This window comes from Gorilla gorilla, chromosome 10 (genome assembly GCF_029281585.2).
Source record: "Gorilla gorilla gorilla isolate KB3781 chromosome 10, NHGRI_mGorGor1-v2.1_pri, whole genome shotgun sequence".
Taxonomy (NCBI): domain Eukaryota; kingdom Metazoa; phylum Chordata; class Mammalia; order Primates; family Hominidae; genus Gorilla; species Gorilla gorilla.
Window position 1 is genome coordinate 44230164 of NC_073234.2, and position 283605 is coordinate 44513768.

General features: G+C 45.8%; 9 protein-coding genes, 1 long non-coding RNA gene, 1 other non-coding gene and 1 pseudogene across 24 annotated transcripts; 8 read left to right on the plus strand and 4 right to left on the minus strand.

Annotated features, from left to right (window-relative positions):
* Window positions 1–17125: 17125 nt before the first annotated feature.
* Window positions 17126–33043, plus strand: STAT6 (signal transducer and activator of transcription 6). Of its 7 annotated transcripts, none has more exons than XM_055359321.2 (23): window positions 17126–17397; window positions 19868–19923; window positions 20228–20364; window positions 20784–20922; window positions 21213–21296; window positions 21696–21834; window positions 21947–21999; window positions 22188–22336; window positions 22928–23059; window positions 23188–23376; window positions 23714–23801; window positions 23941–24063; window positions 25575–25667; window positions 25998–26204; window positions 28326–28420; window positions 28513–28649; window positions 28976–29122; window positions 29339–29402; window positions 29515–29625; window positions 29820–29912; window positions 31303–31368; window positions 31458–31586; window positions 31675–33043. In XM_055359321.2, exons 1-23 carry the CDS (start codon window positions 17241–17243, stop codon window positions 31862–31864), a joined length of 2778 nt encoding a protein of 925 aa, XP_055215296.1. In that variant the 5' UTR covers window positions 17126–17240; the 3' UTR covers window positions 31865–33043. The 7 variants fall into 7 exon arrangements, with proteins under 7 accessions (XP_055215296.1, XP_063550678.1, XP_063550679.1 ...); XM_063694608.1 differs by lacking the exon at window positions 19868–19923 and adding an exon at window positions 18416–18483 and having other exon boundaries at window positions 17276–17397; XM_063694606.1 differs by lacking the exon at window positions 17126–17397 and adding an exon at window positions 18416–18483 and having other exon boundaries at window positions 19868–20098.
* NAB2 (NGFI-A binding protein 2) lies at window positions 32971–39509 on the minus strand. Of its 3 annotated transcripts, XM_004053417.5 has the most exons (7): window positions 39078–39496; window positions 36435–37308; window positions 35852–35985; window positions 35465–35516; window positions 35238–35370; window positions 34835–35026; window positions 32971–33831 (listed from the first exon to the last, which is right to left on the minus strand). In XM_004053417.5, exons 1-7 carry the CDS (start codon window positions 39158–39160, stop codon window positions 33722–33724), a joined length of 1578 nt encoding a protein of 525 aa, XP_004053465.1. In that variant the 5' UTR covers window positions 39161–39496; the 3' UTR covers window positions 32971–33721. The 3 variants fall into 3 exon arrangements, with proteins under 3 accessions (XP_004053465.1, XP_030872477.1, XP_063550680.1); XM_031016617.3 differs by lacking the exon at window positions 34835–35026 and having other exon boundaries at window positions 39078–39507; XM_063694610.1 differs by lacking the exon at window positions 32971–33831 and having other exon boundaries at window positions 33928–35026; window positions 39078–39509.
* Window positions 39510–42820: 3311 nt separating this feature from the next.
* On the plus strand, window positions 42821–84968 carry NEMP1 (nuclear envelope integral membrane protein 1). Of its 4 annotated transcripts, none has more exons than XM_063694611.1 (10): window positions 49688–49855; window positions 55311–55435; window positions 57332–57551; window positions 58915–58987; window positions 63503–63596; window positions 64057–64171; window positions 64898–65123; window positions 67297–67470; window positions 68183–68363; window positions 84883–84968. In XM_063694611.1, the coding sequence occupies exons 1-9, from the start codon at window positions 49729–49731 to the stop codon at window positions 68361–68363; spliced, it is 1335 nt and encodes a 444-aa protein (XP_063550681.1). In that variant the 5' UTR covers window positions 49688–49728; the 3' UTR covers window positions 84883–84968. The 4 variants fall into 4 exon arrangements, with proteins under 4 accessions (XP_063550682.1, XP_063550681.1, XP_055215301.1 ...); XM_055359326.2 differs by lacking the exon at window positions 84883–84968 and adding an exon at window positions 68627–72601; XM_063694613.1 differs by lacking the exons at window positions 49688–49855; window positions 84883–84968 and adding exons at window positions 52321–52489; window positions 68627–72601.
* On the plus strand, window positions 78003–102961 carry MYO1A (myosin IA). The gene is made up of 28 exons (XM_063694605.1): window positions 78003–78361; window positions 79903–80036; window positions 80142–80257; window positions 80525–80619; window positions 80839–80943; window positions 81139–81185; window positions 81320–81383; window positions 81596–81694; window positions 84032–84135; window positions 84238–84385; window positions 84883–85001; window positions 85083–85169; window positions 86748–86813; window positions 86957–87061; window positions 88971–89033; window positions 89236–89436; window positions 89607–89833; window positions 90176–90376; window positions 90604–90697; window positions 91158–91307; window positions 91409–91477; window positions 91883–91957; window positions 97075–97209; window positions 97938–98044; window positions 98378–98510; window positions 98663–98815; window positions 98991–99118; window positions 99369–102961. The coding sequence occupies exons 2-28, from the start codon at window positions 79923–79925 to the stop codon at window positions 99493–99495; spliced, it is 3132 nt and encodes a 1043-aa protein (XP_063550675.1). The 5' UTR covers window positions 78003–78361; window positions 79903–79922; the 3' UTR covers window positions 99496–102961.
* Window positions 102962–111681: 8720 nt separating this feature from the next.
* TAC3 (tachykinin precursor 3) lies at window positions 111682–118200 on the plus strand. 2 transcript variants are annotated; one of them, XM_063694614.1, is made up of 8 exons: window positions 111682–111836; window positions 112420–112538; window positions 114548–114641; window positions 114831–114860; window positions 115344–115397; window positions 115767–115841; window positions 115928–116085; window positions 117924–118200. In XM_063694614.1, exons 2-6 carry the CDS (start codon window positions 112425–112427, stop codon window positions 115838–115840), a joined length of 366 nt encoding a protein of 121 aa, XP_063550684.1. In that variant the 5' UTR covers window positions 111682–111836; window positions 112420–112424; the 3' UTR covers window position 115841; window positions 115928–116085; window positions 117924–118200. The 2 variants fall into 2 exon arrangements, with proteins under 2 accessions (XP_063550684.1, XP_004053453.1); XM_004053405.4 differs by lacking the exon at window positions 115928–116085.
* Window positions 118201–121664: 3464 nt separating this feature from the next.
* On the plus strand, window positions 121665–129381 carry ZBTB39 (zinc finger and BTB domain containing 39). The gene is made up of 2 exons (XM_031016619.3): window positions 121665–121806; window positions 123249–129381. Exon 2 carries the CDS (start codon window positions 123293–123295, stop codon window positions 125429–125431), a length of 2139 nt encoding a protein of 712 aa, XP_030872479.2. The 5' UTR covers window positions 121665–121806; window positions 123249–123292; the 3' UTR covers window positions 125432–129381.
* Window positions 129382–129776: 395 nt separating this feature from the next.
* GPR182 (G protein-coupled receptor 182) lies at window positions 129777–133729 on the minus strand. 2 transcript variants are annotated; one of them, XM_004053402.4, is made up of 2 exons: window positions 133573–133729; window positions 129777–133024 (listed from the first exon to the last, which is right to left on the minus strand). In XM_004053402.4, exon 2 carries the CDS (start codon window positions 133006–133008, stop codon window positions 131794–131796), a length of 1215 nt encoding a protein of 404 aa, XP_004053450.1. In that variant the 5' UTR covers window positions 133009–133024; window positions 133573–133729; the 3' UTR covers window positions 129777–131793. The 2 variants fall into 2 exon arrangements, with proteins under 2 accessions (XP_004053450.1, XP_063549958.1); XM_063693888.1 differs by lacking the exon at window positions 133573–133729 and having other exon boundaries at window positions 129777–130718; window positions 131752–133008.
* A 12665-nt stretch (window positions 133730–146394) lies between these two features.
* Window positions 146395–150222, plus strand: LOC101127815 (uncharacterized). The gene is made up of 3 exons (XR_008670670.2): window positions 146395–147006; window positions 148068–148126; window positions 149999–150222. It is a non-coding gene; the product is annotated as an uncharacterized lncRNA (long non-coding RNA).
* Window positions 150223–158106: 7884 nt separating this feature from the next.
* Window positions 158107–166712, plus strand: RDH16 (retinol dehydrogenase 16). The gene is made up of 4 exons (XM_004053393.5): window positions 158107–161007; window positions 162979–163237; window positions 165152–165315; window positions 165896–166712. The coding sequence occupies exons 1-4, from the start codon at window positions 160695–160697 to the stop codon at window positions 166111–166113; spliced, it is 954 nt and encodes a 317-aa protein (XP_004053441.1). The 5' UTR covers window positions 158107–160694; the 3' UTR covers window positions 166114–166712.
* Window positions 166713–183648: 16936 nt separating this feature from the next.
* SDR9C7 (short chain dehydrogenase/reductase family 9C member 7) lies at window positions 183649–194964 on the plus strand. The gene is made up of 4 exons (XM_019038092.3): window positions 183649–184096; window positions 187607–187865; window positions 188542–188705; window positions 194056–194964. The coding sequence occupies exons 1-4, from the start codon at window positions 183796–183798 to the stop codon at window positions 194271–194273; spliced, it is 942 nt and encodes a 313-aa protein (XP_018893637.1). The 5' UTR covers window positions 183649–183795; the 3' UTR covers window positions 194274–194964.
* A 52527-nt stretch (window positions 194965–247491) lies between these two features.
* On the minus strand, window positions 247492–248493 carry LOC101126122 (14-3-3 protein theta-like; annotated as a pseudogene).
* A 9876-nt stretch (window positions 248494–258369) lies between these two features.
* Window positions 258370–258503, minus strand: LOC115930336 (small nucleolar RNA SNORA48). Its single transcript, XR_004066975.1, has one exon. It is a non-coding gene; the product is annotated as a small nucleolar RNA SNORA48 (small nucleolar RNA).
* Between the last annotated feature and the right edge of the window lie 25102 nt (window positions 258504–283605).

Sequence of the window (283605 nt, forward strand, 5' to 3'; positions counted from 1 at the left end):
CGCCCTCTCCCCTGGCTGGGCCCTCTTCCCTGGTGCTCCAGAGAGCAGAAGGGGTCGAGGCTGGGATTGGGCAGTGGGCGGAGAGCTGAGCGGCTCCCCTTTGAAACTCAGTGTCATACTCTAGGATTTCAGGCTCCCTCCGGGGGCGTCCGGGACTCAGTGGTCTGGGCCGAGGCTCGATTTTCTAGGGGAACCCTGAAGGTGCCTCCTCAGCCCGGGGTGGGGACAGGGACCGCCAGTCCGCGGGGAAGGTGCAGGGAAAGGCTGAGCTTTGATTTGGAGACTTTGGAAGACCGGACTGGGATTGGGGCCTGCGAAGGAGGGGGCGGGGTGGGGGAGGGACCGCGAGGACCCGCCCCCACCTCGCTCCCGGGCTCAGAGTAAACAGGGACACCCGCGGGGACACGCCGGAGCTTGTCCGCCCGCGTGGGGCTCGGGGATGGAGCCCACCTTAGTACCCGCCCGCCCTGCTCGCCCAGCCCTAGGCGCGGGAGGGGCAGGCCCTGGTTTGGAGGGAGGTGAGTCACCAGCGGGTGGGGTTGAGGAAAGGCCACCCCCTTTCGCCCAAGAAGTCGGGGCTCATTTATTTTTCTGGTTTTTTTTTTTTTTAATACCTTCTGACTGGCTTGCCATCAAGTTAGGGTTTTAGATTCCGAGCGCCAGGATTTGGAATAAGATGAGGGACTCTGGACCTTCGTTTCCAGGCCTCGGGTTCCAAGGAGGTGTCTGCTGAGTGCCGGACCTTTGTCCCCAGGCTCAGCCCACACGGGAATGATACTTTGCAGAAGGCAGGCGCCAGGCGGTTCCCAGGGGCCAGTGAACGTGCTTTTGGTCACTGCCCCCTTCTGGGCGGCGTTTTACGGCTGTTACCTTAGTGTCTGACTTTCTAGGTGTCTGCATGTCAGAGTTCAAGGAGCGGGGCAGACGACGTCGGCTGCCAAAAATTGACGCTGGAGAGGAGGGACGGTTCCCCCTTTTACGTTCTAGTTACGGAAAAGTCCCCACTCCAGTCTGTCCTTGGCAGAAACAGGAGCAGCACGAAGGACTTGCCTTCTAATGACAGTGAGCTCAACCTTTAGCTTCTTCCAGCCGGCTTTGCTCAGCGCGGTGGCCACCTGCCTTTAGTCTCCTGGGCTAGAAACCTCAGACTTTATGCCAACTCAAGGAGGCCTTTCCTTCCTATATCCAATCTTGCCAGCCTGTGCTCCAGGCTTGTCATTTTTTTCCTCTGAAATATATCTCAGATTTCCTCCATTTCCACTGCCAGAGAGTTGCTCCAGGCAGGAACGGGGTCTTATTTCTCCTTTTATCCAGCTCCCATGGCCCAACACAATGTGAGACGCACTATGGGGACTCACCAAATGCCTACGAGGTTCCTCCCAGAGCCCCTCCCAGTATTGGGATCCAAGTGAAATCAGGTCGAAACAGACTTTAGACAGCTTGACAGCTTTGAAAGGAAAACGGTATCTGGAGCAACCACATGTAGCCTGAGGGCTTGAAGGGGCTTTCCTCCCTCCCCCTACCCATCTGTCAGGTGAATCTTCCAAAAACTGCTTTCCCGGTGTCTCTTCCTTGCTGGGGAACCTCTAGTGGGTGTCTATAGACCAGTCAAATGTGAACTCCTCTTCAGTCATGGCTTTCCAAAACCTGGCCTCAGTCAGCATGCACTTCTCACTTGCAACCTCCCATCCCCTGCTATCTCCTGAATGTGAATGTGTATTTTTATTAACTTTATATTGTTAAAAAAAAAAAAAAGAAAGAAAAGATAATACCTAGTGGTTAAAAAAAGTACAGGAAGGTACAAAGTAAAAGGAAACTTGATGCTCTCCACACCCCCATTTTTCAGCTGCACCCTCAGAGTAACTTCTACTAACAGTTCTTCAGGTCTCCCCTACCAGCAGAGGTTTCCCCCCCGCCCAAGACGGAGTCTTGCCCCGTTGCCCAGGTTGGAGTGCAGTGGCCTAATCTCGGCTCACTACAACCTCTGCCTCCCGGGCTCGGCGATTCTTCTGCCTTGACCTCCCAAGTAGCTGGGATTACAGGCACACGCCACTATACCCAGCTAATTTTTTTTGTATTTTTGGTAGAGATGGGGTTCCACGATGTTGGCTAGGCTGGTCTCGAACTTCTGACCACGTGATCTGGCCTCCTCAGCCTCCCAAAGTGCTGGGATTACAGGTGTGAGCCACCGTGCCCGGCCAGGAGAGTTTTTAAAACAGTAACATACAGGCCAGGCGTGGTGGCTCATGCCTGTAATCCCAACAGTTTGGGAGGCGAAGGTGGGCGGATCACTTTTCAGGAGTTCGAGACCAGACTGGCCAACATGGCGGAACCCCATATCTACTAAAAATACAAAAATGAGCCACGTATCGTGACGCATACCTGTAATCCCAGCTACTGGGGAGGCTGAGGCACGAGAATCGCTTGAACCCAGGAGGTGGAGGTTGTGGTGAGCCGAGATCGTGCCACTGCACTCCAGCCTGAGCAACAGAGGGAGACCCTGTCTCAAATAAATAAATAAAGCAGTAACATACAAATATAAGTGAATATCCTTTAAAACTACAAAGAAACTCATATGATATATAGTGTTCTGTAACTTGCCTTTTTTTCAATTAACTTAGCTTGATCCCTTTCCACACCGTATGAACGCATTTAGCTCACCCTTTGATCTTGGCTACTTGGAATCTCCTTGCTTGGATGTTCCACAGTTTGTTGGGATTGTTGGGCACTTGGGTTATTTCCAGCAGGTGAACTGCTGAGGGTATGTCTGTAAGGTGAGAGAATGCATATTTATGTCTTTCTTTCTTTTTTTTTTTTTTTTGAGATGGAGTTGCACTCTTGTTGCCCAGGCTGGAGTGCAGTGGTGTGATCTCAGCTCACTGCAACCTCCGCCTCCCAGGTTCAAGCGATTCTCCTGCCTCAGCCTCCCGAATAGCTGAGATTACAGGCACCCACCACCATGCCTGGCTCATTTTTGTGTTTTTAGTAGAGATGGGATTTCTCCATGTTGGCCAGGCTGGTCTTAAACTCCTGACCTCAGGTGATCCACCCACCTTGGCCTCCCAAAGTGCTGTGATTACAGGTGTGAGCCACCTCACCCTGCTGAAAATGCATATTTCTATCTGAGCCATTAATTATACAGTTCCCCTGCTCCTCTACCCTCCTCAGAAAAGCCCTCCTGTTATTCTCGCTCTGCCTATCTCTCCTGTTCCAAACTTGTATTCAGGAAAGCTTCAGTATCCAGAGTTTAGCACTTTATTTTGTGGGCTCTGTATCCACCACTAGACTATATACTCCTTGAGGGCAGGGACCATGTCTTTTTCTTCTTTGTTTCCACCCAGCGTGAGAGGCTCTTGATTGGTGAAAGGAATGTTAGGACAAGAGTTGCCTTTCCTGGAACAGGATGTGACTTCAAGCATCTTCTTCCCTCTATTTCTCCTATAGCATTCATTGTTTAATCCTCTCTGCCTCAGCGCCTTCTCTTCCTCCCCACATCTGTTCTTAAGAGGCATCTTCAAATCCTTGGGTTGAGATTATAACCATAATAGTAGGGAATCATGGAGGAATTCTCTGAAATTCATGATTGATACCTGGAATGGTGATGAGGGCAAAGAAGCTAGTGTGGGGAAAGGGTATCTCCTTTTTCGGGTCGCTCAGCAAATTACAAAATACCCCCCTTTTGTGAGTATAACAGGGCCTGGGGCTGGGGCGTTAATTGGGTAGCTCTGGAACTGAATGTCAAGCCAGAGGCTAGCACCACCTAGTGGTCAGTTAAGGAAGTGTGCGTAGGAAGGGTATCCCGGAAAGGTCTGATGGCAGGCGGAGAGAGGGAAAAGGACCAGTATTTATTGAGCGCTTACCATGTCCCAGGCCCACGCAGTGGACTTTATTTACAGTATCAGCTCACTTAAGTCTACCTTTTGTCATGGGTGTTATTTCCAGTGTGTATAAGAAAATAGAATGTTCTGAGAGATTGAAGAATCTGTCCCAAATAATGGTGCAGACCCAAGCCCGGATTTCATTCACTTAATAAAAATATTAGGTACCTCGTATAAGCAAGTACATTGCTAGGCACTAGGGATAGGAGACAGAAACACACAGTCTCAGCCTTCAAGAAGCTTTCAGGTTAGCTGGGTGCTCAACAAGAGACAGACAATGACAACACAGTCAGTTCCTTAACACCCGTGATGAAGGCATGTGCAGAAGGGCATGGGAACATGGGAAGGATACCTCTTCCAGACAAGGTGGTCAAGACAGAGAACAGCAGATGATGCCAGGCTAAATGCTGAATGAGAGGAAGAAAATGACAACCAATAACAAAAGGAAAGGGTGTTTTAGGCTGGATGGCAGGAAAGGCATTGGAGGCATGAGAAGTTTAAAACATGTGAAGAACATCAAATATGGTATGATAGCTGAAGTTTAAGGTACTTTGAGGGGAGGGTGATGGATGAAGTATCAGAAAGCCTAATCACAAAGCGTGATTTTAGCCACAGTAAGGACTTAGAATTTTTTTTCTAGAAGTAGTGTAGAGCCAGTTGAGAAATTGGTGAAGTCCTTAATGCATGAGCGATGGAGCTGGAGAGGAAGAGGATTCAGAAACAATAAAGAAGTAGGATCTAGTATACTAACCAGTTAACTGTATAGGCCTGAAGATAGTGACAGAGAAATCTGAGTCTAGAAAATTTGGCTCACATTAGAATCACCTGGAGAGTTTTTTAAACTCCCAGTGCTGTGGTGGCATGCATCTGTAGGCCCAGCTACTCAGGAGACTAAGGTGGGAGGATTGCTTGAGCTCAGGAGGTTGAGGCTGCAGTGAACCTGATCACTGCATGATCATGCCACTGCACTCCAGCCTGGGTAACAGAGTGCAACCCTGTCTCAAAAAGAAAAATAAATGTATCAATGCTGGAGGATTTATGCTACTTGATTTCAAGACTTGTAAGTGACAGTAATCAAGACTATGTGGTGCTAGCATGAGAACTGACAAACAGATCCATGGAGCAGAATAGAGAACCAGAAATAGACTCACAATCATTTGATTTTTTAATAAAAATTCTATATGTGTTTATTATTTTATAATGTTACTTTTAGGTACTTTTATCTTGGAATTATTTTTCATTTGATTAGTTTTCTGTGCATCTATCATTTTCCCCAAATATCTCAACATAATTTTAAAAAATCAGATAGTTGTTTGATTTCTTGTTGCAATTCCTTCGTGTTTACCACCCCTCCACCCTGCTCATCCCTATCTCACCCTGTGCAACTTCTGCATTCTTGCTTCAATGTTGACTAGGCACAGGCTTCATTTTTCTTTTGAGACAGAGTTTTGCTCTGTTGCCCAGTCTGGAGTGCAGTGATATGATCATAGCTCACTGCAGCCTCAACCTCCTGGGCTTAAACTATTTTCCCCTGTCAACTTCCCAAGTAGCTGGGACTACAGACACATGCCACCATGCCTGGCTTCAGCATCCATTCTTAAACTCCTTTTCACCATTGATCTGGGATTTTACTCGTAGCTGGAACCTGTCTGAGACCAGACTATTGGAGGTTTTTTTACTGCTGGAGGATGGTATCTCTGGGAAAGGCCCACTCCCAGACCCGGGAATGTAGGATCCATCTCAGTGCAGCTTTTCTCAGCTCTCTACTTGTCTGGGGTACCACACTTCTCAACCGGATTCTGTACTTCTCATAAAGGTATTTTGATCGGTAAATTGTTAAATCTGTGTTTCTGTGAGGGGATGAGAGGCGGGACTTCCTATTGCACCAACTGGCTGATCCCACTGTAAAGGTCATTTGATTTTAGCAAAGATGTCAAAGCCAGCCAGTGGAGAAAGGAATGTCTGTTCAATAAATAGTTATGGAACAACTTCATATCTATATGGGAGAAATAGATGAACCTTGACCCCTACCTCACACCATATGCAAAAATTAATTCAAGATTGATTATAGGCCGGGCCCAGTGGCTCACACCTGTCATCCCAGCACTTTGGGAGGCTGAAGCAGGTGAATCACCAGAGGTCAGGAGTTCAAGACCAGCCTGGCCAACACGGTGAAACTCTGTTGCTACTAAAAATACAACAATTAATAGGCCAGGCATGGTGGCTCACACCTGTAATCTCAGCACTTTGGGAGGACAAGGTGGGTGGATCATCTGAGCTCAGGAGTTCAAGACCAGCCTGGCCAACATGGCAAAACCCTGTCTCTACTAAAAATACAAAAATTAGCTGGGCGTGGTGGTGCATGCCTGTAATCCTAGCTACTCAGGAGGCTGAGGCAGGATAATTGCTTGAACCTGAGAGGCGGAGGTTGCAGTGAGCTGAGATCACACCACTGCACTCCAGCCTGAGTGACAGAGCGAGACTCTGTGTCCAAAAAATTAATTAATTAATTAAAAAAATAAAAATACAAAAATTAGCTGGGTGTGGTGGTGGGCACCTGTAATCCCAGCTACTCAAGAGGCTGAGGCAGGAGAATTGCTTGAACCCAGGAGGTGGAGGGTGGAGTGAGCCGAGATCGCGCCACTGCACTCCAGCCTGGGTGACAGAGCGAGACTCCGTCTAAAAAAAAAGATTGATTATAGACCTAAACCACAAATGCTAAAATTATAAAGCTTTTAGACAAAAACACAGAATATCTTCATAACTTGGAGGAAAGCAACCCCTTCTTAAGCTATAGAAAGCAATAACATAAATTTCTTGATAAGTGAAACATCAAAATAGAAAACTTTTGCTCGTCAGAAGACATCATTATGGAGTAATCCCAGCACTTTGGGAGGCTGACATAGAAGGACTGCTTGAGGCCAGGAGTTTGAGACCAGCCTGGCCAACAAAGCTAGACTCCGTCACTACAAAAAATTTAAAAAATTAGCCGAGTGTGATGGTGTGCACCTATAGTCCCAGCTACTCCAGAGGCTGAGAAGAGAGGATTGCTTGAGCCCAGGAGTTAGAGGCTGCAGTGAGTTGATTGTGCCACTGCACTCCAGCCTGAGTGACAGTGAGACCCTGACTCAAAAAAAAAAAAAAGACATTATTATGAAAATGTGGAAGTAAGCCAAATAGATAGACAAAACATTGATCTGAGAAGGGACAGAGAAATGTGAGATATATTAAAAATTCCTATAACATAGTAATAAAATGACAACCCAATGAATGGACAATAAGCATATGAAAGGTACTCGAGGCCAGGTACAGTGGTGCACGCCTGTAATCCCAGCATTTTGGGAGGCCAAGGTGGGAGGATTGCTTGAGGTCAGCAGTTTCAGACCAGCCTAGGCAATATATCGAGACCTCATCTCTACAAAAAGGCCGGGCGTGGTGACTCACGCCTGTAATCCCAGCACTTTGGAAGGCCGAGGCGGGCGGATCACGAGGTCAGGAGTTCGAGACCAGCCTAGCCAACATGGCCATACCCTGTCTCTACTAAAAATACAAAAATTAGCCGGGCATGGTGGTGGGCGCCTGTAATCCCAGCTACTTGGGAGGTTGAGGCAGGAGAATCGCTTGAACCCAGGAGGCAGAGGTTGCAGCGAGCTGAGATTGTGCCATTGCACTCCAGCCTGGGCAACAAGAGCAAGACTCCATCTCAAAATAAATAAATAAATAAAATTTAAAAATGATCTAGATATGGAGGTGCATTCCTGTAGTCCTAGCTATTCAAAAGGCTGAGGCAGGAGGATTGCTTGAGCCTAGAAGGTTGAGGCTGTAGTGAGCAGTGATTGTGCCACTGTGCTCCAGCCTGGGCAACAGAGTGAGACCCTGTCTCAAAAATAAAAAGAAAAAAGAAAAGAACTCAACATCTTTAGTTATTAAGAAAATGCAAATTATGCCAGGCGCGGTGGCTCACGCCTGTAATCCCAGCACTTTGGGAGGACGAGGCAGGAGGATCACAAGGTCAAGAGATCTAGACCATCCTGGCTAACATGGTGAAACCCTGTCTCTACTAAAAATACAAAAAATTAGCTGGGCGTGGTGGCGGGCACCTGTGGTCCCAGCTACTTGGGAGGCTGAGGCAGAAGAATGGCATGAACCCGGGAGGCAGAGCTTGCGGTGAGCCAAGATCGTGCCACTGCACTCCAGCCTGGGTGACAGAGCAAGACTCCGTCTCAAAAAAAAAAAAAAGCAAATTATATCCACAGTGTGATACCTCTCAATACTCACCAAAATGATTAAACTTTAAAAAACTGACAATACCAAATGTTAGTGGGAATACAGAGCAACTGGAACTCTCATACATCATTAGTGGGAATGTAAAATGTACTATCAGTTTGGAACAATATGTAGCAGTTTCTTATAAAACTACACATACACCTACCCTGTGACTCAGCAATTCTATTCCTAGTTATTTATCCAAGAGAAATGAAAGCATATGTTCACACACAGACTTGAACACAGAATATTCATAGCAGTTTTCTTCACAGTAGCCAAAAGCTGGCCATAGCTCAGGTATCCTTCATTTGAAAAAGGACAAACAAACTGTGGTATAGATCCACCATGGGACACTACTCAGCAAGAAAAATGAAAGAACTATGGATACATGCAGCAACATGGATGAACCTCAAAACATGTTGCGTAAAATAAGCCAGACATAAAACTACATCCTATATTACTCTACTTAAAAAAAAAAAATCAGAACAGTGGCTTCCCCTGTGGGTTGGGGTGAGGGTAATGATCCACATCTTGATAGAAGTTTGGGTATTACAAAGCAACCACCTGGTAGGGCAGAGATTTGAACACAGGTGGTCTGCCAGCGGCCAAGGTTTTAATCACCATACTACATAGCCTTGCCCAGGCTGTGGAGCCTCAGATGTGGATGAGATCACACAGAAAGAGTATCCCGTGAAGACAGGAGACTGAGAGGGAGGACGCAGAGAGGTAGGCCGAAGACCAAGAAAGGAATCATGAAAAGTAGTTGGGGGAGAACTTACTCAAGAATGGCTAACAGTGTTGAGTACTGCCGAAAGGCCCAGCAAGAGAAAGACAGGAATGTGCCATCATTCAAGGCCCCTAGGAGGGTGTATGTGACATGGGCCAGGACAGTTTCATGACTGGTGGGGGCAGCAGCCAGCTGGCAGTGTAATGAGGAAGTAAGGAAGAGAAGACTGAATATGAATAATTTTCCCGAGATGCTTGGCTGCAAAGGGGAGGGGAGCGAGGCAAGACAGTAATTAGAGAGCTGAGATTTCCTTGCAGAGGCACAATCCTGACCACAGCTCACTCCATCCAGAGCTGCTTGACTTTGCCCATTCACCAGGATGGCTAACTTGTCCTTCTGTGAAGTAAAGGTCGGTTGGCCACAGTAAGCCTGTGACAGCCTGAGGGCTCCATTTGAAGCCTTGAGATCAGCTGACTCCACCATTGCTCACATCCTGTCATCCTTGGCAGGCCTTGATTGGCATCCATCCTTCTCCACTAAGTCTAGTCCTTCCTCCTCCTAACACTGTTATACTGCTCTCCACCCCTCTCCTTGCTTGAAGCCTGGAGCCACCCCTGGCTCACATTATCCTGGCCCCTCTTGGCTTGTCTGGAACCTGATCCTTCCTTGAGAACATTCTTCCTTTAATGAGGTATCGCTTATTCTCTCAAGTGTATAGGGCAGGTGGTAGTGGGAGGACGGGCAGGCAGCCCGCCCTGGAGTCTCCATTTCCTGTGGCGATATGGCTTCACCATGGTCTTAGTTAGGGATGCATTTAGCAGCAAGTAATGGAAGACCCAATTAAAGCAGGCTCAACAATGAGGAGTTTTATAGCAGGTCCAGGGCTGGTTGATTCATCAAAGGTTTTCCACCTCTTCACACTCATACTTTATCCTCATTGGTTGGTGGTATCTCCCCTCCCAGTTGCAATGTGGTTGCAGCTATTCCAATCCTAAAAGTGAACATGGCACTGAAGAAGAACAAAATCTTTCCCAGAAGCCCCCTAAGTCCTATTGGCCAGGATTGGGTCACTGGCCAAGGGAATAGAAATACTGTGATTGGCTACGCCAATTAGATTCATCCCGTGAATACATAGGAGGGGGACACCTGTGTGAAATCCAGACTTTGCTAGCAAGGGAGAAAAGCTTGGCTGCTGAATAGGCACCACCAGTGCTTGCCTCAGTAGTCATATCAAATTCCTCTTCCTTTAAGAGCCAACTATTTCACCTTCCATTGGGATGTGCAACATAGGGCTTAAGGGCAACATTTCTGGTGCCAAACTAACTGGATTTGAATCCCAGCTCTCTCACCTTAGCCTTGAGCAAGTTGCTGAGTTTTCCATGCCACAATTTCCTTGTTTGTAAAATGAGGGTTATCAGCACTATCCAATAGAATTTTCTGTGATGATGGAAATGCCCCGTGTCTGTTAAGTCATACATGGATATTGCACATTTGAAATATGGCTGATACATCAGAGGCATTGAATTTTAAAATTGAAATAGCCACAAGTGGTTAGTAGCTACTGTATTGGGCACATAGTTCTAGCTCATAGTATTATTGTAGGATAAAAAGTACAGAGCTTCAATTTTAGAGTAAGAATTGAAGTAACACATAAAGCCCCACTACGTGTTAGTTATTATTTTTGCTGTTATCCACTGATGTCCTGGTCACTTCATCCGTGAAGGCTTTGTTTATTTTATTTTATTTTAATTTTTTTGAGGCAGGCTCTCACTCTGTTGCCCATGCTGGAGTGCAGTGGTGCAATTATGGCTCACTGCAGCCTTGACATCCTGGGCTCAGGGATCCTCCCACCTCAGCCTCCCCAGTGGCTGGAACTACAGGAATGCACCACCACACCAGGCTAATTTTTGTATTTTTTCTAGAGACGGCATTTCACCATGTTGCCCAGGCTGGTCTCAAACTCCTGGCCTCAAGCAGTCTGCCCACCTCAGCCTCCCAGAGTGCTGGGATTACAGGCATGAGCCACCACGCCTGGCCTTCTGTGAAGACTTTAGCAGCTGACTGTCTTCCTGTCCACCTCAAGTTTTCCACAAACCCAGATGGTTTCAGTGCTCAGGCAGGTAGTCCAGCCAACACCCTGGCCTCTTGGTTCCTTGTTCTCTTTGACTCCAATGACTTACCTCTGTGTTGCTGTAGCCACTCACTCTCATAGCCACCACCTTTATCACACCCTTGCAGGAGAGCTGGACTGAAATGTCACTCCCTAGATTCTGACCGCAACATCCTAGCCTTACAGCTCTTTCTTTCCCTTGCCCCCGGGAAGCCTGGTCTTTAAGTCTGTTGAGACTTCCAGTTTCTTCCCTTTCTTTCCTTTGACACTGGCCCCTCATGTCTTCACTTTTCTTCCTAACCAGTCTCCATTCCACAATGCTTCACCTCTGCCCTTCAACTGTATCATCTCCCTCTCTGTTGTTATTAACCTTCTGAATGGATCTCCTGGCTTCAGAACTTATCTTTTAAATCCATCCTCCACATTGCAGCTAGGCTGATCCCTCTACTAAATCTTATCATATGACTCACCTGTCTAAATCTTCTAATGCTCCCCATTGCCCATTACTACCCATTCCCAGAAGGTACCATGCTCCCACAGGTATCCATGCCTTTGCATATGCTAGACCTTCTTCCTGCTTTAATGCTTTCCTTGTTCTTTGCCTGAATAATTCTTATGTCCCTTCAAGATTCATTTCAGGCTGGGCACGGTGGCTCACGCCTGTAATCCCAAAACTTTGGGAGGTCGAGGCAGGAGGATCACTTGAGTTCAGGAGTTTGAGAGCCTGGAAAACATATTGAGACCCTGTTCTATGAGAGAGAGAGAGAGAGAGAGAGGAGAGAGAGAGAGGAGAGAGAGAAGGATTCGAACATGCTTTATGCTGAAAGTATAGAGCTGTCATAACTACAGAGCAGGAGGGTGGAGATTTGAAGAATGAAGGGGATAATAAATGGAACAAGTGCCTGAAGAGGCAGAAGGGAGGGGCCTTGAGCACAGGTGTTTCCTAATTAAATGATGAGTTGGTATGAAGATGGATGGAAACTTGGGGAGAATAGTGAAGGCCTGGGAGATAAAGCTGGCTAGGGGCCCTCAGCAGCTTCCCACAATTCTTTTGTGACCTCCTCCTCCTTTCCCTCATCCTCCACAAATCACAGTCCACTATTCAGTGTTCTTGAACTGTCTTGTCTGTGAAATGTACTGAGCTCCAGCAATCAATCCATCAATCAGTTTAGTCCTTACGTAGGAGAGTATGTATAAAACATTTAGCCCAGCACCAAGTACATGGGAGACACTCAGTTAATTGCAGCCCTTCATATCTTTACCAGCAAGAATGCATGTTGTTTTTTCTAGCTGCTGCATAGCAGTGTGTACAGTATGATATGAGTCCTTGCCCTCTTTGAGCTTGTGTTATTGTTGAGGAAGAAAGATGTACCCACAAAATAATTCAAAAGCAATACAAAGGAATATGTAGTGGCCACCGGTATCCAAATTGTGCTTCTATTATTATTATTATTATTTTTTTTTTTTTGAGACAGACCCTCACTCTGTTGCTGGAGTGCAGTGGTGTGATCCTGGCTCACTGTAATCTCCACCTCCTGGGTTTAAGCAATTCTCATGCCTCAGCCTCCCAAGTAGCTGGGACTACAGGGCAGTGCCACCACACCTGGCTAATTTTTGTATTTTTAGAGGCGGGGTTTCACCATGTTGGCCAAGCTGATCTCGAACTCCTTACCTCAGGTGATCTGCCCACCTTGGCCTCCCAAAGTGCTGGGATTACAGGTGTGAGCCACCATGCATAGCTGTGCTTTTTTTTTTTTTTTTTTTTTTTTTTCCCACAACCAGCACTAAAAAGTATGTTTTATCATGACTTAGAATTCAGATACATATAGGGCCGGGAGCGGTGGCTCATGGCTGTAATCCCAGCACTTTGGGAGGCCAAGGTGGGTGGATCACCTGAGGCCAAGAGTTTGAGAGCAGCCTGACCAATATGGTGTCTCTACTAAAAATACAAAAATTAGCTGGGTGTCGTGGCGTGTGCCTGTAGTCCCAGCTACTGGGGAAGCTGAGACAGGAGAATTGCTTGAACCCAGGAGGCAGAAGTTGCAGTGAGCTGAGATCCCACCACCGTACTCCAGCCTGGGCGACAGAGGGAGACTCCATCTCAAATAAAAAAAAAAAAGAATTCAGATACATATATAAAGCTGAAACAAAAGTTTAATTAAACAATACTTATCCTTACTTTGCATGATGCCTTCTGATATTTTCTGTACTGTTCTATTCTACTTCAGTTTTACTTTTTAATTTTATTCACTTTATTTTTTATTTTTTGAGATGGAGTCTCGCTCTGTTGCCCAGGCTGGAGTGCAGGGGTGTGATCTCAGCTCACTGCAGCCTCTGCCTCCTGGGTTCCAGTGATTTTCCTGCTTCAGCTTCCCAGGTAGCTGGGATTGCAGGCACATGCCACTGTGCCCGGCTAATTTTTTGTATTTTTTAGTAGAGACGGGGCTTCACCATGTTGGCCAGGCTGGTCTTGAACTCCTAACCTCAGATGATCCGTGCACCTCGGCATCCCAAAGTGCTAGGATTACAGGCATGAGCCTCTGAGCCTGGCCTTTACTTCAGTTTCAAAGAGTGAAGGTCAAGACACTGTTTTTTTTTATGTTTTGTTTTTAATTTTGTTTTAAATTTTTTTTCGTAGAGATGGGATCTTGCTATGTTGCCCAGGCTGATCTCGAACTCCTGGCCTCCAGCAATCCTCCTGCCTCAGCCTCCCAGAGTATTGGGATTACAGGTGTGAGCCATTGTGCTTGATCAAGATGCTGTTATGGGCTGAGTTGTGTTCCTCAAAAATTCTCTTGAAGTCCTAATCCCAAGTACTTCAGGACGTGACCTTATTTTGAAGGACCCCCTTATAGGGTCTTTACAGAGGTAATTAAGTTAAAATGAGGCCATTAGGATGGGGCCTAATGCAACATGACTGGTATCCTTGAAAAAAGGGGAAACTTGGAGACTGACTTGCATACAAAGAGAACACTGTGTGAACGTGAAAATGGCCATCTACAAGCCAAGGAGGGAGGCCTGGAACAGAGCCTTCCTTCACATCCCTGAGAAGGAATCAATCAATCCTGCTCAGGTTAACCTTGATCTTGGACTTCTAGCCTCCAGCATCTTGAGAGATTTCTGTTGTTTAAGTCATACATATGTAGTACTTTGTTACAGCAGCCCTAGCAAACTGATACACTCACCAAATCGATTTTGTGACTCACTATTGGGTTGTAACCGGCAGTACATAGACATAAAGTTATTTTTTCCTTACGCTTTCTCTTGTGCAATCGTGTGTGTGTGTGTGTGTGTGTGTGTGTGTGTGACGGAGTCTTGTTCTGTCACCAGGCTGGAGTGCAGTGGCTTGATCTCGGCTCACTATAATGTCTGCCTTCCAGGTTCAAGTGATTTCCCTGCCTCAGCCTCCTGAGTAGCTGGGACTACAGTCGCGCACCACCACGCCCGACTAATTTTTTGTATTTTTAGTAGACACGGGGTTTCACCATGTTGGCCAGGATGGTCTCAGTGTTCTGACCTTGTGATCTGCCTGCCTCAGCCTCCCAAAGTGCTGGGATTACAGGCGTGAGCCTCTCTTGTGCAATCTTTACCACCACTCAATGGGATGGCAAGGTCCAGGGGAGGGTGATACAGTCACCCTCACAGTCATGCAGGTGCAGATGTCATTAATGAAGGTCTGACAGACTCTGCAATTGTACAATCTGAAGATGAGTATCTCCTTAAATTTAATACTCTAGGCACTTTACCCTAGCCTAGACTCTGTTGAAGTAGGTATAACTATTATTCTCATTTGAGGGATTGACACCTGATTGTGAACCTCCTAAATGGAGTCATACCCAAGCCAGATTTGCCTCTAAATTCTGTTTTTTCCCCTTACATCACAGTGTTCCCTTGGTATAGTCAGTTACAGAGGGAGTAATAAATACTATTTTTCTTTTTTTTTCTTTTTTTTTTTTTTTTTTTGAGACAGAGTCTGGCTCTGTCGCCCAGGCTGGAGTGCAGTGGCGCAATCTCAGCTCACTGCAAGCTCCGCCTCCCGGGTTCACGCCATTCTGCCTCAGACTCCCGAGTAGCTGGGACTACAGGCGCCCGCCACTACGCCCGGTTAATTTTTTGTATTTTTAGTAGAGACGGGGTTTCACCATGTTAGCCAGGATGGTCTCGATCTCCTGACCTCGTGATCCGCCCGCCTCGGCCTCCCAAAGTGCTGGGATTACAGGCGTGAGCCACCGCGCCCGGCCTAAATACTATTTTTCTACCAGTACTTGCTCCTCGCCTTCCTACCCCCTAAAAGGAGCCAAAGTCAGAGACCACATTACTCTTTTCCCTCCTCCTCTCCAAGTCTTTGGGGACTTGTAGCTCTGACACCCTTAGATGGTGAAACCTGGCTTCACCTACTGTCTGTGGATGTCTGCAGGCAGAGTGGGCACTCGGGAGCACATACAAAGCACGTGTGCCGTGAGCATGTATGTGCACACACCTTGATCCTAGCATGGCTTGTTGGACAAGCCAATGGACAGAGTCCCTGCCTGCCACCTCCACCCCTGCTCTCCCTTCTCTTCCATTCCCTGTCCTGCAGACACAGCAAACACATACGCACATACACCCTCAATAGGATCCTTTTGGCAGTAACATGACCCCCAAATCTGGGGACTTCTATGTAGGATGGAGACCCTTCTCCTTTCCTCATACCTGGTTTATTATGAACCATAAAAATAGTGCCTGACAGTTACTGTGTGTCAGGCATTGTTCTAAGCCTTCAGATGTTTTACTGCATTTTATTCTCACATTATGGGTTAAGACTTATTTGCTCCATTTTACAGATGACGAGAATGAATCACAGAGTAAATTGCCCAGGGTTGTGTGGTTAGCAGCATTAGCAGGATTTGAACCCAAGCAGCCTGTATCCACAGTCCAGTCTTTTAACTGCTATATTTTGCTGTGTTCAAACCCTCTGCTGCCTGGCTGGGTCCACACACGTGCACTCATGCACAGACCTGCGGGGTAGCAAGGGATGGAGGAGGAGGAGCTGGTGCTGGAAATCAGTTCAGGCACCAGGGGGCAGCATAGGCCTAGCTTTGGCCCCTCAGCCCAGCCCTGCTATGGGAGGGAGGAGGGGAGTAGAAACTTCCTCCCACCGCCCCTCAGACACCACCTCTTCCACACACCGGGGCTCTCAGGTGTCCGGGAGTAAAGGCCTCTCTGGATCCCTTGGTCTCCTCCAGCTCCTCCCCCAGCAAAAACTGCAGAACCCTCCACTAGTTATGTTGATGACTCAGAAGTTGAGCAAGACTGTGTGTGTGTGTGTGTGTGTGTGTGTGTGTGTGTGTGGTGTTGTGATTGCAATGGGCTCTGTTTGTGAGCCTGCCTGCACGTGTGTGTGTGTGTGTAGTCTTGTGGTCAGGGAAGTTGTGCATGTGTGTGTTTGTTTCTTGGCGTGTCTCAGTGTTTACCCCAGAAACATATAGGAACTTGGCAGATAGGAACACAGCAGATTCGTATTCAAACTTGTCCCTTGTGAATCTGCAGGCAGCAGCTCCGGCTTGTGCTAGTTCCCACCACAGTCTCAGGAGGGGTGCCCTGTGAGAAGAGAGCAAAGACCAGCTTCAGTCCAAGGGACTCCTAGAGTCTTCCAGAATTCTGAGCTGAGGGTTCCCCTCCCCCACTCCCTCCCGTCAGTGGTCACGAGACCGACCTCTAAGGCGTTCCCTGCCGGAAGGGAGGGGGGCCTAGGAGTTGGCTGGCATCGAGCTCCCTGGCTGCTTTTCAGGGTCCTCCACTGGAGGGAGCGCAGAGTCCAGAGGGATTTACTTTTCCTGAGGCCCTGGGGAGCCCAGTCCCTTGTGGGCCCAAACCCCAGCCCTTGGCAGAGTTTGAGTTTGGGAGCCAGGCAGTTAGGGGTGGCAAATCTCTGTTTGATATTGGGTGACTTTCTGGAGAAAAGCTGATGCTTTTGAAGGGGACAGAGTAAGTGGGGGTCAGCCTCCCCCCAAGCCTGGCTCCAAGGCCTGGACCCCAGTCCTGATTCCCCACGTGTTCCCCAACTCGGCACAGGAGGCACACATATTCACCCCACTTTCTTCCTCTTCCTCCTCCAGCCCACTTTCTCTTCTCTGTGTCGTCAGAGCTCCAGGGAGGGACCTGGGTAGAAGGAGAAGCCGGAAACAGCGGGCTGGGGCAGCCACTGCTTACACTGAAGAGGGAGGACGGGAGAGGAGTGTGTGTGTGTGTGTGTGTGTGTGTGTGTGTGTGTGTATGTATGTGTGTGTTTTATCTTATTTTTCTTTTTGGTGGTGGTGGTGGAAGGGGGGAGGTGCTAGCAGGGCCAGCCTTGAACTCGCTGGACAGAGCTACAGACCTATGGGGCCTGGAAGTGCCCGCTGAGAAAGGGAGAAGACAGCAGAGGGGTTGCCGAGGTGAGGGGTTGCCTCCGAGGTGGGTGCGGGGGCCTCTATGAGTGCATGGGGGTGGATTCGTGGGGGGAGCTCTCGGGATCCTCCCCTGGCTGGGTGGATGGTCCCCAAGAGATGGTTTCAGCCAGTGTTGGTGGCTGGTGGCACTGGGTTTTAGCAGTTTCGAACTCCTGGAGGAATCTGGGAGGGTCCAGGCCTCAGTACTCCCCTCCCCCACGGGTCACGTTTTCACAGCCTCACCCCTGCACCCCCAGGGCCATGGAAAGTCAGGGAAAGGAGGTGAAGGAGTGCCCCTCTGCCCTGAGTCGGGGGAAGTGGCCGCCCCTCCCTGGAAGGTTGATGCCAGAGGGCAGTGGATCCTTGTTAAACCCCTATCCTGCCCTCCGCTAAAGGTTCCTGTTCAAGGGTGTGGCTGAGGGGTGAGCAAGCCCCAGATGTAGACCTCATGTTGGCCCAGAGGAGGGGGAATTTCCCCCTCAAAACGGCTCCACGCTTGGCTGCTGTAGACGCTGAGATTTCCCAGCGGCGGCGCCGAGTTAACCCTCCTCGTGCTGAACTGGCTCCACCTCCCCGCCTGCCCCCACCGCCACATCCACACATTGGGCAACTCAGAGAAGCTGTTTTAACTTTCGATCCTGTGGTCCCACAATCAGAGGACTCGGGGAGGTAGGGGTTGAGATAAGCGAATTTAGGCCACCAAGCGGGCGGACGAGGATCCCAGACCTTGCGCTTCCCTTCTGGGTTTAGGAGGTAACACTAGCCCCGCCCCTCACGCCGTGGCTCCTCCCTCCCTTCCCCTTCATGGGGCTGAAGACAAAAGGTGCCCCTGTCCTGGTCAAGCCAATCGACCCAGCCTTGTTATGGGTTGGGGTGGGGAGAAATGTGTCCTCCTGATGGCTGGGGAAGAAGAGGGGTTGGATATTTCTAGCCAGGGCCATGCCAGGAGGCTGGTCACTCTGCAAGGGGATGCAGAGGAAAGCGGTGCCCACCCACTCCAGAGGACCTTTCTCTCTTGGGCTAGAGAAAGGCCTATTGGAGGAGCCTGAGCAGGAGGGGTAAGGATTCTGCCTTGAGGAGAAAAGAGCTGGGGTAAGTGGGCACTGGAGGAAAGAGGGGCATGAAGGTCTTGGAGCAGGAACGTCCAGAGAAGGGACCTCTCCATTTTCCATCCCTTTGAGAGGCCTGGGAGAGGTGAGAGGCTGAACGTGCAACAGGAGAACTTGGGGTTACTGGGTTTGGGGAGACCTGGGGAGTTGTCATCCCATCCTCTCCCTCATCTCTGGGAGAGGGATATTATGAGAAACGTGAACTGAGAGGCCCCTGGGAAACCACTGGTTACCCAGTCCCCCCTGAACCTGGAAATGGGGATGCAACCCCCTCTTCTACTTCCCTGTCCCCTCCTCTCCTTTCTACCTGTTTTCGTCTCTCATCTTTGCCTTCTAGCCCTCCAGCTTCCTCTCTCTTCTAGGCTCTTTCCTCCTAGCTTACTAAATCCACCTTTTTTCCAGTCTCTTCCATCCTCTTCCTTAGTTCTCTCTACTTTCCTTTTCCACCTCTCCTCCTTCAAGTCTCCTCCCACCTTCCCCCACTTCTTAGGATGATCAGATTTGCCCCTGGAAGGGATCCTAACAACACAGTGCGATGGTTAATCCCCACTCAGATTCAAAGCCTGCTTTCCAAACTCACTTACTGAGTGGCCTTGGGCAGGGTAGAGAAACTCCTTAAGCCTCAGTTTCTTCATCTATAAAATGGGATATTATATATTTTTAAAAGTGTCGTGAGGCCTGAAGGAGATAATACACTGAGTGTAATGCCTCATACATAGTAAGTGCTTAACAAATAGTAGCTGTTATTACTCTCCCATCCTCTTTATCATCTAGCCTTGTGGTTTTCATTTTTATTTTATTTCATTTATTTATTTATTTATTTTGAGACAGAGTCTCTCTCTGTCGCCCAGGCTGGAGTGCAGTGGCTCGATCTCTGCTCACTGCAAGCTCCGCCCCCCAGGTTCACGCCATTCTGTCACCTCAGCCTCCCCAGTAGCTGGGACTACAGGCGCTCGCCACCACGCCCTGCTAATTTTGTTTTTGTATTTTTAGTAGAGATGGGGTTTCACTGTGTTAGCCAGGATTGTCTTGATCTCCTGACCTCGTGATCTGCCCACCTCGGCCCCCCAAAGTGCTGGGATTACTGGCATGAGCCACTGCGCCCGGCCGAGCCTTGTGGTTTTCAAATTATCTCATGGAGTCCTAGAATTTTGAGAGGTTTGTCTAGGGATGCCTTTGGCGTCAGGAGGTGGGGAGAGGGAAGTAGAAGCAGTCGAGTTTCAGGCTTTCCATGCTTGCTTTCAACAGGGCATCTTCGGTTTCGTACCTTTTATGTAATTGAGATTCCACAGATTAAAAGCTGACATTGCCTACCGCTTTAAAAAGTTTGGAAAGTTTTCCACTCATCTAACACTCATATTTTATAGATGAGAAGATCGAAGCCCACAAAGGGAAGGCTCTTTGCCCACAGAACCAGAGCCAGGTCTAGAGCTGCAACCAAATCCTCTGCCATCTCTAAGAGAGCTCTCGGTCTACTGCCCTGTCTCCCTTTGCCTCCCCATCCCTCTGGCTACAGCTCAGCTCTTCCCACCCCTGTGTCTATCACTGAAGGAGTTACCCCCATCTCAGGCATTGACTCAGGATGCCCCTGGTTTAAGGTGTTTTGGCCGTGAGTGGTGGTGGGGACAGTCCCTAGGAGGGCTATCTATGGGAGGTCCCTGGCTGCCCCAGGAGATAGGCCAAGTTTCTTGGGCACCCCTCAGAGTGGCCTTATTTTTCTCCTCCAGGCAACCTCCAAGTCCCAGATCATGTCTCTGTGGGGTCTGGTCTCCAAGATGCCCCCAGAAAAAGTGCAGCGGCTCTATGTCGACTTTCCCCAACACCTGCGGCACCTTCTGGGTGACTGGCTGGAGAGCCAGCCCTGGTGAGTCCTGGCTGCTCCCTGCTGGTCCCCCAAGTCTTCCCTAACTCATCTTCCTTCTCCTTAGATTTTTCTCCCCTCACCCATGGATTCAGAACTTGAGACCTGTTATTCCATGTGTAGTGACCTAGATTTAGCAGGGAGTCGGTGCCCCATCAAGACCAGGCTATGAATGTTGACAGATGGAGACCCCATCTCTTAGGAGGCTGAGCCGAAGAGGAGCGGGGTTTGGGCTGGGACAAAGGCACTTCTCATAACAGCTAGAAGACTGGGAAACAAGGCGCATGGGTGAAAGCTACAGAGGGCCTAGATGGAGAATAAGGAGCGAGAAAGGAACTGCTGAGCTTTTGGCTGTGGGGTAAAGGGTCAGGAGAGCTGAGGAAGCCCTGGCCTGAGGTAGCCTCATCCTGATCTTCCTGCAGGGAGTTCCTGGTCGGCAACGACGCCTTCTGCTGCAACGTGGCTAGTGCCCTACTTTCAGACACTGTCCAGCACCTTCAGGCCTCGGTGGGAGAGCAGGGGGAGGGGAGCACCATCTTGCAACACATCAGCACCCTTGAGGTGGGGCAGGAGGGGAGGGGACAAGGCTGGGTGGGGCTGAGGTTGAACTGGGTTGAGCATTGGGCCCTGGAAGAAAATTGGTTGGATGCTGGAAGCAAATTGGTGTTCCTGTGGTTAACTGCTAGCTAGCAGGCAAATTAGATTTTAAAAGCATGCAAATGCACAAAAACTTCTGGAGTCTACAGCTGTGCTTCCTTATAGTATATGTGTGAATGCAGGCCTGGGGATTGGAGGGATTGAAGGACATGGGTAAGAGCAAAGCTCACTGTTTACCACCCTCATTTCTGTAGAGCATATATCAGAGGGACCCCCTGAAGCTGGTGGCCACTTTCAGACAAATACTTCAAGGAGAGAAAAAAGCTGTTATGGAACAGGTATTGTGATATTCCACCTCCCACCCCAACTCAATTCCCTGAGACTTTGGCCTGAGCCATGACAAACTAGAAAGAATTTGAACCTCAGTAAAGGCTCAGTGTTCTAGGCCCAGGAATGACCAAAGGAGGTTCCTAGGGTCAGAGTGAACCTCAAGTCAAGCTCAGGGAATCTTTCTATGAGGGATTGAGGGTAAGAGGCCGGGGAGAACAGAGCAAGGGATAAGGAGCTGATTCTGCTAGGAGCAAGGTCTTATCTCCACGATATTCCAAAAGGTCAGGAAGAACTGCCAAAGGGGAGAGGGGAACAAGAAAACGCTATCTGCAGAGCAGAGAGTGGAGGCCAGGTATAGAGGGATGAGTAGAGTGTTTCACCTCTTGGCATCTGTCCTTCCTGTGTAGTTCCGCCACTTGCCAATGCCTTTCCACTGGAAGCAGGAAGAACTCAAGTTTAAGACAGGCTTGCGGAGGCTGCAGCACCGAGTAGGGGAGATCCACCTTCTCCGAGAAGCCCTGCAGAAGGGAGCTGAGGCTGGCCAAGGTGGGGGCCAGGGCGGTTCTGGGGAGTGTGTAGGAGTGGTTCCCTCTTGGATCTCAACCTTAACTGAACCTCTAATCTGTCTGCACCCTTGATTTCTGCCCCCAACCCTCAGTGCCTCTGCACAGCTTGATAGAAACTCCTGCTAATGGGACTGGGCCAAGTGAGGTGAGTAATGGGCTAACAGGTGGAGACCTTGGTCAAAGTGCAGCTGGAGGGATGGAAGCTAGACCTCAGAAAGACACAGGCTGAAGTAGGGCAAGGGAATGCCAGAGGAGTGAGAAAAAGAGCCGTATCCCAGGAGCAGGGTGTGGAGGCAGCGTGAGGCCCTGGCTCAGGCCCCTCTCTGCCCATAGGCCCTGGCCATGCTACTGCAGGAGACCACTGGAGAGCTAGAGGCAGCCAAAGCCCTAGTGCTGAAGAGGATCCAGATTTGGAAACGGCAGCAGCAGCTGGCAGGGAATGGCGCACCGTTTGAGGAGAGCCTGGCCCCACTCCAGGAGAGGTTGGGCTAGGGCTGATGGGGAAGAGGGGGCAAGCTGGGGGTGGGCAGCTGACCCTGCTGAAGGCCCTACAGGTGAGAGAAAGAAGCCAGGCGGGAGGGCCTTGGAGTGGACCAAGATGCATAAAAGCCAGTTCCAGCGGGGCTGTGCACACTGTCATTCAGGTCGCATCCTGTACAAGTGGGCCCAGTGGAGGGGCACAAGCGGGGACTCATCCAACCCAGGCTTCTCTCCTCAAGCCCCATGCCTAGAGGAATAGGAGGGCTTTTCCATTTGGTTTATTGGGTGGGAACACTTTCCAATTTGCCACAAAGCACTGTAAGTGGTGGCAGCTGTCCTGGGTGCAAGAGCCGTCGGGGTAGAGGCAGCTGGGTTTCCACAGGGGGTGTAGGCACTGATAATGAACCTCCCACCCAGACCCTAGGCCAACAGATCACAGAACCCCCTTCAGCCCAGGTGCCTTGCAGCCACACCCACTACCCACCCCACTTCTCCACACATGATAGCCTTTCTCCCTGGGTATAGGGGAAGGGGGTCTGGGCTGGAGCAAGCAGCCTTAATCCTGTGCCCCCTGACCACTGTCCTGGCCCCAGGTGTGAGAGCCTGGTGGACATTTATTCCCAGCTACAGCAGGAGATAGGGGCGGCTGGTGGGGAGCTTGAGCCCAAGACCCGGGCTTCGCTGACTGGCCGGCTGGATGAAGTCCTGAGAACCCTCGTCACCAGGTATTCCCCGGGAGCTCCCAGTCTGGCCTAGAACAGACCTCGGGAAGAAAAGAAGGGGGCTAGAGCTGTGGGGAGGGCACCAGCAGGGACCTAGCCCCCAACTCCCCTTGTGTCCTCCTCACTCCCAGTTGCTTCCTGGTGGAGAAGCAGCCCCCCCAGGTACTGAAGACTCAGACCAAGTTCCAGGCTGGAGTTCGATTCCTGTTGGGCTTGAGGTTCCTGGGGGCCCCAGCCAAGCCTCCGCTGGTCAGGGCCGACATGGTGACAGAGAAGCAGGCGAGGGAGCTGAGTGTGCCTCAGGGTCCTGGGGCTGGAGCGTAAGCTGGGATTGGACCTGGGGTTGGAGAAGGGCTGTTAGGGTGATGGAGGCAGCCTGGAGGGCTGGCACTGAAAAGAGCAAGGGATGGGGAGGGAGGGCCATGGGATGTGGAGACCCTGAATGGTCAAGGCAGAGGAAAGGGAGGGACCCATTTAGGGCTGGAATGAGGTGGGGGCATCATGATTTGGCCAAGATGGGGACTCCTCCCTTAAGAACCCAAACAGAGACATGGAGATTTAGGGCTGGTGACAGTGGGTAGTCTACACTCACCCATGCACTCGCCACACCTGACAACAGTGAGATGAGCTCGTTCACACTCTGACCTCCCCTGGCAGAGAAAGCACTGGAGAAATCATCAACAACACTGTGCCCTTGGAGAACAGCATTCCTGGGAACTGCTGCTCTGCCCTGTTCAAGAACCTGGTGAGGGGCTTCGGGGTGCAGTGAGGGGGGCACCACTAGGAGACTGTGGGACTCTCCTTGGAGAGGATGTCGGGAAGCCCAGGAGGAGCGGTTTCTGTCCTCATGACCTCGCCCTTGCTCTCCCTCACCCCACCCACAGCTTCTCAAGAAGATCAAGCGGTGTGAGCGGAAGGGCACTGAGTCTGTCACAGAGGAGAAGTGCGCTGTGCTCTTCTCTGCCAGCTTCACACTTGGCCCTGGCAAACTCCCCATCCAGCTCCAGGTGAACCGTGGCCCAGCCCTGCCCCAATCTGGGACCCCGAGTCCTCCTCCAATGCCACACACAAGGGCCCTGGACCCTCACCTCTTGTGACTGCCCCATACCCCATGTGTCTGGGATTCATGCACACTGGGGCCCGGGTGAGTGGGGGTGAGCAAGAGCATGGAGTGCACAGGGCAGGGAATGGTAGTGGATAGCAGCAAACACTTCGGAAGCACTTCCTATAGACCAGGGCACTCTATTAAATGATACATACGCACATGCGTGCCAGCACACACACGTTTGGTTTTCACAATAACATTATGAGGTAGGCAGTATTATCAGCCTCATTTTATAGATAAGGACATTGAGACAGAGAGTTTAAGTAGTTTGTCCCAGTCACACAGCTAAGTGTTGGAGCTGGTATTTGAAACCTGGAGGTCTGGCTCCATAGCGATGACTAATAACCACTTCTCTACGGTGAGGCCCTGATTGAGCTTCAGAAAGCATTTAATAACATGGCATGAGCTTTTTGATTATGATGTGTGAGTCCAATAACTTCTCTGAGTGCTCAGAGCCAGTCCCCTGAGGAAACTTCTTGCTTCACTAAGAAACCCCTGTCCGGCTGGGCATGGTGGCTCAAGCCTGTAATCCCAGCACTTTGGGAGGCCGAGGTGGGTATATCACAAGGTCAGGAGTTCAAGACCAGCCTGGCCAATATGGTGAAACCCCGTCTCCACTAAAAATACAAAAATTAGCTGGGCGTGGTGGTGCAGGCCTGTAGTCCCAGCTGCTCGGGAGGCTAAGCAGGAGAATCGCTTGAACCCAGGAGGCGGAGGTTGCAGTGAGCCAAGATTGCGCCACTGCCCTTCAGCCTGGGCGACAGAGCAAGACTCTCTCAAAAACAAAACAAAACAACTCAGCACTTTGGGAGGCCAAGGTAGGAGGATCGCTTGAGCCTGCAAGTTTAAGACCAGCCTGGGCTACACAGGGAGATCCAATCTCTACAGAAAATAAAAAATTGGCCGGGCACGGTGGCTCACGTCTGTAATCCCAGCACTTTGGGAGGCCAAGGCGGGCGGATCATGAGGTCAGGAGATAGAGACCATCCTGGCTAACACGGTGAAACCTCGTATCTACTAAAAATACAAAAAATTAGCCAGGCATGGTGGCGGGCGCCTGAGTCCCAGCTACTCGGGAGGCTGAGGCAGGAGAATGGCGTGAACCCGGGAGGGAGAGCTTGCAGTGAGCCAAGATCCCGCCACTGCACTCCAGCCTGAGTGACAGAGCGAGACTCTGTCTCAAAAATAAATAAATAAATAATTAGCTGGATTAGGTGGTACATTTCTGTAGTTCCAGCTATTCAGGAGGCTGAGGTGGAAGGATCACTTGAGCCCTGAAGGCTGAGGCTGCAGTGAGCTGAGATTGCACTACTGCACTCCAGCCTGGGCAACAGAGTGAGATACTATCTAAAAAAAAAAAAAAAAAAAAGGAAAGAAAGAAAGAAAAGAAACCCCTGTCCTCACCCTCTTCAGGCCCTGTCTCTGCCCCTGGTGGTCATCGTCCATGGCAACCAAGACAACAATGCCAAAGCCACTATCCTGTGGGACAATGCCTTCTCTGAGATGGTGAGGAAAGTCCTGGAGTTGGAGGGAACAGGGGCATGGTGGGTTCTAACATGGGCAGTGGTGCAGGCCTACTGATGGGGTGGTGGGCATGTTTAAATGGGTGTGACCTTAACACTCTCATGGGCCTGCTTTCGTGCTTCTGACCTCTTTTCACCCCAGTCTTAACAACTATCAGGCCACAGCACTGTAACCTAGAAAAAACAGCATGTTTGTGAGCGATATCAGCGGCTGTGGAGGGGTAGGCCACAGGCAGGTGGGAGGGATGAAGGCCGGCCCGAGGAAGAACAAGACGGTAGCCTGCAGTGTTCTCTTCTTCCCCCTTCTCCCCAGGACCGCGTGCCCTTTGTGGTGGCTGAGCGGGTGCCCTGGGACAAGATGTGTGAAACTCTGAACCTGAAGTTCATGGCTGAGGTGGGGACCAACCGGGGGCTGCTCCCAGAGCACTTCCTCTTCCTGGCCCAGAAGATCTTCAATGACAACAGCCTCAGTATAGAGGCCTTCCAGCACCGTTCTGTGTCCTGGTCGCAGTTCAACAAGGTCATTCTCCTGCTCTTTGGACCTCCCACCCCCAAGCTCTTCATCCCTGGGGCACTCAGGGCCTGCTCAGCCTCCATGCAGGGACCTTCCACTGGATTCTCCACAGTGCCCCCTCAGGTCCTTTAGGAAGGCCTGTCATGGACCAGGGAGGAAAAACCCCAGGCCTGGGGGTTGGCTCTGGAGATGCATTCTCTGACATCCCTGAGGTTTTGGTCTGGGGGCCATCTGTCCTTCCTCTTTACCAGTGACTTGCATGACTCACCCAGGTTGTGTGTAAACAGAGCTCTGATTCAAAGTGACTTTGACCTGTTGGAAAAATAGTTCCTGGCCGGGCACAGCAGCTCATGCCTGTAATCCCAGTCTTTGACATGCCGGGGTGGGTGGATCACCTGAGGTCAGGAGTTCAAGACCAGCCTGGCCAACATGGTGAAACTCCATCTCTACTAAAAATACAAAAATTAGCCAGTTGCGGTGGCACATGCCTGTAATCCCAGCTACATGGGAGGCTGACGCAGGAGAACTGCTTGAACCCAGGAGGTGGAGGTTGCAGTGAGCTGAGATCATACCATTGCACTCAAGCCTGGGTGACAGAGCAAGACTCTGTCTCAAAAAAAAAAAAAAAAAAAAAAAAAAGGCCAGGCATGGTGGTTCATGCCTGTAATCCCAGCACTTTGGGAGGCCGAGACGGGTAGATCACCTGAGGTTAGGAGTTCAAGACCAGCCTGGCCAACGTGGCAAAACCCCATCTCTACTAAAAACAAAAAAATAGCCAGGAGTGGTCGTTTGCGTCTGTAATCCCAGCTACTCGGCTGAGGCTGGAGGTGAACCCAGGAGGTAGAGGCTGCAGGGAAGATGACACCATTGCACTCCAGCCTGGGCAAGACTCTGTATCAAAAAAAAAAAAAAAAAGGCTAGGTGTGGTGGCTCACACCTGTAATCCCAGCACTTTGGGAGGCTGAGGTGGGCGGATCACAAGGTCAAGAGATCGAGACCATCCTGACCAACATGGTGAAACCCCATCTCTACTAAAAATACAAAAATTACCTGGGCATGGTGGCACATGCCTGTAGTCCCAGCTACTCGGGAGGCTGAGGCAGGAGAATCACTTGAACCTGGGAGGCGGAGGTTGCAGTGAGCCAAGATTGTGCCACTGCACTCCAACCTGCCAACAGAATGAGATTCTGTCTAAAAAAAAAAAAAAAAAGAAGAAAGCAAAAGAATTCCTATTGCAAAAACTGAACAAAATCCCACAGGGACATGTGCAGTAATACCAGCTACCACGTGTGTTGACAGCTTATATGCCAGGCGCTGTGCTTAACACCTTATGTATGTTATCTCACTTAATCTTCCCAACATCCCTTTGAGGTAGATACTATTATTATCCCCATTTTACAGATGAGGAATCTGATGCTCAGAGGGTTATGTAGTTTGTTCAAGTTCCCAAAGCAGGTGAGTGCCATGGCTAGGAGAGAACCACATATTTCTGACTCTTGCTCTTTTATTTTATGTTATATTGTGTTATTTTATGTTTTGGGTTTTTTTTCCTTTCTTTATTTCTTTTCTTTCTTTCTTTCTTTCTCTTTCTCTCTTTTTCTTTCTTTTGTGTGAGACAGAATCTTTAAAGAAAAGAAAGAAATGCTCATGTGACCAGAGGGTGTGTTAGCTAAAGGGAGCAAGACAGTCACACCCAGCAGGTTACCTTCCTTTGGGCGTCACCTCTGCCACACCTCCTTAGGGAGAGGGTATAGCATAGTAGTTAAGAGGGGCTCCACGGCCAGAATGCCTGGGTTTAAATCCTAGCTCTGCCTCTTACCAGCTATGTAGACCTGGGCAAGTCATTCGACGTTTTTGGACTTCCATTTCTTCATCTGTAAGATGGAATTATTATAGTCCCTACCTCCATAGCCTGGTAAAGAGCAAATAAATATATGGAAAGGCTTGAAATAGTGGCTGGCACGTGTAAGCATTAGGATTGGTCGTTGTCATTGATGGAGTCTCAGGTTCGGTCTGATCCTCAGCCCTGCGATTCTGTCGTGAGGGCACTCACAGCTCACTGCCTGCCCTAAACAGGCTCCAGCTCTGGCCCTCCCTCGGCTCACACCTTTCCCCCTCTCCCCCTAGGAGATCCTGCTGGGCCGTGGCTTCACCTTTTGGCAGTGGTTTGATGGTGTCCTGGACCTCACCAAACGCTGTCTCCGGAGCTACTGGTCTGACCGGTGAGTCCCTACCCTGGGTAGTCTGAGCAGCCATACACCAGTCACCTCCATACTCACTGCCCATGCCCCATCCTCTCCTTCATCCCGGCCAGGCTGATCATTGGCTTCATCAGCAAACAGTACGTTACTAGCCTTCTTCTCAATGAGCCCGACGGAACCTTTCTCCTCCGCTTCAGCGATTCAGAGATTGGGGGCATCACCATTGCCCATGTCATCCGGGGCCAGGATGGTGAGGCCACCCCAGCCAGTCCTCTGTCTCTGTGCCTGTGCCCTCTGGGGTTTCTTCTGGGAATGAAATGTCCTGACCTTCCTGATGCCGATCCTGATCTTCAGGAAGTTCTTCCAGCTTCTCTTCTTCCTTCTGTGGTCTAAATGTTCACCTTCTCACTGTGAGCTCTGTGGGAATGGAGACTAGTGGGTCTCTCTCCCTCAGGAGCCCCACCCTAGGTCCTCTCTCCCTTGCCTTGGTGGAGTGAGAACAGGTCTTATGGTGGGGGTTGGGGAAGGGGAAGAAAGTCCGGACAGAGGGATCTCAGGGTCTTATTCCTACCATAGGCTCTCCACAGATAGAGAACATCCAGCCATTCTCTGCCAAAGACCTGTCCATTCGCTCACTGGGGGACCGAATCCGGGATCTTGCTCAGCTCAAAAACCTCTATCCCAAGAAGCCCAAGGATGAGGCTTTCCGGAGCCACTATAAGCGTGAGCTGGAACTGCAGCTCTGATTCCTTCCTGTCACCCACTTCCTCCCTGCTCCCCGCTGCCCTCCTCTCCCTGCCCGCGTGTGTCATCCTGATGTCACTCCCTATTTCATAGCTGCGCTTCTCTTACTTCCCCATCATCCATGCCCACCTTTTCCACCTCACTTCCTCCCTAACCCCAGAGCACTCCATGGCTGTCTTTTCCTTCTCACAACAGCTGAACAGATGGGTAAGGATGGCAGGGGTTATGTCCCAGCTACCATCAAGATGACCGTGGAAAGGTGAGTGTGGTGGTATGGACAATGGGTAGGTCAGGGGCTTAGTGCTTATCTGCAGGAAGGAGGGGTGGCATCAACCCTTGGTCAGTCACACGTACCTCCTTTCCTCCTCCAGGGACCAACCACTTCCTACCCCAGAGCTCCAGATGCCTACCATGGTGCCTTCTTATGACCTTGGAATGGCCCCTGATTCCTCCATGAGCATGCAGCTTGGCCCAGATATGGTGTAAGGAGCTGGAAAGACAGGAATGGGAGTGGTCTGTGCAGATGGGCTAATCTTAGCATGGGCAGCTGGGAGAGCTGGCATTGGGGGCTGAACAGGGAATTTTCCTTTCCATGAAAGGGACACCTGTTCAAAAGCAGGGTGTGGTGGTGTCCAGGAGAAGGGCTGGCATCAGGGGGTCTGTTTTCTTTCCCCAGGCCCCAGGTGTACCCACCACACTCTCACTCCATCCCCCCTTATCAAGGCCTCTCCCCAGAAGAATCAGTCAATGTGTTGTCAGCCTTCCAGGAGTAAGTGAAAAACCTCATGGGGATACCATCCCACTCTAAGGGGGTGGGCATTTGAATTGTTAGAAGAGGCTCTTCTGTGAGAAAGGAGCAGCAAATGCTAACAGCCTGTCTTCTTCTCTTCTGTCCACTCTAATGAGGGGGTAGTAGTTAAGATCTGGACTGCCTAGGTTTGAATTCTAGCTCCACCACTTACTGGTTTGGGGCAAATTACTTAGCCTTTGGTGCCTTATCTGCACAATGGGGGATAATAATGCTAATAATAATAACCTACCTCACTGCATTATTGTGGAGATTAAATGAGTTCATAACACTTAAAAAGCTGAGCATAGTGCATGGCTCATAGCAAAAGCTGTGTAAGTCCAGTCGTGGATCACTTAATGAAGGAGCATTTTCTGTCTTTAGGCAGTTTCATAATTATGCGAATATCATAGAGTATAATTACACAAACCTAGATGGTATAGACTACTATACACTGAGGCTATATTGTGTAGCCTATTGATCCTAGCTTGAAACCCGAGCAGCATGATACTGTTCTGAATAGTATAAGGAAATAGTAACATAATGGTAAATATTTGTGTGATAGGAATTTTCGGCTTGATTATAATTTTTTTTTTCTTTTTGAGACAGGGTCTCACTCACTGGAGTGCAGTGGTGCGATCTTAGCTCCCTGCAACCTCCGCCTCTTGGGCTCGAGCAATCCTCCTGCTGTAGTGCACCACGACACTCAGCTAATTCTTTTTTAAGGTTTTTCTGCAGACAAGGTCTCACTTACTGCCCAAGCTGGTCTCAAACTCCTGGGCTTAAGTGATCCTCCCACCTCGGCCTCCCAAAGCGTTAGGATTACAGGCGTGAGTCACTCTGCCTGGCCTTGATTATAATCTTATGGGACCACTGTGGTCTGTAGTTGACAGAAATGTCGTTAATGTGGTGCATGACTGTTATTATTATTTTCTGTCCTGCCCCTGAGAGCCACTGTCACTTCTCTGCTGTGTTGGTTTTTGTTTACTCATCTGTTTTGGCCTTGAAATGGCCTAGACATTTTTCTTCCCGAAGTATGACACTCGGGTGCATACTCGGGTGTATGACAGTCTTAGTCAAGACACAACATCTCCCTTCCCAGAAGATGAGGCGGGAGTGAGGACTTGGGGACTTAAGAACTACCAAAGTTCAGAGTCCAAAGAAACATTAGAAATTGGCTAATCCACCCCCATAACACGCACATTTTACAGATGAGAAGACTGAGCTCAGAGCATAGAAATAGCTTGCCCAAGGCCATGACTAAGTCAGGACAAGGAGCTGGAGCTTGTTTCCTCACTCAGTGGTCCTGACTTTGCACCACTCTGCGTTTGCCTAGCCTGCCTTCCTCTAACTGTGCTCTCCCTACTTCCAGGCCTCACCTGCAGATGCCCCCCACCCTGGGCCAGATGAGCCTGCCCTTTGACCAGCCTCACCCCCAGTGAGTGACAAAGCCCCTCCTGACCCCATGTGCCTCTTCTTTCCTGGCCTTGCCCCGCTCTCCTTATTTCCATTGCTGGTTCCTGGCAGGGGCCTGCTGCCGTGCCAGCCTCAGGAGCATGCTGTGTCCAGCCCTGACCCCCTGCTCTGCTCAGATGTGACCATGGTGGAAGACAGCTGCCTGAGCCAGCCAGTGACAGCGTTTCCTCAGGGCACTTGGTGAGTGGCAGCTTGGGAGTGGAGGCTGGGTGGCATCTAGGGAAGTGGGCGCCATGCCTACTCCACTGCTTCTCCCATCTCCTTGCAGGATTGGTGAAGACATATTCCCTCCTCTGCTGCCTCCCACTGAACAGGACCTCACTAAGCTTCTCCTGGAGGGGCAAGGGGAGTCGGGGGGAGGGTCCTTGGGGGCACAGCCCCTCCTGCAGCCCTCCCACTATGGGCAATCTGGGATCTCAATGTCCCACATGGACCTAAGGACCAACCCCAGTTGGTGATCCCAGCTGGAGGGAGAACCCAAAGAGACAGCTCTTCTACTACCCCCCCAGACCTGCTCTGGACACTTGCTCATGCCCTGCCAGGCAGCAGATGGGGAGGGTACCCTCCTATCCCCACCTACTCCTGGGTCAGCAGGAAAAGACTAACAGGAGAATGCACAGTGGGTGGAGCCAATCCACTCCTTCCTTTCTATCATTCCCCTGCCCACCTCCTTCCAGCACTGACTGGAAGGGAAGTTCAGGCTCTGAGACACGCCCCAACATGCCTGCACCTGCAGCGCGCACACGCACGCACACACACATACAGAGCTCTCTGAGGGTGATGGGGCTGAGCAGGAGGGGGGCTGGATAAGAGCACAGGTTAGGGCATGGAAGGCTTCTCCGCCCATTCTGACCCAGGGCCTAGGATGGATAGGCAGGAACATACAGACACATTTACACTAGAGGCCAGGGATAGAGGATATTGGGTCTCAGCCCTAGGGGAATGGGAAGCAGCTCAAGGGACCCTGGGTGGGAGCACAGGAGGGGTCTGGACATGTGGTTACTAATACAAGTTTTGCCCTGATTAAAAAATCTCCCAAAGCCCCAAATTCCTGTTAGCCAAGGTGGAGGCTTCTGATACGTGTATGAGACTATGCAAAAGTACAAGGCCTGAGATTCTTTGTGTATAGCTGTGTGAACGTGTATGTACCTAGGATATGTTAAATGTATAGCTGGCACCTTAGTTGCATGACCACATAGAACATGTGTCTATCTGCTTTTGCCTATGTGACAACACAAATTTGGGAGGGTGAGACACTGCACAGAAGACAGCAGCAACTGTGCTGGCCTCTCTGACATATGCTAACCCCCAAATACTCTGAATTTGGAGTCTGACTGTGCCCAAGTGGGTCCAATTGGCTGTGACATCTACGTATGGCTCCACACCTCCAATGCTGCCTGGGAGCCAGGGTGAGAGTCTGGGTCCAGGCCTGGCCATGTGGCCCTCCAGTGTATGAGAGGGCCCTGCCTGCTGCATCTTTTCTGTTGCCCTGTCCACTGCCAGCTTCCCTTCACTCCCCCCATCCCATGCCACCCTTTCTCCCTCTCAAGGCAGGGGTCATAGATCCTAAGCCATAAAATAAATTTTATTCCAAAATAACAAAATAAATAATCTACTGTACACAATCTGAAAAGAAAGACGCTCTAACTGCTCAGATAGGTGCTGCGGTCCAGCCCCCAGCTGGAGGAGACCCTGAGTCCAACCCAGGCCTCCTGAGGGGGCCAGTGAAGGGATCCCACACCCACCGCCCCTATGTAGGGCAGGGAAGAAATTGCAAAGGACTTGGGGGATAGATGGGAATGGGAGGGCAAACTGCAGCACTTGTTAAATTAAAGAAACAAACCAGAAGCACAAAAACGGGGAAGGAGAGGGGAGAAGGAGCAGGTCCAGTGTTCCCAGGCCCCCAATTCTGGGGGCAAATGTTGCCACTTTTAGCTGGACCTTCCCAGGGAAGTCCCCCTTTCCCCCTTGTCCAAACTGAGTCCAACTGCTCACACCACTGGTGCAAACCTAAAGAGAATGGGAGTGTGTTGTGTGAGGGAGGGGAAAACCCCAGATGCCCTGGAGGCAGAGTCCTTGCCCCCTCGCTCTGGGCAGGGGTGAGGGCACCACGCACCCTCCTTGTGTCCTCTCTCCAGGCCTCTGCTTGTTATTGCTTGAAGCCCCACAGTCTTATGCCCATGGAGCAGGTGGGGAGGCAGGAGAAGGGCAGAGGAAGGATCCAGGGTTGTGACTAGATTCCGGGGATGGAGAGCGTGGGGGTCTGTGTGAGCCAGAAGTCTGAGGTCCTGGGTCTGAAGACACCAGTCCACCCCTCACTGCCGGCTGGCCTCAGCCTCCACTTTCACGCTGCTCCTGCGACCCTCCACCAGCGCGGGATGGGGTCCTGGGGCAGGACATCTGTCCAGCAGCCCTTCCTCGAACTCTGCAGGGAAAAGGGGGCAGTTAGGAGACTGCAGGGTGACTGGCTGCAGACAGAGGTGGTTGGGAACAGAAGCAGGGGCAAAGAAAGCTGTGAAGATGGGCTCAGTTTAGGTTTATTGAATTACTGCCTCCTGCCCACTGCATGTGTATGAGGGGTTCCATTCCCGTGTGTGAGCCCCCTCCCCTCCCTGGCTGTGCGTAGCTCTGTCTCTGTCTGTCTCTCTCTCTCCCGCCTCCTCGGTTGCGCTGGAATTTCTGGTTCTGTCAGGAGCTGCGGGGGTGGTTTGGCTCTGACCTCTCCCCTCCCCCCTTCCCAAGCTCTGCCACCCCCACTCATCCCTGGCCCCCTCCCAGGCCCCTCCCAGGCCACTCTACCATGGCCCCCAAGTTTTTTGGTAGCCAAATCAGGGGGAGCACAGGAAGCCAGCCTCCGAGCTCCTCCCTCAAGAAGAGCCCCCCTTCCAGTCCCCGCCCCCACTTCCCACCCACGCACAGTTTAAAAATACCAAGCCAGGGTTGGTGGCTTTGTCTGCTGCGTCACTCTCAGCCCAGCGGCTGCCCGGCCCTCTGCCGGCCCACTCCCTCTTCCCCCTTCCACACACAAAGCATCACTGCTTTGGGCTCCTCTGCTTCCAAGCTGGGCATCCCCATCCCCATCCCCACAACTCCTAGCCTGCTCCCCACTCCTGGGTTGGTGGAAGTGCCATCTGAGCTTCCCTTATTGATGCTCCTCCTTCCTGCTCCTTCATCCTCTTTTCTCTGTCCCCCGTTCCCCAGTTCCCGTTTCACAGATCTACACTAGGACCAGACTTTCCATGGTGGGAGCAGCTCGGCAGGGTCTGCCTCTCTGCACCCCAAGGCCTGGCTGGTTGGAGCCCAGCCATCCTACTGCCCCCTCTGACAACTATATCCCTCTTCCTCCCACCTGGCCCCAGGACACCAGAATTGCTGTGTGGGGCCTGGGTGGCCGGGGTGCTTGGGGACAGCACTGCTGGCTGCCTCACCTGCGAGAGGTGGCTTCGCAGGCACACAGGGGCTGAGGCGGCCCACGCGGTCGTGGGAGACGAGGCGGGCGAGCCGCAGCCCCTCGTCCATCAGTGTCTGCTGCAGGATGTGGCGGCTCCATAGCCCATGGGCTGGCAATGCCAGAGGCAGGTCAGCAGGGGGCGGCGTCAGCCTTGGACATGACCCCACAGCTGTGGGCATGGGCACTGGTCAGGTAAGGGGCTGCAGCCAATGGAACCCCCACCCTCAACCACATAGCCAGCCCACAGGCCCTTCTGCCCCCCCTCCAGCCAGGTCTCCCAACCCTGTTTCAGGCACTGCCTCCTGGCTCACTCCTCCCCCAACCCCCTCCCCTCCTCCCCCACCCTCAATGAAGAGAAAAGTGTTCTGAGGCACACTCACCCTGCAAATGTCCATCCAGACTCTCCCCAGACAGGCTGGCGCTGTCCTCCTCCAGGCTGGGGCGGTATGGGGGTACATAGGACTCAGGGCCTGGGGGAGGCTGCTGGATTTCAGGGTGACTCTGTTCTCCAACCTGTGGATGCCCAACATGGGGAAATGAAGACCTGGCAAGGGAGGGGATCGGGGAAGGCTGCCCAATGCCCCTATATGCACCCCGGAAAACATACCTCTTGTTTCAGCTTCTTCAGTGGAGGGCCTCCCAGTTCTTCAGGGTGAAGCCTGAAAAGATGGGTAAGAATAAAGTGGGTGAGGCTGACGAGGGCCACTCGACGGGCAGAGCACAGAACCCAGCCAGAGGCATGTGTTATTTAAAACCTTTGCCAAGAAGCTGGCCGAGAAAGAGTCTCTAGTTCAAGCACTATTGTTGTAGGGGGTTGGGGGGACCCGACATGGATGGGAGGAGAGACCAGACCTGAGACAAGCTGACTTGGCCAAAAGCAGGACATCCAGGTGGGCGGGAAGCAGGCCTAGAGCTGCCTGAGCTGAAGGTTAGGACATGATCTAACTCCATAGCAGGATTCCAGTCCAGGAAGGACCTGGGGAAGGGGTCTCACCTGGAGCCCTTCAAGGAGGACAAGTAGGTGCTCTCTCGGGCTACTTGGCGGGACAAAGAGAAGAGCTCCACTCTCCGTAATAAGAGCGTGTTGTCCCTCATGCAGAACTGGGCAGCAGCCTCGTTGATGGTGAGCTGTGGAGGGAGGGCAGCCAGGAGAGTCAGAATTCGAACTTCCCCGCTGCCTCACCAGACCTCCTCACACCCCTTCACCATCGGACAAATGAGGCCCATCCATCAGACGCTTGCTTTGGTTTTGACACTACATGGGAGCTTTCTGAGGTGGGAAGACAGAGGTCAGCACCCACAGCTTCCTAGGAATGCCCGGGGCCTCCTCCTCTCCTGTGGGGTCCTGAGTGACAAGGAGCTGAACAGCTCGGTGCTGCCTGTATCTCTGCTTCCCCCTCAGCTGAGGATGGAAGCACTGCGGCCGCTGGGGTAGGGGCCTGTTGGGGAGGGGATCAGGGCCTGGGGTCCTGGTCAAGAGGTAATGAAAGATAGTCGGAGACTGTAGAAACTCGCAGAGGTAAGCAGCTGGAGACCTGGAAGTCAAGGGCAATCCTAGGAGGCCTGGGGGTTCTCACCTCGTGCAGGCTGAGCTGCTTGCCCTCCCGCCGCTTAGAGTCGAAACGGCCATAGATGATGCTGTATTTGCGGATCTCCTCTTCCTTCTGGCTGTCATTATCATCCATCTCAAAGATGTGCCCAACGCTCCGTGCCAGCTTCTTATTCAGCTTTAGCAGGGATGTGACCTCCCCAGCATCCCCCCTTGGGAAGCTCCGGAAGATCCTCTCCACACTTTCCACCACCATGCGTACCATCTCTGGCTCCAGTCGGTCTGGACCACCCCCAGTCCCACCTGCTGCCAGCCCCCCAGCCCCAGTCCCCTCAGGGACTCCTCCCCCTGCAGGGGGGGAGAAGGGGGGCGAGCCAGCCTCCTCTTCTCCTCCTGCCCCAACGTCCGACTCTGGAGTGCTCCGGCCTGGCCAGATCCGGGGGTCCCCTGCCCCAGGTCCCCCAGGCAGTGGTGATAGCTTCTCTCCAAGTTCAAGGGGGCTCTTGGGGCTAAAACTGCGGGCACTGCCTGCCTTTTCCCCTGGGCTGCCATGCCCATTGCTCATGCTCCCTTTCCGGGTACCCGCAGTCTCAGAGATCTTGAAGAGCGGGATGCTGGAGACGGGAACAGCAGGCACTGGTTGACTGAAGAGCCCTGGATTGGTGGCCCACTCTCTCAGTGCCTTCTGCAGGCGCCGGACATGGAGGGGCTTGGTGGCCATGCCCACAAGTGCCATGATCTCCAGAAACTCCTCCTCACCCGCCTCACACAGCTGCTGCACGTCGTCCCCTCCCTGCTGGATGAAGGTCTCATAGTAGGAAAGGAGGTTGGCGCGCTGCAGGACCCGGTACAGCTGCAGCTCCCCCAGCGTCCGAGGCAGTGCCATGGCTCGGGCACTGGGCCTGAGAAGGAGGGGCATAAGAGAGAGGCAGTCGGTGCAAGTCCCCCTACTGGGTACCAACCCACACTAACAATTGTTCCCTCTTTCCTGCCTGCTTTTCTTCCCCTCCCTCATTTGGATGCTATCCTGCCCAGTGCCCAGGTCTGAGTACAGACTCTCAGAATCAGGCACTGCTCAGAGGCATGGACAAGCCAGTGCCGTCCTACACTGGCCCAAAGCCCCAAAAGTCAGTGGCCTGTGTCTGTAGGAGTCGAAGCGTCTTACAACCTTATCTTCAGCTTTTATCTTTTTGGTCTGGGGCAAGAAGAACTTGAGCGCTGAGGCTGACCAGCACCGACCGGGGATGGCTGGACCTCCCTCTCCCCCAAAACACAATCCTCACCTTCCACTCTAAACACTCAGCAGTCTCAACACTGAAGTGAAGTCACCCATACTAAAGTGAATGTAGGAGCCCAGTCTCCCCCACAGTGGACGCTGCTGGCCAGCTTCATTCCCTGTGAAGGGGCCACAGCCCCAGGTGGCTAAAAGGGAGGGTGTGGCACCTTCCCTGGCTTTCCCACTCAGTGAGCCAGGTGGTGCCTTACTCTTCTCTGCTCAGCTTTTCCCAGGGGTTAAGTATTTATTTATTTATTTGAGACGGAGTCTCGCTCTGTCACCCAGGCTGGAGTGCAGTGGCGCTGTCACTGCAACCTCCGCCTCCCGGGTTCAAGCGATTCTCCTGCCTCAGCCTCCTGAGTAGCTGAGATTACAGGCGCCCGCCACCACGCCCAGCTAATTTTTGTATTTTTAGTAGAAACGGGGTTTCACCATGTTGGTCAGGCTGGGCTCGAATTCCTGACCTCGTGATCCACCCGCCTCGGCCTCCCAAAGTGCTGGGATTACAGGCGTGAGCCACCGCGCCCGCCCGGCCTGGTTAAGCATTCTTAACGCACGCTTCCTCTCTCCCCTCAGGACCTCTCCACCCTTCCAGGCTGCCCAGTGCTCCTCAGTGGCCCCTCTCCTAGCAGTGACACTCCCCACTTCCTCGGTCAGCCTTTTCCTTCAGCTCAGGGGCCGTGGCAGGGGAGGGGCGCAATTGTTCTGCTCCGGGGCCGTTCCGCCCACACACACTCCCACAGTGGTAGCGTCTGTAGGCGAAAACCGCCCAGGGGCTCCCGCCTACTCTTCTCTCCCTTATTTTCCACCCGCATCTTCAAGTGCAGTGGGGGAGCGGCTCAAGGCCTCTTGATGAAGGGGCTGCACACTGAAACTCCCCTCCCCGCTCTGTGAATAAAGGGACAGATGTGGGAAGGAACGCCTAAGGCCTCCCTGCCTCCCTCGTCACCCCCCTTTCCCCCGCCGATGCTCCTTTAACTCAAAGGCACCGCCTTCTCCAGGACCCCGGGGGCCCGCGCGCTCCGTGCCAACGAGGGACTGAGGCAACTGAGCGTCCCCCCACCTTCCGCACTGATGCCACCTCGAGCTCCAGGGCATCCCCTGGTGCTTGGAGGCTCCCACATTCTTTGCAGGGGGCTCTTAGGCCAGATGGAGCCCACAGAGTAAACCAGGAATGGAGATTTAGGTACTACTCTTTCATATCCAGCTTCATCAAATGCTTGCCTGCTCCCAGGGCCCCCTAATTCGAAGACGCACCCCCTTTTCCATCAGTCTCCACCCCCCACCCCCGTCCTGCTTCCCCACGTCCTCCCCTCGACCTCCGCCCTCTGGACCCCATTCCCAAGTCCAGCTCCACCCATCTCCACTCCCCGCTGCCTCCCTTTGCCCACTAACTTGAGTCTGGGCTGCAGGGTCCGGCGGGCGCTGTCCCCTCCACCCGGCGGCTGCTCGGCTGTGGGGGAAGGCGCTCTGTGCATGGACGGCCGGAGACCACCCGGGCTGCCCTTCTCGGTGCCCGGCGCTCGGCGCCTGCTGCGTGCTGCCCTCTTCCCCGCGCACGATGCCGTGTCCACCGCTGTCCAGGCTCTGTCCCTCCCTCCACGTCTTCTCTCTCCGAGCCTCCGCGCCTCTGTCTGTGCCTCTGCCCCCCCACCCTCCCCGGCTGCGCTTGCCGCCTCTCCGCGCCTCCGCCCCCGCAGGACGCACGGGGAGCGAGGCCCGGAGCTGCGCTGGCTGCCGGGCTGGCGGGCGGAGGGCGTGGGCAGAGCCGGGGGCGGGGGTGGGGGCGGGGGCCGGGGGGGCGGGCGCTGGGGCCTCTCGGCCGCGGAGACGCCGCGGCTTAGAGACTGGGAGAGGCGGAGACGTGGGGGGAGGGGGTGTGGAGCAGGAGGCGGGGGCGGGGATTCAGAGCCGGGGCGCCGAACTGGGGACCGAGGTGACCGAGGCCCGGCTGTGGAGGGCGGGCTTGGGGACCCAGCGGGCGGGGCGAGGTCGTTCTGTGCCGCCCACGCCGGATGCACAGCCGGCCCTCTTGGCGCCCACGTACCCACGTGAGCGCCCCGCCGGCGACATTCCTTCTCTCCCCCACCCCTCCGAGCTGAGAGAGGAGTTTCACAACCACGCACAAGTACACAAAGACACAGAAGCGCACGGACGTGCACACGCGCCTAAACAACTACGGGGACGCCCGTTGCCCACACTCAGGCCTTGTGGTGCTGGACGTGTGAATGTTAGGAGTGAGCCGGGAAAAGTTAGCGAAGGCTGAGCTGTGCGGCTTCTCCTGTGCGTGCATCTGACTCCCGTATAGTGTGCACTTAAGGCGGGCCTAAGAGCGTGGGGCTCTGCAGGGATCTCCTAGATATCCCCGCGCCCCTCCTCAGCCCCCAATGGAATAATCTGAGGGGGTCGCTCTCAGAAACCCAGGCCTCCATGCTAGCCTGGAAAGTTTGGGAAACAGGAATGGGAGGGTTATGCTGCACGCCGCCACTTAGGTGCGCGTGTTGATTAGACGCGTCGGCTTTTGTCAGCGCGTAGGTCAGGCAGGGATTCCTCCACTTGTCCTCTGTTTGCTGAGGATGAGGCCCTGCTTGGGAATTTTGTGTGGCAAGGCTGTGACAAAGACGATACCCTTCCTGGGGCCGTCTATTAGGGACCTCGCCCGAGAGTCTAGTGGAAGATGAGTAAGAGGTCGGGAGCCTACGACGTGACTTCCTGCGGCGGAGCTGGAAGGAGGAGCGCCTTGAAGGAGCTTAGCACCCCCCCTGCAACCCACCACCGTCTCCCCCTTTGGTTTCTCCTAGCCCCATCTGGTTCGCATTGCACTCCCGCCCACGGCTGGGAGGGCTGTTGGGGGAGGCGGGGGCTCTAAGGGCCCGGCCCATAGACTCTAAGCCCCAGGCAAAGTGGCGGGGGGTGGGGACAGAGGGAAGCGAGCGGACTGGCCACAGGTGAGGTTTCCCCTAGTCCGAAACCTCAGTCCCGCCCCGCCTCTCTGTCCCCACTTCTGAGGGGCTGGGGTGGGGCATGGCGGGGCGTGGTGGCCGTGGACCGGGGCTGGTTTTACAATCTGGCCTAGCAAGGAGACCTTTCCGCCTTGTGGCGTCCGGGGAGAAGGAGCGCGTTGTTGGTGGGAGGATTTCAGTTGCTCAGGTCCTCTTCTCCAACCTATTAAGCGCCAAACACAGTGGGGGTGGTGGGAACGAGCAGAGTCCCGTCTCCCAGTCCCCCGCCCCGCAACTGGAGGGTACGGCTAGACGGGCTCCCTTGGGGACGCTCCCGACCCCGTACGGGGTGTGGGCGACCCTTCCCCCCCCCACCTCAGGTTATTTTGGATCCCGGGCTGCCAGCCGCTGGCCCCGGGTTTCCACGTGCCCCCTCCCTCCCCCAGCCCACGCTCCCCGTGACGCACATCCTCCGCCCACGCAGCCTCTGCTCGAGGCGCCCCCCTCCCTCCCACCCCGGCCCCCTTGGGGCGGCGCTGAGCCTTAGGATCTGGAGGGAGACGCCCGCCCAAGGAGGAGGCGGAGTAGGGCGTGAGCAAGTGAGCGGCAACCTACTGGGCGCGGGGCGCCCGGGTCCCGGTCCTGATCCGGGAAAGAGGGGGAGGGAGGAGCCGATTTTGAGCTCTCCGCTCCCGGGTCCTGGGAGAGGGGGTGCTCGGCCAGAGAGGGACGAGGGAAGAGAAATTCCGCAGAAGGGGCCTGCCCACTCCCTTAGGGGAGCCAGCGGGGGTCCGGGTGCGAACCCGTGTGTGAGAGTGAAACTACCGAGTGTTTGTGTCTTTGTGCCCTTGTTTCTCAAGATTGTCGTGAGATTCGGATGAGAGAATGTACAGGAAAACTCTCTAAATTGTAGAATGCTAAGCATATTTAAGACGCTACTGCCAGTTTGTGTCTCTGTACCCGAGATTATGTATTTATATGTTTCTTTATATCCACTTGTATATCTGTGTCCCTCTCTCTCTCTAGGTTTGTGTATGAGCCCCTATTTAAAAAATCATTGACTTGTCAGGGCCCGCCAGAGGCCCAGAGCGCCCCCGCAGCCCGCAGCCAGAGCTGCCGAGATGTCTGTTCTTCCCGCCCACTCCTGCCACCCCCAACTCCCCTCCTACTCCCTTCCGTTGAGAACAAGGAATTTCCAGCCTGTAGCAAAGGGAAAGAGGCAAAGACAAAGACGGAGACCATGGGAAACTATAGAAAAACATAAAGAGACAGGTGTGTGTGTGTGTGGGGGGGGGAGTGGTGACAAAAAGGGAGTGGGGACAAATACAAAAATTTTCATTTGTTTCCTGCATGGGACCTGTTCTCCCCTGTGTCCCCTTGGCTCACTCAAAGAAGGACCACTTCTTTGCCTGACTCACCTGCTCTCCTCATCCCCAGTGCTCTCAAAGACAGACCAGAGGAACTGATCTCGTGATAAAAAGGATTAATATTCCTTTATCTGTACTGGTCTCCTCCGTGAAGGGAAACAGTATCCTCAGTCCTAGTTTTCCAAGAAAAGGGGAAACGATTGCGAGGAAAGGGAGGAAAGTGGGCGGAAGAGGAGTGCAGAGACTGTCGTCCCTACGCGCACGTGTAGATTTTCATCTAGCAGATTGCTCTGCGCACTCCTCCCCCAACGTCTCCACTGGGCCAGATCCGACTCACTCAGCAAGGTTTGGCTCACCCTCTCCTTCCTGGACCCCTTCCACTCCTCCAGGCAGAATTAATTCCTCCCACCCCTCGGTGGCCTCCTCATTGCTCTTTGTACACATTTCCAATTATAGTTGCTTGTTTCAGCCGAAATCCAGGACCTCTCCAGGATAGGCCTGTTATCTGGTGGACCCTCTGAAATGAATAAATTGATCCTATTCACAGGCCTGTGCAACTTTGAAAGGGCACGTGACACAGATTTTACTCCCAAAGGGGCTGAGCCTCGGCAAAACTGTTTAAGTGAAGACATTTGTTTTCCAAATCTCTTTCCCTTGTAAAGTTTCCAGTGAGTCCCACAAGTCTGGCTCCTTGGCCTTCTAAAATGTCCACCATTCTGGTAAATTAATTCACGCTCAGATGCTAAAGGTCCTGGCTGGTAATAGAAAAGTATAAAGTAATGATCCCTTTTTTCTCTTTCAGTAACATGCCAGAATTTATCATCTAAGGAATGTTGTCCTTCAAGTTAGTTATTTTACAAGAAATGTTTCACTCCTGAAAGACAGATAATCCTAACCACTGCCTTTAAGGAACTCACAGACTAATAGGGGAAATAGACCTATAAACGAATAATTACAACATAGTGCAATAATATGGGTACAACAATGACAGAAGTACAAGAGGGTGAGTGATCTGTTCTGCTTGGAGTTGTGAGGGGCCTTGGTTTAGACAGGCATCCAAAGGAGGTGATGATGCAGTCAGTATGAGATTTCCAGGAGTGGCCAGGGCAGTGGTTCACACCTGTAATCATAGCACTTTAGGAGGCTGAGGTGGAAGGAACATTTGAGCCCAGAAGTTGAAGGCTGCAGTGAGCCTTGATGGCGCCACTGCATCCCTGCACCACAGAGCAAAAAATGAGTCTCAAAAACAAAAAACAAAAACAAAAAGAAAAAAAAAATTCTAGGAGGAAGGGAAGTCAAGTTAGAGAGGCCAGAAAGTGCATTTCCATGGAGGTGGAGGTATGAAACAGAGTGATCTGTTTCAGAAACTATAAAAGGTTGTTCATTATTGCTGGGTGGTGGGTGGAGGTGGTTAGAAACGAGCCTAGGGAGGTGTACAGGTACATTACATTAAACACATTTTGGACCAGTGCTTTTCAAAGTATGGTTAAGGACCAATTTTTAAAACATTTCCAATCTATTATTGTCCACTACTTTTATAGAATGCACTAAAAATGAATTATTCAAAAAACAAAATAAACTACCATTTTGTTAGATTCAATAAATATAAAATTTCTCTGTCAAATTCCTATAAAACTTTCGAAATGCTTACACTTAATTTCTGAAATTGTTTCATTACAGATTGGTGACAAACATTGAATAACATTATTATAGTTATTCGTGTCTTTGCATCTGAGTTTTAGATCATACTAAGGATGTTGGACTTCATCCTGTGGTGTTACTGGAACCATAAAGACTCTGGAAACAAAGACTCATGGCATGGTCAGATCTGCACTTAGGAGCAGAGTGGAGGAAGGATTTATGGCTGCAAAAACAGTAGGAAGGTCAGCTTGAAAAATACTGAAGGACCCTCTCAGTTGAAAGATGGCAAGGCACTGGCATGGGGGGAAAGAACAGATTCAAAAGATAGAAAATAAGATCGACAGGACTTGACTGATTGGCTGAGGGGTTGAGAGGAGAGAATGAGGGTTTAGGGTGACTCTCAGGCTCCTAGCTTGGGTGACTGAGTATGTGGAATGGAGTGTTCCTTCTCAAAACTCTGGAATCGCCTTCATCAAATATTTGTGGCCTGCAAATCCTTTATCCACAATTCCTAAATTTAAAAAAATTATGAAAACCAAAACTTGACCGGGTACTGTGGTTTATGCCCTTAATCTCAGCACTTTGGGAGGCTGAGGTGGGTGGATCACCTGAGGTCAGGAGTCCAAGACAAGCCGGCCAACATAGCGAAACCCCGTCTCTACTAAAAATACAAAAATTACCTGGGCGTGGTGGCGCATACCTGTAATCCCAGCTACTCGGGAGGTGGAGGCACGAGAATCGCTTGAACCTGGGAAGCAGAAGTTGCAGTGAGCGGAGATCGCGCCATTGCACTCCAGCCTGGGTGACAGAGTGAGACTCGGTCTCAAAACAAAACAAAACAAAACAAAACAAAACAGAAGAAAACAAAAATTAACTGGGCGTGGTGGCGGGTGCCTGTAATCCCAGCTACTCCGGAGGTGGAGGCACGAGAATCGCTTGAACCTGGGAAGCAGAAGTTGCAGCGAGCCGAGATCATGCCATTGCACTCTGGCCTGGGCGATAAAAGCAAAACTCCGTCTCAAAAACAAAAACAAAATCTTTTTCATAACATATTTGACAATAAAACCTAATCTGAACTGAATTTATTTTGTGGCAGAACCTGACCTAAACTTACATAAGGTTATTTATAGTTTTCACTTTTCCATCTTTCACTTACCACAGTATGAAGTCATATGTCATTCCAGAAATATTAATTTGTTTGATTACTGGGTGCTGTCCTGATGCATTGGGATTGTTGCTTTATATTTTGTATATGCACCATACTATCTTTCAAAAATCCAAAAAATTTTGAAACACATTAACCATCCAGATTTCCCACCCCATTTACTTATCAGTGTTGGCCTGAGTTCTTTTGGCTATTTGCATAAATCCAATCCACCTGCAGATAATGAATATTCATTGCATTGTGTGTTATAGACTCTGAAGGAGATTCTTGTTGTTTTGAGCAGTGTCCTCATTAAAACAAAGCTAAAAGCTTCTTGAATGACTATCTTGAAATGACAGCACTCATTTGGATGATAAGTTGTAATGTGTTTATGGACAGCCAGTCTCATTACCATACACTTCATTTATATATTTTAGTAGTCAGTGGTCAGTGATCTTCTGAAATTAGTTCCCCTGGATTTGCTTTAGTGAAAACCAAAGAGCAAGCTCTGAATGGTGAGAATGGGGCCTGGTAAAAAAAATGAAGTATGTGTATATATATGTGTATATATACCTACACATAAAAAAATACATATACATATCTATACATATATATTAGTAGACTTTATTTTATTTATTTATTTTGAGACAGGGTCTCACTCTGTCACCCAGGCTGCACAGTGGTGCAATCACAGCTCATTGCAGTCTTGACTTCCCAGGCTCAGGTGATTCTCCCACGTCAACCTCCCAAGTAGCTGGGACCGCAGGTGCATGCCACCACACCTGGCTAATTTTTTTTTTTTTTTTTTTTGTATTCTTTGTAGAGACAGGGTTTCACTATGTTGCCCAGGCTGGTCTCAAACTCCTAGGCTCAAGTGATCCACCTGCCTCGGCCTCCCAAGACATTGGGATTACAGGCATGAACCACCGCACCTGCCCAATTTATTCATTTTTTTAGCAACAAGGTCTTACTCTGTCACCCAGGGTGGAGTGCAGAGGCATGGTCATGGCTCACTGCAGGCTCAACCTCCCAGACTCAAGTGATCGTCCCATCTCAGCCTCCTGAGCAGCTGGGACTACAGGCACGTGCCAACACACTTGGCTAATTTTTGTATTTTTGTAAAGACAGAGTCCTACTATGTTGCCCAGGCTGGTCTTGAATTCCTGGGCTCAAGCCATCCTCAGACCCGGTCTCCTAAAGTGCTGGGATCACAGGTGTGAACCACTGAGGCTAGCCAACTTTATTTTTAGAAACATTACATGTACAGAAAAATTGAAAAGATAGTATGGTGAATTCCTATATACCCTACATTCAATTTCCCCAATTATTATCTGACATTAGTATGGTACATTTGGCACCATTAATGAAACAGTATTGAAACATTATTATTAATTAAAGTCTACAGTTTATTCAGATTTCCTTTGAGTTTTTGTTGTTGTTGTTGTTGTTGTTGTTGTTTAGACTGAGTCTTACTCTGTCACCGGGCTGGAGTGCAGTGGCACTGATCTTGGCTCACTGCTGCAACCTCCGCCTCCCAGGTTCAAGTGATTCTCCTGCCTCAGCCTCCCGAGTAGCTGGGTTTACAGGTGCCCGCCATACGCCCAGCTAATTTTTGTATTTTTAGTAGAGACGGGGTTTCACCATGGTGGCCAGGCTGGTCTTGAACTCCTGATCTCGTGATTCGCCCACCTTGGCCTCCCAAAGTGCTGGGATTACAGGCGTGAGCCACCATGCTCAGCCTCCGTGTTTTTTTTTGTTTTGTTATTTTTTGAGACGGAGTCTTGCTCTGTCGCCCAGGCTGGAGTGCAGTGGAGCGATCTCAGCTCACTGCAAGTTCCGCCTCCCAGGTTCACACCACTCTCCTGCCTCAGCCTCCTGAGTAGCTGGGACTACAGGTACCTGCCACCACGCCCGACTAATTTTTTTTATTTTTAGTAGAGACGGGGTTTCACCATGTTAGCCAGGATGGTCTCCATCTCCTGACCTCATGATCCGCCCGCCTCAGCCTCCCAAAGTGCTGGGATTACAGGCATGAGCCACCGTGCCCGGCCTCGTTTTTTTAAACTAATGTGTTTTTCTGTTCCAGGATCCCATCTAGACCACCACATTATGTTTAGTTCTCAAAAACATAATGGGCTGGGCATGGTGGCTCATGCCTGTAATCCCAGCACTTCGGGAGGCCGAGGCAGGCAAATCACCTGAGATCGGGAGTTCAAGACCAGCTTGACCAACATGGAGAAACCCCATCTCTACTAAAAATACGAAATTAGCTGGGCGGGGTGGCACACACCTGTAATCCCAGCTACTTGGGAGGCTGAGGCAGGAGAATCGCTTGAACCTGGGAGGGGGAGGTTGCGGTGAGCCAAGTTTGTGCCATTGCACTCCAGCCTGCGCAACAAGAGTGAAACTCTGTCTCAAAAAACAAAAACAAAAAAACCCATAATGATGTTTGGATGACTTTGACAGCTTTGAGGAGTACTGGTCAGGTATTTTGTAGGATGCCTCTATTGGAATTTGTCTAATGTTTTTCTCATGATTAGAGTGGTGTTACGCGTTTTGGGAAGGAAAACCACAGAGTTAAAATTCCATTTTCATCTCATGTTATCAAGGGTACATAGTATCAACATGATTGATGCTGACTTCCCTAGGTCAGCTGAGGGAGTGTGTGTGTGAAATACAGGATGACCATATCAGCACTGTTGGCCTAGACTTTTCCTTCTGAGAATGAAATTTCTTCTCTTGCCCATAGCTCAGCCCCATTTTGAGTTTTTTTTTTTTTTTTTTTTTTTTGAGACAGGCTCACTCTGTCGCCCAGGCTGGAGTGAAGTGGCATGATCTCGGCTCACTGCAACCTCTGCCTCCTGGGCTCAAGCAATTCTTCTGTCTCAGACTCCTAAGTAGCTGGGATTACAGGAACCCGCCACCATGCTGGGCTAATTTTTGTATTTTTATTAGAGATAGGGTTTCGCTGTGTTGGCCAGGCTGGTCTCGAACTTCTGGCCTCAAGTGATCCTCCCACCTCAACCTCCCAAAAGTGCTGGGATTACAGGCATGAGCCACCACACCCAGCCCATTTTGACTTTTTTTTTTTTTTTCTCTTTTGAGACAGAGTCTTGCTCTGTCACCCAGGCTGGAGTGCAATGGGGCGATCTTGACTCACTGCAGCCTCCGCCTCCTGGGTTCAAGGGATTCTCCTGCGTTCAAGGGATTCTCCTGCCTCAGCCTCCTGAGTAGCTGGGCTTACAGCCACCTACCACCATGCCTGGCTAATTTTTGTATTTTTAGTAGAGACGGGGTTTTGCCATGTTGGCCAGGCTGGTCTCGAACTCCTGACCTCAGGTGATCCACCCGCCTCGGCCTCCCAAAGTGTTAGGATTACAGACCTGAGCCACCATGCCCGGCCCATTTTGACTTTAAAAAAGTTCCTTGTTTTAGACCAGGTGCAGTGGCTTACTCCTGTAATTTCAGTAATTTGGGAGGCCAAGGTGGGATAATCACTTGAGGCCAGGAGTTTGAGGTCAGCCTGGGCAACACAGCAAGATATTGTCTCTACAAAAAGTAATTTAAAAAAATTAAGCCAGACATAGTGGCTCATGCCTGTAGTCCCAGCTACTTGGGAGATTGAAGTGGGAGGATCATTTGATCCTGGGAGTTCGAGGCTGCAGTGAGCTGTGGTTACACCACTGCATTCCAGGAGGGTTACAGAAGGAGACCTTGTCTCAATAACAACAACAACAACAACAATGAAACAAACAAATAGCCGGGCATGGTGGTGCATCCCTGTAGCCCAACCTATCTAGGAAGCTGAGGTGGGAAGATGGTTTAAGTCCAGGAATTCAAGGTTACACTGAGCTGTGATGGTGCTGTCGCACTCCAGCTTGGGTGTCAGAGAATGACCCTGTCTCTAAAAACATAAAAAAAAAAAAATTCTTGTTTTGAAAGCTTGAACCTTCCCCGGGAGATACCCCCTTCCTTGAATTCCTCAATTCATTTGGCTCTATCATCTGTAGTTTTCCTACCCATCACCATCAGATCCTCTTAAAAAAAAAGTTTCAATTTCTACTAACAGTTTCTGAACACCTGGATCTCTGCTGGGCCCTGTGTTAAATCATTGAATGGGAAGCAGCTAATCCATATAAATAACTCCGGCTTTGGAGTCAGCAGGATTTAGGTTGGGATCACAGACCAGATGAACTATGAAATCTTGGGCAGGTTCCTGTGGCTGTCTTGGCTTTGGCTTCTTAAATGGAGAGAATTACATTTGTCTCACAAGATGATAAGAGGAATAAATGAATCTTTCTTAATCCTAACATTAATTTTACTTCCAAAAATAAAAATCCTATGAATACATTTTTAAAAGCTAATGTTTATGCTTATAAAATATTGACAACACACACTTTTTTGTGACTTCTATTTTAAATCCTTTAGGACTTTGGAGAACCACGCTTTTGTCAGTCGACTTTAAAAATCGTCCTATCAGGGCCCTACTCATAAAGCGATCTCAATTGTAGGCGTCTCATAACAGAAAGGTCGTGATAAAAAGTAACCGAAAGAAAACGGAAGGAACTTCAGACAGCTTCTATGGAAATACCGAGTTTGGTCAAGGAGGCCTCTCCCATTCCGATTTTCTATTGGTTAAGCTTACCATCAATCACACCAGTTGTAAATAAACTGAAGACGGAAGCATGTTGTTAGCGGGGTGGGATCTTCCTGTCGCCACTGCTAGGGTGAGAACCCATTTTCCAATAGGCTGAAAGCTGCTTTTCCCGCCCTCTCTCTTCAGTTGCTAAGGGGCGGGACTCATAGGGCCCTTGGAGGGCTGGGTGCTCGAAGCCCTGCCCATCCCATTGGTTGATAGGGGCGGGTTTCGTAGAGGATAGGCTGCTGTCGCTGCCCGTTCGGAGTCAGTTGCTGGGCTAAGGCACGTGAGGAGGAGGTGGCTTGAGGCAACCATGGCGGGAGGAATGAAAGTGGCGGTCTCGCCGGCAGTTGGTCCCGGGCCCTGGGGCTCGGGAGTCGGGGGCGGTGGGACAGTGCGGCTACTCTTGATCCTCTCCGGCTGCTTGGTCTACGGCACAGGTACCGCCCGGGCAGCAGCTGCCAAGGGGGCAGGTGCCGAGGGGGTTATTTTTGGAAAAGGGATTGTCCCGAGGGCGCGGGCCGTTACTCTGCAGAAGGGCGGTGGCTCTACCGAGGGGCGCCGGCGTAGTGTGGTGGAAGAAACTTGGCAGGCTAGTGGGCGTCGGGACTGAGGGTCTGGGCCCTGCAGCGGGCTGGGGCAGCTTCCAGAGTGGGGAGGAGCCTGAAGCCTTTTGGCGGAGACAGGAAGGGAGGCCTAGACTCGTTGAGAAGCAGTCCTGGGGGCTGTGTCTCGTTGCAGAAGCCTCGAGTTTCTTGGTTAAAAGCGAGAAAACCTGGGGACCATTCTGGGCAGGCAGAGCAGCCGCGGGAAAGGGACCATCTCATTCATTCGGCAAATCAGCAAACACCATCTGAGCGTATGCTCTGTCAGGACGCAGGGCACGGGTGGCAGAACGGATGTAGTTGACAGAAATGCAGTGATCTCTACTATCTTTTGCTCTTGTAAAAAACCTTGACTCCTTACCGCCCCCGCCCCGCGAGATGGAGTCTTGCTCTGTCACCCAGGCTGGAGTGCAGTGGTGCTATCTCGCTCACTGCAACCTCCGCCTCCTGGGTTCAAGCAATTCTCCTGCTTCAGCCTCCGGAGTAGCTGGGATTACAGGCACCCGCCACCGCGCCTGGCTAATTTTTGTATTTTTAGTAGAAATGGGTTTTCACCATGTTGGCCAGGGTGGTCTCGAACTCCTGACCTCGTGATCCATCCGCCTTGGCCCTCCCAAAGTGCTGGGATTACAGGCGTGAGCCACCGTGACCGGCCAAAATAATGCATGTTTATTTTAGATGATTTGGCAAGGTACAATTAAGTATAAAGAAGCAGGCAGAAACCACACTGTTAATCCATTCAGAAGCAATCTATTTTAGCATACTTTCTTCTGATCTTTTTCCACATATTTTTAATTTTTTATGAATTGATAATTTGTATCCAGTTAGTACTCTAGTTCTCTTCCCTGCAGGCTGCCAGTCGTTACCAGAGATAGTTTTCTCGTTTGATTTTGTAGTACAATAATTTTCCCAAGTAATTTAAAATTCTTTTTTTGTTTTTTTGTTTGTTTGTTTGAGATGGAGTTTTGCTCTTGTTGCCCAGGCTGGAGTGCAGTGGTGCAATCTCAGCTCACTGCAACCTCCGCCTCCTGGGTTTAAATGATTCTCCTGCCTCAGCCTCCTGAGTAGCTGGGATTACACGTGCCCGCCACAACGCCCGGCTAATTTTTTTTTTTTTTTTTTTAAACAGAGTCTCCCTCTTTCGCCCAGGCTGGAGTGCAGTGGCCAGATCTCGGCTCACTGCAAGCTCCGCCTCCCGGGTTCACGCCATTCTCCTGCCTCAGCCTCCTGAGTAGCTGGGACTACAGGCGCCCATCACCACGCCCGGCTAATTTTTTGTATTTTTAGTAGAGACGGGGTTTCACCGTGTTAGCCAGAATGGTCTTGATCTCCTGACCTCGTGATCCGCCCGCCTCGGCCTCCCAAAGTGCTGGGATTACAGGCATGAGCCTCCACACCCGGCCTTAAAATTCTTTATAAATGTTGTCTTACTTGTATTACGTTCCAATGTATGGGCAGATCTTCATTTAATTTTTTTTCTCCGTCCCCCACCCCCGCCGCAATGTAGTCTTGCTGTCTGGCCCAGGCTGGAGTGCAGTGGTGCAATCTCGGTTCCTGTTTCAAGCCATTCTCCCATCTCAGCCTCCCAAGTAGCTGGGACTACAGGCATGTGCCACCACATTCGGCTAATTTTTTTTTTTTTGAGACAGAGTTTCTCCCTCGTTGCCCAGGCTGGAGTGCAATGGCACTATCTAGGCTCACTGCAACCTCAGCCTCCAGAGTTTAAGCACTTCTCCCTCTGCCTCCCAAGTAGCTGGGATTATAGGCGCATGCCACCATGCCTGGCTAACTTTTTGTGTTTTTTGTACAGACGGGGTTTCACCAGGCTGGCCAGGCTGTTCTCAAACTCCTGACCTCGCGATCTGCCCGCCTCAGCCTCCCAAAGTGCTGGGATTACAGGCGTGAGCCACCACGCCCAGCCACACTCAGCTAATTTTGTATTTTTAGTAGAGATGGGGTTTCACCATGTTGGCTAGGTTGGTCTCGAACTCCTGACCTCAGGTGTTCCACCCGCCTCAGCCTACCAAAGTGCTGGGATTACAGGCATGAGCCACCATGCCTGGCCTTCATTTATTATTTTTTAGTGACGTGGTTTTGCTGTGACACCCAGGCTAGAGTGCAGTGCACAATCATAGCTCACTGTAACTTCCCACCTCGGTCTCCCCAGGTAGCTGGGACTACAGGCACGTGCCATCTGCCTGGTAAAACTCATTATTAATGTTTGTGGATTAAACATTTGGTTGGATATTGGTGGTTTGTACTGTTGGTTGGATATTTGTGGTATTTCTAGTTTTTCATTGTTGTAAGTTTGTGAACATCTTTGTGTATAAATTTTTATTTATTTATTTATTTATTTTTTTGAGATAGAGTCTTGCTCTGTTGCCCAGGCTGGAGTGCAGTGGTGCCATCTCGGCCACCTAGATTCAAGCGATTCTCCTACCTCACCCTCCCGAGTAGCTGGGATTACAGGTGTGTGCCACCATGCCTGGGTAATTTTTTTGTATTTTTAGTAGAGTGGGATTTCGCCATGTTGGCCAGACTGGTCTCAAACTCCTGACCTCAAGTGATCTGCCCTCCTCAGCCTCCCAAAGTGCTGGGATTACAGGTGTGAGCCACCGTGCCTGGCCTTATTTTTTTTTCTTTTTTTTTTTTTGTAGAAATGGGGTTTCATCATGTTGGCCAGGCTGGTCTCAAACTCCTGAGGTCAGGCAATCCCCTCACCTTGGCTTCCCAAAGTCCTGGGACTACAGGCGTGAGCCACCACGCCTGGGCCCAACTATTTATTCATTTATTTATTTATTTATTTATTTATTGCTATTGAGATGGAGTCTCGCTCTGTCGCCCAGGCCGGAGTGCAGTGGTGTGATCTTGGCTTACTGCAAGCTCCACTTCCCGGGTTCACGCCATTCTCCTGCCTCAGCCTCCCAGGTAGCTGGGACTACAGGCGCCCGCCACCACACCCAGCTAATTTTTTTTGTGCTTTTAGTAGAGATGGGGTTTCACCTTGTTAGCCAGGATGGTTTCAATCTGCTGACCTGGTGATCCACCTGCCTCGGCCTCCCAAAGTGGTGGGATTACAGGTGTGAGCCACCGCGCCCAGCCCCTTATTTATTTTTTTGAGACGTAGTCTTGCTCTGTCACCCAGGCTGGAGTGCAGAGGCGTGATCTTGGCTCACTGCAGTCTCCCCTCCCAGGTTCAAGCGATTCTTCTGCCTCAGCCTCCCAAGAAGCTGCGATTACAGGCGCCCGCCACCACGCCCAGCTGATTTTTTTGTATTTGTAGTAGAGACGGGGTTTCACCATGTTGGCCAGGCTGGTTTTGAACTCCTGACCTCAAGTGATCCGTCTGCCTTGGCCTCCCCAAGTGCTGGGATTTCAGGTGTGAGCCACCATGCCCGGCTGGACAGTGGTCACTTTTAAACCTTGAATTAGCTGATATTAAATACAAATTGAGAGGAGAATCTTCTGTTTTGGTAAATCAGAGGGACTGCATGTAATCATTGCCTGCTGTTAAAACTTGAAGTGACACAAAACAGCTGGAAGGAAACAACCTTGAAATCTTTTAGTATCCTCCGAAAGTACTATATATTAAGAATATTGCTGGCTGGGCGTGGTGGCTTACGCCTGTAATCCCAGCACTTTGGGAGGCTGAGGTGGGTGGATCAGTTGAGGCTAGATCAGTCTGGCCAACATGGTGAAACCCCATCTCTACTACAAAAATACAAAAAAAAAAAAAAAAAAGTTAGCCAGTTGAGGTAGCTCATGCCTGTAATGCCAGCTACTCAGGAGGCTGAGGTGGGAGAATCGCTGGAACCTGGGAGGCAGAGGTTGCAGTGAGCCAAGATCGCACCACTGTATTCCAGCCTGGGTGACAGAGTGAGACCCTGTCTGAAAAAAAAAAAAAAATGCTGGCTGGGCGTGGTGGCAGATCTGTAATCCCAGTGCTTTGGGAGGTCAGCGTGGGTGCTTTGGGAGGCCAATGTGGGAGGATTGCTTTAGGCCAGGAGTTCAAGACCAGCCTGGGCAACATAATAAGACCTTGTCTCTCTAAAAAAAAAAACTAGCTGGGTGTGGTGGTGTGTACCTGTAGTCCTGGCTACTTGGGAGGCTGAAGTGGGAGGATTGTTTGAGCCCAAGAGTTTGAGGCTGCAATGAGCTATGATCACATTACTGTACTTCAGCCTGAGCAGCAGAGCCAGACCCTGTCTCAAAAAAAAGATAAAAAAAAAAATAAAAAACCTGCCAATTCTGTTCTACTCAGGAAAGGGATAGAGAAAATCAACAGATGGAGTAGTTTAGCTTACTTTATTCCTTTATAGGACAGGAAGTATATCTAGTGTTTAAGACCATAGTCAGACCTGGGGGTGAATCTCAGATAGGCTATTTACTATTTGTGTGATTTTGGAGCAAATTACTTAATCTTTCTTAAACATCAGTTCCTCATTTATAAAATAGGGATTATGAGAGTGCTTACCTCATAGCATTGTTGGGAGCATTAAATGAGACAGCATACTGTCTCTTTTATTTATGTATTTATTTTTTATTTTTTTGAGACAGAGTTTTGCTCTTTTTGCCCAGGCTGGGGTGCAATGGCGTGATCTCGGCTCACCGCAACCTCCGCCTCCCAAGTTCAAGCGATTCTCCTGCCTCAGCCTCCCGAGTAGCTGGGATTACAGGCATGTGCCACCACGCCTGGCTAATGTTTTTGTATTTTAGTAGAGACGGGGGGGTTTCTCCATATTGGTCAGGCTGATCTCAAACTTCTGACCTCAGGTCATCCGCCCACCTCAGCCTCCCAGAGTGCTGGGATTACAGGCATGAGCCACCGCGCCTGGCAGCATACTGTCTTAATAGATACTTAATACAAAAAAAAAATTAGCCGGGCATGGTGGCAGGTGCCTGTAGTCCCAGCTACTCAGGAGGCTGAGGCAGGAGAACGGCGTCAACCCGGGAGGCGGAGCTTGCAGTGAGCCGAGATAGCCCCACTGCAGTCCGGCCTGGGCAAAAGAGCGAGACTGTCTCAAAAAAAAAAAAAAAAAAAAAGATACTTAATAGTAGTTTTTATTATTACTTGTCTGACTGAATGACTGTGTAATATTTAAATAATTAAACGACAGAAATAAGATTCTGCCTTAGTTCTTCTTTCTTCTCAGTTTTTTTTCTTATTTCTCAGTCTGGCTAATGTTTTAACCCAAAGTTTAGGAAAGTGGTTAGTTTAATCTTTTTCATGAAATGAGTTATAGTTATTAGCTTGTTATGTTTAATTCTTGTTTCCTTTCTTTGCATAAAGCTGAAATTGATGTAAATGTGGTCATGCTTCAGGAATCCCAAGTTTGTGAAAAGCGTGCCAGCCAACAATTCTGTTACACAAACGTGCTTATCCCAAAATGGCACGATATATGGACACGGATACAGGTAATAACTTGGAATCCTCTGGCAGTGGCAGCTTCTGTAAATTTCTTTTGGTGATTAGTGAGTATTTTGACACTTTCTTCCCCTTCACATGCTTTTAAAAAATGTTGTTAACAATCTTGTTAGGGTTGAGATTATCCTGAGTTGTGTTTTCATCAATAAGCATTTATGCCTACTTTGTATTCCTCTCTGCTCCCTCGAGTAGATTATGGTATTCTAAGGTAAACTTCTTTCCTCCTCCCTCCTTTTCCCAAAGAAACTGCTTTGTTTTCTTGTCCTTCATTTTGCAGTATGTGTGTGTGCACGCACGCACACCCCCTTTCTTTTTTTATTTTTATTTTTTATTTTTTGAGGCAGAGTCTCCCTCTGTTGCCCAGGCTGGAGTGCAGTGGCACCATCTTGGCTCACTGCAATCTCTGCCTCCCGGGTTCAAGCGATTCTCCTGCCTCAGCCTCCCAAGTAGCTGGGATTACAGGCATACGCCACCACACCTGGCCAATTTTTTTGTATTTTTTGTAGAGATGGGGTTTCATCACGTTGGCCAGGCTGGTCTGAAACTCCTGCCCTCAGGTGATCTGCCCACCTCGGCCTCCCAAGGTGTTGGGATTATAGGCATGAGCTATCGCACCCAGCCCCCTTCTTTCTTTTTAAAGGCCTTATGCCTTCTTTGGGCTAGAAACTGTTATGTGCCTGTGAGGATGTAAACTCTTTTGCCCCACTGTTCCTATTCTGATTCTATATGAGATATTTCATAAACCCCCGAGCTGAAGAATGGCTTTGGTCTCATTTATTTCATAACACTGTTAAGTCACCTGGCAAACAGGAATGTCTGGCTGTAACAGTGATTGAACAAAATAGGTCCTTTCAGAAATTTCGTAGTTGTTATAAGCATAGTTACTGATAAGGACATTTGTTGTTCACATCAAAAACATAAGGGTGGACTTGTGGATTTGTTTTTTTTTTTTTGAGATGGAGTCTCGCTCAGTCACCCAGGCTGGAGTGCAGTGGCACGACCTCGGCTCCCTGCAACCTCTGCCTCTTGAGTAGCTGGGGGCCATGCCCAGCCAACTTGTGGATTTTTTAAAAAAATTATTTAAAAAAAATGTCTGATAAGCCGGGCGCAGTGGCTCATGCCTGTAATCTCAGCACTTTTGGAGGCTGAGGCGGGCGAATCACTTGAGGTCAGGAGTTCGAGACCAGCCTGGCCAATATGGTGAAACCCCGTCTCTACTAAAAATACAAAAATTAACTGGGCATGGTGGCGCGCACCCTGTAGTCCCAGCTACTCAGGAGGCTGAGGCAGAAGAATCGCTTGAACCCAGGAGGTGGCGGTTGCAGTGAGCCGAGGTCATGTCACTGCACGCCAGCTTGGGCGACGGAGCAAGACTCCATCTCAAAAAAAAAAATTATCTGATAAAAAAGTGATACTCCATCTGGGGCATATTATAACCAACATTTACTCATAATCAGTGGCTTGTGACAATGGATTGAACTCAGCCTGTCATTATGGAAAACATTTTTAGTTTTCTGGGGCAGTTTATGCCTGGCAATTTTCTTAATATTATAGACCTTTGCTTTGTGTGATCTCTAATAAATAGCTGTATTGATAACTCTTTCAGTTTGGAAGTCTTTTTTTCCCTCTATGTTCTGCCCTAATAGTAGATTCAGATCATGTTAACAAGAAGGTATTCTAACAGCTGTCTCTCTGTAACATGTGCAGTGTTATTTGCCCAATTATGTTTTAGCCACTGTATTTCTATATTTCTGATAAGCTTTGTGGAAAACTGGCACCATTACTGATTTGGTTGTTTAGTCCGAGGGTTTTTTAAAAAATTGTATTTGTGAAAAATTAAAATTCCTACTTCCTTTTTTCTCATCCTGATTTTATTTGTGTTACAGATCCGAGTAAATAGTTCCAAATTGGTTCGAGTCACCCAGGTGGAGAATGAGGAGAAACTGAAGGAGCTAGAGCAGTTTAGTATCTGGAACTTTTTTTCCTCCTTTTTAAAAGAGAAATTGAATGACACCTATGTTAACGTGGGTCTATACAGCACAAAAACCTGCCTCAAAGTTGAGATTATAGAGAAGGACACCAAGTACAGTGTCATTGTGATCCGGAGTAAGTCTCACCTCTGTTTTTCTGATGGATTCTGTAGTGATAAGGACTGAGTTCTGAAGGGTGTAATTAGTGAGACTGAGAAGTCAGCCTAAGACAGCTCCAGTTGGGTTCTGATTATAACCCTGAATATACCACTGCTCCAAACAGTTCATGGAGACTTCATCCCTATCAGACAGGCCTAGAATTGAAACTCCACCTCAGGAAATTCTGAGTACCTCCTTACCTGGAACTGTGAAGACTTTTATTCCTAATTACATTGTGCTGCTAATGGCCCAGAACATATATGCCAAATACTCTTAGAGTAAATCAGATAGACGTGTTCTACCTTCTGGACACTTCTAGACAAAGGTAACTGTCTGATGTGTACATGCCTACATTTAAAGACGTGAATGGTTAATAAAAATTGAAGAAAGGTAAAATTGAAAATTAATCATTCACAAGTAAAAAGAGTATTCATGGAACCATAAATAAAGATGAAGACCACCGCAGTTTAAAACTTATTCAGTGGAACAGGGAAAAGTTTTCTCTTTTCTGAAGATGACTGAGAAAGTTTCAGGGGAGATGGATCCTGTTGAATTCTCTCTGACTTTGTTTCCCCTTGGTTACTACACAGGGTCCTGGGATGTTGTAAGTAGTAGAAATGTTTCTTGGTTTAGTATGAAATAGGTTGTGCCCTTCCATTTGTCCTAGGGTTCTTTGGTTATGTAGGGTTGGCTTGTTTTTTGACGTTCCTTCTACAATTGCTGATTCCTTTTGCTCCTGTTCTGTTTGTGGGCCTCCCGTAGAACTCTTGAATGTGAAAGCTGTGGGAGTATCTGGTATGCCACTAAGGGGCCTTTGCTAGGGCCCCCTGGTCCTGAGTGAGAGGTATTTGCGTGTAGGCTTTTCCAGCACAGTGTTCTGTAGCAAAGGGAAGTAGGTGGTATTGTTGGGCAAGAAAAGCAGCCAGTTAGAGAACAACACAAGGCCCTGACCCACAGTTCTGGGCAAATCTGCTGAGTTCCATGACTGTGAGTGACTTAAAGCTTAAAAGCCAGAGTGATAGAGACCCCTTGTGGGTGATTGCATGAATTGCTGATGGTACTGTGTCTAGCTTTGTCCAAAAGGAAGCTTGAGTTTCTTTTAACCTTAGCATAGGTAGCCGAAATAAAAATAAGATCTTCAGGCAAATACAGGTTAGACAGATACCTAATTATACATTGGAAGGGTGCCCAGGCTTTAGGTGAAATTTAAATGCTTTTTAGGTGGGCTGTTTGCATTTATTTTTACTGTAGCTGACCAATAGTGCCAACGTTGTCTTTTATTCTATAATACCTTAAGCAGTTTTGTTCCCTTATTAAGCAAAAATCTTTATTTATTTCAGGATTTGATCCCAAACTCTTTCTTGTTTTCCTTCTTGGACTTATGCTATTTTTTTGTGGAGACTTGCTGAGCAGGTAGGTTCCAAGGCTAGTGTGCAGAATGAAACGGCTCATACCTATCCTGCTTGGGTTTTATAATAACTATTAAGTACTGCCATTCCCATTTCCAGGACCTTTATGGCTTGGCCGTTGCCTGCTTGGATATTAAAAAAAATACTTTAATGTGTATTATGATTTTTGTTTTTTCTTATTTGAACAATGTTGACAATAGTGAAATTCCCACATTAGGTTGGCCCATCATTAGGTTGATAGGAGTTAGCCAATACAATGAAATGGAACATCATCACCCTTTCTATTGCTAGAAGTAATGTGTTAAGGTGTCATCTTTACAGGTCCATGGGTTGATGAGTTTCATTTTGTTCAGACGTAAAGAAACAAATAGCAGCTGGGAGCGGTGGTTCACGCCTGTAATCCCAGCACTTTGGGAGGCCAAGGCTGGCGGATCATGAGGTCAGGAGATCAAGACCATCCTGGCTAACACGGTGAAACCCCATCTCTACTGAAAATGCAAAAAAATTAGCCGGGCGTGGTGGCGGGCGCCTGTAGTCCCAGCTACTCGTGAGGCTGAGGCAGGAGAATGGTGTGAACCCAGGAGGTGGAGCTTGCAGTGAGCCGAGATCGTGCCACTGTTTTCCAGCCTGGGCAACAGAGCAAGACTCCATCTCAAAAAAAAAGAAACAAATATCACAGCTCAGCCTGGGCAACATGGCAAAACCCTGTCTATACAAAAATTAGCTGGACGTGGTGGTATGTGCCTGTGATCCCAGTTACTCGAGAGGCTAAGGCACGAGAACCGCTTGAGCCTGGAGGCGGAGGTTGCGGTGAGCCAAGATCACACCACTGCACTCCAACCTGGGCCACAGAGGGAGACCCTGTTTAAAAAAAAAAAAAAAAAATCAAGTGTTTATTCATTTCTTCCTTTAGGAACCTACTAGTTAAGACAGGTGAGACTGACATGTACAAATATGAAGAAAATATATAGGTAACTAAATAAACATTGAATGAAGGTAAAATCAACATTAAGTTTGTATACAAGTAAAAAGTATTTGTGGAGTAGTGAATGCAAGATTAACAATTGGAGTTTGAAGTTGGGCTGGAGTGGGGTTGCTGGAAGTTGTTATTTTGGGGATGCTGAGAGAAACAGGGAGGAATAACTGGTAGAAAAAATCTGGAATGGGGGGCTGGTTGTGGTGGCTCACCCCTGTAATCCTAGCACTTTGGGAGGCTGAAGGGGGAGGATAACTTGAGCCCAAGAGTTTGAGACCAGCCTAGGCAACATAGTGAGACCCTGCCTCTACAAAAAAATACAAAAATTAGCCAGGCATTGTTGTGCGTGCCAGTAGTCCCAGCTACTTGGGAGTCTGAGGTAGGAGGATCACTTGAGCCCAGGAGGTTGAGGCTGCAGTGATCCGTGATTGCACCACTGCACTCCAGCCTGGGTGACAAAATAATAATATTCAGGTTGGGAGAGATGATGGGGATGTGAATAAGACATTACGTAAAGGCTGATTATTGGGAAATATATGAGGGAAGCCCTTTAATCCTAATCTTCATAATCTGGCAGTAACTACATAGCATCAGTCTCTACAGTTCTCTGACCTCAAGTTTTGGGCAAATATAGACACACATCACTTTATTGTACTTCACTTTTTTGTGGTTCACAGATAGTGCATTTCTTTCCAAATTGAAGGTTCGTGGCAACCCTGGGTCAAGCAAATGTATCACACCATTTTCCCAACAGCATGTGCTCACTTGGGGTCTCTGTCACATTTTAGTAATTCTTATAATATTTCAAACTTTTTCATATGATTATAACTGTTATGCTGATCCATAATCAGTGATCTTTGATGCTGCTGTTGCAATTATTTTGGGGCACCACATGTCCATGTAAGACAGTATATTAGTTCATTTTCTTTTTTTTTTTTTTTTTTTTTGAGACAGAGTCTCGCTCTGTCGCCCAGGCTGGAGTGTAGTGACGCGATCTCGGCTCACTGCAAGCTCCACCTCCCGGGTTCATGCCATTCTCCTGCCTCAGCCTCCCGAGTAGCTGGGACTACAGGCACCTGCCACCACGCGCAGCTAATTTTTTGTATTTTTAGTAGAGACAGGTTTCACCGTGTTAGCCAGGATGGTCTTGATCTCCTGACCTCATGATCTGCCTGCCTCAGCCTCCCAAAGTGCTGGGATTACAGGCATGAGCCACTGCGCCCAGCCTATTAGTTCATTTTCATACTGTTGATAAAGATACCCAAGACTGGATAATTTATAAAGAAAAAGAAGTTTAATGGACTCACAGTTCCTGGTGGCTGGGGAGGCCTCATAATCATGGCAGAATGCAAAAGGGCACATCTTACAATGGCGGCAGGCAAGAGAGAATGAGAACCAAGTGAAAGTGGAAACCCCTTATAAAACCATCAGATCTCATGAGACTTATTCACTACCATGAGAACAGTATGAGGGAAACTGCCCCCATGATTCAATTATCTCCCACCAGTTCCCTCCTACAACACGTGGGAATGATGGGAGCTACAATTCAAGATGAGATTTGGGTGGGGACACAGCCAAACCATATTAGACAGTGAACTTCATCGATAAATGTCATGGGTGTTCTAACAACTCAGCCAATTGGTTATTCCCGTCTCCCTTCTTCTTGGGCCTCCCTATTCCCTGAGAAACAGCAATATTGAAACTAGGCCAATTAATAACCCTAGAGTAGATCGTGAGTCTTCAACTGAAAGGAAGAGTCATACATCTCTCTGATTATGCTTAGTGAGAACAGCAAAAGCCAAGACAGACCAAAAGCTAGACCTCTTGTCTTGAGCAGTTAGCCAAGTTGTGAATGCAAAGGGAAAGTTCTTGAAGGAAATTAAAAGTGCTACTCCAGGGAACACATAAGTGATAAGAAAGTGAAACAGCCTTATTGCTGATATGGAGAGAGTTTTAGTTGGCTGTTGAGAAGATTAAACCAGATACAACTTTTTGTTTGTTTGTTTGTTTGTTTTTTTGAGACAGAGTCTTGCTCTGTTGCCCAGGCTGGAGTGCAGTGGTGTGATCTCGGCTCACTGCAAGCTCCGCCTCCCAGGTTCATGCCATTCTCCTGCCTCAGCCTCCCTAGTAGCTGGGACTATAGGCGCCCGCCACCACACCTGGCTAATTTTTTTGTATTTTTAGTAGAGACAGGGTTTCACCGTGTTAACCAGGATGGTCTCGATCTCCGGACCTCGTGATCTGCCCGTCTCAGCCTCCCAAAGTGCTGGGATTACAGGCTTGAGCCACCGTGCCCGGCCAGATACAACTTTTTTAAAGCTAAAGCCTGATCCAGAGCAAGACCCTAACTGTCTTCAATTCTGTGAAGGGTGAGAGGTGAGGAAGCCTCAGAAGAAAAGTTTACAGCTAGTGAAGGTTCTTGGTTCATGAGATTTAAGGAAAGAAGCTGTCTTATTACATAAAAGTGCAAGGTAGGCTAGGCGTGGTGGCTCAGGCCTGTAGTCCCAGCAGTTTGGGAGGCTGAGGCGGGCAGATCACTTGAGCCCAGGGAGTTCGAGACCAGCCTGAGCAACATGGTGAAACCCTGCCTTTACAAAAAATACAAAAAAGCCAGTCATGGTACCAGCTACTCGGGAGGCTGAGGTGGGAGAATCACCTGGGCCCAGTAGATCAAGGCTGCAGTGAGCCATGATCACGCCATCGCACCCCAGCTTGGGCAACAGAGTGAGACTTTGTCTCAAAAAAAAAAAAAAAAAAAAAGATGAACCAAGCACTGATATAGAAGCTGTAGCAAGTTATTCAGAAGATCTAGCTAACATCATTGTTGAAAGTGGCTACAATTAAAGAGCTCCTCAATGTAGACAAAATAGCCTTATACTAGAAGAAGATGCCATTGAGGACTTTGATAGCGAGAGAGAAGTCAGTGCCTAGCTTCAAAGGAGGGGTGATCCTCTTGTTAAGGGTTAATGCTGTTGGAGGATTGACTCCAGTTTTGAAAGAAGTTGTGGTAAAATGCTATCAGACAGTATTGCATGCTTTAGAGAAATCTTCATTGAAAGGATGAGTCAATGCAGCAAACTTCATTGTATTTTAAGAAATTGCCACAGCCACTCCAGCCTTCAGAAACCACTGCCTTCATCAGTCAACAGCCATCAACATGGAAGTGAGACCCTCCACCAGCAAAAAAAATGATGACTCACTGAAGGCGTAGATGATCTTTAGCAGGTTTTAGCAAAGTATTTTTAATTAAGGAATATATATTTTTAAGACATGCTGTTGTACACTTAATACACTATAATATAGTGTAAACAATTTTTATATGCAGTGGGAAACCAAAAAATTTGTGTGACTTACTTATTGCAGTTGCAATATTTGGTTTATTGCAGTGGTCTGGAACCAAATTTGAAATGTCTCTGATGTATGCTTGTACTGCTCTAATCTTGTACCTTTTAAAATCTTTCGGCTGGGTTAGTTGTCCTAGTTTCAACAGTGCTATGTATGAAATATATACATATGGTCATGAAATACATTTTTTTTCTGCAGAAGTCAAATTTTCTACTACTCTACTGGGATGAGTGTGGGAATTGTGGCCTCTCTGCTAATCATCATTTTTATACTATCTAAGTTTATGCCTAAGGTAAGTATCAGAATCTTCATGTGCAGCTAGAATGAATTTGGATAGCTGAAGGACTGTTTTCCTGGGTAATCTTAGAAAACTGAAAATGTGTATTGATGGCTGATGAGTCAATATCCTACTCTCCTTGATTCAGAAAGGTACTTTCCACGATGAAACTTGGAGCCTGATTACAAATTCTTTCTTTTTATATAAAATCCTGTGCTCAGAGGGGGATTAAAGTCTGCTTCCTGTTTTTTAATTATATAGCCAGGCTTTTAAGTTATTTAGCATTTCATCTTCCCAGTGTTCATTGCAGACTGTACCATTTTAAGTATAAAGGACATCTTTTTAAGAGAAGTGTTTTTTGTGCATTTTGAGTAGGTTGAATTTTTTTAAAAAAAAATCATAGTTCCATTTTGCTTCTTTTATGTATGGAAAGCCTGTTGTAACTTTTTGCTTTCACTTCTACTCTCTGTCTTAGAAAAGTCCCATTTACGTCATCCTGGTGGGAGGCTGGTCTTTTTCTCTGTACCTCATTCAACTAGTTTTTAAAAATTTACAAGAGATCTGGAGGTGTTACTGGCAGTATCTTTTAAGTAAGTGTTGTCGGTTTTGCTTTCCTTTTGTATGTTTATAGGCTGTTTCAGTTAATTTGATCATGAAAAGATTTTGCCTGCTTATGGGATTTAATAGTTCATGTCATTTTTTTAAACTTTTAAAAATCATAGTTTTTCACTTATTTCTAATCCCTCTACAATTATCACCTTCTCTTAAATTAGAATGGTGCTGTTAAGGCAAAGATGTTCATTTATTGGTATTTATAAATATACCTTTCTTTACACAATAAACATCTTTCTGAAAAGCTGTAAGTTGACTTTATTAATGGAATCATATTTTAAATATACTTGGGGACCTTAAGTAAAAGACTCTGCAGTTAATTTTTTTCTCCTTCATTTCTGAATGAACTGCTGTAGATTTTATTTACAAAGTAAAAATCCTTGGTTATGTAGATAGTAACCTTTGAATTATGCTTTGAGGGGTGATTAATCTGGATTTCCGTATATTGGTTTTTTAAAATAGTCTATTTCAGGGTTGTTCAACATGTAGCTTTAATGTTCTGTTTGAACCAAATAAATTTGGGACAGCAGAAAGGATAGAAACTTAGAGAAATATATTCTAAGAAAAAAGTGTGAAAAATTAAGTAAAAATCTGATTTCCTGGTTCAATTGGTGCTATATAGTAAATTAACTACTGCTTCCCACACAAATTATTTTTACCAAGTATAGATGAAAAAGAATGTCTTCTGATAACTCTTCTCATAGGTTATGTCCTCACAGTTGGATTCATGAGTTTTGCAGTATGTTACAAGTATGGGCCCTTGGAGAATGAACGAAGTATCAACCTGCTGACCTGGACCTTGCAGCTGATGGGCCTGTGTTTCATGTATTCTGGCATCCAGATACCACATATTGCCCTTGCCATTATCATCATTGCTCTTTGTACTAAGAACCTGGAATACCCTATTCAGTGGCTGTACATCACCTGCAGGTGACTGAAAGGCAATGTAACTTAATATTGACAGGTACAGTGTGGGATGCAGTTGCAGCAAGAGGATACAGAGGTGTTGACCTGGGAGCTTCTTTGTTAATGAAAAGTCATTGTATTGTACTTCCACTTTTGTTCCTTCCCGAGACTATTTTTTTTTTTACTTTCTATAGGAATTTTTATATTTTTATTCTAGTCATTTTATATAAAATGTCTAGTAAAATGTCATGTGTTCCTGTTACCACAAGGTGGTGCAAATTCTATCACTTTTTTTTGAGATGGAGTCTCGCTCTGTCGCCCAGGCTGGAGTGCAGTGGCGTGATCTCGGCTCACTGCAACCTCCACCTCCCGGGTTCAAACGATTCTTCTGCCTCAGCCTCCTGAGTAGCTGGGATTACAGGCATGCGCCACCACATTCAGCTAATTTTTATATTTTTAGTAGGGTTCCCCATGTTGACCAGGCTGGTCTTGAACTCCTGACCTCAAATGTCAGGAGTTCATAAAGTGCTGAGGAGCTCCTAAAGTGCTCGGATTACAAAGTGCTGGGATTACAGACGTGAGCCACTGCGCCCCGCCACAAATTGTATCGCTTTTATACCGTATGCTCATTGAGGTCTCCTGGGTTCAGATTTTTTTTTTGAGACAGAGTCTCGCCCTGTCACCCAGGCTGGAGCACAGTGGCGTGATCTCGGCTCACTGCAGCCTCCACCTCCCGGGTTCAAGTGATTCTTCTGCCTCAGCCTCCCGAATAGTTGGGACTACAGGTGGGCGCCACTATGCCTGGCTAATTTTTGTATTTTTAATAGAGATGTGGTTTCACCATGTTGGCCAGGGTGGTCTCAAACTCCTGACCTCAGGTGATTTGCCCACCTCAGCCTCCCAAAGTGCTAGGATTATAGGCGTGAGCCACCTCACCCAGCCCATTTCAGACTATTTCTCAGTGGCTTTCAGATAGCTCTGAAGGTCTTAGTCTTATTTTAAGATGTAATTCGTAGCATGTTTTGTCACCTTGCATAATAAATATGGAATGTTACTAGGTCCTGAAGTTGTCTATTATAGATAGTCAAGGTGATGCTTTCAGTTTGGGAAACCAAGTTACTGGACCACAATATTTTTTTTTTTTTTTGAGATGGAGTCTTGCTCTGTCACCAGGCTGGAGTGCAGTGGCGCGATCTCAGCTCACTGCAACCTCTGCCTCCTGGGTTTAAGCGATTTTCCTGCCTCAGCCTCCTGAGTAGCTGGGGTTACAGGTACATGCCACCATGCCCAGCTAATTTTTGCATTTTTATAGTAGAGATGGCTTTTCACTATGTTGGCCAGGATAGTCTCAATCTCGACCTTGTGATCTGCCCACCTTGGCCTCCCAAAGTGCTGGGATTACAGGTGTGAGCCACCTTGCCCGGCCTTTTTTTTTTTTTTTTTTTTTTTTTGAGATGGAGTTTTGCTCTTGTTGCCCAGGCTGGAGTGCAATGGCATGATCTCGGCTCACTGCAACCTCCGCCTCCCCGGTTCAAGAGATTGTCCTGCCTCAGCCTCCCGAATAGCTGGGATTACAGGTATGCACCACCATGCCCGGCTAATTTTGTATTTTTAGTAGAGATGGGGTTCCTCTGTGTTGGTCAGGTTGATCTCCAACTCCTGACCTCAGGTGATCTGCCTGCCTTGGCCTCCCAAAGTGCTGGGATTATAGGTGTGAGCCACTGTGCCCGGCTAGGACCACAGTCTTATACCATGATTTTCTGTTATTTTCCCATCTACTAGAAAATAAGTAAGTATTTTATCATTTATTGGAAAATAAAGTGAGTTTGTTCACATTAGTGAATAATATTGACTATAATTTTTACTTTCTATAGGCATTTTTATATTTTTATTCTAGTCATTTTATATAAAATAAAAAGGTCTAGTAAAATGTCATGTGTTCCTGTTACCACAAGGTGGTGCAAATTATATCACTTTTTTTTGAGATGGAGTCTCGCTCTGTCGCCTATGAATTGTCACTCATAGTCTAATATATCAGGAGTTCATTATAACTAAAGATGTCCATGGAATTTTTAGGAGTGATGACTCTTAATGTTCAGGCTGTCTGCTGTATTCTTGGCCCACTGAAGGGAGCTAGAAGTAAGGATGGATATAGATTACTGATTAATGATTCATAATGTTATTTCGGTGAGCACAGAAAGGTGTGTAAGGCAGCAGAAAAGCCTGTTCCCCCTCGTCTCCTGACAGAAGAAGAATATCGGATACAAGGAGAGGTAGAAACCCGAAAGGCTTTAGAGGAGCTCCGAGAATTTTGTAACAGTCCAGACTGCTCTGCTTGGAAGACTGTTTCTCGAATCCAGTCTCCAAAAAGGTAAACTCGGCCAGATATACCAAGCATCTATCAGGGTAATTGTGACCTTGAGTTCTACCAGAGATCATACTTCTAGAGAATCGTGCACTTGTGACCTTTGTTTTCCTGTTAATCTTCAAGTAGTCAAGAGAAAGGTGGATATATAATCACACATTAAGCAGTAACCTGTTTCCTCAGGGAACTATCTACTCTAGCTTTGATTGTAGCATTAAGATGGGAAGACTCCAGTACCATATTAAGTTTCCCTTCTGAAAGTTTTGCATTGCTGTCTGAGTTGGTAGGGTTCCCCCCTACCCACTTTTTAGTTGGGGGCAAATGTACTAATGAGTATGTGAAGCTTCAATATGGAATCATGATGGCATAAAGTTTACAGGGCCATAAACGTGAATAACTGTAATGCCCCTTAATCTTCTCTTATCAGGATTACAGATGACTAAAGGAATCTTGGCACTTTCATAATTAGAAAGGATAGGCAAGTGCTTATTAAGCAGGATGGAGTTGCAGGGGTATTGGCCTATGATCCCAGCTTTCCTTTTCTCCTTGACTTCATGCTTTAGTCTACTTACCTGCCAGAGTAAGGACAAAGATGTTGGCTAGACTCAATATAATTTGAGTTGCGAGCATATCGAGGGCTTTAATTTGTTCTTATTTTGAAAGAAGACCAGAAAGGACAGAAGGATATTTCTGACGATTATTATCTTCTCTTTTCCAGATTTGCTGACTTTGTGGAAGGCTCTTCCCACCTCACGCCAAATGAAGTTTCTGTCCATGAGCAGGAGTATGGATTAGGGAGCATTATTGCCCAGGATGAAATCTATGAGGAAGCATCCTCTGAGGAGGAGGACTCATATTCTCGGTGTCCTGCTATCACACAGAACAACTTTCTAACCTAGGTAGTGGTCACTTATCTTTATGTGGACTGGCTTGGTGCCTTGGTCGATGTTGCATGTGTTGTGCAATTGCTTTCAACCCTTTGAAACAGAGTGAGATAGGTAGGGTAGAAATTCTCCTACTGAAATAAGAGGCCTAAAAAGGCCTCCCTTTGGAAATGGGAGGTCTCTGTGGGATCCCTGAGGAAGGAGAGTGGATAAAGTAGTGAATGCTGGGTAGTTCACTTCCCATTGGTTAAGCTAACAGCCCACTTTTATGTTTCCAGAGAAATTGGATGGCCACAGCTAGCATGGCATTCTAGCTCCTTCTTGAAAGTTGATTCAATCATGGCATTTCTGTCACTGGCTGGCTCTCCAAAGTAAGAACTGTTGTTAAGTGCAGGAATGCTTTTAGACTATAGGCTGCAACTTCCAGAGAGAAATCCACAAATCTGAGCCTCCTTCACTCCAGCTTTTATTTCAGTGACTTTAGAATAATTATTGATTTAACTGTTTGGGGAGGAAAATATATTTTTATTGTTTTGTTTTTTAAATGAATGTCTTTTAAAAAACGTCACAAACTCATGTTCCAGAACCAGCAAGTGCTCCAGAGTGACACACCCCCTAGGCCCCTACATATTTATTAATATGGATTATCCATTAAAGCCCCAGGAGCTGTCGTTTTAAGCTTTGATTTAGTTCTCATACATATGATAGAAAGTCCTATTTGCCTTTAGGAACATGCCTGTAGGCTCTTCTGCAGGTGAGTTGTATTGGACTTTTTATTATATTCAATTTTCAATTCCATCTTAAAAAACATTCATATTTTTCTCTTCCCATTCTTCCTTGCCCTGCCTTTGCCCTTTCAGGAAGGGTCAGTTCCCTTACCTGTGAACTATGTATGTTCAGAGTAGCATTATTCCTGCTAGCTAGGAGAAGTCATCTTGTTTAGGGGATTTGGATGCTTTTTACACGTTCTCCATTTTCCTGTCATTGGGTCATGTATCTTTGAGTTGCTATGAAATCAGGAAACTGTCTCCTTTTCCTTTCCCTTCCTTTGTCTACATGCTCTGTCCATTCCTTTCAGCCTTTTCTCACCACCCGTACTCCCCCAAATCTGGGTAATTTTTAAGCCTTGAAACTATGTAGTTTCTTGATACACAATTTGTAGTTATGCAGCAGCCACAATTTGCATTGCCAGGAAATAGGCTCCAGGTTATCTTCATGCCTCTGGGTGCTCATTCAGCTGTCAAGTTTCCATGAACTTACACTTATTTATGATTGCGTTTCTGACCTGAGATGTATGCTGCCTGTTATTGCAGTAGCATTAGTTTCAGATTCTTTTGCCATTGCAAAGTACCCCTTATAAACCAGCAATGTCATCTGTGAGGAAGCAAATTCTCAAGTGTCTGTCATTTACTTGGTTCTTTTTCTTTGTGGTCTTCACCCTCATACCCTGGAAAAATCTGTAATTACCTTAGCCAGGAAGATAGATGGTCATGGCAAGCGCACAGCACCAGACTTACTGGCTCACCATGATCATGGAAAAAGGCAGATGATTTTTTAAAAAGCTGTAATGACTCCTTTAGACCAGCCATTTAGCGTGGTAATTTTGAAAGGCCTAGCTCCATTGCACACTTCCAAAGGGTCAGCTCTGAGACTGCCCTCCAGGTGGGCAGTTGATTATTTCCACCAGTGTTTTCCAGAGCCTTCAACTGTCCTAAAGTGACAACTACCTCAGTTGGCAGGAAAGAGACATATAGTAGAAAGTGAAAAAGGAGCAGTATTTGGGCAGATGCTATGGGTTACAGTTGAAGGGTAAAAGGAACTTTACATTGGGAAACCTTTATACCCTTGGGAATTATGTACATGGTAAAATGTTCTCTCTCTACAAAGAACTATTAAAACTTCTGAAATATACTATTTTTTACCTTACTTATAGAAATTGAGACCTAGCATATTTAAGCATAAGTTTATTTTAAAAAATAATTCAACTCATGCAAGTGGTCTCAGGATTCTCTGGAGATTTTGGTGCCTCCCCTACTTAGGGAGGTGATAGCTTGCCTATAAGGGTGACTTTTCCTGATCATGTCTTTATTTCAATGAGAAAGCACTGTGAAATTGTGAAAGATTCTCCTCTTTCTCTGTTTAATAAACCCCCATGAAATATAGTTTCCATCTCTAGACCAGTTTTTTTCCCACTGTGTTTAGATTTGAGGTGAGTAAAATCAAACTGTTTTTTACGCCCTATCTGGTAGTTGGAGACCTGAGCTGTAGGCAGTGGAGATGGCAATTGGTTCTGCAGCCTGAGAGTTGCTCTCAGACAGTGAAGGACGGTGCTGCTCTGGTGTGCTGTGTGTCCTTGCCCTGCCTGCCTGTGGCTCTGCCCAGATGCTTCAGATCCTCTGTGTTCCGGAGATTGCTTGACTTCAACCTTCTTTAGGAGCTGCTCTTGTCTCCCTCTTGGCCACTTAGTTTGCTGGCTCAGTCACTACTTGAAGACCCCATTTAATTTTTCTCTGGCAGTTATAGCTCTTGTGATTTCAGTACAGTCTCATCTCTCAGACCAATCTCATCAAGAAGGATTGAAGGGATAACTATGAGGTAAGCTGGACATTGGAGCCGTGTTTGCTGCCACGTCAGCGTCTTGCTGGGTGAATGTCAAGCCATAAATGGGCTCCAGGGCTCTGGATCTCATCAGCATTGGAAATCTATTGCCTTTCATCAGTCTGACCAAATTATGTAGAGCATTAATGTAGAGACTCCCATTAATGGGAATACAAGAGGCAGCTGGCATAAAACATTTCTTTCACTTTCCTTTCCCACTCAGATTGCTTCAAGAGACCAACAGAACACAGGGATCAAAAACAAGGAAAATTTAGCAACTTCATTACCTTCTAATAAGTAATTCCTGTTAGCCACTGCATCCCACCAAAACTAGTTTATTTTTCCCCTCAAATTCATGATTTTTACATCTGTTACAAAGGGAATTTTGCTGATAGCTCTTTGGGTCCCACTGTTCCATTTTATGCTAATAGATTCCATTCTACGGCCCAGCCCTCTCTTGACTGTTGGTGTTCCCTTTAACCCTTGGCATGTATAATAGAATTTTGGTGAATGAAAGAACCCAAATAGGCCAGATAGTCCCCCCAGGCCCTGATATCCATAAAAGGCTTGGGAATGCATTATGTAATTGTCCTTAGTCTTTTTGTTGTTTTAGAAAAAAAAAACAAGATGGGCTCAGATGGATGCCTACGTAAAAATGGTTCCTAGCTGTGTACTCATAACTTTTCTTTGAATTGAGTAGTGAAAGGAAGTAGGAGGAAAGGAAATTAAATGTCCTTCTAGTATTCTCTGGACTCAAGGCTGACATATGAGATAATAACCTATATTGAAATGCCAAGAATTGTATCTGAAACAAGAGAACAGTTTGACACATTTATCATGCCTTCATATTACATATTAACTGAAACCAATTAATAAACATATGAAATATCCATTGCAGAAGGCAAAGGCACCTAAACCTTTTGTTTCTTTTTCTACATAGCAGAAATTGATTTTTTTTTTAATTTTTTTTAGGGGAACCTATATAATTATGACCCAGTGATGTCTTTTGGTGACTTAAGCTTACGAATTCAGGTTACAATTGAGTTGATTCTAGATGGTTACTACCTTGAAAAGGATGTTGGTGCCTTATGTGACACGAGCCAGAGCCTGCTGGGAATAAACAAAGCAGATTCATGCCAACACCAACTCGTAGCTTTAGTGGCAAATGGGAGTGGTCACAGACTCCCAAAATGTGGGGCTTTGGATTTCCACACCACCCCACGTGTGTGTCATCTTCTTCTTTCACACTCTTGATGATAATTTGAAAATGGTGAAATCACCTCTGAATTTGCCTATAGCATGAGCACATTCTTATGACAACATAACAAATAGTTCATAATGTGAATATTAGAAACTGTTACAGCCTGCAGTTACCGTAATTTTCCATGTTTGTGGAATTGATATTGAAATAGCAGGGCTAAGGAATTACTGGCAAGTTTTAGCCTGTGGGTAATACCTTAGGGTTATTTAAATATTTGTAATTTTATTTAAATGTTCATGAATGTTTGAAAGGAACAAAATTATCAGGGATGGCTCTTTGCCATGGGTCTTATTTTCACCCTCTTTTCTGTAAGAAAAAAGAACAATGTCTTAATGTATTTTTAAAGTTTTTGGTATAGTTTCTAATTCCAATTTTAATAAAAGTTTTATAGATATATCGTGGTCTTTCTTAATGAACATAATATTTTCTTGTTTGGATTTCTTGTTTTCAGGTAATCAGCAATTTACTCCTCAGTTTCATCTTTCTAATGAGATGGTTTTGCATGCCACTGATTTCCCTTTTTTTCTTAGCCACCCCTTCCTGTCCTGAGTCTGTACTGGTCTACTTTCATCCTTGGACTGGATGATTTCCCAGGATGCAAAATCTCTAAGGGGTATTCTTGCAGGAGCAGCAGGTTGTACTACCATGCTGTCTCATAGAAAAGCAAAATACAGGTTATTCTTGGCCCAAGGAACTACTCTGATTATATTTTAGTTCTTTTTTTTTTTTTTATGGCATAAAGTATCTCTTTTGTTTGTCCATTGGGATGGGGAGAAGACCTATGGCTCCAGCTATGGGATCCCTACCAAGAGCTCTGTATAGGGTGGAAGAGAGAGTAGGGCTGTAGTGAGCCTTATGTGTATTGAATAAAAACTTAAATTATGTCTAGGCCCAGCTTCTACCATAGGAGTCTGGTACCTTTCATTTTATGTATTGGCTACCTTCTTTGCTCTGGGAATCCTTTGTAATATTCATATTAACTCTGTACCTATGTTTTTTCATCTCATTAATTAATTATTATTATTATTATTTTTTGAGACAGTCTCTTCCTGTTGCCCAGGCTGGAGTGTAGTGGCATGATCTCGGCTCACTGCAATCTCTGCTTCCCGGGTTCAAGTGATTCTCCTGCCTCAGCCTCCCGAGTAGCTGGGATTACAGGCACCTGCCACCACACCCTGATAATTTTTGTAGTTTTAGTAGAGACGGGGTTTCACCACATTGGCCAGGCTGGTCTTGAACTCCTGATCTCAAATGATCTGCCCGCCTCGGCCTCCCAAAGTGCTGGGATTACAGGCATGAGCGACTGCACCCTGCCTATTTATTATCATTATTATTATTGTTTGTTTTGTTTTGTTTTTTGAGATGGAGTTTCACTCTGTCACCCAGGCTGGAGTGCAGAGGCGGGATCTTGGCTCACTGTAACCTCTGCCTCCTGGGTTAAAGCAATTCTCCCTGCCTCAGTCTCCTTAGTAGCTGGGATTACAGGCCCCCACCACCATGCCCGGCTTTTTGTATTTTTTAAGTAGAGATGAGGTTTCATCATGTTGGCCATGCTGGTCTTGAACTCCTGACCTCAGGTGATCTGCCCACCTCAGCCTCCCAAAGTTCATCTCAGTTATTTGGACTACATGGAAATCCATTGTCTATTTTTTTTAAGACAGAAAGTTGTCAAAGTAGGAAGAAAACAGGATGTAGAACATAAGTAAATTTATGTTAATGTACACTAATGACATCTTTTCTCCTCTTCCTTCCATAACTACCACTAGAGACATAGGTGATCGTTAATGGTTGAACTAATAAAAACTTAAAGCATAATTGCTAGATGTACATCATAGAGCTTTAGTGAGGATAAAAAAACATGGTAAGTGATGATGAGCATTTTTTCATGTTTTTTGGCTGCATAAATGTCTTCTTTTGAGAAGTGTCTGTTCATATCTTTTGCCCACTTTTTGATGGGGTTGTTTGTTTTTTTCTTGTTAATTTGTTGGAGTTCATTGTAGATTCTGGATATTAGCCCTTTGTCAGATGAGTAGATTGCAAAAATTTTCTCCCATTCTGTAGGTTGCCTGTTCACTCTGATGGTAGTTTCTTTTGCTGTGCAGAAGCTCTTTAGTTTTATTCGATCCCATTTGTCAATTTTGGCTTTTGTTGCCATTGCTTTTGGTGTTTTAGACATGAAGTCCTTGCCCATGCCTATGTCCTGAATGGTATTGCCTAGGTTTTCTTCTAGGGTTTTTATGGTTTTAGGTCTAACATTTAAGTCTTTAATCCCTCCTGGCCATCAGAGAAATACAAATCAAAACCACAATGAGATACCATCTCACACCAGTTAGAATGGCGATCATTAAAAAGTCAGGAAACAACAGGTGCTGGAGAGGATGTGGAGAAATAGGAACACTTTTACACTGTTGATGGGACTGTAAACTAGTTCAACCATTGTGGAAGTCAGTGTGGCGATTCCTCAGGGATCTAGAACTAGAAATACCAGTTGAGCCAGCCATCCCATTACTGGGTATATACCCAAAGGATTATAAATCATGCTGCTATAAAGACACATGCACATGTATGTTTATTGCGGCACTATACACAATAGCAAAGACTTGGAATCAACCCAAATGTCCAACAATGATAGACTGGATTAAGAAAATGTGACACATACACCATGGAATACTATGCAGCCATAAAAAATCATGAGTTTATGTCCTTTGTAGGGACATGGATGAAGCTGGAAACCATCATTCTCAGTGAACGATCGCAAGGACAAAAAACCAAACACTGCATGTTCTCACTGATAGGTGGGAATTGAACAATGAGAACACATGGACACAGGAAGGGGAACATCACACATTGGGGCCTGTTGTGGGATGTGGGGAGGGGGGAGGGATAGCATTTGGAGATATACCTAATGTTAAATAATGAGTTACTGGGTGCACCACACCAACATGGCACATGTATACATATGTAACCTGCATGTTGTGCACATGTACCCTAGAACTTAAAGTATAATTAAAAAAAAAAATGGTAAGTTGTGTAAAGCAGTTCTCCAACTTTAAAGTGCGTGGGAATCACCTGGGGATCTTGTTAAAATGCAGATTCTGATTCAGTAAATCTTCAGTGGTGCCCAAGAATCTGCATTTATTTTTTTTTTAAGAGAGAGGATCTTGCTCTGTCGCCCAGGCTGGAGTGGAGTGCAGTGGCACACTCATAGCTCAGTGCAGCCTGGAACTCTTGGGTTCAAGCAGACCTCCCAATTCAGCCTCCCAAAGATTCTGGATTTCTGGTAAGCTCCCAGTTGATCAGATGGTGCTGGTCTGTGGACCTCATTTTGAATAGCAATGATGTAAAGCACTTAGCTTGTTGCCTGGCACATCTTAGTCCAGTCTAAGTATGATAAATGTTATTAGTACCAGATAGTTTATGAGAGCCGAGAAGACCCTCTACCACCAAATGTCTTCCTCACCATATCTGAAAATGCCTTTTTATTGTGTAACATCTTTTTAAAAGTTAGTACCTGTGGGAAGATTAATGAGTGAATTGGCTTAATCAGATTGCTGCCCTCCCAATTTGTCAGAAATCAGCACCAAATGATTTGGAATTTTTTTTTTTTTTTTTTTTTTTTTTTTTTTGAGAAGGAGTTTTGCTCTTGTTGTCCAGGCTGGAGTGCAATGGCGTGATCTTGGCTCACTGCAACCTCCACCACCCGGGTTCAAGCGATTCTCCTGCCTCAGTCTCCTGAGTAGCTGGGATTACAGGCACCCACCACCATGCCCGGCTAATCTTTTTTGTATTTTTAGTAGAGACGGGGTTTCACCATGTTGGCCAGGCTGGTTTCGAGCTCCTGGCCTCAAGTGATCGGCCCGCCTCAGCCTCCCAAAGTGTTAGGATTACAGTCGTGAGCCACCGCACCCAGCCTAGAATTTTTTTTTTTTTTTGCCAGTTTTATTGAAGTACAGTTTACATAACAATATAATTTGCCAGTTTTAAGTGTACAATTTTGCTGAGTTTTGACAAATGGAGACAGTTGTATAACCACTACCACTATCAGGATATAGACCATTTCTGTAACCCCAAAAAGTTCCCTCTTGCCCCTTCCATGGTCTAGAAATGTTAATGGGGGAAAAAGGAAGGTGATTTAGGAGTCAAAGTAGAGGAAGACTAATACGCTCTGGTTGCTTCAGTTTTGCCTAGAAAGCAGGAGATTAGAAAATCCCAGCTGACTTGGATGTGTATTTCATATCTTGTTAATTTAGGGTGACCCACTGGCTCCAGTTTGCCTGGGACTTTCCTAGTTTTAACACTCAAATTCCCATGTCCAGAGAACCCCGCTGTGTCCCACAGGCGGATCAGTACAGTTGGTTGCCCTAGCTGTGATGTTCATGTCATTGTTCTTACACCTGAGAGTGCCATCTCATTTTAGAGTCACTTTTCTCGTGAGTAAGCACATAGTAGGCACTCAGTTGACTGAATGGGTGGACATGCAGGTAAACCCCAGATGGCTGCAGATTCCTGGCCTAGAGAACATGAAACTTGGGTTTTGGTGCCAGCTCTGCCAGGTTTGCAGTGGTGTGACCCTGGAAAAGTGGTTTTCTCACTCTAGATCTGTTTCCTCCACTGGTAAATAGGTGATATTTGTCACTTCTGCCTCTAGGACATGGATACTGCTCCGCCTACACATAGCATTATGTTTTGATGTCACTTCCACTCAGCTTTCTCTCTTTTCCTTGCCCCCCTCCACCTTCAAATATATGTAGTAGATCAATAAATTATGTAAAGGCAGGTTGATAATAGAACTGCTGATGGGCCAGGATTACGCAGAGTGCTTCTGTGAGAGCAATAGAGTTTGGACCTTGCACCAAGCAGCCATAGCTGAGAGTTGGAGAATCAAATCTCTCTTCAGTTAAGTGTCTGTAATTACCTAATTTGTTCTTTCTGCATGCCTGGGAGAGAGGATGGTAGGCAGAGGGGGCTTGCTGTTTTTAGGAATTTTCCTGGCTGGATGAAGGGGTACTTCTTATCTATCAGAGGGAGCTATTACAGCAGCTCAGGGTCTTACTCAGTATCCTAGTGCTGACGAATTAAAATTAGAAACTTCAGAACTTGGGCTGCAACTTTTGGCAAACTTAGGGAGCTGCATTCTGTTCCTGGTTCTGCCATGCACTAGCATGGAACTGTGGGCACATTGTGTAACCTCTCTGAGTCTGGTGTTTGTCCCTAGTTTTCCATTTTAATGGAGTATCTGTATTGCCTTCCTCGGGGTGGTGCTATTCAGTGAGGCAATGCAAGGGGGAGTTCAATGAAACTGGGACATCTATACACATGTGAGGTGTTATTACTAATCACTTTAATCTTTGGGTCTCTATGATAGGGTCTGATTCATGGGGGAAGGGAAGTGGAGAAGAATTTGGGGATTTTGTCTGCTTAGCTCTCCAAGTAATCTCATTAACATCCCCTGACTCCCGATAAGATAGGAAGAGTAGGTATGAGGGAGGTACTGTTTTTTTGCTAGGAAGACACTCTTTGTATAGATGTGTCTCGCCATGTTGCCTAGGCTGGTCTCGAACTCCTGGGCTCAAGTGATCCTCCCGCCTTGGCCTCCCAAAGTGCTGGGAGTATAGGCATGAGCAACCGCACTTGGCCCTACCTGTCCTTGACAAAATTCCTGACTTCTCTTTGGGAAATATTTTCCTTGGCTATAAATTCCATTCTTCCAGCTTTCATTTCCAAATTTGGGAGACAATGCAGCAAGAACCCTCCTTTAGTTAAGCCTCTCAGCTAACGCCAGCCAGATACCCTTTCCTACCTAGAGGGAGCTTGAGTGTCTCCCTCTGGGTCTTCAGGCCTGTGAAGGGTTAAGTGAGCCACACCCTCAGCAGGAACAGTCTGGACTTTGTGCTGATCAGCCATCTCCGGCCTCTCCTGGTTTGACTGGCACAGGGAGCCTGGGCTGGAAGAGGCAGCAAAAGGGAAAATCAGAAGAGTGGACACTGGCAAGAGGAGGGCAGCCTTTTTCCCAGCTTCCTTGCACCATGGACAGCTCCCATTAAGCCACCTCTCCATCCTGGGGCCGGGACTCTTATGCCCCATTCCTGTCAAATTGAGATTTCATCCACCATTCTCCAAGGACAGTGAAGTTATACCCTAGTTCCAGTGTTGGGTGAGTCCTGCCTTGACCTGTCACTGCTTCTCTTTAACACCTTGGGGCGCCCCATCTGGGGCCTGTTGCCTTTTTCCCTTCCCCACCCTCAACCAGTCACATTCCCACTCCCTTCAAATCCAAATCCAAAGAAGATGACTGCTCCCAACCCACCTTCTGCTTCTCACCCTTCCCTGCCAAGTTAGTTAAAAGACTTAGCTTTTTGTAAAATCTAGAAAATACAAAAATAGTATCTACTTCATGGGGATATTGTAAGCACTAAATGAATTAGTGTATGTACAGTGCTTAGAGCCCTGCCCAGTTCGTGTAAATGCTGCATGATTCCTAGAGACTGCTATTATTGATATTCTTATTGCTTCCTCAGTTGTGTCTTTCTGATAAGTGACAAGTGCTCTCTTTTCCTAGAGCTTGGGGAAAGCCAAGTGAAGGGAGAAGGAAGCCTGTGCCCCTTCTTGCCCCACTTCCATTCCTCCTTCCTCTGCTCCCCCACCCGGGTTCAGAGATGCAATAGCATAGGAGGATGTGTCTCTTTCATTCCTGTTCGGGAGTGGCATTGACCATTGTACTAATAATTCTGTCCTGTGCCTGGCCACTCTGCCTACTCAGTCTCACAGGAAAGACTGAGGAGGGCCGGGTTTCCTCCTTAGGGAACACCTGCCATGTGCCTACTGCATGGGGGCCAAGCCCCACCACCCTCCCTGTAATTCCAACTCTGCTCCTCCTTGCCCACTCCCCCAAGAAGCTAGGTGTGTCCCTCTGGGGCAAAGTCCATGCCAGAAGTTTACAGGAGTGGGTGTAAAAGCTGGAGATGGAAAAATAGAGACAGACATGCAGCACATCCAGAGGTCCTGACAACTGCCTGTTTGTTGGGGAAGCAAACCCTACTTTCATTTTCTTTGGGAAATTCCAATCTCTTATGGAGGAATCCTGCCTCTATCCTCTATAATTCTGCCTTGTCCAGTTCCCATTTTAAAAATGAAGCTCACTGTAGCAATGACAGGGAAGGAGAGACCTTTGGAAGAACTTCTGAAATGGATATGGGTAGGTTGGGTGTCTTTAATAGGGGCTGTGAGAGGTAAGGTGTTGAGAAGAAGCACTGGGGGGAGATGGGGAGTCTGGACCCTGGCCAGGGCCCATTGTAGGAGAGAGGGCTTTCTGTACCTGGCGGCAGCACAAGTCTTTGCTTACACTTTCCCCCTCAGCCCTCTCTCCTTCAGTCACAACTCTGCTTCCCCAGTTGTAGCCCACTGGGTGCCTGCCTTCCCCTGGTGGTCAGAGGAAGGTGTTCCTGTTCCACCCCTGCCCCACCCCCACCAACTGTAACCCAGGCAGCAGAGGATCCCCCCCCACCTCCTGCTGAGAGTTTCAGCCTCCCTATTAGCTTGGGCTGGTCCAGAGGCCTCTCCTAGGTTGGGGGCTCTCTTTAGGGCCAGGGTAGGAAGAGAGGAAGGCTCTTTTGGTCCTTCTGCCATCCTACCCTCAAACAGTTACTGGCCCCTAAAGCTGAGTGGACATCAGCAAACTGTGCCCCTTATTCCCAGGATCAGTGGCCCCTCTGGACATGCCTCTCCTGGAAGGTTCTGTGGGGGTGGAGGATCTTGTCCTCCTGGAACCCTTGGTGGAGGAGTCACTGCTCAAGAATCTTCAGCTTCGCTATGAAAACAAGGAGATTTATGTGAGTGTCATATGGGTGCCTCTGGCTGTGGATATGTGGCTGGAGAGGTCACAGGCTCCCACCTCACCCTCAAGCTCATTCCCTTCACCTTCTTCCTGGCTCCAGACCTACATTGGGAATGTGGTGATCTCGGTGAATCCCTATCAACAGCTTCCCATCTATGGGCCAGAGTTCATTGCCAAATATCAAGACTATACCTTCTATGAGCTGAAGCCCCATATGTGAGTAGGGGGACCAAGGGAAGGCTGACAGGGCCCCAGCTTCTTGACACTGAGTCATCCTAATTTCCTTTGTCCCTTCCCCTGAAGGGGCTTCTCCAGCTGCCCCTTCCTTCCCTGGCCTTCTGGAGGCCCCTTCCAAGGCCTGTCACATCTTGCCCAGTCTGCTCCAAGTAGAGAGAGTGAATGAACCTGCGTGCTGGAGATTGAGTGAAAGATGGTGTCTTGAACTGGTTCCACAATAGTCATTGCCCACTTCCTCCCCACAAGCTACGCATTGGCAAATGTGGCATACCAGTCACTGCGGGACAGGGACCGAGACCAGTGTATCCTCATCACAGGCGAGAGTGGATCAGGGAAGACTGGTGAGGCCCCTGGCTGGGGGAACACATGGAGTCACCTCTGGAACTGCCTCCTTGTCTCTTTGCAAGCCAGACCTAGACCTGACCCTCCTCCCCACAGAACTTCCTTTCCACTTTTTCTGACTCCAAGGGGTGGTGAGGCACTGGGGTGAAGCAAGTTAAGGAGGTGGGGGGATGGGCTAGTCCTGGGTGGGGACCCACAAGAGTGTTTCGCCTGCACAGAGGCCAGCAAGCTGGTGATGTCTTATGTGGCTGCAGTCTGTGGGAAAGGAGAGCAGGTGAACTCTGTGAAGGAGCAGCTGCTGCAGTCTAACCCAGTGCTGGAGGGTGAGAATTCTGCTCTCTGCCCTCTCCACCCTCCATCTAACCCCCAGAATCACTGAGCCCTAGACCCTCTTCCCCAGTGCTGCAAAATCACCTCTCTTGTTCGGCCCAGAAAAATCTGAGATTGTCATGAGGACTGGAAGCCCTTCCTCCTTTCCCTTCTCTAGAGTTTCACTTCTCCCCTCCTCATCTCTGTAGCTTTTGGCAATGCCAAGACCATTCGCAACAACAATTCCTCCCGATTTGTGAGTAAATGTCTCCCCACCTGGGAAGAGAGGATGTGGGGGCTTGAGAGGGAGGAATGTGGCACAGACCCCTCCCAGGCAGGGTGGTGAGAAGAGGAAGAAGCTAAGTCTCTCTCTCTGGTCTCTCTCTGAAGGGAAAATACATGGATATTGAATTTGACTTCAAGGGATCCCCCCTCGGTGGTGTCATCACAAACTGTACGTGTCTCCCCAATTCCACTCACCTGTCTTCCACCTGCCTCCCATGGCCCTTTCTGCTAATCTGTTCCTGTAGAAAGGCAGAATGTTAGATGTCAAGGAGACTTCCCAACCACTAGGAATGCCGGCGATGGGGGCATTCTCCAGTAGGGCTGGATAAGCTACGGCATCTCCCAGGCCCTCAGGATATTATTTTTCTAATTCTCTGCCAGATCTGCTTGAGAAATCCCGAGTAGTGAAGCAGCTCAAAGGAGAAAGGAACTTCCACATCTTCTATCAGCTGCTGGCTGGAGCAGATGAACAGCTGCTGAGTATGTGCCTGCATGGGGAAAGTGTCCTCATGAGTGACACATGGCAAAGTCCCCAACCTCCATTCAGTCCCAGAACCCTTGTTCCCTCTGGGCCCCTACAGCCCTTTTCCCTTGAGCCTCCCAGATTTTCCTTGCTGCATTTCCCATCCTCAGCCTCACCCACTCATTGTTGGGAACAAATTCCTTTACCCCTGTGTTCTCTTCCTTTTCTGGGGTTTTATTGCCAGGGATATGCCTTCTTGCCTCTTCACTGTTCTCGTTCCTCTTTCCTGCCTGGGTTCTGCTTTCCCTGAGCTGGCTTCAAATATAAAACACTTATATCCATCTACTTTCTTTCCTTCCTACCTTCAACTTAAGGGGATTTAATTAAAGCAGGGAAGCAGGCAGAATGTTGTAAGTGTTCAGGAACTTTCAGTGAACTCTAGTTGAAGCTGTCCTGGGTCTACATCTGCCTTACCTAGGACCCTGTTCCTGATTTTCTTTTCATTCATTCATTCACTCATTCATTCATTCAACATCTCTTGAACACCTATGATCAAATATTATGCTAGCCTCTAGGGATACAGAGTTGAGTAAGACATGACCCTGTCCTCGAAGAACTTATAGTCTTCTAGGGATAACAGGTGTGTGAGCAGATCCATTGTAATGTTGTGTGATCGGGGCCATCAGGCCTGTGCAGCTGGCTATAAGAGCAGAAGACCTAGAGCCCCTTGGCTTGGCCTGGGGAAGGGTCCATCACAGCCTGGATGCTGGACTGGCCTGAAGTGGCTCTGGGTGGGCATCACTGGAGTGTCTGGTGGACTTTAAGCCCTACTGGAGTTTGCCTCCCAATCTCCTCTCTGGCTGTGAGCACCGTGGGTGTCTGGCCCCTAAGAATGTCTCTTTGGTTTCTGGTGATTCTATGCTAGACCTGTGCTATCTCCTTTTCCACTCTTGGAGATCTCTGTGATCTTCAGGAACCCTGCAGATCTCATGCTCTTTCCTGGCTTAATAATTTTGGTTATGTTCAACTTGTCTGCATCATGGGCATTCGTGTCTTGTTCTGGTTGGTCTGTCATCTATTGGTTTAAATCAACTCTAGATGAGGTCTCCCAGGTATCATCATCCCCAGACTTTCTGACTCATTCTCCCTCCAGATACCCCTCCTTAGCAGGTACTCGTTTCAAACTTTGTGTGCTGGGGGAGCTGCTATTAGACTATAGTTTGAGGGATACTCCCTGATTCTCAGATCATTTGCATACCAGATAATTGATATCCCTCAAACTCCATGATTAACCGAATCCCTCCCATCCTAGGGAAACAGCTTTTATCATTCACTTGATTCATTTATTAAAAAGAGAAAATTTCCTGCATGCCAGAAAGGCACACAGAATATGGAGATGAGAAACACAGTCCCAACGCACAAGTTGCTCATTTGTGGGAGAGACAGAAAAAAACAAAACCTAGCCCATATGATATGGGCTGGGATATAGATTCACCAGTGGGGAATGCAAGACAGCCATTTGGCTCAGGCCCTCAGCATCAGAGAAAACTTTTCAGAAGAGGTGTCAGGGTCAGGGAACATGCTACCTGCCACTTTATTGGTGTTTGGTGTTCAAACAATGAATGAGCAACCCACGCCAAGAGTTGAGGCTGGGGGCAGGCAGGAGATATGCGCTTACCCTTCTCCCCTTAACTTCACCCTCCAGAGGCACCTGCGTAGGATGGAAGGGTTGCTTGTTTATTTTTATTGTTTAGAACCCTGAGGGTAGGAGAAGAGTAAAATGAGGGTTTTGTTTCATAAAAGTTGGGGGAAAACCCAATCAATATGAGCATCAAAACCCTAAACACTACTTAAAAGTGTACTTAAAAATTTAGTCTGTTAGGCCGAGTGACTCATGCCTGTAATCCCAGCACTTTGAGAGGCCGAGGCGGGTGGATTGCTTGAGTGCAGGAGTCGAGACCAGCCTGGCCAACATAGAGAAACCCCATCTCTACTAAAAATACCGAAATTAGCCAGGCGTGGTGGCATGCACCCATAGTCCCAGCTACACAGGAGGCTGAGGCATGAGAATCACTTGAACCTGGGAGGTGGAGCTTGCAGTGAGCTGAGATCGCACCACTGCCCTCCAGCCTGTGTGACAGAGTGAGACCCTGTCTCAACAACAACAAAAATTAGTCTGTCATCACAGGAATTAATGATCCCAAAACAAAGGAGGCAGGGGAAGAACCCAAAACAAAAATGACTCCTTTGGATAAATGAATGAATCCATTAGGGCAAGGGCTGTGAGGTGTCAAGGCTGAAGGGCTCCAGAGAGCCTGGGTACTAACCATCTTCCCCAACACTGGCCCTCCCAGAGGCCCTGAAGCTTGAGCGGGATACAACTGGCTATGCCTATCTGAATCATGAAGTAGCCAGAGTGGATGGCATGGACGACGCCTCCAGCTTCAGGGCTGTACAGGTGGGTGCCCAGGGTGAGGCAGGCTTGGGCCCTTAGGTCATCCTCTATTCGCATTGGACTGGCACCAACAGTTCAGCTTTTGATTTCTGCTTTCTGCCTAAGAGTGCAATGGCAGTGATTGGGTTCTCGGAGGAGGAGATTCGACAAGTGCTAGAGGTGACATCCATGGTGCTAAAGCTGGGGAACGTGTTGGTGGCTGATGAGTTCCAGGCCAATGGGATACCAGCAAGTGGCATCCGTGATGGGAGAGGTCTGCATCCCAGCCTGCTGGAGCCCCTACCCAGACCCTGAATTTCCTACTACAAGTCGTGTCCTTCTACCATCTCTAGCATAATTGATCTCACCCTGATGCAGTCCCACTCAGCCCACTCCTGAGTTCTCCCCTAAACAGACTCACTGAGAACTCCCGATGAAGCATATTGGAATGAGCTTTTGAAATTTGATATATCTAGGTCTGGAAATTCTCTGAGTCTGAGTTGATTCTTCTGCAGAATGGGGATAATCACACCTAATTCAGGAGATTCTCAAATTAAAGTAGATGATGCATGCAAAATGCCCAGATCCCCTTTCTCCTGTCCCCCAACTCCCTGAGATTCCTCCAGGGCCATGTTCTGGGTTGGCTGCAATGACTTCTCCAGTGAGACCCCAGGACACCAGTGTCTCAGGCAGTTTCACTTATCAGATCGCACTCCCTCCCCTGAGAGAAAGCTGCCTCTAAGGACATGCTGTACTTTCTCATTACCCCAGGTGTTCGGGAGATTGGGGAGATGGTGGGCTTGAATTCAGAAGAAGTAGAGAGAGCTTTGTGCTCGAGGACCATGGAAACAGCCAAGGAAAAGGTGGTCACTGCACTGAATGTTATGCAGGTAAGGAGCTCACTGGAGTGGAGGGGGCTGTTTCGACCCTGTTCTGTGATGCCACCCTAATCAGCTGGGCCTCACCCACAGGCTCAGTATGCTCGGGACGCCCTGGCTAAGAACATCTACAGTCGCCTCTTTGACTGGATAGTGAATCGAATCAATGAGAGCATCAAGGCAAGTGGCTGCTCTCCTTTCTCCATGCTCTCCTGTCTGCCTCACCTTCCTGCCCTGTCACCAGCCCTATATCTTGGTTTCTGAGATGAGCAGAGTAGGGAGGATGATGGGGAGGGTACAGTTCCTTCCAACAGTGTGTTGTCATGGAAACATCACTGGCTTTTGAGTTAGACAATCTGGATCTATCATCTACTTACTTAATTCAAAGTCATGTGGACTTTCAATTAAGGAAAAAGTCATGTGGACTTTCAATTTCACAAAGGTTCTGGGCCTCAGTGTCCTGATTTGGAAATAAGCCCACTAAGAAACACTAATATGCTGGGTGTGGTGGCCCATGCCTGTAATCCCAGGACTTTGGGAGGCTGAGGTGGGAGGATCACTTGAGCTCAGTAGTTCAAGACCAGTCTGGGCAATATAGTGAGACCCCAACTCTATATTTTATGAAAAAAAATAAGTTAAATAAAAAACTATTTAAGAAACACTAATGCATTCCTACCTGCTTCACAGGGTTTAATGAGGATCAGATAAATTATGTAAATAGTTACCATATGATACCACAATTCCCACTCCTAGGTATATATACCCAAGAGAACTGAAATTAGATGTCCTCACTAAAATTTGTGCACAAATGTTCACAGAAGCCTTATTTGTAATAGCCAAAAAGTAGAAACAGCCCAAATGTCCATCAGCTGATGAAGAGATAAACAAAATGTGGTATATCTGTACAAAAGAGTGTTATTTGTCCATAAAAAGAATGAAGTACTGATACATGCTTCAAGATTGATGAGACTTGAAAACATTATGCTGAGTGAAAGAAGCTAGTCACAAAAGACCACATTTTGTTTGATTCCATTCATATGAAATGTCCACAATAGGCAAATTCATAGAGATGGGAAGTAGATCAATGAATGCCAAGGGCTGTGGGGAGAGGGGTATGGGGAGTGACTAATAATGGGTATAGGATTTCTTTTGTGGGGTGATGAAAATGTTCTGAAATTAGGTAGTGGTGATGGTTGTACAACCTTTTGAATATACTAAAAAGCCACTGAATTGTACATGGTATGTGAATTATATTCAGTAAAGCTGTTATTAACAAATTATCCACATGGAAGTGCCATCTATTTAGAAGCTATTACTGAAAGGTAGTAGAATAAGAAGGAATTTGAGTCTAGGCTTGGTAAGTACCTATCCTTCTGAAATTTGACTTTGTTATCTGTAAAATGGGAACAATAATAAGTTATAAGGTTATGATAAATAAAGACATGGAATCTTTTGTAAAATGCTCTACAAATATAAGAGATGGTTATTGTCCTGAGAGGTTTTATTGTCTTTCTACCTGGTACCATCGGAGCACCATCCTGGAATCTATCTGTATCTTCCTTTTCCTCCTTTCCTCCCTCTTTGCTTGTTCTCTAGCGTGTGGAGGAGGGAGAGTAAAATCACAACAATTCCTTTCCAGTTTGGCAAAGCTCTTGCTAGTTCTGTTTGCCCCCTACTCCAACCCCATCAGCTCCAGAAGGACCTGGCCTGGTGTGCAGAGGGGGCCTGTCCTCAGATTTATCTTTCTCTTCTCTTCAGGTGGGCATCGGGGAAAAGAAGAAGGTAATGGGAGTCCTTGATATCTACGGTTTTGAGATATTAGAGGTGAGAGTGCCTCACCTCAGCACCCTTCTCCCCTAGGATTAGAGGTGGACAGGCTCACAGGGGGGATGTGAGGGAGGGGAGGTAGGACTGAGAGGGAGAAACAGTCTTGGAGTGAGCTCTCTAACCTGTGCTCCCTCTCTCAGGATAATAGCTTTGAGCAATTTGTGATCAACTACTGTAATGAGAAGCTGCAGCAGGTGTTCATAGAGATGACCCTGAAAGAAGAGCAAGAGGAATATAAGAGAGAAGTAAACCAAGTCTTTTCTACTTCCCCCTCTTAAACAACTTCTAGGCATATGCCAGAGCTTCCTTTCTCCTTGATCACAATTTCCTCTACATCGTCCCCAGATGGGAACACAAAGGACAAAATGTTTCCCTTGCATAGTAGATCATTCCAGCATTACCAAGTAGCCCTAATCCTCTGCTCTCCATTCTTCATTTCCCTGGCCTCCCAGGGTACATGTGTGGAAAGTCCTGACAAGAGGGAAGTGACAGCTGTGCTTGGCCTATGGCAGACTGTGAGCCAAATATAAAAAGGACATTTCTCCTGGGTTTGGCCCAACCACATCTCTTTCTATGCCCTTCTCTAACATCTCAGAGTCCTTGGTCTCCCCCGGGCCCTAGCTAGAGTTGCTGTCCTTTCTTTTAACACCATGATCCCAGACTTCCTCACCAGAAGTACCCCATGGCTCCAATTTCTATGGCTAAGTGTTAGAAAAGCTCTCTGATTGAGCTCATTACCTTCAAAGTGTGAATGGCTGAGAGTCTCACTCATCAAAACCCTCCCAGGGATGTTCCCTTGTGAGCTCTCAGGAATAGGTTATAACAGAATTTCAGGCAATGTGGTCACAATGTGTGAAAAAGTTTTTTTAGTTGTTTTGTATGTTTTAATTTTAACGATTTAAATGATCAGATACATAATACATTCCCATGCTTCAAAATTCAAAAAGCTTAGAAAGTATGTAAGGAAAGTTTCCCTCCTACTTCTGCCCCTAGCCTCCTAGTTCTCCTCCCCACCCAGAGGCAACCAACATGGGCTTCCTTCCAGAAGTCCTTACGCATATGCAAGCAAATTTGTAAATATATTTCCCCACAAAATCTATACAAATGGCAGTAAATACACTCTGTTCTGTACCTTATTGTCATCACGTAACGAGATCTTTCCATGTCAGTATGTAAGGATGCTTTTTTACAGCAACACAGTATTTTAAGAATATCATAATTCCTTTAACTGGTTGGGGAAGGTATTTGGGGGATGAAGTGGGAGGCAACTTAATTTAATTTTGTTTTCTTTAAAGACCTGTGATAGAGGGAGGAAAGAAAGACCTATGCTTCCCAGCCATACCTGAGAATGTCCCAGCCTGGAGCGTCTGACCCTTGGGTGGGATCAGGAGCTATCCTGTCTGTAGGCCTGATGCCCAGCAAGTCCCCAAAGTAGAGAACGATTATCTTTGGGTCTTCTGCTTTTGTACCATTCTTGCTTTTCAAAACATTATATAGTCTCAAAGTCTCATATAGATAAAGTGGTTCCTAAAGGGTAGTCCTGGACCAGCAGCATCAAAATCACCTGGAAACATGTTGGAAATGCCGATTCCAGGCCCACATCCCAGACCTGTTGAATCAGAAACTTGGGGAGTGGGACCCAGAAATCTGTATTTTAACAGCCCTCCAGGTGGTTGTGCTGCACACTCAAATTTGAGAATCACTGACGTAGATCTTTGAAGATGTATCAAATTAGCCTTGTTGTTTGATGATAAACTCTCACGTGCTGTGGTTTTATAGAGCACAGAGTAGTGTGGCCGCTGTTGCACATACACATGGATCCTTCCCCACTCCCACACTGGAAATCTCTATCCTAATCTTCACTCAACATGTTACACTTCCCTCTCCACCCTACACCACCTACAGGGATCTCTGCATTGTCTCACCCTCTCTCACAGCTGCTCCAATTCCTTCCGTGTGTCTGTCTACCCATCCCACAAATTCTCCACCAACCTTGGAGGGATGGGGACATAAATAGAAATCATACCAAGGACCCCTGTGAACTATGGGGCTTTCTGATGTCCTTTGTTGGGTGGGTGAAAGGCTGGATCTGGTGAGGTCTCTGGAGGCTTGTCTTGGACGTGTTCCCTGTAATTTGTTGTCTCCCCTGACCAGGGCATACCGTGGACAAAGGTGGACTACTTTGATAATGGCATCATTTGTAAGCTCATTGAGCATGTGAGTTGTCATTCTCTTATCTGTGGGACTTCCCCTTCCAGACTGCCTGAACATCCTTCCCCTGTCTCTCTCCCTGATTCCCTACTTGGTAGGGACAGTAAAGAGGGCAGAAGATAAGAGTGGAGAAGGGGGGCAGCAATGAGAACGTGGACATCTTGGAGGACCAGATTTAGGTTGGGCTTCTTTTGTTCCCCCGGCCCAGAATCAGCAAGGTATCCTGGCCATGTTGGATGAGGAGTGCTTGCGGCCTGGGGTGGTCAGTGACTCCACTTTCCTAGCAAAGCTGAACCAGCTCTTCTCCAAGCATGGCCATTACGAGAGCAAAGTCACCCAGAATGCCCAGCGTCAGTATGACCACACCATGGGCCTCAGCTGCTTCCGCATCTGCCACTATGCGGGCAAGGTGAAATGGCAGGGCTGGAGGGCAGAGATTAGGGCTCAGGCCCAGACTGAAGTCAATGGGGGAGGAACCCGGGGAAGGTGAGAGTCTGGAATACTTCACAATGAGACTGGGAGGGCCAAGTGCTGGGACAAGGTTGTGGGGTCTCCAAACCAATAGCTGCTCCTTTACAGGTGACATACAACGTGACCAGCTTTATTGACAAGAATAATGACCTACTCTTCCGAGACCTGTCGCAGGCCATGTGGAAGGCCCAGCACCCCCTCCTTCGGTCCTTGTTTCCTGAGGGCAATCCTAAGCAGGCATCTCTCAAACGCCCCCCGACTGCTGGGGCCCAGTTCAAGAGTTCTGTGGCCATCCTCATGAAGAATCTGTATTCCAAGAGCCCCAACTACATCAGGTGACATGCTGGCATGCAGGGGAACATGCTACATATGTGATGGCACGTGCAGGGTCCATGCGCTGTAGAACATGTCCATGTGGGGGTGCTTCTGGAATAAGGATATCAGAGGTCCTTTCCTCACAGAAAACAGTCAGATAAGGAGCTGAGAATCCCACAGGGGGAGAGCATCAGATTCGATAGGGAATACATAGAAGTGAGTGAAACTGGGGAGGCCAGTGTGTCTACTTTCTTTGAAACTTTTCAGTGAAGTGGACTGTGTGCAGCATAGGGGAATATGATGGGTTACACTGGCAATGATGTCAGCTCCTGAAGCCTGTGCCTTACCCCACCTCCCACCAGGTGCATAAAGCCCAATGAGCATCAGCAGCGAGGTCAGTTCTCTTCAGACCTGGTGGCAACCCAGGCTCGGTACCTGGGACTGCTGGAGAACGTACGGGTGCGACGGGCAGGCTATGCCCACCGCCAGGGTTATGGGCCCTTCCTGGAAAGGTACCGATTGCTGAGCCGGAGCACCTGGCCTCACTGGAATGGGGGAGACCGGTAAGACCCCATGGGGAGACTGGGCATCAGGAAAGGGCAGTGCAGGAAACATCTCTGGGGGAAGAGACCTGGAGGTGCAGTGCACATCTGCTGAAGCTGGGTGAATGGATACTTTGGGAAATGAATTGAATGATCACTTCTTGGAGGCTGAAAGGATTAGGGGAAAGGTGGAAGAGGACTCTCTCCTGAGATACCCCTCTGCAGCTTTCTGTCATCTGCTTCCATAGGGAAGGTGTTGAGAAGGTCCTGGGGGAGCTGAGCATGTCCTCGGGGGAGCTGGCCTTTGGCAAGACAAAGATCTTCATTAGAAGCCCCAAGACTGTGAGTTAGAGAGGGCACTAGCATTTGGTGAGGGTAGAAGGTGGAAGCCTTTCTCCACCTGAGAAAGGCTGGAGGGGGAGGGAGTGTGTATAACCTGGAATGGATCACTGTCCAGTGGATGGGAAGCTTCCTGTCTGCGGGAACCGTATCCCTGGGAATTGAACTCTTGGGTTCCTACACTGCCCTGAGCCTGGGGAGCTTGGTGCTGCATGGCTGTAAGTGCCTTTGCCTGAGGCAGAGCCCTTGAGGGTTGGGGTGATCAACATCTAGCTTACTGCCTGCTACAAAGTTAGAGTTAAGTAGATACTTGTTTACTGAATGAATAAATGAGCGAACTAAGAAGACAAAGGAATGATCAAATAAGGCCTGGTTGGGAAGCCTCAGTACTGTGGGGTATAGGAGAGGACAGCACTGTTCCCCTGAGCCAGTCTCTCTGTCACCCCCTTCCACCTCTCCACAGCTTTTCTACCTCGAAGAACAGAGGCGCCTGAGACTCCAGCAGCTGGCCACACTCATACAGAAGATTTACCGAGGCTGGCGCTGCCGCACCCACTACCAACTGATGCGAAAGAGTCAGATCCTCATCTCCTCTTGGTTTCGGGGAAACATGGTATGGTCATCCCTAAAGTCCCACTCTGTTCACTCTAATGGGGAAGATGGAAGGTGGCTCAGGAGGTGCCATTTTTCTAACAACTCCTATGTTTTCTACAGCAAAAGAAATGCTATGGGAAGATAAAGGCATCCGTGTTATTGATCCAAGCTTTTGTGAGAGGGTGGAAGGTAATGGAGAGTGGAAGAGAGGTTTCCTCACATTGTTTCTCCTGGATTGTGTCACCTGCTGGCTAGTCCTGCCTGCACCCAGGCCGCAGAGAGCTAGTCCTGCCTGCACCCAGGCCGCACCTCTGTGTATCAGCCCATCCATGTGTGGGTGGGTGTCTGGGAGTGAGAGGCCTGTAGGGGAGACCTGTAGAGGTGTCTGGGTGGGTAGATGCCTAACTTGGCAGCAGAACTTTGCCTTCTGCTCTAAGTGTCCTCACTGCCAACTTGTCTGATTTTACTTCCAACTTCCAGCTACAGTCTCAGCTCTTTATCTTACTCAGGTCTTTGCGTGGTTGAAAAATAGTACAACCTCTTCTAGAATCTGCCTATCTTCACTTTGGCTCCTTTCTTGTACTTTTCTGCCAGGCCCGAAAGAATTATCGCAAATATTTCCGGTCAGAGGCTGCCCTCACCTTGGCAGATTTCATCTACAAGAGCATGGTAAGTGGTAGGGGTTAGGGTGGATGTTAGGGATGGAGCAGGGAGGCACAGGTTTGGGAGAGGGGTTTGAGAAGAGGCAACCCAAAGCTTTCCCCCAAGAGTTTCCTCAGTCTGCATGTACTTAAGTCCTAGGAGAAGAGGGCAGCTACCTGCAGGGACCAGGCCCCAGTGCCTTGGACTCAGGGGCAGAATCAGATAGCATTTTGGCATGAGTGGACAATCCAGGCAACCTTGTGGCAGGAAGGGGTCTCAGCACACCCACCATCTGGTCTATGGTCAAATAGCCTTGTGAAGAGCCTGGGGCTGGATGTTTAACAACTGTTGAAGAGGCTAAGCCTCGTTGAAGAGTAGAGTGATCCACACATTAACTAGCTCAACCTCCCAAGATCCATTTTAGGGTTGGGGTGAGAGTAGGCGAATTGTATCTTCCTTCTACTTCCTCTGAAACTATTGTCAGCAAGTCAGAAAGTAAATCTCAGGAAGGACCTATCCTAATTCTGGAGGACGTGGGTCAGGCTGGATGGGAAGACCCACCTGGAAGGCCTACACATTCAAACTTACAGACAGCTCCCAGGGGGAGAAAAACAGGGACAGAGAAGAGTAACTTCTGGAGACTTCAGTCAGATAGCAGTAGTGCTTCTGAGAAGTGTCAGGGAGGAAACCAGGGAGGGAAGCACTTCCAGTGAAACCTTGGGAAAGGCCGAGAGAAGGAGGAAGAGCATGGGATCTTGGACAGAGGCTGGAGCAAATTGGTAACTGACCTCCGCTGATTGGGTTTTTGACCATAGTTAGGACCCTGACTGTGCTCATTCAGACATAAGACATGTTTGCTTGCAGCCCCTCTTTGTTGTTTGAGAGTCTGGATCCCTCAACTCAAGAGAGGAATGGGGGCTCTGAAGCTCTGGACCTCTTTTTTTGCCTTCTTGAGCCTTCATTTGCTCGTCCTCTTCCCATTCCCAGGGAAGTTCCATCTTCCAGGTCTCTTCAGTTGCCTGATCACCTCTTGTGGTGGTGTCAGAGTGTCTGCCTTCCCACCATACATGCTTCTTGCTACACACCTGAGACTTGTAATCTGATTTTGGTGTTATCTCCTGACTGCCCTTCTTCTTCCTTTTCTTTCATCTGTATATTGTCAGGCAGCTACTAATTGTCAACCCAGAAGCTGCTGGGTTTAGACCAGGGTCTCAATAAATCACACCCCCACAGAAGCCTGCGGGCACTGGGCACTGATTCCCCCAGTGTTTCTGACTATTCCAGTTTGCCACTGCCTTGACTGTAACTAATGCTAGTACCCATTATCATTTGTTTTATTTTTATTTATTTTTTGAGATAGAGTTTCACTCTTGTCGCCCAGGCTGGAGTACAATGGCGCGATCTCAGCTCACTGCAACCTCCGCCTCCCAGGTTCAAGTAATTATCCTGCCTCAGCCTCCTGAGCTGGGATTACAGGCACGCGCCACCATGCCCAGCTAATTTTTGTATTTTTAGTAGAGACAGAGTTTCACCATGTTGGCCAGGCTGGTCTTGAACTCCTGACCTCAAGTGACCCGCCCATCTCGGCTTCCCAAAGTGCTAGGATTACAGGTGTGAGCCACTGCGCCCAGCCTATTTCTTTTTTGAGATGGAATCTTGCTCTGTCGCCCAGGCTGGAATGCAGTAAGCATGATCTCGGCTCACTGCAACCTCCATCTCCCGGGCTCAAGCCATCCTTCAGCCTCGGCCTCCCCAGTAGCTGAGACCACAGGCACATGCCACCACGCCTGGCTAATTTTTTGTATTTTTGGTAAAGATGTGGTTTCACCATGTTGCCCAGGCTGGTCTCAAACTCCTGAGCTCAAGTGATTCACTCGCCTTAGCCTCCCAAAGTGCTAGGATTACAGGTGTGAGCCACTGCACCCGGCCTTACCCATTATCTTTTGAACATCTACTATGCATTAAGCTCTTTACATGCATTAACTCTAATACTTTCAATAACCCTGTGAGGTAGGCTCTTTTCTTTCTCCCATTTTGTAGTTAAAAAGCCAAGGCTCAGAGAGGTTAAATAACTTGCCGGGGGTTCCACAGCTGTAAGTGGTAAAGCTGGGTTACAAACTATTTGACTCTAGAGCTTTTAACCACTGCCTAAGACTGCCCCTCATCAATAGAGGCTTGGGCAACCCATGGCCCTAGGCAGACCTGGGGGCAGGAGGGCTGCATAGGAAAGGGCAGAACTTTCTAGTTCTAGAACAAACAATAAAAAGAAGAAAGCCTTCAGAGGCTCCACATTAATTGGAACAAAGGGGATTATGACAGATGCTTAGGCATGTTTGTTGAATTATTAATAAATAAAATCAGACTAGGGACTGGGGACTCCAGTCTTGGAGGCCTTCACAGGCCCAGATCCCAAACCCACCAAACCCACTAGACCTGCAGTGGAAGCTACAATGAGCTTGGATAGTTCCTGCAGTTAACAGCAATATACTATGTATTCTGCCTCTTTCTATTTTAATTTTTTAACCTGATATCTTAGTAAAACTTTTTCATAAAAATTCCAGACATTTGGAAGTGCCAAAAATCAAGTCATTTTTTATATCTTCAGTAATTCTGTGCCATAAACAAACAGGTTGCTAGGTGCTCTATGGGATGTAAAACCTTGGCCAGGCAAGGTGACTCACTCCTGTAATCCTAGCACTTTGGGAGGCTGAGGCGGGAATATTGCTTGAGCCCAGGAATTCGTGACCAGTCTGGGCAACATAGTGAGACCTAGACTCTACAAAAAAAATTTAAAAATTAGGTGGGTGTGGTGGCTCATACCTGTAGTCCCAGCTACTTGGAAGGCTGAGGTGGGAGGATCGCTTGAGCCTGGGAGGCGGGCAAGGCTGCAGTGAGCTGTGATGGTGGCACTGCACTCCAGCCTGGGCGACAGAGCAAAACCCTGTCTCAAAAAAAGAGGCAAAAACAAAAACTTAAGAATCCTTGTTCTAGATTGGGGCAGACTAAAGAGTCAGTTGCCATGGATGAAGCTTGATTGGATCCTGGAAAAGGAAAAATAAAGCTTCAAAGGACATGTTTAGAAGTTTATAAAGGACATGTAGAGAAATCTAAGAGTGGATCGCTGTTGGATGAGTGATGTTGATTTTCTTAGGTGTGGTGATGGAGTTATGATTGTTTAAGAGAATGTTCCAGTTCTTGGGAGAGGCATGCTGACATTTTAGGGTAAAATGTCATGATATCTATAACCTACTTTAAGATGGTAGGGTAGCAAGGATTTGTGTAAATGTGTATATGCATGTATTTATATGCACACATATGTGTGTGTGTTAGAGCACACAGATAGTGCAAGGTGTTAACATTATCAGTTGGTGCATTTAGATGAGGAACATACAGTATACAGATGTTAATTTTATCTTTTTTCAACTTTTCTGTAAGTTAAAAAAACTTTCAAAATAATAAGCTATATTGAATTTTTAAAACATCATATTATGCTATTCTTCTGTATAAATTCTCCAATGGTGTTCCATTTCACTCCTTACCACAGCCTACAAGGCCCATCATGATCTGCCCCGACCTACTCTCTGATCCTCTCTCTTCCTGCTCAAGTGATTCTGGCCACCTTTTTTTTTTTCTTTTTTAGACAGTCTTGCTCTGTCACCCAAGCTGGAGTGCAGTGGTGCGATCTTGGCTCACTGCAACCTCCGCCTGCCGGGTTCAAGCGATTCTCCTGTCTCAACCTCTAGAGTAGCTGGGATTACAGGCATGCGCCACCATGCCCAGCTAATTTTTGCTCACCCTGGCTTTTTAATGTCTCTGGAATATGCTGCCACTCATTCCTGCCTCAGGGTCTACTTCTTTGCATCACAGCAGATGCCATTATCTGATATCACACTATATATTTATTTGCTTGTGTAGTTGGTCCCCTTCTGCACCCTACAGTAGAATGTAAGTCCGGTGAAAATGAAGACTTTGTTCACTGTTATGTCCCAGTACCTAGAACAGTGCCAGGCACTAAGTAGACACTCAATAAATGTTGACTAGTGAAAAAAAATGTGAGACCTGGGATCCTGCCTTATAAGGACTCAGTGTCTAGAAAGGGAGCTGTTTTCCATGCAAATAACTATAGTACAAAGACGAGTGTAGGCAAATTGCTATGGGGCTTCAAAGAAAGGAGAGGCAATCCGGGGCTTGGGGAATCAGGGAGGGCTTTGAGCTGATCTCCCAGGTTGGCAGAGTTGAGTCAAGAGAGCATCGAGAGCTAAGGCACACAGTGATCATGCATGGGCTGGGTAGGAGCATGGGAAAGAGTCCTGTCTGGGTGGTGTGCCCAGGGAATGCAGGGGTCCTGCGACATGAGGCTGGGCTCTAAGTGTCAGGGAGGAAACCCAGGAGAGAAAAGCACTTCCAGTGAAACCTTGGGAAAGGCCAGAGAGAAGGAGGAAGAGCATGGGATCTTGGACAGAGGCTGGAGAAAATTGTAACTGACCTCCGCTGATTGGATTTTTGACCGTGGTTAGGACCCTGATTATTGCTCATTCAGACATGAGACACATTTGCTTACAGCCCCTCTTTGTTGTTCGAGAGTCTGGATCCCTCAGCTTAAGAGAGGAATGGGGGCTCTGAAGCTCTGGGCCTCTTCATTGTCTCCCTGAATTCATTTGCTCTTTCTCCTTTGCTCCTTTATTTGCTCCTTCTTCCTTTGAATGGAGGCTGACATGTTTGGACTTGACTGATTTGAGAGGAGGGGAAATTTGGTACCTAGCCAACAGCTGACACAGACAGTGGCTGCCACCTGTAGGCAATTGTGAACAGAAGGAATAGAAAGCTACAGGAGCAAAACTTTGAGACCAGCTTTCATATTGGTTCCTCTTACCTCACTGCCCTGGGTAGCAGGTCTCTGGTTGGAACTAATCGTTCTCTCCCTCCAGTCTCCTATTCATGCTCTTACCTCCCGGCCTCAAGCCTGCACCTCTTGCTGAAAAAGATCGAAGAGGTGACTCCCTTCCATCTCTTCAGCTCCACCCCTTGCTTTTCACTGTGGGTTAACTTCCTCCTTTGAAGTGGCAGGATCTGGGTGCCAGTTTGCCTGTCAGGAAGTGTTTCTTCTCATCACTCCACTCCCAATCCCCCTGGTCCCAAACTAGGTACAGAAATTCCTACTGGGGCTGAAGAACAATTTGCCATCCACAAACGTCTTAGACAAGACATGGCCAGCCGCCCCCTACAAGTGCCTCAGCACAGCAAATCAGGAGCTGCAGCAGCTCTTCTACCAGTGGAAGGCAAGTGGAGCCCAGGCACCCTTCCTCTCATTTCGTCTTTTTTTTCCCTCCCCCTGATTTTCCTCTTTTGCCTCCCTCTTCTATTTTTTTCCCATTAAAAAAATTATGGTAAAATATACATAACATACAATCTACCATTTTAATGGTGTTTAAGTGTATAGTTCAGTGGCATGAGCGACATTCATGTTGTTCTGCAGCCATCACTGCCATCCATCTCCATATGCGTTTTTCATCACCCCAAACTGAAACTCTGCACCCATTAAGCAACAACCCCCTATTCTCCCATTCCCCTAGCCCCTGATATCTTATAATCTACTTTCTGTTTCTATGAATTTCACTTTTCCAAGTGCCTCATATAAGTGGGAATCATATAATATTTGTCCTTTTGTGTCTGGCTTATTTCACTTAGCATAAAGTAATTTGTTCTTTTATTCAGGAAATGCTTATTGAGCACCTGTCTGGGGCTAAGCCTTGCCCTGAGAGCTGAGCATAGAGCCCTCCTGGTGCTTTTATTTGATGGTGTCCATTCCCTCCCCTAGCCTCCCTCAGTTCTTGCACTCCTCCTCAATGGTCCTCCAGCCCCGGCCTCTCCCTGAGGTGTCTAGTGCCTGTCCTTTTTCCTCAGTCTCTCTCCTCTCCTAGTGTCTTCTAGTCAATATTTCTCACCTCCCTCCCCAGCCCTGCCCTCCCACTCTATGATTTTAGCTCCTGTCCCTCCTTCCTCACAGTGCAAGAGGTTCCGGGATCAGCTGTCCCCAAAGCAGGTAGAGATCCTGAGGGAAAAGCTCTGTGCCAGTGAACTGTTCAAGGGCAAGAAGGCTTCATATCCCCAGAGGTGAGGGCCTCCCAGACCCTGCACAGCCAGTTCCATCACGCAGCGGTTCTCAAACTTGAGCGTGCCTTAGAATCACCTGGCAGGATTGTCACCCCCAGGTGCTGTGTCCCTCCTCAGAGTCTCTGATCCAGCAAGTCTTGGGGTGGGGACCAAAATTTGCCTAACAACTCCCCAGGTGGTGCTGATGTCTTGGTCCTGGACTGTGCTCTGTGGACACTGACAGAGGATACGTGGATGTGGGGGAAGGGCCTGGGAGGACTAGGATGGGAACTCTGGAGGTGGGGAAGAGGCCTCTGGGCCTTGTCGCGCTGCACACCTCCCATGTGTTCTCAGTGTCCCCATTCCATTCTGTGGTGACTACATTGGGCTGCAAGGGAACCCCAAGCTGCAGAAGCTGAAAGGCGGGGAGGAGGGGCCTGTTCTGATGGCAGAGGCCGTGAAGAAGGTCAATCGTGGCAATGGCAAGGTAAGGGCCTGCAGGCTGAACTCCTCCCGCAGCTAGTGCAGAGCTGTGGGCTGGCATCTGGAGAGCGGATGGCAGGCTGTGTTTGCGCCCTGCCAGGTGGAGTGGGGGCAATTAATCCTGCCTTTCCTCACCCTTTCCTGTTCCGTCCCTAGACTTCTTCTCGGATTCTCCTCCTGACCAAGGGCCATGTGATTCTCACAGACACCAAGAAGTCCCAGGCCAAAATTGTCATCGGGCTAGACAATGTGGCTGGGGTGTCAGTCACCAGCCTCAAGGATGGGCTCTTTAGCTTGCATCTGAGTGAGGTATCAGAGCTGGGTGGGGCAGGCCTTGGACTGGAGAAGGTGGTATGCATCCCAGGGCTGGGGCAGGCTGGAGGTGATGGGGACCAGACCTTTCGCTCTGGGCCTTTGATGTCCCTCAGGTGCTCCTGAAGAGAAAAAATGAATCCCTTTCCTGCTATTTTTCCCTCTTCCTAAGATGTCATCAGTGGGCTCCAAGGGGGACTTCCTGCTGGTCAGCGAGCATGTGATTGAACTGCTGACCAAAATGTACCGGGCTGTGCTGGATGCCACGCAGAGGCAGCTTACAGTCACCGTGACTGAGAAGTGAGGCCATGAACTGGGGGTGAGGGGCGGCTTACGGTAGATGGCCAGGCTGATGGTCATCATGACCAGGATCAGAAAGCGAAGCATGTAGGGCAGTGCAGACCGGGGCTTGGAGGTGTTTCTCAGGCCCCCACCCAGGTTCTCTGGGGCCTCAAGTCCTCTGACTCGCATGATGGGGGGGCCATCATGGAAATGCGGGAGTCGGGGTGAGGGGATGGGCACTAGACTTGGTTTTCTGTTCCCTCTCCAGGTTCTCAGTGAGGTTCAAGGAGAACAGTGTGGCTGTCAAGGTCGTCCAGGGCCCTGCAGGTGGTGACAACAGCAAGCTACGCTACAAAAAAAGGGGGAGTCATTGCTTGGAGGTGACTGTGCAGTGAGGAGGGGGCACCATGCAGAGACGGCAGTTGCTTCCTCCTGAACCAGCACTAATCCCCCTCTGCCCTCCTGTGTGGGAGGATCTCTAACCCCTCTGATCGTGGGGCATGGCTTGGGGATTAAACTACCCTTGAAGAGGACCCTTGTCCCAAACCCTTCTTGTTCTCTCCTCCAAAAGTAGCTTCCTCCAACCCTCAGCCTCTCTGCTCACTAATAAAACATGTGGCTTGGAAAGGTTCAGTCAGGGTGGGTGGGTCCCTGTTCCCCCTATCTTTTCACCCAGGTGTACTTAGACCCCTGCCCCCATGCCCTTTTTCCTCCTCAAGCTCCTTGGAGCCAGCTAGTGAGGTAATAAGAAAGGAAAAGAAGGAAAATTGTCTCCGGGCTCCTTGACCGGCTGAGCTCTGGGGGGGTGTTTAGAGAGACTGCGGTGGGTGGAGGGGCTGCGGGGGGAGTTAAGGATGGGGCTCAGGTCGCAGGTGGCCAGTGGACTGATTCATTAAGTGTGTCCCTGGAGGGAAGAAGTGAGCATCCCTGTCTTGGCAGAAACTGGGGTCCTTTGGCGATTTAGCCTGAAAAGCGGCCCAAGGCTGGAGGGCTTATGTATGCTGGGGTGCTGGGGAATGCAGGGTCTCCTGTACGTGGGAACGCCATCACCCCTTCTACTCCCACACACAGCACAGGGCTCCATCACACCAGCCTCCCCGACACCCCCTTCCTTCTCACACACCCGAGATGCCAAACTGCTGCCAACAGTTATCTTGCTCGTCTCTGTCCCACAGCTGGGGCCTGCAGCAGGTGGCACTTCACATCACTCACTTGATGAGGCTCCCTCATCAAGACCCCCCCATCCCTGTGACCTGGCCCTTTCCTCTCCTCTTCCTTTATTTTTCCTGCGTCATTGTCATTATCTTTTTCTCACCCTCCCAACTATCTCACACCATCTCATTGTCCCTGTTTCTGTGAGCTCTGACTAATATCAATATGTAATATTTTGTAAAATGCTTTAAATATTTTCCTACTCCCCCTCATATCTATTTTCTCATAGATTCTGTCTTGTCTCAGCCTCTCACCATCCTGGCCTCTAGCTTTGGGGAACAAGCTGCTCATATAGTCACAGTAAAATTTAGATCTGTGGTCTGTGAGAGCTTAGCAGGGTCTGCCTTTGTTTTTGTCTCTGGCTGTCTCTTCCTCCTCTCAAGATCTCTACCTTGCCTACCTCTTCCCGCTTCCTTCCCTTAACTCACTATGCCTTGAGGCTGGGGTCTCCCTCCACCTGACTTCCATCTGCAGGCAGCTCACGGCCGGCTATCATCCTGGCCAGGGAGAACTGATTAACTTCTCTTCCTGCCTGCAGATTAATCTGCTGTCTGAGCACAAGCCACGTGCTTCTGGCACACCCTGCTTTGAGCTGAGATAGAACCTGGGGAATCATCTGTTTTCAGGCGGGCGAGGGGCTAGAGCCTGCCTTGTTTGGGAGGAGGGTGGCTCTGTTCAGAATAGGGGTAGCTCAGGCTCTGGCCAGCCTTCTCCCACCCCCAACAGCTCCCCCCATCCTTGACTTCTCAGAATCAGGCCGAGAAGAGCCTATCTGGCCGAGAGTGGGGTGGTGACCTGCGCCTCATCGCCCCCGCTCTCCATCTCATCTCCTGCTCCCAGGGCCCAAATTGTCGTCACTTTCCCAGTGAAGTGTCTGGTCATTTTCAGAAGCAATTTCAGGAGAACATGCAGCTGCTGCTCCCTATCCTGCATGTCCCTTCACAGGGCTGAAGGCACTGTCAGCTCCCTGGGCTGGGGGTGATGGGAGAGGGGAAGGGCTAGGGCCCTCACCCCTGTCCTCACTGTGCCCATCATGTAGATGGACTGGAGTTCAAGGAAGGGCAGGCACTCCCCTCCTCCTTTACTCTTCTGTCACTCTCTTCCTCCTCTTCTTTCCTGTCTCTGCCTCTCTTTTCTGGAGCCTAGGAGTGTGTGTTTTCATCCCCTGAAACAAATAGGGACTCAGTTTCCCCACCTGTGTTACAGGGTTGGAATTGGCTCCATCACTGTGGGAGAAGCTGGAGTTCTGCTACCAGTCCTCCCCTCCCCAGCCCTGCCTCTTCTCTCCCAGCCCTCTCCCTTCAGCCAGTTCAGCGCTCTGAGAGTCTGGGTTGTTTCAGCCTCTGAGGGGCACAAGCCATCCTGGATTCCCCTAACCCCATGAGGAGCCATTCTAGCATCTCACAGCTTAAACCAGCTCTAGCTCAGTCCTCCTGGCTTAGTCCATTTCTTCCCCAGGCTCTGAGGGCCTCTTGTTCCTTGCTCTGTGGGGTTTTCTCCAGTTGTCTCCTGGCTGCAGGACATGGCAGGACATAGAATGCTGTCATCCTTCCACTCTTGATTGGCATCTCCACCCAGTGTCACATATGACCCTAGCCCTGCCCTCCCCTTGCCAGTACCCCTCTGGGATTTTGCGAGAGTCCACAAGTTGTGCATGTGGTGGATATACTCAGGCCATCTCGTGTGTACAAGCTAGAGGGTCTGCTTCCACCTCTGGCCCTCAGTGAATTGCTGACTAACCTGTCTCAACACAGCACAACTGTACACACCTTTTCCTGGCCTCATCCCTAACCCATCATAGCAGCAAAGAGGGGAAGTTGCAGGGGAGGAGCTGCTAAGGACCCTGGACTCCAAGTACCCTGCTCCTCTAGGCCAGGGACATCATCTGAGATGTGGCTCAAATAAAGGGTGGGTGTTCAAGAAAAAACACTTGGGGACTCTATAGCTGCAACACCCACTTTACATGTCATTTCCATATGATTTGTAGGCAAAATGAAGCCCAGGCTGTCCTAGCCCTCCAATACCTCCCTCTCTCATCACCTCTCCAACATAGCCTAGCATTAGCTCTTTCAAGTCTTTGCTAATCCCAGAGATCAAGGGGTGATCAACTCTCCCTGCCATCCCCTTGTTCCCCGCCGCCCCCCCGGCTCCCCCACCATCCTTGGCTCCTGCCATCCTCTTTGAGATGCTGCATCATCAAAGGACATTATTTATGGTGTGCCTTTGCTGAAGCCCTGCTTCCCTGGTGCCAGGGCTTGGGAGCAGGGATGGATGGGTTGGTGGGGGAGAGGGGTGGATGCAGAGATTGGACCCAGGAGGCTTTTAGTCCTCAGCTCTTGGCTTAACACCTCCTCCTCTTACACACCCAACTCCCTCCAGCCTGCCCAGCTTGGGCCTTCAGCTCCAGATTGGTGGGGTTAGGAGAGGAGGAGGAGGGAGATGGATGGAACCAATTAGGAACAGCACCTGGGCTCCTCACAGGAATGAACCAGTCATGCCATTTGCATGTAAACAGCTTCCCACTTCTCTCCTCATCCTACCAAAGGCTCCCAACCCTGGGTCCTGGCCCATGTTCTTTGCCCACACAGCCCTGTAATTAGCTGGGTAATGAGAAGCTTTTAATGAGTCCCATTAGCATCTGGTGTAATAAAGAGGCCTTGAGACCCAGCTGCTGTCCTCACTTTGGGATGAACACGGGTCCCTGTGTAGCCAGTGACTTCTGTCAGTACAGTCTAAGTTCTCGGGTGGGGTGGGAGACAAACATTTCAGGACCCCAGCAGCACTTGAGAGGTTCCATGGTGGATCCATGTTTTTGACTGTGATACAAGAAACTTGGCTCTGGCTTCCTTGTTCATTTTGTAAATAACATTTTTTTCTTCTTTTAAGAGACAGAGTCTTACTTTGTTGCCCAGGCTGGAGTGTAGCAATGCAATTATAGCTCACTGCAGCCTCAACCTCCTGGGCTCAAGTGATCCTCCTGCCTCAGCCTCTGGGATAGCTGGGGCCACAGGCATGCACCACCATGCCTGGCTAATTTTTAAAAATGTTTTTGTAGAGATGGGGTCTTACTTGCTATGTTGCTCAGACTGGTCTCGAACTTCTGGCTTCAAGCAATTCTCCCACCTCACCCTCCTAAAGTGCTGGGAGTATGGGCATGAGCCACCATGTCCAGCCTTGTAAATACATTTTTATTGAGCACCTATTATATGTCAAACATTATAAAGTGAGGGATACAGTAGCAAACAAAGCAGACAAAAATTTTTGTCATCATGACACTTATATTCCTGGGTGGGAGTGGTGATAGAAAGACAATAAGTAAAATACTTAGCATAGTGGATGTAATAAGTTCATGAAGGGAAAAATGGGAGTGAGGTATATGGAGTTTTGGGGTGGTGATAATTTTAAATAGGGTGATTGGGGAAGGCTTTGTTGCACAGATTGTTTTTGTAGTAAATATGAGATAAAGATACGGTTCTCTCCCAAACTCAAAATGTAGAAGAGTAGAAGGTCCCAAATCTTCAAGTCTCTTGGAGAGGGGGGCCACCCATTCCGTCTGGGACAGTTAACTGTTCCCTCACAGGTCAAAGTTTATGCCAGTGCAGTAAAAAGAGTGGGAGACCTGGGGTGAGACAAACCTGGATTTGAGGCTGTTCTTCACTGATTAGTAGCCATATGTACTGGAGCAAGTGACTGAACCTTCTGGGCCTGTTTTCTCATCTGGAAAATCAGAATATTCCCTACTTACATGGTCATGGTGATGAAAACCAGTTGGACTGCTCCACGCCAAAGCACCCTGCAAACATTCAGACCCTGCACCCATTACAAATACTGGGCTGACGGATGGCTCTGGCTTTGCTTTTGCATCTCTGCTGTCTCATTCAGCAGCAGCATCTGGCTCTGGCTCTCGGCTCTGATCCTGGTTCTGACTCTCCCCTGGAGCTCTCTCCCTTGGGTGAGAAATAAGCAGATAATCTACCTCATCTGTGTGTGGTGTGAACAAGAGGCTTGAAAGGTCAGAGAAGAAGATGCCTGAACTGCAGGGAGACAGATTAGAGTGGGGAAAATGTAACTCTGAGGAAAAAAGGAAGCAATTAAGAGATCAAGGCCGGGGGCAGTGGCTCATGCCTGTAATCCCAACACTTTGGGAGGCTGAGGCGGGCGGACCATGAGGTCAGGAGTTCGAGACCAGTCTGGCCAACATAGTGAAACCCCGTCTCTACTAAAAATACAAAAAAATTAGCCAGGTATGGTGGTGTGCACCTGTAATCCCAGCTACTTGGGAGGCTGAGGCAGAAGAATTGCATGAACCCGGGAGGCAGAGGTTGCGGTGAGCCGAGATTGAACGATTGCACTCCAACCTGGGCAACAGTGTGAGACTCTGTCTCCAAAAAAAAAAAAAAAAAAAAAAAAAATCAAGGCCGGGGAGGGGGCAGGGGTGGCACAGCTATCGAGTTCTGTTCATCCTCTGTGAGATTACATCAGGAGGTATAAAAGAACTCTAGAAGGATGAAGCTAAGTCCAGCTGATTCAGGGTTCAAGAAGGATTGAGGTGGGAGAGGCATCATGACCACTGGTGAGGAGTGGAGGAAGGCCGACACTGGAGCTTTCTTTGCCCAACAGCAGAGGAGGGGTGTGACACTCTTGAGGACCAATGTAATGGCGCAGCTCCCTCTGGGAGGGGGAAAGGAGAGGACTGGAGGGATGCTAAACTGACCTTCTAACCTTCAGGGGCCTGAGTCTGGTTGTCCTAGGTGGGGAGGGGCGCCTGCCTGAAACTGTTTTAGCCCAGAAGTCAGGCCTGAAGGTTAAAGGGCAAGGAGCTGGTGGATGAACAAGGTGGGGAAAGAGGCCCAGGGTCCACATCTACTGAGCTGGACTCAGGCATGGGAATTGGTGTTGTGAGGGCCAAGACACTTGGCCTCCTAAAAGTTTGCTGAAAATCACTGACATGAGACTAATTGATTTATAGGAGAAAAGGTAGATAAATTTATTTAATATGTATATATGAGCACCTTTAGAATGAAGACCCAAAGATATAGGGGAAATTGCCAGTTATTTATTTATTTTTTTGGAGATGGAGTCTCACTGTGTCTCCCAGGCTAGAGTGCAGTGGCATGATCTCGGCTCACTGCAACCTCCGTCTGCTGGGTTCAAGCAATTCTCCTGCCTCATCCTCCTGAGCAGCTGTGACTACAGGCACGCACCACCACGTCCGGCTAATTTTTTGTATTTTTTAGTAGAGACAGGGTTTCACCATGCTGGCCAGGCTGGTCTTGAACTCCTGACCTTGTGATCCGCCCGCCTCGGCCTCCCAGAGTGCTGGGATTACAGGCGTGAGCCACCGCGCCCAGCCTGAAATCGCCAATTTTATGTTTATGTTTTACAAAGTATGGACAGCTGTGTAGAAATATGACTGGACAGAAGGACATGCTCTAATGTTAACAGACTGAGTGGGGAAACCCAGGAAGGCCTGTTGAGATTCCTCCTGGCCTCTCTCATTCCTTCCTTCTGGGTATGGGGCAGGACCCTCTCTGGAATGGGGAGATCTTAGGACCTAAGTCAAATAAGGTAGGTCAGATAATTTTTTATGGCCAGTTTTTACATACAGTAATTTTAGGTTTTATGGCTGGCTTTGGGGAAAAGAGGTCCTGGTTTTTATAGCTGGCTTTGGGGGAGAATGGGACCCAGCAACAGGAGGACAGGAGAGGGTCAGAGAAAAACTTCTGCTTCTGCGGCTGCTACTGAGGCCTTCATTTTAGGGTATTGTCTTCTGAGGCCCAGCATTCCTCGGTGTGAAAAATTTTAAAGAAATTTTATAGTCCAGAAATTGAGTTGGTGAATTGTCTTATAAGCCATGGAACTAGTCTCTTAGTCCTGAGAATAGGCCAGTCTAGTTAAATAGTTATTAGTTGTCTAATTAGTAATTAGTGTCTAATTTTAGGCAGTGTGTTGCAGATGGGCTTCCACCAAAGCCAGGCCTCTATATGATATGAGTAATCAGTTATTTAGTAAGAGGCATTTTTGTCTCAAAAAATAAATAAATAAAAATATATGAATAAATGAATGTATGTTTCTTATCAGACTACGTCTGTTCTATCATTAATTCCAGAAGGGAGGAGGGTCTGGTTCCCCCTTCCCATCATGGCCTGACCTAGTTTTCAGGTTAATTTTAGAACACACTTGGCTGTGAGGAGTGGTCCATTCAGATGGTTAGGGAGCTTTAGGATTTTACTTTTGGTTTACAAAGTAATGTGAATTAAACAGACATTTGAGTTAAAGTTTTTATTTTTTAATAAAATATTTGATTTAAGCACTTTTTTAACTGAATTAATTAGAGCTCTTTTATATATTTTGATAATGGAACATTACATACACAGGCACATATAAATATATAGACACATAAACAGAAGTAGAGCTTATAGATTTATACTTTTTTTTTTTTTTTAATGAGACAGGTTCTCCTTCTGTCACCTAGGCTGGAGTGCAGTGGTGCCATCACAGCTCACTGCAGCCTCGACCTCCAAGGCTCAAGCAATCCTTCCACCTGACTGGCTAGCTGGGACTACAGGCACATGGCACCATGCCTGGCTAATTCATGTATTTTTTGTAGATATGGGGAGTTTTACCATCTTGCCCAGGCTGGTCTTGAACTCCTGGGCTCAAGCAATTTTCCTGACTTGACCTCCCAAAGTGTTGGAATTACAGGCATGAGGCACTATGCCAGACCAGATTTTTTATTTGTCAGTTTCTAGGTAGTTTTCCCCAACTTCAGACTATCAATTTTTAAATTATCTGTTTTATGTCTTAATTATTAACTAGGCAAATCTAAACTTGTATCTCTAAGACATGACTTTTAGATGAAATAAGGTAGAAAATGTATATTTCAAAGGCATAGAATTTAGATCTAAATAAAGGTAAAGTTATCTAAATTTTAAGCCATTGTCTTTTCTATTCTAAAAGGTTTTGGAGGTTTGGGTGTAGAGAGGGAGATGCCTTTACAAATGGAGTTTTTGTTGTTGTTGTTGTTTTTGTTTTGAGACGGAGTCTTGCTCTGTCACCCAGAGTCTCGATCTGTCACCCAGGCTGGAGTGCAGTGGCACGATCTCCGCTCACTGCAACCTCTGCCTCCCGGGTTCAAGTGATTCTCCTACCTCAACCTCCTGAGTAGTGGGGATTACAGCTGTGTGCCACCAGGCCCAGCTAATTTTTGTATTTTTAGTAGAGACCGGGTTTCACCATGCTGGCCAGGCTGATCTCGAACTCCCAACCTCAGGTGATCCGCTCACCTTGGCCTCCCAAAGTGCTGGGATAACAGGCATGAGCCACTGCACCTGGCCTTTTCTGAGTTTTTTAAGGAGTCTAAGTCATTAGAAGTCTTTTCTAGATTTTTAAAAAATGTGGTATTGAAGATGGCAAAGAGGAAGGAGGAATAGGGTGGAGTAAAAGTAAATGGGAGGATAGTTTTTAAGAAAGGAAGTGAATAGAGACATCAAACACATTTAAAAAAAAAGATTTTAGTCTACCGAACAAAATTTTTTAAAATAGGATTTAAAGAGAAAACACAGGAAGGCTTTAAAAATATACACGTAGCTTGAATATTAGCTTTTAATTAAGCTGACTTCTAACCATGGAGCTCTTTAACAAAAATTCTTTTAAATTTCTCTCTCTCCGCCTTTAAAACTTTTTGTAGAGATGGGGTTTTGCCCTGTTACCCAGGCTGGTCTCAAGTCCGGGCAACTTCTGGGCTGAAGTGATCTGCCGGTCTCAGCCTCCCAAGTGATAGGATTACAGGTGTGAGCCACTGCGACTCACCTTAAATCTCTTGTTACCAGATTTTAGTTGGGACAAATGCTGATGTTTTAAAAGTCACATAAATATTAAGCCAAAAAGGACTGATTTCTGATTAGGAAGGAAACCCTAAGCCACGGTGGGAATTTTAATTATTAAACTGTAAAATGGAGCAGCCTCCATTGTTAATTTTGTATGGAATCCAAAGTGGCAGTTTGAGTGTAATTGTTTTAGGTCAGGTTTTTGTGCTTTAATTTAATCAAGACAATTTTTAAGGATAGCTGTGACACTATTATGTGTCCTTTTAATTTGATCTATCAATTCTTTAGAACAAGTAATTTTTTTAAATTTAGGAATTTTAGTCTAAAGGATTTATCTTTTGGCCATTGACAATTAGAATTTTTAATGGGGTATTTAATTCCAATAGCAACTTAATCCAAAGGTTTCTTTATGTCAAAGAAAACAGAAGCCCAGGAGGGATGAGACCTTGTAAGACAAAACTCCCCTAGGAGCTTGGAATGTTTGAAAAGACATGTGTTGGGCTCCCAATCTTTTCATACTGGCTGTGATGTTACCTGAAAAATCACATCCTTTGGATGGTGGAGACCAAGCGGGAATATCCCCGTCTAGTCACGTCATGCTCTCAAGGACATGAGACAAGAGGGAAACCTCTCACCCTGTTTTTATTTCAGGGACTGGCAGCAAAGTTTGTCATAACAGAAGTCAGCATAACCAGAACCACGAAACTGACCAGTTTGCAGGGCCAGTTCAAACAGTGGGTTGCAGGCCTGTTCTACCCTAGGGTACCCCTCCTTATGACAGAACACCAAAAGACAAGACAAAAACGAAGGAAAACGGCAACAACAAAAAAGCTATTTCTGAAGGGAATGAGGTCAAACAATATGAATACTTATACCACAAAGTACTAAAAAATATATCAGACTCACTATACCAAGGTTAGTCACACACAAAACCTGTTCTCTCATTAATCTTACATTTGGAAAGGAAAAGGGAAACAATGATTTTTACTGTCCACTCATCCAGAGTCCACAGAGAGAGAGAGGAAAACTGGAAAACTGGGAGTCTGGCAGGAAATTCTCACTCCTCTGCTGGCTTGCCAGGTTCCTGTATTTCCTTCTCTGTGGCTTCCAGAAAAGCACAATATCTTTGGTGGTCTTATTTGTGATGCCAAACTGTGGTCTTGGTCCCCTAAAGTTTCAGTGAAAATCACTGACATGAAGCAGATTAATAGGGAAAAAGGCATACAAATTTATTAAATACGAATGGGAGCCTTTAGAATGAAGCCTTGAAGCTATAGGGGAAATTGTCTATTTTTATGTTTAGATTTAACAAAGTATGGACAGCTGTGTAGAAATATGACTGGACAGAAAGGGCATGATCTAATGTTAACAGACTGAGTGGTGAAACCCAGCAAGGCCTGTCTGTTGAGATTCCTCCTAGCCTCTCTCATTCCTTCCTTCTGGGTGTGGGGCAGGACCCTCTCTGGAATGGAGGTTTTATGACCTAAGTCAAATAACGTAGGTCAGATAATTTTTTTTTTTTTTTTTTTGAGCTGGAGTCTCTCTGTCAACAGGCTGGAGTGCAGTGGCGTGACCTTGGCTCACTGAAACCTCCGCCCCCTGGGTTCAAGCCATTCTCCTGCCTCAGCCTCCTGAGTGGCTGGGATTACAGGGGTGTGCCACCACACCCAGCTAATTTTTGTATTTTTAGTAGAGACAGGGTTTCACCTTGTTGGTCAGGCTGGTCTCAAATTCCTGACCTTGTGATCCACCTGCCTCGGCCTCCCAAAGTGCTAGGATTACAGGCGTGAGCCACTGTGCCCGGCCTTTTTTTTTTTTTTTTTTTTTTTAGAAAGTTGTATTTTGGGCTTTTTAACTAGCTTGTTTTTTAATTAGATTATTGCCTTTAGGGTGGAGCCCTTTAATAAAAAGGGGGAAGAAAACATAGGTTTTAGGGCCTCATATTTAAATGGGTAAAGCAGGCATAGCTGGAAGGCAGAATACAGATCCCCCCTAATCAAGGATCTCATTTTTATATTGAATCCTAGGCCCCCCAAAAGAGGGAAATGTCATGGGCCGAGACGTGTGGCATTTTTATCGAGTGCTCCACTGTAAAGATGCTCCCTCAAGGCTGGCAGGCAGCCCAGTGCCGATTAGCCCACTCTGTGCTTAGTCTTTTTTTTTTTTTTTTTTTTTTTGAGGTGGAGTCTTGCTCTGTTGCCCAGGCTGGAGTGCAATGGCGTGATCTCGGCTCAATGCAATCTCTGTCTCGTGGGTTCAAGCGATTCTCCTGCCTCAGCCTCCCAAGTAGCTGGGATTACAGGCACCCGCCACTATGCTCAGCTAATTTTTTGTATTTTTAGTAGAGATGGGGTTTCAACATGTTGCCCAGGCTGGTCTCGAACTTCTGACCCCAAGTGATCCGCCCACCTCGGCCTCCCAAAGTGCTGGGATTACAGGCGTGAGCCACCGTGCCTGGCGTGCTTAGCCTATTTTTAATGGGAGTTTCATCCTCAACGGTGAGTGCTTTCACTGTCTTTAGGTGCCCCAGACCATGTTTTTAAAAATTTAAATGCACGAAGAAATAAGTAGCCCTGTATAGTAGTAATACTTTTTTGTGAATAACTGTCATAAGTCATCTCTAAAACTGTATTTTTTATCTAGTTATTATTTATGACTAGCTATATGTCTAGTTTTTTAAATAATACAAAGTAATTTATTTTTGGCATCCTCAAAAACCAAAGAGATTAGGTAATGTAGTGTAGAAGAGAGCAGAGCTTTAGACCTGAGAAGAATCTGCCCATGACTCGTGAAACTCCACAACAAAAGTAGGAGACCCCAAAAAAGGGGTGAGTGTCATCTTTTCTGAATTTTTTTTTTTTTAGATGGAGTCTTGCTCTGCCACCAGGCTGGAGTGCAGTGGTGCAATCTCGGCTCAGCCTCCCGAGTAGCTGGGATTACAGGCACGCGCCACCATGCCCAGCTAATTTTTGTATTTTTAGTAGAGACAGCATTTCACCATGTTGGCCAGGATGGTCTCGATCTCTTGACCTCGTGATCCGCCCGCCTCGGCCTCCCAAAGTGCTGGGATTACAGGCATGAGCCACTGCACTCGGCCGGTCAGATAATTTTTTTGGCCAGTTTTTACATAGAGTAATTTTAGGTTTTATGGCTGGCTTTGGGGCAAAGGGGTTCTGGTTTTTATAGCTGGTCTTGGGGGAGAATGGAACCGAGTGACGAGAGGACAAGAGAGGGTCAGAGAAAAACTTCTGCTTCTGAGGCGGCTATTGAGGCCTTCATTTTGGGGTATTGTCCTCTAAGCCCCAGCAGTGTCAAACTGTACACAAACCATACACAGCAGCCAGCTCGGGTGCTGTTAGGAAATGGTCTCACTGCTGGGTCTGTGGGGTATGTGTGTGTCTGGGTGTGTGGCTACTGTCTGCATCCTCCTCCCCCCTACAGCCTCCCCGCCTCCCCTCCAGCCACCCTGGGATTGGTGACTCTCAGCCCCTCCCCTCAGCTCCCCTAGACCCTCCCAGAGCCTTTATCAGGGAGCTGGGACTGAGTGACTGCAGCCTTCCTAGATCCCCTCCACTCGGTTTCTCTCTTTGCAGGAGCACCGGCAGCACCAGTGTGTGAGGGGAGCAGGCAGCGGTCCTAGCCAGTTCCTTGATCCTGCCAGACCACCCAGCCCCCAGCACAGAGCTGCTCCACAGGTAGGCGAGTGGGAGAATGCTGGATGGACCAGAGCTGGCACCAGGGGACAGGAGCCAGCGTCAGGAGGGAATAAAGCAGATGGCAGCCTCTGATAGGGGAGCAGGGGACTGGGAAGGTGAGCACAAAGCACCTGTAGGGCCGAGAGCTGGTTGGTGTTTGGAGCCTGTGGCTACAGACTCATTCTTTCATACCAGAAAGTTTTTGCCTAAGTCTTGGGATTATTAGTACTGGAAAATAGCATCCAGGATCCCTCCTCCAGCGGACTGAGGAAACAGACCAATCCATGTCCTACAAATCTATCATCTTTCTTGGGAGCTAGAGTCCCCCTGGCACCACTATAGCATTGCACATCTCCTGGGGAGATATCTGATGGGGGAGCCGGGAAACTAAGCCCAAGGGCTGTACCCCCTTCTCAGAAATACTTTCCACCCTCTCTCCAGACCAGGGCTTGGACAGTGGAGTTGGGGGCTGGGGAAGCAGGGTCAAGCCAAGCTGCTGGTAATGAATGTCTCTTGTGTCTTCACCCATGCTGTATCTTCCTCTTCTCTCCTTTACCTGAGTCCTGTCCCTTTGCTCTCTCAGGCACCATGAGGATCATGCTGCTATTCACAGCCATCCTGGCCTTCAGCCTAGCTCAGAGCTTTGGGGCTGTCTGTAAGGAGCCACAGGAGGAGGTGGTTCCTGGCGGGGGCCGCAGCAAGGTAAGTCTCCCCTGGCAGAGTACTGGGGACATCACGGGAACTTGGGACTCTGCCTGTCTGGACATCTGTAGTGAGGAAACTGGGGTGGGTGGGTTGTCCGTCAGAGGGCATTTTGCCTCCCTTTGGATTTCTTTGTTTCTCTGGTCCTTTCATGTTCCCACTGTCTCCAGGTGTGTTTGTGTCTCTGTATCTCTGCATGTCTTTGACACCTTGTACATAAAAGGTGCCCTACAAATATGTTGTTTGGTGGGTTGATTGATGGGAGACTTGGTGATTGGATGGTACTGTGAGGGTGAGCTAGGGTGGTCTAAGGCTCTCTATGGTCTACCTCAGGTCCCTTTGCAAGGGACAGATCTCTTCTATTTCCTGGATGGTATGAAACAGTCAGAATTTCTTTCCCAAATGGCTATTTGTGTGCTATTTTACCTATCAGTTATGTGTATTGTTTTATTTTCAAAATGCAGATAAATTCCCTTATCTTTTGCTCATCCACCCCCAGTAACCTCAGGTGCTTCTAAGATCCCAACCCCTTCCTTCTTCTCTTTTCTCCCTTGCCCGCCTCTATCCTCTGCTTAGTCAGGATAGGAAAACAACAACAGCAAAAAAACCAGATTGAGCCTCGATTTCCACAGTTCCTTTACGAAAAAGAATAGGAATTGTCAGGGTAGGGGTACAGGGGGAGGATAGGGAGGAAGTCTTTTCAAGGTTTTGAAATGACAGCAATTACATCGGTACAAATGCTTTTAAGATGATTGCGGGTGGGACTTATTACAAATTCAATGTGTGAAGTTTAACTGCCTCTTCAGCTCAAATCTGTTTAGCATCTCATTACAGGAGGTGGGCAGAGTATTCGACAATTTGGGAAAAGTGGCTGCCTGAACACCACATGCTGGGCCAAGGGAGTTATCACCAGGGCAGCCTTGCAGGTGGCAGCAGTTGTGCCATATCCAAAAGGCCAGAACCGTTAAAAAAAAACACCCAGGGGAGTGCCAAGTATGGGCTGGACACCCTTTGGAGCCACAAAGTTCCAGCCCAGGATAGTTAGAGTATCTGAGTTCTTCTGAGACAAACTTGTTTCAAGATCTTGGCCAATGAGATGTCCCCTCTGCCCCTCTTGGTCAATGAATGAGAGGGATTGCCATCCTACCCCTTCTCCTTGAGAGTCTGTGAGGATGAGGGAAATTGGGGCAGGAAGAGGGTAGTACATAGGTGTGCCTAGGCAACTGGGTTGGTATGTGTGGGGGTGTGTTCTGTGTAAATGCACTTCTGTGTGTGCACAACAGCCGAAGGATGCCTGGGTTCTGGAAAGAGAGGCACTGCCGAGACTTGAGATTTGGGATGAAAATCTCCAGCCATGATCATTGTTATTGTCTCTCTGCAGCTGCAATTAACTGGCTGTGTGGTGTGTGCCCACCACCCTGCTGTACGCAAGTTGCTAAAAAAAAAAAAAAAATCACAGGGACAATCAAGAGCCCGTGCTGGGCAACAGCTCTAGAACTTGGGATTCAGTTGTGGAGAGAAGAAGACGTGCCTTCTGAGCATGTTGCCTTCCTGGAATTCTAGACCTAGGGCCAAAAGGGAGAGGGAGAGAAAACTAGAGGCGGAAAGCTATGGAGAATAGAGAAAGAGGCGGTGGAAAACAGGGAGAGAAACATCCATGGACATCGTGCAGAGTGGGGGAATCACAGGTGCAGATGTGTGCCTCCAACCTCACCATGCATGTGAATCACCTGGGGGGCTGCTTAAAATGCAGATTCTGTCTCAGGAGGTCTGGGGTAGGAAAAAGAACCTGCATTTCTAACAGGCTCTGTGTAGTGCTGGTGTTGCTGTTGGTCCACAGGTCACTCCTGGAGCACCTACTTCTCGTCCAGTGTGAACCAGAGGAAACTCTGAAAGAAATAGGGTGTCGGATTCAGGATGGGCTCAGGAAGAGGCTGTTTCTTGTGGGAAAAGGATGAGTGGGTCCGGGTGGGAGCCTCCTGCCTCAGCCCTCTTTGTTTCTTCCCTAGAGGGATCCGGATCTCTACCAGCTGCTCCAGAGACTCTTCAAAAGCCACTCATCTCTGGAGGGATTGCTCAAAGCCCTGAGCCAGGCTAGCACAGGTAGGAGGCGGCCCTAGGGGAGAGGGGAATGAGGGGCAGGATTCTGAAGATAAGAGGCCTGGGAGATCCTTTCAGATGGGAGAGAGATGGGGGATAGCTTAGTGAATCGGTGAGGGTTGTGATCTGAACCCCGCTCTCATCACTTTCCAACTTCACTCCCCATTTAGACATCTGTTCTTGGTTTCACAGATCCTAAGGAATCAACATCTCCCGAGAAACGTAAGTACCCTCTTCTCCCTCCCTATCTCTTGCCACTTGCCCAGAGCTCTGTGGGGCATTGGGCCCAGGGGCCATTTTGTCCAGCCCCTTCTCACCTGGTACAAACAATATGCCAGCTCCCAGTGCTCAGCCAACCTTTCCTGAAAGGGAGAGGCCATCCAGAACTAGGAGGAAGCTGGTGTGTGGGGCATGGTGGGCTCTCCCTCTGCTGGCTGGTCCTTGGAAAACAAGGGGATCTCTTCGTGGCCCTGAAAATTCCAAATCAGGCACCTGCTAGAGCAGAAAATTCTTGAAATGTGGAGGAAGGAAAGGTGGGCAGAGAGAGTGGGTTTAGGGGAGGCACTTGCTAACTGTGAGGAGTCATGCTTTGACAAGAAAAAGGAACAGAGACCAGAAACCCAGTCTCAGAAGTGTTGACCCATGTCTGGGGAGATGCTTCACTTTCTCATCATCACTGCTGACAATGTTGGCCCTTTTCTGCAGGTGACATGCATGACTTCTTTGTGGGACTTATGGGCAAGAGGAGCGTCCAGCCAGGTAGGAGTGTGTGGAGGTACAGTGGAAGGGCTTAGGGTACTGGCAGAGTATGACAGAAGTCACGTGCCTCATATTTGTCACCAGAGGGAAAGACAGGACCTTTCTTACCTTCAGTGAGGGTTCCTCGACCCATTCATCCCAATCAGCTTGGATCCAAAGGAAAGCCTTCCCTGGGAACAGAGGAACTGAGACCTTTATAAGGTAGTCCTGTTGCAGCTGGGAGGAAGGATAGGGAGACTCTGCTTCCTCCCCAGTCTCCCAACTCTGTCTTTGAACACTGCCCTTCATAGCCAGCCCTTTGCTGTTGGATCAGGGTGTAGTTCACGTTCAGAAAGATCCCTCTTACTTACACTGTTCACTTTACCCTAGACTCTCCTACGGATGTGAATCAAGAGAACGTCCCCAGCTTTGGCATCCTCAAGTATCCCCCGAGAGCAGAATAAGGTAAGGATTGTTCATTAGAGAGGGGAGAGGGGACTGGGGAGGGGGCTGTGGGGGTTGCCAGCTGTGCATTTCCTCCCATGCTACAGGTATTAAAGCTCATAGATTTGCCCTGAAATACATTGCCAGTGCCCAGCACACTGTCGACCAAACACAAAGACACTTAGAGGCATGTGTGTTTGTACACATCCCCCGTCTTTCATCTCTTTCCTCTGGATCATGGACGGCAGCTGACTATTGAGCAGGAGTGAGTGTTGGGAGATGAGGAGAGAGGGGCTTCCCCGATGGGCAATTTCTGTTGTTTGGACTTCATTCTTTTGTAATCTATGCAAAAAGATGGAGAAATTATTATCTGGTAATTACAAATACCACAACCAATTCACAGGCAAGCATTTGCCTCCCAGGCAGGCTGAGCCTTTCAGATCACTCAGAATCCTGGGTTACGGGGTCCAGAGGGTAGTCATACACAAGGATGATTCAGGAAGAAATGCAAGGAACTCTGAAATCTAATGGGGATTAGCAGGAAACCATATCTGAATCTCTCTTTAGCATAATGAATAAGAGCATGGCCTGAATGTGAATCCTGGATCTGCCACTCTCTGTATCTTTTTGGCCAAGGTACATACCCTCCTGTGCTTCAGTTTCCTCATCTGAAAAATGAAAGTGATAATAATATCTCACAGGGTTGTGGTTTTGAGGATTGAGTATAGGTAAAGTGTTCAGAACAGTGCCGGGTGCACAGTGCTGTGTGCCAATTTTATGATAATTGTCCCAGTTTGGGAGGTATGGGGGATGTCCTAATGTTTCCCCTGACTGGCTCTGTCTGGACCCCAGGCCTGAGTGGGCTGACAGATTCCTCACTTGGTATGCGAGTGTAAGAGTCCCCCAGGGAAGTGTCTAGTCAAAACACGAACCTTCCGCCTTGACACTGTCTTCCCACACACAGCAAGAGCAGCTCCACCAATGGCTTTCTTTTCACTAGCTTCCAAAGAATTGGGGTGGAGGGAGTGAAAAGGAGAGGGAGAGGGATTGGGAAGGCTCGTAATCATGGAGAGCCTCCTGCTTTTCTCCCTGTGTCCCTGTTACCCATACTCACTGGTCTCAAGGTGGCACGCCCAAGACCCAAGGAGCTGGTGCTTGATGATGCTGCCTGTGCATGGATTCCTGGGACCAGAGACTGAGTCTGGCCCCCCATTTAGTGTTGGGTGAGAGGGCACAAAGAGCTATAATAACTGTAACTTGCTGATTACGTGGTAGTTACTGTATCATTTTGCTCTCATTAGATGGTTATTTCAGTCCTGCCGACGGCCAGATAATTATACGAGCAGCTATATCTGGATGACATACTCTCCTCCAGCGTTATGCACTGGCCATAAAGATAATTACAGTGCAATTTTGCTATAGTATTTTATACAAATGGCAAAAACAAGTGCATTGTGGAAATCTACTTTTAATGCTTGTTTGTGCATCCAGGCTCTTTCAGAGGGACCCATAATTGCAGCCTTCATAATCTTACCACTGAGGGAGCATTCCCAACCTGTTAGGTGTCAGGCAGAATAGGACATAAGGTTTCTGGGAGCTGGCATTTAAAGATTAGATGAGATGGATCAACACAGATCATTGTATCATCTGATTTCATTCATGTGAAACTGTAAGTAATCCCTGGGCCTGTGCTTCCTCTGGGAGGTTTCTGGGAAGAGGAGGAACTGGATAAGGCAGGGGGGACATTCATAGTAGGGCACCTTGGGCAGGGCTGTGTGTATGTCCGGCTCATGGCGGTGCTAGGATGGCATGAACTTGGTTCCTACATCTTTGGTCCACATGGGCCCCACTGGCCATGCACACAGGTGTATAGAGAATGTAAATATGGCAGCTGGGAAGGTGCAAGTACCTGCGGCTAGGAGAGTTCCATCCTCAGGCCCAGAGCCTGGAGGGCAGGCTGAGGGTCAAGACTCTTGTTCTTTCCTCTCTCACAGACACCTCTCCCCTTCTCTCCTGCTGCCCCAGCAGGTTTTCAGTGGGACTTTTTTACAGGACATAAGATGTGATTTCAGTGTGGTTTTTTTTTTTTTTTTTTGTCCTCAGTACTCCACTTCCGGACTCCTGGACTGCATCAGGAAGACCTCTTTCCCTGTCCCAATCCCCAGGTGCGCACACTCCTGTTACCCTTTCTCTTCCCTGTTCTTGTAACATTCTTGTGCTTTGACTCCTTCTCTATCTTTTCTACCTGACCCTGGTGTGGAAACTTCATAGTGAATATCCCCAATCCCAATGGGCATTGACTGTAGAATACCCTAGAGTTCCTGTAGTGTCCTACATTAAAAATATAATGTCTCTCTCTACTCCTCAACAATAAAGGATTTTTGCATATGAATGATGTGGTGTGTGTGTTTACTTGTTTGGTTAGTGGGTTTTTCTGTTCCTTGACTCCTCCAGCTACATGGTAAATACACACATACTTATGATACACACACTTCATATTTAAATGTAAATAACTTTACATATCTTTTTGTATATATCTATTTCCTGAACAGTGCCTTACACAGTGCTTTGCACAATGAGTATCAGATTTATTTAGTGATTAAAATAAATACACTAATTTGGAAGATGGTTTCTAACACACAAAGATTTTTACAGACCAGTTTTAGATAAAGAAAAAACAGGCCGGGCCCGGTGGCTCACGCCTGTAATCCCAGCACTTTGGGAGGCCGAGGCGGGTGGATCACGAGGTCAGGAGGTCGAGACCAGCCTGACCAACATGGTGAAACCCCATCTCTACTAAAAATACAAAAATTAGCCGGGCATGGTGGTGCATGCCTGTAATTCCAGCTAGTTGGGAGGCTGAGGCAGGAGACTCGTTTGAACCCAGGAGGCGGGGGTTGCAGTGAGCCGAGATCACGCCACTGCACTCCAGCCTGGGCAACAAGAGCAAAAAACTCTGTCTCGAAACAAAACAAACAAACAAAAAAACAATAAAAAAAGAAAAAGAAAAAGAAAAAATATATTCAGAATGACTTGTATTACTAGGATGGGCCTGGGAGATATTCATTCCTGAATCTAACCCTACTTATTTAGAGAAGGAGGTGGGGATCAAGGCTGTGCGGAGACCCAGCCACAGAGGAGGACAAATCTATGACCCTATACCATTTTTGTGTCTCCAAATGCTGAGCCTGGGTTCTGTGACAGATCCTGGGGATGAAATGATGACTCATACACAGAGTTTACAGTTTAGCAGGGCTGTGGACAAGCAAACAGAACTTGATCCAGCTAGGATGGAGTGTGGACAGGGAAGTTACTACCGAGGCCAAGAAAGAGAGGAGCAGATATCTTCACCGTTAACTGGCTGCCTTAGTTATTATAAAGGGAAAACATTTATCTCCGACTCCTCTCTAAAGTGCCTGTTACCAGCTCCTGCAGCTCTGACTTAACAGTCCCCAGAATGTGTAAGGCACTTACATGTGGTATGCATGGGTATGGATGTCTTTTATTAATCTATGATGTCAACTATCACCCGCCATCCTAAGGGGGGTTCTGTACCCTAATGGAACAGCCAGTGAAATCCTCAGGCTCCTTATCTTAGCCTGGTGCAGGGGCCTTGGTTATGCCCCTGAATTGCACTGATAAAACATCAACACATAGATTTCCCAAGGCAGTGTAAGGACACGGCCACAGAGCCAGAGGCCACTTCCTGCAGTCCTTTCATTCTAGTGAAAATTCTATCTTCCTACAGCCTGACTTGGGGCCACTTTGGAATGACAGCTGTATAGTGGGGGGCGGGAAAAGGAGGGAATACTCACCCTAGTATTACTTATGTCAGCTTTATAGCCAGAGGTCAAAGAATGCCCCCACCCCAGAGCCTAGACCCTTTTTCCAGTGAGTCATCTCTTTGACTTTTCAAAATTATCTATCTATAGGGCTTAAAACTGGGGACACTTTTGCAGAGTCTAGGGGCTTTCTTTGGGTCATGAAAGCTACAAGAGTTGGTTCTGCTCAGACTTGGTGGGAGTTAGGCTTATAGGCTGAGATGAGACAATTGCTTTGCAAGTAGGAACATTAAGTGCAGAAAGATTGCTCTCTAGTGGGACTGACAAAAATTGCAGTACTGGGGACTCCAGAAAAAAATGAAGACAAATGTTAAGTTAGATTCCTGTGTTTGTACTTGAAGAGTGTGTGAAGGGATCCTGACCCTCCCTTTCCTGTTGTAAAATAGTTGATGCCTAAAGAGATCTGGTCCACAAGACCTTGACTAAATTCCTGGCCCTTTCTTCTCCATTTAACTTTGTATATGTTTGTTATTGTGACTATATGGTGATTTACTTTAAAAAGACTTCAGTATAAGTGGTATATACTTTCACCTGCGTCTTTTGAATGATTTGTTTTCATGTGAAGTTTATTGGGGTCAACCCTCCAGAGATGGCTGGGGCAGTTGGTTAGAAAGACTGAACAGGCCCAGGCCCTTGCAAGCCCAGCAGCCCTCTGTCTCCAGAGTCATGCTGGAGGTCTGGACCTGCTGGCTGTGTGATATTCCACTTTAGGGAGACTCAGTCACCTTGCACAACTGTGAGAGCTGGGCCTGCCATTGAAACATTGTGTCAACCTCTAAGTGACCCTTTCACTAGATGGTAAAGTGAGATGCCTCATCCCCAAACTATAAGAACAGTTGTATGGCTGTTTTTGTATCTCCTGGCTAACAAATGTTACATGTTTGGCAGCATTTGGTATAGTGCTTGCTTTCAGTATAGTCTACCACCAGTTAATGAGGTTGTGGAAAGGAGGACACACAATCTCCCAAATTCATCAAGAGAATGGACAATTGCTGAATGGCCAAACTGGCTCAGATCTGTTGGCAACATTCAGTGTGTCCCTTCCTTTCCACTTATCCATCAAGGAATTACTGAATCCTACCATGCGCCTGTCCTGGGAGTTTGTCCTTGGCTGCAAGCTATTTTCAGGCAGTGACTGGGATGGGATGGGAGAGAGGATGAAACTGAAGGGTCTTGGAGCCTAAGAGCTTCCTCTGTACTGAGGGAGGGAGGGTGACATGACCAAGACTTCTAATGTCTTTGGTGGTGGTGGGTGGGGCAGGCAGTGTAGGTGGTTTTGGTTTGATGACAATTCTTGGGCAGGAGCATTTGAAAAGATGATTTGGGAGAAGGGTGGGGAGGAAGAGTGATCGAGTTCTACACAGAGTTGGGGAGGGCAGGCTTCAGGAAACAGGCCTGGGGTGCCAAAGTACAGTGAGATCCGGTGACTTTCTTCATTTGGCCACCTAGGTGGAAGGAGGGACAGCAGTGGATTATCAGAAGGGTCCAGTAGTAGCGGTCTAGCCCTCAAGTGCTCCTTCATTCATTCAAGCAGGCTTAATGTAATAAGCACTTATTGTGCCAGGAAGTGTGGTAAGGGTCAGTGTGGACATGCGGCCGTGTGCAAAGCCACAGATCCCTGCCTTCAGGAAGCCCACAGCCTAGTGGAGGAGATATATAGTAATCAAACAATCTTACAACATTTTGTAAAATGCCCATAGTAGATGTTCTGAGGAGAAGCTTTTGGAACTGTGAGCGTAGAACAGGGGAGGTTAAGAGAGTTTGGATAGGGTTTTTCACTCTTCAGGCACCAAGTCCCGCGCACAGTGGATGGGCGCTTAGAAAAAGCCAGCCTGGGGACTTGGAAGCCCCTGCACCCCTCGCGCGGGTCCTGGCCCCGGCCCCGCCGTGGGGGGGCGCTGCCACCTCCCGGGCGGCGGGGGGCGCTGCGGCCGGGCGGCGGGGGGCGCTGCCTCCTCCGGGACGGCGGGGGGCGCTGCGGGCCGGGCGGCGGGGGCGGCCCGGGCCGGTGCGGCGAGCCGCGCGGCGGATGGAGAGTCTGGCCGCGGCCGGCGGCGCCGCCTCCTCGTCGGGCCGGGCACGGCGGGCCGGGGCCTTTGTGTGAAGCGGCGGCGGCGATGGTGCTCGGGGCCCCGCAGAGCCGGGTAAGCGCGGCCAGGCCGAGGGCTGCCCCTGGCCGAAGCCCGACCTCCGGCCCGGCATTTATCTCGCTCTTGCTGGGGTCCCTCTTGCCCGCTCCCTTCGGCCGGACCCATCCTCCCCGCCCGCGCGCCGACCCCGGCCGGCCCCGCCGCCCCTCGCTTGGCCCCTTATTCAGTCCCATGCCCCCAACAGGCTCACCCGGGTGAGCCCTGCGCTGTTTGTGGAGGGACTGAGGCTCTCGTTGTCTCCAGAGGGAGCGCCCCAGCCGATGCAGCGCCCTTCTCTCCCAGATGCGACTCCGGAGGGGAGACCGCGGCGCCCGGGGATTGTTGGGGTGTCCTTGGAAGTTCCCAGCTTCCCCCTCTCCCACCCTCCACTCTGGCTGCCCAGTGCTCCGACCCGCCGATCGTTCAGGGGTGGCACCAGGGCCCGGGAGATGCTTGGCCGGTACCCCACAATACTTAGACGCTTCCTGGGCCCCAGAAAAAGTTGGGAGTTGTTAGAATCTGGAGAGATGGAGAAAGGGGCTGTGTTGGGCAGAGTTGTGAGACTGAACAGGGATGCAAGTAGCTCTTCTTCCTTAGTCGTGCAGGAGTCAGAAAGGGCAGAAAGTGGTAGTGAACAAGTCTCTAGGAGTCTTACCTGTATAATTAGAAGTCTTTCTTGCGGCATCAAGTAAATCTGTTAGTGCAGGGACAACAAAATATAAACCCCGAAAAGGGTGGCGAAAAAGAATACAACATATTAAAGTAATATTAAATACTACCACAGTTGTGTTCTACTTTGCTTTACTGTGCATTCTGAGTGTTTTAACTTCACAGAATACAGGGACTGTGATGAAGCAATATCTGGAGGGGCTCTGGGTTATCGAAAGGCCAGAGAGCGGGTATGTAGTATAGGCAGAGAGAGATGGGGATTCAAGAACGTGAGATTTATTTGGAGATTATTGAGAGGCTGAAGACACAGCAATGACAAAGCTAAAAAACGGAACTACCTTATATGTTCCTCAGTAGCTAGTGGAGCTTTGATAGTTGTGTTCAAGCATGTGCATGGTATTTGGCATCATGAGGGAAAAGAATATGCTCAATGAATTAGGAAAGCTTGTATTTGGGAGGAAATTAATAGGAGAAAAATTTGATCCAGTGGCTCTGATAATGAAGTATAAGATTGTGTCTGAGGGAATGCCTCTGGTTCATCTCTAGGCACCAGCTTAAGACCAAAGCTATCAGATTGTCATCAGTTCTTTTGGTTTTTGTCATAACTCTGAGTATATACAGGGGGAGATGTCATTGCCTTGTCATAATGGAGGAACTCTCCATGCCAGTTTACTCCTGATCCCTACATGGGGCTTGGAAGCATTCAGAGTGGTGGTATTTTCTCCTGCATAGCCCCTCTTTTGCACGGATGTGTTTGGCCATCCATCTTTTTCTCTTGCTGTCCACAGATTAACTGTGCTGATAAGGAGGTAATTTCATAGGAGCTGCTAAGATGGGCATGAGGATCAAACTGCAAAGCACCAACCACCCCAACAACCTGCTGAAGGAACTCAACAAGTGCCGGCTCTCAGAGACCATGTGCGACGTCACCATTGTGGTGGGGAGCCGCTCCTTCCCGGCCCACAAGGCTGTGCTGGCCTGTGCAGCTGGCTACTTCCAGAACCTCTTCCTGAATACTGGGCTTGATGCTGCCAGGACCTATGTGGTGGACTTCATCACCCCTGCCAACTTTGAGAAGGTTCTGAGCTTTGTCTACACTTCAGAACTCTTCACAGACCTGATCAATGTTGGGGTCATCTACGAGGTGGCTGAGCGTCTGGGTATGGAGGACCTCCTCCAGGCCTGTCACTCTACCTTTCCTGATCTGGAGAGCACTGCCAGGGCCAAGACCCTGACCAGCACCAGTGAGAGCCACTCTGGTACCCTGAGTTGTCCTTCGGCAGAACCTGCCCATCCCCTTGGAGAACTCCGAGGTGGTGGGGACCACCTTGGTGCTGATAGAAACTATGTGTTGCCCAGTGATGCTGGAGGGAGCTATAAAGAGGAAGAGAAGAATATTGCCAGTGACGCTAACCATAGCCTGCATCTGCCGCAACCGCCACCACCACCGCCAAAGACAGAAGACCATGACACCCCTGCTCCCTTCACGTCCATTCCTAGCATGATGACCCAGCCAGTCCTAGGCACTGTCAGCACGGGCATCCAGACCAGCACGAGCTCCTGCCAGCCATACAAAGTTCAAAGCAATGGAGACTTCAGTAAAAACAGCTTCCTCACCCCTGACAATGCAGTAGACATTACCACTGGGACCAACTCCTGTCTGAGCAATAGTGAGCACTCCAAAGATCCCGGCTTTGGGCAGATGGATGAGCTCCAGCTCGAGGACCTGGGGGATGATGACTTGCAGTTTGAAGACCCTGCTGAGGATATAGGCACAACTGAGGAGGTGATTGAGCTGAGTGATGACAGTGAGGATGAGCTGACTTTTGGAGAGAATGACAATCGGGAGAATAAGGCCATGCCCTGCCAGGTGTGCAAGAAAGTTCTAGAGCCCAACATTCAACTGATCCGGCAGCATGCTCGGGACCACGTGGACCTGCTGACGGGCAACTGCAAGGTCTGCGAGACCCACTTCCAGGACCGAAACTCCCGGGTAACTCATGTCCTGTCCCACATTGGTATTTTCCTTTTCTCCTGCGACATGTGTGAAACTAAGTTCTTTACCCAGTGGCAGCTGACCCTTCACCGACGGGATGGAATATTTGAGAACAACATCACTGTCCACCCCAACGATCCCCTGCCAGGGAAGCTGGGTCTCTTTTCAGGGGCAGCCTCCCCAGAGCTGAAATGCGCTGCCTGTGGGAAAGTATTGGCCAAAGATTTCCATGTGGTCCGGGGCCACATCCTTGACCATCTAAACTTGAAGGGCCAGGCCTGCAGTGTCTGCGACCAGCGTCACCTTAACCTCTGCAGCCTCATGTGGCACACGCTGTCCCATCTCGGCATCTCAGTCTTCTCCTGTTCTGTCTGTGCCAACAGCTTTGTGGACTGGCATCTTCTAGAGAAGCACATGGCTGTGCACCAAAGTCTGGAAGACGCCCTCTTCCACTGCCGCTTGTGCAGCCAGAGCTTCAAGTCAGAGGCTGCCTATCGCTACCACGTCAGCCAGCACAAATGCAACAGTGGCCTTGATGCACGGCCTGGTTTTGGGCTGCAGCACCCAGCTCTCCAGAAGCGGAAGCTGCCAGCAGAGGAGTTTCTGAGTGAAGAGCTGGCGCTGCAGGGCCAACCTGGGAACAGCAAGTATAGCTGCAAGGTCTGTGGCAAAAGATTTGCCCACACAAGTGAATTCAACTACCACCGGCGGATCCACACGGGGGAGAAGCCATACCAATGTAAGGTGTGCCACAAGTTCTTTCGAGGCCGCTCGACCATCAAATGCCACCTAAAGACACACTCGGGGGCCCTCATGTACCGCTGCACAGTTTGTGGGCACTACAGTTCCACCCTTAACCTCATGAGCAAACATGTTGGTGTGCACAAAGGCAGCCTTCCCCCTGACTTCACCATCGAGCAGACCTTCATGTACATCATCCATTCCAAAGAGGCGGATAAGAACCCGGACAGTTGACTGGGTCCCGGCAGAGCCACGGGGAGCTCCCAAGCAGCAGCCAGGATGCTGATATCTAAGAGGTGTTGGTCCCTCCCCAGCTGAAGTTATAATTTTGCCTTGGTAGGAATTCTGTTCTGTGTTGTGTTTAAAGAAGAAAAGAAGAAGAAATAGCACATAAGCTGTTACTGTTGTTGAGAAGCAACAGCCCTATCACATTTACCTCCATAGCTGTTCTTGCCCATGCAGGGCTGTGGTTTTCATTCTTTTGAGGCTGGTTTTGGGATCTAGTCAAGCAGTTGGTGTCCACTAGACCCCCTTCCCCAGCCTCTCTAGTTTTAGTTTACTGATAGGTTTTATGCTGCTAAGAATCCAACCAACAGCCTCACTTAACAGAGGAGGTAAAGGGAGGTTTTCACTGTGGGTGTTACTGCAGGCCTCCAACTGGGATGACCAGCTATGAGAAAGATTTTGGGAATGTGGTCATTCAGAAAAGACAGGTCAGCAGGGCAGTCCCCTCAGGTTCCAGCCCTCAGCAGGGACGAGATATCAGGGATGTTGGTGTCTGCTTATCTACAGCCCTAATCTGCTGATTGAACAGTGAAAATCTTTTGGCAGCTAGATCCATACTAGGCACAGAGCTTTCTATTTAGGTCAGAAAGCTTTGGGATGAATCCCTGCCAGCCAGAAGGGGTGTCCTGCAGTGCCACCAGAAGTGGCAGCCTGGATGGACAGGAGAGGTTTCTCTTTTCTCCTCATTTCCAAAGAAACAGGATTTTATGGAGTGATGGCCCAGGACGTCCGGCCTTCTGTGGGGCAGAGAGGATAGGGAACCACTTTGATATAGTCATCTGTTTTGGCCACTTCTGTTGGCCATGAGTGTCTTGGTGGAGAGGTGGGGATGGATGTCTCTAACAGCAGCAGCCTTGCCTTAATTTATATCTGGTCTCCCGTCCAGAAGTGTTTGGCCCGTGGTGTAGATGAGCTGACTCCATGAAGTGGTGGAGTGGCAGACCGCGAGCCCTTCAGGATTAAAGGGACCTGAGTAACTGGTGGTGTGTAGCAGGGTGTGCGTTCTGACTGTCTGTCCTAGTCGGGTAACCTGTTGTTTACTTTGTGCTAACAGTGCCGGAGCTTTGTCAGCTCACCTTTGACCTGCTGGAATTTATCCTGATCTGTCGTTGCCATCACCTCCAGGGGGCGCTATTGGATGGCAGCTGGTTCAGGCCCTCCGTGGGTGGCTGCAGAGTGTGCCGGCACAGCCCACGCAGCTGGTTAGCTCCACTCTTACTTGGTTTTCTAAGGGGCTTTGCCCAAAGAAGTCTTGAGGGATAGGGCCCTCGATCTTGCATACTTGCGAGGTGCCACCTCAGTAGCTCATACTACCTCACCCTGCTCAGGTGAGCTCTGGGAGTCCCTGGCCTCAGCCCTGACACTGCCCCTGGTGGGATTCAGCAACACCCCGGGCTGTTTCACAAGCAAGTGGTTTTCATTAACTCACAAAGCCTTTTTGGACATTAATATTTATTTATTTTTGTTTTTGTATACACATTACCCAGCATCTCTTTTGTATAAGAGACTTTAGGAAAATGAGTTTCTCCCCAGCAAGTAGCCATATTCCAGAGAACAGCCTTGACCAGAGATGTGGAGAACCAGGGGATATAACTAAGGGAAGACGTGTCAAGCCCTTAAGCAAATTCTTCTTCTCCAGATTGTCTCTAGCATAATAAACCCAGGGAACACTTTAGGCCATGGGTGTATGTTCTATAAAGTTCGGGACAGTTAAATTCCAGGCCTTTCATCCCCCTTCCTTCCTGTGATGGAGTAGATTGGGGACAGGGTTGAGGGGAACAAGTGACATGAATGACATATTTGCACAGTTTGGAAGCCTCCTGTCTTTATTTATATTGAGATGTCAGACAAACCAAAGCTCCATCCTTGTTGGACCTGCTGCTTCTCCCCAGCCCTGAACTGATAAAGCCTCAGAGTTGGAGTGCCTGGCTCTCTGGTGGGGTGACCATTAGATGAAGGGACTTGTACAGTGGCCAGTTTAAAGGTCCACCATTGACCATCTAAACCCACCTTGTTCAGTGTCCCCTGAGGACATCCTCATCAGGAAAGCAGTGTTGAGACTCTTCATTGCTGACTGGCTTCTCCCTTTCTTACTCACACTGACCATTAGAATTTAAGAAGGAAGTGTGTAACAGACTACAGTCAAGTGTCTGCTACATTTTCAAGCATGAGCAATCCCTCCCAGACTGTTGGTGAGGACTGATTTTTGAAATGCTGGTGTGAGAGAGGTGGTAATTACAGGAACCAGCCGAGTGGCTGAGAGCAGATAAATGTGCTGGAGAAACCTTTTTCCTTAACAGAGGGCATCATGGATGCTGGGTGGTCTGCGTACTTAACCTGAAACTGTGAAGTTTTCCCTTTTTGCCAGTAAACCAAAAAGCAGATCCTTGAAACTTTGCCCTTGAAACACGAAACAGAAAACTGCATCCCCTGATCCCCCGGGGGCTGATCAAATTGATCAGGGTGGCCCAGTTGGTCCCAGTCAGATACGTCATAGGATCAGTAGCTCATGAGATTTGTTGACCAAACCCTCTCCCTGTTGGTGACCCCTGTATTCACACCTGAACTTCCCGTTTCCCCCCACCCCACCAAAGTCATGTCTGCTTCCTCTGCCTCCAGCTCACCCTCTTCTGAATGGTTTTGCTTGAAACACTATATTGTGGCAGAGGGCACCCTGGGATACCTGGTAGAAGGTATTCGTTTTATTTTGCATTTTTAATTGTTTTGACTTTCTGTTCATTTGATTTTGTTGTTCCCTCTCTCCTGGAACCTAGTTTAGTACTCTCTTCTGTGTTACTCTGAAGTTCTGTTTAAGCCTTGAACATCCTCTTCTCCCATTTTCTTGGAATGTACTCAGGACCAGCTACATCATTTGTGGAGCCCTCTTATTCATAAATTATTAAGAATTTCAAGGTGGTGATCATAGAGCATTAAACCAAATATGAGGCCATTCCCAACTTGTTTTCCGAGGGGAAAATGGTAATACTTGTGTGGCACCCGGGGTTAAACAGCAGAGGCTCCATGTGGCCAGAGGCAGAGATTAGTATCCTGGCACTCCAGTGACCCACTGGTGACTCACTGATGCCACAGCACCCGCTAGGAAGCTCTGCTAAACCTTAGTATTTGGTCCTAAATTTTATGACTCCATGGAGTTCCCATAGTCCATGGCTAGTTAGGAAGAAAGGAGGTGGGATAAGGGTCAGGCCCAGGTGACCCCTAAGAACCAGGAGATGGGTAAAAGTTTTTTTTTATATTCTACTTTTCTGATCTGTGAGTACCTGTTTGTCTCCAGGCCAAACCTTCGGGCTTAAATATCTTTTTCCTAGACAGGTTTTTGCTAGTATTGAATATTCTTCTTCCTCTGGCCTCCTTCTGTGCCCCTTTCCCCAAGCCCAAGACTGCTTAACTTCCAAAGCAAATTCTAGATAGACACTGTATTTATTGGTATGGGAGTGGGCTCTATGGGGTGGTCTGCACCCATCTGGGACTCTTTTCCCTAAATCCTGCACCAAATGAGTCAGGAGGCAGGGTGCACAGCATTAGTTTCAATGTGGTTATGCATCATAAGCTTAACATCAGAATGAAAATGAAACTCGATTTTGATGTTTCTTTAAAACCCTTCCCCTGTCCAATCCACTCGCCGCCCCCACCTTGAATAGCTAAAGTCTCTTATGAAACAGAGAAGAGTTGTTGACGTCTAACTCCTTCCATTAAATTAATAAGTACTGACCTCCTAATATTTAAGTGTTTACTATCTATTGCTGTAAAGTTTTGTATATTTTGTAAACTTTTTTCCCCAAATAGTAGATGTCTAAAATCATTGTACATCTGATTCTTTTATATTCCATTGTTCAGCACAAAGTGTGGTTTTTATTTAGAATAAAAAAAGAAATTTGAAATGAGAGTTCTCTTCCTACCTACTATGAATATGCTCATACCTGGAGTTCAGAATATCTGGGCTCATCACCCTTTCAGCAGCACATTTCTGCCCAGCAGATGCCAGAATTCTTTCAGGTAGCACATTTTCCTTTCCTGTAGCTGGAATTCCCCAGGATTAACTTGTTGACCTGTTTTTAGTGGGAAATTAAGTCAAAGACTCAACCTTTTCAGGGGGTATCCCTGAGAGGATCCTCCGTCAGCCCAGAGAGAGTGGTGGGTCCCTGCCCGTGTCTAGTTGGACTAATGTTACTAAGTGAGAGATTTGGCTACAATTTGTCTTGCCAATGCCATTTGATTTGCTGGGACATGGTGTGTCTTTGAGTGGAGCGAGGCAGATTGAAACAGGGAGGAGGCAAAAGTTTGGCATAGTTTAATGAGGTTGATACATGGGTGTTTCCACAGAGGAGACAGACCTCAAGAAGTTAGGGAGTGATGTCCATTTGGCCCCAGAGCACATGGCCCAGGCAGGGCTCCCATCAGTGCTCAGTAGATGCTGAGTGTAACAGCTGGTTCCCACGCTTCCCCTCCATGGATGGGAGGCCTTAGGGAAGTATTCATACTGCCAGGGTGATAACTAATCTTGGGAGCGTGGCCTCTAAGGTGATCTGGAATGTGACAGATGTAAAATTTGGTTTCCTTCAGGAAACTCCTGTAGCCCAAGTCAGAGGAGGCAGTGATATGGGCATCAGATCTTGGCTTGCTTTTTTATGTTGGGACAAGAGAGGAAAGTCTTTTTCAATGTGAATTCTGCATTGATAGGCTAAGCCCTTACTGCGACCCAAGCCACAACCCAGACTCCTGGTTCAAAAAGCCTTCAGCTCTGTGCTACTGAGAAGCTGTCTGCAGCTTAAGACCCTTTCAGGTTTGGGCCCAGTGAACAGGGAGATGCAGGTTTCCTTCCATGCTCCTGACAAACCTGGGTGCATATGCAGTTGGAGCACGCTGTCAGTGCATCCACAGAACAGTTCTGATTTCTCAAAGTAGAACAGGTGGTCTCCAAGTCAGTGAGTAGTTACTCCAAGTTAAACATTCCAGACACATGGAGCACTTAAGCAGGACAGAGGAGATGGTGAAGAGGCTATCAGTGATTCCATCCAGTCCCCTCACCACGGGCAGGATTAAGAGGCAAAGGACATGGAATTGGAAGGCGGAAACTAGATCCTGTTCTTAGGCCTTTACTTCAGAGTTCTTCATGGACAGGGTCCTAGTCTCTCAAACATAAGTGATCCTTTTCCAGAAGGTCTACTTGTTAACAGAGGACTTTTTTGTTTCATCTGTAGAACGAGTGTTAAGGAACCTAAGTTGTGGGACAGGAAAATTAGGAAAAGACATGGCCAGGGAGAACTGACTTATAACAGTGTCAGAGCTCTGCCCTGTGACGGAATTGAGAAGTTTCCACTGTGGCCTTCCCCATCTCATGCCGGGGACAGAGGGTGAAGGACAGAGCATCTGCCAGCACCTGCTGCTGGCTGTCCCAAGGGCTGCTCCCGGAATGACATCCCTTGATACTTTCCTATGATCTGGAGAGAAAGAGATGGGGGTGGGTTGGGCTTTCTGGTAGCTCTGTGTCTCCCTAGAAGAAGTCTGGAAGTTTCCTAGATCCGAAGCTGGGAAGAGGTCAGCTATGAGGAGCTGACTCTGGGACAACTCCTCTTGCTTGTGGGGAGGGAGCAGGATGGACAACGGGGAGGGGAGGGTGTCAGCAAGGAAATGGAGCTGTGTTTCCTGGATGGCCACGGGTGGAGATACCATCCTGCTGACCCAGCTGCAGGGTGCAGGTCTCAGACCTTGGCTTCGCCCCCACCCCTGCCATCCCCATCCGCCTTTACTTATCATGGCTGTGCATAGGATGCACAGCTAAGGAACGTCCTGCTGGGGCCGCCTGGTTCCTTGGCCTCTGGCCTCTTGTCCCCATAACCCGCATAGTGAGCTGGAAGATCAACAAGCTCACAAACACAAAAGGAGTTTTGTGAGGTTCCTGCGGAGTTCACTGTTTCTAGCCAGAGTGATTTATGAAATGAATGTGTCTAGTTTCCTCTGCCGAGCACCTCTTTAGCCTCAGCTCCCTTCCCAATCCCAGCTGGAAGTGCAGATTTTTAAAAGATCTAGAGTCCATGGCTATCTCTTCCATTTATTTCACCTTTTTTTCTGCATGGCTCCTTAGACACAGGGACCAAGACAAATAGTACAACACTGAGGGCCTGCTCTCTATCGCTCCCGATCCTGTCTCTCTCTCCACACCTCAGTATTTTAAGATAGATTCAACATTGACCACGAGTGCTTTGACCCTCCCCTCTACATCCCCCCAAATCTCCCACCTGTACTCTCACCTGTGCCTTTTCCTTCACTGTTGGAGGAGTCTGGCCTCTACCTCAGCTGGGTGTAAGAGGCTGAGTGGGAGAGATGGGGGAAGTATTTGGAAGCAAATGGGGTGCCTGAAAGCTCAGGCTTGGCTCAGGGTGGGGGGCTGCTGCAGAAGGCTGGCTGTCCCCCTTGGTGATGATGATGGAATGCTGGGTGGAACAGGAGGAAGAGGAGGCGCGTGTGCCCGCCTTGGTCTGGTCCTTAGGAAGGTAATGGACTACAGCATTCAGGAGCCGGCCCCGGAAGTGTGGGCTGAGAAAGTTGTAAAGGATGGGGTTGATGACACAGTGCAGCATGGAGAAGCAGTCGATGACATCATAGAAGAAGTAGAGCAGGTGGACCAGGTGGCAGTGGAGGGAGATGTGGGTCCCATGCAGTGTGAGCAGCAGCAGGGTCACATGATAGGGCAGCCAGCACATGACAAAGACGGCCACGTAGGCACACATCAGCAGGCAGTGGCGCCGGCTCTTGGGTTGTCCTGGCTGCCGCAGCCGGCAGGCTGTCAGCACATTGAAGACTGTGATGAGAGGGAAGGGCAGCAGGAAGCCCAGGATGGTGGTGGACAGGGCCACCGCCAGGGCCCAGGTGCTGTATGTTTCAAAAGGTGCCATGAAGAGGCACATGGGCTCAGGGCCCTCCACCAGCTGGATGTGGACCACCTCAGGCAGCGGGATGATGGCCGAGAGGACCCAGATGCCTGCACACATGGCCCGCCGCACTCGGTGCTGGTAACGCTGCCAGGAGGGGGAGGCACTGGTGAGGGTGACATAGCGGTCGACACTGAGGCACACCAGGAAGAAGATGCTGCTATACATGTTGACAAAGTAGAAGTAGTGAGTGAAGCGGCAGGAGAAGCTGCCCCAGAGCCAGGTGTAGTCCAGCGTGACCTCCAGCATCCACACGGGCAGAGACAGGACAATGCCCAGGTCCGCGATGGCCATGTTGAGGATGTAGAGGTTCAGCAGCCCTGCCCGGCCTGAGCCGCGCCAGTTGATGCATATCACCAGGAGGTTCTCCACCAGCCCAACCACAAACATGGCCAGGTAGAGGGCAAAGAGGACCACGCGCTTGGTGCTCTGGCTGAGCTCCACGTGGCACTCAGACAAAGTGTGGTTGAAGAGGTCAAGCAGCTCGGTCCAGTTGTGGATCTCTCCAAGGTCACTGGTAGGCACTGCGGTGACCCCCTCCGAGGGGCCGGGCCCCCAGCTGGGTTTCACTGACATTGGAACCAGCACACGCCTATTGGGATGAAGGGAGGATTGGAAGGGAAAGCAGACCTCGAGAGCCTTGTGTCCTCAAGGTAGAGGCCAGAGGGAGTCGGGGGCTTTGGGGAAAGACTCTGGGGCTGACAAGGCAAGAAAGGGAAGTTTAGCTTTCAAACTGTGAATAAATAATACACAACTCACTTGCTAGCTCTGACCCAAGAGCAGAGATACTTTCTTAAGGGGTTTCAGCTGGAAGAGGCCAGGACTGTTGGTGTCCACCAACATTTCTTCCCACCCCCAGCCAGTTCCCCCTCAACAACCCCCTCAATCCCCCCACACCCACCATTCCTAGGTGGTCTCCAGCCTCCATCTCTCTCCTGGCACTTCATTCCTCAGCCCTTTTGTACAGATCTTCATTGCTCTTTTTCTGTCTTGTTATTTGGACCGTGAGTGTGGAACACACACACACACACGCACACCACACAATCTGATTCAGCCCTAGGAAAACCTGTGGATCACGCAGGATAGCCAGTTGTCTCCAAGCCCTGATTCCCATCTTCCCTGGGAGAGGGCAACACTCACCTGAGTTTCCCTGGGGAGCCCCTCGGTCCTGGAGGGAGGGCCGGCAGGTCCAGGCTATGGGGAGCTGTGAGGAGGCTGGGGGGCCCTTGGCTGTGGGGCTGGCTTCCCTGCTGGCTTCACGGCCGCCCTTCTCATCCGGGAAGTAGCTGTCACTGCTGAGGCTCTGTGGGGAGGGATGGGGTTTTTCCTGCATTCCCCCAATCCGGTTACAGGGGATGTCCCAGCCAAAGAACCAGTGTGCCACTGGCGGGGAGGTCATACTTCCAGCATTAAAATCCCAGCTCCTCCCTCACCCGCTGAATGAATTTACCTCTTTCCTCAGCCTCAGTGCTCTCCTCTGCAAAGTGGGGTCTATTATCTACTAAAAGGGATGCTTTGAGAATTAAAGGAGCTGTTGAGGGAGGGAAAGTGCTTAGCTCAGGTGGGGCCTGTGGCAAATGCTTTACGTATGTCTGTATTTTCCTCTCCCTAAGTCAGCTTGGAATCCCTCTCTCCCCTGTCTTGATTCCTACTAGAGTGAAATTGGATGTGGGGGTATAGGGGAGGGTCAAAATAAATCTGAAAATCAGTTGGGCTTTTAATAACTCTGGCCCACCCCTGCCATTCTCCCCAGCCCCTCACAGGGCTGTGAGCTCCCTGCCTTCATCTTGTGATTGGAGGTGAGAATCTGGGAAAGAAAAGATTGAATGGCCGGGCATGGTGGCTCACGCCTGTAATTCCAGCATTTTGAGAGGCTGAGGCAGGAGAATCACTTGAGCCCAGGAGGCGGAGGTTGCAGTGAGCTGAGATCAGGTCACTGCACTCCAGCCTAGGTGACAGAGTTAATAAAAAAAATAAAAATAAGATTGAATGCGGGGTGTCAAGGGGGCTTTGTCAAAGCTTCAGGGAGATTCCTGAGTAGGGAGGGAGAGAGAGAATGGCGCCCTCCCCCTGTGGCTCTAGACTTCTCTGCGTGAAGGGTGTGGTGGGTGGCTGGCAGGGGATGAGCAGGGGATGGGGCGTGGGGCAGGGAGAGCAGACTTCTCTCTCCCGCCAAGCTAGAGGGTAAGGGACTCTGAGCCACGTGTTATGGGTAAACATTTTGTGTCAGCAGAGCTTCCTGCCCTTCAGAGCGCTTTCACCTCACTTCATCTCGTTGGATTCTGGAGATACCCCTGTGGGGAGGATGGATTTCTTCACCCTCTTTGAGGCCCAGAGAGGTTGTCTGTTACACAAGCCACACTTGGCAGATGGCAGAGTGGCCTAGGCCTGAGCCAAAGGTGTGTCGGCTGGACGGGATTGAGTATATATTAAGTCGAGGTGAAATTCCCATAGCATAAAATTAACCATTTTAAAATGTGTGATTTAATGGCATTTAGACATGCACATTGTGCAACCACCACCTCTGTCTACGTGCTAAACATCTTCATTACCAGCAAAGAAAACCCCATAACCATTAAGCAGTCAATCCTATTCCCCCCGCCACCAACCTTCTGCTTCCTGTCCCTAGGGATTTACCTATTCTGGATACTTAATAGAAAGGGAACCATATCATATGTGACCTTCCATGTCTGTGTTTTTTTTTTTTTCCACTTAGCATGTTTTCAAGGTTCATTCACTTTGGAGCATGCATCCGTACATCATTTCCTTTCATGGCTGAGTAATATTCCCATATATATATATATATATATATATATACACACACACACACCACATTTTCTTTATCCACTCAAAGAGAACATTTTTTAAAAGTTTGCTCATTGATTCTTTTATTATGGTAAAATATATGTAAGATTTACCACGTTAACCATTTTTAAGTGTACAATTCAGTGGCGCTAAGTGCGTTTACACTGCTGTGCAACCATCAGTGCCATTTATCTCCATGGAAGGGGATATTTTTAATTTTGTAGTGTTGTAGTTTTCTTAAACCTTCCACTTACATATCAGATCACTCCAAGATCACAAAATCTATCATGGCCGGTGCAGTAGCTCACACCAGTAATCCCAGCATTTTGGGAGGCCGAAGTGGGAAGACTGCTTGAGCCCAGGAGTTTGAGACCAGCCTGGGCAACAAGATGAGACCCCCATCTCTACAAAAAATAAAATAGCCAGTTGTGGTGGTACAGTCTGTATTTGGGAGGCTGAGGTGGGAGGATCACTTGAGACTAGGAATTCAAGGCTGCAGTGAGCCATGATCACCCTGCTGCACTGAAGCCTGGGTGATGGGATCTAGAGAGCTAGATCCCATCTCCTAAAAAAAAAAAAAACAATCATGGGCTAGGCTAGGTGGCTCATGCTTGTAATCTTGGCACTTTGGGAGGCTGAGACAGGTGTATCACCTGAGGTCAGGAATTCGAGACCAGCCTGGCCAACATGGTAAAACCTTGTCTCTACTAAAAATGCAAAAATTCCAGGCGTGGTGGTGCATGCCTGTAATCCCAGCTACACATTAGGCCGAGGCAGGAGAATCTCTTGAACCCAGGAGGCGGAGGTTGCAGTGAGCTGAGATCACGCCACTGCACTCCAGCCTGGGCCGTGGAGCGAGACTCTGTCTCAAAAAAAACAAAACAAAAACAAAAAACCATCATGATGAACCACGACAGTGTGAAATGTGGTTTACTTCGATTTTTCAGTTAGTTTTGCTCTTATTCTCTCTCTTTAGGGTCTTAGTTTCTATCCCATTGATATTTTTCTTCAGTAAGGAGCCTTCTGAGAATTTCCCCTTCCCACTACATGCTTTTGACCCATGCAAATGAAGCCTGTCCTAGACCAAGCACCCTCCAAGGAAGGCCCTGGTCTGGTCTTTGTCCTCTCCAGATGGCCACATCTGTGACCACTTCTGTTCCTCACAAGACTGCCCTTTAGTGGCTCCTGTCTCCTGGGTCTTTGAATTGTCCTTCCCATATGGAGACATCCCCCCTGCAGCCTCACCTCTACCTGCTGCCTTCTCCCACCTATTCCTGTCACCCAATGTGTATTTGTAGAAAGAGGAAGTGATGGTGGTTCCTTCTGGCAGAGGCTCAGAGGGAAAGCTCCTCCCTCAGGAAGAAATAAGTGATAGCTCTGCAGTTTTCATGTGGGGCTTTTTAGGGGGTGGGGTGCAGCTGGAAAGAGAGAGACTGTGAGGAAGAGAAAGAGGGAGGAGCAGGAGGCCAGGCTCCTCGCCAACTTGGGCAAAAGGAGCAGGCCAGCAGCTTTGCCCTATGCAGCAGAAACAGCAGCAGTGAAACAATTCCTGGAAATTTACTCTTTTTCCTCCCCGCCCCACTTTTTTTCCCCAAAAAAGTGTAGACAAGATTTTGCGATCAACAATCAGAAAGGAAGGAAGGTACCAGGGAGGAGGTATTGGGAGGCAGAGATAAAGGCAGACGACTTTCCAGGGTCGGGTTAGGCAAAGGGCTGTGCTTGGACCCTGGCAGAAGGGGTGAGGCAGGCTGTCCCAGGGATCAACCCACGTGCCTGGCTTATGGGGTGGAGGCAGGTGCTTTGTGGACAGGTTAAGGCTGAGGGATTTGGCAGTAATTGCACTCGCGTCCACAGTGTGAACTTCCAGAAGGCCACTGAGTCAGGAAGCCAAGTCTAGTCGTGGAGGTTGCTCTGCCCTCCTGCCACCAGCTTCCCCAAGCTAGAGAGGAATCTGGTTTGCCCAGAAGTACCAGATTAGGAGCTTTCCAGGCTCCTCAAAGCCTGTGCCCCACTCCCCTGTCCTTGGCTCTCTCTGCTCAGTTCTTCCCTCTTCACCGGCCCTTCACGAGACACTGTGGAGATAACACCAGTTTTTGAGTCAGACCTGTTTTTGACACTTTTTTCCACCACTTGGTAGCTGTGTGATCTTGGGCAGGTCACTTAACCTTTCTGAATCTCAGTTTCTTTTCTTTTGTTTTTTGTTTTTAAATATTTATTTGTACGGATTGATGTGGTACATGTGCAGTTTTGTTACATGAATAGGTTGCATGTTGGTCAAGCCAGGGCTTTTAGGGTATCCATCACAAGAATAACATGCATTGTACCCCTTGACTAATTTCTCATCATCCACTCCTCTCCCATTCCCTCTTCCTTCCAAGTTTTCACTGTTTACCATTTCACTCTCCACATCCATGTGTACACATCTTTTAGCACTCACATATGAGTGAGAACATGCAATATTTGATTTTCTGTGCCTCGATTGTTTTACTTAAAATAATGATCTCCAGTTCCATCCACATTGCTGCAAAAGACATAATTTCATTCCTTTTTTGGCCAAATAGTATTCCATTGTGTATATATACCACATTTTCTTTATCCTTTTATTCGTTGATGGACACTTAGGTTGATTCCATGTCTTTGCTATTGTGAATAGGGCTGTGATAAACATACTAGTGCAGGTGTCTTTTTAATGTACTGATTTCTTCCCCTTTGAGTAAATACCCAGTAGTGGGATTGCTGGGTCGAATGGCAGTTCTACTTTTCGTTTTTTGAAAAATCTGCATACTGTTTTCCATAGAAGTTGTACTAGTTCACATTCCCACCAGCAATGTCTAAGAGTTCTCTGTGCTCCACATTCTTGCCAACATCTGTTATTTTTTAATCTTTTTAATAATAGCCATTCTGACTGGGGTACGATGATATCGCGTCATGGTTTTTATTTGCATTCCTCTGATGATTAGTGATGTTGAGCATTTTTTCATATATCTGTTGGCCATTTGAAAAATATCTTTTGAAAAATGTCTTCTTTTGAAAAATGTCTATTCATGTCATTTGCCCACATTTTAGTGGGATTATTTGTGGGTTTTTTTTTTTCTTGCTTGAGTTCTTTGTATATTTTGGATATCTCCCCTGTCAGATGAATAGCTTACAAATATTTTCTCCAGTTCTGCGGGTTGTTCATTCTGTTGCTTATTTCTTTTGTTGTGCAGAGCTTTTTAATTTAGTTAAGTCCCAGTTGTTTATTTTTGTTTTTGTTGCCTGTGCTTCTGAGATCTTAGTCATAAATTCTTTGCCTAGTCCAATGTCCAGGAGACTTTTCCTTATACTAGATACTAGATTTTTCCTGCAATACTAGATTTTCTTCTAATAATTTAATAATAGTTTTGGGTCTTATATGTAAGTCTTTAATCCATCTTGAGTTGATTTTTGTGTCTGGTGAGAGATAGGAGTTTAATGTCAGTTTCTTAATATGTAAAGTGAGGATAATGATGCTTCCCTTACAGGTTATTATATGGGATACATGAGATAATATATACAAGCATGCCCCTTTTCCACTTCATGGGGATAAGGAAAAAGGAATCCCATCTTGTGGAATTGACACTGAGAGACCTCTCTAGTCCTATTACCACCAGCCATTTTTTTCCTCTCTGAATTAGATCAACATGAGCCTCCTCTTTTATTTGGCTGTCTTGGGTTGTGTTTTTTACATAGAAGGGTGGGAACATTCCCAAATGTCACTATGAATTACCACAGAGAGATGTAGTAATAGTAACAGCTAATGTTTATCGAATACGCACCATTGGCCAGACACAGTTGTAAGGGGCTTTATCCATATCACCTCATTTAATCCTCATAACAACTTCATGGAGTGGGTACTACCATCGACAAGGAAACCGAAGCACAGAAACTTTAAATAACTTGCCCCAGTCACACAGCTAGTAGGTCAATAAGCCCATATTACAAGGATTCTTGAGCTGGATTCCATGCAGCTAATGGTTTTAGGTGTGAACTGTATGAAAAGCATAAGCAAGTTTTTGATTGTTGTGTTATGTGCATTTTTATGGGGGCTTATAACCTTCCTTAGATTCTCGAAGGGGCCCATGATGTCCAAAAGCTTTAAAAAAAAATGACCCTTGGAGAGCTTCTGCTAGACTGGGGTCAGGATAAAAACAGCAATGTTGGGTATCCACTTGTGTGGAGCTGACTCAGCCCTGGGGATTCTAGGAAATTTCTTGCATGAGGAAGGAGGTGTCTCCTTCATGAAGGCTGAGGGATTTTGTAGGATGATCTCGGAGGGATTTGAAAAGGGGAAAGTGAATGTCTTTGCTTCCCATTCCCTATCTTTCACGAGATGAAGGACAACTGTTTCCTCTGTGATTTCCCAAGTGTGAGAAGGGAGGGTGTGACATCAGTCTAAGGAAGAGGAAGCTTGAAAAGACTGATAAGAGACTGGAAGGGCCCCAGGTACTATTAATATCCCTCTGCCGCCTACAGCACTAGCAGCCTCCCCGCATGCCACCACCCTTCCCCCTTCCTTTGGTCTCCTATCTCTCCCAGCTTCTGTTTCTCCCTCACTCTCCCATCTCCTGATCTGCACCCCTCCCCCAGCCTCTCTGTAGATGTGGTAAGTCTCTTGTTGGTTCCAGATTTCTTCCGTTTCTGTTAACTTTTGTTGAGCACCTAATGTATGCTGGTCAGAAATTCTCCAGTGCTTCCCAAGACCCCATCTTTCTAAGTTTTCACCATTTTAATAAAGGCATATGGATTCTTAGACTCCCTGAAATTGGAGATGGGAGGATTTGACAAAGTCATCTTGATTCTCCTCCCTCGTTATAAAGATGAGAAAAATGGAGGCTTTAGGAAATCTCATATTGTCACATGATGTAAGAAATAGTGATGAAAATGGAAAGCGAAGCCAGATGTTGCAGTGTCAGCTACCTCAACATTCCTTCATCTCTGCTAGAAGCTAGCACTGCCGGGGCTGGAAATACAAAAATGACTGGACTCAGTCTCGGAGCCCTCAAGGGGCTCCGAGTCTGTCAAACCTCTAGTATGCAGCACACTCAAGGCACCATCCATGTTGCTTAATTAACACTAGTCCAGTCTCTTACCAGCCAGCAGGCTTGCTGTTTCCCTCCTTCTTGGAGGATCCGTGCAGGGAGATATGGGGGCTCCCCGATGCTGGAGAGAGTGGCCATTGGGATGAGCTGAAGAGCCTTGGCTGATCCCAGGCCGATGCCCACGTCGTGACTGCAGGGCTAGAGAAGAACCACCAGGGGGCGCGCGGCTCTTTGCCAGCCTCTGGTTTCTGCAGGAAACCTCTCCTTCCCCCTCCCAGTCCATCTCCACTTCTTCCTTCAATTAGGGAACAGAAATTGGGCAAACATGGACAGTGGGAGAGACGCCCAGTGCAAAGAAACCCTGGATTATTCTGTCCCACACCTACTCCCCCAGCTCCCTGCCCCTCTACATCCTGCCCACCAGTTATGAAATAGTTTCCTCGACCTCACCCGGAGGGACCCTCCATGGACAGCAGAGGTCCAGTCTGTACCCCTTTCTGTAGTCTCCTGAGAAGGAGATCCCTCCTGTCCATCAACACCCTGATACAAACTGAAGTAATACCTTTACAGTTACTAGGGTTCATATCCTTCCCTGCTTGGGCAAGGTTTTGGACCACCATCCTCATTGTCCTTGTTCAAATGAGCAATGTTTTTAGCCTCTCAGTGTCTGAGGGGTCCAGATCCTGGATGTGGGCCCTGACAGGGGAGGGCAGAGGGCAGTGGAGCCAGCACCCAGGGCATATCAGGAGGTGAGCAGGTGAGCCCTGTGACACCTGCATAAGTCATTCTATTCCCCTTCCCAGCAGCCTTGGGTAATTCCTTCCTGTGGGTTCCAAGGCTCCATTCCCTTCTTTCCCCTTTCTTTACCTGTGAGGTTGGACTCCCCCTGTGGGTCTTCCACATCTTTCTGCCCCAGAAAGCTACTGTAGCAGGAGGGGACCTGCTCTTGTTCACTTTTTTGCCTTCTCCTTCTCATCCTAGAGAGCCTGATCGTGCCCTACTTTTCTGGGGAGTGATTGATTCTGGATGCTGGGTGGGATGAGGAAACTCAGGCTCAGAGCAGGATTTCCACTGAATGTGCTTGGGAACCATGTGTAGCTTCCCAGTAAAGTCTGTTTTCTGGGAGACCATGGTCCAGGAGTGTTGGTATACAATGTGTGTTAGGCCGTTCTTGTGTTGCTATAATAAATACCTGAGACTGGGTAATTTATAAAGAAAACAGGTTTAATTGGCTCATGGTTCTGCAGGCTGTACAAGCATGCATCTGCTTGGCTCCTGGTGAGGCATCAGGAAGCTTATAATCACTGCAGAAGTCAAAGGGGGAGCTGATTTGTCACATGGCGAGTGGGAGCAAGAGAGAGAGAGCTGGGGAAGTGCCACACTTTTAAACAACCAGATCCCATCACAACTCATTCCAGTGTCTCCAGGACAGCACCAAGCCATGAGGGATCCACTACCATGACCCAACACCTCCCACCAGCCCCTGCCTCCAATATTGGGGAAGGCATTTCAACATGCAATTTTGGTGGCACAAATATCCAAACCATATCACAAGATATGTAGAAACAAGTTCTGACCCTTGTTTGTAGATCAGAGTGGTGTGTTTCATGGTGTGTGTGTGTGGGCCCCTGTGTGGACACCTGTGTGGACACCTGAGTAGGCACAGCAAGGCAGAGAGGCATTGGTGGACTAGGGAAGCATTGCTGAGTAGTGATAACTACTCACTGGGCGGAGCTTGGGGTTTGCAGTTGCATGCATAAGCACCTGCAAAGGCAGTTGAAAGAGCAGAGAGATGAAGCCAGGATAAAAAATGGTGCAGAAAGACAGTGATCAGGGAGGAAAGTGAGGACTTTCTGCCAAAATGCCTGAGGGCTTCCCTGCCTACCTCAGCCCTCTGTGTTCTTAAGTCCTCCTGTCTGAACAGAGGCCAGGCTCTCACTTCACCCCAGCCCGTCTGGGTCTGTCCTCTGCAAAGCCATGTGGCTCTACCTGGCGGTCCTCCTGGGCCTATACTACCTTCTGCACTGGTACTGGGAGAGGCAGGTGGTGAGTCACCTGAGAGACAAGTACGTGTTCATCATGAGCTGTGACTCACACTTCAGGAACCTACTGGCCAGAAAACTGAATGCACAGGCTTGCGGGAGCTGCATGTAGGACAGAGAAGGGGACCAAGCAGCTGAGGGGCCAGACTTCAGGCAGGCTGGAGACGGTGACCATGGACATCACCAAGACAGAGAGCATTGCTGCAGCTGCCCAGTGGGTGAAGGAGCGTGTGGGGGACAGAGGGACCACCTCAATCCCTCCTAGTGCCTGTTTGTTTCTCCTCTCTCTGTGTCACTAGGGGAGACCTAGTGTCTGCTAACTGGGAACATTTCCAGGACTTTTATTTTCAGGGGCTTGAGCTTTCCGTTTTCCAAAGCAGAAGTCCTAGAGTGGTTGTGGCTGGGCCCAGGGTTAGAGGAGTCCAGGCTGTGGTTAGAGTCCAGTCTCTGGATAACGTTGGGTCCTGACGGTTGGCATGAGACCATCGGGGATGGGGCTGGGCAGGATCCAGGCTTCTGATCTCAGCATTCTGTTACTGGTTCCTTCACACTTGTCCCTGTTGAGGGCTTTAAGATGATCTCCGCTTGATTCACGAGGACACTGGGTCTTGGAGAGCTGAAGGGACTTCACATCAAACACCGAGTGATGAATCCTGTTCCTTTTGGGGAAAGGGAGATCATTGATTGCTTTGTTCTGATTGTAAATGGAAAACATGAAGAAATTATAGAAGAGGATAAGATTGGATAGATAGGAGGATAAGATAGGATTTCTCATTGGAGAAATCATAGAAGAGGATGAGAGTGAAACAACATTCCCCCTAATCCCAGCCTCCAGGGTTAATTTCCCTCTACTTTACACATTCTGGGGTCAGCATTTTCATCATCAAATTTCTTCCCCAACATAACAATCAAGGTCTCCATATTCCAGCATGTGGAGAGGCCATAATTTGTTAAAGGGATTCTATATTGTTGAATGCCGAAGTTTGTTACCCACTTTTCCTGGCATAAATAACATCTCAGTAACGATTCTCTACCAAGGTTTGTTGACAGGCTTAGCAGTGCTATTCAAGAAAAGTAAAACTATTGAATCAAAGAATCCTCATTCCTTCAAGTCCAGGAAAGGTTTCTGAGTAGGGGAAGGGCTACCATTGCAGGCCTTATTGTTTTTCCAATATTCCTAGGGTCAATCTCCGTCTCCTGTACCCCCCAGCCCTCACCCACTCACACCCCTGCCCCTGCTGGCCTGGAGTCCGTAGTTCTGTAGCTCTGACTACTCCAGATCTTTCATGCTATTAGTTTGCTCCCCTATGTCTTCTGTAGAGTCTTCCCCAAAGCTTGCTGGACCCTATGGGGATAGGGCAGAGGTGGCCTTATGAGATGGTGGGAGGAAAGGGTGGTACTTCCTGGGGCAGAGAGTGCAGTCTGGACACCTGTGTGGCATGAGACCTCTTCCCCTCCTCCCCTCCTGCTCTGGCCATTCAGTCCACAGTGAGCTTTGGGATTCCCAGGTACACAAGGTGACCTTTTCTTCCAGGACAGATATTGCCTTGACATTGATGCAGGTTGTAGCACAGCTTGTCCCCTGATGCCCAGTGCAGGCCTGCTCTCTAACTTCCCCCAGTCTTAGGATTTAAGTGTATCTCTCCTAACCAGGATGCAGAAAGTAATTACTCATGTGTTTTTCTTATTCTTTCCTTTTTCTTTTTCTCTTCTGTCCTTTCCCCTTCGTTTCTCTGTCTTAGCCCATTCCTGTCTTCCTATTTCCTGTCTCTGTCTCTCTCCCCTGGAGAGATATTTGTTGGGCCCTCATTCTGTTTTCTCAAGTTCTGTCCATGCACTTCACAGCATTGGCTTTACTGCATGCTGGGTGCCAGGCACTAGGAGCAGAGATGGGAAGGACCACCCCTCACCCCCCAATACCTTGAAATGGGTGCAAACCTTGAAACTCTGAAGCCTCCCCATCCGTATTTCCTCTCCTCCACTCCTTTCCCTTATTCCATGTAGCACACTTGTTGACTCAATAAATACATTGAACTAGAAAATGAACTTGCACCCTAACTGTGTCCACCTGCACAGACACAAGAGTGATGCTCTCATCTTCTGGCCATCCCAGGACTCTGGGGCCTGGTGAATAACTCTGGAATCTGCCTGCCCTCCAGCTGCAATGAGTGGTTGATGGAACAGGACTTTGTGACCATACTGGACATGAACCAGTTGGGGATGATTGATGTGACTCTGAGCCTGCTGCCCTAATGAGGAAGGCCAGGGGCTGCATGGTCAACCTCTCCAGCATCGCAGGCCGGGTTTCACTTTTTGGTGCAGGCTACTGCATCTCCAAGTACAGCGTGGAGGCCTTCTCCGACTCCCTCTGGTATTGGCCTGGGACAGAGCCCTCCCTCATCCTCCTGCACCTGTTCTTCTGTGGGAACCATTTGCAGTAGTTTTATGTAATTGTAGCCTTAGAGGCCCCTTATTGAGATCCCTCTCTCTCATCCTGTGTGTGCTGTTGCCCTTATGGATTTAGCCAGCCACTTCTTGGGAACAGCTTCTCCATGTTCTGGGGAGGGAGGGGCCCCAGACCAAACAGTTCCTGTAACTCACCTTTGACCCTATTGAGGGAGTCCCATAGGCAGAAAATGTCTGAAGCAGACTGAAACTGGCATGTTTGGCTCCAGAGCCCAGAATGAAGCCACTGTGACATGCAGTTGCAGGGAGCCTAGGAGACATGGGGTGAGCATCTTAGTCCATACAACAGACTTTTTAGGCCCTTGGATGAGTGCCCAATAAACTCAGCCCAGGACAGCAACAAGGTTTTGGCCCTGACCTAAAAGCTCTGACAACTGAGAGAGGAGCAAGAGAGCTAGAATGTTTGTTGCCAATTCTCATAGGGGTTGTGACCCAGTCAGCCCTGGTGGCCACGGCAGCCACCTGGATTGGGGAAGCTCTTGGAGATGGGGTCTAAGCTGGAGATTGAGGATCCCCACCTGGCAGCCTTGAACAGAAATGGGGGAATGACTTTTGTCTTCAGCCCAGGCCTAGGGGGAGCCTCAGCTGCCTGCCTGTGCTGTGGGGTCCTCATGAGGTGAAGCACAGGGCCAGGCCTGTGGGAGAGGTTGGGCAGGTGGGCACATATGGGCTCGTGGAGGCCCTGGACAGGAGCTGTGCCTCATGCTGTTGGCAGTGGAACCCCCCAAAAAAGGGTTTTCTCAGGAGAGCTCCTTGGTCTAGTCGGCTTCTAGACACCCACTTACTGCAGGGAGCCCAGTGGCTGTGAGTGTGGGGAGCCAGACTGAAGGCAGAGGGACGCTCCTTAGAGGACAGCTGCCATCACCTAGCTCAGAGGCCAGGGAGATTCCTGGGGCAGGAAAAGAAGGGAGGGGACTGAGGACTGCAGAGGAGGTAGAATGTGGGAATTCTGGTGACCCATTGGATGTGAGGGGCATAGGAGGTGATAGCACTGAGGTGCTGCCTTGCTCTTGAATTGATAGGACTTAGGGCTAGTAAGCTCCAGTATGTAAAATATGGAAACCCCAGAGAGAGAAAAGTCCACCATCATTGTTGTCTGCTGTCTGCTGCCCTTCCCACCTCTCCAAGCTTTCTTGCATCTCCCACTGCCGTCGCATGCTGGGTTTGTATTGGGTTTCTTTGTTTTTTGTATTTTGCCTCCCAAGATTTCTTAAGTCCTTGCCCTTCTGCATGTCTGCCATGCAGGAGGGAGCTCTCCCACTTTGGAGTGAAGGTGTCTGTGATTGAACCTGGTCACTTCAAGACCAGTATGGCCAGCTCTGAGAGGCATTTACAGAACCTCAAGGAGCTGTCGGACTAGGCCAGCCCTGAGGTCAAGGAGACGTATGGGGAGAAGTTTCTGATATCCTGTGAGTGAGCTGTGGACAGTGGGGAGATAAAGAAATCCTTGTCTAGAAGTCTGGGTCCATCATTAGTGCCTCCAACAGTATGAGAATCTGTCCTCCAAACTCTGCCTCCCCAACAAAGTGAGGACATTTAGTCCATTTAGCCGTGTGGTCAACTGGTCACCTAAAAGAAGAATTGAAGCTCCTATAATTGAAACCACTGGCTAATCTGAACCTCTCATTATTTTGAAGAGGAAACTAAAGCCAGAGAGGGTGGACACCTGTGGGCTCATGGGCAGCTGGGTTTAGAGATAGCTGATTTTCATGTTCTTAGGCTGTCAGTAGAGACCTTCAATTTATGCAGTCCAGATATCTCAGGAAGAGAGGCAGAGGGGGCTTAGTGTGGAACAGGTTTTGCTGCAGTGAGGGTTGGGGCACTCCTTGGGGAATATGGGTGGATTAGACTTGAGGCATATCATTGAGGGGCCCAGGGATTCTTAGACACTCTCCTTCCAATTCAGAGCTCTAAGTGGGAGGGGAGGGATGTGCTAGTACATTAAGGATGTTTTCTCATTCTGAACAGGCCTCAGAAAAGCACCTAGGAGCCTTTGGTCAAAATGCAATACAAATCTATCATTGGTGACTGACTGCATGGAGCATGTGCTTACCGCCTGCCACCCCTGCACTTGCTACACAGCTGGCTGGGACACCAAGCTTCTCTACCTCCCCATGACCTACATGCCTACCTTCCTGGTGGATGCCATGCTCCACTAGGTTCTCCAAGGCTGGCCAAGGCCCTGTGAAGCCAAGACTCAGGTGCATGTTTTCATGGATTTGGGGTATGCCATAAGGGGCGATGTATCATGGAGAGAGAAATAGGTTACCCCTGTCACAGAAATAGACCTAAGGACAAGCCAGCAAGGAGATGTCAATAAGGCACTGGCAGGCCCTAGGTCCCTTCCCTGGGGCAACTGAAGCCTCCTCCCTTCACCTGTGCCCTCTCTGTGGCCCTCAGTGACCGGCCCTTACTTTAAAGTCATTGCACTTTCCCTGTTGCCATCCCTCAAGGTCCCCCACCATATCCCAACACACCCCCTCCTCCAGTGGCAGGGAGTGAGAGTCACGTCTGGACTCATCTTTCTTGTTTTCCCTCCCTTTGTTGAGCCCCTGCTGTGTGCTGGAGAGAAATTATCTTGAATTACCTAGTCCTCATCCTCAGTGTCTTCGGTGTTCTGATGATGTTGCAAGTGTGAACTCAACACAGAAAGCATTAGGAGAAAGGGGTACAGATTCCTGGGCTCAGTACAAATTGTAGTTACAGGGTACCGTCTCTGGTTTCTCATTTTACTGATTTCAGGTTAAAAGTCCAGGATATGGAGCCTTTAGAGAGCCCTGTGTCATTGAACAAATCATGTTCAGTGTAAAAACAGATAGTGAGGTCAGATGTTGCAGGGCCACTGAATTTCAAACACGTAATGAGGCTGGGTGTGGAACTGACACCTGTAATCCTAGCAATTTGGTAGGCCAAAGCGGGTGGATTATCTGAGCTCGGGCATTCAAGACCAGCCTGGGCAACACGGTGAAACCCAGACTCTATCAGAAATGCAAAAATTAGCTGGGCATGTTGGTGCATGCCTGTAGTTCAGCTACTCAAAAGGTTGAGGTAGGAAGATCACTTGAGCCTGGGAGGCAGAGGTTGCAGTAAGCCAAGATGGCGCCACTGCACTCTAGCCTGGGTGGCAGAATGATACTCTGTCTCAAAAACAAACAAAGAAAAAAACCCCAAACAAACAAAAGACATGCAATGAGGAGAGGATGGAGAAAGATGGTGGAATAGAAGGCTTCACAAATCCTTCTCCACTCCCCACCCCCACCAGGACAACAAGTTAACAACTATCTACACAGAAAAGAACACCTTCATAGAACGAACAATCAGGTGAGCACTCATTTTACCTGGTTTTAATTTCATATTGCTAAAAGAGGCACTGAAGAGATAGAAAAAAACAGTCATGAGTCACAGACACTGTCCCTCCCCAAACCCTGGCTGCAGAGGCGTGGTGCTGAGAGTGCCTCTGAGTGCTAGGGGAGGGAGAACACAGTAATTGTGAGGCACTGACCTCAGGGCTGTCCTGTTAGAGCAGAGAGGAAAACCACACCAAACTCAGCTGATGCCTGCCTGGGGAGGGAGCATTTAAACCACCCCTAGCCACAGGGGAATCGCTGATCCCAGCAGTCCTAACTTGAGTGCCCATGAACCTCGCCACCAAGGGCTACAACATTCTGTGTCTCTAAGTAAACCTGAAAGGCAGTCTATGTCATAAGGACCGCAACTCCTAGGTGAGACCTAGTGCAGAACTAGGCCCAGAGACAGTGGATTAGGGGGACACGTGACATACTGAGACACCAGCTGGGGCAGCCAAGGGAATGTCGGCATCACCCCTCCCCTAACTCCAGTCTGCACAACCTGAGGCTCCAAAGGAGACCCTTTTTTCTACTTGAGCAGAGGAGAGGGAAGAGTGGGAAGGGTTTTGTCTTGCATCTTGGATACCAGCTCAGCTACAGCAAGATAGGGCAATGATCAGAGTCATGAGGCCCCTGTTTCAAGTCCTAGCTCCCATATGACATTACTAGACAGACCCTGGGCCAGAAGGGAAAGGACCCAATGCTAGCAGCATTCATCACCTGCTATCTGAAGAGAACTTGGGCCCTGAATAACCAGTAATTCCTAGGTGCTAATCAAAGGCCTTGGGTGAGCCTCTGAACCTTGATGGCTTCAGGTGAGACTCGGGACATTCCCAGCTATGTTGGCTATGGAGAGAGACTCCTGCTTGAGAAAAGCAGAGAGAAAAGTAAAGGGGACTTTGTCTTACACCTTAGGTGCCAGCAAGACCACAGTGGGGCAGAGCACCAAGTGGGCTATTGTGGTTCCTGATTCTGGGACTTGACTCTTGGATGACATTTTCTGGACATACCCTGGGCCAGTGGGAAGCCTGCTGACCTGAAGGGTGAGTTCCAGGCCAGGCAGCATTCACCACAAGCTGATTGAAGAGATGTTGGGCCTTAAGGGAACATTGATGGTTGTCTGGCAGTACTCCCTGTGGCCTGGGGTGGTGGTGGCTGCAGGATGAGGCTCCTCTGCCTTTGGAAAAGGAAGGGAAGAGTGGGAAGGACTGTGTCTTGTGGTTTGAGTGCCCACTCAGCTGCAATTTAGTAGAATATCAGGTACACTTCTCAGGTTTTTGACTCTAGTCCTTGACTCCTGCACAGCACTTCTGGACCCATATGGGGTATGGGGTACCTCACCATCCTGAAGGGAAGGACACAGGCCTAACTGACTTTGCTACTTGCTGACCGCAGAGCCCTAGGGCCTTGAGCAAACATAGGTAGTAGCCAGGAACCGGGTACAGCAGGCCTTGGGCGAGACCCAGCACTGTGCTGGCTTCAAGTCTGATGCAATGCAGTCATAGTGGTGGTGACACAGGGGTGCTTGTGTCACTCCACCCCCAGCTTTAGATGGCTCAGAGCAGAGAGAGAGATTCTGTATGTTTGGGAGAAAGTCAGGGAAGAGAATGAGACTGGTATTCCAGAGAATTCTCTCAGATCTTGTCCAAGACTATCAAGGTGGTACCTCTACCAGTCTGCAAGAACCATAGCATTACTAGGCGTGGGGTGTCCCCTAAAGCAGATACAACTTGGATCACAACACCTAAGTATTTTCAAATATTTGGTAAGCTTTCCCAAGAATGACAGTTACAAATAAGCCCAGACAGTGAAGACTACAATAAATACCTAAATCTTCAATTCCCAGACACTGAAGAACATCTACTAACATCAACACCATGAAGGAAAACTTGACCTCACCAAATGAACTAAATAAGGGACCAGGGACCAATCCTGGAGAAACAGATATGTGACCTTTCAGACAAAGAATTCAAAATACCCGTGTTGAGGAAACTCAAAGAAATTCAGGATAACACAGAGAAGAAATTTAGAATTCTATCAGATAAATTTAACAAAAAGATTGAAATAATTAAAAAGAGTCAAGCAGAAATTCTGGAGCTGAAAAATGCAATTGGCATATTCAAGAATGCAGCAGAGTTCTTTTTTTATTTTTATTTTTTATTTTGCTTTAAGTTCTGGGATGTGTGTGAATAACGTGCAGGCTTGTTACATAGGTATACACGTGCCATGGTGGTTTGCTGCACGCATCAACCCATCATCTAGGTTTTAAGCCCCACATGCATGAGGTATTGTCCTAATGCTATGCCTCCCCTAGCCCCCCACCCCCTGACAGGCCATGATGTGTGATGTTTCCCTCCCTGTGTCCATGTGTTCTCATTGTTCAACTCCCACTTATGAGTGAGAATATGTGGTGTTTGGTTTTCTGTTCCCGTGTTAGTTTGCTGAGAATGATAGTTTCTAGTGTCATCCATGTCCCTGCAAAGGACATTAACTCATTCTTTTTTATGGCTGTATAGTATTCCATGGTGTATATGTGCCACATTTTCTTTTCTTTTTTTTTTCTTTTTTTTTTTGTGACAGAGTCTGGCTCTGTCGCCCAGGCTGGAGTGCAGTGGCACGATCTCAGCTCACTGCAAGCTCTGCCTCCTGGGTTCATGCCATTCTCCTGCCTCAGCTTTCCAAATAGCTGGGACTACAGGCGCCCACCACCATGCCCAGCTAATTTTTTGTATTTTTAGTAGAGACGGGGTTTCACTGTGTTAGCCAGGATGGTCTCGATCTCCTGACCTCGTAATCCGCCCACCTCAGCCTCCCAAAGTGTTGTGTTTACAGGCAGGAGCCACTGCGCCCAGCCATGTGCCACGTTTTCTTTATCCAGTCTATCATTGATGGACATTTGGGTGGTTCCAAGTCTTTGCTATTGTAAATAGTGCAGTAATAAACATACGTGTGCTTGTGTCTTTGTAGTAGACTGATTTATAATCCTTTGGGTATATACCCAGTAATGGGATTGCAGGTTCAAATGGTATTTTTCATTCCAGACCCTTGAGGAATTGCCACACTGTCTTTTACAATGGTTGAACTAATTTACACTCCCACAAACAGTGTAAAAGCATTCCTATTTCTCCACATCCTCTCCAGCATCTGTTGTTTCCTTACTTTTTAATGATTGCCTTTCTAACTGGCCTGAGATGGTATCTTATTGTGGTTTAGATTTGCATTTCTCTAATGACCAGTGATGATGAGCTTTTTTTCATATGTTTATTGGCTGCATAAATGTCTTCTTTTGAGAAGTGTCTGTTCACATCAGAGTTCCTTAACAGCAGAATTGATCAGTCAGAAGAATTAGTGAGCTTGAAGACAGGCCAGTTGAAAACATATAGAGGAAATAAAAAAAAAACACACACACAAAACAATGAAGCATGCCCTCAGGATCTAGAAAATAAACTTAGAAGGGCAAATCTAAGAGTTATTGGCCTTAATGAGAAGGTAGAGAAAGGGATAGGGGTAGAAGGTTTATTCAAAGGGATAATAGCAGAGGACTTCCCAAACCTAGAGAAAGATATTAATATCCAAGTACAAGAAGGTAATGGAACACCAAGCAGATTTAACCCAAAGAAGACCACCTCAAGGCATTTAATAATCAAACTCCTAAAGGTCAAGCATAAAGAAAGGACCCCAAAAGCAGCAAGAGGAAAGAAATAAATGATGTACAATGGAGCTCCAATGTGTCTGGCAGCAGACTTTCCAGTGAAAACCTTAGAGGCCAGGAGAGAGTGGCCTGATATATTTAAAGTGCTAAAGGAAAAAACTTTTACCCGATAATTGTATATCTGGTAAAAATATCCTTCAAGCCTAAAGGAAAAAGACTTTCCCAGACAAACAAAAGCTGCGGGATTTCATCAAGACCAGAACTGTTGTATAAGAAATGCTAAAGGGAGTACTTCAGTCAGAAAGAAAAGGACATTAATTAGCAATACATAATACCTGAAGGTACAGACCTCACCTGTAATTGTAAGTACATAGAAAAACACAGAATATTGTAACATTGTAACTGTGCTGTGTAAACTACTCTTATCCTAATTAGAAAGACTAAATGATGAAATGATCAAAAAAAAAAAACTACAACAACTTTTTAAGACATAGTACAATATGATATAAATAGAAACAATAAAAAGTTTAAAAGTCAGAGAATGAAGTTAAGGTGCAGAGTTTTTATTAATTTTCTTTGTGCTTGTTTGTTTATTCAAATAGTGTTAAATTGTTATCAGGTTAAAATAATAAGTTATAAGATAGTATTTGCAAGCCTCATGGTTACCTCAAACCAAAAAATATACAATGGATACACAAAAAGTAAAAAGCAAGAAACTAAATCACATCTCTAGAGAAAATCACCTTCACTAGAGGAAGACTAGAAGGAAAGAAAGAAGGTAAAGAAGATCATAAAACACCCAGAAGATAAATAGCAAGATGGCAGGAGTAAGTCCTTACTTATCAATAATGATATTGAATGTAAACTAAACTCTCCAATCAAAAGACATAGACTGACTGAATGGATGAAAAAACAAGAGCCATTGATCCGTTGCCTACAAAAGACACACTTCACCTATAAAGACATACACGGACTGAAAATAAGGGATGGAAAAAGATACTTCATGCCAATGGAAACCAAAAAGGAGCAAAAGTTCTATCACAGATAAAATAGATTTCAAAACAAAAACGATAAGAAGAAAAGGTCTTCTTTCCAAGAAGGTCACTATATAATGGTAAATGGGGTCAATTCAGCAAGAGGATATAGTAACCACTTTAAATATGTAATGTATGCTCCCAACACAGAAGCACCCATATATATATAAAGAGAGTATTATTAGAGCTAAAGAGAGAGATAAGCCTCAATGCAATAATAGTTGGAGACTTCTGCACTCCACTTTCAGCATTGGACAGATCTTTCAGACAAAAAAATCAACAAAGAAACATCAGACTTAATCTTCACAGTAGACCAAGTGAATCTAGTAGATATTTACAGAACATTTCATCCAATGGCTGCAGAATACACATTCTTTTCCTCAGCACATGGATCATTCTCAGTGTTAGATCACATGTTAGATCATAATACAAATCTTAAAATATTCAAAAAATTGAAATACTATCAAGCATCTTCTCTGACCACAATAGAATAAAACTAGAAATGACAAGAATTTGGGAAACTAAACAAATACATAAAAATTTTAAAATATGCTTCTGAATGATCAGTGGGTAAATGAAGAAATTAAGAAGAAAATTGAAATTTTTTATTTTTTATTATACTTGAAGTACTAGGGTACATGTGCACAACCTGCAGGCTTGTTACATGTGTATACATGAGCCATGTTGGTATGCTGCACCCATTAACTCGTCATTTACATTAGGTATATCTCCTAATGCTACCCCTCCCCCTTCCCCCCACCCCACGACAGGCCCTGGTGTGTGATATTCCCCATCCTGTGTCCAAGTGTTCTCATTGTTCAATTACCACCTATGAGTGAGAACATGCAGTGGTTGGTTTTCTGTCATTGCAATAGTTTGCTCAGAATGATGGTTTACATCTTCATCCATGTCCCTACACAGGACATGAACTCATCCTTTTTTATGGCTGCATAGTGTTCCATGGTGTATATGTGCCACATTTTCTTAATCCAGTCTATCATTGGTGGACATTTGGGTTGGTTCCAAGTCTTTGCTATTGTGAATAGTGCCACAATAAACATACGTGTGCATGTATCTTTATAGCAGCATGATTTGTAATCCATTGGATATATACCCAGTAATGGGATGGCTGGGTCAAATGGTATTTCTAGTTCTAGATCCTTGAGGAATTGCCACACTGTCTTCCATAATGGTTGAACTAGTTTACAGTCCCACCAACAGTGTAAAAGTGTTCCTATTTCTCCACATCCTCTTCAGCACCTGTTGTTTCCTGACTTTTTAATGATTGCCATTCTTTTCTTTTTTTTTTTTTTGAGATGGAGTCTCGCTCTGTCACCCAGGTTGGAGTGCAGTGGCACGATCTCAGCTCACTGCAAGCTCCGCCTCCCGGGTTCACGCCATTCTCCTGCCTCAGCCTCCTGAGTAGCTGGGACTACAGGGGCCCGCCACTGCACCCGGCTAATTTTTTGTGTTTTTAGTAGAGATGGGGTTTGACCATGTAAGCCAGGATGGTCTCAATCTCCTGACCTCGTGATCCACCTGCCTTGGCCTCCCAAAGGGCTGGGATTACAGGCTTGAGCCACCGTGCCTGGCCTTAATGATTGCCATTCTAACTGGTGTGAGATGGTATCTCCTTGTGGTTTGATTTACATTTCTCTGATGGCCAGTGATGAGCATTTTTTCATGTGTCTGTTGGCTGCATAAATGTCTTCTTTTGAGAAGTGTCTGTTCATATCCTTTGCCCACTTTTTGATGGGGTTGTTTGATTTTTTCTTGTAAATTTGTTTTAAGTTCTTTGTAGATTCTGGATATTACCCCTTTGTCAGATGGGTAGATTGTAAAAATTTTCTCCCATTCTTTAGGTTGCCTGTTCACTCTGATGGTAGTTTCCTTTGCTGTGCAGAAGCTCTTTAGTTTAATTAGATCCCATTTGTCAATTTTGGCTTTTGTTGCCATTGCTTTTGGTGTTTTAGTCATGAAGTCCTTGCCCATGCCTATGTCCTGAATGGTATTGCCTAGGTTTTCTTGTAGGATTTTTATGGTTTTAGGTCTAACATTTAAGTCTTTAATCTATCTTGAATTAATTTTTGTATAAGGTGTAAGGAAGGGATCCAGTTTCAGCTTTCTACATGTGGCTAGCCAGTTTTCCCAGCACCATTTATTAAATAGGGAATCCTTTCCCCATTTCTTGTTTTTGTCAGGTTTGCCAAAGATCAGATGGTTGTAGATGTGTAGTATTATTTCTGAGGGCTCTGTTCTATTCCATTGGTCTATATATTTGTTTTGGTACCAGTACCATGCTGTTTTGGTTACTGTAGCCTTGTAGTATAGTTTGAAGTCAGGTAGCATGATGCCTCCAGCTTTGTTCTTTTGGCTTAGGATTGTCTTGGCAATGTGGGCTCTTTTTTGGTTCCATGTGAACTTTAAAGTAGTTTTTTCCAATTATCTGAAGAAAGTCATTGGTAGCTTGATGGGTATGGCATTGAATCTATAAATTACCCTGGGCAGTATGTCCATTTTCACGATATTGATTTTTCCTATCCATGAACATGGAATGTTCTTCCATTTATTTGTGTCCTCTTTTATTTCGTTGAGCAGTGGTTTGTAGTTCTCCTTGAAGAGGTCCTTCACATCCCTTGTAAGTTGGATTCCTAGGTATTTTATTCTCTTTGAAGCAATTGTGAATGGGAGTTCACTGATGATTTGGCTCTCTGTTTGTCTGTTATTAGCGTGTAGGAATGCTTGAGATTTTTGCACATTGATTTTATATCCTGAGACTTTGCTGAAGTCGCTTATCAGCTTAAGGAAATTTTGGGCTGAGACAATGGGGTTTTCTAAATATACAATCATGTCATCTGCAAACAGGGACAATTTGACTTCCTCTTTTCCTAATTGAATGCCCTTTATTTCTTTCTCTTGCCTGATTGCCGTGGCCAGAACTTCCAACACTATGTTGAATAGGAGAGGTGAGAGAGGGCATCCTGTCTTGTACCAGTTTTCAAAGGGAAGGCTTCCAGTTTTTGCCCATTCAGTATGATATTGGCTGTGGATTTGTCATAAATCGCTCTTATTATTTTGAGATATGTTTCATCAATACCTAGTTTGTTGGGAGTTTTTGGCATGAAGGGCTGTTGAATTTTGTCAAAGCCTTTTCTGCATCTATTGAGATAATCATGTGGTTTTTGTCATTGGTTCTGTTTATGTGATGGATTACGTGTATTGATTTGTGTATGTTGAACCAGCCTTGCATCCCAGGGATGAAGCCAACTTGATCATGGTGGATAAGCTTTTTGATGTGCTGCTGGATTTGGTTTGCCAGTATTTTATTGAGGATTTTTGCATCGATGTTCATCAGGGATATTGGTCTAAAATTCTCTTTTTTGTTGTTATGTCTCTGCCAGGCTTTGGTATCAGGATGATGCTGGCCTCATAAAATGAGTTAGGGAGGATTACTTCTTTTTCTATTCATTGGAATAATTTCAGAAGGGATGGTACCAGCTCCTCTTTGTACCTCTGGTAGAATTGGGCTGTGAATCCATCTGGTCCAGGACTTTTTTTGGTTGATAGGCTATTAATTATTGCCTCAATTTCAGAGCCTGTTATTGGTCTATTCAGAGATTCCACTTCTTTCTGGTTTAGTCTTGGGAGGGTGTATGTGTCCAGGAATTTATCCATTTCTTCTGGATTTTCTGGTTTATTTGTATAGAGGTATTTATAGTATTCTCTGATGGTAGTTTGTATTTCTGTGGGATCAGTGGTGAAATCCCCTTTATCATTTTTTATTGTGTCTATTTGATTCTTCTCTCTTTTCTTCTTTATTAGTCTTGCTAGTGGTCTATCCATTTTTTTTGACCTTTTCAAAAAACCAGCTCCTGGATTCATTGATTTTTTGAAGGGTTTTCTGTGTCTCTATCTCCTTCAGTTCTGCTCTTAGTTATTTCTTGCCTTCTGTTAGCTTTTGAATTTGTTTGTTCTCGCTTCTCTAGTTCTTTTCATTGTGATGTTAGGGTGTCGATTTTTTATCTTTCCTGCTTTCTCTTGTGGGCATTTAGTGCTATAAATTTCCTTCTACACACTGCTTTGAATGTGTCCCAGAGATTCTGGTACATTGTGTCTTTGTTCTCATTGGTTTCAAAGACCATCTTTATTTCTGCCTTCATTTCGTTATTTACCCAGTAGTGATTCAGAAGCAGGTTGTTCAGTTTCCATGTAGTTGAGCGGTTTTGAGTGAGTTTCTTAGTCCTGAGTTCTAATTTGATTGCAGTGTGGTCTGAGAGACAGTTTGTTGTGATTTCTGTTCTTTTACATTTGCTGAGGAGTGCTTTACTTCCAACTATGTGGTCAGTTTTGGAATAAGTATGATGTGGTGCTGAGAAGAATGTATATTCTGTTGATTTGGGGTGGAGAGTTCTGTAGATGTCTATTAGGTCAGCTTGGTGCAGAGCTGAGTTCAAGTCCTGGATATCCTTTTTAACCTTCTGTCTCATTGATCTGTCTAATATTGACAGTGGGGTGTTAAAATCTCCCATTATTATTGGGGAGTCTAAGTCTCTTTGTAGGTTTCTAAGGACTTGCTTTATGAATCTGGGTGCTCCTGTATTGGGTACATATATATTTAGGATAGTTAGCTCTTCTTGTTGAATTGATCCCTTTACTGTTATGTAATGGCCTTCTTTGTCTCTTTTGATCTTTGGTGGTTTAAAATCTGTGTTATCAGAGAGTAGGATTACAATCCCTGCTTTTTTTTTCTTTTTTTGCTCTCTATTTGCTTGGTGGATCTTCCTCCATCCCTTTATTTTGAGCCTATGTGTGTCTCTGCATGTGAGATGGGTTTCCTGAATACAGCACACAGATGGGTCTTGATTCTTTATCTAATTTGCCAGTCTGTGTCTTTTAATTGGGGCATTTAGCCCTTGTACATTTAAGGTTAGTATTGTTATGTGTGAATTTGATCCTGTCATTATGATGTTAGCTGGTTATTTTGCTCGTTAGTTGATGCAGTTTCTTCCTAGTATCAATGGTCTTTACAATTTGGCATGTTTTTGCAGTGGCTGGTACTGGTTGTTTCTTTCCATGTTTAGTGCTTCCTTCAGGAGCTCTTGTAAGGCAGGCCTGGTGGTGACAAAATCTCTCAGCATTAGTTTGTCTGTAAAGAATTTTATTTCTCCTTCCCTTATGAAGCTTAGTTTGGCTGGATATGAAATTCTGAGTTGAAAATTCTTTTCTCTAATAATGTTGAACATTGGCCCCCACTCTCTTCTGGCTTGTAGAGTTTCTGCTGAGAGATCCATTGTTAGTCTGATGGGCTTCCCTTTGTGGATAACCTGACCTTTCTCTCTGGCTGCCCTTAACATTTTTTCCTTCATTTCAACCTTCGTGAATATGACAATTATATGTCTTAGGGTTCCTCTTCTTGAAGAGTATCTTTATGGTGTTCTCTGTATTTCCCAAATTTGAATGTTGGCCTGCCTTGCTAGATTGGGGAAGTTCTCCTGTATAGTAACCTGAAGAGTATTTTCCAACTTGGTTTCATTCTGCCCGTCACTTTCAGGTACAACAGTCAAACGTAGGTTTGGTTTTTTCACATAGTTCCATATTTCTTGGAGGCTTTGTTCAATTCTTTTTCTCTTTTTTCTCCAAACTTCTCTTCTCACTTTATTTTATTAATTTGATCTCCAATCACTGATATTCTTTCTTCCACTTGATCAAATCGGCTATTGAAGCTTGTGCATGCATCCTGTAGTTCTCATGCCATGGTTTTCAGCTCCATCAGGTCATTTAAGGACTTATCTACACGGTTTATTCTAGTTAGCCATCATCTAATCTTTTTTCAAGATTGTTAGCTTCCTTGTGATGGGTTCCAACATCCTCCTTTAGCTCAGAGACTTTTGTTACTCTGACTTTCTGAAGCCTACTTCTGTCAACTCATCAAAGTCATTCTTCATCCAGCTTTTTTCTGTTGCTGGCAAGGAGCTGCGATCCTTTGGAGGAGAAGAGGCACTCTGGTTTTTTGAATTTTCAGCTTTTCTGCTCTGGTATCTCCCCATCTTTGTGGTTTTATCTACCTTTGGTGTTTGATGTTGGTGACCTACAGATGGTGTTTTGGTGTGGATGTCCTTTTTGTTGATTTTGAGCTATTTCTTTCTGTTTGTCAGTTTTCCTTCAAACAGTTTCCTCAGCTGCAGGTCTGTTGGAGTTTGCTGGAGGTCCACTCCAGTCCCTGTTTGCCTGGGTATCACCAGCAGAGGCTGCAGAACAGCAAATATTGCAGAACAGCAAATATTGTTGCCTGATCCTTCCTCTGGAAACTTCGTCCCAGAGGGGCACCTGCCTGTATGAGATGTCAGTCGGCCCTTATGGGAGGTGTCTCCCAGTTAGTCTACACAGGGTTCAGGGACCCATTTGAGAAGGCAGTCTGTCTGTTCTAAGAGCTCAAACACCATGCTGGGAGAACCACTGCTCTCTTCAGTGCTATCAGACAGGGATGTTTAAGTCTGCAGAGGTTTCTGCTGCCTTTTGTTCAGTTATGCACTGCTCCCAGAGGTGGAGTCTATAGAGGCAGAAAACCTTGCCCTGCTGCAGTGGGCTTCGCCCAGTCTGAGCTGCCCAGCTGCTTTGCTTTCCTACTCAAGCCTCAGCAATGGTGAACAACCCTCCTCCTGCCAGGCTGCTGCCTTGCAGGTTGATCTCAGACTACTGCACTAGCAGTGAGCAAGGTTCTGTGGGAATGGGACCCACCAAACCAGGCACAGGATATAATCTCCTGGTGTGCCATTTGCTAAGACCATTGGAAAAGTGCAGTATTTGAGCAGGAGTGTCTTGTTTTTCCAGGTACAGTCTGTCACGGCTTCCCTTGTCTAGGAAAGGGAAATCCCCTGACCTCTTACACTTCCTGGGTAAGGCAATGCCCTGCCTTGCTTCAGCTCACCCTCTGTGGGCTGCACGCACTGTCCAACTAGTCCCAGTGAGATGAACCAGGTACCTCAGCTGGAAATGCAGAAATCACCCATTTTCTGCATCAGTCACACTGGGAGCTGCAGACCGGAGCTGTTCCTATTTGCCCATCCTCTCCCTGCTTTCTTTACCTCTGAGGTTGGATTCTCCCTGTGGGATCCTGCAATCCTTCTGCCCCAAAAAACTATTATAGCAGGAGGGAACCTGTTCCTGCTCACTCTTTGCCTTCTCCTTCTCATCCTAGACAGCCTGACCATGCCCTAGTTTTCTGAGGAGTGATTGATTCTGGGGTGTGGAGCAGGATGAGGAAACTCAGGCTCAGAGAGGGATTTCCACCTAATGTGCCTGGAAACCATGGGTAGCTACCCAATAAGGCCTTTCTATGTTCAGAAGGTCATGGACCAGGAGTGTTGGTATCGGAGCTTTGTAGAGAGTTTTGACCCCTGTACTTAGAGCAGAGGGGTGTGTTTGCCATGGAGAGTGTGTGTGGGCAGCTGTGTGTGAGCCTGTGTGGGTTCTGTGTATGTTCCTGTGTGAATATATGTGTGTGCTTCTTCATGGACACAGCATGCATGTAGTGGGCATAGCAAGGCAGAGAGAAATCAGGAGACTAGGGGCACATTGCCCAGTAGGAAGATAGTATCTTCCTACTGGGCAGGACTTGAGGTGTGCAAAGGTGTGCATGAGTACTGCAAAAGCAGTTCAAAGAGCAGAGAGGTGGGGCCAGGATAAATATGTTGCAGAAAAGCAGTCATCAGGGAGGAAAGTGAGGATTCCCTGCCAAAATGCCTGAGGGCTTCCCTGCCTACCACAGCCCTCTGTGTTCTTAAATCCTCTTGTCTGAACAGAGGCCAGACTCTGGTTTCCCCCACAGCCTGTCTGTGTCTGTCCTCTGCAAAGCCATGTGGCTCTACCTGGCGGTTTTCGTGGGCCTGTACTACCTTCTGCACTGGTACCGGGAGAGTCAGGTGCTGAGCCACCTGAGAGATAAGTATGTGTTCATCACGGGCTGTGACTCTGGCTTCGGGAAACTGCTGGCCAGACAGCTGGATGCACGAGGCTTGCGGGTGCTGGCTGCGTGTCTGACGGAGAAAGGAGCCGAGCAGCTGAGGGGCCAGACTTCAGACAGGCTGGAGACGGTGACCCTGGATGTTACCAAGACAGAGAGCGTTGCTGCAGCCGCCCAGTGGGTGAAGGAGTGCGTGAGAGACAAAGGTAACCACCAGGTTTCTCAAGTCTGTCTGTGTCTTCCCTCTGTGTGAAGGGACCACCTCCTGTCTGCTCCCTGGGAAGATTTCTACAGTGTCTTTCCAGGTTGAAGTAACAGTAGCTTTCTAATATTTCTCACTTAACAGGCTGCCTGAGCCCCATCTCTTTTCGATCCTTAACCTCTCCTGACATTGGAGGTGTCTAGTCTTGGGGAGAGTTTGCCCTGATGAGATTTTCTCTCCAGAATTCCTCTCTATCCTCTCCCTCCTGTCTAAGCAGAAGTCATGGATTGTTTGATGCTAAGAGCCTGGGTTAGAGATCTGGAGACTTGCTGGAGCATGGTTGAGAAGGGAGCACAGGGCTGCAAGTGTGCACGGAGGCTGTGCCTGTGCTGGAGCCAGGCTCATGTTCCCAGCACTTTGCCTTGTTTTTGCTAGGACCCATCAGCGTCCACTGAGAGCTACGATCATCTCCATCTTCAGAGGAGAGTATCAGCATAAGGACTGCTTAAGGAAGGCAGAACTAGTAAGGGGTTACTTTTTCTTTCTTTCTTCTTTTCACTACACTAATTCATCTGTCTTATTATAGAGGAAGAAAGAAACATGGATTTATTTTATGTAACAATAAATGCAGAATATGATCTTTGTGGAAAACACTGAAAAGAATAAAGATGAAAACAAAAGTTTCCCTGAAATTGTCATCCACACATAAGTCCTTTTTACAATTATACATAATTAGGATTTTATATTTTGTTCTTAGTTTCAGTCACCTTAAATTCTCTGGAGAAGATGAACACTTTTCCACCATAATGACTGTTTTTATAAAATTATATTTATTTAGAATACTGTATCCTTCCAATAGCCTTACCTATGTAATGCATACTGAGTGGTTGGATATGAAATTCCTTCCTGCTTTTTATCATCATAAATGTCATCTTGGTGGACTTTTATTTGCCAACATCTCTGTAAGTGTGAGTATTGATTGGATTCTTAAAAATGAGATGTCTGGGTGGAGGAATCTGCATTTGCATCAGGGCAGGGCCTGTTATTGAGCAGGGGACAGATTCATATGCCTGGGCCAACCCTTCCAGATCAACAACTGCCACCCCCTGCCTGGACTCAAGGGACCCTGTGCTCCTGCCCCCTAGCTCTGTGGGTTGAAAACTCTATTGACTTGAAGTCCTGGGGATTGTGTATTTGCATCTTCCAGAGAGATTTTCCCAGAGCTGGGTGAACTTGGCACTAAAGGGAAGGATGAAGAGTGGGCTTCTGATGCAGTAGGAGGAGAGGGTGACATTTTGTGGGGCAGAGGGTGGAGTCTGTGTACTGAGTGGGGTGACGCAACCTTGCTTTCTTCCCAAAGCCTGTGCATTGGAATTCCCCTGTGCTTTCTATAAAAATGTTACTGATGCAGGATGTTTCAAGACCAGTGCCCTGAGGTCAAACAGGATGTTTCCCAAGTTCCCCCAAGCCTAGGATTTCAGGTCTGTCTCTTTCTCTCTTTCCTGTCTCCCTCACTCTCCCTCTTTCTTGTCTCTTATTCCATCAACAGATAGTTGCTGGACAATCACTATATAAGGTGTTAGCACACCTGAAAATGCAGCTGTATGTCTGTAATGTCTGCAACATTCATGTTTAACTAACCAAACATTGGTCTTCATGTTTCCAGACTAATGCATGGACAATAGTTCTTTAACATGATTTCATGCAATCCTTAAATAGGGGTAATAGCTTATTGTCTTTCAGGCAGTAGGCTGGTCCATGAAGAGTAAATGGAGAAAGACCTGGGTTTTGTGGCTCACCAGCTGCTGAATGCTCAGCCCCCACCCCTGTGATACCGTGGAGTTTGTTATACCCTCCTCCCCGTCCCACACCTGTCATTCTGCCTTCATTTTATTGGGATGTGATTTGCACCCTAACTCTGTCCACCTGCACAGGCACAACACAGTGATGCTCTCTCATCTTCCCACTGTCCCAGGACTCTGGGGCCTGGTGAATAATGCTGGCATCTCCTTGCCCACGGCTCCCAATGAGTTGCTCACCAAGCAGGACTTCGTGACCATACTGGACGTGAACTTGTTGGGGGTGATTGATGTGACTCTGAGCCTGCTGCCCTTAGTGAGGAGGGCCAGGGGCCGTGTGGTCAACGTCTCCAGTGTCATGGGCCGGGTGTCACTTTTTGGTGGAGGCTACTGCATCTCCAAGTATGGCGTGGAAGCCTTCTCCGACTCCCTCAGGTATGGGTCTGGGACGGGGCCCACCCTAGTCTTCCTGCTCCTGTCCTTGTGGGGAAGTCTTTTCCAGGGAGTTCCTTGAATCCCAGCCTGTAAGGTCCTTTCATGAGATCCCTCTCTGTCTTCATGTGTGACACCCTCATCTTCCTCTTTCTGGATTGGGCTGGCCATTCACTGGGAAGCACCTTCCTGAGTGCTGGGCGACAGGAGGGGCCCCAGGTCAGAGAGTTTCTTGAACGATACCTCTTCCCTGGATGGATCTCTTGGTCAGAAACTGCGAGAGGCAGAATTGGACCTGGATCTTTGGCTTCAGATCCTACCAAGAGGAACACAGTACTGAGGTTACCAAGCCCAGGACAGGGGAACACTGTGTATCAATGACTAATCCCAGGGAAGGACCCTAAACACTTCTTCCCATTGCACCTTGGTATTGGAGCCACAAAGGCTGACCAGGCAGTCAGCGCTGGTTGGAAGAATGCTTTGCACCCTAGAGAAGGAGCAGAGAAAGATCAGCTACAGCAGTGTGTGTTGGTTCCCTGGCCAGGGAGGCTCTCCCAGCAGCTGACACTGGGTATGTGGCTTGCTAACACCCCTCTCTTGCTGTAGTAGAAGGACCCCAACCCCTCCTCCCTGGAATCTGAAATACTTGTAAACCTGGGGCATGCCTTAGGGCCGCGGACACACACAAGCTCATGCAGACGCAAGAGCACTCACTGAGTCAGAAACAGGGAAAGATATTTCCACACCAGGAGATGGGTGTCTGGCTTTGGGGCTCTTCCTCTCTAGGGAGAGAAATGCTTCAAGCCCTGAGGCCATTCCTTCATGGCTCTCTGGGGCCCAAAGACAGCATGCAGGAGATGGTCTTTCCCAGCAGAATTCATATCCAGAGCCCCTTTGACGATGGGTAGAGCATCTGAGTCCACACAACAGACACTTTAGGCCCTTGTCCAAGTGGCCAAAAATCAGTCCTTAACAACAAGGTTTTGTCTGTGACTTAAAACTTGATACCTGGGAGAGGGACAAGAGATCTAGAATCAAGTGCCAATGCTTATAAGGTTGGTGACCAAGTCAACCTTGCTGGCCATGGTACCCACCTGAGTTGAGGAGAGTCCTGGAGATTCCATCTGAGTTGGGGATTGAAAACTCAAGCTGGGGATTGAGAACTCCACCTGGCAGCCTGGTAAGGAAGACTGGGAAAGGCTCCTAGATGAAGGAATGCCATCAGCCCAGACCCAGAGTGAGCATTAGCCACCTGCATGTACTGCAGAATCCTCTTGTGGTGAAGGTCAAGGCCAAGCCTGGTGGGGGATTCTGGGCAGGTGGTCATAGGTGGGCTCCTTGAGGGCCTGTGGGCCCTGGACAGGAGTTGTGGCTTATGCTGTTGGCAGTGGAACCCCCCCAAAAAAGGGATTTGCTCAGGGGAGCTCCTTGGTCCAGTCAGCTTCTAGACTCCCACTGACTGCAGGAAGCCCAGTGGTTGTAAGTGTGGGGAGCCAGACTGAAGACAGATGCTTCTTAGAGGACAGCTGCCATCACCCAGCTCAGAGGCCAGGGAGATTCCTGGGGCAGGAAAACGAGGGAGGGGACTGAGGACTGGAGAGGAGGCAAAATGTGGGAATTCTGGTGATCCACTGGATGTGAGGGACATAGGAGGAGACAGCACTAAGGTGCTGCCTTGTTTTGGAATTGGTAGGATTTAGGGCTAGTAAGCTCAGGTATGTAAAATATGGAAACTCCATACAGAGGGAATGCCACCATGATAATTATGACCCCTTGATTGCTGGAAATTAAATATTCCAAGCTTTCTATTTCACCCATTGTCCTCATATGTTGTGATATCATAGTTTTACTTTTATTGTTTGTGTTTTACCTTCCAAGACTCCCGAAGTTTTTCCCCTCTGCTTCTCTGTCTTGCAGGAGGGAACTCTCCTACTTTGGGGTGAAGGTGGCTATGATTGAACCTGGCTATTTCAAGACTGCTGTGACCAGTAACGAGAGATTCTTAAAGAGCTTCCTGGAGATTTGGGACCGGTCCAGTCCAGAGGTCAAGGAGGCCTATGGCGAGAAGTTTGTTGCAGACTGTGAGTAAGCTGTGGACAGTGGGGAGAGAAGCAAACCCTTGTGTGGAATCCTTGGTCTACCATTGGTGTCTGAAGGGCATTAGAGTTTGATCCCCAGGCTCTCCCTTCCCCACAAAGTGGAGACCTTTAGCCCCATTTCCATGATGCGTGCTGTGTGGTCAACTGGTCATGAAAAGCAAGTGTCCAGGCTTCTCAGAACTTGGGACCAGTGTCTATCTGAACCCATCGTTATTGAGGAACAAAGGGAAGCCAGAAAGGGAAGACATTGGTGGCTGATCACAAGCTGGCATTAGAGACAGCTTGTTTTTATGTGCTGAGACTTCTACTGTGGGTGGAGACCATCATTTATGCAGTCCAGATATTCCCAAAGAGAGACAGACATGACTTAGTGTGGGACACTTGCTACTTTCACATGGATGGGCTCCAACTCAGGGAATTTGGATAAAAGAGATTTGAGGCATTGCTTGACTGGGGGTTGTGGGGTGGCATGAGTTCTTAGACCCTTTCCACTCTAAGTTGAATCCAAAGCAGGAGCGGTTAGAGGTGGAAATATACATGGATTGTTTCTGATTCTTAACAGATAAGAAATCAGCTGAACAAATGGAGCAGAAGTGCACACAGGATCTGTCGTTGGTGACCAACTGCATGGAGCATGCGCTGATTGCCTGCCACCCCCGCACTCGCTACTCAGCTGGCTGGGATGCCAAGCTTCTCTACCTCCCCATGAGCTACATGCCCACCTTCCTGGTGGATGCCATTATGTACTGGGTCTCTCCAAGCCCGGCCAAGGCTCTATGAAGCTAAGGCTTGGATGCATGGTTGCATGGATTTGGGGTGTGCTATGAGGGGTGGTGTATCCTTGGGAGAGATATAAAGTGGAGGGAGGGAGCTGTCCAGTCAGTAGGGCACCAATCCCACCTCCTTCATTACCTCCTGGCCATGATTCTCCTGGGAGATAATTCTGCTCTCTGGAGATGTTGGTAGGAAAGTTTCAAGTTACGCAGCTGAGAAACAGGGACCAAATAGTGCTCCTGGGTGCATTGTCACCGTGGATGGCCACTCAAGGGTCCAAGCCTCTAGGGCCATCCTTGGGCTAACAACTGGGGTGGGTGTGAGCAGGTGGAAGGAGCCTCAGCCCATGCCATTACCTCCTGCTTCCTTATCAGGCTGTGTGTTAATTCTGGGCCAGTCTACACCCTCCCACGGGCTGGAAATGGCCTGGAGGATGTGAGGGCACCCCTCCTCTGAAGATCCCTGTACACGTGGTGTTGGGACTGGAACCATTATGTGGCCCCATAGGCCTCAGGAGTCATCCCAGAAGCAGTGGCTGGGAGGTGGTGTCCTAAGTAAGGATCTGTGCAGAGGACAAATAAATCAGTTTTTGATTTGTCTTGAAAGCATGGACTTCCTTTGACTCTTTTGATGTTGAAAAAGTTGATAGTTTCACCCATGTGCAGTGATTTGAATGTTCTTGTGAAGCTCCACTTGGATTTCAGACACATGAGATTGCAATCCCTCTCTGAGTCTGGGTTCCCACCTTTGCTCAGCACCCAGAGTCACTCCATCCAGAAAGTCAGGTCACTGTCAGCCTCCCTAGGACTAGAAGTCAAAGGCAGAAAAGAGTGAACAGGAATAGATCTCCTCCTAATATTGAATTTTCTGCTAGAAGGAGAACAACATCCCAATGGGGAAGTCTGATCTTAGAGGCAAAGAAAGGGGAAAAAGGGAAATGGGGATGGGAACTCCCAAGCTGCTGGGAGGGAGTAATGGAATGACTTACACAAGAGGGTGTCAAGAGTTTTTACACTTTCACTCCTGAAGATGTCCTTTCCCTAGATTTGGGTGGCCTTGGGGAGCAGTGGCAGGAAGAGGCAGGTGCCTTCCTGAATATCAGGGGATGAGAGGCATGGCCTGAGAATGGATTTGAAGAGAGAAGTTGGACTATCCCTGCCCTCTCCCAGCCCTTGTTGCCACCAAGGTGAGGGGCAATTGTTTTCTTTCCAGGGGGTTCTGGAGTAGCCTGTGGTCACAAAAATAGACCCAAGGACAAGACAGCAAGGCGACCTCAACAGCCGTATTGACAGGCAGGCCTCAGATCCCTTCCCTGGGGCAACTGAAGCCTCCTCCCCTCACCCATGCCCTCTCTGTGTCCCTTAGTGATGGACCCTCACTTTAAAGTCATTGCACTTTCCCGGTGTCATCCCTCAGGTCCCCCACCATATCCCAACACACCCACTCCTCCAGTGACAGGGAGTGAGAGTCACTGCTGGACTCATCTTTCATATTTTCCCTCCCTTTGTTGAGCCCCTGCTGTGTGCTGGAGAGAAATTCCCTTGAATGACCTGGTCCTCATCCTCAATGTCTTCAGTTTTCTGATGATGTCGCAAGTGTGGACTCAACACAGAAAGCATTAGGGGAAAGGGGTGTAGAATCCTGGACTCAACACAAATTGTAGTTGGGAGGTAACTCCCCAGGATTCTCATTTTTCTTTCTTCAGGATAAAAGTCTAGGATATGGAGCCTTAAGAAGCCCCATGTTGTTTAACAAATCAGTATTTATTGTAGAAACAGAGATTGAGGTCAGATGTTGCAGGGCCACTGGATTTAAAACACGCAATGAGGCCTGGCATGGTGACTTATGCCCGTAATCCTAGCACTTTGGTAGGCTGAGGTGGGTGGATTACCTGAGCTCAGGAGTTAGGGACCAGCCTGGGCAATATGGTGAAACCCGGTCTCTATTAAAAATACAAAAAATTAGCTGGGTGTGTTGGTGTATGCCTGTGTTACAGCTACTTGGGAGGCTGAGGTAAGTGGATCGCTTGAGCCTGGGAGACGAAGGTTGCAGTGAGCTGAGATTGTGCAACTGCACTCCAACCTGGGTGATAGAGTGAGACCCCCATCTCAAAAAACAAAACAAAATAAAACAAACAAGCAAGCAAAACACACACAGTGAGGAGCCGGTGGAGATAAATGGCAGAGTAGAAGGCTTCACGGATCATTCTCTCTTCCCCACCCCACACCAAGACACCAAGTTAACAACTGTCTCTGTATCAAAAAACACCTTCATAAGAACCAATAATCAGGTGATAACTCTTTAACCTGGTTTTAACCTCATATTGCTGAAAGAGGCACTGAAGAGATAGAAAAAAACAGTCATGAATCACAGACCCTACTGCTCTCCAAACCCTGGCAGTGGAGGCACGGTGCTGAGAGCATCTCTGGGTGCTGCGGGAGGGAGAACACAGCAATTGTGAGGCACTGAACTCAGTGCTGTCCTGTTAGAGCAGGAAGAAAAACCAGACCAAAGTCAGCTGATGCCCATCCATGGTATTTAAACCAGCCCTAGCTACAGGGGAATCACCGATCCCAGCAGTCCTGAGTGCCCACAAACCTCGATACCAAGGGCTACAATGCTCCATGTCTCCAAATAAACTTAAGTGGCAGTCTAGACCATAAGAACTGCAACTCATAGGTGAGGCCTAGTGCCACAGGGGAGTCTCTGATCACAGCAAACCTAACTTGAGTGCCTGCAAACCTCGCCACCAAGGGCTACAATGCTCTGTGTCTCCAAGTAAACTTGAAAGGCAGTCTAGGCCATAAGGACTGCCCCTCATAGGCTAGGGGTAGTGCAGAACTAGGCCCAGAGGCACTGGATTAGGGGGACACATGACATATTGAGACGCAAGCTGGGGCAGCAAAGGGGAATGTTTGTATCACCCCTTCCCTAACCCCAGGCTGCACAGCTTGAGGTTCCAAAGGAGACCCCTTTCTTCCACTTGAGGAGAGGAGAGAGAAGAGTGGGGAGGATTTTATCATGCATCTTGGATACCAGCTCAGCCACAGCAAGATAGGGCAATGATCAGAGTCAGGAGGCCCTCATTTCAATCTCTAGCTCCCATATGACATTTCTAGACAGACCCTGGGCCAGAAGGCAACCCAGTGCTTTCAAAGAAAGGACCCAGTGCTGGCAGCATTCATCACCTTCTATCTGAGGAGACCTTGGGCCCCAAATAACCAGCATTGATGGCCAGGTACTACACTGAGGACCTTGGGTGAGCCTCTGAGACTTGCTGGCTTCACGTGAGACTCAGGACATTCCCAGCTGTGGTGGCTATGGAGAGAGACACCTTCTGTTTGAGAAAAGTGGAAGGAAAAGTAAAGGAGACTTTGTCTTGCACCTTAGGTGCCAGCATGGCCACAGTGGAGTGGAGCACCAAGCAGACTATTGTGGTTTGTGATTCCAGGACTTGACTCTCGGATGGCACTTTCTGGACCTGCCCTGGGCCAATGGGGAGCCCACTGACATGAATGGTGCGTCCCAGGCCAGGCAGTATTCATCACAAGCTGACTTAAGAGATCTTGGGCTTTAAGGGAATATTGATGGGAGTCTAGCGGTACTCCATGTGGCCTGGGGTGGTGGTGACTATGAGGTCAGGCTCCTCTGTCTTTGGACAAGGAAGAGAAGAGCGGGAAGGATTTGTGGTGTGGAGTGAGTGCCAGCTCAGCTGCAATCCAACAGGATACCAGGTACATTTCTAAGGTTTTTGACTCTAGTCCTTGATTCCTGCACAGCACTTCTGGAACCACACGGAGACTTGGGGGACATCACTGCTCTGACAGAAGGACACAGGCCTAACTAGCTTTGTTATCTGCTGATTGTAGAGCCCTTGGGCCTTGAGCAAACATAGGCAGTAGCCAGGGACTGGTTACAACAGGCCTTGAGTGAGACCCAGCACTGTGGTGGCTTCAAGTCTGACCCAATGCAGTCATAGTGGTGGTGACACAGGGGTGCTTGTGTCACTCCACCCCCAGCTTTAGCTATCTCAGAACAAACACACACAGAGTTACTCTGTATGTATGGGAGAAAGTAAGGGAAGAGAACAAGAGTCTCTGCCTGATAATCCAGAGAATTCTCTCAGATCTTGTCCCAAACATCAGGGTGGTACATCTACGAGGTTCTGCAAGAACCATAGAATTACTGGGTGTGGGGTGCCCCCTAGAGCAGATACAGATTAGATCACGACACTGAAGTCTTTCCAAATATTTGGTAAGTCTTACAAGAAGGATGGCTACAAATAAGCCCAGACAGTGAAGACTACAATAAATACATAACTCTTCAATGCCCAGATACCAAAGAACATCTACTAGCATCAACACCATGCAGGAAAACACGGCCACGCCAAATGAACTAAATAAGGGACCAGGGACCAATCCTGGAGAAACAGATATGGGGCCTTTCAAACAGAAAATTTAAAATAGCTGTGTTGAGGAAACTCAAGGAAATTCAAGGTAATATAGAGAAGAAATTTAGAATTCTATCAGAAAATTTTAACAAAGAGTTTGAAATAATTAAAAAGAATCACACAGAAATTCTGGAGCTGAAAAATGCAATTGGCATATTCAAGAATGCATCAGAGTCCCTTAACAGCAGAATTGATAAAGCAGAAGAAAGAATTAGTGAACCTGAAGACAGGCCAGTTGAAAACACATAGAGGAGATAAAAGAAAAAACAATAAAAAGCAGTGAAGCATGCCTTCAGGATCTAGAAAACAGACTTAAAAGGGCGATTCTAAGAGTTATGGGCCTTAATGAGGAGGTAGAGAAAGAGAATATGGGGTAGAAAGTTTATTCAAAGGGATAATAACAGAGGACTTCCCAAACCTAGAGAAAGATATCAATATGGAAGTACAGGAAGGTAATAGAACACCAAGCAGATTTAACCCAAAGAAGATAGTAATCAAACTCCCAAAGGCCAAGGGTAGAGAAAGGACCCTAAAAGCAGCAAGAGGAAAGCAATGAATAACATACAATGGAGCTCCAATACATCTGGCACCAGATTTTCAGTGGAAACCTTACAGGCCAGGAGAGAGTGGCATAATATATTTAAAGTGCTAAAGAAAAAATCTTTTAGCCTATAATAGTATAATAGTATATGTGGTGAAAATATCCTTCAAGCGTGAAGGAGAAAGAAAGACATTCCTGGACAAACAAAAGCTTGTACCATTGTACAAGAAATGCTAAAGGGAGTACTTTAGTAAGAAAGAAAAGGGCATTAATGAGGAATACATAGTACCTGAAGGTACAAACCTCACTGGTAGTGGCAAGTACCCAGAAAAACACAGAATATTATGACATTGTAACTGTGGTGTGTAAACTACTCTTATGCTAAGTAGAAAGATTAAATGATGAACTAATCAAAAAAAGTAACTAAAACAACTTTTCAAGACATAGTACAATAAGCTATAAACAGAAACAACAAAAAGTTAAAAAGTTGGGGAACAAAGTTAAGGTGTAGAGTTTGTATTAATTTTCTTTGAGCTTGTTTGTTTATGCAAATAGTGTTAAGTTGTTATCGGGTTAAAATAATGGGTTATAAGATAGTATTTGCAAGCCTCTTGGTAATCTCAAGCCAAAAAACATACGATGGATGCACAAAAAATAAAAAGCAAGAAACTAAATCATATCTCCAGAGAAGAACATCTTCACTAGAAAAAAACAAGAAGGAAAGAAAGAAGGAAAGGAAGTTCATAAAACAACCAGAAAACAAATAACAAAATGGTAGGAGTAAGTCCTTACCCATCAATAATAACATTGAATGTAAATATCCTAGACTGACCAATCAAAAGACATAGACTGGCTGAATGGATGAAAAACCAAGACCCATTGATCTGTTGCCTGCAGAAGAAACACTTCACCTTTGAAGACAAACATAGACTGAAAATAAAGGGATGGAAAAAGATATTTCTTGCCAATGGAAACCAGAAAGAGCAGGAGTTTTATCTCAGATAAAATAGATTTCAAAGAAGGTCACTATATAATGGTAAAGGGGTCGATTCAGCAAGAGGATAAAAGAATAATTTTAAATATGTAATATATGCACCCAACACAGAAGCACCCAGATAGATAAAGGGAATACTATTAGAGTTAAAGAGAGAAATAGGTCACAATACAATAATAGCTGGAGACTCCAACACTCCACTTTCAGCATTGGACAGATCTTCCAGACAGAAGAATCAACAGGGAAACATCAGAATTAATCTGCACTGTAGACCAAATGGATCCAATAGATATTTATAGAACATCTCTTCCAATGGCTGAAGAATACACATTCTTTTCCTTAGCACATGGATCATTCTCAAAGACAGACCCCATGGTAGATCACAAAAGAAGTCTTAAAACATTGAAAAAAATGAAATAATATCAAACATCTTCTCTGACCACAATAGAATGAAACTGGAAATAAGAAGAATAATTTTGGAAACTATGCAAATACATAGAAATTTTAAAATATGCTCCTGAGAGACCAGTGGGTCAATGAAGAAATTAAGAAGAAAATTGAAAAATTTCTAAAAACAAATGATAATAGAAACCCAGCATACCAAAACCTATGTGATACAACAAAAGCAGAACTAAGAGGGAAATTTATCGCTATGAGTGCCTACATCAAGAAAAAAAAAAGGAAAACTTCAAATGAATAATCTAACAATCTATCTTAAAGAACTAGAAAAGCAAGAGCAAACCAAACTCAAAATTAGTCAAAGAAAAGAAATAATAAAGATCAGAGCAGAAACAAATGAAATTGAAATTAAAAAAACTTTACATAAGATCAATGAAACAAAAAGTTGCAATTTTAAAGTTAAACAAAATTGACAAATCTTTAATCAGACTAAGCAAAAATACAAAAAAATAGAAGAAGATCCAAATAAATAAAGTCAGAAATGAAAAAGGAGACATTACAACTGGTACTGCAGAAATTCAAAGGATCACTAGTGGCTACTAGGAGCAATTATATGCAAATAAATTGGAAAATCTAGAATAAATAGACAAATGCCTAGATGCATACAACCTACTGAGATTGAGCCAGAAAGCAATTTAAAACCTTATTATTTAAAACCAATAACAAGTAATGAGATTGAAGCTGCAAAAAAATGTCTGCCAGTAAAGAAAAGCCTGGGACCTGATGGCCTCACTGCTGAATTCTACCAAACATTTCAAGAATAACTAACACCAATCATACTCAAACTATTCCAAAAAATAGATGAGGAGGGAATACTTTCAAACTCATTCTATGTGGCCAGCATTACACTGATACCAAAAACCAGACAAAGACACATCAGAAAAAGACTATGGGCCAATATCTCTGATAAATTTTGATGCAAAAATTCTCAACAAAATACTAGCAAACCAAATTCAACAATACATTAGAAAGATAATTCATCATGATGAATAGGATTTATCCCTTGGATGCAAGGATAATTCAACATACCAAATCAATCAATATAATATATCATATCAACAGAATGAAGCATAAAAGCCACATGATCATTTCAATGAATATTGAAAAGCATTTGATACAATTCAACATCTAGTCATGATAAAAACCCTCAAAAAACTGGGGATAGAAGGAACACACTAATCTCAAGATAATAAAAGCCATATACAACAGGCCAACAGCTAGTATCATACTGAATGGGGAAAAACTGAAAGCCTTTCCTCTAAGATCTGGAACATGACAAGGATGGCCACCATCACTACTATTATTCAACATAGTACTGGAAGTCCTAGGTAAAGCAATTAGACAAGAATAAGATATAAAGGGCATCCAAATTAAAAAGGAAGAAGGCAAATTATTTTTGTTTGTAGACGATATCATCGTATATTTGGAAAACCCTAAAGACTCCACAAGGAAACTATAAGAACTTATAAACAAATTCAGTAAAGTTGTAAGATGCAAAATCAGCATAAAAAAATCAGTAGCGTTTCTATATGCCAACAACGAACAACATGAAAAAGAAATTTAAAAAGTAATCCCATTTACAATAGCCACAAATAAAACTGAATACATATGAATTAACTTAATCAAAGAAGTGAAAGATCTCTATAATGAAAACTATAAAACACTGAGGCGAAACATTGAAGAGGACACCAAAAACTGGAAAAATAGCCATGTTCATGGATTGGAAGAATCAATACAATATTATTAAAATGGCCATACTACCCAAAACAATGTACAGATTCAATGAAATCATTATCAAAATACCAACAACATTTTTTACAGACATAGAAAAGTAATCTAGGCTGGTGTTGATTGTCTGGCTTTTCCAGGTGCACACTGCAAGCTCTCAGTGGATCTACCATTCTGGGGTCTGGAGGATGGTGGCCCTCTTCTCACAGCTCTGCTAGGCAGTGCCCCAGCACCCCACATTTCCCTTCCACACTGTCCTAGCAGAGGTTCTCCATGAGAGACCTGCCCCTGCAGCAAACTTCTGCCTGGACATCCAGGCATTTGCATACATGCTGTGAAATCTAGGCAAAGGTACCCAAACCCCAATTCTTGACTTCTGTGCACTGGCAGGCTCAACACCATGTGGAAGCTGCCAAGGCTTGAGGCTTGCACCCTCTGAAGCCATGGCCCGAGCTCTACATTGGCCCCTTTCAGCTGTGGCTGCAGCAGCTGGGATACAGGGCACCAAGTCCCTAGGCTGCATACAGCACGGGGACCCTGGGCCTGGCCCATGAGACCACTTTTTCCTCCTAGGCCTCCTGGCCTATTATGGGAAGGGCTTCCGTGAAGACCTCTGACATGCCCTGGAGACATTTTCCCGATTGTCTCGGGGATTAACATTTGGCTTCTTCTTCCTTAGGCAAATTTCTGTAGCCAGCTTGGATTTCTCCTCAGAAAATGAGATTTTCTTTTCTATTGCATTGTCAGGCTGCAAATTTTGTGAACTTTTATGATCTTTTTCTCTTTTAAAACTGAATGCCTTTAACAGCACCCAAATCACCCCTTGAATGCTTTGCTGCTTAGAAATTTCTTCTGCCAGATACCCTAAATCATCTCTCTCAAGTTCAGAGTTCCACAAATCTCTAGGGCAGGGGCAAAATACTGCCAGTCTCTCTGCTAAAACGTAATGAATCACCTTTGCTCCAGTTCCCAACAAGTTCCTCATCTCCATCTGAGAGAACCTCAGCCTGGATTTCATTGTCAATGTCATTATCAGCATTTTGGTCAAAGCCATTCAACAAGTCTCTAGAAAGTTTCAAACTTTCCCACATTTTCCTGTCTTCTTCTGAGCCCTCCAAACTGTTCCAACCTCTGCCTGTTACCCAGTTCCAAAGTAGCTTCCACATTTTGGGTGGCCTTAGAGAGCAGTGGCAGGAAGAGGCAGGTGCCTTCCTGGAGGCCAGGGATGAGAGGCATGACCTGAGAATGGATTTGAAGAGGAAAGTTATCCCTGCCTTCTCCCAGCCATTCTTGCCACTGAGATGAGGAGGAATTGTTTTCTTTCCACGGATGCTGGAGTATCCTTAGGTCACAGAAATAGACCTAAGGACGAGCCAGCAAGGAGATGTCAATAGGCACTGACAGGCCCCAGGTCCCTTCCCTGGGACAACTGAGGCCTCTGCCCCTCACCTGTGCCTTCTGTGGCCCTCAGTGACTGACCCTCACTTAAAAGTCATTGCACTTTTCCTGTGCCATCTCTCAGGTCCTCCACCATATCCCAACACACCCCCTTCTCCAGTGGCAGGGAAAGGAATGGAGACTTGGAACCCACAGGAAGGAAACACCCAGGGCTGCTGGGAGGGGGAATGGAAGGACTTCCACAGTGCCCCCATGGGATCCTTCACTCCTTCTGCCCCAAAAAACTATTATAGCAGGAGAGGATCTGTTCCTGTCCACTCTTTCGGCTTCTCCTTCTCATCCTAGAGAGCCTGACCATGACCAAGTTTTCTGAGGAGTGATTGATTCTGGGTGCTGAGCGGGATGAGGAATCTCAGGCTCAGAGAGGGATTTCCACCTAATGTGGCTGGAAACCATATGTAGCTTCCCAGTAAGGTCTTTCTGTGCTCAGAAGGTCATGGACCAGAAGTGTCAGTACAGCAGCTTTGTAGAGACAGTTCTGACCCTTGTACTTAGAGCAGAGGGGTGTGTTTGCTATGGAGAGTGTGTGGAGGCTGCTGTGTGTGAGCCTGTGTCAATACACGTTTGCACCCACATAAACATCTGTGTGGGCACAGCAATGCAGAGAGAAATTTGTGGACTAGGGAAGCATTGCTGAGTCATAGTAGTTTCCTACTGGGCAGGACTTGGGGTTTGCAACTGCATGCATGAGTACTTGCAAAGGCAGTTCAAAATAGTAGAGAGATGAAGCCAGGATAAAAAAAAAAATGTTGCAGAAAGACAGTGATCAGGGAGGAAAGTGAAGACTTTCTGCCAAAATGCCTGAGGGCTTCTCTGCCTACCTCAGCCCTCTGTGTTCTTAAATCCTCCTGTCTGAACAGAGGCCAGACGCTCATTTCACCCCAGCCTGCCTGGGTCTGTCCTCTGCAAAGCCATGTGGCTCTACCTGGTGGTCCTCCAGGGCCTGTACTACCTTCTGTGCTCATACCGGGAGAGGCAGGTGGTGAGCCAGCTGAGAGACACATAGTGTTCATCATAAGCTGTGATTCATGCTTCAGGTACCTGCTGGCCAGAAAGCTGGATGCATGAGGCTTGCGGGAGCTGCATGTAGGACAGAGAAGGGGACCAAGCAGTTGAAGGGCCAGACTTCAGACAGGCTGGAGACAGTGACTACGGACATCACCAAGACAGACAGCATTGCTGCAGCTGCCCAGTGGGTGAAGGAGCGTGTGGGGGACAGAGGGACCACCTCAATCCCTCCTAGTGCCTGTTTGTTTCTCCTCTCTCTGTGTCACTAGGGGAGACCTAGTGTCTGCTAACTGGGAACATTCCTAAGACTTTTATTTTCAGGGGCTTGAGCTTTCCATCTTCCAGAGCAGAAGTCCTAGAGTGGTTGTGGCTGGGCCCAGGGTTAGAGGAGTCCAGGCTGTGGTTAGAGTCCAGTCTCTGGATAACGTTGGGTCCTGACGGTTGGCATGAGACCATCGGGGATGGGGCTGGGCAGGATCCAGGCTTCTGATCTCAGCATTCTGTTACTGGTTCCTTCACACTTGTCCCTGTTGAGGGCTTTAAGATGATCTCCGCTTGATTCACGAGGACACTGGGGCTTGGAGAGCTGAAGGGACTTCACATCAAACACCGAGTGATGAATCCTGTTCCTTTTGGGGAAAGGGAGATCATTGATTGCTTTGTTCTGATTGTAAATGGAAAACATGAAGAAATTATAGAAGAGGATAAGATTGGATAGATAGGAGGATAAGATAGGATTTCTCATTGGAGAAATCATAGAAGAGGATGAGAGTGAAACAACATTCCCCCTAATCCCAGCCTCCAGGGTTAATTTCCCTCTACTTTACACATTCTGGGGTCAGCATTTTCATCATCAAATTTCTTCCCCAACATAACAATCAAGGTCTCCATATTCCAGCATGTGGAGAGGCCATAATTTGTTAAAGGGATTCTATATTGTTGAATGCCGAAGTTTGTTACCCACTTTTCCTGGCATAAATAACATCTCAGTAGCGATTCTCTACCAAGGTTTGTTGACAGGCTTAGCAGTGCTATTCAAGAAAAGTAAAACTATTGAATCAAAGAATCCTCATTCCTTCAAGTCCAGGAAAGGTTTCTGAGTAGGGGAAGGGCTACCATTGCAGGCCTTATTGTTTTTCCAATATTCCTAGGGTCAATCTCCGTCTCCTGTACCCCCCAGCCCTCACCCACTCACACCCCTGCCCCTGCTGGCCTGGAGTCCGTAGTTCTGTAGCTCTGACTACTCCAGATCTTTCATGCTATTAGTTTGCTCCCCTATGTCTTCTGTAGAGTCTTCCCCAAAGCTTGCTGGACCCTATGGGGATAGGGCAGAGGTGGCCTTATGAGATGGTGGGAGGAAAGGGTGGTACTTCCTGGGGCAGAGAGTGCAGTCTGGACACCTGTGTGGCATGAGACCTCTTCCCCTCCTCCCCTCCTGCTCTGGCCATTCAGTCCACAGTGAGCTTTGGGATTCCCAGGTACACAAGGTGACCTTTTCTTCCAGGACAGATATTGCCTTGACATTGATGCAGGTTGTAGCACAGCTTGTCCCCTGATGCCCAGTGCAGGCCTGCTCTCTAACTTCCCCCAGTCTTAGGATTTAAGTGTATCTCTCCTAACCAGGATGCAGAAAGTAATTACTCATGTGTTTTTCTTATTCTTTCCTTTTTCTTTTTCTCTTCTGTCCTTTCCCCTTCGTTTCTCTGTCTTAGCCCATTCCTGTCTTCCTGTTTTCCTGTCTCTGTCTCTCTCTCTTGGAGAGATATTTGTTGGGCCCTGGAGGCATGGGGAGAGCATCTGAGTCCATACAATATACTCCTGTGGCCCTTGGAAGAGTACCCAATAAACTCAGCCTAGGACAACAACAGGGTTTTGGCTCTGACCTAAAAGCTCTGACACCTGAGAGAGGGGCAAGAGAGCCAGAATCATTGTTGCCAGTTCTCATAGGGGTTGTGACCCAGTCGCCCTGGTGGCCATGGCAGCCTCCTAAGCTGGGGAGAGTCCTGGCAGTGGGATCTGAGCTGGAGATTGAGGATCCCCACCTGGCAGCCTTGAACAGAAATGGGGGAATGACTTTTGTCTTCAGCCCAGGCCTGGGGGAGCCTCAGCTGCCTGCCTGTGCTGAGGGGTCCTCATGAGGTGAAGCACAGGGCCAGGCCTGTGGAGGAGGCTGGGCAGGTGGGCACATATGGGCTCGTGGAGGCCCTGGACAGGAGCTGTGCCTCACGCTGTTGGCAGTGGAACTCCCAAAAAAAGAGATTTGCTCAGGGGAGCTCTTTGGTCTAATCGGCTTCTAGACACCCACTTACTGCAGGGAGCCCAGTGGCTGTGAGTGTGGGGAGCCAGACTGAAGGCAGAGGGACGCTCCTTAAAGGACAGCTGCCATCACCCAGCTCAGAGGCCAGGGAGATTCCTGGGGCAGAAGAAGAAGGGAGGGGACTGAGGACTGCAGAGGAGGTAGAATGTGGGAATTCTGGTGATCCATTGGATGTGAGGGGCATAGGAGGTGATAGCACTGAGGTGCTGCCTTGCTCTTGAATTGGTAGGATTTAGGGCTAGTAAGATTTGGTATGTAAAATATGGAAACCCCAGAGAGAGGCAAGGCCACCATCATAACTTTTATCTGCTATCTGCTGCCCTTCCCAACTCTCCAAACTTTCTTGCATCTCCCACTGCCATTGCATGCTGGGTTTGTATTGGGTTTCTTTGTTTTTTGTGTTTTGCCTCCCAAAATTTCTGAAGTTCTTGCCCTTCTGTGTGTCTGCCATGCAGGAGGGAGCTCTCCCACTTTGGAGTGAAGGTGTCTGTGATTGAACCTGGTCACTTCAAGACCAATATGAGAAGCTCTGAAAGGCATTTACAGGACCTCAAGGAGCTGTCAGACCAGGTCAGCCCCAAGGTCAAGGAGACCTATTGGTTGAAGTTTCTGACATCCCGTGAGTGAGTTCTGGACAGTGAGGCAAGAAACAAATCCTTGTCTGGAAGTCCAGGTCCATCATTAGTGTCTCCAACAGTATGAGAGTCTGTCGTCCTCCAGACTCTTCCTCCCCAAAAAAGTGAGGACATTTATCCCCATTCCCAGGGTGCCATGTGGTCAACTGTTCACCTAAAGGAAGCATCCAAGCTTTCTATAATTGGGACCACTGCCTCATCTGAATCCCTCATTATTTTGAAGAGGAAACTAAAGTCAGAGACGGTGGCTACCAGTGGGCTCATGGGCAGCTGGGTTTAGAGATAGCTGATTTTCATATTCTTAGGCTGTTAGTAGAGACCTTCAATTTATGAGTCCAGATATCTCAAAAAGAGAGGCAGAGGGGGCTTAGAGTGAAACGGATGTTCCTTGGGTGAAGGTTGGGGCACTCTCTGGGGAATATGGATGGATTAGACTTGAGGCATATCATTTGGGGGGCCTGGAATTCTTAGACACTGTCCTCCTAATTCAGAGCTCTAAATGGGAGGGAAGGGATGTGCTAGTACTTTAAGGATCTTTCCTCATCCTTAACATGCATCAGAAAAGCATCTAGAAAGCTTTGGGCAAAATGCAGTACGAATCTATCCTTGTTGACCCACTGCATGGAGCACTCGCTACTCAGCTGGCTGAGACACCAATCTTCTCTACCTCCCCATGAGCGACATGCCTACCTTCCTATGGACGTCATGCTCCACTGGGGCTCTCCAAGGCTGGCTAAGCCCCTGTGAATCCAAGACTGGGGTGCGTGGTTGGGTGGAGCTGGGTGATCTGGGTGAGGTGATGTGTCTTGGGGAGAGTAATGGTGTGGTGGGAGGGAGCACTCTTGCCATCTGGATGCCTATCCCAGCTTCTTCCTCATGCCCTCCACAGAATTCCACTGAGATATCACTCAGGACTGGCAACATAGGAGGAAAGAACCAAGGTGTTCTGCTAAAGATTGGGACCCAGTAACGCTCATAGGTGTCCTGTTGCCTTTGAGTCTCTTGGCCAATTCTGAGGAGTCTACACAATGGGAGCGTGTGAGGAGGAGAAGGATCCACAGCCCACACCTTCTCTGCCTCCTGCTTCTTCCCCAGGTGTGCATCAACCTGGCCAATCTATTACACTCTCTCCATGATGGAAATGGCCTGGAGGAAGTGGATGGGGGCACCTCTGAATATACCTGTGGATGAGGTGTGGGGCAACAGGGCAGCCATCAGCCTGACCCCTAGACCTCAGGTGCCAGCTCTGGGGGCATTGGCTGGCAGTGGTGTTCTCGATAGGGATTCTGACAGAGGACACAGGAACCAATGTTTGACCCTCTTGAAACCATGACCCTCAAAAAACCATCTGGTTACTTTAGTTCTAGAGCAAAAGCTAAAAAGTGCAGCCATGTGCAGCAAGTTGCCTTCTAGTCTGAGGGGAGCATGGGCTGTGAACAAGAGGGAGGAGGAGGCAGGTGCCTTCATGGGGATCTGGGGATAAGAGGGATGAACTCAGGAGGAAATTGAAGAGAGAAGTTGGATTATCCCTGCCCTGTCTCAGCCCTTTCTGCCACCAAGGTGAGGGGCAATTGTTTCCTTTCCAGGAGTGAATCAAGTAGCCTGGGGTCACAGGAGTGCACAGAGGGACAAGGAAGCAATGACATGTCACAAAGGCACTGGCAGGCCTCTTTGTAGCACTTTGTAGTGACCTCTTTGCAGCACTCAGTGACCGGCCCTCACTTTAACATCATTGCACTTGGGAGGGGTGCTGTTTCATGGGGTGAGAAATAGAGTGGTGGGAGGGAGCTCTCAAGTTCAGGGTCATGTACCTCACTTCCCTCACCTCTGTTCTAGTTTTTTTCTGGGACATTATTCAGGACTCTGGTGATATTAGGAGGAAAGAACCACATTTTGCTGCTTAGGAAGGGAGACCCAATCACAGATAATGGCATCCCACTTCCTTGGGCTCTGAGCTTCATGGCCCACCTGTCATCCTGAAGAATCCACACTTGTGGAAGGTCTTGAGCAACTGGGGGTGGGTGAGCCCACACCTGCTCTTCCTTCTGTCTACCTCATCAGGGTGTGTCTTGGACCTCGGCAGTCTATGCTCTCCCACTGGAGGGAAATGGCCTGGCAGAGGAGAGGGCTCCTCTCCTCTGAGATACCTGTGTGCGTGGGGTGGGGATGGGGAGTGCAGCTACCAACCTGACCTATCAGACCTTAGGGGCCAGCTTGGCAAGGAGTGCTGTCATCTGAGAGAGGGAGGCATTTCTAGCCCTGGGAAGAAGAGCCTTCTATGTGGTCCTACAGCCCTCACACCCCCCACCCTCATGGACTGTGTGTTTAGTTTGAGGCCAGGGAAACACTGCCAGCATAGAGGCCCAGGAGGGGCTGAGTCAGGTCCAGGCCTGTGCTGGGGCAGTTCTGAGTTATCCTTATGCTAAGTCAGACCCAACTCCTGGACCTCACCTGTGTCCTCAAGAACTGGGATACCCAATGCCCTGGACCTGCTCAGTCTTGAGTGACATGGTCTGACCTGTTCCAACCAAGACTTCTCTGTTCATTCACCCAGGAGGCAGACAGAGACTGGGAGATTGTTCCCAGATCCCGCATAGGAGGTGCTCTGCCTCCGGGTGGTTATGAAGTAGGTGCGGTTTGCTTTCTACCATTTCCCACCTCCATCCCCTATAAGCTTTAGGTCTGCTCTTTGGGGGTGGGTTCATAATCTGGCCCCCTCCCCTACTTTGTTAAGGAACAGCCAAACCCTGCGGGGCTTTCCCAAGGTGACACCTGCTTTATGTGATTCTACGCTGGTCAGACTTGGCAAATGGTGGATCACAGAGATACATCCTTTGTCCCTTCACACTAGAGAACTTTGTGGTCCCATTTCTGTGTCAGACTCGCTAAGCCATGAAGGTGTGAGCTGGGATCAGGCTCATCCCAAGGAATGGTGACCCTAGATGTTGATCCAAAGAACCACAGAGGCTCCAGCATCATTCCCCGCATCTTATGCAATTCTAGGTGTGGCCCCTCACTACTCACACCTCTGGTTTCCTTATTTCCTTTCCTTTATCACCTTACCTCTTAGCTTTCTGTAAATTATTTGCTAAATTGCCTAGAATCTCTGCTTCTCCTCCAAGTCCCGACCCTGAGAATTTTCTACGTCTCTGGCCCCAGTTCTCTGCTCCTCCTATATCTCATCCCCTCTTACAGTCAAGGCCTCTGCCCAGACAATTCCCTCAGCTGCCCAGTGAACTCATGATCCCTCCTCATCATCTTGCCCAGGGCTGCTTACTGGTGACCTGAGTATGACCGCCACAGGGCGTCAGGCCTGAGTCCCCCAGGTCTTTCTGCTTTCTGTTGGCTAAGCTTCACATGCCAGCCTCCCCTATAGGAGCGCCCTGCTGCCTCTAGCCTCAGGACAATGGAGGTACATCCGCCCTAGGAGAAATCCATTGCTTTTCATCCTCTCTCATGATGGAGACTTACCTAAGAATTCCAGAGAGCTGATGACCTGCGACTTGTTTCTCTTGGGGTTTGGAAGGTACAGAACCAATGTTGTTTGTTTTACACTAATAAATTTGTCTTGAGTATTTTCCCTGAAAATAAACTTATTTACATACCTGCACTCACGACAAATGATTTTGATCCCTGGAGACCAAAATCCCCAGGCTGGGTTGGGGGCAGGGTGGGACAGGATTTCTAGGGGAGCTGTCTGGGGTGAGTCCTCATCTTTCATTTGCCTGCCTTACACCGCCTGGGTGAGCCACTACTCATCACCAACATTACAAGTGGATTATTTCCAATTCTTGGCAGCTTTACCCATCGGGGCAGGGGGAGAGAGGGAGGCAGCTACCAGGGCTGTCAGAGGTGACAAGGCTTCAGGTTGGACTTGAATTTCTTGCATCTGGGCTAATTGCTGTGGTGATGCATCCACCTATAAAAATTACAGCGTGGCTCACCCAGGGACCTAGATTTGTTGCAAGCTGTGGGAGGAAGGAGAGTTCTTCTTCCAGGTGGGTTCCTGCAGACTGCCTGCTAGGGCTCAGAGGACCAGCTTCTTCCCTGCTGTCTCCTGAGCCCAGTCCCTCTTGGCCATCACATTCCCTTTGCCCTATGGCGGCCCTCACAGACTTCTCATTTATGTATCGCTGGTTCAAGAACTGCAATCTGGTTGGCAACCTCTCAGAGAAGTACGTCTTCATCACAGGCTGTGACTCTGGCTTCGGGAACCTGCTGGCCAAACAGCTGGTTGATCGGGGCATGCAGGTGCTGGCTGCTTGCTTCACTGAGGAGGGAGCCCAGAAACTTCAGCAGGATACCTCCTATCGGCTGCAGACCACCCTACTGGATGTCACCAAGAGTGAAAGCATCAAGGCGGCGGCCCAGTGGGTGAGGGACAAAGTGGGCGAACAAGGTGGGGCGAATTACATTCTTTGGCTTTCTTGGTTTCTCCTTCTTCCTCTTCCTCTCTCCCGAAGCATCTGACAGTATCAGAGACCCTGATGTCCAGATTGGGTGGGAGGGGTGACGTGGGGAAAGGCCCCTGCCTCAATCCGATTGGAAGCCACTGCATGGTTTGGCCTGTTCACATGAAGGGGTGATTTCCCAAGGAAGTTTTCTGTCCTGGAAACTCAGAGAAACAGGAAAGAGGTCTCAATAGGAAGTGAGGGGGGAAGATGTGTTCCGTGTGTCCAAACCTCTAAAAATGGACGTGCCTAGCCGGGCGTGGTGGCTCACGCCTATGAGCCCAGCGCTTTGGAAGGCCGAAGTGGGAGGATCATGAGTTCAAGAGATCGAGACCATCCCGGCCAACATGGTAAAACCCCATCTCTACTAAAAAGTATAAAAATTACCTGGGTGTGGTGGCACATGCCTGTAGTCCCAGCTACTCAGGAGGCTGAGGCAGGAGAATCACTTGAACCCGGGAGGCGGAGGTTGCAGTGAGCCAAGATTGCGCCACTGCACTCCAGTCTTGTGACAGAGCAAGACTCCATCTCAAAAAGAAAAAAAAGAAAAAAAAAGGATGTGCCTCTCTGATGTTTCAGCAGTCCTAACCATCAGCTCCTGGGGAAATAAAAACACATTTCTTGTTGGGATCAGGATGGGGGAGGGGGAATGAGACAGGAGGTTGGATACCATGAGTGGGTGCAGTTTGTCTCCTTGACTATGTCAGGCAGGGGAGAAAGAGATCTGGTCTCTTCTTGACATCATGGTGGGCGTTGATTTGACTTCAGGGCAAGTATGTATGTCACAGTGGCTGCTCCTATTGGGAAAGGAAGCTGTGGACTGGGGCTGGCCCAGGACTGTGTGGGGACCTGCCTTATGCACTTCCAGCACACAGGGTGTGGGGCCAGGAACAGGAGGAACAGGATGGCTGAGTTGCAGAAGCAGCAGACTAGAGGAAGTCCTCCCTCCTAAAGGAACTAGTCTGGAGCCCATGCGCAGGTCAGGGCAACAGAGCCCTGGAGCCAGGGGGATCCAGACAGTAACTCCCTGCTTGATTCTTCTCCTTAGCACTTATCACTAGTCAACGTACAATAGATTTTACTTATTTATTGTCTGTTTCCTCTGCTAGAATAAAGCTTCCTGGGGACAAGGATTTTTGTCCCTTTTATTTACTGTACATCCTTAGTACCTAGAATAATGTCTGACACCTAGTAAGGTACTGAATAAATAGATTTGAGTGAGCTAATTAATTAATAATTCAGCAAGAGTGAGCCTCTGTCTTCAGCAGGCTGTCTCAGCCGGTTCCCTACATTCAGCCTTGAGCCACTTGCCTTAATACCTCACTTAGCATGTGAGTTTCCTGTTGCTATTGTAACAAATAACACAACTGTAGGGTCTGAAGACAATACAAACATATTATCTTGTAGTTGTGGAGGAGTAATGTCTAAAATAGGCCCCACTGATCTAAAATCAAAGTCAGCAGAGCTGTGTTCCTTCTGGAGGCTGTAGAATCCGTCTCATTGCCTTTTCCAGCTTCCAGAGGCAGCTGGCATCCCCTGGCTCCTGGCCTGCTACCTCCATCTTCAAGGCCCGCAAGGTTGGGCCCAGTCTTTTTCACACTTTTCTCAAGCTCTCTGATTCTCCGGTTTCTGCCTCTTTCCACTTAGAAGGACTTGTGATTATATTGGGCTCACCAGGTTAATCCAGGATAATTTCCCTGTGTTAGCTTCCTCCCTAACTTTAAGGACAATTAATTAGCAACCTCCATTCCACCTGCAACCTTAATTCCCCTTTCCCATGTAATCCAGCAGATTCACAGGTTCCAGAGATAATGAGGATGGGGACATCTTTGGGGGACCATTTGCCTAAGCCACTTGGCAATATCCTGGTCTAAGAAACACTGGGAACTGGGGTGGGTAGGGGGATGGGAGAGGAAGTTCTTTCATGCTTTCTCATTGCTCCTGAATGGAGAAAGGCAGGGAGATTGGGTAGGGGCATGGCTTGGGTGGGGACCCCAGCCCTAGAGGGAGGGGTGGACTAGGATTTATGTTTGTGTTGAGACCTGCCCTCAGGAGACAGTGGGATGCGCCTGCAGAGTATCTTGGGGATGCTGAGGCTGAGGCTGTGGTGGGAATCACCAGGCAGTAGGACTTGGAGAATCCTTGCATGAAGGAGCTGGAAGGGGTCCTTGAGGAGTGTTTAGAGGGGTTTACAGTGTGTCTTTAGCATCACCCTCCCTCTGGTGGAATTTTTTTAGAACCCCAATATGTAAAACAAATGAAAGGAGAGCTTCTCCTGCATTTTCCTCCCCCTAGAAGGCTTGCAAAATGCAGCCTGGAAACAACTGTTTTAGTCCAATCTGATGAAGAGCCTGAGGCCCAGAGAGGGAAGTGACTTGGTCAAGGCTGGAGGTAAAACCAGGACTGGATCTGAAGCTCTTCAACCCTGGGCCCCTGCAGAGTTGAATGACAACACTTAGCATTATTTCTTTCCATTTGTACCAACCTAATTGAAATATCTCAAGGATAGCCCTCATCACATTTTCCATAATTATTTTATTTAAATATTTTATATATTTATTTATAAATATTATTATTTCCTTCTAGGCTTATGAGTTCCTTGAGGGATAAGATGCTGTGTTGTTCATTTTATGTCTCCTTTGCCCTGTATTTTACTTTATTTTATTTTATATCATTTTATTTCATTTTATTTTTAGAGACAGAGTCTCACTCTGTCACCCAGGCTGGAGTGCAATGGCACCATTATAGCTCACTGTAACCTCGAACAAGGTAACCTGTAACCTGGGCTCAAGTGATTCTCCCACCTCAGCCTCCCAAGTAGCTAGAACTACAGGCACATACCACCATGCCTGACTAATTTTTTTTCTTTTTTTGTAGAGACGGGGGTCTTACTCTGTTGCTCAGGCTGGTCTCAAACTCCTGGCCTCAAGTGATCCTCCCATCTCAGCCTCTCAAAGGGTTGTGATTACAAGTGTGAGTCACTGCACCTGGCCTCCTTCACCCTGTAATTGTCACAGTCTAGATAAATGCATGAATAAATGTGTGAAGATGAATGAATGAACGGATTGATTTTGGTAGTATGTGAAATGCGGTTGGTTATACTTAAGTGAATAGAGAGGGAGAAGTACGATGGGGAAGGGATCTAAACATTAATTCATTGGTATGAAAATGAAACTCTTATCCCAAAGCTGATAGCTGAAATGCTGTTACCTAACACCTCGACTGTAGCTGGTACAGAGCGCCAGCTAGCCGGCAGACTTTATGTGAATCAGGAAAAAGTGTCCCTTCAGGGAAAACGAGTTAGTAAAAGACACACCTTCCTTTTATGTTATAGCCTGACCGGGTTATGTCTTGTGCACCTGCTCAACCATCCTTGAGGGCCCTGAGCCGGTCGGGAGCAGAACTTGGTTCTTTCCCAGGCCCACTGATGATTTCTGTGTGGTTCATCTCATCCCCAGGCCTCTGGGCCCTGGTGAACAATGCTGGTGTGGGCCTGCCCAGTGGTCCCAACGAATGGCTGACCAAGGAGGACTTTGTGAAGGTGATTAATGTGAACCTGGTGGGACTGATCGAAGTGACCCTTCACATGCTGCCCATGGTCAAGAGAGCCCGGGGCAGGGTTGTCAACATGTCCAGCTCTGGTGGTCGTGTGGCTGTCATTGGTGGTGGTTACTGCGTCTCCAAGTTTGGCGTTGAGGCCTTCTCTGACAGCATAAGGTAACTGGGCCCTGGTACTAAACCATTCTGGGTGAAAATCCCAGAGATTAGAGAAGGTTGGGAGTGACAGCATGTGGGCAGGGGAATTCCACAGACAGGAAGCTAACACAATAGCAGAAGGAAGGTTAGACCTCAAGGTGCTTTCTCCAAGGACCAAGAGCAGGGATGAGGAGAAGAGGTAGGGTGGAAATACAAGGCATCAGGTGGGCCTTCCCTTGAGCGGCAGGCACCAGGGTGAGTGAAACCCTGTTTGGGCCTGTGAGAGGAGGGAGAGTCCCCCAAACAGACAGACAGGCCTGGAGGCACAGGTCACCTCTGGGAGGTCCTTAGAGGAGCATGCAGGCCTTGTGTAGATCCACGCCATTCACCATGTGGGTGTTGAGTGAGGGGTTGCTAATGGGAGGGACCTGGTGGGAGGCAAGGCTTTGGCCTAGATTCTCTATTGACTTCTTCCCGCTGGTTATGCCTAATGCAAATTGCCCAGAGACTGCTGGGCCAGTTTTGGAAATGGCTGATTCCCTAAGGAAGGGCTTATTTGCACAAAGGCAATGCCAGGGCCAAGTACAGGGGTGGGAGAAGCATCTCTAGGTTCCTGAAAGACCAGCCCATCCAGAGGTGACTCTCCCTGATGATTGTCATCTTGGGGCCCAGACTGACTGCAACTCTTCTTTCCCAGGCGTGAGCTCTACTACTTTGGGGTGAAGGTCTGCATCATTGAGCCAGGGAACTATCGGACAGCCATTCTCGGCAAGGAGAACCTGGAGTCACGCATGCGAAAGCTTTGGGAGAGGCTGCCTCAGGAGACCCGGGACAGCTACGGAGAGGATTATTTCCGCATCTGTAAGTTCCTGGGGCAGGAGAGGGGTCTCTGAGGGGGGCGAGTGGGTCTTGGGGTCATTAGCTGGCTTTCCATTTACAGATGGTGAGACAAAATGCAGAGGAGTTCAGGACCCAAGGTCACATAGTGGCAGAGCTGGGGTTTGAGAATAGAGAGCAAGTGGCAGAATCATCACTTCTGGAGCGGCCCGGGGAGTTAAGGGCAATTCAGCCCACTCCTGGCACCTGCCCCCACAGCTTCATGATGCAGGGGAATCAGGTGAAAATGCACTGAGATAAATACAGCAAAGAGATCAAGGGCATGGCTGCTGGAGCCAGACTGCCTGGGTTCAAATCCTGGCTCTACTACTTACCAGCTAGGAGACTTTGGACCTATTACCTAGTTTTCCCATGCCTCAGTTTTCTTATTTACAAAAGGGAGCTAAAGATAGTGCCTCCCTCATGGGGTTGCTATGAGGGTTAGTATATGTGAAGTACTTTGCACATTCTGAGTGCTTGTTAATAAAGAAGAAAATGAGCACATGGGGATTTAAAAGGGAGGGTCTCTAGGCAACTCTCTTTCTCTCCCTGAGCTGAGGGTCTCCTGTGAATCATAGGTGTTTTTGGAGGGCAGAGGTGGGACACGGCAGCTGTTCATCCTGCTGCCCCAAAACTTTGTGCCACGAAAGTTGTCTGCTGGACGTCATACGTCAACAGAGCACAAAGCCAAGACAGCCATTTTTTTCACTTAATACATACACACTTTATTGCATTTTTGTTTTTTGTTTTTGTTTTGAATCAGTAATACAAAGCATGCAAGGCTGCCATGTCCCAAGCCTGTGTGGGGCTGGAGAGCTGGAGCAGACACAGCAGTATGCCTGCCCTTCACTGCCTGTAGCTTATGGCCCAGTAGGGGAGACAAATATTAATAAAAACACATGTGTTTATGGTAGATGTGGATAAGTGCTACAGAGGAGAAACAGGGTTGTGAAAGAAGAATGGAACAGGAAGTTGCGGTCCCAATTCAGACTATGGTGAAGGGGAGAGCTTCTGAGTTGACTTTGAGGAGGAATAAGAGTTAGGTGTTGCTGGGAAGGGGAAAGACGGGATGCGTAGGGACTTTTTTTCTGCAGGAAGGCTCTGAGGCAGAAAACTCCATTTGAGGAACTTTAAAGAAACCAGCAGGTGGGAAGCAATGGGAGGTAGCTGGGGTATACGGAATAAATTAGAGCACCAAAGCACACTGAGGATTAAGGGGTGAGGGAGAGGAAGCTATCAAGGGTGAGTGTTAGCTTTACAGCTTGAAGAACATGGTGAATGGAGGTGTCTTCATTCATTGATTTAGGGAAGCCTCAGGGAAAAATGTTTGGAGTACTCCTTAGATAAATTCATCTTTTAGTGCTAGACATGTTAGGATTCTGTGAGAAGAAAATGTCTAAGGATTTACACTAGTTGGGACTTACTCAGTGACAGAAGATCCAATGCAAATTATTTAAGCAGAAAAGGAATTTCTTGCCTCACCTGACTAAAAAGTTGAGCAAGATAAGCTTCAGGTACAACCTGACCCAGACTGCAAATGATGTTGCTAGGACCTGGTTCCACCCATTTCTTGGCTCTGCTTCTTTTGCACTGACTCCAGTCTCTAAGCTCTCTCCCCTGTGGGAGCCACATTGCTGCAGCCTCTCTTCACCTCCACCTAGGGTGAGGTCTGCTGGGAAAATAGGAGAGTTATTTCCAGTACCTCTCCCAAAAGTCCTAATGTACACTCCGACTTGGAGGACCTATGGTGACCGCATCATGGGGGACCACAAGATGCACCCAACCCTAAACCAATCACTGCGCCCAGGGGAATGTGAAGGTGTGATTGGCTCAGGCTGGGCTGTGTGCTCTGCCCAGACCAATGGACACAGTGTGGGGGAGGCATAGGTCCCCAAAGGGAAATCTGCAGCTGTTGGGAACAAGGAGAGAAGATGTTAGCATGTGTGGGGAAGAATATTTATCCTCTGTGTGATCATTCTTAGCAAAGAGTAGTTCAAATTATTTGTGGAGCTGCTCGGAGGCTGGGGTGAAATGGGTTCAGCCAGTGTCTGGAAACCTCACAAAGTCATTTTCTAAGTAAGCACTCAGGGTGAAGAGAGCTTGTAGCATCTTTAGTGTGGTCCATGAAAGAATATGTATAAAGGCAAACTCCTCCAAAAACCTTGTCCAAAAGCTGGTATTGTACTAAAGAATAGTAAGGATTGGGTTTATAAAATATCTTAGGCCAATTCACCTGTAGTCCACACAATAATTTCAGAGGAAAATTTTCAGGCAGTGGTCAACTACATTTAGATAAACGTTTTCCCAAGTGGTTATACTAGAATTTTTGCTTCAGTTGCCCAGTGTTTATTGGGATTCAGAGATGAGACAGTCTCCAGGAAACTAGCAGGGAAGATGTGAAAGCAAATACACCACCACATGAAGAATCTTGCTATAATGGACATGCGTACAAAACAAAGCAGCAATGCAGACTTCATTCTGCTGCCACAGAAGCCTTACAGAGGTGACAGTTAATGCCTTAGTGAGTTTTGAAGGATGAATAGGAGTACACCAAAAGGGAAAGAGATGGCGGATGTTTCACACAAGAGGAAGGGTGTGAGCAACATTTTAGTGACCTGACATAGCATTGTATGCTTTTGGAGGCAGTGCAGATTCAGGCTTGTATTCCAGCAGTCCCTCTAATCATGTTGTATAGCTCTCCAAACTTGTTTATCCATTTATAAAGTACAATTCCTCTCTCATAGATTGTTAGGAGAATTAAACAGAAATGCAAAGTACTCAGCTCTGCTACAGTAAGAGCTGAACAAACCTTTGCCATTGCCATTATAGTCTGGCAGGAGTGCTGTGGGTGATGATTGAGGAGGGGAGAGATTAGGAGTTAGATCATAAAATGCTTTGATTGCTATAGTAGGGAGCATGGCTCTTACCCTAAAGGCATTAGAGAGCCTTGTAAATGGCTCTGAAATGAAGGATCAGATTTGTGTCACCGTGGGAAGGATAAAAAGTCCACCTGGGGGACTACTGCGGAAACCCAGTGAAGGAACGATAAAGACATGAAGTTGTAAGTCATGATGGTTCTGGTGGTGCGGGATGGCTATGTGACAGACAGAAGAGATATTTAGGAGTAGTCCTAGAGCATCGCTGAGTACAAACTCAGCCAGTTGCTGTGACTGACCAAATAGGACCCTAGCTTGTAACCCCTAGGACCAGGCCTGATACTTTATAGACTTTGTCCTGCTTAATTCTCCCAATAACAAAAACGTTTTCCCAGGTGCCCAACTCCAAAGCCTATGTCCTTCCTCACTGTGAAGGAGAGTGACAAGTCTGGATGGGTCCTTCAGTCTCCCTTCCTACTCCATGCCTAGCAGGGTGCCCAGCACTGAATGGCAGCTAATATCTATTTGAGAAAACAATGAAAGCAAGTGCCTCATACTGTTCCCCATGTCTGGGGTAACTTCTCCCACCCCACTGCCTGTGCAAGCCCTCCCCACCTCTCAGAACCCAGTCTCCAGCCCATCTCACCATGTCAGCTTGCTCCATGTCCTCAGCCCACAAAGGTTTCCCTGGCGCCAAGGGGGCAGAGAGAGCCCCCTGGGCATCCTGAACGATTCCTTCGACCCTCAGCCCTGCTGCTGGTGGCCTCTGTGCCAGCTCTATGGTCAGAGGTCAGGGTGTGGCTTCCTAAGACATTACTGCTTTATGGACAGTCTGGCTTTAAGTTAGTGTGGCTCTTGTTGAGATCCCAAAATGTAGTTTGGCTTTTCCCCTGCATCAGTTTTCTTTCCAGGAAACAGAAAATGGAGTTTCTCGGAGTCTGGGGTGAAGGGGACTGAAGTGACGCTGCCCCATTCTCACCAACCACCCACAAGGGTCCTGGCCCCAAGCAGGTGAATTCCTTGCCTGCCTGGACCGTTCTCAAAGTCAGGGCAGCTTTGGCTTCCTCTCCATTTTCGAGTTTTCATCCCTTATCAGGGCAGTCTGACTTTGAAGCACCATTTTCCCTGGAGTCCTCAGGGCTCTCAATGAAGCATGAATCCCCCTGTCCTGGGGTGAGGATGCAGATGAGGGCCTGGTGGGTGTGTGGTGTGGCCCTTCTCCCATTTATGTCATGAACTTTGGCAGACTTGTACCATTTGGGTGCTCTGTCCCCATCTCCACCCCTGTGGGTCAATGCAAACAGAACAGCCCCTCACATTTGTGAGGGCCCCACGAGGTGCTTGTCTATGCCTTAGATTATTTGAGTCCACAGTGACCTTATGACTGAGGTAGGGGCAGTATTACTATTTTTAAATAATATTTTCTCCTGCATGTTTTTGTTTAAATGTGGGAACTCTAGGAAGTACATAGAAGAAAAAAAAAGGGCTGTCTTCCCATCACGTTTGCTATTCTGTACTCCCCCAGTGTCTACCCTGCTGTTAATCATCTTTGTTATTCTCCAGGACAGATATTTTTTGAGATGGAGTCTCACTCTGTTGCCCAGGTTGGAATGCAGTGGCGCGATCTTGGGTCACTGCAACCTCCCCCTCCTGAGTTCAAGTGATTCTCATGCCTAAGCCTCCTGAGTAGCTGCGATTATAGGCACGCACCACCACACTCAGCTAATTTTTGTATTTTTAGTAGAGACAAGGTGTCACCATGTTGGCCAGGCTGGTCTTGAACTCCTGACCTCAGGTGATTGGCCTGGCTTGGCATCCCAAAGTACTGGGATTACAGGCCTGAGCCACTATGCCCAAACTTTAGGAAAGATAGTATTAGCTCCATTTTATAGATAATAAAAGTTTAAGCTCAAAGTCATATAACTAATAAGTGGCACAGTTATCAGAAAAATGTGCACAGTTCTTCTCATCACCAGTCTAATGCAATAGTAGGACTTCAATGCACAATTGTTGAATTCAGAAAGATAAATAAGATTATTTGTTTGTTTGTTTGTTTATTTATTTATTTATTTATTTATTTTGAGACAGCGTGTCATTCTGTCTCCCAGGCTGGAGTGCAGTGGTGTGACCTTGGCTCACTAAAACCTCAGCCTCCTGGGTTCAAGTGGTTCCCATATCTCAGCCTCCCGAGTAGCTGGGATTACAGGCATGTGCCACCACGCCCAGCTGATTTTTATGTTTTTAGTAGAGATGGGGTTTCACCATGTTGGCCAGGCTAAGATTATTTATAATAGTCTTATAAATGTGTGTTTGTATAAGGGACCACCTGGAGGGTGTGGCAGACCTGCCTGAAATGTTAGATCAGGGATCTGATGGAAAGGGAACTTGGACGGAATTCGGAAGAAGCCATCTTTTATGAAGAATAACAGAGCCTTTTTCCCCTCTCTGCCCTCAAACAGATACTGACAAGTTAAAAAACATAATGCAGGTGGCAGAGCCCAGAGTCAGAGACGTCATCAACAGCATGGAGCATGCTATTGTTTCCCGGAGCCCTCGCATCCGCTACAACCCTGGCCTGGATGCCAAACTCCTCTACATCCCTCTGGCTAAGTTGCCCACCCCTGTGACAGATTTCATCCTAAGCCGGTACCTTCCAAGGCCAGCGGACAGTGTCTAAACTGGGGAGGATCAATGGGTCAGTGGAGCCTAGAAGTGGGGGAGGAAGGAAGGACCGTGGGGTCACAAAAGGTGGTATCGGATATCCTGGGGGCATTGGCTGCAAAGGAAGCTTGGCTCAGCTGACACCCACTGCTGTCGAATTTACCAGTAACTTCTAACAGAAGGTGAATGCCTCTTGCCACCCTCTGGGACCCCACAGAAACCTGAGGTGGTCTTTGCAGGTTCAGCGATCTGCAGCAATGGCTCCAAGGACATCTGTCACCCAATCAGGATACAGCTTTTTCTGGTCCTGGAAAAGCCATGGAGAAGAAAACCAGCTCCTGTGGAATCATGAGCCCCTTTCAGTTATCACTGCCACTGAGAAATACTGTGGGATAATCTCGCCTCCAGGAGAATCTAACCACCTTCCTGCTGGGTCCCTCAATATGCATAACTTCATTCACATAACCCATTACTGAAGTATGCAGTAGGGCAGATAGGGAGTGCAAGATTAAATCAGACAAAAGTTTAAAATATTTTCTTTCTTTTTAGATTCTTCTATCTATAGGTTATTGGGATCCACATGAAATAACATTCATTTATTTAATCACCATTAAGTAATTTTTCAAATATTTATTGAGTGCCTACTACCTACCGGGCACTTTGTAGGTGCTGGGGGAATATAAAGATGATTAAATCATGGTCTTGGTTTTTTATTGTTTATTTTGTGTTTTGCTTTGCTTTGTTTTAGCACAATATCTAGTAGCTGAGTTAGGACAAACAGCGATAGGAGGAATAGAAATCAGAATACAAATTTTTAGAGCTATGAAGGACCCTGGAGGTCTTCATCCAATACTTCACAAGCTTGGCTGTACCTTGTATCACCCAGTCAATTAAAAAATACAGACTCCTGTGCCAATATTAGAAAATCTGATTCAGTAGGACTGAGATAAGGTCCAGAAATATGTGTTTATAACAAGGACCTATATGATTCTGATGCACCCGAGCAACTTGGAGCCACCAATAATTCCACAGAATAAGTAACTTAACACTCAGAGGGGGAAGTGACCTACCCAAGCCCCCAGTTTAGTAACTAAGACAAAGATAGAAATGAGGCATTCGGACTCCCAGACCAGGATTATTTTTCAATTATAGGAAAATCAATTTCTCAAATTAGTAACATTGTCAAATAAATCATTGAACTAATTTTTTTAAAAAAAGACTTAAACTCCTGGGTCATATGAAATTCTGTTGAAGAGACTTTTTTTTAATCTTGATAAATGGTCATGTAATAAAGGTCAAATGTGATTTTTTTAACTAAAATATCTTTAATTTGGGTCTCTTCAACATCTGAAAATAATAAAATATAATCCAGGTACATCTGCAAAGACTCCAAATAAGGTAACACTCACGGGTTCCAGGGGTTAGCTTATAGATATATCTTTAGGGAGCTACTGTGCAACTCACTACAGTTTGTTGTTTGCAGCACTTCTATTCCTGGCACCAAATTTTAAATCAGATAGAATGCATTCAACAAGTAACAGAAAAACCAACTCACAGTGGCTTAGACAATGAAGAGTGAGGGCAGGGCCCAGTGGCTGAATGATGGCATTGAGGCTGTAGGCTCTTTCTACTTCTTTGCTCCACTGCCCACAGTTTTATCTTTACCCTTTGTTGTTGTGGTGTGACTGCCAGGCAAAGGGAACTCTACATTTCCTCATTCACAACTTATAGAAGAAGAAAAGAGCCTGCCTTTCCACAGCATTCAACATTGAAGAAGTTTCTTTCTTAGAGCCCTCATCATGTATCTCCTTGAATCTTATTGGCCCAAATTGGTTTAGGCTTGTCCACCCCTGGCAAAGAGGTAAATTGCCATGAATTGCTTAGATTAATCACGGGACAGATGGGATGTTAGGAAATCAGTCACAATGTCTACTACCTTGGAAAATGCAAAACTCAGACCCTGTTGAGAGGGTTGAACAGAGGTCAAAAATAAATTTTCTGAAGACACAAAAATTTACTAAGCGGAAACTGGCTAGGTAATATTTTGAGATAGTAATTTACACTTTTTCATTCCTCCCTGTTTTTTTTATTTCCCCTTCTTCCATTCAAATAGATAGTCAATTTGGTACTTCTTTACCTAGGGTGAGATGTTTGATGGGATAAAACACATAAATTTCCTGCACTTTCTCCAGCTTTAGTTTCCCCCAACCCTGATATATTTAGAAAAATTATGGAGTTTTGGGAAAGAAGTAAAACAGAATGTGACTTATGGGTGTACCAAATGACTCAGAGAAACAGAGACTTTCCCCTATGACAAAGATTCACTCTGATGAGATAAGAAGGTGATGTTTGGGGTTCCCAGGACAGGAGGGACCAGGGCCCACTTTCTGGAGCACCTTGGGGGCACACCATGGGGAGGTGACAAGACTCAAGAAAGTCACAGCTACATTGTATGTTTAGGCAGATTAGACTTCAGATGACCTCACAGGAGACTCATGTGTCCTACCATGGCAGGAAGGTAGTAGAAATTTGCTAGATATAAAGGGCATGTAGACTGGAACAGCAGACACTAAAGTGGTAACCTTTAGAAGATAGAAGAATTAATTTTTTGGTCTGAGGGCCATCTCTCCACCTCATCATTAATAGCTGAGGTATTTTTTTGAACTTATGAGCTGAGATTCATATATGCTCCAGAGTTACATTTTGGTTGATTTCATATTAGGACCATCACCTTTCTTATATAACTTTTGTATTTTCCTGGAGTTTTGAATTGCCTTTTCTTGTTCATTTATTCAGTTTCTTAATCATTTTTATCTCCATTTTTAAAGTAGGGGAGTAATGTGATCTGATTTATTTATTTTTTATTTTTTTTATTTTTTTTATTTTCAAATATTTTTGAGGATTTTCTAGTTTTCTTTTTTCTTTTTTTATTTTTTTATAGTATTTATTGATCATTCTTGGGTGTTTCTCGGAGAGGGGGATTTGGCAGGGTCATAGGACAATAGTGGAGGGAAGGTCAGCAGATAAACATGTGAACAAGGGTCTCTGGTTTTCCTAGGCAGAGGACCCTGCGGCCTTCCGCCATGTTTGTGTCCCTGGGTACTTGAGATTAGGGAGTGGTGATGACTCTTAAGGAGCATGCTGCCTTCAAGCATCTGTTTAACAAAGCACATCTTGCACCACCCTTAATCCATTTAACCCTGAGTGGACACAGCACATGTTTCAGAGAGCATGGGGTTGGGGGTAAGGTTATAGATTAACAGCATCCCAAGGCAGAAGAACTTTTCCCAGTACAGAACAAAATGGAGTCTCCCAGGTCTACCTCTTTCCACACAGACACAGCAACAACCCCATCTCTCTCTCTTTTCTCCACATTTGCCCCTTTTCTATTCAACAAAACCGCCATCATCATCATGGCCCGTTCTCAATGAGCTGTTGGGTACACCTCCCAGACGGGGTGGCGAATGGGCAGAGGGGCTCCTCACTTCCCAGATGGGGTGGCCGGGCAGAGGCACCCCCCACCTCCCAGACGGGGTGGCTGGCTGAGCGGGGGCTGCCCCCCACCTCCCTCCTGGACGGGGCGGCTGGCCGGGTGGGGGCTGCCGCCACCTCCCTCCTGGACGGGGCGGCTGGCCGGGCGGGGGCTGCCCCCCACCTCCTGGATGGGGCGGCTGCCGGGTGGAGACGCTCCTCACTTCCCAGACGGGGCGGCTGCCGGGCGGAGGGGCTCCTCACTTCTCAGATGGGGTGGCCACTGGGCGGAGGGCTCCTCACTTCTCAGATGGGGTGGCCAGGCAGAGACGCTCCTCACCTCCCAGACGGGGTGGCGGTCAGGCAGAGACGCTCCTCAGTTCCCAGACGGGGTCGCGGCCGGGCGGAGGCGCTCCTCACATCCCAGATGGGGCAGCGGGGCAGAGGCACTCCCCACATCTCAGACGATGGGCGGCCGGGCAGAGACGCTCCTCACTTCCTAGACGGGATGGCGGCTGGGAAGATGCGCTCCTCACTTCCCAGACTGGGCAGCCAGGCAGAGGGGCTCCTCACATCCCAGACGATGGGCGGCCAGGCAGAGACGCTCCTCACTTCCCAGATGGGGTGGCGGCCGGGCAGAGGCTGCAATCTCGGCACTTTGGGAGGCCAAGGCAGGTGGCTGGGAGGTGGAGGTTGTAGCGAGCCAAGATCACGCCACTGCACTCCAGCCTGGGCAACATGGAGCACTGAGTGAGTGAGACTCTGTCTGCAATCCCGGCACCTCGGGAGGCCGAGGCTGGCAGATCACTCGCGATCAGGAGCTGGAGACCACCCCGGCCAACAGGGCGAAACCCCGTCTCCACCAAAAAAATACGAAAACCAGTCAGGCGTGGCAGCGCGCGCCTGCAATCCCAGGCACTCTGCAAGCTGAGGCGGGAGAATCAGGCAGGGAGGTTGCAGTGAGCCGAGATGGCGGCAGTACAGTCCAGCCTCCGCTCGGCATCAGAGGGAGACTGTGGAAAGGGGAGACGAGGGAGAGTGAGACCGTAGAAGGGAGGGGGAGAGGGAGGGGGAGGGGGAGGGGGAGGGAGAGCCTGATTTATATTTTTAAAAGATCACTGGGGGGCTCTGTGGAGACTGAAGTGAAGAAGCAATGGTGGAAGCAAGGAGGCCATTGCATAATCCAGGCAAGAGATGATAGTGCCCTAAGCTGAGATGGTGTTAGCAGAAATGATGATAATAGATGAAATCAATATATAATTTGGAGGTAGAACCATTGATGGACTTTAATCATTAGTCAGTCTGTCAAGAAGAATTTATCAGGCTCCTACTATGTGCTAAACGTGGTTCCAGATTCTAGAGTTATAGTGGGGTATAAGACAGAGTCCTTGCCCTCAAAGAGTTTACATTCTAACGGAGGGAGGGGTTGGCCAACAGACATATAAAAAGTGAATGAAATAATTTTATATACTGATAAGTGCCATGGAGAAGAGAAAATATAACAATGTAATAGATGACCAGGGACGCTGCTTACCTTTTTTTCTAATCAACATTAATGAGGTAAAGTTTGCATAAAAAGAAATGCATCCATCTAAGTGTACCGTCTGATGAGTCTTGCCATATGAATACACCTGTACAACCACCACCAGTCAAAATATAAAACATTTTTCTCATCCTAGAAAGTTCCCTTGTAGCTGTCTGCAGTTAATCATCCCTCCTCTCCACCCTGGCTCCAGACAACCACTGATGTGTTTCTGTCACTATAGATTCATTTTGAGGCTGCTTACTTTTTTAAAAGACCACTTTTGCTGCCATTGGGGAATGAATTGGAAGAACTGGATTGAAGAGGTGCAAGTCTAGACCTGATAAGAGAAACGTGACAATAAAATAATAGAAATAAAAATAATTGGCATTTATTGGACATTTATTCAGTCCAAGCACTGCACTTAGAATTTCCCACATATTATCCATTCAATTTTATTTAATCTCTGCAACAAGTCCTGTGAGGTTACTCCTATGTTATAGAGGAGGAAACTGAGGCTCACAGAGGTAAAGTAATTTGCACAAGATTACACTGCTAATAAATGGCAGAGTCAGAGTGCGGTTCGCCACATGCTACAATAGCAAGCACTTCCAGAGTGCTCACCACATGCCAGACACTGTTCTAAGCACTTTAATTTTCTTTTTTTTATTTTTTATTTTACTTTAAGTTCTGTGATACATGTGCAGAACCTGCAGGTTTGTTACATAGGTATACATGTGCCATGGTGGTTTGCTGTACCTATTAACCCATCATCTAGGTTTTAAGCCCTGCATACATTAGGTATTTGTCCTAATGCTCTCCCTCCCCTAGCCCCTTACCCTCAGACAGGCCCCAATGTGTGATGTTACCCTCCCTGTGTCCATGTGTTCTCATTGTTCAACTCCCACTTATGAGTGAGAACATGCAGTGTTTGGTTTTCTCTTCCTGTGTTAGTTTGCTGATAATGATGGCTTCCAGCTTCATCCATGTACCTGCAAAGGACATGATCTCATTTTTTTAAATTTTATTATTATTATACTTTAAGTTTTAGGGTACACGTGCACAACTTGCAGGCTTGTTACATATGTATACATGTGCCATGTTGGTGTGCTGCACCCACCAACTCGCCATCTAGCATTAGGTATATCTCCCAATGCTATCCCTCTCCCTTCCCCCCACCCCAAAACAGTCCCCGAAGTGTGATGTTCCCCTTCCTGTGTCCATGTGTTCTCATTGTTCAATTCCCACCTATGAGTGAGAACATGTGGTGTTTGGTTTTTTGTCCTTGCGGTAGTTTGCTGAGAATGATGGTTTCCAGTTTCATCCATGTCCCTACAAAGGACATGAACTCTTCATTTTTTATGTCTGCATAGTATTCCATGGTGTATATGTGCCACATTTTCTTAATCCAGTCTATCGTTGTTGGACATTTGGGTTGGTTCCAAGTCTTTGCTGTTGTGAATAGTGCTGCAATAAACATAAGTGTGCATGTGTCTTTATAGCGGCATGATTTATAATCCTTTGGGTATATACCCAGTAATGGGATGGCTGGCTCAAATGGTATTTCTAGTTCTAGATCCCTGAGGAATCGCCACACTGACTTCCACAATGGTTGAACTAGTTTACAGTCCCACCAACTGTGTAAAAGTGTTCCTATTTCTCCACACCCTCTCCAGCACCTGTTGTTTCCTGACTTTTTAATGATCGCCATTCTAACTGGTGTGAGATGGTATCTCCTTGTGGTTTTTGATTTGCATTTCTCTGATGGCCAGTGATGATGAGCATTTTTTCATGTGTCTTTTGGATGCATAAATGTCTTCTTTTGAGAAGTGTCTGTTCGTATCCTTCACCCACTTTTTGATGGGGTTGTTTGCTTTTTTCCTGTAAATTTGTTTGAGTTCATTATAGATTCTGGATATTAGCCGTTTGTCAGATGAGTAGGTTGCGAAAATTTTCTCCCATTTTGTAGATTGCCTGTTCACTCTGATGATAGTTTCTTTTGCTGTGCAGAAGCTCTTTAGTTTAATTCGATCCCATTTGTCAATTTTGGCTTTTGTTGCCATTGCTTTTGGTGTTTTAGACATGAAGTCCTTGCCCATGCCTATGTCCTGAATGGTATTGCCTAGGTTTTCTTCTAGGGTTTTTATGGTTTTACGTCTAACATGTAACTCTTTAATCCATCTTGAATTAATTTTTGTATAAGGTGTAAGGACATGATCTCATTTTTTATGGCTGCATAATATTCCATTGTGCATACGTGCCACATTGGGTTGGTTCCAAGTCTTTGCTATTGTTAAGTAGTGGTGCAGTAAACATATGTGCGCATGTGTCTTTATAGTAGAATGATTTATCATCCTTTAGGTATATACCCAAGAATGGGATTGCTGGGTCAAATGCTATTTCTGGTTCTGGATCCTTGAGGAATCACCACACTGTCTTACACTGTCTTCCACAATGGTTGAACTAATTTACACTCTTACCAACAATGTAAAATTGTTCCGATTTCTCCACAGCCTTACCAGCATTTGTTGTTTCAGCACCTTAATTTTCATAACAATCCTTAAAGATAGGTGTTATTACTCCAGTTTTAATGAGAGGAAACTGAGGCCCAGAGAGGGTGATTATAATACATAGCCTATAAGCATCTGGCAGAGCAGATCCTTTGAGTTCTGGAATGCTATTATTTAATTGTTTGTCATTGCTTTATTTCATCCTGGGGAGCATCTCTGTACACATGCATTTGCAGCAGAGTTTTCTGGCCAGCAGCTGTAATTTGGCTTGCTTCTGTTTCCAAGAACTTTCTGAAACCTCTCCTAACTTGCCTTGTTTGGGGGCCTCTCATCCAATTTGTTCCCCGTGAAGACAGGGGCCTCTGTCCTCCAGGGGCTTCTTCCTTTCCTGCGGGACATGCCTGCCTTTCTCCGAAATTTCAGAATCTCAGAAAGTTCCCTGGTCTCCAGTGAACCTCAAACAAAAGGTGAGGAGAGCTGGGTGCGGTGGCTCATGCCTGTACATGGACAGATCACTTGAGCCCAGGAGTGCCAGACCAGCCTGGGCAACATTGCAAGACCCCCATCTCTACAAAAAAATATAAAAAGTTATCCAGTCATAGTAGCGAGCACCTGTAGCCCCAGCTACGTGGGAGGCTGAGGTGGGAGCATTGCTTGAGCCCAGGGGGTTGAGACTGCAGTGAGCCATGATCATGCCACTGCACTCTAGCTTGGGCAAGAGGGTAAGACCATGTCTCAAAAGAAAAAAAAAAAGAAAGAAAAGAAAAGAAATAGTGAGCAGAAGTGAGAGGAAAGAGGAATTCAGAGGAACATGGGGATCATTGAGCTCCTGCCTGGCTAGCATGTTTGGCATGTTCTTATACAGGAGCAGCGTAAATACTGCCTCTACACCAGAGCAAATGGAAACAGAGGATTTTAATGCCAAACTTGGAGCTGTTAGAAGAAAAATCTGAGACAAATTACATTGAACAGAGTTTGATTGAGCAAAGAACAATTTGAGAATCAGGCAACCCTGGAACCAAAATAGGTTCAAAGAGACTTCAACCCTGGAAGAAAAGTTACGGAGAGAAAAAGGAAAGTGACGTACAGAAAATGAAGTGAGGTACAGAAACAGCCAGAATGGTAATAGCTCAGTGGGCATTTGCCTTATTTGAACACAGTTTGAACAGTTGGCCTCCTTTGATTGACTGAAACTCAGTGATTGATACAGTCTGTTTTCACAGCCAATTAGGTTACAGTTCATTATACAGAGAAAACTTTATCCCAGACTTAATATATGTAAGGAGGAGCTTTAGGCTAAACTTAATTTAACAGAACAACAAAGTGTTCCTTTGAAGCCAAGCATGATGATTCACACCTGTAAACCTAGTGCTTTGGGAGGCTGAGGTGGGAGTAGTACTTGAAGCCGGGAGTTTGAGATCAGCCTGGGCAACATAGTGAGACCCTTGTCACTACAAAAAGTAATTTTTTTTTTTTTAATTAGCTGGGCAGGGTGGCACATACCTGTAGTCCTAGTTACTCAGGAGGCTGAGGTGGGCGGGTCACTTTAGGCCAGGAGGTCAAGGCTGCAGTGAGCTATGATTACATCACTGCATCCAGCCTGGGCAACAGAGCAAGACTTCATCTAAAAAAAATTTTTAAATTTTTAAAAACTTCCAACCATGATAGACTGGATCTGATCTTCCTTTTAGAATTTCTGACATGGAACATGAGGGGTGAGGAATGAAAAAATTGGGTGTGCATATTTAACAGTCAAGGACGAGCTGATTAGGGGTCTGAGACTAGTTTCCTCTTCATAGCGACACATCCTTGGGTGGTTCCCAGCCACACGTCTCCTAGCTTTCTCATCAGACCGAAGTTAGAACTGGCTGTCATTGGAGCCGACCTTCAAAAATACTTGGCAGGTGGCCAGGCACAGGTGGGATTACAGGTGGCTCACACCTGTAATACCAGCACTTTGGGAGACCGAGGCAGACAGATTGCTTGATCTCAGGAGTTGAAGACCAGCCTGGGCAACATGGCAAAATCCCTACTCTACAAAAAATATAAAAATTAACTGGGTGTAGTGGTGGCATGCACCTGTAGTTCCAGCTACTCAGGAGGCTGAGGTGGGAGGATCACCTGAGCCCAGGAGTTTGAGGCTGCAGTAAGCCAAGATCATATCCCTACATTCCAGTCTTGGCAACAGAGTGAGACCCTGTCCCAAAAACAAAAAACAAACAAACAAAATACCTGGCAGGTGACAATCTGAAACCAAGGGCTTAGTTTGCAATTTGATCAGGTCTGCCTGCCCTGCTTACTTTTGGTCCCTTGCTTTTTGTTATTCTTTCTTCCTTTATCCGTGAACCTGAAGGCCCCCGTATAGCTGAAGGCTGTTGCTGGATGCTGAAACTTAACCTTAACTGACTATTTGATAGCATTCATAGGTCACCATGGTAATAGTCACTTTAGTTGTTTTTCAGGAACCTGGGCCAGCTCTTGTCCAGTTCAAACTGGTTGAGACTACTGTCCCTCAACGGGGTCTGTGCAGATGGCCTTTTGACATTGGGGGGTCCAAAACTCACCCTCAGATCATGCTAATGTTTTCATTTTCTGTATATATATTCTATGAAATGCCATGAATTCTGACTATGCCTGTGCAGAATGGATCTGTTGCTTCATTTTTCCTTACTGCCAATCATCTTTCCCCATATTTAGACCACCCCACTTCCCTAACCCATAAATATCCCCAAGCATTATCTTCAAGGAGGCAGATTTGAGAGCTGTTCTCCTGCCTCCTCACTCAGTGGCCTTGCGAATGAATCTTTTCTCTCTTGCAAAACCTGTGTCATGAAGATAGATTTACCATGCGTGGGCAGGATGAACCCGACCTGGCCTGTAACAAGTCCCTGAATCAACTGACCGTAGCCAGGAGTCCAAGGTTCTATGAACAGCCTAGCTTTGGTCAGATGCTCATTCCTTGATCAACTAATGGAGGTTGGGTTAGGTGGGATCTCTAAGATGATGACATCTTCTATTTAAACCACACAGTAAGAGTATTTCCCAGAGACAGAGGTAGATAGGTACATGAATGCTATTATAGACCAGCAAGATAAAGGTCAGTTGACTATATTATCATTTTATGTTATAAATATTGTATTTAAATATAATATTCTAAATATTATTGTATTTAAATATAATAGTCTAAATATTATTGTATTTAAATATTTATATTATAAATATGATTGTATTTAAATATCATATTATAAATATTATTGTATTTAAATGATATTTATATTTAAGTAAATATTAAATATAAATGTTATTAACTTTTAAATATTATTACTTATTATTATTAAATATAATTTAAATAATATTATATTATTGTATTTAATATTGATATTATTGTATTTAAATAATATTTATAATATATTGTTTCTATAATATAAACATATTAATAATATAATTATAAATACATAATTTATAAAACTAGAAGGGGCCCGGCGTGGTGGCTCACACCCATAATCCCAGCATTTTGGGAGGCCAAGGTGGGCGGAATACCTGAGGTCAGGAGTTCGAGAGCAGCCTGGCCAATATGGTGAAACCCTGTCTCTACTAAAAATACAAAAATTAGCTGTGCGTAGTGGCACACGCCTGTAATCCCAGCTGCTCAGGAGGCTGAGGCAGGAGAATTGCTTGAGTCCAGGAGGCAGAGGTTGCAGTGAGCCGAGATTGTGCCACTGCACTCCAGACTGGCCGACAGAGCAAGACTCTGTCTCAAAAAAAAAAAAAAAACTAGAAAGTTATATAACAAAACTCACCACTAAGTGTTTTTCTTGAACAATAAAAATGAGAAAAATTCTTATTTTAAAATTTTATTTCCAATATTTCTACAACTAACATGTATTAGTGTTTTTTTTAAATTATACTTTAACTTTTAGGGTACAAGTGCACAACGTGCAGGTTTGTTACATATGTATACATGTGCCATGTTGGTGTGCTGCACCCATTAACTCGTCATTTACATTAGGTATATCTCCTAATGCTATCCCCCCCCACTCCCCCCACTCCACAACAGGCCCCGGTGTGTGATGTTCCCCTTCCTGTGTCCATGTGTTCTCATTGTTCAATTCCCACCTATGAGTGAGAACATGTGGTGTTTGGTTTTTTGTCCTTGCAATAGTTTGCTGAGAATGATGGTTTCCAGCTTCATCCATGTCCCTACAAAGGACATGAACTCACCATTTTTTATGTCTGCATAGTATTCCATGGTGTATATGTGCCACATTTTCTTAATCCAGTCTATCATTGTTGGACATTTGGGTTGGTTCCAAGTCTTTGCTATTGTGAATAGTGCTGCAATAACTATAAAGAACTCAAACAAATTTACAAGAAAAAAACAAACAACCCCATCAGAAAGTGGGCAAAGGATATGAACAGACACTTCTCAAAAGAAGACATTTATGCATCCAAAAGACACATGAAAAAATGCTCATCATCACTGGCCACCAGAGAAATGCAAATCAAAACCACAAGGAGATACCATCTCACACCAGTTAGAATGGCGATCATTAAAAAGTCAGGAAACAACAGGTGCTGGAGAGGATGTGGAGAAATAGGAACATTTTTACACAGTTGGTGGGACTGTAAACTAGTTCAACCATTGTGGAAGTCAGTGTGGCGATTCCTCAGGGACCTAGAACTAGAAATACCATTTGACCCAGCCATCCCATTGTTAGGTATATACCCAAAGGATTATAAATCATGCTGATATAAAGACACATGCACACATATGTTTATTGCAGCGCTATTCACTAACAGGTATTAGTGTTTTTAAGTTAGTAAAAGGCTGCATTTCAAGCTCACCAAGGCTGTGGGCCCCTCCAAGCCTGACACTCTTTAAATTCTTGGAGGCAGCAACTGTTTTAGAAGAGAAGAATTACTTCTAGAATTCTTCTAGAGTTGTAGCTGTTTTGAACCCTTCTAGCAATTTGCTCAAGCAAGAGTATAGGACCTTTGTTTGCTGTTAACAGTATTTAGAGGGGGTATATTTGATCAGTTTCTTCTTCATCTTCAATTTATGACACTTTTCTGTGTCTTTATTTTACTTGGAAATTCTCATCATAGATTTCCAATGTGTGCTTCTAGATGCCTGTTCCTGATGAAAAGTGTTTTTCTGCCTGCTTAGTTCCTGCAGATGTCCTCTCCTGTAAACCTGTGGGAATGGGTAGTTCCTTATCTTCCAATTTCTAAGCCCTTTTTCAATCTTTCACTGCATTTTCACAGGGTAAGGGTTTGTCTGAGTCCCAGGGACTACTCGCTACAATCTTTGTCTCTATTATTTTATTTATTTGTGTATTTATTTATTTTTGAGACAGGATTCTGTTCTGCTGCAGTGGCACCATCTCAGCTCACTACAACCTCTACCTCCCAGGCTCAAACGATCCTCCCACCTCAGCCTCCCGAGTAGCTGGGACTACAGGCACACACCACCACACCTGGCTGATGTTTAAATTTTTATGTTAGAGACGAGGTCTCACTATATCACCCAGGCTGGCCTTGAACTCCTGGGCTAAAGCAGCTCTCCTGCCATGGCCTCCCAAAGTGCTGGGATTATAAGCCTGAGCCACCATGCCCAGCCCCCATCTTCTTCTCTGTTGATTTGACTTTGCCCATGTATGTTTATGCCCTTTCTTCTCCACCATTGGCATAATTTGGAGCAAACTAAATTCAGAATAATTTCCTGCCTTTTGCATTTTCCATCTGCAAGAAACTTTCTTCCTCTCCTCTCCAGACAGTCTCTTAGGGTCATCCTTTGACATCCCAGTGGCCCGTCCAATAATTCTTCACACCCTATTCACAGGAGATTTTTCATGAGCTTTGGGCTCAGATCTAGAACCAGGAACACAAAAGAGCCTCCCCATCCCACTAGCAGAATAGCTTCAGTAGTTCCTGGAATTTCTCACATTGGGTTCTGTTCCCTATGTGAAGAAAGAGAGGTTTGCCAATCACAGCCATCTTCTCTAGGTTGATGCTGGGCTCCTTGTTGCTCAGCAGAAAAATACTACAGCTGTCAGGGCTGGATAGAAATGTCAGTCAGTCTCTCTCTTTCTCTCTCTCCCATTTCTGCCTTCCTTCCTTTCTCTCTCCTTTGCATCTTCCTTCCTATTCTTCCAATCTTTCTGAATGGTTAATCTTTCTGCCATTGAGTGTGGGCAGTTATTCAGACCACACTTTCTGACACTCACTGCCCACAACTGCCCACACTCAATGGGGCTCCTGGATTGATAAATTAGTCTCAGTAGATTGTATTCTTATTGTAAGATGTTGCCTCTGCTGCATGTCACAGACACCAAAACTAACAGTAGATTACACACAACAGACTTTTCTGGAAAAGTCTGGCAGACTTTTCTGGAAAAGTCTGGCAGACTTTTCTAGAAAAACCTGGAATGATATGGTATTTGGTCTTTATTAAGTGGTCAGGGGCCCAGACTCCTTCTGTCTTTTTGCTCTGCCATCTTATCATCCAAGATGGCTCCAGCCAGCAGGAATGGGGAAAGGGAGGCAGGCCTCCACCCTTTAAGAGCAAAACATGGATGTTTTGCATGCCTCACTGTGGTCACATACATTGGCCAGAATTTAGTCACATTGTCACACCTAGCTGCAAGAAAGGCTGAAACTGTTTCTCATTCTGAGCAGCCATACATTCAGCTAAACATTTTATTAATATGAAAGAAGAAGAAAATTATATATTGTGGGACAGCTGGCAGTCTCCACCACACCGAGTAAATCAATTCTTTTGGTGGATCTTCAGCAACAGGATCTTCTTTCTTTGGTGTTAGACAGGTTTAATGATTGAATTTCTGAATGAATGGGTCAAGTAGTTGGAATTTTGCTAGGAGGAGTAGATTAAACTTTCAGACTCTAGTAATTCTTCTCTTCTAAATGTACCTGGGACTCTCTTAACAGCAGAGAATTGAGGAGAGTTTGGAGACATTTTTATGATCAGCTTTGGTCTTTGCATTGCTTCCTTTGTAGGTGAGAGATCCTTCCTGTTTGTTTGTGCTTGGTTTTTTTTTATTGAAGTATAATTTATTAAATTCATTCATTGAACTTTTTGTAAGTATGGAGTTTGATAATTTTTACTAAATTTATACAATTGTGTGCCTATCACATAATCCCATAATAAAATATTTTTTTCATCCAAAGTGCTACCCAGTTCCAAAGTCGCTTCCACATTTTCAAGTATCTTTTCAGCAGCACCCCACTCTACTGGTACCAATTTACCATATTAGTCCATTTTCATGTTGCTGATAAGGACATACCAGAGACTGGGTAATTTATACCAGAAAAACGGCCTAATGGACTTACAGTTCCACATGTTTGGGGAGGCCTCACAATCATGGCAGAAGGCAAGGAGGAGCAAGTCACATCTTACATGGATGGGAGCAGGTAAAGAGAGAGAGCTTGGGCAGTGGAAGTCCTCTTCTTAAAATCATCAGATCTCATGAGGCTATTCACTATTATGAGAATAGCATGATAAAGACCTGCCCCCCATGATTCAATTACCTTCCACTGGGTCCCTCCCATGACACATGGGAATTGTGGGAGTTAAAGATGAGCTTTGGGTGGGGAAACAGCCAAACCATATTAAACAGCATGGGGAAAACTGCCCCCATGATTAAAGTAACTCTCACTGGGTCCCTCCCACAACACATGGGGATTATGGGGATTACAATTCAAGATGAGATTTGGGTGGGGGCACAGCCAAACTATATCATTCTGCTGCCGTTCTCTTCCAAATCTCATGTCTTCACATTTCAAAATACAATCGTGCCTTCCCAACAGTCCCCCAAATTCTTAACTCATTCCTGTACTAACCCAAAAGTTCAAGTCCAAAGTCTCATCTGAGACAAGGCAAGTCCCTTCCACCTATGAGCCTTAAAGTGCCAAAATGGTCTCCTTTGACTCCATGTCTCAAATCCAGGTCATGCTGATGCAAGAGGTGGGCTCCCACAGCCTTAGGCAGCTCTGCCCCAGTGGCTTTGCAGAGTATAGCCCCCTTACCTACTGCTTTCACCACTGGCATTGAGTGTCTGCAGCTTTTCCAGGCACATGGTGCAAGCTGTTGGTGAATCTACCATTCTGGGGTCTGGAGGATGGTGGCCCTCTTCTCACAGCTCCACTAGGCAGTGCTCTATGTGGGGGCCTCAACCCCATATTTCCCTTCCACACTGCCCTAGCAGAGGTTCTCCATGAGGTCTCCACCCTTGCAGCAAACTTCTGCCTGGATATCCAGGCATTTCCATACCTCCTCTGAAATCTAGGTGGAGGTTCCCAAACCTCGTTTCTTGACTTTTGTGTATCTTCAGGACTAACACCACATGGAAGCTGCCAAGGCTTGGGGCTTGCACCGTCTGAAGCCATGGCCCAAGCTGTACCTTGGCCATTTTTAGCCACAGCTAGAGTGGCTGGGATGCAGGGAATCAGTTCTGAAGCTATGTACAGCAGGGGGGCCCTGGACCTGGCCCAGGAAACCATTTTCCCTCCTAGGCCTCTGAGCCTATGATGGGAGGGGCTGCCACGAAGTTCTCTGACATGCCCTGGAGACATTTTCCCCATTGTCTTGCTGATTAGCATTTGGCTCCTTGTTATTTATGCAAATTTCTGCTGTCAGCTTGAATTTCTCCCCAGAAAATGGGTTTTTATTTTCTACTGCATCATCAGGCTGAACATTTTTCAAACTTCTATGCTCTGCTTCCTCTTGAATGCTTTGCTGCTTAGAAATTTCTTCTACCAGGTACCCTAAATCATCTCTCTCAAGTTCCAAATTTCACTGATCTCTAAGGCAAGGACACAGCACCCAGGCTCAGCCCCAATCTTGCTCCAAGATTGGAGCAGGCACAGGGAGCAAGGAGAGGCCAAGCAGCAGGAGCAGACACCCCGAGCCTGCAGGGCTAAGGGAGCCTTCCTGGGCCCCAAGAGTGCAAAAATGCCTGGTTCCACAGTGGTGGCAGGACAGCTGCAGCTGCACCTGAGAGCTCCTGCCCCACCAACTGAGAAGGAGAGGGGCTCCCACTTGTCCCCAGAACTCAGGGGCAGCCCAGAGCTCCCCCTTGTCTGGCTTGCAGCCCTGCCCAGGGGTCTGCCTCTGGGAGCAGATTGAGGGCCCTGGGCCTGGTCCTTGGAAGTGTCAGGCTCAACAGTCACCCCAATGGAGGGCAGACCACAGGGACATGGCCCTGGGCAGCTCCATGCAAAGCATCCTCCCAAGGCTCAGGAACACAGCACCCTCAGGCAGTGGCCATGCCACTGACTGGGTTCCTGAAGTGGGTGTCACACCCACTTCCTGCCATGGGCCCCTATAGCGAGGCCCAGCTCCATGTCCTGGACCAGGCCTCTGCACTTCATTTGCTAGTGTGGCACCATCCCAAACCCAGCTCTGCTTCAGGGACCCTCTCTGCCTGACCATACTGCTCCCCCACCAGCAGGTGACTCATCCTGGCCCAAGGGCAGTGGGCTCCGGGGAAGGTCCACCTCCTCCCCATGCCCTCCTCATGGCAGCAGCAGGTAAGAGTGGCAACATGGGGCCAGGGTCCAGAGCAGCAGAGGCTCTGGGCTGTGAGCAGATCCCACTTGGCCATGTGAGAGTGGGAGTGGTAGAGTCGGTTGCCTCAGGGATGTGGGAAACAGGGGATGTGGGCCACAGGGGTCCCCTCACCACCACTGCTGCTGCTACAGCTGCTCCTACAGCTGCTCCTGCTGCCACACTCCCACCTCCCCACTGTAGCCAGTGCAGTGGCAGTGTCCACTCTAGGCAGACTGCCACTGCCATCAATCCCCCTCTGAAAAGGTACATCTAACTGCCATTAGGATAAGGATGATGACTGATCTCAACTGCTTCATGCTGACAGGAGACATTGTTTGGGGGAAACAGCAGCCGGATCTCTCTCAGAGGCCTATCTAAGGGTCCCTGGTGAAAAAGAGAATCATCGCCTAAGGCTCCAGTTCTATGACTACTTAGAGTTTGATGGCCTGTCCCTCTTGTCTCTTCTGAGCTGCAGTCAGAAATCATTGGGCAGTTCACCTCCACAACTGTCAAAATCTTCAAATAACTCAAAATAAAAGCTTCCCTAACTCTGAAAAACAAAATAAAGTATTAGCAATATTCCAAACAAAAAGTCAAGAAAGATTACCTTAGTCTTCCACTAGTTCAGTCCACCCAGTCAACTCTTTTTTGCAGTCTCCAAAGTTATCAGAAACCTGCACTGGAGGACTATAATCTGTCTTTGAATAGGATCAAAACAAGACAACAAATGTCTGTGAATATCAAAATGTCCTAGGGTACTTACAGTCAAAAACAAAATTGACAAAGAAATTTGGTCACATCTGTGGTTTACAACAACCCAACACAATAACCTTAATAATGATTGATAACACATACTCAGACATCAGAATTTTAGAAATGCCATGTAATTTTCAAACATAGATTAACATTATTCACTAAAATATAACCTGAAGGTCAAACACTAGTTTATTTTGACAATCTTATGTAACTAAATATGTCAAATAATCCCAATTACCTCTCCTTTGGATGCTCCAGGGGAGCATCTGTAGCAAACTCTGTAGCATCCAAAAGTTTGGGGTTAGAAAAGACAATTTTGAAGCTGAAATTTGATTTTGGGAAGCCTATCAAATATATGTTAAAGGCTTAAAATGCTTAATAGAATTTCAGGTTACCATAAGTCATCCATTTAGTCAAAATGATGACTCAAATTTTAAAAAGGAATAAACCTTTACTCATTAAGGGGGAAGACCTAGTTTTCCAAACAACTAGTCTCTTGTCCTTCCCTTTTTTTTCAGTAGTTTATTCACAAGACAAACCAAAATTTTTCATTACATGAAAATCTTGTTCAAGAGACAGAAAACCAAATTTTACCCTTGCATTAGTCAACCTCAATTTTTTAATGAAACCTTACAGACAAATCCATCCAATCTTAATCGGTTTGACCATGAGTTGAGATTCTTATAAACCCTTTTTTTTTTTTTTTTTGAGATAGAGTCTCCCTCTGTCACCCAGGCTGGTGTGCAGTGGCAAGATCTTGATTTCAGCTCACTACAACCTCCACCTCCTGGGTTCAAGTGATTCTCCTGCTTCAGCCTCCTGAGTAGCTGGAATTACAGGCATATGCCACCATGTGTATTTTTAGTAAAGACGGGGTTTTGCTATGTTGGCCAGGCTGATGTCAAAGTCCTGACATGCTAACCTCAGGTGATCCACCTGCCTTGGCCTCCCAAAGTACAGGGATTACAGGCGTGAGCCACTGCACCCAGCCAAGATTCTTATAAGCCTTTTATAATCCTTTACAAATTTTTGTTAAAAGAGCAGGTCAGTGCCTCAAGAAAACCTTGTTGTGCTTTTATTCCAATGTTCACTTTATGGAAAAACCATATTATATCCTTTTGAGTTTGGTCAATATGAATTTCTTTTACAAGATTAATTTTTATAAACCTTCCACAATTTGTTCAAACCTTTAGCTTTTAAACAATCCTTTAACTCTCTAAACTTAGGTATAGATTTACATTCCCATGCCATGTGGTTTCTTTTACCAAAACCACATTTTACTCTTCCTATACACCTTGCATGTAAATCTATTTTCAGTAGTCTCAATTACATGTTGCAATGTTAACTTTCAGCTATTTTAATTTTGGTGTAAAATCTGGTAAATTATTTAAAATGTGTATTAGGTGCAGATGAGATCTGACTCTTTCCAGCATAGTTACGGGCATGATTAACTCCACATGTCCCTAGGCCTTAACAAATTATAAAGCAGACAAGTAGAACAGTTTTCAAAAGCCAAAGAAGCAGCTTATGACCTGAAAGCATGTAGCAAACCTAATGTCTGACGTGCATAATTTAGGCCACTTGTCTACATTTCGAAGACATTTTTATTTTACCAATAATCTTTATATTTCTCAAAAATAAAAGCCATGTGAATTAAAGGCATTAAGGCATCCATTTTTCTTAAGAATATTTTATCTAAGCACTTATTTTTCCCTAAGCCAGTCAATTAGTGCTCTTTTGTGTAAATATCACACACATAACTCATGTATAATTACACAGACAGACAGAGATCCGGTAGTTGTATAACTTTTCATTTGCCAATCTTCTAACTGGATTACTGGCCTCAGGGTGGAGCCCTTCAAGAACCAGGACTAGGAAAACATGCAATTTCTTTTTCTTTTTTATTCATGACTTTCCTTATCAAAAAGTCATACCTTCATACTATTGGCTTTGAAGATTTCTCCTTACTATTGTTTTTTTTTCTTTTTCTTTATTTCTTCTAAAAAAAGAGAGATACATGTGCAGACAGTGCAGGTTTGTTACATAGGTATACATGTGCCATGGTGGTTACTGCACCTATTGACCTGTCCTCTAAGTTCCCTCCCCTCACCCCCAACCCCCCCAATGGCCCTGGTGTGTGTTGTTCCCCTCTGTGTCCATGTGTTCTGAATGTTCAACTCCCACAGATGAGTGAGAACATGCAGTATTTGGTTTTCTGTCCCTATGTTAATTTGCTCAGGATGGTGGCTTCCAGCTTCATCCATGTCCCTGCAAAGAACATGATCTCATTCTTTATGGCTGTGTAGTATTCCATGGCATTTATGTACCATATTTTCTTTATCCAGTCTATCATTGATGGGCATTTGGGTTGGTTCTATGTCTTTGCTATTGTAAATAGTGCTGCAATACACATACGTGTACATGTGTTTTTATAGTAGAATGATTTATAATTCTTTGGTTATATACCCAGTAATGGGATTGCTAGGTAAAATGATATTTCTGGCTCTAGATCTCTGAGGAATTGCCAGACTGTCTTGCACAATGGTTGAACTAATTTACACTCCCACCAACAGTGTAAAAGCATTCCTTTTTCTCCACAGCCTTGCCAGCATCTATTGTTTCCTGACCTTTTTTTTTTTTTTTTTTTTTTGACATGAAGTCTTGCTCTGTCACCCAGGCTGGAGTGCAGTGGTGTGATCTCAGCTCACTGCAACCTCTGCCTCCTGGGATCAAGTGATTCTTCTGCCTCAGCCTCATGAGTAGCTGGAATTACAGGTGCCCACCACCATGCCTAGCTAATCTTTGTATTTTTAGTACAGATGGGGTTTTATCATGTTAGCCAGGCTGGTCTCGAACTTCTGACCTCAGGCGATCTGCCCGCCTTGGCCTCCCAGAGTGCTGGGATTACAGGCATGAGCCACCACACCCAGCCTCCCGACTTTTTAATAATCACCATTCTAACTGGTGTGAGATGGTATCTCACTGTGGTTTTGATTTGTGTTTCTCTGATGATCGGTGATGTTGAGCTTTTTTTCATATGTTTTTTGGCCACATAAATGTCTTCTTTTGAGAAGTGTCTGTTCATATCCTTTGCCCACTTTTTGATGGGGTGAAAATGTGCAATTTCTAAGGCCTAATAAATAGGTATAGCAGGATGACAAAAACAGATTTTGAGAGGGATTCATCCACCCTTAATCCCTGGGGTTCCATGGGGTAAAGAGAGTTTTTCCCAAAATGGGTCAGTGGCACCTCATCTGCTTTTCCAAGGGAATGCCAGGCCACCAGATGCTATCTTGGAGACCCTTGTATGTGCATTAAGAGTGGCCAGACAAAAATGGAGAAAAATAATTCAGTCAACTGAGAAGAAAAAACCTTTTCCAGAAAAACAAACAAGATCCACGAAGAAAAAAGACATAAAGGCCTTTTAAATACACCTATAGCTTGGATATCCATCTTTAATTAAGCAGTCTTTTAACCATAGCATTCCTTTTTTAAGAAGTCCTTTTAAACACCTTACTACCCAACCTTAGCCATGCCAAATGGCCAGTACTTCTGGTTTTTGAACTCATGGAAAGGCAGAGAATACAGTGGTTTTTTACCATTCCTGCAACCAGTTTGCACAGAAAGAGAGAAGACAGAAGTCCAACTGGTAAGAACTTTTACCCTTTTTCCAGCATGTCAGACTTCTGGGTTCCCTTCCCCTTAGCCATGGAGCCCTATTTACCCTGGAGTTTTATGAAGGGTAACAGATAAAGGAAAGTTGTCCCTCCTCAAGAGATTGCCAAGAAGTTTAAGGTTTGGGGAAATTAAACTTTTCCCAGTTTAGGGGATGCATCCAAAGGGAGTGTCTTTTAGTACAGAGATGCAATTACCCACCTGTGAAGGGAAGACAGAAAAAGAAAAAATAAAAAAGATTTTTTTCTTTCTCCATAGTCTGAGGTTCAAAGGAGTTCCAGTGATTTATGATGCACTCAAGAAGAGTGCAGGCTGAAAATGGTTCATTACCCATCTGGAAAGAGGGGAAATGGCATCCCTTTGTTCCTCTCTCTTTCCAGAGAATAGCCAGGGTACATGATGGAGAGAAAAAAAAGGCATCACTTTTTCTTCTTCTGACCTTCTATCCCCAAGTCCCAGTGGCCTTTGCAAGTGTCATCCCATGGGTGCAAGTGCAACCTTCACCCATGTAGCAGGGAGGTCTAGTGGGTAGGAATATTCACATTTAGCTATGTGCCACCCTATCCTCCTGCTGTCACTAACCTTTGGGTTCCCTAGACCTTATGACGTGAGCATGACCTACATCCACAAAGCAGGAGGGCCTGATCAGCAGGAATTAGTCATGCTCACCTGCACTGTGCCCCTTGACTCCTGTTGTCATCTGCCTCAGGTCTAGTGTTCCATTCCAGGGCTTCAAACTGAAGCTTGGGACAAATAAATGCCTCAGGAGAGTGTATGGATCCATTAAATTAGTCCCAGGTGGCCCTCACCAAATTGCAGCCCACAACTGGCTGGGGCTGCTCCTCTGTTGTTTCCCTATCATAAGCAGGTGAAGCTGTGGGACCAGGTCTTCCTCAAACAAGGGGGAGAAAGGGAATCCCAGGAATTGACCTAATAAGGTGCTTCCCAAAAGGAAAAAAAACTAACCCCTCACATAGAAAAGCTCCCTGTATTCATAGGACTATGTTGGCTCCTGACATTGTAGAGGAATGAAACCTGAGATGCCCCTCACGGTCATGTCAAGAGAGGAGTGGGGCCTAGATTGGAAAGGAGAACTGAAAGTCCTGCTCCAGAGTCCAGGAGGAGGTCCACCCTCCTTCCCTTGACCCCCAGAGTCATCTGGGTCTCCAGGGTGGCAATAGCAGTCTGAACCACTGGAGCCAGTGACAGGAGCCCCAAGACCCATCAGTCCTGCTGGACCATTTGGGAGACCATCCTTGGACCTGGTGACTGGTGTTTAAAGGAAGAGTCCACCCTCCCATGATCCCCATCACAAACAGGACAGGATTGAGGTGGCCTCCCCCTGCTGTCCAGACAGTCCCTCCTAAAGTGTCTGGGCCTGCCACATTTGCAGCTGTCAACAGATGTATCTCAGGGACTCTGGGGACCATGAGCCCACAAGGCAGTTATTAGAACCTCTGCCTTTTTCCTGTACCTCCCCTCACTTTTCTGGACTTCCTCCTGGTTCCCACTGCAAAGACCAAGGTGGCTACTCCCAGGAGGCCCTCCAAAGTACTGTCTGGTCCAACAGCTCATTTCCACAGTCCCCTCCTAATATCAAGGGCTGCCTCTGTGATAAACTCATCCCCTAGGACCAGCTGTCTCTTGACTGAATCAGGAGACAGAGAGATATGCTTTAACAAGTCCCCTCCCAACACTCCAAGGGACTCCCACCCAATCTCTGGTCTACCATGGATAGCCCAGTGAAATCAAGAGGCCTGGTTCCAGTCCCTCACAAGCACTCCAGTAAGCACACCTGAAAGTGTTTTCTCCTCCATTCTCTCATTTCATCATTGAGATACCATTTAGGATCCTACAATGGCACTGCTATTCTTTCAATCAGATAAGGCTCCTTCCCCCTTCCTGACCCTATATAAAAGATAAAGTTCATCCCCAAAATTCTCTGCTGCTTGCAGCATGGCTGGCTTTTCAGTGGTGGTCAGGCTTTGATTCAGAAGTAACATGACATCCCACCTGGAGAGCTCAAATACTTGGGTTAAGTTCTGGAAAGCCTCTATATGCCTGTCAGCACCATCAGAAAACTTGCCAAGATCCCCCTTAATTTACCTTAAGTCCTGTAGAGAAAAGGGGACCTTGAACTTAATGGGGCCATACCCACCAGGCATCTGTTGTAGGGACAGGAGTGAGACTAAGACCTGCCTAGAGCAAGGATTTCTAGGCTGGGGCAAGCTTGAGAGAGAACCTGGATAGAGAGGAGGGGAGGAGGTGATTCCCCCAATGGAGGCACCTCTGGAGTTACCTCTGGAGTTTTCTTCCCTATTTCCCTGGGATTGCTCATTGTAGCCTCTCCTGAGACAACTGCTAGGAGGGCTGAATCAACCCTGCAACATTGGCAAAGGTTCAGGTTATCCTGCAAGGCAAAGAAGGCCTGAACATATGGGACCTCAGACCATTTGCCCTTGCATTTACAGAAAAAGTCCAGCTGCAGGATAGTATTGAAATTAACACTTCCTTCCTGAGGCCATACTTCTTTTCTGTGCCTCAAGATGCTTGGCACTAAGTTTTCAAACAAGGAAATGACAAGAACATTTTCACCACAAATTTTTGTACAGATACCAAGGCCCACTTTGCTTCATCTGTGCTACTCTTAATCTTCCATTTTATACTTTTGATGACTAAGCCAAATGCTCATTCTACCCAGTACTATTATCTCTGTGGTTTGCAACATCTTTAACATTTAACATTGTATATAAAGAAGAGATAGGAAACATGACAGCCATGAAAGAAAGAAAGAACAACAGGAAAGACTGGAGGTCCTAGTTCTAACACTCTAATGGGTGGTCAGGGACCAGGATTAGTCCAGGGGTCTTTGGATAACACCAAGGTGTAGCCTCAGCCAGATACCCTCAGTTCCCCCAGGGCCTCCTTCCAGTCCCATGTGACAGCTAGACCTCTATAAAGGAAAACTAGGTTGGAACAAAGCCAACATTCCCAATACCCGAGGGTAAAAGGGGATTGACTGTCCTCCCCAGCAAGCCTGTCCTCTGTGTCTTAAGTTCAACAGCCATGCTAGTCACATTTAACTGGTTGACAGAGGCCCAGTATTTTTCTTTCATCTTGGCTATTGTGGAATTTAGAGACTCTGAAAAAAGGACAGAAAGAGCAGGTCCACTTTTACTCACCCTTCTGCAGATCCTGGACAAGCCCCCATAATGTGACAGAATCTTTGGGGTGTCACTTTTCTGGCCAGAAACTTGTGGCCAGTGGCACCTTTGTCCAAGTTTTGCTCAGGCCTGCTGGACTCATTCTGCCCACTTGACCTGGAAGACTATACTCAGCTCATGCTACCAGCCTGGATCCCACGCCTTCAAGGGAAACTGTGAGTCATGCATGGAGTGGTGAGTGATGTGTGAGTGAGCGAGGGTTCTGGCCACTGTGCAGTCAGACATACTGGCTGCTGCCACAGGGTGGGCAGCTCCAGGTGCTGCATGGGCACCAGCTCTCTGCGAAGCTGCAGCTGGACCAGGCACACTGCAAGCAGCTTCTTCGCTGGCACTGGAGAATGTGGTAGCACCTGGAAGCTTGGAGACACAAGGAACTACAGGGTCCCAAAGAGGGAGTCACAGCCCTGGCTCAGGGAGCTCTCAGGTCTGGGCTTCCTGAGGGGCCACAGCTCTTCTCTCCTTCTCTTTGCCCACCATATGCCAAGCAAGGGGCATGTCTCAGCCTTGTTTGTGTTACAGCTCTTTTAGCCTTGCCATTCAATAGGTCCCAAGTTCTTGTCCTGCAACCAGGAAGAATGAGGTACACAGACAAGTGGAGGGTGAGCAAGATAAAGAGGAGCTTTATTGAACAATAGAACAGCTCAGAGGAAACCCACAAGGGACAGCTCCTTTCTGCAGCCAGGGTGTCCTGATGAGTTTTCTGCTCCTAGCAGACAGGGTAACCCCTCTCTGCACTGCTCATCCCAACAAGTGTTCAGCTATCAGCAGAGACGGTAACTCCTCTCTGCAGCTGGTCATCCCGTTGTGTGCTCTGCCTCAGGCTGAGCCCAGGGCTTTTGTGGGCCTCAGAGGGGAGAAAGTGCACACTGATTCATTCATATGTGGCCATGGGCAGGCCCAGAAAAGGCACCATAAGTTCCCACTCCGGTCTGCATGACTGGCAGCCCATGGGGCACAGGAAATGCGGGTCACATGGGTTCCCCCCCACCACCACTGCTGCTCCTGCAGCCACTCCTGCCACTACTTCTTGCACCTCCCCACTGTAGCTGGCACAGTGGCAGTGGCTGCTCCAGATAGCCTGCTGCTGCCATCACTAGGTGCCCATCAATGGTGGATTGTGTAAAGAAAATGTGGTACATATACACTGTGGAATACTACACAGCCATAAAAGAGAATGAAATCATATCCTTTGTAGCAACATGGATAGAGCTGGAGGCCATTATCCTAAGTGAATTAACACAAAACAGAAAATCAAATACTGCATGTTCTCACTTATAAGTGGGAGCTAAACATTGGATACTTATGAAGTATGTCAACAATAGCGCCTGGGGACTAATAGGGGACTAATACAGTGGGGAGGGAGAGAGTGGGACAATACTTGAAAAAGTAAATGTTGGGTCTCACTTCCCAGGTGACAGGTTCAATCATACCCCAAACCTCAGCATAAGCATCATGCAATATACCCATGTATCAAACTGCACATGTACCCCCTGAATCTAAAATAAAAGTCAAAATGATTCTTACAATAAATAAATAAATAAATATTTTAAAAGAAAAAGAGAAAACTGTAGGCCATCTTCTGCCAGCAACCAGGCAAATAGTTTTGACTTTTGACTCATAATAACTGATTGTGAACCTCAAGCAGGGCCCTGATCTGTAAAATTTCATTTTTGTTATACCTAACTAAAACAGAGCTGAGAAGCCAGGAAGAAAAAGCACTCTGGACACACATAACATTGCTCCAAAAAATGTAATTATCTGCCAACCTGGCTGCTGAAACTGCCTGATGTAACCCGAAGCCAGTTTTATCTATTAGTTGCTGAAATGACCTACTGCAACTTTAAGATTAATTTTACACCCAGCCCCCACCCACCATCATTCACCAATCAAAAGTTTCCAGCTCACCAGAACATTTACCAGGTGCCCATGAACTTTTTCAAGGAGCAATACATAGCATTTCTGTTTTTTATAAAACCTCCAACTTTCTCTTTGGCCTTCAGACATACTGAAGACCACCCAGTCTGTATGTATGCCCAGAATTGCAATCCTTTCTCCCACACCAAAAAATTATATTTAGAGATTTGTCTCTACATTTTTATTTTAAGTTTGACAGATCCGTGAAGGAAAAGTCCCTCAAAGCTGGTTGGTTTTATCCCAAGAAAGCCAGCTTCCTAAGGTCTTATTCCTTGATGGCTGCTTCTCCCTAGCAGGTTAGGCTTCCCCATTGTCTCATCTTCCCTGCTGCATCTTACATACTTGAATATGCACACAGATACATTGAAAATTTGCTTTCTAGAACAATCCAACTCCAGCTTCAGTAAGACCAGTAACCTATATCTGAGGTACCCCAATGAAGGCCTTGCTGAAGATACTCTCCTCCAAGTGCCAAAAATCAAGGGAAATAGCTTATTCATTTATTCAACTGATTTGTGTTGGGGCACCTACTGTAAGTGAGCACTGTGCTAGGGCCTGGGGATATGATCATGAACATGCCACAGTTCTCACCCTAGAGCAACTTTCAGTGTCAAGAAGTAGACACAAGTAAATAAGAATGTATAATAACATATGATATGCATAATGGCAAGGGAAGAATAGAATGTCATAGGAACTCATACAAGGCAGAGGCAATTAGTCTAGGCTTGGGAGGTCAGAGAAGATTTCTTGGAAGAAGTAATGTCTGCACTGAGAGTAAGGAATGAGTCAGAACTAGGCAGGCAGCTAACTGGCCTACACTGTGCATTATTCACAAATGTTCAAGACCAGGCATGTTTAACTCAACCTCTCACCCACTCACCTTACTTCTAGGTCACCTTCTCTACGTTGTCTCCTTGCCTCACTCTACCTATGTAATTTGGCATTTTATCTTCCAGGAATTCCAGCTCATATTGACATTTATTTTAGCCAGATAGGTTTATAAAGGTAAATGTGTAGCAATAAAAGGGATCCTTGGCCTGGTGATTGAGAAACAAAATCCCCAAATTCCTGGAAGCTTCTGAGCGTGAGGTGCCAAGCCAATTAGCCGGGTTCTCTACAAGAGTTCAGGTACATGATGGGGGTTGGACTAGATAACCCTGAAATTCTAGTCCTGGGTCTACTATTGAGTAACTGTGTGATGTTGGGCAAGTTTCTTTTTTTTAATTTTAAGTTCTGGGATACATGTGCTGAATGTGCAGGTTTGTTACATAGGTATATATGTGCCATGGTGGTTTGCTGCACCTATCAACCTGTCTTCTAGGTTTTAAGCCCTGCATGCATTAGGTATTTGTCCTAATGCTCTCCCTCGCCTTTCCCCCATGCCCTGACAGGCCTTGGTGTGTGATGCTCCCCTCCCTGTGTCCATGTGTTCTCATTGTTCAACTCCCACTTATGAGTAAGAACATGTGGTGTTTGGTTTTCTGTTCCTGTGTTAGTTTGCTGAGGATGATGGTTTCCAGCTTCATCCATGTCCCTGCAAAGGACATGAGCTCATTCTTTTTTATGGCTGCATAGTATCCCATGGTGTATCTGTGATGTTGGGCATTTTCCTAACCTTGCTAGGCTCTCTTGGTTTTTTATTAGCAAAAGAGAGGGTGTAAGTCCCCAGATGCCTTTCACCTTTAATAGGAAGTGAATCAAGTTTTTATGCAAAGCTAACTAGAATAGATTCTTGAATGGACAGTACCATAGAAAGCAAGCTGAGGTCCTCACTAAAATGAGAAAGATTCTACCTAAAGTGCCAAGGTAACATTTAGGAATAGAGCTAGTGGGCTTGCAATCTACCCCAATAGCTCTCTCAGGCTTACAATGCACTTCTCTCATAGGTCTTTTTTCCACGTGGTTGAAGAAGGTTTCCACTGTGCTCCTACAGGTTGCACTTACTTATAAATGTTATTGATTGAAGTTAACCAGATCTGTCTCTATGGACAGACAGCAAGGGACACATACTGTTTCATATCCCCACACTTGCTACTGCATCTAGTTATATTCATTTCTCTCTCTTACTAACATGTTTTCCTGGAAGAACCCCTGCTTCTAACTGGGACTAGGCAGAAACCTACAGTAAGTAAGGTAGACCCATTCCACAGCTCACTCCAGGTGTCCAGGTGCCACCTGCAAGCTTAAGCCAAACACACCGATGGCCACTAACTCCAATATAATGACAAGTCCTATTCTGATAAATCCCACAATAATATGACCTATTGGCTGAATACATGTTGGCTAAATATGAAAGTCTTCAATATGCTCAAAGAGTCAACCCAAATTCTCTGTTTTCCAATTTCCAGTTCTAGAATAAATAACTTCTCTTTTAACACTCCTGCTGGGAAGGGAAGGTGGTGGACAGCACTTTCATCTAGTGTAAGCATGGGGTTCTTACATGTTCCACAGAGCAGGAGGGGGTGCCCGAGGTCGAGACATCCACATAGCTAATAATGTGTGTGTGTGGTGCATGTGTTGGGTGTGTGTGTGTGTGTGGTGTGGTGTGGTTTGTGTGTGTGTTGCATGTGGTGTGTGTGTGGTGTGTGTGTGGGTGTGTGTGTGGGGTGTGTGTGCAGTGACTGTGTGTTGTGTGTGTGTGATGTGGTGTGTGTAATGTGGTGTGTGTTTGGTGCATGTGTGGTGTGTGTGGTGTAGTGTGTGTGTGGTGAGTGTTGTGTGTGGTATGTGTGTTGTGTGTGTGTGTTGTGTGTGTGGTGCATGTGTGTGGTGCATGTGGTGTGGTGTATGTGGTGTGCATGTGTGTGGTGTGTATGATGTGATGTGTGTGTGTGTGGTGTGGTGTGTGGTGGTGTGTACGGTGTAATGTGTGTATGTGGTGTGTATGTGATGTGCATGTGTGTGGTGTGTATGGTGTGATGTGTATGGTGTAATGTGTGTATGTGGTGTGTATGTGATGTGCATGTGTGTGGTGTGTATAGTGTGGTGTGTGTGGTGTGCATGTGTGTAGTGTGTGTGCATGATGTGTGCACAAGGTAAGGATGGTGGAGGAGGGCAAGGGATTTCAAGTTGGTTTTCATTTCATTTGGGGAAAATGAAAGGTGAATGACTGAGCCGTTCATATGGCACAGGCATAAGGGGACTGTTTACCACAGACCCATTCTAACCTGCAAATAGTGGTGTCTTCTTGACCCTACAGTGCTGGGCTCTTACGAGGTGCTCAATGATGTTTGTGGGATCAAAGAATGTCACATATGTATTTGCTTCCTAAAGGAAATGTGTATTTGTCAGGCATATTTTCCCCTTGTAGCAATGTTGTTTATGTTGTTCCTGAGCAGATATTAAAAGGAGTGCTTGAGTATACATTTAGTAAACCTCACCCGTGTAATAGACCCTGGAGTCTCATCTGTTTTTCCCTTGTTACCATTTACCTTAAAACAAAGGAGCAAACAAGAAAACACACACACACACACACACACACACACACACAAGCCCTTTTATCATTTTTCCTCATTATATAAGTAACATATGCTCATTGTAAGACATCAGAACACATGGATAAGAAAGAAGGAGGAAATAATAATGAGCATATGTGTCTCATTATTATTAGTAGAGAAAATAGTATAGTACTAGTACTAATAGATATAGTTAGTAGAGATAATATCTCTACCACTCAGAGACAACCAGCATTAATATGTTTGTGACCATACATACAGACTTTTTTTGATGCATATCTATGGTTTAAAAATGGATCACAGGGCTGAGTGCAGTGGCTCATGCCTGTAATCCAAGCACTCTGGGAGGAGGCCAAGGTGGGAGGATCACTTGAGCCCAGGAGTTTGAGACCAGCCTGGGCAACATGGCAAAACCTCGTCTCTACAAAAAAAAAAAAAAAAAAAGTACAAAAAAAAAAATTCGCCAGGCATGGTGGCAAATCTCTGTGGTCTCAGCTACTCAGGAGGCTGAGGTGGGAGGATTCTTTGAGCACAGGAGGTCAAGGCTGCTGTGAGCTGTGATCTTGCCACTGTACACACTGTGATCTTGCCTGGGTGACAGAGCAAGATTGTCTCAAAATATTTTTTTAATTAAACAAATAAATAAATAGTCTGTCATAGTGTTCATATGATACTTTTTTCTCTTAATACACATTTAAGTGCTAAATATATTTTATATCATATTTACATCACAGTGTTTTTATTGTATGACTGTGCCACATCTTATCTATTCTTGGCTGGCTGGATTGTTTCCAATTTTTAGCAATCATTCACAGCACTGCAAGATAGTTAAATGTTTAAGTGGTTATTTTATTGTTACCTTTCATATAGTAAAATTTTGAAAATAAAAATGCTGATCCAATGGGTGTGCATATTTTATGTGGTTTTTAAGATTATTTTACGAGCTACCAAGTTACCTTCAGAACCCTCAATCAGTGTCTGAATACCCAGGTCCTTGAGTTCTTGCCAGCCTTAGACACTTATTTATAACAGAAACAAGCAAACAAGACATTTGGTTATTTTAAAGTAATTTTTGTTTTACTTGGCATTTCTTTAATTGCTGGGGAGGTAAAATTTCTTTTCATATGTTTATTGATGTTTTTCTTTTTAGTCAAGTCAGTATTTGAGTCTTTTGTTAATTTTTCTGTTGAATAATTTAAATGCCTTGTTTTCCATGGGAATTATATCAGTGCCTAGAATCGCCCTGACTGGAAGCCCATTTTGTAATTATAGGTGTTAAGTGAGGCTTTGAGTGTGTGCATGTATGTATGTGTGTGTTCTTGAGCAGGACATTAATGAGTAGGAAAATCTTTTCTGGGGATACTTTGATTATTAAAATTAATGTTTGATTTGTTAAACTTACAACTAAAAACATATTTTTTCATAATTTGTTTACTTGATATATTTTATTTATACAATTTAGCAAATATTATCAATTTCTTTTTTTGATAGTGAACATTTAATTTAAACCTGACAAAAAATACATCAATGCATATGCTACCAAGACTTAGTAATTAAATCACATTAGGATTGGGAAGCTCTTATTCTAGCATGATTTCTATACTAGCTGCCATATTGTTCACTTTGACTCTTTTTTTTTTTATTGTACTTTAAGTTCTAGGGTACATGTGCACAATGCGCAGGTTTGTTACATATGTATACATGTGCCATGTTGGTGTGCTGCACCCATTAACTCGTCATTTACATTAGGTATCTCTCCTAATGGTATCCCTCCCCTTCCCCCTACCCCACGGTAGGCCCCGGTGTGTGATGTTCCCCATCCTGTGTCCAAGTGTTCTCATTGTTCAATTCCCACTTATGAATGAGAACATGCAGTGTTTGGTTTTCTATCCTTGCGATAGTTTGTTGAGAATGATGGTTTCCAGCTTCATCCATGTCCCTACAAAGGACATGAACTCATCCTTTTTTATGGCTGTATAGTATTCCATGGTCTATATGTGCCACATTTTCTTAATCTAGTCAATCACTGATGGACATTTGGGTTGTTTCCAAGTCTTTGCTATTGTGAATATGCCACAATAAACATACGTGTGCATGTGTCTTTATAGTAGCATGATTTATAGTCCTTTGGGTATATACCCAGTAATGGGATGGCTGCGTCAAATGGTATTTCTAGTTCTAGATCCTTGAGGAATTGCCACTGTTTTCCACAACAGTTGAACTAGTTTACAGTCCCACCAACAGTGTAAAAGTGTTCCTATTTCTCCACATCCTCTCCAGCACCTGTTTCCTGACTTTTTAACGATCGCCATTCTAACTGGTGTGAGATGGTATCTCATTGTGGTTTTGATTTGCATTTCTGTGATGGCCAGTGAAGATAAGCATTTTTCCATGTGTCTTTTCACTGCATAAATGTCTTCTTTTGAGAAGTGTCTGTTCATATCCTTTGCCCACTTTTTGATGGGGTTGTTTGATTTTTTCTTGTAAATTTGTTTAAGTTCTTTGTAGATTCTGGATATTAGCCCTTTGTCAGATGGATAGATTGCAAAAATTTTCTCCCATTTTGTAGGTTGCCTGTTCACTCTGATGATAGTTTATTTTGCTGTGCAGAAGCTCTTTAGTTTAATTAGATACCATTTGTCAATTTTGGCTTTTGTTGCCATTGCTTTTGGTGTTTTAGACATGAAGTCCTTGCCCATGCCTATGTACTGAATAGTATAGCCTAGGTTTTCTTCTAGGGTTTTTATGGTTTTAGGTCTAACATTTAAGTCTTTAATCCATCTTGAATTAATTTTTGTATAAGGTGTAAGGAAGGGATCCAGTTTAAGCTTTCTACATATGGCTAGCCAGTTTTCCCAGCACCATTTATTAAATAGGGAATCCTTTCCCCATTGCTTGTTTTTCTCAGGTTTGTCAAAGATCAGATGGTTTTAGATGTGTGGTGTTATTTCTAAGGGCTCTGTTCTGCTCCATTGGTCTATATGTCTGTTTTGGTACCAGTACCATGCTGTTTTGGTTACTGTAGCCTTGTAGTATAGTTTGAAGTCAGGTAGCATGATGCCTCCAGCTTTGTTCTTTTGGCTTAGGATTGTCTTGGCAATGCAGGCTCTTTTTTGGTTCCGTATGAACTTTAAAGTAGTTTTTTCCAATTCTGTGAAGAAAGGCATTGGTAGCTTGATGGGTATGGCATTGAATCTATAAATTACCCTAGGCAGTATGGCCATTGTCATGATATTGACTTTTCCTATCCATGAGCATGGAATGTTCTTCCATTTGTTTGTATCCTCTTTTATTTCATTGAGCCGTGGTTTGTAGTTCTCCTTGAAGAGGTCCTTCACACCCGTTGTAAGTTGGATTCCTAGGTATTTTAATACTTTGTAGCAATTGTGAATGGGAGTTCACTCATGATTTGGCTCTCAGTTTGTCTGTTATTGGTATATAAGAATGCTTGAGATTTTTGCACATTGATTTTGTATCCTGAGACTTTGCTGAATTTGCTTATCAGCTTGAGGAGATTTTGGGCTGAGACGATGGGTTTTTCTAAATATACAATCATGTCGTCTGCAAACAGGGACAATTTGACTTCCTCTTTTCCTAGGTGAATGCCCTTTATTTCTTTCTCTTGCCTGATTGCCCTGGCCAGAACTTCCAACACTATGTTGAAAAGGAGTGGTGAGAGAGGGCATCCCTGTCTTGTGCCAGTTTTCAGAGGGAATGCTTCCAGTTTTTGCCCATTCAGTATGATATTGGCTGTGGGTTTGTCATAAATAGCTCTTATTATTTTGAAATACATCCCATCGATACCTTGTTTATTGAGTTTTTAGCATGAAGGGCTGTTGAATTTTGTCAAAGGCCTTTTCTGCATCTATTGAGATAATCATGTGGTTTTTGTGTTTGGTTCTGTTTGTGTGATGGATTATGTTTATTGATTTGCATATGTTGAACCAGACTTGCATCTCAGAGATAAAGCCAAATTGATCTTGTTGGATAAGCTTTTTGATGTGCTGCTAGATATGGTTTGCCAGTATTTTATTGAGGATTTTCACATCAATGTTCATCAGGGATATTGGTCTAAAATTCTCTTTTTTTGTTGTGTCTCTGCCAGGCTTTGGTATCAGGATGATGCTGGCCTCATAAAATGAGTTAGGGAGAATTCCCTCTTTTTCTATTGATTGGAATAGGTTTATAAGGAATGGTACCAGTTCCTCTTTGTTCCTCTGGTAGAATTCGGCTGTGAATCCATCTGGTCCTGGAGTTTTTTTTGGTTGATAGGCTGTTAATTATTGCCTCAATTTCAGAGTCTGTTTTTGGTCTATTCAGGGATTCAAGTTTTTCCTGATTTAGTCTTGGGAGGGTATGTGTGTCCTGGAATGTATCTGTTTCTTCTAGATTTTGTAGTTTATTTGTGTAGAGGTGTTTCTAGTATTCTCTGATGGTAGTTTGTGTTTCTGTGGGATCAGTGCTGATATCCCCTTTATCATTTTTATTGTGTCTATTTGATTCTTCTCTCTTTTCTTCTTTATTAGTCTTGCTAGCGGTCTATCAATTTTGTTGATCTTTTCAAAAAACCATCTCCTAGATTCATTGATTTTTTGAAGGGTTTTTGTGTCTCTATCTCCTTCAGTTCTGCTCTGCTCTTAGTTATTTCCTGCCTTCTGCAAGCTTTTCCATTTGTTTGCTCTTGCTTGTCTAGTTCTTTTAATTGTGATGTTAGGATGTTGATTTTAGATCTTTCCTGCTTTCTCTTGTGGGCATTTTGTGCTATAAATTTCCCTCTACATACTGCTTTAAATGTGTCCCAAAGATTCTGGTACATTGTGTCTTTGTTCTCATCGGTTTCAAAGACCATCTTTATTTCTGCCTTCATTTCGTTATTTAGCCAGTAGTCATTCAGGAGCAGGTTGTTCAGTTTCCATGTAGTTGAGTGGTTTTGAGTGAGTTTCTTAATCCTGAGTTCTAATTTGATTGCACTGTGGTCTGAGGGACAGTTTGTTGTGATTTCTGTTCTTTTACATTTGCCGAGGAGTGCTTTGCTTCCAACTATGTTGTCAATTTTGGAATAAGTGTGATGTGGTGCTGAGAGGAAGGTATATTCTGTTGATTTGGGGTGGAGAGTTCTGTAGATGTCTATTAGGTCAGCTTGGTGCAGAGCTGAGTTCAAGTCATGGATATCCTTGTTAACCTTCTGTCTCGTTGATCTGTCTAATCTTGACAGTGGGGTGTTAAAGTCTCCCGTTGTTATTGTGTGGGAGTCTAAGTCTCTTTTTAGGTCTCTAAGGACTTGCTTTATGAATCTGGGTGCTCCTGTATTGGGTGCATATACATTTAGGATAGTTAGCTCTTCTTGTTGAATTGATCCCTTTACCATTATGTAAGGGCCTTCTTTGTCTCTTTTGATCTTTGTTGGTTTAAAGTCTGTTTTATCAGAGACTAGGATTGCAACCCCTGTTTTTTTTTTGTTGTTTTTTTTTGTTTTGTTTTGTTTTTTGCTTTTCGTTTGCTTGGTAGATCTTCCTCCATCCCTCTATTTTGAGCCCATGTGTATCTCTGCACATGAGATGGATCTCCTGAATACAGCAAACTGATGAGTCTTGATTTTTTAATCCAATCTCCTGTCTGTGTCTTTTAATTGGGGCATTTAGCCCATTTACATTTAAGGTTAATATTGTTATGTGTGAATTTGATCATGTCATTATGATGTTAGCTGGTTATTATGCCCATTAGTTGATGCAGTCTCTTCCTAGCATTGATGGCCTTTACAATTTGGCATGTTTTTGCAGTGGCTGGTACCAGTTTTTCCTTTCCATGTTTAGTGCTTCCTTCAGGAGCTCTTGTAAGGCAGGCCTGGTGGTGACAAAATCTCTCAGCACTTGCTTGTCTGTAAAGTATTTTATTTCTCCTTCACTTATGAAGCTTAGTTTGGCTGGATATGAAATTCTGGGTTGAAAATTCTTTTCTTTAACAATGTTGAATATTGGTCCCCGCTCTCTTCTGGCTTGTAGAGTTTCTGTGGAGAGATCTGCTGTTAGTCTGATGGGCTTCCCTTTGTGGGTAACCCGACCTTTCTCTCTGGCTGCCCTTAACGTTTTTTCCTTCATTTCAACCTTGGTGAATCTTACAATTATGTGTCTTGGGGTTGCTCTTCTCAAGGAGTATCTTTGTGGTGTTTTCTGTATTTCCTGAATTTGAATGTTGGCCTGCCTTGCTAGGTTGGGGAAGTTCTCCTGGATAATATCCTGAAGAGTGTTTTCCAGCTTGGTTCCATTCTTCCTGTCACTTTCAGGTACACCAATCAAATGTAGATTTGGTCCTTTCACATAGTCCCATATTTCTTGGAGGCTTTGTTCATTTCTTTTTATTCTTTTTTCTCTAAGCTTCTCTTCTCACTTCATTTCATTCATTTGATCTTCAATCACTGATACGCTTTCTTCCACTTGATTGAATTGGCTACTAAAGCTTGTGCATGCATCACATAGTTCTTGTGCCATGGTTTTCAGCTTCATCAGGTCATTTAACGTCTTCTCTACACTGTTCATTCTAATTAGTCATTTGTCTAATCTTTTTTCAGTTTTTAGCTTCCTTGTGATGGATTTGAACATCCTCCTTTAGCTCGGAGAAGTTTGTTATTACCGACCTTCAGAAGCCTACTTCTGTCAACTCATCAAAGTCATTCTCCATCCAGCCTTGTTCCATTGCTGGCGAGGAGCTGTGGTACTTTGAAGGAGAAGAGTCCGTCTGGCTTTTAGAATTTTCAGCTTTTCTGCTCTGGTTTCTCCCCATCTTCATGGTTGTATCTACCTTTGGTCTTTGATGTTGGTGATCTACAGATGGGCTTTTGGTGTGGATGTCCTTTTTGTTGATGTTGATACTATTCCTTTCTGTTTGTTAGCTTCCCTTCTAACAGGTCCCTCAGCTGCAGGTCTTTTGGAGTTTGCTGGAGGTCCACTCCGGACCCTGTTTGCCTGTGTATCACCAGCAGAGGCTGCAGAATGGCAAATATTGCAGAACAGCAAATATTGCTGTCTAATCCTTCCTCTGGAAGCTTCGTCTCAGAGAGGCACCTGCCTGTATGAGGTGTCAGTCGGCCCCTACTGGGAGGTGTCTCCCAGTTAGGCTACACGGGGGTCAGGGACCCACTTGAGGAGGCAGTCTGTCTGTTCTCAGAGCTCAAACACTGTGCTGGGAGAACCACTGCTCTCTCTTCAGTGCTGTCAGACAGGGATGTTTAAGTCTGCAGAAGTTTCTGCTGCCTTTTGTTCAGCTATGCCCTACCCCCAGAGGTGGAGTCTACAGAGGCGGGCAGGTCTCGTTGAGCTGTGGTGGGCTCCACCCCAATGTTATCAATTTCTTAAGGGGAACTTAAATTAATATTTCATTGTGTTAATTAAACTCGCTTTAAAAATGTAAACTGTGTTCATAAATTTAACATATTTAATTTTCTTTTAAAGTATGTCTTTAATAGAATTGTAAACAAAAGAAAATAAATAAATATAGTCTGTCAATTGTATGACTGATAAACCTTAAATAAGCCTTATAAATCAAGTAATGCAACATATAAATATGGCAAAGCCACGTTATCTTAAACTTTCTAATATGATTTATAATATAGCACAATTTTTTTATCTTAAAATCACAAATCTAATTGAATACTCATTATACATTTAAAAATTGGAATTAGAAAGCAAATGTGTTTGATAATCTATTATGTGAAATTGTTCATAATATGCCACATTCTCTTTTATGTTTTAAATACTTAAAATACTGTATAAATTATTTCCAGATTTAATTCAAAATAATAATTCAGGGTTTGGTTTACTTGACTGGCTCTATACATTACCATTTCTATACTCTATTATAAATCTCCTCAGACATTTACCCAATAAAGAGAAAATTATTTCATTCCAAGTAATTTGACATTGCCTTTTAAAGTGGCTGAACTTGGATATAGACCTGAGATTTTGATTGGGATAAGAATATTTATAGCTGTAGACATACAGCAAGAATTTTCTCACAATGATGGGGAACATTTATTAGAAGCCCTTTTAAATGCCCCTATGCTGCATGGGGATGCCTCACACAATCCACTACCCCTGCCTTATAGTGGGTGCCCCTAATTCGCACATCCAGTCTGTATTAGTCCATTCTCATGTTGCTATAAAGAACTACCTGAGACTGGGTTATTTATAAAGAAAAGAGGTTTAATTGACTCAGAGTTCTGCAGACTGTACAAGAAGCATGGTCCAGGAAGGTCTCAGAAAACTTACAATCACAGCAGAAGGTGAAGGGGAAACAGGCACATCTTACATGGCCAGAGAAGGAGGAAGAGGATGAAGGGGGAGGTGCTACACACTTTTAAACAACAGATCTCATGAGAACTCACTCACTATCATGAGAACAGCAAGGAGGAAATATGTTCCCATTATCCAATCACCTCCCACCAGGCCCCTCCACCAATATTATGTATTACAATTGGACATGAGATTTGGGCAGGGACACAGATACAAACCATATCATTCTGCCCTTGGCCACTCCCAAATCTCGTGTCTTTCTCACATTGCAAAATGCAATCATCTCTTCTCAACAGCCCACCAAAGTCTTAACTCGTTTCAGCATTAACTCAAAAGTTTACAACCAAAAGTCTCATATGAGACCAGGCAAGTCCCTTCCACCTATGAGCCTGTAGAATAAAAAACAAGTTCGTCACTTCCAAGATATAATGGGGCTACAGGCATTGGGTAAATACACTCATTCCAAAAGGGAAAAATCAGCCAAAACAAAGGGACTGCAGGCCCCATGCAAGTCCAAAACCCAGAAGGGCAGTCATTAAATGTTAAAGCTCCAAAGTAATCTCCTTTGACTCCATGTCTCACATGTAGGCTACATTGATGCAAGGGGTGGGCTCCCAAGGCCTTGGGCAGTGCCACCTCTGTGGCTCTACAGGGTACATCTCCCTCAGCTGATTTCATGGGCTGGTGTTGAGTGCCTACAGCTTTTCCAGGTGCACAGTACAAGCTGTCAGTGTATCTATCATTCTAGGGTCTGGAGGATGGTGACCATCTTCTCACAGCTCCACTATGCAGTGCCCCAGTGGGGACTCTGTGTGAGAGTTCCAACCCCATATTTCCCTTCTGCACTGCCCTAGTAAATGTTCTCCATGAGGGCTCCACCTCTGCATCAGACTTCTGCCTGATCATCCAGGTGTTTCCATACATCCTCTGAAATCTAGACAGAGGATCCCAAGCCTCAACTTTTGCCATCTGCACACCTGCAGGCTTAACACCACATAGGAGCTGCCAAGGCTTAATGGCTTGCACCCTCTGGAGCAGCAGCCTGAGACTTATCTGGGGCCCTTTTAGCCATGGCTGGAGCTGACGTGGCTGGGATGCAGGGGGCAGTGTCCCAAGGATGTGCAGGACATCAGGACCCTGGGTCCAGTCCACAAAGCCATTCTTCCATCCTAGATCTCCAGGCCTCTGATGGAAGGGGCTGACACAAAAGTCTCTGATGCCTTTTGATACATTTTCCCCATTGTCTTGGCTATTAACATTTGGTTCCTCTTTATTTATAAAAATATCTACAGCCAACTTGAATTCCTCCCCCAGAAAATAGGTTTTTGTTTTCTACCACATGGTCAGATTGAAAATTTTCTAAACATTTATGTTCTGCTCCCCTTTTAAATATAAGTTCCAGTTTCAGATCATCTCTTTGCACACATGAAGGACCATACACTGTTAGAAGCAGCTAGGCCAAATCTCAAATGCTTTGCTACTCAGAAATTTCTTCTGCCAGATACCCTAAATTATTACAGTCAAGTTCAAATTTCCACAGATCCTTAGATCAGGGGCACAAGGCTGCCAGTCTCTTTCCTAAAGCATAGCAAGAGTGACCTTTACTCCAGTTCCCAATAAGTTCCTAATGTCCATCTGAGACCTCCTCAGCCTGGAATTCATTGTTCATATCACTATCAGCATTTTGGCCACAACCATTTAACAAGTCTTTAGGAAGTTCCAAACTTTCCCTTATCTTCCTGTCTTCTTCTGAGCCCTCCAAAGTGTACAACCTCTGCTCATTACCTAGTTCCAAAGTTGCTTTCACATTTTCAGGTATCTTTATAGCAATGCCCTACTCCTCGTACCAATTTCCATATTAGTCCATTCTCACATTGCTATAAAGAACTACCTGAGAATGGATAATTTATCAAGAAAAGAGGTTTAGTTCACTCACAGTTCTGCAGGCTGTATAGGAAGCACGGCTGAGGAGATCTCAGGAAACTTATAATCATGAGAGGGGAAGCAGGCACATCTTACATGGCTGGAGAAGGAAGGATAGGGAAAAGGGGTAGGTGCTACACACTTTTAAACAACTAGATCTCCTGAGAACTTACTGTCACAAGAATAGCAAGGTGGAAATCTACCCTTATGATCCAATCATCTCTCACCAGGCCCCTCCTTCAACATTGGGGATTACAATTAACATGAGATTTGGGCAGAGACAAAAATCCAAACCATATCATGATGTAAGCCTGCAACTCTCATTCAGGTTGCTTCACCAACTGACTGGATCCAATGGATCCTTTCCAGTTATATTCTAAGCTGAATTATTTTCCTATTCTTCCTATCTGTAATGAGACAATTCTTACTGATATTCAAATGTCATCTTTTTGTATTCTGTCACGTCTATGTCTGAGTCTAGAGTCATAATTCTAAGGTCATTCTAGTGACAAGAGGGTTTTTAAATATTTTTCTGGCCAAGACAAGTAAAGCAAGATAAGTACAAAGTATTAAATTTACTTGAATAAATAATCACTGGCACTTAACTAGGTTTAACTGGTTTAACTCCTTCCTTTCCTTCTTACTCTCTCGCCTCTTGTGCAAACCACCACAATCATATATTATCACTTCACTTATAATGTTAAATCCCTAGTTGATGCATAACATAGCTACTGGCTGTAAGTCAGGAGATGAGCTCAGAATTTGGAATAATTTTAGAAATAATGTCACTCAAATGCAAGATGAGTCATCTTAGAAAAACCCCTACCCAAGAGATGATTTGCAAATGTCTCACTAAGGTGTCATGGGATACTTCAGAATTTCATCAGGGTGAGGCAGGTCTCCAAGAAAGCAGGCCTGGAATATAATGTGTGCACATTCCATGCATGTACTCCATACACTGCAGCAAGTGAGAGTAGAAGAGGGTCTACCGGGGTGATGGATTTCCTGGATCCTAGGAGAAGGTAGCCAAAGAGAAGGACCATGCCTGGTGGCCTGCTGCCCTGTGCAAAAGAGAGGCTGTTCTGGCCTCAACAGCTGCTGCTGGCTCTCAGGACCCCATACTACTAGAGTGAAGAGAGGCAGTTCATTCCAGGATCTTGATAGAAATATTCTTTAAAAACATCAGATTTCTTTGGCTGTAAACCTGGCCTCATGAAACAACCTTCTGATCTCTAATAGGTGCTCTCAGTGTCCTTGATCTCACTCAGAATAAGTTAGTGGCCCACGATTATGCCCTAGGTAGGTTTTCCACCTAGCAGTAGCTTCCCTTGTAAATTGGGTTCTGGGTTTGTAAATCAACTTCCTTTCAGAGCTTGATCTCCTGGGGTAATGGCTGGAATTGAATGTGAGGACCTGCAAAGCTAAAATACAGACATTGCCTGTGAGCTCTTTCTCCAAGTAGAGCTCCCTGGATGGGGTCTAAATTGGCCAGTTGACCTTCTGACGATTAGCTGAGTTTTCTTCAGGTAAACTTTGACTGTGGATCTGGTGGATATAGAATTCAGAATCAGCAGATTCTGATTTTTCTATGGGATAAAACAAATTTTGATGGAAGTGGAAAGAAAAGTTCAAATATGAAAGAAGTTGGCGATTGTTTGCTATCATATGGGAAGTAATGAGCCTTGATGAGGCTTGGTGAATAACAGGGCTGTAGCTAGAGCAGAGACATAAGGACTAGTAGCAGTCAAAGTTGCATGTTATTCCTGACATGGCATGCTCTTTGGGGGCAGCCCAGTGTCATGGGTGGGGAAGCACATGGACTCTGGAGCCAGCTTGCCTAGGACTGAACCCAGGATCTACCACGTACAAACTGCGTAACCTTGGGCAAGTAACTTAATTTCTGCATGCCTTAGTTTCCTTAACTGTAAAATGGGTTATTGTAAAGATTAAATGAAATGAGGCACATAATTAAAACTGCATCTGATATATAGAAAGTAAGACATAAGTGTTTACTATTATATTATTACTAGGTGATAGAATATCTATTGTCTAATAATAATTGTGGAATATCTTATTTTTCATGAATTACATGAGAAAGAGAAAACCAACCAGCTTGTTAAGGAGCTGACATAAAGAATGTAAGGGGCCAAATGCAGTGGCTCATGCCTGTAATCCAAGCACTTTGGGACACTGAGGTAGGAGGATCACTTGAGCCCAGGAGTTTGGGACCAACCTGAGCAACATAGTGAAACTTAATCTCTACAAATAATAAAAACTTAGCTGGATGTGTGTTGCAGGAAGTCAGGGACCCCAAACAGAGGGACCGGCTGAAGCTGTGGCAGAATATAAGTTGTGAAGATTTAATGGACATTTATTAGTTCCCAAAATTAATACTTTTATAATTTCTTACACCTGTCTTTACTGCAATCTCTGAACATAAATTGTGAAGATTTCATGGACATTTATCACTTCCTCAGTCAATACTCTTATAATTTCCTATGCCTGTCTTTAATCTCTTAATCCTGTCATCTTCGTAAGCTGAGGATGTATGTCACCTCAGGACCCTGTGATGATTGCGTTAACTGTACAAATTGTAAAACATGTGTGTTTGAACAATATGAAATCTGGGCACCCTGAAAAAGAACAGGATAACAGCACTTTTCAGGGAACAAGGGAGATAACCATAAGGTCTGGCTGCCTGCAGGGCCGGGCAGAACAGAGACATATTTCTCTTCTTGCAGAAAGTGAATAGGAAAAATATTGCTGAATTCTTTTCCCAGCAAGGAATGCATTCCCAGGTGGAGGTCTATAAATGGCCACTCTGGGAGTGTCTGTCTTATGCAGTTGAAGATAAGGGATGAAATATGCCCTGGTCTCCTGCAGTGCCCTCAGGCTTGCTAGGATTGGGAAATTCCAGCCTGGTGAATTCTAGTCAGACCGGTTGTCTGCTCTTGAACCCTGTTTCCTGTTAAAATGTTTATCAAGACAACGCATGCCCAGCAGGACATGGATCCTCATCAGTAATTCTAATTTCGCTCTTGCCTTGTGATCCTGCTCTGCCATTTGCCTTGTGATCTTTTATTGCCTTTTGAAGCATGTGATCTCTGTGACCCACTCCCTATTCATGCACTCCTTCTCCTTCTAAAATCCCTAATAAAAACTTGCTGGTTTTGTGACTTGAGGTCACCATCATGGTCCTACCAATATGTGATGGCACCCGCGGAGGCCCTGCTGTAAAATTTCTCTCTTTGCACTCTTTATTTCTCAGACTGGCTGACACTTAGGGAAAATAGGAAAGAACCTACATTGAAATATTGGGGGCTGGTTCCCCCAATAGATGTGGTGGCACACACTTGTAGTCCCAGCTACTTAGGAGGCTGAAGCAGGAGAATCCCTTGAGCCCAAGAGGTGGAGGCTGCAGTGAGCCATGATAGCACCACTGAACTCCAGCCTGGGTGACAGAGCAAGAGACCTTGTCTAAAAAAATACAAATAAATAAATTAAGATTTGTCAGCTAATTCTTGTCTATAATTTTTTATGAATAGCAATGGCCAAGGCTTTTATTTGAATTCATTCAGACAGGATTTATTTTTATTATTCAAGAAATGTTTACATAGCCCATATTAAATGCCAGTCACTGGAATAAGTGCATTGTAAATACTAACTCATTTAATCTTCTGTAACAATCATTTGCTATTATTAACATGTCAATTCTATGGATGAGGAACCAAGTGAGATGAAAGCTGAGGTTCTAACCTGGGCAGTCAGGCTCCAGTGACATGTGCTGAACCACCGTGTGACACTGATGTCTCCCACCTCCACACAGAATTGTAACTGCAGAGCAAGTGGATTCAAGACCCTGCAGCTCAACAAACAGCTCTGATGCAAAGCATTTTTTCACCTGTTTGTCTTGTTTAAATTTTTTTCTTCATCAGATTGGTATAAGAAAAGAAATTGTAGTTTTCATGATCTGAATTGGGCTTAAGGTATACAGAATTTAATTTTTCTTATTGGGATAATAAAGCCAAAAGAAATTAACCACTTGGGGTCATCAGGCAACTGTAGTGCCCCAGGCTTTACATTGAAGCTACACCAAGGATAACAATGTCACTCTCAGTCAGGTCAGCCAAAGTGAAGACCTGTGAGCTCTTGTAGTAGGTATACAATAAGAATTAAATTTAGTAAATTCCTGCCTAGCCTGGAATGCATATAATTTTGAAGGCATATTACTGGCCTTGCAAAGTTTCTTCTCTTTTTAGAACTTCTGGTGCTGCAAGGATTAAACTCAGTAAGTACAGTGTTTATTTGTTAATAAGAAAGAAATTAGGCAGGTGATTTCTTGAAGCAATCAAAGCCCCATGTTGCTTTTGCTTCTAACAGTGTAAGTCTAACCCATAACAGAATTAAAGGACAAGAACTGTGTCTTATCTCTTATGTTATTTGCACTCAGTGACCAGCTTGTGTTTATTCCATTCAGTTGAATCTTGAGATGCAACAGAAATGTGCTGGGTTAAATATTTGACTGGGAGGAAATATACTGAGACTTAGCTGAACTCTTAACAGCAATTATCTTTGGGTAGTCAGATGCCTGTGGTTTTTATTTTCTTCTTTATACTTTTGACATTTCCCCTAAACCACAACCTTAGGTGTTCGCAACAGAAAACTACTTAGAGAAAGAAGAGAATCCTTCTCTCTATCTCATTCCTTTTCAAATTGTGGTTTTTATTTTTACAAACAATATATGGGCACACAAACAACCAAATAGTTACAAGGGCTGTTATGAAAACCCACGGGAGCTCATCTCCTATTTCCTTCCATTTCCCACTCCACAGAGGATACCACTTTGGATTATTTTAGCTGATTCCTTTCAGTTTAATCATAATGGTTATTTCTCTCTCTTGCAGCAGTTTGAGCAGAAGCAGGCCAAGGTGACATGGTAGCTTCCCAGTGTCTAAAGCCCTGACTCCTTATACCTTGCTTTACCATCTTTAGGTGTTGTTCTTATTCACATGTTCCAATATGGCTCATTACCAAGTTTTAATTCCAACCAAGAGAAAACGAAAAATAGGAACAAGAAGCACATACTCCTTTCTTTTAGGGCTATGAGTTATAAGCTGAACAAATTTTTTGCCAGCATATCATTAGCCAGATTTTAGTCATAAGTCCACATCCAGATGGAAGAGAGGCTAGAAAATTATTTCTTTTCTTAAAAATTTTTTTAGTATTTATTGATCATTCTTGGGTGTTTCTCAGAGAGGGGGATTTGGCAGGGTCATAGGACAATAGTGGAGAGAAGGTCAGCAGATAAACATGTGAACAAAGGTCTCTGGTTTTCCTAGGCAGAAGACCCTGTGGCCTTCCACAGTGTTTGTGTCCCTGGGTACTTGAGATTAGGGAGTGGTGATGACTCTTAACGAGCATGCTGCCTTCAAGCATCTGTTTAACAAAGCACATCTTGCACCGCCCTTAATCCATTTAACCCTGAGTTGACACAGCACATGTTTCAGAGAGCACGGGGTTGGGGGTAAGGTTATAGATTAACAGCATCCCAAGGCAGAAGAATTTTTCTTAGTACAGAACAAAATGGAGTCTCCTATGTCTACTTCTTTCTACACAGACACAGTAACAATCTGATCTCTCTTTCTTTTCCCCACATTTCCCCCTTTTCTATTCGACAAAACCGCCATCGTTATCATGGCCCGTTCTCAATGAACTGTTGGGTACACTTCCCAGATGGGGTGGTGGCTGGGCAGAGGGGCTCCTCACTTCCCAGATGTGGCAGCCAGGCAGATGGGCCCCCCACCTCCCAGACGGTGCAGCTGCGGGGCGGGGGCGCCCCCCACCTCCCAGATGGGGCAGCTGCCGGACAGGGGTGCCCCCCACCTCCCAGACGGGGTGGCCAGGCAGAGATGCTCCTCACTTCCCAGATGGGGCGGCTGCTGGGCGGAGGGGCTCCTCACTTCTCAGATAGGGCGGCCAGGCAGAGGCGCTCCTCAGTTCCCAGACAGGGTTGCGGCCGGGCAGAGGCACTCCTCACCTCCCAGACGGGGTGGTGGCTGGGTAGAGATGCTCCTCACCTCCCAAACGGGGCAGCCAGGCAGAGGCGCTCCCCACATCCCAGACGATGGGCGGCCAGGCAGAGATGCTCCTCACTTCCTAGATGGGATGATGGCCAGGAAGAGGAACTCCTCACTTCCCAGACTGGGCGGCCAGGCAGAGGGGCTCCTCACATCCCAGACGATGGGCGGCCAGGCAGAGATGGTCCTCACTTCCTAGACGGGGTGGCGGCCGGGCAGAGGCTGCAATCTCAGCACTTTGGGAGGCCAAGGCAGGTGGCTGGGAGGTGGAGGTTGTAGCGAGCCGAGATCACGCCACTGCACTCCAGCCTGGGCAACATTGAGCACTGAGTGAGCGAGACTCCGTCTGCAATCCCAGCACCTCGGGAGGCCAAGGCGGGCAGATCACTCGCGATCAGGAGCTGGAGACCTGCCCGGCCAACATGGCGAAACCTCCTCTCCACCAAAAAATACAAAAACCAGTCAGGCGTGGCGGCACGCGCCTGCAATCCCAGGCACTCGGCAGGCTGAGGCAGGAGAATCAGGCAGGGAGGTTGCAGTGAGCCGAGATTGCGGCAGTACTGTCCAGCCTTGGCAACAGAGGGAGACCGTGGAAAGCGGGAGACGGAGACGAGGGAGAGGGAGAGGGAGAGGGAAAGGGAGAGGGAGAGGGAGAGGGCAAAAATTATTTCTTTCCCAACACTGAAAATTCCTTTTGCTACTATAAAAAGGAGAAAATGGCTATTAATTTCTACCCTCCATGCACAGTGATTGGTTCATGAATGGGTTATTGAGGTGGGAAATTAAAGAAAGAAAGAGAAATAAAATTAAAAAGAGAAATAAGCTTTCCTGTATTAGGCTGACTTGTCCCAGAGGCAGAAACAGGCACAGCCCAGACCCAGGAAAAGTCTTGATAATACTATCTAATGTTCCCTGAAGACTCTCCCAGCACTCCCTCAACATAGGGAGGAGAAAAACAAATTTTCCTTTCTCTTATGGTATGAGTTTATAGATTCCTGTTCTCTGTAACTAGTAAATTCAAGTATTCTGTTTTATCTAAGTGGTATAGTGAACACCCTAAACCATCTGAGCAGGGGTGAGATACAGCCATCTGGGTGCCATAGTGAAGGTCATGGAATGCTAGGCACTAGGGCAAACCCAGATAACAAACATCTGGGCTGCATAGCAATGGTCTTGTGTAATCCTGAGTTATGAGCCTGTCACAATTTGATTAACTGTCTTTGTTCTGCCTCTGTATCCTTGCTTTTGCACCATGGTAAGCCTGCTTCAAGCTAGCCTGCCCCCTTTTTGAAGTGTGTATAAAAATTAAGTGCTGTCTTTGTTCTAGGCCAAGTTTTTGGATAAGTCTGCTGGGTCTGAGTGTACTCAATAAAGATCTTCCTGTATACACCCCAAGGCCTCTCTTGTCCTACTAATTCCTGCAACATTATGACCCAAGCCAGGCCAATGAGAGTCAATCCTGGGGTTTGTGCTAAAATTATTATGAAACTTGCAATGCTGATAGAATGTAGGCTTGACTACTGGCCATCCTGACCATGTCAAGGAGACAGCTTGACTGAGAATGACATCAACACAATGAGAATGGAACCATTAGATGGAGAGAGACAGTGTACTAATGACACAGTTTAAGGCCCTGAATCTATCTGGGTAGTTTCTTCTGTAAATGTTTTCTCTTTGAACAGAATACTGCATACTAAGATGTTGAACCTTTAGAGTTTCATCCACTGTTCTTCATCCTGGCTGTATTAAAACGTCCCAGGACAAAGCTGGGATTTGTCCTTTGAACTGCCACCTAGAATTGCACAATGTGCAATTCAGCAAACTTGCTGTGTGGGATACTAGCTAGAAGTTACAAAAATTTCTCCTTGACAGATGTTTATCTCATTCTACTTTCATGTATTACATAATGTCAGGAGGTGGATATCTTGCTACTTCTGCTATTTTCACTCCCACTGCTCTAAGTGGAGCTGCATTGACTGCTGACCTAGATGCACATGAGTATGTGGTCTGTGTCCTTGCTGTTTTCCTGGTGTTCCTGTACCTTGAACTTCCCAATTATATTAGCCAATACAGTCTCTTTTTGCCTAAGCCACTTTCAGTTGGATTTCTGTCACCAGCAACCAAAATAATCCTGACTCATGCTCCAAGTAAGCCTTGTTCAAGGAAGAGACTTTGCATCATATTCTAAATGTTCTAGCCTCGATGGCTTTTCCTAAACTGGAGAATAAAATTTAAAAGATTAATATCTATATCTTTTCCTTGGGAACATACATATAAATATAAAATTATATTTTTAAAGGTTAGAAGGATACACATCAAACTAGTAATGGCAAGTTACTTCCTGAGAAACAGTAAGCAGAGCAGAATTAGGGATAATGATCAAAAGAGCCTTTGGTTTTATCTGTAATATTCCAATTTTAAAGATAAGTTTAAAATATTGTGATTTTTAAGTTAGAGATAAAAAAAAACTTCTAAAAAGCAAGATTATCTTTTCTTCTCCTCTACCAGTCCATTCCTGAATAGTTCAATTCAAAAACAAGGTAAGCATGCATGTTGAAGGGAGGTTGCAGTGCATGATAGGAACCACAATGACCAGAAGGAAGTGTCAGAGCACAAGAAGGTTGAAGAGGGAGTCCATGAAGGAAGGCTGTTTGGGATGAAGTGTTGGAGCCCAAGTGGGGCATGAAGGAAATATGTACACAAGAGGGGCAATGGTGGGCCAGGCATGGTGGCTCGTGCCTGTAATTCCTGCGCTTTGGGAGGCCAAGGCAGGTGGATCACTTGAGGTCGGGAGTTCGAGACCAGACTGGCCAACACTGGGAAAGCCCATCTCTACTAATAATGCAAAAATTAGCCGGGCATGGTGGCAGACACCTGTAATCCCAGCTACTTGGGAGAAGAATTGTTTGAACGTGGGAGGCAGAGGTTTCAGTGAGCTGAGATTGTGCCACTGCACTCCAGCCTGGGTGACAGAGCAAGACTCCATCTAAAAAAAAAAAAAAGGGCAATGGCAGGAGTTTTGAACAATAAGCAAATCTACTAAGGAAATGAAAATAAGAGTGCTCACTGGGAAGGGATTAAGAAATATGGAAAGATAAATGTAAGAATATACAGAGGAAACAACCACTCTCTCTCACTACTTAATCAACATAGAATACTTCTGTGGCCACAGATGTGATGTGTGAGGATTTTTCCCCACAGTGAACCCTGAAAATGTGAGACTGGTTTCAGTTAATTTAGGAAGTTTATTTTGCCAAAGTTGAGGACATGTGCCCGTGACACAGCCTCAGGAGGTCCTGATGACATGTGCCCAAGGTGGTCAGAGCACACTTTGGCTTTATACTTTTTAAGGAGATATGAGACATCAATCAACACTCGTAAGATGAACATTGGTTTGGCCTGGAAAGGCTGGACAACTCAAAGTGGGGAGGGGACTTCCAGGTCATAGGTAGATAAGAGACAAATGGTATAATTCTTTGGAGTTTCTGATTAGCCTCTCCAAAGGCAGCAATCAGATATGCATTTATCTCAGTGAGGAGAGGGATGACTTTGAATAGAATGAGAGGCAGGTTTGCCGTAAGCAGTTCCCAGCTTGACTCTTCCATTTAGTGATTTTGGGGACCCAAGATATTTTCCTTTCACACCACCAACAACCAGTTCTCCAGCAGAGTCTCCAAAGGATACAACTGGGTGTCCTCTAATTCAATTCAATTCTAATACTACCTACCTGGAAATAATGTTAGATTCCATAGGTTGAGGGCTCAGTCCCATAAGATTATTCCAGCTGCTGATACCAATTATAATAGGTTGTCACATATAATTCTGACAGATCAGCTATAAACTGGGGTTCCCACTCTCCCCTCCTCAGGTTTGATTGTTACTAGGATGGCTCACAGAACTCAGGAAAACTCTTAATTTACCCATTTATTATTAAGGATATGACAAAGGATACACATGAACAGCCAGATGGGAGAGGAACATGGAATGAGGCTAGTAGGAAGGGAACAAAGCTTCCATGCCCTCCCCAGAACTCCCTCCAGGCAACTCCATGTATTCAGTTATCTGGACGCTTCCAGAACTCAGTCCTTTTGGGTTCTTTGGGTTTTTAATGGAAGCCTCATTATGTAGACACAATTAATTAAATCATTGGCCATTGGATTATCAACTCAACCTTCAGCCACTCTCTGCTCCCCAGAGGTTGAGGGGGTGGGGAGATGGACTGAAATTTCCAACCCTCTAATCTACATGGTTGGTTTCCCTGGCAACCAGCCTCCCTCTGAAACTAGGGCCCCAGCCACCAGTCATCTCATTAGCATACAAAAGACACTCTTATCGCTCTAGAGATTCCAAGGATTTTAGGAGCTATATGTCAGGAGATGGGGATGAAGGTCAAATATATATTTCACAATATCACAGGAGAAAACTGGAATGAACCCTGAGATTTTGAATTGGCATTGAAGGTATCCATGTTAAAGCATACCATTGGCCCACAGACAAGATAAACTCCTCATGGCAACTGAGGTGCTCAAATTTAAAACAGAGCCAAGTGGCCATGGCTGGATTTGGGAAAAGTCATGTACTCTCTGTTCTCAGAAGATGTTGTAAAAATATCATAGGACCTCCATTTCTATAATCAAGCTAAACCAGTTCCTGTTGCTGTTAAGACAAATGGGGGCCAGCAAGCACCCCCATCGGCCATTTTAAAGAAACACCTGACAGAGACTTCTGGTTTGGGGCTTGGAAATAAACCAATCAGAGATAACCTTGATTGCCACAGCCAATCAAGGCTCAGCTGTATCAACCAATCAGGGCTTAGCTGCCCCAATGAGTCCGAACTAAGGAAGTTTCTACCTTTCATTTGCATGAACAGACCTGATTGAGAACCTGGAAAGGAACTTTTGCTATAAAACCAAAACCTCTCTCTGCTTGGAAACTGTTTACTGGAATAAAGTTACTTTCCTCCAAATTCCTTTTCAGATAACTTTTTTAAAAGTTTTAAAATGTTCACTTTATTTCACATAACACTTAACCAGATATCATTTATGTCTGAGGAAGAGATAGCCCAGGAGACTGATCTATAGTAAAACATTCTAAGAAATGCAGTCCAATCTTATACATGTCCAGGCATCCCTACACAAATATATCATGATGCAGAAATATAGGTATCACTACCACATTTTACACAAAAGGGAATTATCAATAAACTTTAGAAAGTAGTAAATTCACCTGTCCTTTAATATAGGAATATGCAATTGTTACAAAGCCATAGTAAATGGTTTATATTAGGTTGGTGCAATAGTAATTGTGGTTCTGCCATTACTTTTAATGTAATTTTATTTTATGTTATTCTGCTGTTACATAGGGCATAACATTTTCACAAGACTTTTTTGGGACTTTAGTCAATGATGAGCAACACACAATAGTTGTCCAACTAAATAACAATCACTAGACAAACAGGACACCCTCTTACATATACACAAATCTGCATAGAAATGTACTAAAGTTTTAGACTTGGACTTGTATGCTTTGTTTCCCCTTTCTAGTGTAAGAAGTGACATGTACTTCAGTTTGCCAAAAGAAATGCTAGTATTCTGGCAGCAATATGCTACTTCTATTACATAGTGAAGTAGATACCAGAACTATAAAGGCAGGAAGTGTAAATGAATTTTTACTGGGAAGGAAAGCTGCCAACTTAAACAGCAGCAAATGAAGAGTGAATAAGGAAACTCTTATTTACTCTTTCCACAGATACACATGACCTCCATAATATGTGATATAGGAGACATTTCAATCTGTGACACCTCAACCCAGAAATGGCAAGCGCTTTTCCATTCAATCTGATATTTCTGGATTTCTACTCAAAAGAATACATTAAGAGCATGGAAAAGTTGATTACTGAGAAGAAATCCCCAAAGAGTAAGGGAGGGAATGTAGAAATTAAGAAGTTACATGGAACACTGCTGGGGATAGGCCCCCAAATCTGGCCATAAACTGGCCCCCAAACTGGCCATAAACAAAATCTCTGCAGCACTGTGACATGTTCGTGATGGCCATAATGCCCACGCTGAAGGCCGTGGGTTTACCAGAATGAGGACAAGGAACACCTGGCCCACTCAGGGCGGAAAACTGCTTAAAGGCATTCCTGAACCACAAACAATACCATGAGAAATCTGTGCCTTAAGGACATGTTTCTGCTGCAGATAACTTGCCAGAGCCCATCCCTTTGTTTCAGCCCATCCATTTTGTTTCCCATAAGGAATACTTTTAGTTAATCTATAATCTGTAGAAACAATATTTATCACTGGCTTGCTGTCAATAAATATGTGGGTAAATCTCTGTTCATGGCTCTCAGCTCTGAAGGCTGTCAGTCCCCTGATTTCCCACTCCACACACTATATTTCTGTGTGTGTGTCTTTAATTCCTCTAGCACCTCTGGGTTAGGGTCTCCACAACTGAGCTGGTCTTGGCAGAACATTCTTTAAATTATAATTAACTACATTTTTATATCTTCACAGTAATACAAAACACAGTCATTTGCAAAACTGGTTCAGATTACTTAAATACCAGATACAATTTTTTAGTCCTCTACATAAGCATTTGGAAGGTACTTATGTTTATATGAAATTAAGCTATGAATGCTTTTCTACAGCAGTAACTGCACATCAGGAAGGCCAAGACAAACACAAATCAGGGAATGGAGTTTTCCCAAAGATGCAGTGCGAAAAAACTATAAACAGTTAATTCCAAGCACATGAATGGGTTTCTCTGCTATAGGAAATTCAAGTGGAATAAGGAATGGAGATGCATGAAAAGGTTTCTTGAAGGGAGGAAGGATGACACCCTTTATGCATTTAGTTTTCAGCCCCTTCTACTGCATCACATTCTTCCTTGCACTGTCTGATATCCATAGTGTTAGGTTGTCTCTAAGCAGATAAGGGTGCTGTCTTTGTATGAATCTTCATTCCTTGTATCAAGTTCTGCAGTGTATCTGTTTTATTCAGCATGCAGGTGAGCTCTGCATTATTAAGGGTCTCACAGTAAAATACAGAAAAGTTAAGAGCAAGCCCCAGGTAGATTGGGTGGGTGAATTGACTCTCTTTCTTGCTTATATCAAATGCCTCTTGGTAAGCTCCTTGGGAATTATCTATCTTGTTTTCAATCATCACCACTTGCAACTTCGGCAAGGTACAGGAAGTAATCTCCCTTCATTTTCAATTAGAAGACCTTACTCTCTGGATTAGTTGCATCAGCTATTAAATACTTATCCAGCAATTCCAGGACTGTGGTACAGATGGATCTCAGCTCAGACTCTACTTTCTCCTGATAGCCCTTAATCAGCTGCAACTTCTTGTCGGAGGTAACAGTTTTCTGCTCAGTGCTCAAGGTGACCCTGTAGGCAGACCTATGATCCCCGACCATGTATGTGTAGGCCAGTGAAAGCAGGTTGAGCTCCTCATTGAACAGCTTGGTGCCCTGCTCTGTCACAGCCTTCACCCAGGTAGTGATGTAGTCGTACCATCTGGCCAGCTCAGCCAGCTTGGCCTTCTAGGATCAGCTCTGTGTTCTCCGTGGCAGGCACAGGGCTGTGATTGGGACAGAGGCAGGAGATGAGGAGAGTGAGGGCAAGCCCCAAGCCAGATTGAGAGGAGTTCTCAAGAGCTTCCGCCCAAAGCCATCCCTAAGGAGAGCCTGGCCCCTCCGTGAGGGCAGTGCCTTGCTCAGGCCCTCAAGCCCAGAACCGCCAGAGGAGGCCCATGGGCCCACCCTGGCACTCCCTTTTTCAGGGAACTTTCATTCGCATTCTTGACATCAGAAGTGGGATTTGAAGCAAACTCCAACTCTCCTCCCTGCATCATCCTAAACCAATACATTAGGGCCTGCAAGAGCCCCTTGGACTCAGTTGTCTTCTTGGCCTCAGTTGTCTTCAGGATAGGAGGTGAGTAGGGGGGTGGCCTCCAGTAAGTCCTCTTGAATTCCCATGCTTTGGCTAAGGTCTCACAGACTTAATTTTCTTCAGGAAGCCTGTTCATCTGGCTCCACAAGGTACCCATTTGCGGGATATGCTTGCACTTTGTAGGGTACATTCATACTTCATGGGGTATGCTTACACTTCAGTTTTGCCAGGATGCATGGACTTCTACTGCACTTGAAAGGATGCATTTGTCAGGTCAGTGCAAAAGTTTTGTGGAGACATTCACGCTAAGGACACTGGAAGGGAAGGGATGTCTTTGTTAAGTCAGTGCAATGGGTAGCTTGTATTTTAAGTTTTCTCTGCTGATCAGCCACTTTTCAGCACTCCAGCTGGTTTTATAAGCAAAAATTATAATCCAGGGAGTTACAATTGGCTAAGTCTCTGGACAAAAATTACCTAGGATAATCCTAAACTTCTTTGGCAGAAATGGAGCTCTTTTGAAATTTCAAATGTTCCTGTGTGCACAATTGGAATAGAAAACACCAAAACTGCCAGAGATAATGGAAAGTTTTTTTTTCAGATGGGATCTGTCACATTCAAGGCAGTATGGCTGCAGATGGGAAGTCTTTTTTTCCCAGTTGGCCTTTTTTTTTTTTTTTTTGAAGCAAGTTATCTACAAATGGTTTAGCACCAGGTTTCCCAGGAATGTGCATTACATGATAGGCAAGGGGGTGGCTGCACCTTGTTTCCCAGGACTAGGGGCTCTCTGCACTGCAACTGGCCCTTTTGAAAGTTATTTTATTTTATTTTACTTTCAGTTCTGGGATACATGTGCAGAAAATGCAGGTTTGTTATATAGGTATACATGTGCCATGATGGTTTGCTGCGTTTATCAACCCTTCATTTACGTTTTAAGCCCCACATGTATTAGCTATTTGTCCTGATGCCCTCTCTCCACTTGCCCCCACCCCCCAACAGGCCCCAGTGTGTGTTGTTCCCCTCCCTGTGTTCATGTGTTTTCATTGATCAACTCTCACTTATGAATGAGAATATATGGTATTTGGTTTTCTATTCCTGTGTTAGTTTGCTGAGGATGATGGTTTCCAACTTCATCCATGTCCCTGCAAAGACATGATCTCATTCCTTTTTATGGCTGCATAATATTCCATAGTGTATATGTATCACATTTTGTTTATCCAGTCTATCATTGATGGGTATTTGGGTTGGTCCTTTAGAAAATTCTAAACAGAATCAAAAGGCTACCATTGCCTCCCTTAAGAGAAAATAATTCCAGGCTGGATGTGATGGCTCATGCCTGTAATCCCAGCACTTTGGGAGGACAAGGTGGGTGGATCACTTGAGGTCAGGAGTTCGAGACCAGCCCGGGCAACATGGTGAAACCCCATCTCTACTGAAAACACAAAACTTAGCTGGGCGTGGTGGCACACACCTGTAGTCCCAGCTACACGAGAATCACTTGAACCAGGGAGGCGGAGGCTGCAATGAGCTGAGATTGCACCACTGCACTCCAGCCTGGGTGACAGAGTGAGACCTTGTCTCGGAAAGACAGAGAGAGAGAGAGAGAGAGAGAGAGAGAGAGAGAGAGAAAATAATTCCAAATTGAGTGAATGCCTTAATGAAATAGAAAGAGAGATTAGAGCTTTAAGCCTGAAACTAAAAATGCAAAAAACCCTCTGGAAGAAACTTCTTCCACTAGACTCCCCTTTCTGCCACTCTTCCTGTCTTCATTCCCCTTTCTGCCACTCTTCCTGTCTTCCTGTCTTCTTCCAGTCTTTCTTTCAGAAAATCTTTTTGCCACCTGTCCTTTATCCTTCACTTTCTCCTGCCTCTTTCACTCTTTCAGCTGGTTATTTTGGAAACATTTCTAAATTTTTTCTGAACTTGTCTGTGTGTTTTCTTGTAAAATCCTGTGAGAAATTCCTGCAATTGTATGTTACATTGATATCCATTTTAATCCTCTTCTAACACACCCAGACTTCTTGAAAAAGCTTAAATTCTTTCTGTGCTTGAGGTATAAATTTGCTACCTTATTTTCTTTAAAGCTCGGTAAAGGCTTCAGCCATGTGGAACAGATAAATTTCAACCTGTTCCATTTACAGAAATGCAGTTGGAAGCAAATTGTTTTTTTAAACTAATCAGTTTTACTTAACTCATGGCTAAGTTTTAAAACAAAAGCTATAAGATCTTTATTTGTGTCTGTATTTTTGTGTATATATATGTTTACATATCTATTCATATATTGTCTATAATTCCAAATTGTTTTATAAATAAATGAGTACTCACCAGGTGCAATGGCTTATGCCTGTAATCCAAGCTCCTCAGGAGGCTGGGGTGGGAGGATCACTTGGCTCACCTCAACCTCTGCCTCCTGGGTTCAAGCTATTCTCGTGTCTCAGCCTCCCAAGTAGCTGGGACTATAGGCACACACCACCACACCTGGCTAATTCTTATATTTTTAGGACAGATGGGGTTTTGCTGTGTTGGCCAGGACTTTGAGGCTGCAGTCAGCTATGATTGGGCCACTGCGCTCCAGCCTGGGTGACAGTGAGAGCCCATCTCTTAAAAAAAAAAAAAACTCATAGATTAAGCAAATAACCTGAAATGCTTTTCAAGTTAATGTGATTTAGTCATCTTTTGGCAGATGGGACTAGACTAATATTGTTAGATAATTGTTAAATAATTTTTTAAAAATTGTTGTTTTGATAGAAATTGCTGCATCTTCTGAGTTATCAGCAAAATGTGCTTGTATTTAACTTTAGAGTTCTTGCTTTTATAATATTTGCCTGGAATGCAGTAATGTACAATTGGTTGACAGAAACAGCTTGGGATAATGGCTAGATTTGTTTGATGTCTCTGGAAATTTTCTAGGCATAATTCTTTGAGAGTGAATGGATTTGGTGAATGTGGACAGGATAAATTTTGTAAATTAACTTTTGATAATGGTTTATGTTTTGTAATATGTTTACTTGGGAAGGTTTTTTAAATCTCTTTGGTAAGTATACCCTTAGAGTTTAGTTAAGCTAAATTAAATGATGGATGTTCATTGAATGTCTAGGTCATTTCCAGATAAAACATAATGCTGAGATATTTGTTGTTGAATGTAAGTATAGGCTCATATACTGCTGGCTTCTTATTTCCAAGAAAAACAAAAGTTATTTGAATCTGTTAGTAGAAATGTCCTGTTTCATATTAAAGAGTTGTTTTGTTAGAAAGCCTATGTCTCTGGAAATTATAAAATGTGTATTCATGGATTTTTTGGTATGTGATTGGTGGTTAAGAGTTGATAACTTCTAGCTGGGTGTGGTGGCTCATGTCTGTAATCCCAGCACTTTGGGAGGCCAAAGCAGGTGGATCACCTGAGGTCAGGAGTTTGAGACTACCCTGGCCAACACAGCAAAACCCCATCTGTCCTAAAAATATAAGAATTAGCCAGGTGTGGTGGTGTGTGCCTGTAGTCCCAGCTACTTGGGAGGCTGAGACACGAAAATAGCTTGAACCCAGGAGGCGGAGGTTGAGGTGAGCCAAAATTGTGCCACTGCACTCCAGCCTGGGTGATAGAGTGAGACTCTGTCTCAAAAGAAAAATTGATAACTTCCTGGGTTTTCATTGAAAATTAGGCTTTCTAAGAGTTGACATTATAACTAATGTGTGTGATTAAACTACTAGAGATGAAAAAGACCATTCCATATGTAAGCATATGAGAAGGATATGATGTATTTTTGGTAAGGAAGGTTGAAAAGAAAGAGGATTATTTTGTATAAGAAAGAATGTTGTATGGCAAATTTTTCTCCTAGAGTAAAATGATTGGTTATTTAAGTAAGAGAAAGTATAAGAAAAAGCAGAATATCCAAGCATATCATAAATGGTCTGAGTAAGTCATGATAAGGTTTATAAAAATAGCATTTATAGAGGAAATATTCTGTGTCATCACTTTGTCTACAGTTGGAGGGAAATTATTTATGGGTCTTACTAGGGATTGAACTTTGATGTGAAAAACACACTGATGCAGATTTTGTCCCGTGTGTTAGAATAGCAAGGTTTTCTTAGAATGTTGATTTGCTCTTAGTAAAATTATGAGGTTTTTGATTAATTCTGAAATGTGTTTCTTTGACAGCCATCCTCTCAATTACAAACGGTTTCTATTTCTGCCACATTTCTCCCTGGGATCTATCTAACTTCTTTCTCTAGTTTCAGGTTGGAAATACAGCTCTACTTCTTTCTATCCTAAAAAGATACGGTTTTTGCTTGGTTGGGATGATAACATTCTCCTTCAACCTTTTTGTTGACTCCTGTAACATTTTTCTGGTTCTGCCAGTTCACTTTTCATCAGGTTTAACTTTCAGGTTATCTAAATGAACTTACAAAAGAAAAAGCAATCACATTGCAAGAGATTTTCTTTTCTTTGCCTTGTGGGCAATTGGCCTAGGAAACAAAGATTCTGTTTTACCAAGATAATTTCCTGTGCTTCAAGTTATCTTTATTAGGTTTTTTATTACTTAGGAAAACTGCGCTTTAAAAGGGTTAAGGTTTTTACATTCATGTAACTTTTTCTATTGTTTTTGACATCTTTTGATTGTCAGTCTGGTTAAATGAATAACTATCGTCTTGCAGCGAACTTTGATTCTATTGAATCAGATACTTTGAACTTTAAAGCTTGTGACATCTTTGGAAGGTTTCCTGGGATCAAAGCCCTAAATTAAATCTTTTAGATATTATTAGGAAGCATTGTCAAATAAAAATTATTTTTAACTTTCTTTAAGTTGCATGTGTAAATGTGTTATTAAAATGTGTTTCAAAATTGCATGTGATAAAATTCTGAGATATAGTGATATGTATTGTCAATCAGCTATAGTCCAAAATTGCTTTTCATGGAACTGCTGATCAGTGTCAAGCAAGGTAAAATTGATTACATGAAATTAAGTAATTGATAAGGATAATGTTTTATGACTTTTATTAGAGCATTCTTGGTCTTACATGTTTTGTTTTTCAGATTCAAGGAAATTTACTTCATAATTTTTTATAGTTTGTAATAATTTGGTAAAATATCCTTTTGTTAACAAAAGTGGAAGCATTTGCTTTTTCTCCCTACTTGAGATCTCCAAAATTTAGAAACTATTTGTGAGTATTCTTATTTTATTTACATGCTCTCTATAAGCAGGATACAAGTGTAATTCTCAGTTATAATATCAAGGTTTTGACTGAAATGTCATATTTAAGAATGTACATAAAATGCCTGGCTTCAAGATTTCCCAGGCTTACAGTAAGTGAGTCAAAATTGCTACTTCCAGGCATGCCCAAGGACACTAAGATTGTAAGTGAAATCTAAAGTTTGCCTTCATTTGGCTTCCTAAACTCAAAAGGTTTTAAATTTAAGATTCCTATAAAATCAGTGTAAAAAGAAAAACTTATGTTTCCAAAGAAAAACTATATAACTGTTACTATATTGTAGATCTGTACATTGTTTTCAGATCCTTGTTATTTACCTCTAGACTGGACTACACCCTGAATTCTTCTAATTTCCTGATGCCTCTGCCAAACTCCAACAAGGAACACTCTTAGACAATTAACAGGTGCTTACCTGACTTTCTACCTTGCCTGGCCCAGGCTGTTCAAATTGGCTATGAGCTCTCAGTCACAGAAGTCCCACCAAGGGACTAGACAGACCCAGAGCAGGTAGCCACATCACTTCAACAATAATATGGGACAAAGACATAACACTGGTAGTCAATGCTGCCCATGGCAGGTTTCAACCAAACGGAGTGAAATGTCAAAGTATGCCCCTGGCCAACAGACAAAATGAATTCCCCATGGCTAACTGAGGTGCTCACATTTACAGGAAGTATGGCTGAGAAGGTCTCAGGAAACTTACAATCATGGCAGAATGCAAAGGACAAGTAGGCACATCTTACATGCAGGAGCAGGAAGAAAAGAGTGAAGGGGGAGGTGCTATACACCTTTAAACCACCAGGTCTCATGGGAACTCACTCACTATCATGAGAACAGCAAGGGGGAAATCTGCCCCCATGATCCAATCACCTCTCATTAGGCCCCCTCCTCCAACATTATGAATTACAATTCTACGTAAGATTGTGCAGGAACACAGATTCAAATCGTATCATTCTGCACTTGGCCCCTCCCAAATCTCAGGCTCTTCTCACATTACAAAATACAATCATCACTTCTCAAGAGTCCCCCAAAATCTTAACATATTTCAGCATTAACTCAAAAGTCCGCAGTCCAAAGCCTCATCTGAGGCAAGGCAAGTCCCTTCCACCTGTGAGCCTGTAAAATCAAAGACAAGTTAGTTACTTCCAAGATACAATGGGGCTACAGACATTGAATAATACACCCATTCCAAAAGAGATAAATCACCAAAACAAAGGGACTACAGGTCCCATGCAAGTCCAAAATCCAGCAGGGCAGTCATTAAATCTTGAAGCCCCAAAATAATCTCCTTTGGCTCCATGTCTCACATGTAGGCTACACCAATGCAAGGGGTGGGCTCCCAAAGCCTTGGGCAGCACTGCTCCTCTGGCCTGCAGGGCTCAGCTCCCATGGCTGCTCTCAAGGGCTGGCATTGAGTGCCTGCAGCTTTTTCAGGTACATGGTACAAGCTGCCAATGGATCTACTATTCTGGTGTCTGGAGGATAGTGGCCCTCTTCTCACAGCTCCACTATGCAGTACCCCAGTGGGAACTCTATGTGGGGGCTCCAACCTCATATTTCCCCTCCACACTGTCCTAGTAGAGGTTCTCCATGAGGGCTCCACCCCTGCATCAGAATTCTGCCTGGACATCCAGGTGTTTCCATAAATTCTCTGAAATCTAGGTGGAAGCTTTCAAGCCTCAACTTTTTCCCTCTGCCCACCCACAGGCTTAGCACCACAAAGAAACTGCCAAGTCTTAAAGGCTTGCACCCTCTGAAGCAGTGGCCTGAGATATATCTGGAGCCCTTTTAACCATAGCTGGAGCTGGAGCAGCTGGGGTGCAGGGAGCACTGTTCCAAGGTTATGCAGGGCAGCAGGGCCCTTGGCCTGGCCCAAGAAACAATTTTTCCATTCTAGGCCTCTGGGCCTGTGATGGGAGGGGCTGCTCTGAAGGTCTGTGTCATGGTTTCAAGGCATTTTCCCGATTGTCTTGGTTACTAACATTTGGCTCCTCTTAAGCAAATTTCTGTAGCTGACTTGAATTCCTTCCCTGAAAATGGGGTTTTCTTTTCTACCACATGGCCAGGCTGCAAATTTTCCAAACTTTTATGCTCTGCTTCCCTTTTAAATATAAGTTCCAGTCCCAGTTTTATGTCATTTCTTTGCTCATGAATATAAGCATAGGCTGCTGGAAGCAGCCAGGCCACATCTTGAATGCTTTGTTGCATAGAAATTTCTTCCACCAGATGCCCTCAATCATCACTCCCAAGCTCAAAGTTTCACAGATCTCTAGAGCAGAGACACAATGCCTCTAACCTCTTTGCTAAAGTATAATAAAAGTCAACTTTGCTCCAATTTCCATTAAGTTCCTCATCCCCATCTGAGACCTCCTCAGCCTGGACTTCACTGTCCATAACACTACCAGCATTTGGTCACAACCATTCAACAAGTCTTTCAGAAGTTCCAAACTTTCATTTTCCTGTCTTCTTCTGAGCCCTCCAAATTGTTCCAACCTCTGCCCATTACCTGGTTTCAACTCACTCACTATCATGAGAACAAAAAGAGAGAAATCTGCCCCTGTGATTCAACCACCTCCCACCAGGTCCTTCCTCCAACACTGAGGATTAAAATTCAACGTGAGATTTGGGTGGGGACACAGATCCAAACCACATTAAGAACAGTCTTATACTCTGTGTTCTCAGAAAGATATTTTAAAACTATCTGCCGGGTGCGGTGGCTCATGCCTGTAATCCCAACATTTTGGGAGGCCAAGGTAGGTGGATCAACTGAGGTCAGGAGCTCAAAACCAGCCCGGCCAACATGATAAAACCCCGTCTCTACTTAAAAAAATACAAAAGTTAGCTGGGTGTGGTGGCGCCCACCTGTAATCCCAGCCACTCAGGAGGGTGAGGCAGTAGAATCACTTGAACAAAGGAGGCAGAGGTTGCAGTGCCAAGATCGTGCCACTACACTCCAGCCTGCAGCCTGGGTGACAAGAGTGAGACTCCATCTCAAAAAAAAAAAACAAAAACTATCATAGGAACTTCCTTTCTATGATCAAGCCAAACCAGTTCCTTTTGTGGGTGCCAGGATAAACTGCATCCAGAAATATCCCTCCTTGGTAGTTTGAAAGAAACAACTGACAGAAATTTCTGTTGGGGTTTAGAAATCAACCAATCAGAGATCACCTGCCTCCAACTCAGGGTTTAGTTGTATGAACCAATCAGGGTTCAGTGGTATTGACCAATCAGAACTCAGCTGCACTGACCAATCATAACTTTTTCCATACTTCATTTGCATAAATAGACTTGATTGGGAACCTGGGCAGAGAAACTTTTGCTATAATACCTGAGTCCTCTCTTTGTTCTTTGGAATGCACCCTCATTTTACAATGAAGGCTGCCATCTCTCCAGTTTGCAATTTGTTCTCTGGAATAAAGTCTCTTTCTTCCAAACTCATTTTCAGAGAACTTTTGTTCACAATGTGAAGTCAAGGTTTTCAGTACATAGACGGGGTAGGTAGATTAGGTAGATAGATAGATAGATACTTGTCTTAGTCTATTTTCTGCTGCTATAACAGAATACCACAAACTGGGTAATTTACAAATAATAGAAGGTTATTTGGCTCATGATTCTGGAGGCTGGAAAGTCCAAGAGCATGGCACTGTCATCTGGCTAAGGTCTTCTTTCTGCATGATAATGTGAGTGGAAGATGGACGTGAGCACACAAGGCAGAGAAAGAAGATCGTCCAAACTCATCTTTTTTTCAGAAACCCACTCCCACAATAATCAACCCACTCCTTCAAAAATGGCCTTAATCCATACATGTAGGGCTTCACCCTCATGACCTAATTACCTCTTATTAGGCATCACCTCCCAACACTGTTGCACTGGGGATTAAGTTTCTAACAAACTTTTGGGGGGATACATTCAAACCATAGCAATACTTAAACCTGAATATCTTTGTGTGTATACATGTGTGTGTGTGTGTGTGTGTGTGTGTGTGTGTGTGTGTGTGTGTGTGTGTATGTTCCCTTTCTCCCTGAGAGGGCCTGGGAGCAGCAAGATCTCAATAATAATGCAAACACCTAGTACTAAGATCGTGACTTCTAAATACCATTCCCCCATTGAAAGGAAACAATCTGCTTGGAGAAATGGCTGACTTCAGGGCTGATGCAGGGAAAATACAAGATGAGCCAAGCTGGTTTGAAATGGGTCCCACCAGCTAAACAAGTGATAATTTAAGCATCAAAATAATTATTGAAATCAATAGATAATAACCAATCAAATAAGATAGAAAACTTTGAGTCCATACTAATGGACTGAATTGTATTCTCCCACAAGTCATATGTTGAAAGCCTAACTCCCAATGTCTTTGTAGATATGTATTTGGGAATAGGGCCTTTATGAAGTAATTAAGGTTAAATGAAGTCATAAAGGAGGTGCTTTATAAAAAAAGAAAGAGACCTCTCTCTCTCTGCCATCTGAGGACACACCAAGAAGACTGCCATCTACAAGCAAGGAAGAGAGCCCTCACCAGAAACCAAACCAGGCTGGACTTTGGTCTTGAACTTTCCAGATTCCAGAACTGTGAGAAACTTAATTTTTGTTGTTTAAGCCACCCACTCTATGGTATTTTTTTTTCCTTCTTCCATGTGTCCAAGGCATGAACCAAGCATGGGCACAGACCAAAAGCCAAGCTGGGATAAACAAGGGGTTGCTTTGTCCCTGGCTGGTATGAGATCGTCACCACCAACCAGATGCTACTCTACCAGGTCGGGAACATCTATGGGTTTTTTATGGTAACCCTAAGCTGACTAATACATTGATATTAATTAATTAGTTAATGGGCAATACAATATTTACATATTTTCATAGTTACCTCCCTACAAAACACTTACTAATTACCAAAGGAAATTATAGTAAAGAAGCCTAGAAGATACCACCTGAACTAAGTGAGGAAAGTGAGCATTGTCAGTAACGAGACAAATTGAAATTATACACCACCTGAGAGTATCTGATAAGAGTAATACAGCTCACTTGTGTGATATTCCTGCTGAATTTAGCCACAAGGAAATATCAGATAAAGCCAAATTGAGGGACATTCTACAATATAAGTTGGTTTGTAACCTTCAAACGTGTTTAGGTCATGCATCAAAACACAGGCAACAAAAAACAAAATAGACAAATAGGACTTCGTTAAACTAAAAAGCTTCTGCACAGCAAAAGAAACAATCCACAGAGTGGAGAAAAAAAAAGTGTAGAATGGGGGCCAGGCACGGTGGCTCATGCCTGTAATCCCAACACTGTGGGAGGCTGAGGTGGGCAGATCACAAATTCAGGAGACCAAGACCATCCTGGCTAACATGGTGAAATCCCTTCTCTACTAAAAAAATAAAAATAAATTAGCTGGGCATGGTGTCACAGGCCTATAGTCCTGGCTACTTGGGAGGCTGAGGCCAGAGAATCACTTGAACCCATGAGGTGGAGGTTGCAGTGAGCTAAGATTGCGCCACTGCACTCCAGTCTGGGTGACAGAGCGAGACTCCATCTCAGAAAAAAAAAAAAACTGTAGAATGGGAGAAAATATTTGCAAATATTTATCTGACAGTAAACTAATGTCCAAAATATATAAGGAACTCAAACAACTCAACCAAAACAAAAACAAATAACCCCATTAAAAAGCAGGCAAAAGCTGAGCACAGTGGCTCATGCCTGTAATCCCAGCACTTTGGGAGGCCAAGGCAGGTAGGTTGCTTGAGCCCAGGAGTTCAAGACCAGCACAGGCAACACAGTAAAACCCCTTCTTCACAAAATAAATAAATAAATAAATAAATAAAAATTAGCCAGATGTGGTGGCATATGCCTGTGGTCTCAGCTACTCAAGAGGCTGAGGTGGGAGGATCACTTGAGCCTGGGAAGCAGAGGTTCCAGTGAGCTGAAATCATGCCAATGCACTCAAAGCCTGGGTGACAGAATGAGACCCTGCTTCATAAAAAAAGTGGCCAAAGGATATGAATAGATATTTTTCAAAAGAAGACATACATATGGGCAACAGATATATGAAAAAATGCTCAGAAATGCAAAGTAAACCCACAATGAGATGTTGTCTTATCCCAGCTATTATTAAAAAAACCAAAAAACAAAGAGTTGACAAGACATGGAGAAAAGGGAACTCATACACTCTTGGTAGAAATGTATATTAGTACAATCTCTATGGAAAATAGTATGGAGATTTCTCAAAAACCTAAAAATAGAATTACCATTCAATCCAGCAATTCCACTACTGAGTATCTATCCAAGGGAAGTAAATCAATATATCAAAAAGATATCTGTACTTGTATGATCATCACAGCACTATTCACAATAGCAAAGATATGAAATCAATCTAAATGTCCATCAATAGATGTATGGATAAAGAAAATTATATATATATATATTACACTATTTAGCCATAAAGAATAAAATCATGTATTTTGCAGCAACATGGATGGAACTGGAGGTCATTATCTCAACTGAAGCAAGCCAGGCACAGAAAGTCAAAAACCTCATGTTCTCACTCATACATGGCTGCTAAAAAATGTGTACACATGGACATAGTGAGTAGAATGACAGACAATGGAGACTTGGAAGGGAGAGGGGTTGGGGGGGCAGATGATGAGAAAGAAAGTTAATGGGTACAATGCACATTATTTGGGTGATAGATACCTTAAAAGCCTTGCCTTGATGAATATGCAATCTATGCCTGTAACCCCATGAATTTGTACTAATTTTTAAAGAAGTGTTTAAGTCATTGTATCAGGGTTCTCTAGAGGGACAGAACTAATAGGATAGATATATATATATATAAAGGGGAGTTTACTAAGTATTAGCTCACATGATCACAAGGTCCCACAATAGGCCATCTGCAAGCTGAGGAGAAAGGAGAGCCAGTTTGAGTCTCAAAACTGAAGAACTTGGAGTCTGATGTTTGAGGACAGGAAGCACCCAGCACGGGAGAAAGATATAGGCTGGGAAGCTAGGCCAGTCTAATCTTTTTATGTTTTTCTGCCTGCTTTATATTGTAGCTACCCTGGCAGCTGATTAGATGGTGCCCACCCAGATTAAAGGTGGATCTGCCTTTCCCAGCCCACTGACTCTATTTTCCATTGGCAACACTCTCACAGACACACCCAGGATCAATACTTTGCATCCTTCAATCCAATGAAGTTGACACTCAGTATTAACCATCATAGGCATGAAAGGCAAGGAAAGACTGAAGAATTGTTGCAGATTGAAAGAGCCTAAGAGACTGACAACTAACTGCCACATATGATTCAGAACTGAATCTTTGACTACAAAGAACAATATCTGGTCAATTGGTGAAACATAAATAGGGTCTAAGATTAGATGATAGAAATGCAACAATGTCCATCTCCTGATGTTGATGGCTATATTGTGACTCTGTAGAAGAATGTCCTTGTTAATAGGAAATACAACTAAAGTATTCAAATGTGATAGGGCATCATGTTAGCAACTTGGTCTCAATTCCAAAAAAAAAAAGGTTTTTTACACTGTATTTGCAACTTTTCTGCATATTTGAGATTGCTTCAATATAAAAAAGCAAAGTACAAAATAGAATGTATCATAAAGCAATATTTATGTTAAAATGGGACACTGAATAGCTCTAGAAGAATACCCAAGAAACTAGCAATATTGCTTTCCTCTAGGGAAGAGAACAGGAAAACTGGGAGACAGTCCTGAGGGAGAGGGAAAGACTTACATTTCTTTATTTTTTGAGACAGAGTCTCACTTTGTTGCCCAGGCTGGAGTGTAGTGGTGTGAACATGGCTCACTATAGCCTCAACCTCCTGGGCTCAAGAAATCCTACCACCTCGGCCTCCTGGGTAGCTGGAACTATAGGTGTGCACCACCTTGCCTGGCTAATTTTTTTTATTTTTTGTAGACACGTGATTTTGCCATGTCACCCAGGCTGATCTCAAACTCCTGAGCTCAAGCATTCACCAACCTTGACCTCCCAAATTTCTGGGATTACAGGCATGAGTCACTGCACCCTGCCAAGACTTACATTTCACCTCTTTTATTGAAGTCTTTTTTTACCATATGTATGTACTTTTAATTAAAAATTTTAAATTAATATTTTAAAATAAATAATACATATTTTTAATGTGACCAGAAATTTGATTTCTAGGTATGTACTAGAGAATCACTTGTATATATGTACAATGAGGCATTTAGGAGGATGTTCGTTGTAGCATGGTTCTTAGTAATGAAAAATGGAAAACAAGGGTTTATTAATCTAAAAAAGGCATAAATTTAATAGAATATTATACAGCAGCTAAAAAGGACAAGATCTACATGTATTAATATGTGTAGATTGATAAACTATCTTGAATAAAAAGGGCATGCTGCAGAATATGAAAATAGAATATATTTTATGTTACAAAAAATCAGGCCAGGTGTTGTGGCTCATGCTTGTAATCCCAGTAGTTTGGGAGGCTAAAAAGGGCAGATCACCTGAGGTCAGGGTTTGAGACCAGCCTGGCCAACATGGTAAAACCTCATCCTTACTAAAAATACAAAAATTAGCCAGGTGTGGTGGCTCACACCTATAGTCCCAGCTACTCAGGAAGCTGAGGCATGAGAATCTCTTGAACCCAGGACAGAGGTTGCAGTGAGCTGAGATCATGCCACTGCACTCCAGCCTGGGCAACAGAGTGAGACTCGGTCTCAAAAAAAAAAAAAAAAAAGAAGAAAAGAAAAGAAAATCAACTGTACAAGATATGTGTAGTTTCTGTAATTCCTTACTGCTCAAGTCACAAGATTTTTTATTTCCCCAATTGCTCCTATAGATAATATCATTACAGCAAAACCTAAGATTTGTCTTTTTAGAAGTATTTCAGATTTTTGGATTCAGGCAACTGACTGACACCACCTGGACTCATGGCTCATGACTCAACTGGTCCTGTGGCCCCACCCCCAGAGGCCGACTCAGTGCATGAGGACCATTCTCCACACCCCCATAATTATATCCCTAGATAATCAGTGACACCTATTCCCTAGTCTCTTGCCCACCAAACTCTCCTTAAAAAACCCTAACCTCTGAGCCTTTCGGAAGACTGATTTGAGAGATAATTCCAGTTCTACATGGCCAGCCTCATGTCAGTTAAACTCTTTCTTTACTGTAATACCACCACAGTCTCAATGAACTGGTTTTGTCTGTACAGTGGGCAGGAAGAGCCCATCAGGTGATGACACTGTGACTTAACCAATCCTATCCCTTCTTTACAAAGAATGTCCAAGGCAAAATATTTTAAGTAAGGCACATAAGTCAGGGAAGGACATGAAAGAGTATGCCCACGCATCTGGGGACAATGTCCAAGTACAAACTCAAAGGGGCAAGAAATACAGACCGCTTCCTTACCAGATCTGAAGAGCTTCAAGAGGAGAGAGGTGTTAGTGCTGCCACTTGCCAGCCCAGTCTCATATCTCTCTGACTGACCCATCCTCTGCAACAGCCATGCTTAGAGACATTTAGTTCCTTGAATATCCAAGTTCATTCCTATCCTTGTCTCTTCCTTTCACCCAGAATGCCTTTTCTCTTCTTACCTACCTGCATGGGTTAGAACTCAGTTCCTTTGTGAAGTCTTCTCTCTGCACCAAGAGAAGGTAAGTCAACCTGTCATTGGTGCCCCTGAGCACCTGGTATATACCTGCATTTGTATTTATTGTATAGCCATTACAGAATGTTTTCACCCACAGAACTGGGTTCAGATTCTGGCTCATTTGGCTGTGGAGAATTTTTTCTAACTCACAGAGTTTCTGTAAAGAGTAAATAGAGCACTTGACACAGCATTGCCCTTAAATTAACTATCTGATGTTCACTCTTTCCTCATAGGAACCATGAGTCAGGTTTAGTGACTTAAGGTACTTAATAAACAATTAATTCTTTAGTAACAGACCCATTCCCATCATTCCCATATGGGGTATATTTTATATATTTTGTATATATAAAATATATATTCATATGTGTATGTGTCTTATAGTAACATTACATTGGTTTTGAAACAGGTAGACATTTTAAAGGAACAGCAATAAGAATAAATCTAAGTCCTAATATCTCCTTTGCATTCCCTAATGAATTATCTTATACATTTGCAAGATTTGGACATTCCACTTCCAAAGGCCCTCATTTCAGATGACATCAGTAAGAATGCAACCCAGGCCTATCACTCAGGAGTACGCTCCTTCAGCAATGGTCAAGTCTTCCTCAGCAGTGAGGCTCTTGCCTCAGTTTGTCACAAAGAGCTTCTACACCATACTTAGAAATGCAGTAGCTACCATCAAACACAGATATTCTCCCATCTGGGCTAGAAACATTGATTACTCTTCCCCTGGCCTTTCTGATCAGGGGATGAAAGTTCTGTGTCACCTCAATGAATCCAATCAAGTTCATATTCAAGATCTTTAAGAGGTAAGGTGCAGTCACTCACACCTGTCATCTCAACACTTGGGAGACAAAAGCAAGAGGATTGTTTGAGGCCACGAGTTTGAGACAAGCCTGGGCAGCATATAAAGACCCTATCTCTACAAAAAAAATTTTTTTAATTAGCTGGGCATGATGGTGTGCACCTATAGTCCAAGCTACTCAGGAGCTTGAGGCAAGAGAATTGCTTGAGCCCAAGAGGTCTAAGCTACAGTGAGCCATGATCATGCCACTGCACTCCAGTCTGGGTGACAGAGTGAGATCCTGTCTCTCAAAAATATATTGAAATAGGGCTGGTTGCAGTAGCTCATGCCTGTAATCCCAGACTTTGGGAGGCCAAGGAGGGTGGATCATTTGAGGTCAGGAGTTTGAGACCAGCCTAGCGAACATGGTGAAACTCTGTCTCTACTAAAAATACAAAAATTAGCTGGGCATGATGGTATGTGCCTGTAATCCCAGCTACTTTGGGAGGCTGAGGCAAGGTAATCGCTTGAACCTGGGAGGCAGAGGTTGCAGTGAGCTGAGATTTCACTACAGTACTCAAGCCTGGGCAACAGAGCAAGACTCAGTCTCTCTCTCTCTCTCTCTCTCTCTCTCTCTCTCTCTATATATATATATATATATATATATATATATTCTGTTTTCCAGAGAAATGTGGAATATATATATATATATATATATATATATATATAGAGAGAGAGAGAGAGAGAGAGAGAGAGAGAGGGAGAGAGAGGGAGAGAGAGAGAGATGAAAATACTTCATGATGGGATAAAGGATAGGAAAACTGTAGAGGTGTCAATTAACATAATTCCTTAAGAAGATAATATGGCAACAGTCTCCAAAAGCCTTAACAATTTTACCCTTTGAATTTATAATTTTACTCCTTGGAATTTATAGTAAGGAAATAATACAAGTGGAGAAGAAGCCTTTTACACAAAACGGTTCTTTGTAAGTTCACATAGAGAACTTACAAAGAACTACAAGGCAAGAATAATAAATTCTGAAAAAGAATAAGAGGAGCTTGCTTTGTCAAATATCAAAACTATAAAGCTATAGGTACTAAAAATGTGCTGTGCTGGCACTGAAATTTCCACATTTCTCTGGAAAACAGAATAGAGAACACCAAAATACAACCAAATATATACTATATGGAATAGGTGTATGATAAAAACTGGTCTTTTAAATCAGTAATGAAAATACTGGCTTTTCAATAAATGGTGTTGATAGAATTGGCTATACAATTGGAAGCAAAACAAATTAGATCCCTATCTCACATCATGAACAAATATAACTTATTTGTAGATTATAATTAGAATTGTTTTGCATTCATATGAGTATTAAAAGAACATTTAGGAGAATAGTTTTATTATCCTTGGAGTACAGAAATATTGGGGGAACCCACTCCCAATATTTCAATGTAGGTTCTTTCTATTTTCCATAAGTGTCAGCCAGCTGAGAAATAAAGAGAAAGAGTACAAAGAGAGGAATTTTACATCTGGGCCACTGCGGATGACATCACATATTGGTAGGACCAAGATGCCCACCTGAGCCTCAAAACCAGCAAGTTTTTATTAAGGGTTTCAAAAGGGGAGGGGGTGTAAGAACAGGGAGTAAGTACAAAGATCACATGCTTCAAAGGGCAAAAAGCAGAACTACTAATAAGGGTCTAACAAAGATCACATGCTTCTGAGGGAACAGGACAAAAGGCAAAAGCAGAACTACTGATAAGGTCCAACAGCAATCACAAGGCAAAGGGCAAAAGTAGAACTACTGATAAGGGTCTATGTTCAGCGGTGCATGTATTGTCTTGATAAACATCCTAAACAACAGAAAACAGGGTTCGAGACAGAGAACCCATCTGACCACAAATTTACCAGGGTGGAGTTTTCCCCACCCTACTAAGCCTGAGGGTACTGCAGGAGACCAGGGCATATCTCAGTCCTTATCTCAACTGCATAAAACAGACATTCCCAGAGCAGCCATTTATAGACCTCCCCCCAGGAATGCATTCCTTTCCCAGGGTATTAATATTAATATTCCTTGCTAGGAAAAGAATTTAGTGATATCTCTCCTATTTGCACATCCATTTATAGGCTCTCTGCAAGAAGAAAAATATGTGACCGGGTGCGGTGGCTCATGCCTGTAATCCCAACACTTTGGGAGGCCAAGGCAGGTGGATCACGAGGTCAAGAGATCGAGACCATCCTGGCCAACATGGTGAAACCCCGTCTCTACTAAATATACAAAAAATTAGCTGTGCGTGGTGGCAGTCGCCTGTAGTCCCAGCTACTCTGGAGGCTGAGGCAGGAGAATGGCATGAACCCAAGAGGCAGAGCTTGCAGTGAGCCGAGATCACACCACTGCACTCCAGCCTGGGCGACAGAGTGAGACTCCATCTCAAACAAAAAAAAAAGAAGAAGAAGAAAAATATGACTCTTTTTGCCTGACCCCATAGGCAGTCAGACCTCATGGTTGTCTTTGCTTGTTCCCTAAAAATCGCTGTTATTCTGTTCTTTTTCAAGGTGCACTGATTTCATATTGTTTAAACACACGTTTTACAATCAATCTATACAGTTAGCACAATTATCACAGTGGTCCTGATGTGACGTACATCCTCAGCTTATGAAGATAACAGGATTAAGAGATTAAAGACAGGCATAAGAAATTATAAAGGTATTATTTGGGAACTGATAAATGTCCATATTAAAATGAAATCTTCATAATTTATGTTCCTCTGCCACGGCTCCAGCTGGTCCCTTCATTCAGGGTCCCTGACTTCCCACAACATAGAAAGGCTTTTCAAGCATTACACAAAAACCTAAATGAAACAAAGGTAATGATTTATAGACTTGAATAAAAATTAAAAACCTCTTTATTACCAAAAAACATTTTAAAGAAATTAAAAGATGATTCAACAGAGTGCCAAGACAATTCAATAGGGGAAGAATTTTTTTCCAAATTGTGTTAAGACAATTGTATATCCATGTGTAAATTTAAAAAAATGAAATTGTACTCCCTATATCACACCACATATAAAATATTAACCCAAAAAGAATGAAAGTCCTAAATATAAGAGCTATAACCATAAAATCCTTAGAAGAAAAAGTAGATGTAGATCTTCATGACTTTGGATTAGACAATAGTTTCTTAGGTATGACTCTGGCACAAGCCATCAGAGAAAAAAATAGATAAATTGGACTTCACTAAGATTAACAAACCTTGTGCTTCAAAGGACACTAGCAAGAAAATGAAACAACTCACAGAATGAAGAAGAATATTGCAAGTCATATCTCTCACAGGGATCTAATATCCAAAATATATACTTTTTACAACTCAATAATAACAAGACAAATAGCTCAATTTAAAAATGAGCAAAGGATTTGAATAGACATTTCTCCAAAGAAGATCTATAAATGACTGATAATCACATGAAAAAATGCTCAACATCATTAGTCATTAGAGAAATGCCAATCAAATCAACTATGACATATCACTTCACATCCAGTAGGATGGCCAATATGAAGACGACAGACAATAACAAATGTTGGTAAAAATGTAAAGAAATTGAGACCCTCATACATTGCTCATGGGACTGTAAAATCTTTCAGCCACTTTGGAGAAGAGTTGGGCAGTTCCCCTAAAAATTTAAATATAGAGTTGTATATGACCCAGTAATCCCACTGCTAAGTATATATCCAAAAGAAATTAAAACATATTCACTTGTATATAAATTAAAATATATGTCCGCTTACATAAAAAAACTTGTATATGAATATTCATAATATTAGTCATAATAGCCAAAAAGTGGAAATAACCTAAATGTCCATCAACAGATGAATGGACAAAATGTGGTATATCCATACAATGGAATATTACTCAGCCATAGAAAGGAAGGGAATAATATTTTTGAAGCACCCAGATTCATAAAGCAAGTTATTAGAGCCCTTTAAAGAGACTAAAGCTCCCACACAATAATAGTGGGAGACTTCAACACTAAACTGACAGTATTAGACAGATCAATGAGGCAGAAAATTAACAAAGATATTCAGGACCTGAACTCAGCAGTGGATCAAATGGACCTGATAGACATCTACAGAACTCTCCACCTAAAAACAATAGGATATGCATCCATCTCATCACCACATGGCCCATATTCTAAAATCAACCACATAATCAGATACCAACATTCCTCAGCAAATGCAAAAAAAAAAAAAACTGAAATCATAACAACCACTCTCTTGGACCACAGAGCAATCAAATTAGAAATCAAGACTAAGAAATTCACTCAAAATCATACAATTACTTGGAAATTTAATAAACTGCTCCTGAATGACTTTTGTTTAATAAAATTAAGGAAGAAATAAAGAAATTCTTTGAAATTAATGAGAACAAAAATACAATATACCAGAATCTCTGGGACACAGCTAAGGCAGTGTTAGGAAGGAAATTTATAGCACTAAATGCCCACATCAAAAACTTAGAAAGATCTCAATTTAACAGCTAACATCACAACTAAAAGAAATAAAGAACCAAGAGCAAACCAACCCCAAAGCTAGCAGAAGACAAGAAATAACCAAAATCAGATCTGAACTGAAGGAGATTGAGACACAAAAATCATCCAAAAGATCAACAAATCCAGGACCTGATTTTTTGAAAAAAATTAATAAAATAGACCACTAGCTAGGCTATTAAGAAAGAAAAGAGAGAAGATCTAAGTAAACACAATTAGAAACAACAATGGGGATATTACTGCTGGCCTCACAGAAATAAAAATAACCACCAGAGAATATAATAAACACCTCTGTGCATACAAACTAGAAAACCTAGAAGAAATTGATAAATTCCTGGACACATACACCCTCCCAAAACTAAGCCTGGAAGAAATTGAATCCCTGAACAGAACAATAATGAGCTCCGAATTTGAATCAGTAATAAATAGCCTACCAACCAAAAAAAAAAAAAGCCCAGGACCAGATGGATTCACAACTGAATTCTATCAGATGTACACAGAAGAGCTGGTACCATTCCTACTGAAACTATTCCAAGAAACTGAGGAGGAGGGACTCCTCCCTAACCAATTCCAGCATCATCCTGATATCAAAACCTGGCAGATACATGACAAAAAAAAAACAAAACTTGAGGCCAATATCCTCGATGAACATCGATGCAAAAATCCTCAACAAGATACTGGCAAACTAAATCAAGCAGCACATCAAAAAGCTAATCTACCACAATCAAGTAGTCTTTGTTCCTGGGATGTAAGTTTGGTTCAACATATGCAAATCAATAAATGTGATTCATTACATAAACAGAACTAAAGATAAAAGCCACATGATTATCTCAAAAGATGCAGAAAAGGCTTTCGATAAAATTCAACACCCTTCATGTTAAAAGCTCACAATAAACAAGGTATTGAAGGAGCATACCTGAAAATAATAAGAGTCATCTAGGATAAACCCACAGCCAACATCATACTGAATGGGCAAAAGCTGGAAGCATTCCCCTTGAACACTGACACAAGACAAGGATGTCCTCTGTCATCACTCCTACTCAACGCAGTATTAGAAGTCCAGGCCAGAGCAATCAGGCAAGAGAGAGAAATAAAGTGCATCCAAATAGGAAGAGAAGAAATCAAACTATCCCTGTTTGCAGATGACATAGCTAGAAAACTCCATAGTCTCAACCCAAAAGCTCCTTCAGCCAATATGCAACTTCAGCAAAGTCTCAAGAAACAAATTCAACATATAAAAATCACTACTGGCCAGGTGCGGTGGCTCATCCCTGTAATCCCAGCACTTTGGGAGGTGGAGGCGGGCAGGTCACCTGAGGTCAGGAGTTCAAGACCAGCCTGGCCAACATGGTGAAACCCCATCTCTACTGAAAATACAAAAATTATCTGGGCATGTTGACTCACACCTGTGATCCCAGCTACTTGGGAGGCTGAGGCATGAGAATCACTTGAACTCAGGTGGCGGAGGTTGCAGTGGGCTGAGATAGCCCCACTGCACTCCAGCCTGGATGACAGAGTGAGACCCTGTCTCAAAAAACATATATATAAATAAAAAATCATGACCATTTCTATACAACAACAACAGCTAAGCCAAGAGCCATATCAGGAACACGATCCCATTCACAATTGCCACAAAAAGAATAAAATAAAATACCCAGAAATAAGCTAACCAGGGAAGTGAAAAATCTCTGCAAGGAGAACTACAAAACACTGCTGAGAAAATCAGAGATGACACAAACAAATAGAAGAACACTCCACGCTCTTAAATAGGATGAATCAATTTCAATAAATGGCCATACTGGCCAAAGCAATCTAGAGATTCAATGTTATTCATATTAAACTACAGATGACATTCTTTACAGAACTAGAAAAAACTATTTTAAAATTCACATGGAACCCAAAAAGAAACCAAATAGCCAAGGCAATCCTAAGCAAAAAAAAAAACCCCAAAAAACAAAAAAAACACCAAGTCAGAGGCATCATATTATCCAACTTCAAACTATATTACAGGGTGACAGTAACCAAAACAACATGATACTGGTACAAAAACAGACATATAGACCAATGGAACAGAATACAGAGCCCAGAAGTAATGTCACATACCTACAACTATCTGATCTTCAACAAACCTGACAAAAACAAGCAATGGAGGAAGGATTCCCTAATCAATAAATGGTGCTGGGATAACCGGCTAGCCATATATAGAATTGAAACTGGACCCCTTCCTTATGCCATATATAAAAATCAACTCAAGACAGATTAAAGATTTAAGTGTAAAACTTAAAATTATAGGCCGGGTGCGGCGGCTCATGCCTGTAATCCCAGCACTTTGGGAAGCTGAGGCAGGCAGATCACAAGGTCAAGAGATTGAGACCATCCTGGCCAACATGGTGAAACCCCATCTCTACTAAAAAATACAAAAATTAGCTAGGCATGGTGGCACATGCCTGTAGTCCCAGCTACTCGGGAGACTGAGGCAGGAGAATCACTTAAACCCAGGAGGCAGAGGTTGCAGTGAGCTGAGATCATGCCACTGCACTCCAGCCTGGGTGAAAGAGTGAGACTTTGTAAAAAAAAAAAAAAAGTCTAATATCCAGCATCTTTAAGGACCTTAAACAAATTTACAAGAAAAAAAATTGAAAACTGGGCAAAGGACATAAACAGACACTTTTCAAAAAAAGACATATATATGGCCAAAAATCATATGAAAAAAAAACCTCAACATCACTGATCATTAGAGAAATGCAATCAAAACCCCAATGAGATACGATACCATCTCACACCAGTCAGAATGGCTAGTATTAAAAGGTCAAAAAATGGCCAGGCATGGTGGTTCATGCCTGTAATCCTAGCACTTTGGGAAGCTGAGATGGGAGGATCACTTCAGACCAGGAGTTCAAGACCAGCCTGGTCAACATAGTGAGACCCCCATCTCCATTTATTATGTAAAATTTTAAAAGAAAATAAAATAAAAAAGAAAAAGTCAAAACACAACAGGTGCTGACAAGGTTGCAGAGAAAAAGGAACTTATCCACTGTTGGTAGGAGTGTAAATTAGTACAACCATTGTGGAAATCAGTGTGGTCATTCTTCAAAGAGCTAAAAACAGAACTACCATTCAACCCAGCAGTCCCATTAGTGGGCGTATATCCAAAGGAATATAAGTTATGCTATCATAAAGACACATGCACATGCATGTTCATTGCAGCACTATTCACAATAGCAAATACATGGAATCAACCTAAATGTCCATCAATGGTAGACTGGATAAAGAAAATGTGATACATACACACCATGGAATACTATGCAGCTATAAAAAAAGAGTGAGATCATGTCCTCTGTAGGAACGTAAATGGAACTGGAGGCCATTATCCTTAGCAAACTAGTGCAGGAACAGAAAGCCAAATACCACATGTTCTCACTTATAAGTGGGAGCTAAATGATGAAAACGCATGGACACATAGAGGGGAACAACAGACATTAGGGCCTATGAGAGGGTGGGTGGTGGGAGGAGGGAGAGGATCAGGAAAAATAACTAATGAGTACAAGGTTTAATATCTGGGGGATAAAATAATCTATACAACAAACCCCCATGACATAAGTTTACCTATATGATAAATGTGCACATGTAGCCCTGAACTTAAAATAAATGTTAAAAAAAAAAAAAGAAAACCTGGGATATGCAATTGATCTTAACAGTAGTTATTACTAGGTTGCAGGATTTCCTTTAACTTTTATTTTGTTTTTTATACTTATCTGATATGGTTTGGCTCTGTGTCCCCACCCAAATCTTCACCTCCAATTGTAATCCCCACATGTCAAAGGAGGGTTCTGTAATCCCCACGTGTTGAGGAAGGGAGGTGATTTGATCATGGGGGCAGTTTCCCCCATGCTGTTCTTGTGATAGTGAAGGAATTCTCACAAGATCTGATGGTTTTAAAAGTATGGCATTTCCTCACCCACTCACTTTTCTTCCTGCTGCCTATGCTTGCTTCCCCCTTTGCATTCCACCATGATTGTAAATTTCCTGAGGCCTCCCTAGCCATGTGGAACTGTGAGTCAATTAAACCTCTTTCCTTTATAAATTACCCAGTCTCAGGTATTATCTTTACAGCAGTGTGAAAATGGACTAATACATTATCTATAGTCTTCACAATTTCTACAATGAGTTAGCTTTTATAATCAGAGAAAAATAAACATATTTTAGAACAACTTGATTTTAGTCCAGAATATGCATGATTTATATTATTCTATGAAAAAAAATGCCAAGTGCCAGATATTTGTGTCTTATAACCCCCTCTCAATAGATTTTGCCCCTCCTACTTTGATGTGCTCACATTGTGTCTGCTGAGTGGATAGTGGGCCATATGTTCCCATCCCTTTGACCACAGTTTGTCAGATAGAGGTAGAATTGATCCTGGCTAGCCTATCGTATTATCTGGAAATTGGAATTGGGACTCAGAGCCGCTTGTTAATTCTCTGCTGAGTTCTTGAACTTGGAGACCAAGTACGAATAGGGTACACATTTTCTCTATTATTATTATTATACTTTAAGTTCTAGGGTACATGTGCATAACATGCAGATTTGTTACATAGGTATACATATGCCATGTTGGTTTGCTGCACCCATCAACTTGTCATTTACATTAGCTATCCCTCCCCCAGCCCCCCACCCCCCAACAGGCCCTGGTGTGTGATGTTCCCCTCCCTGTATCCATGTGTTCTCATTGTTCAACTCCCACTTATGAGTGAGAACATGCAGTGTTTGGTTTTCTGTCCTTGTGATATTTTGCTGAGAATGATGGTTTCCAGCTTCATCCATGTCCCTGCAAAGGACATGAACTCATCCTTTTTTATGGCTGCATAGTATTCCATGGTGTATATGTGCCACATTTTCTTTATCCAGTCTATTACTGATGGACATTTGGGTTGGTTCCAAGTCTTTGCTATTGTGAATAGTGCCGCAATAAACATATGTGTGCAAGTTTCTTTATAGTAGCATGATTTATCATCCTTTGGGTATATACCCAGGAATGAGATTGCTGGGTCAAATGGTATTTCTAGTTCTAGATCCTTGAGGAATCATCACACTGTCTTCCACAATGGTTGAACTAATTTACACTCCCACCAACAGTGTAAAAGCATTCCTATTTCTCCACATCCTCTCCAGTACCTGTTGTTTCCTTACTTTTTAATGATCGCCATTCTAACTGGCATGAGATGGTATCTCATTGTGGTTTTGATTTGCATTTCTCTAATGACCAGTGATGAGGAGCTTTTCTTCATATGTCTGTTGGCTGCATAAAAGTCTTCTTTTGAGAAGAGTCTGTTCATATCCTTTGCCCACTTTTTGATGGGGTTGTTTTTTTCTTGTAAATTTGTTTAAGTTCTTTGTAGATTCTGGATATTAGCCCTTTGTCAGATGGATAGATTGCAAAAATTTTCTCCCATTCTGTAGGTTGCCTGTTCTCTCTGTTTCTTTTGCTGTGCAGAAGTTCTTTAGTTTAATTAGATCCCATTTATCTATTTTGGCTTTTGTTACCACTGCTTTTGGTGTTTTAGTCATGAAGTCCTTGACCATGCCTATGTCCTGAATGGTATTGCCTACGTTTTCTTCTAGGGTTTTTATGGTTTTAGGTCTTACATTTAAGGCTTTAATCCACCTTGAGTTAATTTTTGTGTAAGGTGTAAGGAAGGGATCCAGTTTCAGCTTTCTACATATGGCTAGCGAGTTTTCCCAGCAATAATTATTAAATAGCGAATCCTTTCCCCGTTGCTTGTTTTTGTCAGGTTTGTCAAAGATCAGATGGTTGTAGATGTGTGGTGTTATTTCTGAGGCCTCTGTTCTGTTTCATTGGTCTATCTCTCTGTTTTGGTACCAATACCATGCTGTTTTGGTTACTGTAGCCTTGTAGTGTAGTTTGAAGTCAGGTAGCATGATGCCTCCAGCTTTGTTCTTTTTGCTTAGGATTGTCTTGGCTATGCAGGCTCTTTTTTGGTTCCATATGAAATTTAAAGTAGTTTTTTCCAATTCTGTGAAGAAAGTCAGTGGTAGCTTGATGGGGATAGCATTGAATCTATAAATTATCTTGGGCAGTATGGTCATCTTCATGATATTGATTCTTCAGATAGGGTAGACATTTTCAACCACATGTATAGAAATAAGGAATTCAGTCTTCATAGAAAAATAAGATCAATATAGAAGACCAAGAACTTCTGGTTCAGAACTCAGACCTACATAAAGAAGTGTTGTGCAGGAAGGCTTACATGGAAAAAGCAAAAAAAAATAAATAAATAAAATAAAATAAAATTGAAAATACATAAAGAAGAGAAGAGCATCAGAAAAGGAATAAGTGAAAGTAAAATAAATAATTTTATTCTTAATTGATGTAACAGTTTGTTCAAAATAATAATAGCAACAATGTATTTGATTTTACATACACACATACACACACATATATTATACTCCCATACCTGTGGGTTCCCTGTTAGCAGATTCAACCAACTGTGGATCAAAATTATTCACACACAAAAAAGAAGGCCAGGCACAGTGGCTCACACCTTTAATCTCAAGTGCTTTGGGAGGCCAGTGTGGGAGGATCACTTGACGCTAGGAGTTCAAGACCACCCTGAGCAACATAGCAAGTCCCAGTCTCTGCAAAATAAAAAGTTAGCTAGGTGTGGTGGTGCACCCCTGTAGTCCCAGCTACTTGAAAAGCTGGGGTGGGAGGATCATTTAAGCTCAGGAGTCTGAGACTAAGGTAAGCCATGATCATGCCACTGCACTCCAGCCTGGATGACAGAGCAAGACCTTGACTGAAAAAATTGTTTTTCAAAAAAAATTAAAAATAACAATGCAACAATAAAAATAATACAGATTTTAAAACAGTACAGTATAATAATTTACAGGAGGATAAAATACAGGAGGATGTACATAGGCTATATGCAAAAACTATGCCATTTTGTATAAGGGATTTGAGCATCTGCAGATTTTGGTATTGGCCAGGGGGTCCTGGAAACAATCTCCTGTGGTTACTGAGGGATGATTGTGTGTGGGGGGGGGTGTGCATGTGTATGTGTCTACATAAATATACACACATATATACAGAACATATATGTATAAGTGAAATGAATGACAACAATGATTCAGAGGGGACAGGAGAGAGGAATTAGAATTATTTTGTTATTATTTTGTTATTTTGTTACTCACACTACCCATGAAGTGGTATAGTGTTATTTGAAAGTGGACTTGGATTAATTGTAAATATACATTGCAAACTCTAGGGCAACCACTAAACTAAAAGATTTTAAGGCTGGGCACGGTGGCTTCATGCCTGTAATCCCAACACTTTGGGAGGCCGAGGCGAGCGGATCACAAGATCAGGAGATCAAGACAATCCTGGCTAACACAGCAAAACCCGTCTCTACTAAAAATACAAAAAATTAGCCGGGTAGGGTGGCAGGCGCCTGTAGTCCCAGCTACTAGGGAGGTTGAGGCAGGAGAATGGCATGAACCAGGGAGGCAGAGCTTGCAGTGAGCTGAGATTGCGCCACTGCACTCCAGCCTGGGCGACAGAGCAAGACACCGTCTCAAAAAAAAAAAAAAGTTTAAAAAGAAGTACAACTGATATGCTTAAAAAGGAGAAAAAAAGTAGAGTCATATAAAATGCTCAATTAAAACCATAAAAGACAGAAAAAACAATAGAAGACAAAAATAGGAAAAAAGAACAAGAGCAACAAATAGAAAAGAGCAAAAAACTTGATAGATACTAATTTAATTATGTCAATAATCACTTTGAATGTCAATAGTCTAAATAGACCAATTAACACGGTTTGTCTGAGGAAATGAAAAAACAGGACCCAACCAGTAGTCTGTCTACAAGAAACCCACTTTTTATATAAAAACATATATAGATTAAAAGTAAATTGGGCCAAGCGTGGTGGCTCACACCTGTAATCCCAACACTTTGGGAGGCCGAGGTGGGCAGACCCCCTGAGGTTAGGAGTTTGAGACCAGCCTGGCCAACATGGCGAAACCCCGTCTCTACCAAAAATATAAAAAATTAGCCGGGTGTGTTGGCATGTGACTGTAATCCCAGCTACTCGAGAGGCTGAAGCAGGAGAATTGCTCGAACCTGGGAGGTGGAGGTTGCAGTGAGTAGAGATCATACCACTGCACACCAGCCTGGGCAACAGAGCAAGACTCCATCTGCAAAAAAAAGAAAAAAATTAACCAGGGATGCTGGTGCCTGCCTGTAGTCCCAGCTACTCAGGAGGCTGAGGCATGAGAATTGCTTCAACCCAGGAGGCAGAGGCTGCAGTGAGCTGAAATTGTGCCACTGCACTCCAGCCTGGGTGACAGTGTGAGACTCTTGTCTCAAAAAAAAAAAAAAAAAGAAAGAAAGAAAGAAAAGAAAAAGAAAGAAAGAAAGAAAAATATCAACAGAGTAAACAGACAACCTACAGAATGGGAGAAAAGTTTTGCAAACTATGCGTCTGGCAAAGATCTAATATCTAGCACCTATAAGAAACTTAAACCAATTTACAAGGGAAAAAAAAACATTAAAAAGTGGACAAAGGACATGAAAAGACACTTTTCAAAAGAAGACATAACATGTGGCCAAAAAGCATATGAAAAAAAAAGCTCGACATCACTGATCATTAGAGAAATGCAAATCAAAACCACAATGAGATACCATTTCGCACCAGTCTGAATGGCTGGTATTAAAAAGTCAAAAAATAACAGATGCTGGGAAGGTTGTAGAGAAAAACACTTATACACTGTTGGGAGTGTAAATTAGTTCAACCATTACAGAAAACAGTGTGGCAATTCCTTAAAGACCTAAAGACAGGACTACCATTCAACCCAGAAATCCCATTACTGGGTATATACCCAAAGGAATATAAGTTACTCTATGATAAAGACACATACATGCATATGTTCATTCCAGCACTATTCACAATAGCAAAGAGATGGAATCAACCTAAATGCCCATCAATGATAGACTGGATAAAGAATGTGGTACATCAACACAATGGAATACTATGTAGCCATTCAAAAGAATGAGATCACGTCTTTTGCAGGGACATGGATGGAATTGGAGGTCATTATCCTTAGCAGACTAATGCAGGAACAGAAAACCAAATACTACATGTTCTCATTTATAAGTGGAAGCTAAATGATGAGAACACACGGATATATAGAGGGGAACAACGGACACGGGGGTCTATCAGAGGGTTGAGGGTGGGGATAGGGAGAGGATCAAGAAAAATAACTAATGGGTACTAGGCTTAATACCTGGGTGATGAAATAATCTACACAACAAACCCCACGATACACGTTTACCTATGTAACAATCCTGCACGTGTACCCCGATCTTAAAATAAATGTTAAAAAAAGAAACCTTTCTTCTTTTCTAATATAGGCATTTAGTGTTATAAATTTCCCTCTAAGCACGGCTTAGCCCCACTCCACAAACTTTAATGTACCACATTTTCATTTTCACTCAGTTGAAATATTTTCTAATTTTTCTTTGTATTTCTTTTTTAATCCATGCACGTATCATTTAGCCAAATATTTTGTAATTTTCCAACTACTAGGAGATTTTTTGGATACTTTTCTGTTATTTATTTCTAATTTAATTCCATTGTGGTCAGAGAACATACTTTTTAAGGTTTAGAAGATTTTCTTTCTTTCCCAAGGTGAAGGAGAGACCCCTGCCATGGGACTCTCCCTGATAGCCCTCGTGGGCCTGCACTACCTTCTGCAGTGGTAGTGGGAGAGACAGGTGGTGAGCCTCCCTTGAGATAACTGCTTCATCATGGGCTGTGACTCGGGCTTTGGGAATCTGCTGGCCAGACAGCTGGATATGCAAAGTTTGAGGGTGCTGGCTATGTGTCTGATGGAGAAGGAGGCGGAGCAGCTGAGGGGCCAGACTTCAGACAGGCTGGAGACGGTGACCCTGGACATCACCAAGACAGAGAATATCGCTGCAGCCACCCAGGGAGTGAAGGAGTGCATGGGGGACAGAGTACGGTGCAGGGCGTGGATGGCGGGGGCAGTGGGGGAGTCTGTCCTTCAGAAAAATTGCTTTGTCCTCAATGTCTCTGGTTAGCCAAATAATGTTCCAGGTACAAAATATTAGGGGTTAGCTTAAGCATATACTGGGGATGTGTTTTCATTGCTGACAGATACATTATGTATGATGACTGTTCTTAGGACTGACAAATACAAGCATTTTTATGAGAACAGTGAATGAATGCTTGGAATCAAGATTGCTCTGAAATATTCAGGTTGTGTGGTACGTGTCTACATCTGGGTAGAAGGAGGGAATGAATGAAAGATAGGGAGGTATAGATAGTAAAGGTATAGAAACTGGTATAGAAAGCAAACTGCAAGAACAGTGGCCCTCAAAAATCCAGGGCATGAAAATGCTAACTTAGTAAATAAGAGGTGTTTATTCTTTTTCACTCTTATTTGGAGAAACTTACTTCACAAAAGGATTCTTAGCTGCATCCTTTAGAGCAGGAGGTAATTACACTGACTACATTTTATTTTGCCTTACTGAGAGTGGATCACTTGTATAAATCAGTGTTTTCCAAGCTTACTTAATCATAAGATGAGAAAGACCTGATTAATCGAGGGGGATTCTTAATAAGTTTTATTATTCAAAAAGTACCCCTAGCTGAGCCTTAGTATGAGGCAATCAAATCACATCTATGTTCTGATCACTAAGGCATGGTCTGTGTTTTTCTAGGTGTTGTTTTCCTACCATCAGTTGTAAGCTAGAGTTTTTGAAGCAGCCCAGGGAGTTGGCAGAAACTTTGTGAGCCTAACCAAAGACTGACTGTAAGACAAGAGCCAAATTTCAATGATTGCTGGAGAAACTCCAAAGCAGGCCATTTGGGGCCCTCTGGTGGCTGGGGGGGTACACTGAGCAGGACAGCAGGACCAGCTGCAGCTGAGTTCCAACATGGCATTTTACACATTCCCTTGACTTATCATGGCAGATCTTGACTCTCATCCTTGCATCAATGTGGCACAGGCCTCAGGGCCAGCTGGCATCCTACACAAGTCCTCTGAGGGGTGAGGGACAGAAAACCCCCCAGGAAGAGGCTGAAGCCAAAAGGTCTCCTAATCAGCCTGAGACACCAGGAATAAACTTGAGGTCCAACAAAGTCAGGTCTTTTGTCCTATTGCCATGAGGAAGACTGCATACCAGGGGACTCATGGGTTGTCTGATCAAAGGAAAAGAGAATTATTATAGGATATGGAGATGAAGCGATTTCTTGATAGACTCCAAGCAAAGCAGGGCTCTGTGAAAAGAGATCAACTCCAGGTCTGGATTACAAAATGGTCCCAAGGTCTTGTTTCATTAGAAAGCACAGTTTAGATGTGAAATGTTTCCAGCAACCCCTATCTAAAGTTCTTCACCTGGGTTATATAATGAGGCTGCTTCTGTGTCAAAGTGACTCAGGCAAGGGTGGGATATTTCATTTTTATGATATAATTTTTTTAGACATGAGGTTTTGCTTTATTCCCCAAACTGGTCTCAAACTTCTTGCCTCAAGCCATCCTCCCACCTCGGCCTCCCAAAGTGCTGGGATTATAGATGTGAGTCACCATACCTGGCCTCTTACAATAGAATTTTAAACACTGAAGTGTTTGATAGTCTTTGCTTTTACAGAACAAGATTTCTCAGTGAGTAAAAAGTCTATAGTCACTCAAAGAAAGAGGTCATTAAGACACTTTACAGTTGCAGCATGTCCTTCAAAAAACCCTTTGGCCAGCCAGAAAGATACTTTCTCTGTTCAAATTAATATTTACTTTCTCAAGGATCAGGGCAGGGCATTGAGAGGGGTGAGTGCAGGAGAGGGAGGTTGGTGAGCAGCACAAGGACTTGCCTTCTTTAGAATTCAATCTGTAGTTATCTTGCATTTCCCTCCTGCACATATCCCTTCTGCTCCAAATTTTGAAAGGAAATAGGGAATTAATATTCTCTCCCTGACCCTGGAGTCCTCCCATCCCCGGGGCCTTGGGTCCAGACATGACCAAAGGAAGTGAATATTTTAGCCCTGGGACTATTTCTGTTTGAGAAAAGTAAAATGTCTTCCTTTTGAGATTTGAGCAAGCAAAGCCTTCTTACAGCTCTTGACAGCAGCATAGATTTGTGGTTAAAACTCACAAGGAAACCGCTTAATCTGTTTTTCTTAGGTTTCTGATTTACTTGGCAACAAACTAAGGCCAAAAAAGGCCGGGAAAATGGAATCCCTTCTGTCTTTGCTCCCGCCTGGCTAGCTTTCTACCCACGTGGATTACCCCCCCGGCATGCTCAAACAGCTGAAGATTCTAATGCCTCATAAATAAAACTGTGTGATAGTTTTTAATAAACAAAAACAAAATCTTTTTAAAATGTGGCTATCACTAATTCACTGAAAATTACTTGGCTACCATTAATTTGTTTTAACATAATTACTTATCACTTTTCATCTTGCAGGATCAGGAATTTGTTTCAGGTAATGGTAACTAATCTATAATTTATTTTTAAATGCCATAATGTTTAGGAACAAATTTAATCAACTAATGAGGTTGATATATTCTAATTACACTCAAATCAGTGTTTTTTATTTTGCTATTGTCCTTATAATCTGGAGAAAATAATGTTTGAGAACCAAAAGAAATTTGGTGGATCCTTGAAAATTTCCTAGACACAGAGCCTACAGTAAAGTGGCCATGCTAGAAATGCTTCTTTATTTCTCTCCTCTTCCTCTCCCTTTTATAGGAATAAAACTCAGACGAAAAAGGACCTCTGCTATCTCAGATATAAATCTGACTAATTGACTAAAGATTGAAGAGTTTCACAAAGTCATAACCCTCCTTGTTTTCAGAAATAATCCCATTACACCTTGAGGACCTAAATCCCAACTTGCTGGTTCTGGCAGCTTCCTAGGTTCACCTTGCCCAACTTTTTCCTCCTCTCTTAACCTAACCCTCTTTTTAAAGGCCATTCCCTCCTTGAACACCTCCATGATGATTCCGTTACAGTAGGTAGCTAGTCATAGGTGAGCAGGGCAGGAGAGGGCCACTCTCCAGCCCCCACCACCAGGAATGTCAGGCAATAATCAGGTGATGGTCAGGCAGTTGTTGCATTGTCTCTCTGAAAAATAATTGGTCACAGCCAGCACCAGCGAAAGCAGCCTCCCAATAGATAGAAACACCCAAAACTAGTAATTAGCAGCTTCCCAATAAGATCTCAGGATTAGGCAAGTAGGCTCAAGAATGCACCCTAAGAGGCAAAATGGCAGACAACCTTCCTCTAGGAACACTGGACTGGTAAGGGAAAAACACCTCAAATGAGCGTGCCTACAACTCCAGCAAACACGCTGCACATGTGGCCTCTCCCAAGTGCTAGCAGTCCACTGTGTATGCAGAGAGCCCACCCCAAGGGAAGAATCAGGAGAGAAGGACTGCAAGATCCCAGAGGTATGCCAACATATAAAACCCAAGTCAAACCATGTGCTTGATCTCTCAAGTCGATGGTTGGCCCTCTTCCAAGTGTACTTTACTTCATTTTATAAAACCCAAGTCAAACCATGTGCTTGATCTCTCCAGTCAATGGTTGGCCCTTTTCCAAGTGTACTTTACTTCCTTTCATTCGTGCTCTAAAGCTTTGTAATAAACTTTCACTCCTGCTCTAAGACTTGCCTCAGTCTCTCCCTCTGCCTTATGCCCCTCAGTCAAATTCTTTCCTCTGAGGAGGCAAGAATTGAGGTTGCTGCAGACCCATATGGATTCACTGCCAGTAACATAAGTTGTTGCCGTGACTCAGATATACTCTGCTGCTAACATACTTTGGTGCCAAGTGACTCATATCATTTCCTGGTGGTAAGACACCTCTATGCCTCTCCTTCTTTGGCTTGAAGCATTCAATCCCCGTACATGGTTTCCTTTTTCCTTTTTGCTCTCCTGCTTACTAACAAACCCCCAGAATGATTCCTCTCAGCCACAAGTGGCTCTGCTCCCCCTAGTTGATCTCTCAGCTCACCTGATGGGTGGCTCATGGGGGTGGGAAGGACCTTGGGGTCCACATTGAGTAGAAGGAGACACTAATGGTCCTCCAGGACAGGAGGTGCACAAGAGTGGTAGGGCTAAACCTAAAACCATGCAATGTCTGGGGTCTTCTCTGCTTTTTCAACTAAAATCACCTCTTTCCCAAGAACGCACACTGCCTTTTCTGTTTTCTCCATGTGTATTCTGAAATGGCCTTGTGCACCCACGGGACTGTACTCCCTGGGGGCAAGTCTGCCTCTTTACTTTCACTTCACATGCCATCTGACTTCTTAAACACACAATCCCTGTTATTTGTGCACCCACAGCTCTTGCTGCATCTGCATGGCCGCAAAGACATGGGCTCCCTTGAGGATATCCCCTGAGATTTATACTTGTTTTTACCCTACCAGCTTGGATGACCTCAAACTGGATGGCCTCGCATTGCCAGGACAGACACTAACTGGAACCCCAGGTCTGCCAGCTCCTTATGACTTAACACATGCTTTTCATTCCTGTTATGCCCCAGGGCCAAGTTTTCCAGTGGCTCTTGAAGCAGTTTGTCTGCACGGGACCTCACTCTGTGGTCTTTTAAGGATCCCACGTACTTGCTTTTTTTGACTTTGCACCCTTTTGGGAGGAGGGGAAATTCTTTCTTTGCCATTTGTGATTTCTTACTCCAAGTCCCAAGTCCTCTGGAGGTTACTACTTTATGTCAAGAGGGCAAATAAATGTTGCCCTCAGGAATTCAAGGGCTGCTGTTTTTACAAACATATGAAGGCTTTCCATGAGTATTCTTCTCACTTCCTCCCACTTCTTCCTGTAGCCTCCATTTCTCTAATTAG

Coding starts and splice junctions, on each gene's coding strand:
- STAT6 (XM_063694606.1), top strand. CDS start 19,868: ATGAGAAGATCGAAGCCCACAAAGGGAAGGCTCTTTGCCCACAGAACC. Junction 20,099..20,227: donor CAGGATGCCCCTGGTTTAAG/GTGTTTTGGCCG, acceptor TTTCTCCTCCAG/GCAACCTCCAAGTCCCAGAT. Junction 23,060..23,187: donor CTGAGAACCCTCGTCACCAG/GTATTCCCCGGG, acceptor CCTCACTCCCAG/TTGCTTCCTGGTGGAGAAGC.
- NAB2 (XM_063694610.1), bottom strand. CDS start 39,160: ATGCACAGAGCGCCTTCCCCCACAGCCGAGCAGCCGCCGGGTGGAGGG. Junction 37,309..39,077: donor ACCCTGCAGCCCAGACTCAA/GTTAGTGGGCAA, acceptor CCTCCTTCTCAG/GCCCAGTGCCCGAGCCATGG. Junction 35,986..36,434: donor AGCAGCTCAGCCTGCACGAG/GTGAGAACCCCC, acceptor CTCCCTCCACAG/CTCACCATCAACGAGGCTGC.
- NEMP1 (XM_063694611.1), top strand. CDS start 49,729: ATGGCGGGAGGAATGAAAGTGGCGGTCTCGCCGGCAGTTGGTCCCGGG. Junction 55,436..57,331: donor ATATATGGACACGGATACAG/GTAATAACTTGG, acceptor TTTGTGTTACAG/ATCCGAGTAAATAGTTCCAA. Junction 64,172..64,897: donor TTACTGGCAGTATCTTTTAA/GTAAGTGTTGTC, acceptor CTCTTCTCATAG/GTTATGTCCTCACAGTTGGA.
- MYO1A (XM_063694605.1), top strand. CDS start 79,923: ATGCCTCTCCTGGAAGGTTCTGTGGGGGTGGAGGATCTTGTCCTCCTG. Junction 86,814..86,956: donor ACGGTTTTGAGATATTAGAG/GTGAGAGTGCCT, acceptor TCCCTCTCTCAG/GATAATAGCTTTGAGCAATT. Junction 90,698..91,157: donor TCATTAGAAGCCCCAAGACT/GTGAGTTAGAGA, acceptor ACCTCTCCACAG/CTTTTCTACCTCGAAGAACA.
- TAC3 (XM_063694614.1), top strand. CDS start 112,425: ATGAGGATCATGCTGCTATTCACAGCCATCCTGGCCTTCAGCCTAGCT. Junction 114,642..114,830: donor CCTGAGCCAGGCTAGCACAG/GTAGGAGGCGGC, acceptor TTGGTTTCACAG/ATCCTAAGGAATCAACATCT. Junction 114,861..115,343: donor ATCAACATCTCCCGAGAAAC/GTAAGTACCCTC, acceptor CCTTTTCTGCAG/GTGACATGCATGACTTCTTT.
- ZBTB39 (XM_031016619.3), top strand. CDS start 123,293: ATGGGCATGAGGATCAAACTGCAAAGCACCAACCACCCCAACAACCTG.
- GPR182 (XM_004053402.4), bottom strand. CDS start 133,008: ATGTCAGTGAAACCCAGCTGGGGGCCCGGCCCCTCGGAGGGGGTCACC.
- RDH16 (XM_004053393.5), top strand. CDS start 160,695: ATGTGGCTCTACCTGGCGGTTTTCGTGGGCCTGTACTACCTTCTGCAC. Junction 163,238..165,151: donor GCCTTCTCCGACTCCCTCAG/GTATGGGTCTGG, acceptor TCTGTCTTGCAG/GAGGGAACTCTCCTACTTTG. Junction 165,316..165,895: donor CGAGAAGTTTGTTGCAGACT/GTGAGTAAGCTG, acceptor GATTCTTAACAG/ATAAGAAATCAGCTGAACAA.
- SDR9C7 (XM_019038092.3), top strand. CDS start 183,796: ATGGCGGCCCTCACAGACTTCTCATTTATGTATCGCTGGTTCAAGAAC. Junction 187,866..188,541: donor GCCTTCTCTGACAGCATAAG/GTAACTGGGCCC, acceptor CTTCTTTCCCAG/GCGTGAGCTCTACTACTTTG. Junction 188,706..194,055: donor AGAGGATTATTTCCGCATCT/GTAAGTTCCTGG, acceptor GCCCTCAAACAG/ATACTGACAAGTTAAAAAAC.